At 41.4% G+C, this 288,358-nt stretch overlaps 3 protein-coding genes across 8 annotated transcripts; 1 reads left to right on the top strand and 2 right to left on the bottom strand.

Moving 5' to 3' along the window:
- Positions 1 to 85,477: 85,477 nt before the first annotated feature.
- On the bottom strand, positions 85,478 to 222,616 carry LOC117747507 (protein diaphanous homolog 3-like). 5 transcript variants are annotated; one of them, XM_034556803.1, is made up of 29 exons: positions 222,185 to 222,587; positions 221,939 to 222,090; positions 215,250 to 215,282; positions 214,679 to 214,861; positions 213,841 to 213,945; positions 209,835 to 209,965; positions 197,553 to 197,627; positions 197,294 to 197,363; positions 194,613 to 194,749; positions 193,841 to 193,946; positions 191,361 to 191,471; positions 190,728 to 190,846; positions 190,392 to 190,508; positions 186,569 to 186,687; positions 186,418 to 186,482; positions 185,412 to 185,516; positions 183,445 to 183,762; positions 181,133 to 181,247; positions 164,959 to 165,054; positions 163,300 to 163,394; positions 161,796 to 161,897; positions 159,508 to 159,747; positions 156,547 to 156,676; positions 149,432 to 149,556; positions 145,617 to 145,781; positions 139,230 to 139,365; positions 129,157 to 129,252; positions 128,480 to 128,542; positions 85,479 to 86,848 (listed from the first exon to the last, which is right to left on the bottom strand). In XM_034556803.1, the coding sequence occupies exons 2-29, from the start codon at positions 222,056 to 222,058 to the stop codon at positions 86,517 to 86,519; spliced, it is 3,609 nt and encodes a 1,202-aa protein (XP_034412694.1). In that variant the 5' UTR covers positions 222,059 to 222,090; positions 222,185 to 222,587; the 3' UTR covers positions 85,479 to 86,516. The 5 variants fall into 5 exon arrangements, with proteins under 5 accessions (XP_034412722.1, XP_034412712.1, XP_034412694.1 ...); XM_034556812.1 differs by having other exon boundaries at positions 221,939 to 222,123; positions 222,474 to 222,569; XM_034556831.1 differs by lacking the exon at positions 221,939 to 222,090 and having other exon boundaries at positions 85,478 to 86,848; positions 222,474 to 222,616.
- A 3,258-nt stretch (positions 222,617 to 225,874) lies between these two features.
- tdrd3 (tudor domain containing 3) lies at positions 225,875 to 238,753 on the top strand. 2 transcript variants are annotated; one of them, XM_034556782.1, is made up of 13 exons: positions 225,875 to 226,092; positions 226,839 to 226,923; positions 228,304 to 228,369; positions 229,039 to 229,199; positions 230,355 to 230,496; positions 230,634 to 230,705; positions 233,634 to 233,783; positions 234,251 to 234,403; positions 235,068 to 235,245; positions 235,840 to 235,965; positions 236,360 to 237,318; positions 237,710 to 237,835; positions 237,973 to 238,753. In XM_034556782.1, the coding sequence occupies exons 1-13, from the start codon at positions 226,055 to 226,057 to the stop codon at positions 237,973 to 237,975; spliced, it is 2,259 nt and encodes a 752-aa protein (XP_034412673.1). In that variant the 5' UTR covers positions 225,875 to 226,054; the 3' UTR covers positions 237,976 to 238,753. The 2 variants fall into 2 exon arrangements, with proteins under 2 accessions (XP_034412673.1, XP_034412664.1); XM_034556773.1 differs by having other exon boundaries at positions 225,884 to 226,092; positions 238,007 to 238,753.
- Positions 238,754 to 255,558: 16,805 nt separating this feature from the next.
- Positions 255,559 to 259,241, bottom strand: LOC117727024 (protocadherin-20). The gene is made up of 2 exons (XM_034526980.1): positions 259,126 to 259,241; positions 255,559 to 258,755 (listed from the first exon to the last, which is right to left on the bottom strand). The coding sequence occupies exons 1-2, from the start codon at positions 259,171 to 259,173 to the stop codon at positions 256,143 to 256,145; spliced, it is 2,661 nt and encodes an 886-aa protein (XP_034382871.1). The 5' UTR covers positions 259,174 to 259,241; the 3' UTR covers positions 255,559 to 256,142.
- Positions 259,242 to 288,358: the final 29,117 nt, after the last annotated feature.

Below are 288,358 nucleotides of genomic sequence, written 5' to 3'. Positions count from 1 at the left end.
CAATTTTATTTTTGGTCTTTCAAAATCAGGGCAGCATTGTCAGGGAGTTTTTCATTGTGTCTTCCCAGCTGAAGAGTCCTGTTGTACTGTTCTATATGTGTATCTGTAGCTAAATGTGTGACGTCACAGAAACTTGCACAGAAGATTTTGGAGGATCTCCTTATTTGATCAGACGAACAATACCGACTTGCTTGTGAATCACCTGGTAGTGAATCAGCAGTGCCAACCGGCAGCCTTCTTTGCCCTCACAGTGGGTCCAATCAACTTTGGCTTGAAAGCACCATCCTGCTGCCCTGACACCCCTGAGGTGTTCCCTCTGCCCACAGGCCCTCAGCAATGACTCAGCCACGATCTGCTGCACAACAACCCAAACCTTTTCCATTTAACTTTTTCTTGTGAACAAACACAATGCTGTTGTAGCTAAGATACAAGTCAGAGGATGAGGGTGTCCACAGAAATCATTAGAGGTCATGTTTTTCTTCTGTAGTAATAGCCTGCAAGAAGGCTATTACTACAGAAGTCATGTAGGCTGATATTACAGTATGTATTGTACAATTGAGATAAGAAATAGAGATTTACACAAGGGACCCACAAGGTAATACTGTATTAAATAATTGTGTAATAATCATAATTAGATCTATAATATGTGACAAATCTACATATTGTGTCCCACAAGTCGATGTTACATCATGCCAGGGAATGAACCGCACACACTCCTCTGAGACTAATTTACCTACTGTGGCCAATTACATGCTGAAAAAAACACAGCTGGTAGAAATGTGTAATGGTAGACTAATTCTCTACCGTATGAGCCACGCGACTCGATAAAAATGGCATATTGTCTAAATTAGACTACGCCTGTAAACTGTGATACAAGTGTGAAAGCTTGTTCCCTTCTTATGAGCAAAAGCATGTTTCATGGTATCATATCAACATAGCTTCTCTGATGTTTGCTCTTAATGTGAGAAACCACAAGTGCTAAGATACTCGGCGAAATCACACGTGAATATTTTAACACATTACGTATGCAGTTCTGTATGTATATGTCATTATGTATGAATTTTTTTTATGCCCCAGCATTATGTATAGATGAATGTGATTAGCATAAACCCTAATTACAACACTCACAGCAATGACTAATGGTAAAAAAGTTAAACTATTTCTGTATACATTTTTCAAAAAAACAAATACAGAAAAAGAGCACATCAATTGCGTGATTTCACTGTTCAACAGATCTGTTTACTGATCTTATGGCACTCATGGTATAAGATTGGAGCTCTTTATGTGGGCTGACACCCTTTGATGTCTCCTTGCTTGTTTTTTTATGTCTAAACACCTTGAACTCCTACAGGGATAAATAAGATCCTCAATCCTCTCCTCTTACTGCCACAGAGGATAAATTACATACAGATCTAGTTCTACTTCCTCTCCTCGTAATAATATGCTTTGCATGGCTTTTCCACTTCATCTAGAATCATGGTAATCCCTGTGCTTCTGTGTAATTATCTCCCCTCTCGGCTGATCTCAGTGCTCCTCACCTGCTCAGCCTAGTCACATTACCCCCTCACTTTTATCTACAGTATGACTCTTGAAGCTGCTGCCAAGGGTCCTCTTACCTCACCCCACAACTTATCCCTTTGCCCCCCCCCCCCCCCCCCCCCTGTTTCTCACTCTTCTTCAAGAGGATTGTGATTAGCACAAGGGAAAAAATGCAGTGCTTCACGGTGTTTTGGGTATATCCCTCATTCATTTCCCAACCATTCTAATAAGTAAAAAAAAAAAAAAATTATGGAAATATAATTTGCTAAATTGACAAGGAGGCATCGGGTACCTGAGGGAACTGATGCTGTTCTTTTCTGTCATGCATACTTCAAGCTTCAAAGATTCAAGAATACAAATGATTGTCTAAAGTTAAGGGCTCACAAAGAAAAGAAAAGAAAATGCCATTAAAACCCAAACAATTCCATAAATGACTAAAGAGGAAGTGTGCATTAAATATAGTGACAGTTATTTTTGGCTTTGTTTGAAATGGATATTCAAACAGGGGTTCTCTGAAGTGGCTGTCTGATGGGACGAGCTGAAAGCGGTGGTGAAGGATCCTCAGTGATTAAGTCTGCCGTTATTTTCACTGCGTGATTGTAAAGGTCTGAGAGTATGAGTTATCATACCATTCTGGCCTATTCTTGTGGCTGACACTAACTATTACTCAGAGAATTTTCCTCTATTCAAAAGCTCAAATTCATCTTTCATCAAATCCCCCTCACCCCACCTCCCAAATGTGCTACAGAAATTAAATGATATAAATATTCATAATTGTGACTAACTTGGTATTGGAATGAACATTTCCAACGGTAATTCTTGTTTACTACATAGTAGTAATTTGCCGACATGCATCATTCAAAAGCATAAGTGAGGGACGGCGAATTTTCTTCAAAAAGGGGAAATGTAATTTAAATTAAAATTTCTACCATTTTTTCCATTTGTAAGAACAAAACATGCAGTCAATCCCATAAGTGGTAGTGTATAGAAATAGAATGAATATGCAGTAGGCATTTATTTCGAAGCATTTTACGGGGTTCCAGTTGCGAACATAACTTTAACTTTGCTAAAGGCTATTATGGCATATCAGGGCCATTGTAGATGAAACATAATAATAATTGTAGGGGGGTAATATCCCATTTTGACCAAATATAGGTGAGTGATGAGTAATTAAACATTGCTTGCTGTTATCGGCTGCTGTAGGAAGCTTAAAAAAAATGTTAAACTCATCACGAAACACTACAAGATGAGTTACACATGAATGAACCTCCGAACAAAGCAAACAACACGGGAAGCCAATCCCTCTAAAAGGGCTCCATTGCTCTTTTTAAAGGAATTCTCCAGAATCTACATGTGTTTTCCAATTGTCACTCTGCATGTTATTTAAAGGCAGCAAACGTCCAAGACTTGGGTTTCTTTACTGTAATGTGTCTGTTGTTGAACGTACACAACAATGTACGTTTGCCGTTGCGTGTGTTTATAACAGGGCTTTAACACTTTCCAACAGCCGCACACACCACTGTGGTAAAGAAGGTCTCTCCTCTGGGATAACACGAAGGGCAGAGGTGTTAATTATTCTCCAGATCAGCGATGTCAGCACAACGCTCTCATTGCTCCTAATTGTCCCTTTGAGGGCGCTCAGGTCCTCATTATGGGAGCACTTTGTGATCCTGTGTTGATATTATTTTGTTGAAACGTTGTAGCCGCATTTAGACATTTTCAAATGTTTGTTTCATTTAATGGGGAAATTTAATTTGACTCATTCTGAATGACGATGCTGAGGTTGTGCATAACAATGGAATTAAATTACAATATAAACATTTAACAGAGACGTCGGGGGATGCAAAGTTTGCTCACTGTAACTGAAGAAATTGAAGAAATTGCAAAAGAGAAAACAAACTCCGGTGGAGACTTATTCTCAACAGATCTTTTAACTAAAGAAAGATAGAGTGAAGCAAATTTAAATATCTACCATGGCTTACAAGCGAAGAGAGGGCAGCTCAACACTGTGCCCTGAGACTGACTGGGACTCAAATCTCACTCGCACAAACAGGAAGCTCCACCTCCCCGAGGCACACAACATGAACTTTCCTCTCCATTAACTTAGCAACTTCTGGAACAAGTTCTCAAACTCAGACTCAGATTCAACATATGTTCACAGCATTATTCGTCAACACATTCTCACTCTCATCTCCTCAAATACCGCCGGTGGGTCAGTCAGTGGCCCTATGCTTCAAACTATGACGCTCTAGGTAACCCTCTAGTGGCAGTTTGGGACGTGTGGTCGACGAGGAGTCCATTTCAGTTCATTGCACACATACATTTCTGTGTTCACGGGAAACGCACAGTGTTCACTCATTACATGGTTTACTTAAGCCACATAGGGTTAGGCTTGGGAAAAGATTGTGGTTTGGGCTAATTATAAGATGTGTGTTACGTAATATAACCATGTTTGTTAGGTAACTAGTCTAGGTAAAGTATGGGTAAAATAACTCAACGCTGACTTGTAATTTACGATGTCAGTTGCTTTGACCAGCAAATAATGACTTGGATGGGTTTACATTGGAGTTAGATGGAAGCCTGGTACATGTCAAATTAACTAAAGGGTGCCTTGGTGGGTCGCTATCAGACGCAGAGGGACACTGACCAAGCAGTCAGTTTTGATGAGTTGTGAGTGAGAACAGGTTGTTTTAGAAAACACTTTGATACTTGGAAAGAAACACCCCCTGGTAATTGAGGCTAATCATCAATAGGATGGGATGGACCACAAATAGAAATAGTCTTGTTCTGTTGAATTGCTGAAATAGTGATAGCATTGTTTTATATAGTACACTTCAGTACGTGCTTGGTGTGTGGTCCATTAGTTCCACAGAAAATCCATTGCACTTGCTTAAAGCCATGACGGTAACATTCATATTATCAACCATTCCAATATAAGATAGGGACCTCTGTTTTTTAATTAAAATGCCATTTGTGCAGATCTCTAAATATGAAATATATTGTAAATGACAGATTGTATCAAATCAGATGCCAATTTTGATGTTAAAAATGTCCTATTCAGAAGGGAAGTTGTAATACACAAAAGTGGCTGACAGAAACAGGATTTTGTTATTGCAATTTGTCAACAGCCCAACAATCTATCAATCGACTTGTCAAAAATAATTATTCTGCTGCCATCGTTTTCAGATCTTAACAAACTGTTCGCATTCTAAATTACTGACAGGGTATTTTTCCTGCTTCAGCAACATTGCTGGCTCATATTTTCCCTTAATGCATATCTGCAGTTTCAAAGGCATTCTTCTCAAAACATGCATTTGACAGAATCGTTTATTAAAATATAGGATCGCTCGGTTTGTCCTGCATTGAAATTACTCTCAATGCTCATCCAGATCCCATCAAGATAATATAAAAAGTAAACGTCACTAGCCTCTTGTCTATTAAAGCAAAACACTATCTTACGTTGTTTCACATGAAGCCAGTTCCATCTCATAGGTTACTTTTCCCTCCCGTAAGGTCAATAGGCAGACAGCAATCTTTGAGACAGTCAAAATGTGAAGGCGATTGAAGACACAAAGCTTTTTTTTCAATATGCAGCTTTGTCTGGTATAAACTAAGGAATATATATGCAGATATCTCTCCTGCGAAGGTTGACCAGCCGTAACTCTTAAAATACCAAGAAAGTTAATAAATCCATTGATGGCTACAGGCCTCCTCCACATCCAGACGACTAGGTAACATCAACATTATATTAAGTGTCCATGTAAATTACAGTTAGTTTAGTTCTCATTCTGTTAGAGCACTAAACACTTAATATGTTTTTTTAAGAATACAAAGTACTGAGAAATATACAAGAATTTGAACATTTTCCGTTTAACTCTCTTTTTACTGTATATAGCTGAGCCCATTCATCTTCTGTTTCTTTAAATTCTCCTAAAATGGTGTTATTAAACATATCCTGAGGTAATAAATGGCTGAGAAGACAAGTATTAAGTATTTATAGCAATAATCTGCCAGTGGGTTATTTTTACCCCTATAGACAGTGAGCCAGAGTATGGCTACAGACCGTACAGGACCCACTTGTTAAACATACATTCTTTACAATGTATTATTATATTATGTAACCAATCAGATGATCCGCATAGGCTACAACCAACCAAGCTCTTCATAGGGAGCTTTGTGATGAGTTGAGGGCAGACTACAAAATACAATACAAATCTACAAACAATTGATTGAATGATGGATCAATACAAATGTGGAATCTGACAGTCAAAACTGGTTGTACTTATTCTAACCCAAAGCACAATCTATTCTAAGTCTGTGCCTAAACCCAACCAAACCTTAACTATGATGATCTCAGATTAGGAAAACACATTTTCAAGGCTCTGACAAATGTTGTCGTCGTGCCAACAGACCCCTTTCACAGCAGACTTATTGACTTGTCATAAAAGAAAAAGCACAGGTGTTACTTAAAACCCGAACAATGGCTCGGTTCCATTTAGAGTTGAGCCAGCATGCATAATAATAGCAGAAATGTTCACACCTAAATGGTATGCAGTCCAGATTAATTAATGTTATTGATTACACTTCTACTTTTCCTGCTATCACAACTTTAAATGTTTGCTATGAAAACGGTCTACAGGGACGGCAATGCAGCCCCCCCCCTCTACATTACCATTTATTTAAAATGAAACAACATTAACTTGGTTTCACATGGGACAGGAACAGCAGTCCCCTGGGTGAAAATCTCAGACTTCATACTCCTTCACTGCACCGACTGCCTGATAATGACTTGGATGGGTTTACATCTGAGTTAGTTGAAAGACTGCTGCACCACAGAGAGAGTAAGTGAGCGCGATTAGGATCCAAGCAAGCATGCGGGAAGTAGAGGGGTAAAAAGAAGGGAGGGGGCCCCACACGCTTTACTGTTACTGTGAGTGTTCCCATCGAGAGATGGCATCTAGTGTGTCATTGTTATTCATTTGACATGGTTGAGGATGAACGATGACCTGCGACCCACTCACTTTCACTTTTTGTACGCACGTATCCTGGCTGCAACTCTGGATTGACTTCAAAATCCTTGCGCTCACCTTTAAAGCTCTGCAACTGCATTCAGCAGCACTGCACTCGAACACTGAAACCTCCTAATTTCAAACGCCATAACATTAAAATCCAAGTAGACAAGGTTAAGCTGGTGTGACTACTCTGATGGAACTTTTCTCAGTCTTTCTCTTCCGTGATCTTTCTGTGAGGTTTCTTGTCCTTTACTTTGGCAGACAAAATAATATGTATTGTGCTGTTAGTCAAATGGCTTGATGCTTTCATTTCCTACTGTGGTGACCTTGCGTGTTTTGAAAGATAGCCAACAAATAAACTAGTGGATCATCTGCGAGGGTGAGACAAGCTATGAAGATTTTTGGATAATGTTAGAAATGAACCGTGCAAAGTCTGAAATAAAAAACAAACGTGTTTTCTTGCATGTACTTTGACACAAAGAAAACAGCATTCATATTTTCAATGCAGAGTGTTATTTTTTTTATTGCTGGATATGTGCTGATGGGGGAAGGGAAATTAGTCGTCAACTTTCAGCTCAATACGGAACACGCCTAAAAGAAAACTGAGTAATATTATTGTGGCTTTCTGCCAACCTGTTCATAGCTCCATTTCAACTTTTGCTCAACCTATTTCCAAAATACTTTTGTTTCTAAAAATGTATTTAAAATCCATCTTAGTCCTCTGGAGATAGGTTTCTCTCCTCATAACATCGAGGGAAAAAAACCCAAGAAATCACTGTCATCCACTTTCCACCTGTCACGCCCATTGAAACATCGCTCATCTGTCTGCCCAGAAAATAAGCTGTCAGGATGGAGAAAGCCACTTTTCTAAGAATCACATTTATGTAAGAGTTGGGTCTGCTTCCAATTTCACATAGGCGCAACATCTTTCACCTTCACACTCTGCTCCAGGAAATTCATGTATTTTCTCCATGTGATTACAAATTGCTCCTTCACTCCACGTCCCACATTCGTATTGTTGCTGCCGCTGATGGATCAGGTCTGTGTTACTGGCAGCTGCATTTTCCATATGGATCAATGGTGGTGTATGCATTGCTGATCGCAGATGACTATGAATATTTGATGCTGCAGTATTGTTTTTGTATGGAACAAATACATCTTCAGTCAACACTCACACCTCAGTCATTGTGTTTACAAAGATTGCCTTGGGTTCAAAAGAGGGCTGTAGGAAGAGGCTTAGATGACAGGTTCCTGCAAGTTATATTACCTGACTGCTTGTTTGATTAAATAACCTTTATTTTGACTCTCACAGTCTATTGAAGAAATTCTTCAGCTGAGTGTGTTTGGCACTGAGAGAGGTCAGGCAGTGTCGGACTTCATGGGCTCATAATAAAAGTAATTATTCGCAACGCCTCTGGTGCCACTCTATATTGCTGTTATTGGGTAAAAAAAAAGAATTCAACAGGAATTACCATGCTCGATTTGAAATGTTAAAACAGTCTGAGGTTTTTATTGGGTAGAAACACACATCCACATCGGCTTGATGAGGGTCGCTTATTATCACATTTATTAGTTTGATCACATTGACAGTTCTTATACACACAGCCATGGGTACTTAACCAGCCATATTCTTGAGTTTAGCTCCGTTATGACAGGTGTGTGTTGCAGAGGGCTTGTACAGGATGCTTCTTGGTGTGTTACCTTCATGCCCAATTAGTTTCTGTATCATGGTGGAACATCTGACAAGTGGAGACTGTTGGGTAACGCAAGACATGTGGTGCATCCCTGGAGGGAAGCATTTGCATTGGGCAAATAAAAATATGAGCTGTTTTTGCTGGGCTTTAAATTAAACATAATTAGTTCTTATGTTGTGTTAATGTTTTCTTTTACCTTTCTCCGTACTCCAACTTCTCAAGCATCTTAAAATGATTGGTTTTCTTCGGAATTCAAATGATGAAAGAAATGACAAAACAGCCTACACATCTTTTTTTATCAATATAAAAATCATTATTATGCCTCCTATCGGGCAACTTAGTGCTTAGTAGAGACACATTGCTCAGGAAAAAAATGAATTCACACATTGATGTAAAAACAGTGTATTTGTTAAAATGATGAGGATGTGAAGAAACTTCTTTTTAACATATGTATTAGAACCCCACTATTATAAATGGCATTGAGCAGAGAGAGACAAAGGAGAAACAGTAACCCCAGAAGTGAGGAGGTCTTAATGCTGCATATGTAGGTTACCAAATTTATATCTGTGGATCTCGTTCACTGGTCAGTAACAACAACAAAGGAGCATGAAAAGCAACGCACAATTTATTCTGCATGATACTGTCATGTAGTGTTTGTCAGGTATTTTTTTCACCCCCACTCCGCAATCCATTTTGCCTGTGATATAATTGAAGCTGTCTCCATCAAAGCAGCTCAACATGACACTGTTCTGTGTGTCTGCTCCGAACCTAAAAGCCATAACAGGGTTGTCAGTGCTGGTGTGTTATGGTGCTGGTTGAAATGCATGTCAGTGTGATGGTGTGAACCTCACACCACAGGAAGTTAAACTACCGTGGCAATGAACTGAACAAGCTTTGAAGTTAGCGATGCATATTGCATTGGAACCATTTTAAAGATTATCTGTGTGTCAATGCATTTAAATAGCCAATGAATTCATAATTTATTTTTATTTATTTATTTATTTTTCAACCTCACGTTAGATTTTCTAATCAGGCCAATTATTTAAATATCCAGCACAGTTTTCATGAACCAAATTAACTAAATGTTATTTATTTTTAAAGCAGTCACCATTTTGCATGTGATGGGATTGATAGCAATACATCATCCTATTCTAATGTGGGTCTCCTTTGATACAAAATAAAACTGCCCTCATCGTCTTAAAGTTCTGCCTTTTTGATTTCTTTTTTGGGACACCGAGGCACTGTAGCAAAGAAATCATTGGAGATCAAAAGAGCCAACATGTATCTAAAAGCTGATTAGAAGAAATTCAAAAGAAAAGTTTTTTACAATAATATTTAAGTCAAATTAAAGAGCTTTCATATGCTGTGCATTTCCATTTTATGGTGAGTGGGGAAATATCACAATTATCAGCAGTGTGATCCACAAGCATAAAATAAGACATTCAAATTAAGTGCATTTTCAGTAACGCACAGATAACACATCATGCTGGAAAAGCATAAAATAGTCCTCTGTATTTCTGACAAAACCAGCCCAGACACTTTGATCATGCAGTATATTTTAAAGTGATGAATAAAAAGGGCTTTTTTTCAGAGAACATTGACAGAATGTGCAGTATAAGGATTGTTTGAGCTTGTTCTAAATAATTATCTTGCTCTCTATCTCCATCTCGTCATACCATCTGATGCAAAGTTGAATTTTTTTACCCCGACACCTAGAAGTCTCAGATCGTGTTTTTTGTTTCCACTTTTACAACACAGCACTGCATGTTACTGACAAAATCCCTCAATACTGTGAACGCTGCTCAGTAAATAGTGGTCTCAAGAACATTGGGTTTCTGCCTGCTTTGTCTACACTTAACACCACTGTGACATGGACATGAGCACTGTGGGATAGAGGCAGTCTGAGGCGGGAAGGCAGACAGAGGCTCGGAGACATAGATTAGAAACAGGACAGCAAAGACAGATGCAGTTGGGGGGGGGTTAATCCTGTCTGTGAGTGAGTGATCATGTCCATCCACCCAGCTGTGGCGCCATCAGGGGCCACAGGGCTTGCTGAAAGTCTGATGAGGCGTCACCGCCGTCTGCTGCAGGAGAGATCTCTCACTCGACAGTCCCTGTCAGCATGTGGGCCTGCCAACCAGGTAAAAGGGGAGAGATAAAAAACATAGAGACAGGCAGCGCAATGGACCTAGAAAGAACACATTTCATTTTCACAATGTTTCTTTTTTTTAATTTTTATTTAGCTCCTTCTCTATGGAGAGTGTTTAGTTTAATTTATTATGATCCCCGTTAGCTATAGCATTGCAGCAGCTATTCTTCCTGGGTACCAAAAGAAAGACCTTGCATAGTGACGATGGAACCATTAGAATTTACATCATGACAACACAGATACAAACAGGACGATAAAGAGCCAAGACAACTCCTGACAATTCCAGGACCAGAAAAGTATAAATAATCTGACACACGCCAATATCCCCAACTCATTGCAAATCAGATTGAGGTCTGTTCCATTATCATACAATAGGATAATATATGAATATAGTCAGTTTAATCCAGTAATCCATACAATAATCAAAATACATGAAAATAGCCTGTTTCACTCCAATATGACCTATCAACATGATCAAACATCTCCCATTTGGTATTAATTCAACACTTCTGGCATCTTTTTAACGCATGAGAGATTAATTGCCTTTCATATTGAGATAATTAAGGTTGGTGATTAATTGCAGTGTGAGGTTATCTGCAAGGTCCCTACATAGGCAAAAATTGGGAGACTGTGATAGCAGGATATCACACACATGTCACCTTTCACCTAACCCACCTACAATTTTGCAACTGAAATTGCTGGTTGGATGTTTAGTCATCATTCAATCATTTATGTTTTAATTTCCACTATAAAGGGTTTTAAAAAATATGTTTCTCCGCACCTCTGCTTATCACCTTTGACATAATCAAGTTATTATACACATGCTGTCAAAGGTATGCTGTATAGGTTGGATGTCATGCCACACCAGTGTAACAAATTGCTTTTGCATGAGTAAGCAAGAGCAGTTTATGAAAGAACAACCAGAGGGTCATCGCTATCAATTGGTCATGAATTGTAAATGGCAACTATGTTAGGAGAAAATAAGACCATGAACAAATAGAGTATACATATTACAATACAAGTTGAAGAATCCATAATTCAAGTCTTGTGTTCTCAGAGGAAAAACGTGCAGCTCGCAATTGGCTTTTCCCCTGAGAAAATGATAAATTGTCTCATTTTGAACTGAATTCAGAGTTGTTTGTCCGAAACTCATTCCTCACCCCTAAAGCCCCTCATGAGATATGAGGAGCACAAGCACGGATCAATCAACAACTAATGATCCAGACTTAAACAGAAGAGAAGGAAAAGTGGAAGATAAAAATATATGATAAGATGAGATGAGTTAGAAACTTCATTGATCAAATGAGTAAAACAAATAAAAAATAAGGAAAAAGTGATGAGTAGTGAATAAAGATAATAACCAAAAATAGCTTTTTACACTCTAAAAGTGCACCTTTCACTGATACAGATATATTTATGATGGGCATTTGTATAGGATATTTACATCCATTATTGAAATGCACACATGGTGTGTAGCACGGTACAAGAAAAAAAGAGATTCAGAAGTTTTAAAACTATAAAAATGTAATCTGGTCTCTAAGGTGGTGATGATGTATTCATATATCTTTTGTCCATATATATATTTTCTATCATTACAATCTGTCCGTTGGACCATCAGTCAGTTAGTATGTTAAAGGTTTATGTTTTTTAACATGCATTGCCAACATTGTAATTTCTATAGTACATAAGTGCAACTACATATCAACAAAAAAAACATTTGGTTAGGCTTATGGTTGTCATGGTTACATATTGATATGCTATAGCAACATTAATAGTTGATGTGAGACAGAACATGAACCCTGGTGTCAGGCATCAAGGTCAGAGGCATTACACACTTAGATCTTCACACTACTTAGAAGGAGAACACAGATCCGGAACATCCACTGAAGTGTTCATCCACTCTGAATAGAATTCATCTGAAGACTAGGCTAAGAAAAACTATGCATGTACAACAGGATTTACAGCAGGCCAAAGTTGAACCACAACGTAGCCCTGCAAATAATAATCGATATTGACAACTGACAGATTGAGTGCTAATTTTAACATTTGTGTGTGTATATGTTGTATCATCGTCTGAGCACTAATGTGTATCCTGTTGATCTCGATATTAGCTAATAACTGTTTGATTGTGGCTTTTATTCTTTATTTTGTAATGTTTATCAGTAAGAAACTAAGAAAGAGTAGACTCTCTCTCCTGTCCAATCATTTATCCATCTCTTCTGGAGCCTTGAGAAAGCTCCATTTCTGTCTGTACCAGAACATCTTTCTGCTAGGTTTCCCTAACACATCTTGAAAATGTACACATAAATGCCATCAGTGCCCACACGCAGCCAGATTGCCCCTGTCAAGCAAACACACTCAGCCCAGACCAGATGCGAAAGCCGACTTGAAAAGTGAAACAATTCAGAGATATTGCAACCCAGAAGAGACATCGCTTCATGAAATCTTAAAAGTAGATAGTCTTGCTGTAGACAGCGTTTCAGTGAACTTAGCAGCTCACTGAAAAACTGTTTTATGTTTCAGTATAAACACAAAGGGGTGTATCAGGATTAAGGCTTTTCTTCCTATATGATTCAGACTACAGTGAGCAATGGACGTGACTGTCACAAGATCAAGTGATATTTGACATATAGAGTATACTTAATTTATTGTTGTTCAATGTCATAAAGAGCTTATGTTGCTTAATAAGCTCATAATAGGACATCTCTGTCATGAGTCTCTTTCTTTAAATGGGTCACATTTATATTAAACTATGGTATAGTTATATGTATTTATAGCTCATTGTACACTTCCTCAAAAGGCTATAGTCTCATCATCATACTTACATACTGACACATTAAGTAGCTATAATATAATGATATGCTTATTCAACATACTATATAAATGCACAAACAGATCATTAGTTTCCCTCTCTCTCACACCCAGCCGCAGTGTTCTCCCCTCATGTCTTCCTTTTCAGGTCAGTGAAAGAGAGCCACCCCACAAACTGTCCCTCTCGCTCATTAATTAAATACGATAATACTTTTCTCCACAGGATCAATCAGTGTATCTAATACAGTCATTGACCTAAGACCTTCTCCAACCGGTTTTTCGTGTGCTGAATGTGACAATCCATCCAAAATAGAAAAAAAGTTGTATACATCAAACAATGGCAAAAGTCTACAGATGCTTTTAACAGACTACAAATGTATAAAGAAATATGCAATATGACATAAGCTTTGTATAAAGCATAATCTTTTTTTGTACTTCCATCTAATCTCTTTGGATCTCTCAGATTCTCTCTTCATGCAGAGCTGACATAGCCAAGTGGACATGTTGAGTTATTGTGCTGGAGGCGATGGTACTCTGCTGTGCTTCACAGATGATCATTTCCCAATTCCACAGCCGAGGAGCGCAGGCCTGCAGTAATTGCTACAATGCATCCAGCAGCCGGTCCTTATCTGATGCTGTGACAAGAATAGGCCCCATTTTATTGGTCTCACACCCTATGTAATTCAAGAGAGCTTGCATCATTTCCTGCAGAAGAGATGACTATGATGGTGTCACCCTAGGGTGCTTGATGCTGATTGGACACACAGCATGGCCATGAGCAAATAAATCACTTCTCCTGTGTTCAGAGTAGAAACATAAGCCCTATGGGTGACCAACCGTTCTCATCAGTGAGACACACACACACACACACACACACACACACACACACACACACAAACACACACACATATGCACTGTTCGCTTAGCACAAACAATTACAGCCTTGATTCCCTAGGCCCTAATCAGAGCCAACACAAGGCACATGCAGCATACTGGTGAGATCATAATTAAAACCTGTCTCTTGGCATATTATGTGGCATATCCCAGAAGGAAGATTCTGTAACTGTAAATATATATCACACCATATCACCACCACCCCAAGGAATTGTTATGCTAATTTATACCAGCATGCAGTGTATTTGATTGCCACAATCTATACAGGTTTTTCCTAATTTCAGCATTACAAAGTAAAAATATAAAATGTATTTATTCAAAACAAATTGACTTTTGACTGTATTTATAGCAGTTAGAGCATTTTGCGGTGTATTCTAATCAAACTGTCCCTGATCTACATATGCTGACTTTTCCTTTGAAGAATCTATATGCGAATTCAGAAAGAATGATTTCAGAACCAACCATTAACTGCCATTGTTTCACATACTGTCTCCAGACGCTCTACCTTTAAATGTCCCTATACAGTAGCCTGTATTGTGCCACCTACAATAATCCACATCTGTTTAACATGGTCAATGTATTTTTTATTGACTTTGCATCGCATTGTATTTGAACATTTTATTTCAATCTTTTACAAAGTATGCATGGATGTACTTGAGTTTTCGTAAGTACAATGTTTGAGGCCCAAATTGGCATTTTGTCAGTTAGAAAAAAAAACCTATAACCTATAGTTATAGCTACAGCCAACTGGAAGTGCACAACAAGCCCGATTTAAGATATAATTATTTAAATGAGGATTAAAAGTCAGCAGTTTTGGGGACAACACATTTGTTTACACTTTATACTTAACACTGACATATTGTGTCCACAATCTTTACATATTCTGAGCCACACTTTGGTTGCAATGTGCAACACTATAAATTATACATCTACATTATAAATCCCATCAGGCCACAAAGCTGAAAACACAGACTAAACACAGTATAAAAAAGCTTTAACTACTTTGGAAGTAAAGCTCTCGCTGTATTTTAGAGCTTAAGAAGCAAAGTATTCAACCTCCCAATTATAATATGGATTAAAGTTTTTGAAAGTGTTACAGAACCAGTACTCTTAGTTGGCAGCAAAATCTGGAGCACATTAATTAAAGTGGAAAAATAGGACTCTGAGTAAAAAAGAAATGCATTTAGGCTTCAGTAAAAACATATTAAAAGTTCACAGGAACTGTTGAAATTGTGGATGCAGAGCTGAGTTCTGACAATATCCCATTATAATAAAAATGAAAAAGAACTACATTTGGGAAAAATCAAATCAGTACTATTTCGAAGAGGCTTCATCCTCTAGAGGCTGTCTCTGTTAGATTCATTCCTGTGCGCATGCGCAGTCATGAAGATTTTGCAACCTTGTACCCTGCACAGCCTCCCTTATCTACACACTTCCAACATATAACAGCCATGCGACCATAGCTCACTCTCGTTTTTTCTTCCGCATCAAGCAGTCACCCAGTAAAGAAGTAAAGAAGATGAAGGGGTCTCGCTGTGTTAGACTGTGTACTGTGTACTGGCTGCCGAATAAGCTACATCCTTCCTGCGACTTTTTGATGATCCCACATGTGGACCACTGTGATGGGGCACGAGTCTGCTCGCTCAGCTACCTCAATTGTGGGTTCTCTTCCTGGCTCTTCCTCTTTCTTGTTGCGAGCAGTGGAGGATACTGATGTGAGCGATAAAGAGCACTGCACTTGCAGCTTTCTCCATCCCCAACATGGCCTGAAGCCTCGCAGCAGTGGCTTTCTCCTTTAATGGACTTATAGGCACTTTTTCAGGATCTGGAAGCATCATATACATGGTGGCAGATTTGAGAGGCATTGCAAAACCAGCTGAACAACCTGCACCTTCTCACATCCTCTTAGGTGGAGGTGTCTTCCAGCAGGAGCCGCAAGCTAGACGACCTCTGCTATGAACTTGTTTCCCAGAGCTCCTGCCCTTCATGGAGTAGGACCAGTTGTATGTTAGCGTCAATTACCGCTCGCACAAATGTGCCGCTCAGGTGGCTGCATCGCAAAATATCATTTTGCTCTCTCCCCGGAACTATCCACAGACATCGGGAAGACTATGATAACTGTCCTGACCCTGACCACGACTTCTACGCCGAAGGTGTCAAGAATTATAAAATGGCAATCAATGATGCAGTGTAACTGACTCCACATGTCGCAGCTTTCCCCCCAGATCAGACAGGAGTTGCTGTTTGGTCTCATATCCCCGAATGGGCTATTGGGACAACTCTTCCAGAGTGCCACGGCTCATCTGCATGAAGCAGCCAAGGAAGTAGAGAGGGTGAGCAAACTCATCTTCTGGAGCAAAATGTGCTGCCCCCTTTCTTGCGAAACAGTTGGGTTCAAAGTCTCAGCCTGTAGAATTGTCACAGAGACCATCAGAGGCTGCTGCCACCATGGCCGTCGCAGTAGAAGATGCAGACTGCCAGGAGCAGTTGGTGCTTTGGGCAGCATGCCAGCAGGAGGATTCCATATTAAATCTGGTAAACACTGATACTGGATGGGAAACGGATTTCAAAAAACACTCAGGGACACAGAGTGAAGTTGTTGTGGCCCTATGGGCTTTTTGGGCCTAGTTGAGCATCCAGGGGAGTGTTCCATTAAAAGACCATAAAAGACAAGGACACTGAACTACTTGAACAAATTGTAGTGCCCCCAGTGTGGAGAAAATTGGTTTGGAAACAGTACTATGAAGCTGTTGGCCATTTGGCTGGAACAAAGACTTTATCTGTGTTGCAGCGCAGGTTTTACTGGCCAGGTCAGGGGGATGATGTCCGTCAATGGTCAACCAACTGTGACTACTCCCTGCACCATACCCTCTTGTATTGGTAGCTGTGGATTATCTGTCATTTCGGTGGCCTGGAGATGTGTACCCCTATATCTTGGTTGCAGTGGATGTGTTTTCCAGGTTTGCGTGGGCCATACCATGAAGGGACCAGACAGCTGGTAAAACAGCCAAAGTATTGTGGACACATCATCCACCCTTAAATAATACATTCTGACCAGGGAGCAGCGTTTGAATCAGCTGTCCTCTCAGAGCTATGCCAGATGTACAGAGCCTGGAAAATTGTACAACCCCAAACTCAGTGAAAAGGTTCAATCATACCCTGCTGTCCTTGTTGAGTTCCTTAAAAGAAGAGCAAAGGTCAACCAAAAAAGGGGTCCAAGAGCACATTGACATTGTTGCAAGCATATGAAGATATGTCAAAGTGCTCCACGCTCAGACAGGTCCAAGACAAGCAGAGGTATACAACAATTAAATAAATAGATGCCGCTACCACTGCTGACTGGATAGAGACTGTTGGTGAGGAACTTTTGCTCGCAGGCTCAGTGAAAATTGACCCCTAGATTGTGACAAGAGCCATTTTTTGTTATATCTAGTCTCTCTGCAGACAATCCGGTATATAAGATGTGACCTGAAGGTCGCAACGGCCTAATAAGGACCATCCCCTGCCCAGACCCACTTCTGCTCCAAACTAGGCATGTTACCTCACAGGACAGAGGCAGGGAAATTGTGGGAGTTCCCGTTGCGCAGAAATACATCACGTCTGCAAACAATAGCTTTGGGCTTCGACACCGAACAGGTGTGGAGACTCTCCCCGCTGATTGATTCAGGTGCTCCTCCAACCAGGAACCTGATTGATGTGCCACCCAGTCGGATGTGCCAATCACAAGAAGGAAGGCTTCACTTAATTAAGTCTCTGTTGTTATTCGAGAACGTTGACCTTGTGACTGACTCAATTATATTTCTTGTCAATTTGTATGATGTTTAGTCAAATCCTGGGGACTGGACCAGGTTGGTGTTAAATTGTATAAAACTTATCTCAGACAAACAACTGATTTTTAGAAAGAAATACATCAGGTGGTTCCTTTTGTTCCGTATTTTTGGTCAAAGAATTAGACTAGACAGGTTTTATGTTACTTCCTTTTTCTTCAACAAGCTGGGTTGTAACAGGGCGCTAACGATTGTTTTTTAAACAATAGTTTATTACAATTGCATATATTTGAATAGTGCAAAGTCTTTGGCGATTGGACTCCATCCTGAATTAGGAGAAGCAAGGGTAGTGATGCTGATATCTGCTAAGACAGGATCCCCCCTGGAGTCCAGACACTGGTGGTGGTGGTGGTAGTAGGAAGTTGCTGTAACCCGATGATGAATAATGAGGATCATGACTGAATGCTGACTGAAGGTGTCTTGGGTCGAGGAGGGTCGCATCTGATTGAGCTGAAATGACAACTGACACCAGCAGAAAGAAGAACATATTTAAAAGTTTGACAACACCGACGTGATTGGCTTACAGAACTGCGCAGAATCCCACTTGAGCTTAATTTAAAGGTGTAAGCTGCAGCCATTTTATCTCGCCATGCTGGCTATAGCGAGATATTGTTTTTTGCTCATCCTCTGATGAAGCAATGTCTTCAAGGTCCGTCTAGTAGCAGGAGTTACAACTTGGAAAATGTACTTTCACATCACATCAAGCAATACAGCCATCAAGGCTTGAAGTCTAGGCTTGACCAGGGGTAGACATGAAAAAGCATGAAACAAAAGATATGTAATGAATGCAGGACAGAGCTTTGGCTGATAAGTTAATAAATTGGGACATGAATAGTAAATGCTGGAGGAATCCACTGCTTTTATATTATTATCTGTCTACAGTCCTTAATGAAAAGTGCCCCTGTATCTCTCTACCATGTCAACATGATTAGACAGGACATTTCTGTATACTATCAAGTAAAACAAAATGTTTTTACACATATACACACCCACAGCGTATGTGTGTGGCAGAAAAAAAGAGAGAGAGAGAAGCAATAGAAAGAGAACATAGTTGAACAGCTGCCCAAAACGCCTAAAGGATTAGATTGCTCTCTTTTGATCCCTCTCTCACAACATGTACCAATGTTAAAATATCAGTCTGTTGGATTGGTTTAGGGTTTATCTATGAGTTCTTCTTGTAAGCGCTTGTTATTTCTTCTGATCAAAAAAGATTATCCCTGTATCTGAGAGGCTTATTGTGGCTTGAAAATGGCTAAAAACAAAAAAGGCCAATTCAAAATAAATCATATAACAAGATATGAACATGCAATTACCATTTGTATTTATAATAACTGAAATAGATAGTGAGATTAAATAGGCGATTTGATTTAATCTCAGAGGTATGTTGCTTTCAAAACTAAAACATATTTTGAGGTCACATTACAGTGTAGGAGAAAATAATGTACAGGCCTAGATGAAAAAAAATTATTATTACAAAGAGAACACTGGCATTTGCATGTTTTAGTTTCAAGGACTAACTCACAAACCCTACAGAATACATACAGTACATGGCCCTTGTAGCCTACTACCTTCTTTCCATCCATCCATCCAGCCAGCCAGCCATCCGTCGACGTTTATCCAGGTCACAGTAGCAGCAGGTTAAGAAAGGAAGCCCTTCTCCGAACAAGTCCTCCAACTCTTCCTGGGAGATCCTAAGAGACTCAGGCTAGATAGGATGTATAAATTCCTCCAGTGTATTCAAGGCGCCTTGGAGGCATCTCAATCAACTGGCTCCATTCAACGTGAAAGAGCATCGGTTTTACTCTGAATTTCTTAAAGATGTCTGAGCTCCTTACTCTACAAGGTGAGTGAGCTTAGTCGTTTAGACCGTGATCTCATTCTTTCAGTCACTACCCAAAGCTCTTGGGCATAGGCAAGGGTTGGAACATAGATCGACCTTCCCCACAACAGTCTGGCAAAAGCTCTAATTCCAATTTCTGTAACCCACATAGACTGCATGGGCTATTCTGCTCTAGTCCTCATCCTTGCCATGGGTATTGATGATGCTCATTGTGTTCTTGTTGGCCCTCAAAACATTGGGCCTTATCAGACTGATGGATTATTCACGTTGATTACCATCCCCACAACCCGTAGGATGTCTTGGTCAATGATCCTTTTTGCCAGTGGGTTTATTATATTAGCCAATGTATGTATTTGGGGTCAGCTGTAGCTCATAGGGATGAGTGGTCGTCCCGCAACCACAAGGTACCCGGATCGATCTCCGCTCTCCCCATTAGTTCCATGTCGTACTGTCCTTGAGCAAGACACTGAACCCCCAGTTGCTCCCCATGCACTTCAATGCAGCCCACTGCTCCTTATTAACCACGGATGGGTCAAATGCAGAGAAGAATTTCCCCACAGGAATAAATTTCTTTCTATTGTTTCAAGCTTCAATCCTCTCTTGCTGGTGAATACATTAAGGCCTACTATTCTGTCTTTCCTACAACCCTCTAGGCTTCCCCTTCGGTTAGCTAGAATATTACGACCCCTCCCTTTCTGCCTGGAGTGACTAACCTTTGCTCTTTTACAGGAGCCTGCATTCAGAGAGGGTTGTTAACCTAATTCAGTGGAAACTGTTTAGGCCTCGACAAACGCGAGTCCTCTCATTGGACCTCATTCACTTAGGTGTATAAATGTTATTTTAATCTAGAACAACGTATTCCTGTAAACACAATAGCACTTATAACATAACAGGTTAACATTACATGTCACTCAGTCCGTTACAATATTTTGCAAATATTCATGTTTGTTTATGTTTCATAAGAATACATGATTGGCACTTTATTGGCTTGTCTCCGCTTCCCTGCAAAAAGGAATAGCCAAAGTTGCAGTATGCTGCTTTGTATAATTTGACAAAATAAATACTACATTGCAAAACAGCCTTCTTCTTCCTTTTCTTTCTCTTCTTTCATCTACTTCTTCTGAGGTGATAGTTTTCAAAATTCAAATAGAAATAGACTGTCAATACATGAATTCCCCCCACATTTATATTCTTAGTTTTGCTTCTGGGTACTTGGAAGGATATATCAAGTCTTCTCCTAATTTGCACCCGCTCTAAGGTGGTTGCTGGACACGGGAGATTTCAGACTCATTTCAACTATTGACTTCATGCGTCACCTCTGTGGTGGTGAAGCCCCTTAAAATATATTCCATAGAGTCATTTGGCCACTAAGGAATGGTAGCCAAAACATGAACCAAGTAGTTCAAAAGAGTTAATTTAATGCAGAACCGTTGAAAGCGGGAATGACCACTTTGAGGATGTCTCAAGAGGAGTTAAAAAGTTCCTGAGAACTAGAGTACTGGCTGTCCTGAAATGCCTCAGGCTGTGGACACGGTTGGACCATTGTTGAATGTTTTCAATGTCACACATTTTTTGGATTGGTGTTTGAATTGCAGCTTGGTCCCCATTTTTGTCTTCTAACCTTCAAGGACTTACACTTAAAATAAAAGGATACTAAGAAACAAGTTGTGTTAGTGTAAATGACCCTGAACAGATTCTGTTAATAGGGCGACTATTACCTGCAAGCCTTTATTTTGTAAGTGCCTTTGTATGTTTTGGGTCCTTTATTTTTAAGCTCTTCCAGTGAGACTGGAAGTAGATGTACATCTTGTAACATGACATCGCTAAAAAGTACGTTAGTTGACAGTGTACTGAAGGATAAGATGTTTATAAGTATTTCTCTACAAGTACATAAGTCACTTAATGAACGGCTAAGCACCTAGCTGGAACGGGAACAAAGTTCTTTGTGTTTTATTTGGGCTTTGACTATATGTTTAGTGACTTTATTTTTAATTAACTTGTAAAATGTATTGTAATAAGATGCTAATGCTTGATTTGAGCTATGTGTGCCCTTTAAGAAAGAGAAAATGTTGTGATTAAAATTATTATTAATGTCCACATGTATATATGAAAGACATCTAGTTATGGGTATATGCAAATCCTGTCCTTGTGTATATAGTTTTAAAGTAAAGCTTGTGACCATGCTTTCCAGGATATTCTATTAGTTACATAAAGATGAAAGAATATAGTGGAGGGATATTTCTATGTGTAGCTTTAAGTCAAGAGTACAAAGGTTTTGTTTAGAAAAGAGATCAGTCCCCAAAAAGAATGACCATTTTCCATGTCCCTGTTTGGGTTATTAATGAGCAGGATATGAGGATGCTGCTGAGTTTTGGAGAATTACTGGTCATGTTATGGTGGCATATCTGCTTATAATGTTGGCAGTCTGGTTTCATCAGACCGTAATCTCTGGTGTAATAAGGAATCGTAGCTCCTTTTGTGAGACCTCCGTAGTAATTATTTCCCGTTTTCCTCAGAGATCCAACAACACAGTGCTATGATAAAGGCAGAGTAAAGAAATCTTGAACTATTATTGAGTAAACAGGTGTTGTTACTTACTTATCTCGTAGAATGAATGCCAACTGAAAGTCAGTTTGAAAAATGTAAAGTCGCAGAGTTCTCTCCATTGAGTGAATGAGGTTTACTCTAGTTTTTTAATCATTCTCCCTCTTTTCCTTCTCTGCCTCTTCCGTTAACTGAGCTCTTGCTCTGCCCAGTAGAGTTTCCACAGTTTTTATTGCAATGCCATTAACAACGCAGTCATTTTACACTACTAATTACTCCAGTTTTTCCAATGACTCCCAAATTCAGCTACCTGAGGGTATCTACCAATAGCTATAAGGGAAAGCACTACCCTCATTGGTTGCACAATGGTTGATGCATTTCCTTTTTACTGTAAATCTAGCCTTCATTTTCCACTGAGATCGTACCCGGTGGAGACAGACTCATTCTATGGTGTAACCAAAGCTTATATGAAACCAATCTGATTGCAGATGGTGTTATTATTCTATGGTCATTACATTGTGCAACTGAAATGGAAAAACTAATGATACATTTAAGCAAAAATCATGCTATTGCCACAAAATAAAACAAGAAAAGAGGAAAGAGTGTGAAATGCAGTCAAAGAAAGATAGGAGACTGGGAGGGAAAAGGCATACAAGCATGTATGAAAAAAAAAGAGAAAGGATCATACATCAGATCTAACACTGTTCTCAGTCATCAGTGGGGAGAGAAAAAATCACTCTGACATCACTGAGCTAATGTCCTGCAGTCTCTTCCATCAGTAGCACCCGAAATGTGCCTCTCCTGTCTGCTCTATAAACCTTTCATGAAGAGGGAGAGAATGTGCTGAAGAGAAAATGGAGAGAGGAACTGCCAAAAAGACAGATAAATCAAATGTGGAGCAGAACTGAGGGAGAGACAAAAGAGAATTTGAAAATAAAGATAAAGGAGGGGTGAAATAAAGGAAGATCCAAAAGGGACTGAGGCATACAAAAATGTGGATAAAACATGGAAGGGATGCATTCAAAGGAAGTAAAGGAAATGAAAAGAGAAAAGGAAGTAATTGAATAAAAAAAAGAAGAGAGACTAAAGACATGTAGCAGGCAGGTCACTGTGTTGCATCTGTGTTTGGAGCTCTGCATCCTTCCAATCATGGAGCTCGCTACATTCATCATATCATCTCTGAACCTCAACCAACGTCTCACAATGGAAGCTGCCTTGGTATTATGTATTTTGAATTACCGGTAGCAGGGCAACTCGACCGCTGTGGCTCCCGACATCCTCCGATCCTGTCAGCCCCAAATGCAGCTGCTATCCACCAACTACAATCTCATTATGCAGCTAAGAAAGCAGATTGTAGTTTAAAATAGATGAAATGAATAGCATATAATAAAAACCAGCCAGGCCAGCTAATCGGACTGAAGCTGATGCTATTTCAATACCGTTTTTCTTCATGGTCTGTTCTCTGTATGCCTGATATCAGACAGAGTTGACCACTCATTTCACTCTGTTTCCATCTTCAGTCTGACATTGCCTCCACTATAAACCATTTCCATGGGGGGGTGGGAGTTTTGCTCCCCATTTACTAGAGACCAGCGCATCGGCAGGAATCTAATGTGATTTTAAGTCGACAGGTGATGTGTTGCCATAACAACTGTGCTAGTGTTTAATAGTGGAGCAGAGTCAGTATCCCTACGCTATTGGGGGATATTGAGAAGACATGCAGTTTATGCAAAATATATTTATTAATCAAGGGAGTCTTATCAAATTCAAAACTATTATTCAGCAGCCAAGACGAAAAAAAAGAAGTGAATGATTAAAATATGTTCTGATATTTATCCCATATAGCCCCCAGGGTCTATTCTGGAAGTATTTGTGTAGATTATTATTGTGTAAGGGATGAAGTGATACATTTAGATACTCTTGGTGTGAAATTGCATTGCATTGCATGGTAACCATGTCATTTTGCTCCCCACCCCAAAACATCTTGTCAAACAGCAGAATTCGACAGTACTTATTGCAGTGCTGTTGTGATGGATTAAAGTTTGATAAAGCTGTTCATGTTACTCTTTATGCAGTGCTATGTAAAACAGAACAGATGAGTAAAAGGGCTGGCGAGGACTGCGCCGTCCACTTATAAATATGCAGACTAGTTTACTTTGTTCCCAGCATGAAAATCATCAGCTTACTCACAGTTGTATCCACTTCAAATAAAGTGTGATCTCACTAGGTGGCCCATGCAGTCACCTTGTTACAAAGAGATCAGTATGGCCTATTTCTGCTGAGCTTGGCCACTCTACAGTCTTTCCCCATCATCAGCAACTTTTCCTAGGTGATTGAAGAGAGATCACAGTTTTGCTATCGTTCATTATGTTTACCTGAGTTGGCTTGGTTTTGCAGAGGCGACATTATTGGCCGTACTGATAATAACTTTGATTGAGGTTATGTAAAATTATTCATTTGAATGAGGATGATTTTGTTTTCCTCTGAGAGCTGAGGGACCTTTTACTTTGAGGAAAAAAAAGGTTACAGTTGGGCCCTTAAAGGGATTCATATAGAAATGTTATGAAGGCAGTTGGTCTGATAAATAGTATGCTCTGTGGAAACACAGTAAAAAAAATAGGACTCAAATGAATGACCCTGATAGCAAGATAGGTGTAGAGAAAACACTTTACTTATTGGAACATGTTCGGTACATAAGTAGGCAGTCAGTACAGGCAAGCACATCCAGCATGGATAAGGAAAAAATGAGGTAGGGCAAAATCAGGCAGAGATCACAAGCACCAGGAACATGAAACACAGAGGTGCTAAGACGAACAGAGACATGGGAACACAGGGTTTAAATACTCTGGTGGATTCAATCAGGGCCGAGACAGACAGTTATTTGCTTCACAGTGGCAGGAAAACAAACAAAGACAGGAAGTGAAGTGATCTGAAACAAGAGGAGAAGTAAGCCACACAAAATAAAACAGGAAACACTGAAATGACAAAAAGCATAAAACTTAACTAGGGAACATGATGAGATATGACGAACGCTAATGATCCACACTAAAAAACGAGGGTAGACCACAGAGCCAGGAAGTGAAACAAACACGGGACACAAGAGGCCAGGCACTTCAAAATAAAACCAGAAACAAACTTAATCAAAACGGGGATCATGACAATAAACAGGACTAACGTATACTCATATTGTCATGCTCTGCTTCTGAAACGGCTGTCTCCTGTATTCATACTAAAGTCCATTATCAAATAGTATCTTGTTGATTTTTTGACGTGGAGGACATTTAAATCAGATAGAAGCAGCAACACAAAAATACACTCTTGCAATGTTTTATTTTTATTTATCAATTTTATAATCTATCTATATTTTATAATTTATATGTATAAAGTGTAAGAGTATGATGGTTTAGGATATAAACATTCTGATCATTTAATTAAAAAAGTATTTTGTGGAGATATAAATATACAGTTTAAAACCCAAACAATACAAATATTGCCCATAACCCTGTTGCCTGGGAGATCTGTTCAAAGTAGGTTTTATTTGGGAAGGCCAAATAAAAGTATACAAATTCTACCCTTGAGCAATATTATTTTTAAAACCTCCAAACGTTTTATTCAGATATTTTATTATTGCTTTTGATCAATTGATTAGATTAGAAACAAGATATTTGGATAAATGAGACCACTGCTTTGGTAATAAAGTGAAACAATAGAAGTCCATGCCGCACAGATTATAAATAAGAAGCATATCTCATCTGTTTCAATATTGTACAAAGCTCCCAGGCTCATACCTCCCCAATACCTTCCAGTGAGGCAGCAAATAGATAAAAGTGACAATCCTTTTAAATCCCCTATGGATAAATGCTTGGTTAAGTGTTCTTTCAACCAGTATATTGTTGGCTGGTAAAGAAGATTTGTTTGATATAGAAAACAATTTATACTGTGAATTATCCTGTTATAAGTGAGAATGGGTAGCCTACTCAGTATCAATTTATTTTGATCAAGTTACAGCCCCTGCTTATTTTTAGGACATAGGATAAAAAAAAGGCCTTGACACAATTGCATTGCCCTCTATTGAGCACTGCACGCCTGCAGCATTTCTGTCACATCTGATAACGTGATTTAGGCAATGCAGTTGCAAAGAAACAGGAATTTGTTCCCTTTCTTGGCATTTCTGGCCACATACCTATTTGTTTTATTCATGGGCTATTTCTTAGTCCACTGACTAGATGTTTTATGTTAGGTGGCATCGCAATGACAGCTCCTGATGTTGATAAATCAGTCAGTATGTAAACAATAAACCGGAAATTAAATTAAATTAAAAATATTTTTTAAATGAGACCAATCCAAAGAAGGCCAACACCTTGTAATAAAGGTGATAAGATGTGGTGCCTGAAACTTTATTAAAGAACTATAAAAGTAAGACAGAAATGTTCTCTGCTTTTGGCAATGTACACGTTGGTGCTATGAGTAGGTAGCTCTCGACTTCCTGTATTTTATCAAATTAGCTCTCTAAAAAAGCTTAAACTCTTGATCAATAGAATGTACTGATGATTTTGCTCTCAAACTATATGACTGTATATATATATACTGTATATAGATATGACTGTTCATGAAATGCTACAAGATTACTTCTTAAAACGTTGGCATTTCTGGACAGTTTTGCCTTCTGAAACCAAGAGAAGGAACATTCTTTAACATCTGGCCACACAGGCACACAAACACTTAACCGTGATGAAATATTGATCATTACTAATTGTTCAATCTTACCTTTTCTAGTATGCCTGAGAGGTGTAGCAATGTGGATGACACACACCAGACCGTATATGTGGTAAAACATTAATATTCACAATGAATACTGGATGGATTCTTCATAAAACTTTTAGTGCTTTGATAGAGGATGTCTTTCTATCCTCAAATGTTGTAAAACCACACAGATATGCTGCAACATATTACCACAGCAAAATATTTCAATAATATATTAGTGCCCTTCAATTCTGCAGTGGGGTCTCAGCTCTGATCCTCATGTTAGTAAAAACATTTGTTTTGTCATAGAGAAGAATCTTTGTTGTTTTTATATCACACATGTTTGCATTCCGAAGGGAGATTATGTTCTTTGACAAGCTTCCCTCAATCTCTTTCAGCATTTACTCCTTGGTGAGGTCTATCATTGCTATTCCGTTCATAACCCCTCCTTAGTCCCCATATCTTGGATTAACACCCATGTGTTAACACAAATGAATCAGCGCAATCCTGAGGAATGCTGAAGGAGTGGGATCTGTTGTCTATCGACGAGGCCTTCGCTGTACAGTTGGCTGGAGAAGAAAAGTACCATGGCAGCACACTGGAGAACGGCCTTACGGAGCAGATGGCTACACCTTTACTCTCTTCACTGGTGCTTGCCAGACAGACCATGCTACAGGTGTGACAAGATGTCCAAGTTGGATTGAGGCCCAGTCCCAGGTGTTCCCCCTCTCACTTGCTCCTCAGTCTCTCTCTGGTGTTCTCTCCCAATACAACCTTTCTCCTTCCCGTCCTACCTAATTTGGCCTTCACTTCCTTGCCTTCAATTCAGTCTCCCCTTGCTTACTTACCTCAAGCCAAAGATCAGTTGGCTACAATCACAAGCCAGGTGAGGGGAAAGTAAACTGCAGCCAAAGAGAAAGCTAACATATCTGTTAGCTTCAGGGGCCTGTCCAGGTGGCTGCTCCAGTGGGCAACAGCCAGGTGCTGAAAGGAAGCTTGGCAAATAACAAGGATATGATGTGTCTGTGATGCTTTTCCAAGCCAACACGAAAAGCTGCTCAGAAGCAAGGGTGTTGTCACAGTAAAACACTTCAGTGGATAAATGTTCCTGTCAAAACTACACCTACAAATCGATGTGGCAAAGGAACTTTGTCTCAGTTATAAGTGTATTGATATACCACTTTGACCTCTAAACAACCCAACATTGTTAGATTTTGTATATTTTACACCGGAGCATATACATACTCAAGAATAAAGGAAATGTAATTCAATTGCAGTGACATCTTGAAGGCTTTCTCGCTATATTGTGTTCAGAGCACTGTCCCATAAAATATTCTGGGGCCCATTTTCAATCTGGTACAAATCAACCGCAGTGACCTTGCACTGGGCAGTATCAATTTCATTGGCTGAAAGCAAATTTTTCTGGAGTACCCACTTAGGGATTTTACGATACTCTTCACAGCAACACAAGCAAAGATTAGTTGAACATTGCTTTTTAGGGGAGTTAATGCAGCTGATTTGATGTCCATGATTGATGCCAGCTAGGTCATCTATACCATTCTCCCCAAACATGTGGTGCTTACAATTGAATCAGCCGCCACTATGAGCCTTTTGCATTGCCTGCGTGTGTGATTTCACTGGCGAAAATAGGCCCCTTAGGTGAAGAGGTTTTACAGTCCTAATAGATAAAATGTTGGAGTCACATTTACACAAGGAATGCTGTGCACTCATTCCGTACACATTGTGATCAAGCAAGGGACTACATACTACACATTATTCTAAATTGATCTGTGTGTGAGAGAGAGAGACAGAGAGAGACACACAGAGAAGTGACTGAGCTGAATAGAAAAAAAGAGTTCTCTTAACAGTGTAATATTAGACTTAATACCATGAATAAATACCAGAGAATGTATACAGAAGATACAACAGTCTGTCCTGCCCCCTCTCAGAGTAGTACAAAACTCAAATGATTTTAAATATTAGACTACAATGGCCACAAATGACCTTTGGTCTCCAGCCAGCTAAGACTGAAATATCTGAAATAACACCATGGCCACTCTTAACACACAGCAGGTGTTGACACCCTGCTAGCCCTTTTAAGGTACTGACTAGTATAGCTGCAGATAACCCCAGGGCACTGAGTGGCACTTCAAATGGCAACTACAGCTAATAAGGCTCGACAACATAACAGTAGTTGGTCCTTAATGAAGCCCAGAGTCTCAGCAGAGAATTATGTGGAAAAATAAGCAGCTATGGTTGTGCACTAAAAAGGGGTTTCTGGTCTCTGTCAATACTTTTGCTTTTAGCATCAGTGAATGAACACATTTAAAGAACTGGCAGTATTTATTTATTTTAAATGTATCTGTTACACTCACGTAAGAGTATAGATTTGACAGTGGTTTTAAAACTGCAGTCAAGTACTTGCTGAATATGCATTTGCCACATTTACACAGGGGAAAATAATGATAGATTTTTGATTTTGAAAATGTTGTTATCTTCTTTGAGGTTTTTTTCAGTTTTTATAATTTCCTTCATGAATTCTGTCTGCAAAGCACTACTGTCTCTGTCACTGCTAATTCCACTGTTGATTTAGGAAAGTACCGAGTAGAGAGATATGATCCACCCTCATGCCACTTCTTTTCACCTGCCCACTAACCAACATGGTAAATAAACACATAAATAGGCAGTGACATGTCATTGTAGTGGCTCTACCCCTGAAACAATGCCAATGGAAAGTCAATTAGGATCCTTTGTCCTGTTGGACTTACAAATAAAACACATCCTTGTGAATATGCAAATATAAAAAGTAGCGAGTATATGAGTTGTATAAATAGTGAGAAAGATAACACATGGTGGACGTGAAGGGAAACACGGTATCAACCAGGAGACTGGTGTTCGACTGGTGTTTGTGTTTTAAAGTGGTGGGGCATCTACAGCCATCTATTAGTACCTGAGAAAGTACAGTATCATTAATACCAAATAATGATCTTGCTTCAACCACTGAGAGAATAACTTTGAGTTAGCAATAACCTTTGGGCTTGGAGTGCCTTGATTGTTCCTTTGACTGCAAAGTCACACCCAGAATTGATACACTGATTAACTTGAATTTAAGAATGTGTACTTGACTGACTAACTACTTTTCATCTGACTAGAAAAAAATGTGACAACATTTCACATTTTCCTTTTTTTTTGCATTGAACACAAACTTCAAAGTCCTGTGTGTGTTTGACCCACACCAGCCCTCCCATCATCATAAGCAGCACTTCTCCCCCTGGTACGACGCTGCCTGCTTGGACTTGTCCACCTGGCTTCTGCCCTGGTAACCACCCTCGTTTTCTTTCCGTGACCCCGAGATTCCTGCCTTCTTCCATGTCTGTTTCCCTTGTGCGTTCTGCCAGAATAAATCTCTGCTCTCCACTTGTTGTCTTGCGTTTGGGTCCTTCATCACCCGTTACAGTTTGACTAAATCATTAGGGAACTTCTTCAATATGGTATATTACATTATGACGTTAATGGGAAGTTGTATTATGCTATTGAGTCTCTTTATAAAGTACTTATGTCAATGGTCATGTTAATGTTTCTCGGTCGGGCTTCGTGCCACTATATTGCATTATAGGTTTTAAGTGGCCGACATCTATTAACCCCAACCCTATCTGGATTTGGGGTTTTCTGTTATGATCCTTTTTTTCCTCATTCATTTAGTTTTCCTGTTTGTGATTTTCTGCCCCACCATGTGTCTAATCATCCCTCTGTGGTCGCTGGGTTTTTCCTGTTTTGTTGTCAGTTTAGTTTCACCAGTTTTTTGTCCTTGGGAACGTTTTTTGTAGCCGATTTTATTTGCAAGCTTAGTAAAGAAAGCAGAATTAGTTGGTTTTTTTTAGGACCAATTAGTGAAATTACCTGTACTTATGTAATTGAAGGAAATGGTTGACCACTGTAGCATGTCTTGTAAACCCATGAGGGTTGGGCATTTTCTGTACATGACACAAACATATGGAAAATAATAATCATCAAATGAATAAAACATTACTGTCCAATAGTATTTGTTTTTATAAGGTTTAGGTGCTTATATTTCCAAGAACATTGTTTACTAAAATGTGTTTTGGAAACCTATCAACCCACCATGTCAGATCCTTCAGCATTAAGAGTGGGCAAAGTAAACATTGATGTCTAGGCATGATTGGCTTACATTTCTTACATAATCTACCATCTCCTGTCTTCATACCGATTAGGACCATATAGACACACTATCCTTACCTGCATGGGGAAGAAGCATTGCATATATTACCGTGTTCTCACCTGTTTAACTTAAATGAAATGAAGCAATGAATTCTCCTCAGCTTGGCTCAGTTGCTACACGCATACAGATACATGCTGTATTTATATACATTAATACTTTGGACTTACAACTGAAGAGCATTTAGAAAGGTGTGTGTGTGTCTGATTTTTGTGTGTGTGTCTCCCTCTGATTTTAGTTTGTGTGAAAAAGTTTTTGTTTTTTTAATAATACAAAATAAATCATGTTTGCTACAATAAATTGTTATGAACTAACCCCATGTTGCTGTGTGCACAAGGCACGATCAAAAGCTCTTCATCTTTTATCATAACAAATGAGAATTGAGCTTAGCTATGACACAGGACGGGGGTGACTGCTAGCAGATAGCTGCAATAATGTACAGATCTGAGGGCCCTAACTTTAAATGAAAGGTTACACAATTTAATGAGGAGCAACAGACTATGGTAGAAAGAACTGGAACAACTTGGATCCAGTATATGCTGTTGCACAGTATGTTAAAGGTTGAGGCAAGCGTGAGGGGAGCAAAGTGCTGCAAAACTGTAACTACATCTGAGACCTTTATCACATCTCCATTTATAGCTCACCCGTTGAGTATCAAATGCACTACTCCATGTATGTGTGTATATATATGTGTAGTCCCTAATGAATACCTATGTGAAGTCAGCACTACCTTTTCATTCAATACTAGAATTGAGGGTGATTGGTTGCATGATGAGTGGACTACAACAAATGCATGCTCAAACAAGAGGGAGCTTTTTAGTATTTGTAAGTCCTGCAAATAATGGATGATGCTACATTAAAGCGTGCTCACAAATGTGTTTAAGATAAAGATTATATTTCTCAAAACCGTTTTATGGATTTAATTTAACTACACAGTGCATATTTGTAATGTTTTAAACTATTGCATCTTAGTATTGCGAGGTAAAAACACAGGTCCTTAATGTTTTGGCCATTTTATGTTTGACATTAGTGAATAAATGCCCGAATTTTGAAAAGTACAGTACACAAAACAGTCACAACTATGAGTAAGCTTCATATTCATACTTGAGTAATCATTTGTAAAGGCTTAGATACAAAATAAATGCTCATGGTCCTTTGCTAGTATTTTGTGAATGGTATAAACTCATCAGCAATTCTCAATGTAAAATGGCTGCTTCAATGAAAACAGTATAGTAAGCCCACTACCCAAAGAGCAGGCCTTCATGGTTTGATTGCCTGCGTACGATGCCTCAACACTACATAAAAATAACTATTGCAGCTTGTCCTTGTGTAATATATCAATAGAGCTGACATCAGTGTGTGTGTGTGTGTGTGTGTGTGTGTGTGTGTGTGTGTGTGTGTGTGTGTGTGTGTGTGTGTGTGTGTGTGTGTGCGTGCGTGCGTGCGTGCGTGCGTGAGTGCGTGCGTGCGTGAGTGCGTGCGTGCGTGCGTGCGTGCGTGCGTGCGTGCGTGAGTGCGTGCGTGTGTGTGTGTGTATTCTTGGGCAAGCTATCCTGTGCTGGCCATATGAACATATGTGTAATTACACAGCTCTCATTTATCTTTCTTCTACACAGACGCATAGATGGAAAACATGGACAGAAAACTGTACATATGTATATGTTTGTTTTAAAATGGACAAATTAACTTCAATTATGTGACCTGGTAAAAATAAAGAAATCTACCAATGATTTGTCTCGTCTTCAGAGACTTCACATAGCGTGATTTCAAGATTTATTTCTCACAGCTCTTCACTTCAATTTGGGCAGATTGGATGCAATGGTTCCACTGAGCAAACATCAGATAGTATCTGACATTTATTCAGGGGCATTGCAGTGTGAAGGTTATCTGTGGAATTTTTTAGGCTTGTGCCATATCTGATGTCTTTCTCTCTAGTAAGCCTTGCATTTGAGTTGAAAGGCATGTTTCTTCTTTTACTTAGATATCAGCTTCTTTCTCTTTCACTGGACTGACAAATGTCTGTAAGGCAGATAATATGTCACTCAAAGTCCATTACAGTCATGTGATTATTTACATTCACAAGCTTCTGCTTGGTTAGGTATTACCTTCATTTCTGTAGATGAATATAGCCATCACAGCTCATGCATAATGCATTTATTTTGTAACATTGTCAGTATTTGGATTGAACTGATTATTCATACCAGATTTTAATTTTTTTGCCATCAGATCTCAAAGTGCATCACTACTAGTGACCCTTTTTTATATTGTCACAGTTTTCACATTGTCATTTGATGAATTGTTAAAGCTTTAAGTAAGTGAGGAAAAATATTATCGTGTGACATTTTTAGGCTTTGTCCAAACATTGTAGTTTGGTCAGTACACCAGGAATATAATTTGCAGAAACGGATATCTTCATAATGAACATCTGTCACCGGTGGCTTGGGTTATTTTGGGAGAGGCTATGATGAATACATGTGCAGTAGTAATAATAGGAGCTTAATTTAGGGCCATGGGACATTTGGATGGTTGAGGTGTGTCTTTTTAAAATAATATCTAGGAGTATTCTCCAGACCTTATGCTTAGCATAACTGTTGTGAGGGGCGCAAAGGCTCACAAAATATCAAGACAGTGAATAACAATTCAAGATAACATGATATAGAGAGTATATTAATTCGATTGTATTGGAGAAGTGTCACAGGAAAAACATTTTTTTGCAGTTTGGATTCATCAACATGAACTAAACCTTAAATGGCAAATTATGTGTTAAATCATTTAAATATATGGAAATAGGGATGCTGCACACATAATAATATCTCAATTATCATAGAGGGGCATGGAGCTGTGGTGAAAACAAAAGCCAGAAAGTCAAGTCAGCGTGCAGTTATCTGCATCGCTGTTTGTGAACCTCTCCTTTCTATGTTACTCTTTGTGCGGTCTTGACCCTGAAATATAAACCCCATATTTATATGCACATGAAGTCACATAAACACAAGCATTATAGAGAAAGACCACGTCAAGTTTTTTTGAAAGTGTTTGATCAGCACAGCTGCATATTAGCCGTGCACAAAGGCTTTCATCAGTAATGAATGCAACACAGCAGCAGGTCCAGGTCTCCTGCCACCATCTCACATCTTTTACGTTGTATTTCGTCCATCCTCTCCCCACCACCGACTACCACGTCCTAACCTCCTACTGAACTGGAAAATTCTGAGGATTATTTGAATGAATTAGAGTTTTTTCGCTCAGTCCTCTTTGTGTTCATGCTTGGTGACCTCCACCCATAATCAGGAGCTGACTTCATTCCGATCAATTGACAAGCTTTTGTGAAAGTCTGCTGATAATTCTTTCTCTATCTTAAGTCTGTGAAGATCACACAGAATATCACAATGACTTGTACATAAATGCAGTGAACGTGAATATTATTAAAGGTAAAGAGAGAAATGCGGCTCAGAGTCTGACTACGCATGTGAGCCCTCTAAAAGGAGTCTAAGCTTTATGGTCAGTTAGAATCAGAGTGGACATTATAGTTAAAACAACGTTATTGGAACTCTGAGCATTCGTGGATAAAATCTGTACCAAAAACATCTAAATATTGGAGGGGTGGGGCTATTGCATGAATGAAGCTTATAGAGCAATTACTACTGTCAGTCTGACGAGCAGTTACACTTTTTAAAATTTAAGGTTAAACTCTAATTGACACCCCAGGGTAATGCTACATTGTTGATGCTACACTATTAGCAAGTGAGCCAAAATCCACCCAGTGTGATCCCATGCTCATTAACCCATGCTAATACTGTAAAACCACCACTCCCAACAAAGGCATGGAAACTCACTTACTCATTAGATCTAACTCATTAGGAGAGGTACATAAAGTAGAAATGTAGCTCATAAAGAAATGTTTTAGTAAAATTCAAAACAAATTCTGCAAAGTGTGGTTCATCACCTGTCTGCCTTTTGTAAAACAAGAGACATATTTCATTCCTCAAGTTTTTCTATAGCTTACTGTGCTTCAGAAGAATATTCTGGTGTGGACGAGTGAGAAAGAAAAAGACTTATCACAGTGTGGACGTAACTTAATCTCTAATAAAGATGTGCTTTATGTCATTGCTACAGTTTTCTAGCATCGCTGGCACTGAATCTGGTGCTCCTATGTTTGTAAAGATAAAAATATGTTTAGCTGATATGGTATTTACAAAAACAATATAATAGCATTGTAAGAGAAAAAACAAACATTTAAATGAATGGAAATGTAAGCTTCAAAGCTGATACTGACGTTTGACCGTTTGTTTAGCCACACTACAAGATAGTTGCCTCAAGACGGAGGTCAATTTTCAATTCTCAGAGCAACGTTTTGATTTTACCATGGAACCATATTTCTCCAAGGGTTAAGTCAAAGTAAACGTAAAACTGACTGACATAAAATATATTTTTTTTTACAAGCACAATCCTACAATGTATCTTTAGTAAATCATTTGTGTCTCGTATACCAGTGAGTCAGTCTGATGAAACTGATGAAATATAACCGTTTCCTTTTTCTTTGTTTTGACAATGTCAAGGCTATTGCTTTACCCTTACATTGCTCGGTACTTCAATTGCAAATTATACAATGAGAACTGGGAGGGGGTTTCAAAATGTTGCAGTTTGATGCAATCGGGCCATGAATCTTTCAGTGGATTATTTTATACCTGGCAAAGGCACCCTTTTATGAAAAGTATAAAATAAAATCACCTTCAAATGGTATTCTACAAGGATGAAGGAGTCTGATTTCCCTCCTAACTGATCAAAAACAATATTTTAACTATCAAACTAATAGTTATAAAATAAAATAATAATTTGCTTCTGAAGGATATCTGTGTAGATGGAGCTTGTGTACCCATGAGGCCTCAGTGATCTTAATTCTTAAAATATTGCATGTTTAACTGTGACAAAGTGGGTGAGAACTTTCACTTTCCCATTACACATTACATTATTTTAAATGTGTGTTTATGTTGCAATAATTAACTTGTTATAACATTGCATCGTTTCCCCTCCCGGGTGTGTTGGAGTAAGCATTCATTTTTAATTCACATCCATATTTTTTGGGGGGAGGTGTGTTCTGATTGGCTGCCTATACTTGTGCTAATTTTCATTGGGAGAGCACATGCCCGTGGTTGGAGAACAGTATCACCCAGAGTCCATTAGAGGGCTTCATCTGTGCTTATGGAAATAGGGTTACAATATTGTAACATTTGTTCTTCCTTTTGAAATATTAACATGGACTTTGTTACATTTAGCATAATACCGTTACAAGCATGTTACTCCTTGATATTTCAACTCTATTAAAACTTTTGAGCAGAGTGATAATGAAATAAATGCTCATTTTTACAGCAGAAAAGGGAAAGTGGTAAATGGGGACATTGAGATGAGGCAAACCTCCCTGTCATCAGTTACCATGGTGAGCTGAGAGACCAGCTTTTTGTGCCTCAAAGCAACCCATTAGTATGGCAGAACAGAGAGCGCCACTGCTTTTATTCACACCATTTTCAACCTGTTACACTGCCAGGACATTTCAAAGAGTCATACTGGTCTGTTTTCTTGTAGGTCAGATTAATGTACATACTTAGATTCTGAACAAAGCAAATGTGTACAGGATTGAACTAAAAGTATATATATCATGTTCCAGTTCGACCATTATAAAAGCAGACTTTTAAACTTCAGACCATCTTGCAATGGGATCTCACCAGCTGTGTGTGTAAAGTGTGCGTTTGTCGGGGGGTTTCTTAAATGCGCTGACAAAATCTGTCCGCAGTCGGATGGACAAACAGACACGGAAACACCTGGCTGAAGACACAAAACCGTTTCTTTGGTAGTTCCACTACAGAAGGTGTCTCCAGGACCACAGTCTTGCCATATATAAACACAGACTTGCAAGGTGCAAACAAAGTGTCGCCATCTTGGATGGTAATAAAAAAAATCTCTATACCATCTAAATTCCAATGTAGTGGCATTCCAATCAGCAGCAGCTGAACTAACACTCTTGATCATATGGACCATGCTGCCTATTCTGCTGTAATATTATTTATTATGATGTGCATGCTCTTAAGCTTTTCCTGTGCATGTCCAATGGAGTGTAATGTACTGCATGCATCAACCAGAACAAATTGACCATGTTCAGTATGAAGGTGCATGTTTGGAGGGGGGCACTTGTATTAACTCCAAGAGACCCACATAGACCAGTTTGCAGTGAATATTTAGATGGAGATAACAGGTCAACTGTATATGCCACATAGTGTGAAGTGGTATACACCATCTGAAAGCTTGGAACCTGAAGATTAATTTGAGCTCAGCAATGTGTCACGTTTTTGTAGTCGTGAATCATAAATAAATATGAATTCATTATATTAATTTAAATCATTTTAAAAAGTGTAAAAGGGCTGAGAACATTATGTTGGCCATTCCCAAATAAGAGCAACTCTATATCCTATCAGGGTACCTTTCACCCATGACAGGGTAAAATTAGTAGTTGTATTTAATTTAAAACAAAGCATTTCAAAAAGCTCCCTGGTAATAGAGTTATTCTCTTTTTTACCCAGACAGTCAAGGGCCGCTTAGTTTTTATCCAACTTCTCTTAATCCTCTTGTCTGCATTTTTGTCTTTTGCTCCACTGTTTGTGTAAAGTACCAATCTGGTTTTTTCTTGTGCATAACACCATCATGATGGTGCACTTATAGATTCTCATCTCCAACCGGCAAAACTTGCATGAGCTGTCTCTCAGAATTGATTCAATCCTCTTCCTTACAATTTTTCTAATGCTCCCAGTTCTTACAATATTTTCTCATACGTCTACCTTATTTTTGACTTATTTTGCATTACGGTATTTAGGAAGCTATTCTCTGTAAACTCATCTTTCAAACCTGGGTACCTATTATAGTGATTCCCTGATCTTTTGACTACATTTCTGCTTCACTGACACTTTATGTCAGGATCTGTAGTTGTGTCTTGTTTCCTGTTTTATTTTGAAGTCCCTGTCTCTCGTGTCCTCTGTTTCCCTGCACTTCCTGTCCCTGTGATTGTCTGCCATTTCCCTGATTGTTTCCTCCTGTGTCTAACCACCTGCACCAGCCCTGTGTGTTTAAACCCTGTTCGTGTCATCCCCCTTTGTCCTGTTATGATCACTATAGATCACATGTGTGAGTCAGTCGTTTGTGATGCTCCTGCTTGGAATAGAGTTGCTTTTTGATGTTGTTGGCGTTTGGGGTCCTGTTCCTGTGGCTACACCCGTGACACTTTATAAATTTAAAAAAAAAAAAAATTTTTTCATGCCTCCTATTAATACAAGTTGATCCTGCTTTTCTCTCGTGTTTAATGACCTCTGAATATTCGTGCTCACTCACACACAATGTCCTGTATGTGTTTTCCCCGGCTTTGCCCCAATGCTGTCCCTGTGTGTATGACTTACTCCACCAACCGCTGCCAATCTCTCTTAAAGAGACTTTAAAAACACACTACTCCCTAGTCAATGCTTTCAACAGCAACAAGTTGTTCTGAAAGTGGCCATTAAATTAAAACCTGCATTATAAGTTGTACCTACAATCCAATGTCACTGTTTTCTGCATTAAAATATGTTGATTTATTGCTCCAGGGCAACAGAACTTCAAAACAAACTTACTAGCTCTAAAGCTCTAACTGATTTTAAATTTAAGGGTACAAAAAAATACATCTTAACTGTTCTCTGTTACCTCGATACAAAACAGTCTGTCCTAATTGGATACCATATAAATATATACGGTGTGCAACATTTTGCTCCAGGTTTGCGGGTTGGACCACATGGTTCCTGTGTGCAACGTGCTGCTGTTTGTTTTCTCACATTTGGTGAGTGTCAGAGGTTATTACCAAACCAGCAGCGACGTGTATGAAATCTGCTGAATTGAAAAGGTATTGCATACGATGAATTCAACTAAATTGCTATAGAGATGTGTCCTCCGCAGCTTTTTTTTAATGTAACTATTGAAGATATTAACAGTCATGTTTGTCATCAAGCTCCGAAAGCTCTTGGAAAAGAACGCAAAAAATGTCCCTTTTAGTTGCATTAGTGTAAACGCTTGCATATCACAACCGGGTGTTATTTCACATTGTTTATTTTACCTTTAATATTGATTTGTAGTATTTTTGTATGGATACAGATTTGTATTGGGGAATATTTTTGTTATACAAATGTACAATGTTTTCTTTTTCTAACTCTTGTTGTGTTTCTGGGTTGTACTGGTTCATTTCTTGATTAAGTGGATGTGCTTGTCTCAGACCTCCTCAGAACTGATTTGTGTCACCTGTCCCAGTCTGTGCAAATGCCACTGGCAGATGACTAGTGCTGTACTTTTTTCCTTTTTGTCATGCCTGGTATCTTTGGAAACTTTGGGATTCAATTCAGTTTATTTTGTATAGCCCAATATCACAAATTACAAATTTGCCTCAGAGGGCTTTACAATCTGTACACATACGACATCCCTGTCCCAGGACCTCACATCGGATCAGGAAAAACTCCCCAAAAATAACCTTTGACAGGGAAAAAAGGGAAGAAACCTTCAGGAGAGCAACAGAGGAGGATCCCTCTCCCCGGATGGACAGATGCAATAGATGTCATGTGTACAGAATGAACAGCATTTACAAAGTTACATAAACACATTACATGAATATGACAGAATGTATGAATGGACCTCTAATCCATGAAACAGAAGGAGGTAGAGAGGAGGCGCATCAGCAGGGCCAACGCGGGAGGCCGGCTCACCAGGCAGGAGGCATCAGACACCGCCAGAGAAGTGAAGTCACAACGACTCCGGGGAGGAAGCAGAGTTAGTAAGGTCCAATGGAGAGATGTAAATTCATCCATAAATAAAGAGAGAAGAGGAGATAGGTGCTCAGTGTATCCTACAGGGATCTTCACTAGAATGTAAATGTTCAGTGAGTTTGAACAATATCTGGTTGCACGTCATGAATTTGTGATGACTAGCCCACCGGCTGGTCAATGAGATTCAAGTGGTTACAGAAGAATTACGAAGGACTAAGTTAGGGTTGTGGTGAATGTGAACCTTGTAAACAAGAGATAAGCAGGCTAACATGACAACTTGTAAAATCAGTGGACAATATTTTCAGACACCACCCTTCATTGGCTCAGCTGTAACATGTGGGTTTGGTTAAGATAATGTAATAGCCCTAGGCAGTATGTTCTTGTTTTGAATGCATGCCTGTGAAAAGCATAATATAATGCTTTATTAGTTTTTCCGTATTGTTTCTCCTGCAATGACATTCCAAACTATCCATCCATCCATTCATTCATTTGCTAAACCGCTTATTCTGTTCAGGGTCATGGGGGTTTAAGCCTTTCCCAGATTGCTGTAAGTGAAATGTGTGTTACACCTCGGACAGCTCAATAGTCTATCACAAGGCTCATACAGAGACAAATGCACTCACACCAATAGACAATTTAAAGTAACCTGCATGTCTTTAGACTGGAGGGGGAAACCCATGCAAGACACTAAGAGAACATGCAAACCAAAAAAAGGAGTATAAAGTTGAACACAGGTCACCATGCCACCCATAACTGTATTGCATGACGAGCAATGATATTTGTTAGTTTTATTCCAAACAATAATATAACATTGTCTGTTAGGATTGTTCAGGGTTTCTGTAATGTGTTACGTGCAGTTTCTTTCCAATGAAGTCCATGTGCAGTGGAATAACAAAAATGCATAGGCTTCAGGTGAAAACATTAAGACATATACAGAAAATGTGTGTGTGCTCAATTTAGATTATAAAAAAAAATATTTGTCAGCAGTGTTGCTGGCTTCATTTAAACAGCCTTTATCACATGAACCCTCACACATGGGTCCATCAGGTTGGCTGCAGGTCCTGAACACTGAAGCTAGTTAACGGGGCTAATAGGTTCAACTTGATGCAGCTGCGTTAACCTTGGTGAGGCTCTTTTGCTGACTTTTTTTTTTGAAAAGCTTCAAAAAGCCAGACAGAGTAGTCCTTGGGAAGAGACGTAGCCTTAAAATATGCTTTAAAAAATGGTCTGTATAAAATAAAGCTTAAAACAAACGTGACAACGTGGCTGTGAAGTATGGCATTTAACCACAGGAAATAATGCCTTTTTGTAAGCTTATTTAATTTTCTTGGCCAAACACTTGTGCGAGTTTCACGTGTACTAAATGGCAAGCCTTAAGATGAGACGAGCAAATTAAAATGAAGACACTTCAGTTATTTCTGCACTTCAAGTCACACTTATACATGTTCCCTCCACAGTAACTACAATACAGCTTCAGAGCTTAAATTATAGCAGCACTGTGAAAAATATTGTCCTTTCAAAAAAGTGTTTGGAATAAAACTAACAAATCATTGCTCGTCATGCAATACAGCTATTGTTGAATTGACTGCAAATTCAATTTAGCACAGATAGTTGATGTCCCCAGAGAACGAATCTTAAAAATGTTGATGATCACCTGAGCCACGATCAGTTACATTTTTCAATTATGATTGTAAAATATCTCAAGATGTGTCACATTTGTTTTGCTTTTGTTTTGAGCACCTTATTTTTGTTTGTTTTAGAGCATTTAGCATTATTATTTAAAGAACAGATGACAGCAAGAACAAGAAGTGTACCGGGTGCAGTGTTTCGTCAAGGCTGTATCAAATCCTACCAAGATGAATAGTCTGGATGGATACAACCATGTATTAGTATCAGAGCGAAGTGTATACACACACAACCTCCATGGTGTCTGGTCTCACCCTTTGTGTGCTCTTTTATAGGCCTACAGCATAATTCTCTGATGGACAATACAAAATAAAAATGTATCCATTCACGTTCTGCTTATTCATGACATCATAACCATATGGCAGGGATGCAGAGATACACAAGAAGCATTAACTGTGATGAGGAAGTAAATAAATAAATATGGAGAACAGGGAGTTGTGACACTCTGGCTCTTTGCCCTCTGACTTTTTGTGAAGACTGGACTGTGTTGCGTCTTCAGAAGATGATCAGTTATCAAGGGGATTGTTTTGTGTTTTGGGTATTCTGCGATATTTTTCCTTGTTTCGTGTTATTCATGTTTTATTTTGATACTCACTCCCTCTTTCGTTGCAGACGACTACACTTCCTGCCCGTTTGGGATTCGCCCTAATTGTTTTTCACCTGTCCCTCATTAGCCCTGCTGCCACCTATCCCTTGTTAGCACCCTCCTTTTCATCACTTCCCTCTCTTTGTCACAGCTTAGAGTAACTAAGGAGGGATCCTTCTCCCATGATTGGCAGAAGTGCAATGGCATGAGTACGGAATGAACACAATAATACAATTACAATGTAGTCAATCCATATAACAGAAAATATACATATAATGAGTAATAGCAGCAGTAGTAGGTGTTACTAATAAAAAACATTCATATAATTAAAAATGATAATAAAAGCAGCAATAGTGGCAGAAATGGTAATATAAATGTGACTAATTATATTGGTAAAGGCCAAGGAGGGCCATAGCAAAGTTGCACAACCACCAGACTCCAGGGGGGGAGCCAAGTTAACATGATGTAATGAGACATGAATCTATATTTTTTATTAACTTATTTGGATTTTAAGTTAATTTCTAAAATAAATCATTGAACTCGTCCTGCTGCCAAATGAGTTAATCTGCATTTTGGTCCAATCCTGAAACTAGATGCAGGAAATCGACTGAGACAATGAATAACACTTTCTTACTCTTAATACAGTAAATGGTAATTTGTTAAACGTTTTGGAAAGGTTTGTATGGGACGCATAATAGGAAAATTAGCTCTAAGTTCATCACCAAGGAAATGCTTGGTCATTATTACATATGACTGCATTCACTGAGTGGAAGTGCAATTGTAAAAATAAAAGGCATATTATAAATCATACTCAGAACTCAATACAGCTCAAGCAATACATAATCATTCCCATTCATACAGCCCTTAGGAAACAATTTATCCAGAAAAGCTAATTAGACTCTACCAGCACATTGGGGGGGTGAGTATAAATACACTAATCTGGAATAAATAGAAAAAGATCTGCACACTCATATGAATTGCTGTTCTTTTATTCATATTTTAATTGGTCCAAGAAATAATGCCAATTGAATGAGACATGTGTGGAAGGTAGGCAGAAGAAGATTGAAAGACATAGCTAGTTTGACTTCATACATACTGCACACGTATCTAAAAGTTTCACCCTTTTTAATATTCAATCATACTTTCTAGATGCAAATGCTAATTCAGTGTGCATGTGCACACGATTGTGAGCTTCCTAATTGGCAGTACTCCTAGTTTTGGGATTCAGGGGCAGTACTCATAAACATTCTGAAAATACCCTGCGATCATAACTCAGCCTAGAAAAATAAAGCTTGGAGTTTTTTTAGATTTAGACTTGCGCAAACCAACTCAAGGAAGAGACATAAACCCTTACCTTAGTGAGGAGCTTGGTATGATACGTTCTTTTAAAGAGGTGCGATTGCTGGCCAGTCTATATAAGTAATGTTGATGATCGTCACGTAAACCTGTTAACCAGCGAACACTGTTGCCAAATATCTTTTCAGAAGCACTGTTTTTGGAAGTTGAATTCTTCTCCAAATTTCCTAATTGTTTGCTACAAAGAGATCAAAGTTGTTATCTATGAAAATAATGTATGTGACTTTGGGAACAGTTGCCAATAGTGAATATCGTAAATAGTTCAGAAACCTAATAAGTACCTCTGGAAAACATTTAGCACTGTGATCTCTTCTCACAGCCTACGCAACGGCTGAGTTTTAGAACCGTTTCTATTGAGGCCCTGTTTGCATATTCACAGCCTTCATCCTGATTCGGACAGACACTTTTCCCTGTGACGGTTTCATTGCTTTAACGACTATGGCCAGTAATTTAATCGGTTCTGTGCATTTTTCAAACAATTGGGCATTTGTGAAGACAGGGTATGAATAAGGACATAAAGATAAATGGGATTGATTGTGGGCAAGAAAATGGACAGCGAGATTGAAGAAAATGTCATTTATCATGAAAAGTCAACAAAAACACTATTTGCTGCCTCAAAACAGTGAAGCACCAGAGTAATCAACCCAGTCTGCTGTCATTTTCATCCCATGCTGGATGACCTAAAACTTTTAGAGATGTGTAGTGAAATAATGAGACATGCAGTTGAGTGCATCAGACAAGTCAGTGAAGCAGTTACAAGTAGTAAGAAGGAGAGCACTGAATTAGGTCAAAAAAGACTAAATGACCACTGGCACATGACTGAGCACGATCAAACAACAAAGTATAGTGTATTGAAGCTGGGATTTGTTTATGGTACGTCAAGATAAATGGGATTGATGGTAGACAATCAAATGGATTGATATAATTTATCAAAAATGCAACGAATCCACAATTTGTAGCTTGGAAGCAGTGAATCACCAGAGTAATCAACCCATTCTGCCATTATTATTTTTCATGTCATGCTGGATGATTTTAAAACTACCATTTTTAGAGATGTGAAATGAGACTTGCACTTGATTGCAAAGGTGAAGGAAGGCGCAACAGACAAGTCAGTGCAGCAGTTTCAAATGGTAAGAAGAAGAGCACTGAATGGAGGAAAAACAAGTTCTAAATCTAAATGACCACTGGCACATGACTGGCACAACCAAACAACAAAGTACAGTATGTATTAAAGCTAGACTAAACAATAGTCAGCCATGGATAACTAAGGTATACAGAGAGGGAAGCTTTCACAAAATATTAATACATACACCATTTCCATTTGAGTATTGTGAAGTGACCCAACCAACATCAGTTATTCTTCATCATCATGTTGTATCTCTCTATTTACTCCAAAGTGAGCAAGAGGAGAGAATACAAATGAGTAACAAGAGAGGGATGACAGCATACCTCCAGTAAATGCTTTTCATAATTTCTAACAAAGGTTAATTTATTGTAACCCTAGTTCTAAAAGTATAGGAGGAACACTCCACTCTGACTCAGGGTCAGGTGTGTCAGGTGCAGCACAGACGACATACAAGCTCCCCTTTTTACCAGTCCTGTGGCTTTTCAGAGAGCACAGACCCTGAAAATGTCAAAGAAATAGAGCAATATAAACAGACAACACTGACGCCAATATGTCCTCTACACTCAGCCTGCCGAACAAGGCTAGGGCTCGCAGTGGGAGGGTCTTTCTTGCCTTCCCCAGAAGATGCATTGTAATTTTTTTATAATTTAGAATTATGATGTTTTTGAATAATGGAGGAATTTTGTCTGAGGGTAGCCCCGCTGTGTTCACCACGAAGCATCAAGCAACCAGGGTGTACTAACAGGTGCACCCTGGTTGCTTGATGCTTCGTGCTCCAGAGGTTCAAAGGGACCCTTCACCAAAATCTTGAGCACCAATGGTAGTTCCCATTGCAGGGACCAACGACTGGTCTGTTGCTAAGAACCTAACACCAGGAATAATTGGCTGCTTCAGACCCGTTTATTTCCTAGTACATTGATGCATGAAAAATAAACACAGCAATAGTATAAAACCAAAGAAAATGTTACAATAAAGTATTATAAACAAACAAATTGGAGTAAGTTAAAACAAGTCTGTTATTAAAGTGTAAAGTGTACATCTAAGTGAAGCGTTGATCAGGTGTAAATGTATGTAATTGTCCTGGGGATGTAAAAGTGTTGGGACGGAGTCTCAGGCTTTATTAATGCGCCCAATTTCAAATGGGGAAAAAAGTTCTTGTGGAGTCAGCATCCTGGAGGCGTACAAGTCATGGAGGGATGGCAGATTGCAGTCAATCACTTTTTCAGCAGAGAAAATTATTCACTGCAGCCTGCCTTTGTCCTTGGCAGTGGCTGTACCGTACCAGATGGTGGTGGTGGTGAGGATGGAATCAATGATACCAGTGTAGAAGTGCACCACCATTGTCATTGAAAGGTTGAATTTCTTCAGCCGCCTCAGGAAGTAAATCCTCTGCTGAGCTGTCTTGGTGATGGAGCTGTGTTCAGCACCCACTTGAGGTCCTGGCACATGATGTAGCCCAGGGAAAGCCAGCCTTCGGGACAACCAGGCTTGTGGTCTGAGAGTCCAAGACGCATTCCCCAGCTTCACATGCTGCTTCCTATCAGACAGGAAATCTGTGATCCACTTGCAGGTGGAGTCGAGCATGTGCAGCTGGGAGGGCTTGTCCTGCAGGAGAGACAGGATCATTGTGAAAAGGTGTACAGTCCTCAACAATGTTGTATTTTTCCTCAGTATCCTTTTGAGCTCTTGGAATGGAATGGCGCTTTTCTAATCTTCCAAAGCGCTTTAACACTACATGCATCGTGTATTCATAGACTCATGGCAGGCTACCATGCAAGGTGTCAACTGACCATCAAGACAAACTAACATTCATACAACCTTCAAACACTGTAGGCACAGCTATGGTAGCAACTTGGGGTCTACACAATGACATGGACTAGCCGGAGAGCCAAGGATCAAACCGTTGATCCTCTGACTGAAGGACGACCCAGCTCTTTCACTGAGCCACAGTCGCCTCACTCTTAGCAGGCTCTTCTTCTCACCAATATCACTGATGTTCGGTAGATGGGTACCAATGATGATCTGGACAGTTTGAATCATCTGCTGTTGAGCCCTCCTGTTCGGGGCTGTGCACATATCATGCCAGTAGTGTTTCCAGTCAGGAGGCTTGCTAATGGCTCTTTGGTAAAATGTAACAACTTGTCAGCTGTGTTTTTCATCAAGATGGAGATGTTAGATGTCTGTTTGTCACGAAGATTCCCAGAAACTTGGTGATGAGGGTACAAGCTGGCTGGGAGGTTTTTTTTGGATAAACTGTTGAACCAGTTTCTCAAAACACTACATAAGAATGGGGCCATAGGGGGTAGTCATTTAAATTGGACATTGTAGAATTTTTAGGTACAGCGACAGCGGCTGTTTTAAAGCCGGAGGGTGCACTTTCTGTGATATGTTGAAAATGTCAGTGATAATATCAGTTCACTGGTTGGAACTTGTTCTACATACATGACCACTGATGTTATTACGTCTAGCAGCTTTATTCATATTCAGTCTCAGAGGGAGTCTTGTCACATCTGCTGTCGATACTGACAGTGGTCTTCTGGAGGTGGGGCTGACTTGACAGCTGACTCTTTGTTGAGCCTATCAAAGCACGTATAAAAGGTCTGTCTTCACACATGGTGGCGGGCACTCCTGCTTGTTGGTCTCTCTCTCCAGTCTTTCTTGATGCCGCTTTGCCTCCTTGATGCCAACTGGGGCGGCAGTGAAAAAGCTGTGAAGGTTGGCCCATGGGAGACAGCTATGGAAAAGTCTGAGCCCGCATGGAAATCTTTGAGTGAGAACGTCTTCATCGTCATGAAGCTAGAGTATCAGCAGGGAAAATCTGCAGCAGCGGACCATTGCTGGCTGAAGTGGGGACTTTAAAAAGGGTTGATCTGTCTCATTCTCATCATAGCAAAGCATCACATTGAAACAGCAGAAGTGGTCCCTTACCTTGCCCGTCATCAACCTAACTTACAATTTTAGAGATGAATTTATGGGAGTATCATTTACCACAGATTGTGGAAACATATTTACCATATACGACTGCAAACCCCTAGAGATCAAACAAAAGCAATGTGCATTGTGTCACCTGGATATACAGAGTTAGTTAAAGATATCCCAGCACAATCCAACTATCTATACTCTTATTTATAGATATTTTGAATAATGATAGATCAATTCAAACCAAATTAATAGAAAAGTGGAAATGCATGCTGTCTTTCACAATATGAAGCAGCATTATACAGTGATAAACCAACTGGTTATCTCTTCTATTTTTATCTCCATCCATCCATGTAGCCAGCGCAGCAGGCATGATTATTATTCTTACAAATTATTGTTATAATAATAATTATTATACACACAAGACAGAACGGTAGCAAAAATAGCACACAAGAATGGATCATTGTGGAAGACATTCTACAGGATTGTAGAATTACCTAAGACCTTGTAAGTGTTGATGCCTGAAGCTTTACAACCCCAGCTCCTCCAACTCTTCCATAGACTCATTGACTGTGACCTTCGGAAAGGCAGTTTCAGACCTACAAAGAGAGGCAAAGCCTTATTTAGTGGCCCAATCTAGCTGGGATGCAAAGGAGAATGTCAAGAATTGTGAGTCAACCCAATAACCATAAGCTTACAGCAAAGATACAGCCAGCTATTATTGCACCACCAGTTTAAGATAATGTACGTTGTACTTTGACGATTGCCTTTGTATTGTTTCAATGTAGCTCACCCACCAGCAAATGAGCGCCAAATGAGCACAAAATGAGCAGGGTACCTCCAAGTGCCAATTACACAAAGGGAATCCGGACATTGCTCATTTGCATATACCATTCACATTGAAACAATACAAAGCTGGTTGAAAGACATACAAGTTTCAGTGTGTACATTACTTCTCACAATGGGCAATTGTGCCATAATTAGAGGATCGCCGGTTCGGTCCCCGGCTTCGTTGCCGGTCTCTAGTCTATTTCGATGTGTCCTTGGTCAAGACACTTAACTCCAAGTTGCCTCCGTAGCTGTGCCTATGGTGTGTGAATGTTAGTTAGTCCAGATAAACAGGTGGCACCTTGCCTGGTAGCCACTGCCATTAGTGTGTGAATGATGACATGTAGTGTTAAAGCGCTTTGAATGGTTTGAAGACTAGGAAAGCACTGTACAAGTACAGATAATTTACCATGACAGAGTGTACCAGAGTTCTTTCTCTTATACTACATTTTCCATTTTGTTTAAAAGCAACCTGTGAAAAGTGACAGTTCAGTCCACTGGACGAACTAGCTAGGATTAAGAGTGGGAATTCCCATGTAGAGCTGATTGGTCAATGTGTTTGTTTAGAAATGATTATGTTTTGCTTTAGATAGTTCTAGAGACACATACTTGTTTTTGTATCTCAAATGGATATTATCTATAAGCCTACTATCTTGTAATGCAAGTTGTCTTGCTCTCTAGGCCAGGTTTTGCTTGGTAAAGAGAGTTTAGTATCAACAGGGCTCTTACTGGTTATATAAAGTAAACATTCAGACATGCTCAGACAGATACAATTTGATGTACTTCTTGTAGCTGTTATGTCTCCGAAGTATCTCCTCTTCAGCATGCCCGACTACCTACATTCCTTACTTGATTATATTAGCTTATTACTGTACATGTGTTGTGTGAGAGAGGTGTGAATCAGGTTTTTAGGGAAATGGTGTATTGGATTTATGATTGTAATCAGTTAAATGACTCATTGACACTGTCCATGCTCTTGGGGGGGTACGAAGATGTAGAACATGACTAAAAGAGAGGGGAATTCAATTTAGAGATGCAGGTTAAGGATTTGGTACTACTGAAATTAAAAAACTTAAAAAACTTAAAAAATATTAATATAAAAAAAATAGACTTTCTCTACTGAGAATGCTGTGACTTAAAGTATTCCAGGTGTGAAGTCATAAGGAATATCGAAATGCCAAGCCCATGTAGTGACAATTATTATGAAGGTTGAGGATAGAATTAAAAGGTATTTTTTTTTATTTAAACGTTATTTGGGCATAGACTAGAGAACTGTCAATAATTATATCAATATTACCTTTAAATAGTATATATTCTAGATAAACTGTTATAAATAGATGGTCAGGTTACCATGCCTGCTTGTGTGGTATACACACTGCAATTCCTTTTTATTGTGTTAGTTTCAGCCATTTCTTCAACATCGCTGCGCATCTGCTTAATTTAATCAAAATGTTGAGGTTGGGGGAGGGTGGAGGTTGGAGGGTAAATACGTGAATCACCATCCATATTGTGGCATATAGTGTTGCCAGATTGAGAGCAGTGTTAAACTGGTATCTCAGAATGACCTCTCCCATCTGTATTTGCATGAGTGCTTGTGGGATGGGGGCGCTGGAGCCGTGGTAAAGATTGTTCCGGTCAGTTAATTGATGCCGTCACAAGGAACATGTCAGAATAGTGTCATCTGTCGGAGACAGCTAATTAGATCACACTGAAGGTCTCTCTCTCTCTCTCTGTCTCTGTCTCTGTCTCTGTCTCTGTCTCTGTCTCTGTGGGTAATTTATTTTTCTCTTGCCTGCTTTAAAGCAACACCAGCCATGAAATAGATAAGACAGCAAAACAATTATGAATATATTTGCATTCTGCTTTTAATTAGAACTTTTATAATTGCGGGAGCTAACCTATTTTGTAGTGACAATTTCCAAAGTTAAATCAATTTGAACAAGCATGAAAGTGGAAGGGAAGAAACAGCCGTGCCTGAATAAATAAATGAAATACAGCCACTTGAGTTTTAATTATAAAAAGGCATCACCACGTGTCGTTGCATGAAATGAAAGTTGTTGAGAGATTGTTGCGATAACATGCCAGTGCCACATTCATGCAGTTTTGCTCTCCCTTGATAGTTCTTGGCCGTCTTGAAGGACCACTGTGTAATATATGCATGCGTTTCTGTTTGGATGGTTGCCGGCTGGTCTGTGTTTCAATACCTTCTTAGGAACATGTCACATGTTGTGAGTTGTGCAGGAACACTTAAAGTTCAACAGTCTCACTGCAGTTCATGAAATAGTAAAAACAAAAATGAAAAGCTGTGACTGTCGGAGGAGCGGCAGGAAAGTCCAAGATGTCTCCACAAATGGAGTTAAAACGTTGTAATCAGTTGGTCTTGTATTCAGCTGAAAAAGTTGGGTCTCCGATCTGCAGGGGATCCCACAACACCTGTATTTACCAAGCCCAAAGATATCTGTACAACCACTGCACTCATTAATTAACTGTTTAACTGTTATTGAATAATTTCCGCAAACCATTCCTTGCAAAAAAGTAAACAGCAGCTTTGCATATCTTTTAATTACAAAACCAATGGAAGCAGATAACCTCCTATAAGTTAACTGGTGGAAAAAAATGACTAATTAAAGAAAAATATGGAATTCTGAAAAATACTCACTATAAAACTGTACAAATCATCAAAAACACCTAGAAAACGTAGGAGCCTGCTACCGTTAAAAAACTGCTCACTTATACAATGTTATTGAAGTTGCAGAATAGGACCCAGTCAATTATTCAAATGACTGATCATTGTAATGAGACCTCTTCTTTTCTAAACAATGCCACCAAAAGAGGCAAATTACATTACAATTAAGAGTTAATTACTAATAATTAACAGTCTGGAAGCAAATCAAATTACACATAAAAGCACCAAATACCTTGTGTCGATCGGACGAAATATTTAGTTATTAGTATTATAATATGTTCTTTTGTGTGTTCTCACCTCCACAAACCCACCAGTTGTGTCAGACTGTGATGTGGCTCTGCTTTCACAAAGTCTTTTTTGGGATAAGACAAAAAAGATCATAATGATTTGATAATCCAACATGTGAAAATAATGCATTCGTCCTGGTCTTAAATGACTCTTAGGGGTATCAGAAACATAAGGGCTTTATACTGTATATTGATGGCCACTTAATGTCATTTGAGCAACTACAGAAAGCATATAATATCCCTTCCTTTACTTTCCTCGGGAATTTGCTAATCCGAGACTATTTAAGAAAAAGTAATTTTATCAATGATTTAACATGTAATCTGTGTCGTAAGAGGGCAATCTTTTACTTCTATAAAAAAATGTGAAAATAATCGTGGCTCAGGTGCGTATTTTGAGTGTAGGTATTAAAATTAAAATAAAGGTTTAAAAATGCAGTTTGCACCTGGATGATGCATCTCCTCAACACCCAAGTAAACAACCCTTGGTCCAGACCTTGGTGTGGATGTTCAGGTGGGAAAATGCCTTACGTAAAGTCACGGGGAGACATCTGCATTGCATGATTGCTAGCACTAGTTTGTTTGGGGAAGCTTCTACAAGCGCCTATTTGACACTGACAAATCGAGCAGTGTATCTACAGTGAAGGAATTACAGTGTTGAGAATCCTTTTATCTTTGTTTTGACTTTGTTTAGTTTGGTCAGATGGGCTTACTGCTAAATTAGTGCAACTTTATCGTCATTGTCATCGCAGCACCCTCAGACACCTTGAATAAAAAGGTGAAAGTGGCACGGCTGGCATTTTCCACGAGTTGTAAGATGCAACACGGCCCCTGACTGTGTGGGACCTGAGATAAAAACAGAATTTCCACAATTGGAAAGAGAGTTCAAATCTGATTTGGTCAACTAGGTCTGTAAAAGAACTCTGGAGGACGGGAGTGATGTCAGTCAACCATGGAGCTTTTTTGGAATGACAGGGGCTGTGACACTGAGGAAACGGTGTGTAACTGCCTCAAAGAAACTCATATTCCTAGTTATGGAATCGCAGCCAATCAGAGTTGAGGGGAAGAAAAAAAGGCCAAGGGAAATTATGGGCTGGGTTCTGGTCAGGACAAAACGGAGCATGCTCAGTATCCACAGCCACCGGCCAAGGGTACTTGATGTTTTCTATTGATTTTCAGTTACAGTTAATGTTGTTCTGTGGTATTACAAATATAAATACAGTTGAATGAACATAAATAGCACCTGGTTGTTCTTGGTTTGTTATTGTATAGGCATGTTCCCCTCAAACCGCACACTGTATATTCCTGTCATTAAACTGATAACGGAAAGTTCTTTTTTATTTTGTATAATGTTGCACCCTTAAAATGAACTGTCTGTCTCCGTTTTGCAACTTGTATTAAACTAATCCCACGGTTTAAAACAAGCACATGTCTTTCTAACTCTTCTCTTAAAGCCACAGCGCTCTCTTCCAAAGGGTCAATACAATCACTTTCTTCCCTTCACAGTTAGTACGTGTACAGGTAGGTAATGTTTTCAAACATTGGAATAATAAAATATGAATTAACTTAAACTCATGGTTAAAGTAAATTATTAGAAATGGACACACTGGTATTAAATCAGCAAGGCATATGAAATAACATGTTTCAGGGCGCTACAACAACCACACCTACGGTTAATCTCAACTACAAAGGCGATGTGCTAAACCATCTGAATTGAAATCATTCAACATTCAGCCTCTCCATCGATCCCTTTTAAACTGTGTCAAATGTGACTTTCCACACAATTTGTGATCCTATTTAATCTCTTATGGATTGCTTCAGCAATCCTTGCTTTAGTGTGAGCCCACTGAGGAGGGAATCGGCCTGGGCGATGGGAGGAGTTGCTTAAGTTACCCCTGAGAGTGACACCGGGGGGTGGGGGAGGCACTTGTAGACATCAATGTGTGGGGGAAGGGGAATGAAAGTAAGTGATTATGTTTAGTGTCTAATGGATTTTGAATGGATTGTAATCAAAGGCTGAACCCTTTTCATCAAACTACCTCCACTCTCTCAGGGGCAATTTGAAAAAGGGATGTTCTTCACACTTTCATGCAAATGAAAGATGGAATTGCTGTGAATTCCTTCTTTGGGTTTGTTCATCTCGGGTTCATGTTACCCGATACATGTAAAGAAGTGGCTGGACGTGCTCAAGTAATTAAAATCAAAAAAGAACATTGTGAGAACCATATGACGCAGGTGCTTAGAGGCAACGTTGTTTTTTTTTTTTTATAAATGAAGGGCCACACTTATATACCGCACTAAAGTCTTAGTTACATTTTTGCAATTTACCAGATACTTGAATTAACAACATTTCCTCATGTTAAAAGAAAAAGTATTCCAGCCTGCATTACATGTAACACCTATTTAAGGTTGCAAAGTAATTGTATATGAACATAACCTTATGAAAAACAGGGATTGTAAAGTACCTTGATCTGACAGATGTATATTAGCAAAGAAAACTATGATTTTCTGTTTTTGGTAAGTATATGGTTATCACCATATAACATTACATACTGTGTAGAAAGATGTTATCTTGTATGCCTACTTCTGGCATCAGCATCGTCTTAAACAATGTCACTTACTGATGACGGTTTTAACTGCTCTGAAGAATCTTCTGTTGTCCTTGGAGTTTGCACATACAAGTTTGTCCAAACAGTTTGGATGCACACTTTCCACTGTCTCCGCTTCCTCCAGGAATGTAGTGGGATTCATGAAAGTAGGGACGTATACAGGAGACCCACATTGAAACCTTTGAACTTTTGCAATTTTTTTTTTTTTTTTTTTTGCATCACAAACTACAAATGTACTGTTGGAAAACAAATACAACTTGTCACGTTTTTTTTTTTTTGTCTCTTATCTTCTTATGTCCTCTGTTTCCCTGCACTTCCTGTGATTCTCTATGCCCTGTCCCTGATTGTTTCCTCCTGTGTCTAACCACCTGCACCTTCTCTGTGTGCTTCCTGTGTATGTGCCTTCCCTGTGTCCCCTGATCATCCCTCATTCCCTTCCCCTGGTCCTCACGCCTGTTTTACCTGTTGCCCATTGGCTCATTAGTCCCTCACTACTTGGGTCCCCTCACTTGCCCTCTGCCAGATTGTCTTGTGTTAGTGTCAAACTCTCCAGCATACCCTTGTCCCACGCCTGATCTACCTGTTCTGACCTGGATTTTGCCAGAAACACCAGAAGATTACGTAGGTTGATTTCATGATTATATAATGGCTACTAAATGTAACTGATATTTAAACTAGAAAGAACTACATACACTACTAAGACATTACACTAAGGTGCACATAACAGCAAAGTTGTGGCGATGCAGTGCAGTCTGCTATATTAGATCATTTACTCTATGCGATCATGACTACATTTCCAATATGTCCATCTGATAAAGGTAGCCACTAATGATGATCCCTCTTCTCTAATCAAGCCTCTGCTCTCCTTGCTACTCCGAGCAGAATTAAGGGAATTAAGTTGTCATTCATGATGGCGGAGCCAATCAATTTCCAAGGGTCATTGGAGGACGGGAGAAGAGGACATGAAATGAGATGCCCTTTCAATAAGTAGTAACAGGGTTTGATGTCTTCCAAAGTCACAGGAGCATGCACACACAGGGGAACGGTTCACTTACACCAGTGATTTTATTAAAAATAAACAAAACAACTGAGGCTTTTGCCACTTTGTCAACAGCTCAGGACTTGAGGTTCAGAGCGCATGCTGCTGGCGTGTGTGTTTTTATATATATATATATATATAATGTGTGTGTATATGTATTTATTTATTGTCACTGTATAGTGACAAACCATCTATTCTGTGTCTGTTTTTTGGGGAGGAAGGCAGAGACAAAGGTGTCCATTACGTCACTATGCTTATGGAGTCGAGTGAGGCTCAAAATATAATCTTTTGGATTTCCACAACAAATAAGATTAGACGTCATCATAATAATAATAATAATAATAATAATAAATTCTCAGAGTAACCTCTTTCACGGTTTTTAACAAACTTTGTTTACCATGAAACAGCACCACAGATATAACTCTGAAAGCAGATGCTGAACCCGATAGGATAACATCTTCAAGGCAATCAAGGATCACTTCAGTAGCACAGTATGCCATGTGGGAAGAGATGGGATATTATATTACCCTCAAACTGTATCCTCAAAGTGCATCTTAAGTTGCCTTCCAATATTGTATCATTAGATCAAAGTATCAAACTTCACAACTTTCTTTTTAGAGCCATTGAAAATAAAATATAGTGTACATATTTTCCCACGTGGCCGGGCAGCAGGTGGTGGAGTGAGGAGGGACATCTTCTTTCAACCCTAGGGCCCGGGTTGAAACCTAAGCGATGACATGTGTTCATGCGGCCGAAGTGCCCTTGAACCAAAACACTGAATCTCTACCAACCTTCAGAGTATACACCTCTAGCTGACCAAGCAGTCTGACTTTCCTGTAGACAAGGGCAAGCGAAAAGAGAATTTCCATAAGGGGATCAATAGAGTATTGTGTAATTATTACACAGACCTTTGCCCTGCTTCTTGTTACCATGGGGAAAAGGAAAAGATCTAATCGGACAGAATCTTCTGTTTTAACCACGGTTGTGCAGCAAAGGAAATGCCTCAGGGCACTTGACAACACTCAAACTAATGTACTGTTTTTGGCAGGAAAAATAGCTACACAGACATATCAAAACAAGAAAAAACTCCAAGAGACCTACCTAGACCAATTGTTGTCTTTTTCAAGGGAGGATGGGGGATCTTGAGGGGGAGAGCCAAAAAAGTTCTCATCCCAACTCGTCACATACTCGCGCTCTGTCAGGAGCTCTTGGCGTTATTGTCTCTGCATTGGGTAACTATGACTCAACTTTTTAAACTTTAGGGTGTAATGGATCAGAACATGTACCCTTGTATATGATGTAATTCCCATTTCCAGTGATGTCTCAAGTTGTTGCAGACATTTTTGGGATTGTACCATTTGGACCACTTGAGAATTAACAAATCTTTTAAAAATACCACATAAGAACACAAAGCAATATAGAAAAATTGATTTTGTATCAAAACTTTAAACGTTTGGAGATTTCTGAAATAACTCTTTTTGGGCGTTTGAGTGTCCGTGAGTGGGACACTTCTTTTTTTTTTTTACAGCAGCTCCTCTCTGAAAGGCTTTAACCTAAATTAAATAGTTTTCATGTTTCTAAGCCTCATCTTATGCTACACTTTTATATCCTGATTATTTATGTCTAGATGTCTTAACAGAACCAAAGATCTTAGTCATCACACGCTTAGATATTAAGTTTTTACACCTACATGTTCAGTCAACCTGCCGAGGCAAGTGGACTTAAGGTGCTCCCTCTCCTCTGCTGTCCACCATCATCCTGCGTGATCTCGGGGTCATTTTTTACCAATGCTTGTCGTTTGACCCCCCCCCCATGTTAAGTAGCTGTCTAGATCTTGTTTTTTCCACTTAAGAAATTATGACAACTGAGATATATGTATTATCAACGGCTGAATTAGAGATTATCTTACATGCTTTTATCTCTTCTCGTATTGATTATTTCTTCTCAGTATGTCTGCGATTAACCGCTTGCAGGTAATCCAGATTACTGACACGGACACATAGATGGTCTCACCACATCACCCCCTTTCTCAGGTCCCTTCACTGGCTCCCTGTAGAGTGTAGAATTCACTTTAAAATCCTCACTGATTTACAGAGCACTGCACGGTCAGACTCCTGCACATGTGGCTGAACTACTTATTTACGAGCTCGTAGTCTCAGGTCAAACCTGTTACATCTTCTGTCCATCCCACAAACTCTCCTTAAGACTCGTGGTGACTGAGCATTTGGGGCAGTAGCACCAAACTTATGGAATGCTCTGCTTGCACCCGTATGCTTTGCTGATTCTCTGACGTCGTTTAAAAATCAACTAAAGACATACCTATTTACACTGGCGTTTGGGTAAAATTCATGCTCTATGGCTTGCTTTTTAATCTGTTTTTATTGTGTATTTTACTGTGCCTTCTTAAATACATGTCTTCTGTTAGAAACACATTGTAATCTATTGGTCACATTGTATTAATTCATTAAGTGCTCTATGAATACATTTGACTTACATCCTCTTTTAAAGTTTTAAAAATTGGTATAATTATGTGACGTCGCTACTATGGGGACTAAGATCATCACACATGAACCCAATTGGGCTCACTGGATGCACACGAGTTTCCACTAATACCCAATTTATGCACTTCCATGATTTTGGCAGAAATATTAAAATACACCATTTTTAGAATAGGCCTTAATAACTGCATTTTTTCCAAAAGGGTAGACTCGTGGTACCCATCAAACTGATTTTCATTCAGATATCTTGAGGTGAGAGGTAAAGGAAAAATGTAAATGCACATGTCAGTTGTTTTTTTTGTCTATTAATTAGCCTCCTTCCGTCAAACTAGCATGACATGGTTGGTACCAATGAATGCCTTACGTCTAGTTTCATATGATAAAAAGATGTTTGTGCTAGCATGCTTTAAAGCCTCTTTAAGACAGCAGCAATCCTGCAGGGTTCAGAGGGTGAAATCATTTTCAATACATGTGGTAAACACATTTATGCTCTATGATCTGAAACCTTTAAAAAACCATCTCTAAACACAATGAACATATGACATAATCACCTTTTTTAAAAAGCGTATGAGGCCAATTCCAACAACCTGCAGTTATGAAGCAACATTTTCTTTTCATATTTGGTTTCCACCAACGTCTGAGAATGTTCAAGAGCTCGTCGCTAACCTTGTCTGTCTGACATTTGATACAGGGCAGATCTTTTAGTTGTCTGCTGTTGCCTTCAAATGATGCTCATGTTACGGTTGAGAAAGCAGTAAAGTTGCGGTCAGTAAAAAAATAATAAATGTTAACAGTTCTGTAAAGCTTTTTAACGCCTGAGGGAAACAGAGAGTGATAACCCTTCCTCTGTGGGTTGTCATGACGAGCAACACCTTTCACATTACACAACATGAATTCAATTCACTGTTATAAGACTGTTGTATTGGAGCAGCTTTAAATTGTATGCTAACCAAATCCGTAATAACTAAAAACTAGTCAGTGTTTTTTAAACTGTGCTTTTTTCTCGCTATTTTGCTTTTCTTTTTTTATTCCCAAAGACATGTCAAAGCATTCTTGACAGGAACATGGAGTGGAGTACAATTATAATTGTTATAACTGACGAATAATACACTGACCCATCAAAATTCCCTGCAGTATGTGTATCTGGCTCTTGAGGAGGCAGACCAGTGGCAAACGCCTCTGGCGATGAGAGTTACTGAACCAAGATAAAAACTGTAGTTTGGGTGAGTAAAATTAGGTTCTAATGGGTCACTCTGCAGCATCACCTGAGGCCGCGTTGAAAATATCAAGGGAATGTCAGGATGTGAAGATGAGAGTGAGAGAGTGACACTTATTGTTATATCCAAAATGAAATGTCCTCGTTCCCTACAGCTCAGTTTCTCATGAGGACAATGGAGCAAAACTGTTGAGGGCGCTGCATGCATGCCTGTTCATTTGTATAATTGTCTTCCTACAGTAAATGCATCCCTGAAGGGTTGTTGTGAATTTGAAACCTCTGGGGTTGTCTCAGTCAGCGATAGTCTGACTGACAATCATACAACTCTTGGTGGTAGCGATTTAAAAAAGGGGAAACAAATGTAGTACTTTAGGAAATGGTCCACATGTGGAGATTTGTTTCATATTTACAAGTCCCTCAAACTGACTCCTTAGTTGTTGTTGTTTTTCTCCTCACCATTTAGCTCTCTGCCACCACTTTTTCTTGCTTAACGTCTTTTTCTTTCCTTCCTTCCTTCTTTCCTTCATTCCTTCCAAATGCAGGCTCAAGATGAACCAAAACGCTTCTAATTATTATCTTTTCCCACAGGAATAACTGGCTGCCAGGGGCTGGTAGAGTTCACTGAACCTACAAAGTGTACAGCTGTTATTTTTGACTGGTGTCCAAAAACAAAATTGGAGCTTCGGTAGAATGGGTGGAAATTCTCCCAGCTTAAAATGCTTGAAATGCAGAGGCTACATTACAAGTCGTTTCTTCAGGTGACAGACGGAAGCAGTAATCAACAACATATTATTAATTAGGTTTTAAGTGAGAACTATTCATGTTAATGCACAGAAACAGGAGGAGAGCTTAAATACACTAATATCAACACACACACTCCAGAAACAAAAGGACATTTTAGAAGCAGTTCCTGTTGTGATAAGTCCAGGTACACAGGAAAAAAGAGAGCTTTGACGCAATATCACACTCGCATTTAACAACCCATTTTCAGTTTTAGAAGCAGAAGTTGTTCGTCATATAAAGACAGGGAATTATCCAGCATTATTCCAATCCAGCAGAATTATTTTGAAGATTAATTTTTTTTCTTCTTTCTTCTGTTTGAAAATCACAGAAAATGGAGACAGTTATTTGCCATATCACTAACAACAAGCTGCTGCATCATTTCCACAGCTGGCCTTTGTTTGTAACAAAACACTGTTATGGGGAGCATACATGTAAAACATCCTAACTTGTATATCTGGCCTGATTCTGACATCTGTACACCTGGACAAAACAATCAAGTTCAGAAACTGTCCGACTACAGGCACAATGTTAGACTTCGGTGGGATGCAATAGCATGGCTGAGGTCTATTTCTTACCGTACCAAAACTTTAACGGGAACCGAGACAATTGCTACTGCAATCTGGGTGCCATATCAATTTTATAGCCAAACATGTGACGTTTTTTCCACACGGTAAGTGACAGTTGCAGCTCTGCGGTAGTCTTGTCACATCAGGTGGTGGATCACCATCTAGGGCTTTAGGCATGTAACAGAGCAGCAGCAATCACACAGAGTCTTAATGTTATTCATGTGTTCATTTACCTGAATTTGTTTTTTTTAAGAATGATAAGTAGTCTCTCCTATTCAATTTTTCATTTCAGTTAGTGACTTCAATCAAGGAAACTGACCTCCTGACACACTAAAATGGTACCTTCATGCATTATTGTATATGCACAGAGCATAGAAGCCAGATAATCTAATCTGATGTGCAACCTAAGCCAGAGGACATAAAATGCATGTCAAAAAGAGCCAGATATTAATTATTTCTGATTGAACAAAATAGTTCTCAAAACAGTATATTTTCAAATATCCATGTTGCAGGTGGGTTTTAAAAAAAGAATCGGGATGAGAAAACTATGAAAGATGAAGGTACGTGTCTCATGTCCAGTTACCATACCGGTCTACTCCGGGGCATATGCTTCAAAACCAGACCTGAAAGTTGTCTTGTGGATATTTGCCTCAAGGCAAATCTTACTTCCATACTGATGGCTATGGTATTGTATGTCCAAGTATATCAATACCTTAGACATCAATATTTAAGAGGTGTTTCAGTCTTCTCTCGGCTTCAACTACAGCAGAAGCAACAATGACAGTTGAGTCGACAAACCCAACATTGTCCTATAGAAACCACTATTCTTGACCGGCTAAAACTGACAATATATCAAAATGTAAAAAGAAAACATACTACGGCAACATTATTCCAGCAGGGGGATGAAATGTTCATAATTTAATAAATGCCCTCTATTGCTGAGACACTTATCTTCAATTCATTTGAGGAGAGAATTGGTATGAAAACCCTATTTCATCTGCACACCTGACAGCTATGACCTCTTCAGAAAGCTCACATTGCTCATGCTGCAATCTAACCTTTATGAGATGCCACTTTTCTTCTTCTGCTTATCACTATGACTGATGTGGACTGCTCACACCCATTTGCTGTCATTCATTTCATGCAACACTCAGTGTAAGAGCCACATGTGGTAATTAAATGTATTTACTCTATATGTACACTGAGTGGCGCTGTTATGGGGTCTTGTCCTCACCAATATAATCAATTAGATCATTATTGACATCAAGTGTTGGACCCCGGATAGGAAAAGGGTTTTGACCGCTTTCGGTGTAAAAGTCAGCTGCTTCCTTCGCAATGTTGACCAATATTATGTATACCACGGCGCAAAGGAATAAACCCATATTCATACAACATTGAACGTGTCGGTGGATCGAGTCTGCGATCGAGATGAACGCGGAGGTAATTGAGGTTGAAAGAACAGCGCGTCAGCCAGATCAATCTGGAGAAAACAACACCTCAGTAGCCTACGTAGTAAACTGGGCTCCTTTAACACTCAGTTTAAAACATATCCTTGCCAGTGAAAACACTTGTTCCATGTGTTTGTGCAAACTTGGTAGTGGCCTGAGACACTTTTTTTTGAAGTGTTCTAGGCATGCCTCAATGGGAGGAGACCTCGGGGTAGAGCAAGGGCACACTAAAGGGATTACATCTCCCATCTGGCGTGAAAGCACCTGGGCATCCCTGAAGTGTAGTTGCTTGGGAAAGGACAAATTGGCAGCAAAGGTTACCTGGCCACCACCAAGAAGCTGACCTGATGTGACTGCTACATGGATGATAGATGGACCAATGTGACCACCCCGCTCGTATAACTATGAAGGTGTTCTCGCTTACAGTAAGTTCAGTGTCTTATTACACTACCGGTTGTATTGTTGTGCAATATCTAACAACAAATGGAAGCAACCATCTCCCAAACGTTAAATAAACATCTTTGTTTAGTCACAATACAGTCAAATGGAGGAGTGTGGGAAACCAGATAATTAGAAACTCAATGTTACATTGAATTAGATTTTTTTTTCTCTGCTGGTTTCAGACACCAAATTGTTTTTGTTATTCTAACATGAATGCAGGATGAGCTCCACCCACATGTTACAAACAGGCTATTAAGGGTATTGGACAAAGGTGATTCTGTGTTGAATGATTTTAGTTTTAGTCATTACAGACTTTTCGCCTGATGCAACTAAACCAGTCTTAGGCAAATCACATAATTGCTGCACCACACATTGGAAATATCTTTCTCTGTTGTTTGCTGTAGGCAATGACACAGTCATGTCAGTGAAATTGCCACACTTTTCTCTAATGCTCCTGGGATTGTGCTGAAATATGCATCCCACTGAAAAATCATCTTAAAAATAGATGCATTATACGGCAGATGACACTTTGGATGAACTTTGAAAGATCAGTAACGGGGGAATTGGAATCTTCAAAGTTTACAGTGATTGATCATTTGACGGTTCACGTGACATTCAGTATATAATAAGAAGCATATCTAAGTGGCTATTACTTAATGCTAGTACATATATTAAGGTTAGAAACACTAGACTGTTTGTTGCTTTAAGGAGGAGTCACAGATTACGTATTGTCGCTCGAAGAATTAATCTTAAAATAATTATTCTGTCAATGACTAATGCTGAAATCCAATTTATGGGTGACAAAACGTGCCCTGTGTTTGCACTCATCCAAAGAATGTAAAGGGTTGGTAGACCAACAGGGGGAGAGAGAGAGGAGTGGGGAAGATGTTTATACCTTCACATGTGCACTCTACATAGAAGAGACACCACAGAAGGGTCTTTAAAGGACCATTTCTCTGAATTCCTGTGGTTAGCAAAAGTTCAAAAGAACCTCTTTTCCATATTGAGACCAGCAGTTGTACCAGCAGTAAAATCATAGTCAAGTATCTTTATGATGTGGATTTGTAATTTCTTTTATACAAACCCTGAAGTGCTGGTTCATATGATGACCCAGTTGCATTGAGGTAAACACCAGTTTATTCCAGGTATTCTTTTTTGGTGTTGTCTGAAATGGGTATTTAACTCCTTATGATTACCTAAATTCATAAAACTGTTGACAGCCTCCAGCCTTTTAAAAAGGTGAAAACCGACATTGTTTCACCTTATTCAAGGGGTGCAACATATTTCACAAGGTCCCATTGAAAAAATGTGTTGGATACTGAGCACACACAGCCTGAGGTTTTTTTTTCTTCTTTTTTTCCTGCATCCTACATTTTTTTCAGGTCGGGGGGGGTAGAGGGGAGGTATGGATATGAGAGGGTCTGTGCTGACCCTGACAGCAAAAGAACAGCCTTTAATAAGAGACATCTAACTCAGCGGGGAGTTTCTGTTTGATTTCATTGCTTGAGGCAAAGCTGTCTGAATATTACCCAAACTCCCCCTGTGCCTCGGCGGGAAGCTCCATCACACTGTCTTCATTCTTCATATTTTTATTGGTAGCAGGAGAACTGGGCTTGTGACGAAGCGTGGGTGTGTGCGCCTGTGTGCTCAAGTTGCGTGACTTGAAAGAGGTTGGGCTGAGAAGGTGTGTGTGTGTGTGTGTGTGTGTGTGTGTGTGTGTGTGTGTGTGTGTGTGTGATGAGCCCCTATATATATATATATATATATATATATATATATATATATATATATATATATATAGAAAGTGTAGTCCTGGCAACGGGGACGCTGGCGAAACTTAACGCCGCTCCGTCTAGGACTTAAAGGATTTTAAATTGTATTTAACAGTGTAGCCATTCTTCTGACTTAATTATTCTGCAAATAATTATTGGATTATTTTTTATTTTGTGATTGCCGTTGGCTCCTGCTCTCCACCACTGCGATCTGGTCAACTGGCGTTGGCTGGCTAGCCGGCAGTCTCTTGCTGGCCGGCGGCTGCCAACGAGCCAGCCGACTCCCTGCTGGATGCTCTCCACCGCTGCCGCCTGGACAATCCTGGACAACTGGCGTTGGCTGGCTAGCCGACAGTCTCTTGCTGGCTGGCCGACGGTCTCTTGCTGGCTGGCCGACGGTCTCTTGCTGGCCGGCGGCTGCCGCCGAGCCGGCCGACTCCATGCTGTTGCACTGAGGCTGGTCGCCTCTCAGCGGTCCTGGTGCTCCGGTAGTCCGGTCCGTGGTTGGCGATTGCATCCTCCCCGGCTGGCATGGTTCTGCAGTGTTCCACCTCGCAGCTCCTCGGGCTCAATGGCTTCTCTGCTCCTCCGTTCGTCTCGGCCATCGGGGTGCTCGGACTCCTTCGTCGGCCCCGTTGCATCCACAGAGCCTCCCGCGGAGGGTTTGTTTGCTCCTGGCCTGATCGCTCCATGCTTCTGGTCGGCCGAGCGCATCGCTGCAGCTCGTCATCACAACAACAGTCTCCAAGAGCGAGATGGTGGCAACGAAATTAGGAACTGTTACAGCTCCCCCACCACCCTCTACTCTTCCTGCTGACTCCACTCCCCAAAACCGGACTGGTACACTTCAAGATGTCGTCCTTTTATGCAGTTCTTTGGTTCCCCTATTTCAGTTTGTCTGTTCTGCTTTATTTTGTATTTGTCATTTTCTATTCCTCTATTGTGTTCATTGCCTATATGGCATGGTCTCCTTTGCCTCATGTATTTTCTGAAATGTTTACTTGTATTGATGTTATGTTTTTAACTTGCTTCTATGTAGAGCACTTTGTAAACCCTGTTTTTAAAGGTGCTCTATAAATAAATGTATTAAATTATTAAATTAAATATGTGTGCAAGTGGTAGGATGTCTTTCTCACGACGAAGCTGACTGAGTGGTCAAAATACAAACATCTTTTCAGCTGTCCTTTGACCACAGAGGTCAGAGATCTGAGCATAGCAGGATGGCCAGCCAACACCTTGGAAACAACACTGCTCATTTGTATCAAACTCACCAGCCTCAATCGCCTCATCAATCGAGGCTGCAGCCCTGCAGATGCAAACACAAGCACTCAGAGATCCTATGCCCTTTCATGCAATACACATGACATTATTTCACTGGTATTTTAATTACATCCACAAACAGCTTTATGTCCATGTAGATATAATTCTAACATGACTTTGAAAGAGTTTCAAACAAGGTGTTTTGCCAGCGAAACTATTCAGAAACTCGTGAAAAATTGCATGCGTGCGTGCGCACACTCATTTTCTTTTCACACAGTGAGTGTTGAAGTCAATGCTCAGCCACTGCTCTTGCTGGCTGGAGCAGTGCTTTTATCTACAATGTGTATTGTCCAGAGGATTTATATTACACACAATTTAGACTTTACTAGAAGGTCCCTTCTTTTTCCGAAGCAACATTACCATGAAATTATGAATGAATATGGAACAAATTAGCAAAGCTTTTATCTGACCTCGCTTCATTCATAAATGAGTTTAAATGAATGCCCTGAAGATGCCATCATAGACATAGTGGATGCATGATCACAAACCTGCCTAAGATTGGGAATGTTTTTTTTTACTCAAATAAAGTAATTGAAAGCAAATACAAAATGTGATATAAACCACAGGATGAAGGGAGCCAACATTAAAATGCATACTTCACAATTCCACACAGGGCATAAAAATTACCGCAGGATATGGAAGGCCTGCTTGGCAATTTATTTGAAAACAATTAATAATTTGCAAATTTGCAGTACTATTCAGAGTGAAAAGGCCATAATAGTAACATTTAGTAACGTTTTTTTAAAACAACCAGAAACAGAAGTCCACACTTGGTTGGAGTAGCATGATAGTCAACTGTTAGGAATGTTATGTGTGTGAATTGTTGGATTGGGTGAAGTTTAAGTGTTTCCCTCTCTACTAGTGATTGATGAACTGGTATTTTTCAATAATTACCAGTAAATACTTATCACATACTGTCGCAGTTACTCAGCATATTGCAACATTAGGTCCTAGCAAGATTTTTTCAACAGAGCACATTAATTATTTGTGTAAAACAACTGGAAGGTGTAATCCTCTTCATGTCTCTGTCACGACTTGATGCTAGTCTGATACGAGAAGATGAACATGATGCTGCAGGATGTAGTTTAGAGGCTGCTTTCCAGTCCCTTTCCTATGAATACCAACCACTGGGTGTAGAGATTCCCTGAAGACCTTTGCATGTGTCTGATGTAGTTGTTTAATAATCTACGAGCATTATACAACAGAAGAACGTTAAGGAGATAAAGCACTTGCGTTTGTTATCGCTACAAGACAGAACATCACTTAGCCAGGGGACTGCCAATGAAGCGGAGGCACTGAAAGCAAAATTCATCTTTGCCTTGTGGTGATACCCAGACCGTATACTTAATGAGACTATGAAAAGGCTGCTCCCTTCTTTTTTTCATAAGCTTCTGTTCCCCCAACATTAACAGTTTTTTGATAACTGATAAATGATAACTGTGGTAAATTGTCTATATGATTGTTTTGCAGTAATATTGTGTGGTGTTGATGCAGATTGTAACCCTAGTTTTCTAAGCACAGGTGGAGCCTTCTACTGGACTCCATGGGTAATACTCTTCTCCAATTACGAGTGTGCTTAAAACATAGCTGGCCAATCAGGAGTAAAGTGCGAGCTGATGCACTTCCCAATAATGACATATTGTAGTGTTCTCGTGCAGTGTGTCGAAACTAGCTTCACTGTTTTTTTGTAATCACTATCTGGTAGCTTAGCTCACCACACTTTCCAAGTAGCTTGCTTAAAACTGCAAAAGGAACATGCGAGCATATAGCAGAAATTCAGCTACATTAGCAACCCAGCGCAGTTGTGTTTCTGGCCATTGATAAATGTGTGTCAAATATTCTGTCACCTTCACTATAACTGGTTTGGTCCACTAAGTCCTGAGAAGAAAAACATTGGATCTTTAAACTAGTTGCTTGAACGTTTTAAAGTATGTATTTCATCTCTCTGCTATGCTGTATGCAGTTAGAAGACACTTAATGTAATTTGAATCCTAAAAAAGGTTGTGTTTGGCTTGAGTGGTCGGTGTGACTCAAACAGTCTAATTCTAATGAGAGTTAAGGCAATACATGAAAACAAGCTAAGAGCTACATGCGAATGATAGTGCAGTTCTTGACTTTCCTCATCAGCAATTATGTTACACAGACATATTATATGCAATGTAGAAAAAAAACACTAATTGTAGCTTTACAAACAGCTACAGAAATGTCATTTGATACATGAATTAAAAAAGCAATGCAATACTCCATATTGTACTTGTTCCCCCAGTCTACAATGAAATATTTCTTTTGTTATCTACTATCAGCTACTATAAATTGAGTTAATACTAGGGGCTGCTCAAGGATCCTTCTTGACCATTTTACAATAAAAGTTTGAACCACAAGGCCACAGACTGCTTCTCGACCCAACTTACTTAACTACTAGTGCAATTTAAAGTTGAAACACCTTCTCTCTGTCTTGGTTTGCTCTTGTTAGAATGTGTCTGACCTTAGTTTAAGTATGTGGGTCTCAACAGCAAATAGTGCCTTTATTTGTTTTCTTTGCCTCTTTTGCTGAACTGCTTTTGAGGAGACCGACTGTTGTCTGTTTTGAGCTGGTCTGCTCTAATGAGAGCCTAGAATCAAGCTACACAAAGACAGGGTATCACAAGCCATTTGGTGCTGCAAGGTGGTTAACCCGAAGCCGGCAATCAATTTGCAACCAGCAAAGCAAGGATGGTTTCAGTTAGCTGCGTGATGGTGATGTCAAATGCCAGTACAAAAGAGTCTCGCACTGAAATATTAACGCACCTGTGTCAAAGTGTATGAGTGTAAAAAAAAAGGGTACTAAGCCGTATGGGTAATACATACATGCAACATATTATTAAAGATGAATACCTTTGTCCTCTTTGACTTGATCTATTAGGAAACACTGAATTAAATGGGACATCTTTTGTACTTTTATGCAGCATATTTTTTGGACTTTTCTATTACAATCTTACATGAATTATAGTTGAGCATAATTCTCACATAAGTTGATTCTGCCAGGAGTAAAAGGTCTCTCCCCTGTCTCTGTCTGACAAACACCTCTGTGTCAAAGCAGTCAATTTCACTTGAAGTAGAAATATTTAAAATTATAAATAGCCTCTTTTAACAAAGGTGGACTACAAAAAAAACACAAAAGCAGGAGCCATTTCAACTTGGTAATGCATCTTCAAAAAGCTGAACAAAATAATTGTTTCGGTCCTCATTAAAGAGACTAAGCTTTCTTGTCTCTCTTTTAAACTGTGACCGTGTTTAGCGGTTCTAATAAGACAAGTCTATTATAAGAAATAAAATAACAGAATAAATGTGGTTTTGTTGGTAACGTCACTGAAGAAGTTGTGTCAACAACACAATGATGAAACCGCTGCACAAACACGCTGAATGATTTAATCCGTACAATATAGACCTAGGTCTGGAAACAGAAACAGAAATATCCATCTTCTTCCAGATTTATTCTCCCTCTCACGCATCATTCGACACATGCATTCCTCATGTTTAAGCACTGGGTCTACCTTTTTAATTGAAAATGAAATGAGTGAATGCGGCATTGAAATGAGAATAATTGATATACTTGAAGAGCAGGCATACGCCTTAAATTAAATAAGATGGCAGATTATTGAGAGCTTAAATTCCACCTTGGCTTGGAGGTCTCCCAGTGGGGAATGGATCCACTTGACCTGGAAACATGTTGATGGGAGAAAAGAGCAGTGGCTAATAATGCCACAATAACCCCCATGATGATTTAAAAAGACATGCCAAGTCATAAGTATCAGACTGTATTAACACACAATTTCTCGTGCGAGAATAAAACTCTCCACGGACCATTTTCATATCTCACAGGAAGTTTCCTGTGATTGATATCAAATCCAAACCAAGTAAAACAAGTATGCAAGAGGCATTAGTATTGTGACATGCATGAGTATGTATGAAACAACATGAAATCAGAGTTTAATAGATGTAAAGGAAATATGTGTATGTTTTTATCTTTGCATGAAGACATTTTTAGTCTTAGTTTTATGTTTCTGAGATCTATGTCTAGTGTCTCTTGCTGTAACTGACACGCTCACTAGGCATCACCATTAAAAGGGCCACAGAACCAGCAGCAACATCACTCTTTACTATGAAATGGAGTCATCTGAGGAGTTTCCTGATAAGGATTTGATGAATGTTTTCAGTGCATAAAAGCTCACGTCCAAGGAAGTTATTTTTCCTATATGTGAATCATCTTCAATGCTCTGTCCTTTTTATTACTATTCAACCTGAATTATTTTTCTATCCAAAATGACTGATTGAAATTACTGATGTACATTGCCAGAATCCAATAAATGACCTTTTACAAGTAACACTAATCACATCTGGAGAGCGCTTCACACAAAACCTTTCACATAGCAATCATCTGCTCGACCCTCCAACACCATTCCTTTGTCACACACTGTAGATGTGGGAACAGGGTGCAGATGACATCTGTGTTTTTTGTGTGTAATGACTGAATGCTGAAGTCAATTTTCTCTAGGTCCCTGAGCTATTGTCCAACTTTACTTTTTTTAACTTTTTTTCACAAACACACAGGAAGAATAAGAATAACATTATTTTACTGTACGTCACTGACGTGACAAAGTTTAACAGCTGCCACCGTTTTAAAGCCATAACATGGCAAAATCCCTTCTTCCCGCTTCTTATTTCTTGTCTGCCACACTGACAGTTTTCATATACCATTTCAGAAAGTCACACAAAGACTCCACTGGCGCAATAAGATAAGTGTGTGTGTCTGTGTGTGTTTGTGTGCATGTGACAGCGAGAGAGGGATTTGTCCTCACGTCGGTCGTCTGTAGGGCCTGAGCAAACACAGATAAAGTCACATGTGAAGGATTCTCAAAAGCACATATTACCTCCCTACCACACTGCAACATGGCACAATGATCGGACAGAAAAGAAGTGGACAGGTGTAAATGTTACCCAGCAATGTGCCACGTTCAGGCCTAAAGTCGTTGACTTTCACTCCTATAAAATGCTTCTTATTGTACTAAATGATTCATACCACTTTTTCGGGGCGATCTGTAATGTAATCTGTACTCTAGAAAGGCTTGACTTGACACTGATGAAAGTAATACTTACATTTCAGCAGGAAAAGTTCCATTATACTTAGTAACCACTGATGGGATATAAGGGGGTTGTAAGATATCCACTGATAGATCACTCTATCACTAAATAAAAGAACATCAAGTAATTAATTCTAAATTATGGACTTTAAGATTCAGTGCAGAACGTAATCCAAGAATGCGTGACAGAAGTATAAGATCCAGATCAGTCACAAACATTTCAGACATTTCCTTTTCTGTTTTTAGTCAAGGGTCAATCAAATAAAGAATACATCATACATGTGTGTAATGGTCTGAGTTTTTGAAGCACTTTCTTTTGTATTAATAATGGTAAAGTGTCTTTTGGGGTAGACTGTCATGGATCTTGGCTAGAGCCCAGTGCAGACTGTCATGCAACACAATGCAGGTAGTGTTAGTAGAGTAAAGGCCGCAGGGCAGCCATGTTTTAATGTTTTTCCCAGGATGGTGAGGGCAATGAAGTGCGACTCAGCAGTGTGTGAGGGGAAAGATGTGGAGAATCAGCACAGTGAAAAATAAGTGCAGATTGGGAAATATGATACAAACTGGTACATACCAGCTAAATATCTATCATAAAGGATATTATATAGGGTTTCAATAATAATAATTGTCATTATCAATTGCGCCTTTGATCATTTATTATCACGTTAGACAAAGAAAAGCAACACATACTTACACAACTGAGCAGCCGAAACCTCTCAGCGTTTGGTATTTTTGTTTGAAAAATGGATCTAAAGGTCTAGTTAGTGGGATTTGACGGCATCTAGCGGGGAGGTTGCAGATCACAACCAACTGAAACTTCTCCCGTGGGCCAAACATGTAGGAGAACCACGGCGGTCGACAGGAAAAACAGGAAAATGCAAATGAACCAATGTAGAGCCCTTGACCCTGAATTGCTCCCTGTAGCTGCGTCTACGGTGTATGATTTAAGCTCTTTATTAATGTAATTTAATTAAAATAGATACATGGCTCATTCTAAGGAAACGCAACAATTGTTATTTTCAGGTGAATATACACTAAAGAAAACATACCTAAAGATATAATATTTATATATATAAATAGATCCCCCTAAATGCTACACACTGTTCCTTAAAACGCAGACTCAATAGTTGAAATTTCTGCAGATTATTGTTTGATAAATCTACTTACCAAATAAAAAACACCCAAACAGTGAATCGAAACTCAGAAATTGTGGGAGAGGACAGCTCCCCCTTAAAGGAAAGCCCGGGGGATTCCCTAACCAGGCCCCTGTGGGAAAGATGCCGAGCCCCTCGAAACAATGTCCAGTACTTCTCTGGCCTTCCCTTTAACCCTGTAAGACCCCTGGTTGTAATATTACAATGTCACTTTTATCTCTCCAAAAAACACATTTGCAAAAACGTTTTTTGGGGAAAGACCATATTTACATAGTCAATGGGTCCTATTGTCTTGCCTTGCAATGCTATTGGATCGTAAATGTGTATATAGGTCTGGCCATAAGGCCATGAACTCACTCTACCTGCAAACTTTCCTGGAAGCACATCTCCTTGTTTCATTCAACTGGATATATCAACATTGAAGTAAGTAAATTCCATGAAATATTTTTTTGGGTGATTGTTAGAATATGTAGTTCATGTAAATACTAAGTTATTGTGGAATTAATGCATCACATTAGATTTTCAGCTTGTTATGTCATTGTTGTAATTTTACAACGTTGGGTGAAAATGGTAGCTAAAATAGCATGTGCACCTTGCACACTACATGGAGACATTCCACTTCTTGGATGTTCAGATACAGGATAAATACTTACAGAAATATAATGTATTTGATGATTCACACTTTACAAATGGGTTATTTGTTATAATTTTAAGTTTAGACCAGATTTGACTAATTCTAAATGGGTTAGGGTAACCCTAACCCTATGTTATTTCTATGTTCGCAGTGAGATATAGTCAACTGTTTTTTTTATCTGGACTTTGTTGGTTTGCCCAAATATCTCCTTGTTACACAAGCCAGATAATGTTTGTAGAATGCTTTGGAGGATGGTTGTTCAGGGACAAGTGTAAATGTTTTTGAATGTGGGGTTGCATGTATGGTGCATTGTTCAGGGAGAGGTGTAAATGTTCTGGAATATGAGGATGTAAGAGTTCTGGGGGGGTTGTATTTTCCTTTTGTAAATGTAAGTAGAGAGCACATTAGGCTACCCAGACAGTATTGTGTGCCATCAGTGCAATGTATTGCCTGAATAGGATTCATTTGCATTGTAATTAGTTATACTTTCTCTAACTATTGTTTCCATTTCAGAATGCCACCAGCAAGGAGAGCTTTCTTCAGTGTCCAGGATGTCATTGAGTTTTCATTCTGTTTTGTATAACATTTTATCCAGTTTTTATCTTTTTTTACCATTTTCTTTTTATTCCAGTTTTTATCTTTTTTAAATAAATTATGATTCATAAAAATATGACTGTTGGGTGATTATTATTAATTAAATGTACTGTAGTGCTATGTAAGCAATACACACTCCAAATTAACCATTAGTTGTTTCGTGTATTTGTTCTGACAGTTTGAGAGCAAATGCTGAAATTCTGCTACCAACTAGGCCCAACATTGCAATATTACAACGTTTCCCTAAAAACTTACAAAAACATTTTTTTTAAATGAATCCTTCATTATCTGCATCAGAAGACTCTTACAACATCATCTGACTTTAAAAAAAAAAAGATTTAGATATTATTTCTATGCTTGGGTCTTACAGGGTTAAACTACTCTTGGGAGGCTCTGAACAAAGCCTGGCCACTCACAGACTGGATGCAGCCACCAGTGGGAGAGGTTGATTCTCTGGGGAAGGAGACAGATGTTCGTGCTATTAAAGATTCAAAAGGTATTCGTGTATGAGTGGATGGCTCAGGGAAATGTAAAAAATATGTGGAACTTACCGGTAGCTCTATGTGTCTATATATGCATCTATGATTAGTGTCTTTGGGGTGACGGCGGCTTTTGTTATCTTGCACAGAAAGATACAAAGGGAGAAGGAGAAAAAGTGTAATTGTGAGTTGTTATACCCTTTCTGCTGGAGAAGCTGCTCTCTAGTGAGAGGAAGAAGTTGATGATGATTCAAACACTGCGGAAGGACACAGAAAGCTTTCATAGGCGGACTGTACAGAAAGATAAAAGATCCTAAAGATCCTTCTTGTCGTGGGCGATTTAAACAAGCTATGTGGTTGCAGCGTTAAAAACAAACTTATTTGGGTACTTAGTGCCTCCTTACAGAAGCCCTGCAAAATTCTCTCTGCTGTCACAACATGTGTGTCTCTATCAGCGATGTGGTGAGGGATGCTTGGTTCAGCATAGATTCCAGGTAGGATATGGCTCCCTGTTGATATCTGAAGCCCCTCTTGTCATTTCCTCTCGACACTTGTTATCTGACACCACCTTTGCAGTCCGACAACTCTCAACTCCCAGCGCGCGCCCTCGTCGCAGGTTTGACGCAAAAACATTTTACACATTTGAACAAAACTGTGAAATACCTCCTGATGTTGCTCCTCTCAAATTGAATAGCTTAAATATTACGTATATTTGATTCCAAGGCACAGAAAGAGCCTCTGGAGGTTCGTCAGTGTGACAGACATAAATGGGACATCATTTGACTCCAGAAGAGACTTCATTTACGCATAAATGGTGTGTACAGGCTAATGCAAAGCAGAATTTAATTAAAAGTCTAATATCTCTATGTGCATAGCTACATTCAGGGACACCATTGCCACCTATGTTTTGTTTGATTTGTGATGTGTTTAAGATTTCTATTTTCATCTTTTGTTGCTGATTTGATAATACACTAAACGTGTCGGTAAAATGTAACAACAAGATTATAAAGGTGCATGAGTGGTGTGTTAGGAAAGGACGGCTGTTTGTTTGGCGACAGCCTGGGAGATTACAAAGTTATTTGTTTGCATTACTATGTTATATGTGATTATTGTGCTTTTCAACAAACCACCAATGCAAACCGTATGTCTGGTGTTTTAAAAGCTTGTGTGGGCTGGGCACAGTGAATAACATATCTAATTGTTGACATGCATACTTAAATTAATCAAGTTTTCACTACCCTGTATCTCAGCACTGTGATCAAATTTACATAATGACCACATTTCATTGGAACTGCAAAGGCCGATGTGGCGTACGTGTATATATTTTATAAACTTACCAAGTAGTAAATGGGCCCTCACACTAAATGACACCAGAAATGTTACGCAAACAGACAGTTCTGAAGGGGATCGAAGCCTTCAAGAAGACATGTGACCTACTTGGTGTAACCTGCCTTTGTTCAAGTTTGGCCTCAGAGCCAGCTGTGACACGTCTGCTGCTGTCAAGTGGAATCATGGAAAGTAGGGCAGACGGGCGAAGAGGAGCCGGTCTGCATATACGCGTGTGCTTTAAGTGCTGCGTGCTTGTGATCGCGGCCCGGGCCGCCACGGGAACACACCGACCATATGCCCGGTAATGTCGGCAGGCAGGCAGTGTTACCGGCAGGAGAAAGGCCATTCAACTGTGCTCCCTTGGTCTGGAGAGGCTCCTCTGGTCTGACAGCACCTGGAGACGCTAAGTACCCTACACACTTCAGACATCACGCGGGCCATAATGAGAATACATGGTGTTACACAAACTCTGGTTTCCTCCACTGGAATGTGTTCCCTTCACATGGGATTTGATTAAAGTTGAACTCCTGTACATTTTCTCGTTCACTTGTAGTGTCAATTAAAACCACACGGAGACAGATCCGTCTCGAGTGATCTTAATACCCGACATACAGTAGTAGTCTTTGCTCATATGCAAGGTTGATGGTTGAACAAAATAAATCCAGTCCACTAAAGCATCCAAAACCCACAAATGATTTCCTTCATCAATGTGAACACAGTACATTTAAATCCCCATATGACTAAGAAAATAGAGCCTTTAGAGAATTAGCACAGCAATGCTCTTGTGAGCTAAGAGCATTATGTTATTTCAGTCCTCTGTAAATTGCTTTTGTGCATTGAAAATATGTCAGGAATTGTTTTTTGCCCGCCCACCTCGAGTCTCTCTCCAATCACTGGAGAAGTGTCCTACAGTAATACAGTCACACTATGTTCCTTATCTGTCATGACTTTTTCGAGATACTAGAAGTGGAACTGTAAATGAGCCTGGTTTCTTTTCTCTAGCAAGACAAAGCTTTCTGCTTTAATTGGAGTTCCATTTATGAGGAATAAAGCAACTGGCAGTTACTATGCCTTTATTCCTGTCAGCCAATGTATGTGGATTTTATTTCACAATGAGCTTAATTTTCCCTGCTCCGGCCGTCAGCTCTAAATAATATTTAAATGGGGCGATGAGAAGACTGCAGTCAAGCTAGATGACAGAATGGCTGGCTTAAAAAGTAATCTGAAATAATAACACTGGGAGTAAGCAAAACCAGAAAGCTGAAAAAGAATGAAATCAATGTGCACTTCACCTCTGATGAAGTTTCAACCCGACCACAATTTCCCTCAGTGGGGAGCTGTCCACATCCTTGTTTTCAGCCAAGAGGTCCTTCGAATTAAATGACACAATATGTTGATGTTTGTGTCAGAACCGAACACAGAAAGGTGTTCTCGTCTGTTGCCCTATCGGCAGGACAACAAGTTGTCTGTACCTCTGTTGTAAATAATTCAGTTTTATGATGCGGCAACACCATGTTGGGCTTCGGTTAGGTTCGGGCACCAAAACATCTTGGTTTAGGTTAAAATGACTATTCTGTTAAGGTTAGGGAACCTGCTGTTTATGCCCACCACTGTTATTGAGGACAGTGTGTCATCAGCAGCTGTTTCCAGTGAAAGACCTCTGATAAGCCAACTGGTGCCCAGTGGCAGACAGAGCCGGCTCCATGCCGGACATCGTGGCTTGGTGGCAACCAAAGATAAGAGGTAAAAGGAGAGTGAATATTAGACCTGATCTTGACTTCATCTGACTCTCTGTTGTCGGCTGGATGTGCAAACAGGCACACGTGTGCTACATCAGCCTCGACACAGTGAGTGATAGTATGCCAATGAAGGGTTAACAAACAACAAGTCCAGTTAAACAGATCCACCACTGTTTTAAGTTTGTTTTTGGAAAAAGAAAAAGGGAACATTGTCCATAAAGAGCTTCCAACTGGCCAGCATGGTGTTAGTTCAACCAGTCTAGCGCCTCTGTGAATAAAATAACAAAGCATTGAGAAGCAAAACAAGGAGACCCGGGGGAAGAATAATCAGATGCTATTCAGTAAGAAGAAACAAGTTCTTGCTCACTAAATTGCATGTTATTTACTGCAGAGGTAAACCCTCCAGCAACACTTGTCGTAGACAAAACAACACTTGTGCTATAAAGAATAATAAACTATTGTAAGAGCAACGCAGGTTGTCTTGTGGCCTGAAGCTGTTTTGACCTTTTCAGACTTTTCCCCCTCAATGCACCTCAAAAGTAGGTGAAGTTGTGCCAGAAACCCCAATTTGCCTCCCGTGTTATTTACAACAGTCAGTTGGCTGCAAGTCCTCAGCCATCAGTAGCAGTGGCATCTATTTACTGAACCCCCTCATTTGACCTTATAGTGGGAGTCATACAATCTAGTCTGTGTTCATGTTATTTGTATACTCAGTGTCATAATGCTGGGACATAAACATCATCTGTCATTGTCTTCCATTAGAATCTATACATGTTGCAATATGTGCAATAGAATATATATATATATATATATATATATATATATATATACTGTGGTAAATGCATCACATCAAAACACTGAGGCATCCTTAATGACATAATACTCCATGAGAAACCAATGCAAAACTAAGATAACTTCTTTTAGAATTTATTTTTGACAGCTTTTAAGATTTTAAATGTCATTTTGGACTCTTCAAAAATGGCTGCAAAGTGAAAATTGATCACATCGATAGGGTCTCGATTGAAGCGCACCAGCCAGTCTCGGCATCTCGGTGCTGCAGACGAGGTCTCAGCCGCCACTGGGCTCGGAGACGCCGTTTGATTCTTGAGATGAACAGCACGTTGCTGCGCTTTCAAACGAGAGGGGGGGGGGGGACTCGCTGTTCCCAGAGCAAAACCAGAGCTGACTCAGGCACTCTAACCCCCGTGCCCCAAATCACACAGCGGTGTTATCTGCCAGAGGATACAATCACGGAAACCCATCAAAGAGTGATGTGAGCCGGTCTGCTCACATGCATGCCTACCATGTGGGCCTTTGTGCGCACACAAACGCATCCAACGAATCACTCCCTAATTGCACATGAATACTCTGCAGGATGACTCATAATGAAAGAGTAATTAGGCCTCTCCATCACTGGCTTTGAACCAGACGCAGCTCTGACTTTAACGCAGCAGCTGCTTTCAGGCTTCTGCAGGCTCACCACGTGTTGGTTTGTTTGACCCGACCGTCGGACCTCAGGGAGGATCAGTGGGCTTCCTGCCCACCTGATGTCAGGACCTCCCCTCCCGCCTTTCAGTCATGTATTTCAACTCCCCATTTACATCACAACCTTCCTGCTCCTATTAGTGGTGTAGCCATGTGTAACGTCGGTTGGGATGTATTCCCATGCCTGGGCCCGAGTCCAGAACCGACCTGCATTTCACTCCTGAATGGGGCTTTGTGTGTGTGTGTGTGTGTGTGTGTGTGTGTGTGTGTGTGTGTGTTACTTGCTCAGCTTGATGACATTCTCGCGTTGAGCGTAATCCCTGGTAATAATGTTGTTGTGGGAATATAAACACGTGTTGCAACAACGCCCTCTTCTCAGTCACTCGAGCCAAATGGGGAGTCCAGTTTGTTCCAAATCTTGTTGACATCAAACTGCAGGCAAGCTTGACATGCACATACATATTAATGCAGTCATGAAGTCACTTATTCACTTGCTGATTTACATTGCAGAGCAGAGAGGTCCTAAATCAAAGGGATTTGAAAAAACACTTTACCAGATTTGCAATTTTGACGAGACAAGCTGTTTATTTCTCACGCGTGTTGTAGCTTTTGGCCCTAAACTTAATTTTATTCTTAATTTCTTCATTAGGCAAATACGACAGCGGCTCCTTCTACACTAATGCAATTTGCTAAACATGACTATAAGAAATGAATCACCGGGTGTCTGCATGTGAGCGCATGTCTTAAGTATAGCCTCAATACACACCAACACATTCATAAGCATGTCAACACGCAGACACAAAAGCGATATCTAGCTCTCCGTATTAATCTTGGCCGCGACTCTGAACTGAAACGTTATCTACTTGTCTGCTTGTTTCTGGTCTCGAGGGAGGAATGCGCATGTGGCAGAGCCGATGGGACAGATTCAGGATTTGTATGCGACGGGAGGACCTGTAGGAGCAGTGTGTCTGGTCTGGGTGACGCTCAGTGATTCTCCACGGGGTTTGGAGCAGAAGCTTGGAGGAAAAGACGTATGAGCTTTATTGATCACAGGCTGGTATGGAGAGAAGGAGGGAGGGGGGTCTCCTTCTGCATAAAACAGAGCTTTTATTGACATTGAGGATGCAACACGTGAGGTCACTGAAGAATTCATTCAGACTGTAAAACTGTAATGTGTTCTGTTGTTAAAAGTCTGGATTTGGGAGACACATCTTTGGCTCCTCCAAATCCTCCAAAGGCAGATTAAGGGCATCAATACCGGCGGTTGTCAGGGCGATCAGGTGATCATTTCACTTGCACATCATTAGAAAAGATGCATACTCTGCTGCACACGACACGTAAAGGTCATATGGTCTACCTCTGTTATTATCAGAACTAGGAAAGTAAAAGTAGGCGTCTTTTATAAAAATAATATCTAAAAAAAGAAGAAGTATTTTCTTAAATGTTCTGAAATTGTGTACAATATTTGTGGGTTATATCTGATCGTTGTGTGTGTTTAGTGGATTGTGTGGAACGTGAACAGAACATCGCCTTGTGTTGAACTGAACTGGAAGGTTTCAGAAGCTGCACTGTGAATTCGGAGGCTGACAAACACCTTTGGGGAATAGACTCCAGGGACCAGTAGGGGAGGATTGCCATTTGAATTCTTTGTGTTTGTTTCCTTTTTATTTATTTAAAAAAAAAAAATAGATGTCTGCAAATGCTGCGACCTGTAAAACTGATGTAGGCGATTGGGCGGACGTGATTTGAAGTCATGGAGGTGGCCGTTTAGCCGGAGAGGCTGCTCCAGAGGAGCGCTGTGTTCCCGTTTCTTTGCCAGCTTCCTGTGCGAGTGTGCTCCAGGTGATTTGTACAGCCTGTGGCTCGCCGAGCTGCACGCTCATCAACCCTGTGACAAAGTTCAACAAGCCAAACTCCCCGCACCATTTACTTGTCTACTGGAGCTTCACCACACAGCAGTCCCTGCCCCGGCTGTCAGAGACTAATCTCGCCATTCCCGTTTAAAAAAAAAAAAGACACTCGACACACAGCGAGTGCGTGAGCACAGACGTTAATGCCAGAGCTCTATTATGAAGGTACTCAGTTGTCTTCTCTTGTTTGGGAGCTTTGGGAAGTAAACTGGAGTCGAATGGATGTTGGCAGTTCACCACAGCACTCGGCCTGGCAGCAGTCAGCACATGGCGCCTGACCCCCCCACCCCCCCGGCCCTGATGTATCGAGCTGCTTGTCTTGTTAAGCTGTGGACTGGAGTTATGTAAACACGAATGGGTGTGGGGAAGGAATTAATCCTCGGCAACAGGTACATTTTTCTCACAAAATGTCTCAGATGACGCAGGTCGGAGGGAAAGTAAATATTTTCGCATGAGGTTCAGGACTTTGTACAAGTTAGACGTGGATGTCAAGTAACAAGGACTTCATTCACGACACAAAGATTCTATAGTATATACAAAAGAAAACACAGCAGCATAAGTAGTAGTAAGTGAGGATGGGCTATGGGGGGGTTTAACAGGAGCATGTTTCCAAGGTGTTGACATCATTACACTCTTTAAATACTGATGCTGATTATTTTTACTAGTAAAGACTCAAAAAAGACTCATCTGGTTTATAAGTGGCCAGCAATTAATTGTGTCTGTGGAGCCAAGAAGTGTTCGTTTAGATCACATAATGCCTTTATTTAAAAGCTATTTTTTAAATTATTTTTCTATCCTTTAGTTTAATTCACATTGTACTTATTCTGAAAAAGTTGTATGGCTCCCAGTTTCAAGAGAGCATAAAACACTGATGGGGAAAAAAAGGACTTCCAGCCACATGGTGATGAATGATAATGAGAGATTAGATGTATATGTGATGTTCAGGTGGCGCTGACGTTGCCAGATACCTGTGCAATCCTGATGAATGTGCTCGTGACAGCAGAGTTGACTTCCCTCCCTGAAGCCATCACTGTTCTTTGGCACACCAGTCGCAGACTGTGCTGTCTGAGGCTGAATCTTCGGCGTTGCCGCGCGCCAGCACCGTTGCCAAGCTGGCACGGGGACGACCGGAGAGGAAAGCAACAACGTGGGAGTCATCTCCTCTTTCCAAATGATGCGTGGGGGGGGGGGGGGGGGGGGCACTGGAAGCTTTGATTGTCAATCCAGATGAATGTTATGCCTCACATCACATTTGTCTGCATATAACTACTTTTGTGCTACTAGGTCGACTATCGTTCTGCTACATGTCTTTTCAATTAGTTTAAAAATCTATTGATTGGATATTACATTTTCGAGCCGTCAAGTGGACAGAAATGTTCTCGAGGGTGCTTCTCTGTGCTGGTAATTGGGACCAACGAATATGAACAGGTGGTTGGCAACTTGTCCTTTTTAAAAAAAAATGTCTTGTGTTTTTGGTGAATGAGTCACACAATTGTAGTTTCACCCATTTTACTCAAGGGGCCCAGTGTTTGACTCAGGCGGATTGGATGGCTTCTAATCAAACACGCCTATTCTCCGACTTCAAAAACAAAAGGGGAAATTGTTCTGAAAATCAGAGCTATGCCTCACTCTGCAAAGACCGTGAAGGACCGGGCCATTAAAATGGCAATAAATATCACCAGTCAGCACATTGAGGACATCCCTTCTCAATCGCCTGTGATGAGTGACACAAGATTGATATTATTATAACAGGTCAAATAGCAATACAATTGTCTTTATTCTTGTTCAGAAATGTATGTATAATGATATAAATAATAAACAGCTATAACTATATAAACAACTTTACAAGCTGTGATATCAAATAGCTTTTAAGAGCACATGTTGACATGTACATAAGTGTTAACAGTGTATTAATTACTGTGGAAGCCCTCAATAAATGATGTCTGTGTTAAAGCATGGAGGTATTTGCATCTCTGGAACACAGTGTGCCTCTTTTTCCTTCCAGCTTGCATACGCTTGCTCCTGTTTCAAACCAGGACAGCAGTTCGCGGATACGCAACGCCTTTCCTCTCATTAGACTTACTAAACAGGATAATGATTCCCTTGAGAATCTGTCTCCATCGCTCTGCTTGCCCTGCCACTCTCTGCACTGCCATCACCATAGTGATCAAAGCCAGATGTGCTCACTTCTGTAGCCGCCAAACAAAATACAACTGTACCGCTTTTACAGTTGTCACTCTGCTCAGTGCCACAGCCCTCAGGGGGTTTATCATGCACTGCAACAGCCCTACAAAGACACCGCACTCTTGGACTGTCACGCACACTCTTCAATTGAAATAAGCTTCACTTGGCCATTGAAAGTCTGCTATAATTGTTTATATATATATATATATATATATATATATATATATATATATATAAACAATTATAGCTATATGGCTATAATCACCCAACACGAACAGCGTTCTATTTTTATTTTATAGCATTTGACAAGTAAAGTACCAGCCTCAGAATAGTTTTTCTCCCCCTTCGCTCTGTCATAGTTCCCCCACTGGTGTTATTTCAACATGTAGCCCGCCTAATTGGACTGACATGATGTTTTTTGTGTTTTTGACTTTTTCAGAAACCTGTACAAATTTAAAAGCAATGTTTATCCTGTTTCCTCCCTCCAACCGGCTGATGCTTTTAATCTCATCTATATTATTAGTGACTAGTTGGTTCAAACAATGAAGATCAGTTGCCGCTGACAAACACAACAGCCAACCAATTCTTAATAATGTGCTAAAGTGAATGAACATGCAGAAAGACTGCAGGACACCATTCAGTTGTCTGAAGAGAGAATAAATCTGTGCACTGGGACTGATAGCGAGATATTCAATATCTGCTGTGATATTTTGCATGATTGCCAAATATGTGCAATTTGTTTGAAAAGCGGCGAGGGATGAGTTCTCCGTCTTCAATGCTTTTAGCAACAAAAACATCAACAAAACATCTCTGCGAGACAACAAAGACAACGAACTGAAAGAGGGCCAAAATGTACACCGGTGTACTGCAAGAGTGATCAAAGAAACAGACAATACACACACAAACACAGATGGAGGTAACCCCGGTGAAGAAGAGAGAGGGCTGCAAGATAAACCTGTCGAATAATAAAGGAGGTGGGAAAAATCCATCGTTGATTTAAGTGTTGGATCACAAACGCTGCATAAGCACTTTGCACACATGTGACCATTTGGTCAGCTGGGAAAAGAACAACGAGAGCCCCATTTGTACCTGGGTGACCCTATTAGGGTGTCGGCTTGCCACCATAACGGTGTCATCCTGGATCTGAGCCCAGCAACAAGGTGACTCCGCTTGGGTTGCGCAATGTTTGGTCAGGTTCTGCCTCAGAGGCCTGCTCTGTGACGCACCTCCACAGTTAAGGAGAGAGAGAGAAAAGAGGGAGAAAAGAGGTAAAGACACACACTCCGTTTCTGAGCACGTTTTGGGAACAGCTCAGAGATGTAACAGAGCAATGACAACAATGTTTTCACTCGGAACCTAAATGTACATGAGAGTGGGGTCAGAAATATGGAAACATAAGGCTTGCTATTTCTTTACAGGGAGCGGGTTGCCGGGCAAGGAACAGATAGTCCAAGAAGTAACAGCACGGTTGTTTTTAACAAACAGACGGCTGGCGTTCCACTTGCCTAACCGCGAGGGTCATTTGAGGTCTCAAGCAGTGTGTTAATTAGTTAGCTTTTAAAAGATATTTTAGTGACTATTGCGAGTGACTAATAATAGCAAAATGTCGGAGGGGATCTCTAAAAATCATAAGACAATTGACTCTTTCAGAGGGTCTGCAGTGTCGATCAAAGGGGTCTTGAACCACTGTGTGCTTCAGTCTTCCGTCCCTTACTCCAGAGCTGCTGCGCAGCCTTTATCAACAATGAAAGAACATCAGACTTTCCGGATTGCAAAAAACCTTCAACATCTCCAGAAGGAAACGTGGATGGACGGCCACATTGCCGCGAACCACCCGCTATAGCTGTGACCGACACCATCAGCAGTACATTACAAAATGATTGCGCCAGACAGCCTGACAACGGAGGCACCATCAAACTCAGCAGCAGTTATAAATACAGCAGAAAGCTCACTCTTTGCCGAAATAGCGACAAATCTGTTGATCTGCTTTGTACTCCCCCCACCCCCGACAAATCCTCGACACACATTTTAACTTCTTCTCCAATCAAAGAAGCCCAGATTGCAATCTGCGTCACAATATGTTTTGCTCCTCTTTATTAGGCCCATAGATAAACTTCATGGCTGGAGACACAGGCCTGTGAGTAATGAAGGCTCCCTCACCATAACAAGATCCTACCCTCCTTATGCTCTCCTCCTCTCAATTTGTGGCGCCTATGAGTTTAGCTGGTCATTTTCCTGCTCTGCCAGGCCTGCACAGATGCTGTGACAACAAGTAATAATTGTTTAGATCTTGAAAGCATAGAGGCAATTAAGGAGAATGTTTTGCCAGTATGCCGCTCCAGGCTGCGATTCCTGATATGGACATGTACGTCTGTCTGAATAGCATTAGTTTTCTTAAATGACAGACACACGTCTCAGCGACACAGAAACGGAGGTAATCCTCCGTGGCATTGGAAAAAAAAAAACAAAACAACAACAACAACCCAAATGAACTCTCTTCTGAGCCAGCGGCTTTACAAAAGAGCTGACGTATCGAAGTCGGCGACTGTCCTCGCGGAGAACCGTGAAAAAACCCTTAAAAGAAAAGCGATTTGATTGTAATACTGTTCAAGAAGCACACTGCGGCCAGCTGCAGCTGAAGCAAGGCCACTGGAGGAGCAACAACAACTGCACCGCTGAGTGCACCGCCGGGCAGGTGTTTGTCTCTGGCGCCGCTCCAGGTGTGTGTGTGTGTGGTGTGGGGGGGGGGGGGGGGGGGGGGGGTGTCTCTCCCACTGGTGAAGAGATTCACCATCTCGTCAGGTAGTGGGTTAACTGGTGGGAGGATGTCTCTCTCTCCAGTATAACCACATTACATGGGGTCTTTTGGACTCCAGTATATCCACTGTATATTAATATACACCGATGGATGGCTTTTCTGTTTCTTTACAGTTGCAGCATGCAGACGTTCTACCTGGTCACGACACGCCACCTTGCGCTCTGTGCGAGGATCACGGGGCAGAGACGACAGAAAAAGCGTGCTGGCTTGCAAAATGCAAATCGGATGCAGTGGAACATTCTCGGACCTTAGTCACTGCATTTGGCATACTGTGTTTGGACATACTACATATGTATCTGGCATATTACACAGTATGGAGCTATTGGTTTTGGAACGCACAGAACACAACAAGTTCAAAACTTGGAGAGATAAAAAAAAGAAAAAAGTGAATCCTCCTTTGGGAGAATTTGGGCACAGATGATCTGAGCCCCTTTGGGCCTCCATCATCCATGTGTCGCTCTTTAACCCTTTTCATCTACAGTAAGTGCTGCCAACTATTTCCCAAAGTATTTACAAGCATATACAACTGAAGGCTGAATATTGAAGTCCTATTTTTCGTTTACTAATCAAGCCGCATATTTGATCAATATTTCAGGATAGCTGTTTGGATGTGACGTGTTTTTCTGCTCACTTGGTGAATGTTAAAGCAGAATGCCAGAAGCACTGAGAACACAATAAACACAGACATGGGTATGTATAATATCCCTCATACATTTAAACATTTGTTAATAAAGACAAAACCTTTTTTTAATTTTATTTTATTGTAAATGTTTCTATAAAAGTGAGCAAATACAACAAATATGCTTAATATATGAGTAATCTTGGGGAGATAGAAGACAGAAGGCAGTATAAATTCTGGTTAACTCGAAGCTGGATGAACTTTTGTGCCACATTTTGAACAATAATACTCAGTGTTCCCATTCTGCAAAATAAACTTGTCAATGACATCCAATTGCTGTTATACATGTACAAGTACAATTTTATGTTTTATCTTGTATACAATAGAGATAACTATTTATTTTCTTCTTGAAACAATCAGATTAATACTTTGAATATAAAAGACCACAGATCACAGGAATGGAAAAAGACTCAAAGAATTAATAATTAAATACAGAGAGTAATAAATGGAGATTTAATTGTCACGTGCAAATGAAAATAACTGGAGTGTAATTGAAAACTAAAATGCAGGTAGGACAAGATAATATGATAAAGCTGTAAAATAAATGACACAGTAGAGGGAATGATAGGAAATTCCAATGTAAAAAGATAAGCGATATACTTTCTATATAAAATGTCATACTTCTGGATTACAAAGAACGTGCTTAACTACATTGCATATTGTACTTAAAGAGAAAACCTGACATATTCCAACTCTTCGGAATATATAAAGGATTTGAATGTTTTTTGGCAGTGCACGTTGCAGGATCAGGTAGAGACTGCTGCGTTTTCTCCTTTAAACTGGAATGTTTCACACTAACATGCTTAAGTGCAACAGTTAAATCACAACTTTTGTCAATATATATTATCTATTTGATGAAGGAACCTGAGGACATTACGTGGGCCCGCTGTCCTCTACTGGATCCTTCTTTTGCAATTCATATAAAAGGATTTTCTATTAAGCCAATTTAAAGATCGTGGAACTCGTTTGGTTATTTAGCGCTAAGAGCTTCATTCGCGAGTCTTTTCAAAACGGCGTCTTACTAACTACATTTCCTGCGTGTGTACAAAACCTTTGGTCACGTTCAGAGTGCGTTAACGTGTGTCGTTTCAGAGCGAACGTGCAGACGGAACCTCACAAGGCCCTGAGTTTGGCCAGCAGAGCCTCCAGATCGGACCCTCCGCTGACGGCAGCACCGGCGGGGGCTTCCACCTCCGCTTCCACCTCCTTCTCCTTCTCTTTCTCAGGCGTCTTCCTCGCCGTCTCCCTGTCCAGCCAGTGGCTGAGAGCCGGGGTGTTCTTGTACCTGCGGCCCGACTCCGAACACGCAGCAGCCTTGGCTCGGGATGGATGGCCCTGAGACTCGTTATGGGCCTCCTTGGCAGGGGGAGCTTTCGCCACCGCTGAACCGCCTGAATTTATATTCTGCCGAGAGCGAGACCTTTGCAAAGGTGCCCTGTTGTTTTCTGTGAGGGGGAAAAAAAAAACACAAAACACAGAGACACAAACATAGTGAGCGCGACTGTGAGCACGAGGGAGCAGAGCGAGAAGAAGGGACTCCTTTAAGTGAATGAAACAAGGGTTTAATGAGCACACAGACGGAATTAGAAAAAAGGTCAAACAAGCAACAGGATGTAAAATGAAATGGCAAGTGTCGTTTACGTACAGGTGCATACGCTAAGATCACACCGTCGAGCATGAGGGAATAATGGCGACGCACTCAAATACATGCACAACAAAGCCAAGGTGCACACATCCCCATTAGTCAGAATACACACATACAGACACGGCGTGGAAGTGAACGCTGTGCTTACAAACACAAGGACGAGGACGCGTCTCCTGACTGTTGGCAAGCTCAATATGATGGAATGGATATGGCTGATCGGCCGTAACAGAAACTCAATAACTTTGCGCGTCGCCCTTTTCAAATCTCCCAGTCTTTCCCTTTCCTTTTACATGACACCCTCCCACCTGCACTGATTCCCCCATTAACATCCATTCTCCTGCCTCTGTTCTTCATCTCAGCTCCTCATCTTTCTTATCCCCCCCCCCTCTTCTGGTTGCTGACTCTCTCTCTGGTTCACACACCCAGACAGTCAGTGGGGTAAAGTGACGGCCAGATCACACCTACGTTATGAATTATAATCCCTCCGAGTAGATCTTAGACTTCATCATCAGTATGTGTGCTGGAAGGAGAGGGCAAATCCATATTCATGTGACCTTGAGCGTGAGGCTGAGAGGAGTGACGCGGGGAAAGACACCACCGCATTTAAAATGTCCTGCGCCTGAAATGTCTGGCAAACAGGAGTCAAACACAGCGGAGCAGAACAGAGCGACCCGCTCTGTCAGCCAATCGGTAATGAGTTTGGAGCGTGGCCAGTCAGTCATGACAGTGTGTTTTATGGGCCGCGCTGACAAATGACAAGGAATGTCCCTGAACACAACCTCTGACAAATAAATAAGGATAAAGGGAGGAAAGAGAGCAGACGAGAAGGAACTGACTGCAAAATGAAGCACAGAAATCCAACGCGCACACGTGCACACACACACTTGTTAGGCAAACAAGACAAGAGGCAGTGGCGGATTTTAAAAGAATGAGTAGAGTGTGTTGCCTTTTTTTTGCTGTGACTGAGCCGCTAGCACAGCTGAAGATGCAGGTCTCCTCTCATTATCTCGCCCTTTTTGCTCTCTCTCCCTGTTGTTGCAGTCTCAATCTTTAAAAGATGACAATTATTCCCCACTGTGAATCCTGTGCTCACACTCTCCGATCCCATCCGGTTCCTCCCTCTTAAAACCTGTTATCTACCAGCCCCCCCGCCTGCGTGTGCGTCTTTGTGTTCCACCAGTCCAATATCTCACAAGCACATATTTCCTTTTCAAATCAAACACTCAGAAAAATGTTGATAAAATTATCAAATGTGGTATCCGCAATTTACATGTTAATATTTTGTTTACACTTCTGTCGATATTTCTGTATGCCAGCGGGTATTAATCAGACATCAGTTTCAAAATTCAAACATCAGCATCTTGTTTACTTTCGCATTTATTACCGTGAATTATAATTGAACATTTAAATTCACACTTCAAAAAAGAGATTAACCTCCCCCCCCCCCCCCCCCCCCCCCCCCCCCCCACACACACACACACACCTGAAAATAAGCTTCTGCTCAAAAGTGCAACTCTTTTCCTGACAGAGCGCCGGGCCTTTAGCGGGGAACATGATCAAAGAGCCGGGGGGCTCCGTTTCTTCTCCCTCTGCCCGCCTGTGACGCTCAGCTGCCCCTTCCTTTGAAGCCTGGCTAGCTTCCCAAAGTACGCCTTAATCTGAGCTCTAAGACATGTCTGAGATGTAAAGCGTGCGTCTTCTCACAGGTTCGTTAACCAACAACGGACACCGGTTCTTCAGGAGAACGAGTCAAGTGGAATTCAAAGACAGTGGGGTTGTGCATTTATCCCTCTGAGTCAGTTAGACACAGACTGAGACACTCGATCAGCAGTCCGATACAACAACCCTCACACTAAGAGTCAGGGCATTTCAACTTGGCTTTCAATTGTACATAAATGAAAGAGTTTTACTTTAGCGCAGGCTGTGTGGTCGGAGAATAGGGTGTGTTCTGCTGCTGGTGGCTAATGTCGCCTCCATATCAAGCAGAAGTGAAGAGCTTCTTTCTAACGCCACTCCCCGCTCCCACAGACTCAGGTGACATCACTTGAGGCAATTTATCGGATTCCGCACAGCCACTAAAGTCTTTGGGACAAACTTTTTCAGAAAGCAGTAGCACTCCCCAAGACCTGTAAACAAACCTTGATGTCCGACATTGGTTCTCCGTTCACATTAAGCAGTGACAAAAAGGCCACCATTTTGGACAGTCCCCCCCCCCACCCCCCCTAAGGGATGCATTTTTCACTTAAATGTTGACATCTGGATATTGTGTACGTCCCTTTCAGGGTCATATCCATCCTCTAAAATCGAGCACTTGAACAACACCAAATGTGTGCATGTCCTTGTACACAAAACAGCTCGATGCGTCTGTTATTGCCTTTGACCAGGAGGAGTGAGGGTTAGTTGGCGTTGCAACCTTTGTTGCGAGCTTGCCTTGGGTCGACTGCTCCTGTGGGCGTCGTTTCCAACAGCACTTTATTGTTCTTGCAGCATGCCGTTCTCTTCAAAGAGGAAGTTGGTGAAGGCACTGTAGGCACAAATGCTGCGTTTCTTTTGCCAACATGTTGGTAGTACGCGGTGGATTATTTTTTTTTTTTACCACCCTCCCCAACCCGATAGAACGTGATCAATTTCTACATTTTTGGTCTGTGCATTGATGTAGTAACATCCTGCACTCTTGTATTGATTTTCCAAAACGTAGCAGTTGATCTTCACACCTCGCCGCGATAGTCTATTGGAAAACCGTCCCCGTCCAATATTAGAAAAGGCTTTTATTCCATCTGCAAATAGCAGCAAAAAGGAGTTCACATTTCCTCATGTAAAACCATTCGCTCCATTTATATTTGCTGCTTCAAATGAAGCAGATGAGCTTTTACTCATTTTTTCCCCTCCTCCTCCTCCTCCTCAGCTCTCTTGAAGTTGGGAGAAGTTGGGAGGCAGACAGGCTTAAGCAGGGAGCCTCGGGAAGCGAAGACTAGACTGCAGCAGTGCTCGCCTGTCTTTCTCTCTCCTTACTGTTGAAGCTAAACCACCTGCCACCATTTAAGTGACAATGAACTCATCTACATGAAGAGCTGGTAAGCGATTGGAAAAAGAAAAAAAACACAGTCAACACAAACAAGAAAAAAGAAAAGAAGAAAGCCTGGAGATTGGTATTCTCTAGATGTCTGTAAAACATGAACGCGTTGCTACACTGCAGTCTATCACACTCCTCTCAGTCCGCCGCCATCCTTAACTTTGGCTGGAAGGCAGAATGGAAAAGACAAACACTTGACATGATAAGAGAGCTGGCATGTTGAGTTTGTTGCGTCTGTGCTTGCTCTTGCTGATTTGCTGTAAACTGTACGTCTCACAGCCCTCAGTCTTTCTTAACCAGCTACTGACACGGGTTGTGTTGCAGCATGAGACGAGTCACATGACAAACTTAAATGTCTGATAGGGTGGCATTTTGCAGCAATGTAAAAGGCCCTGTCCAATACTGAGTGTTTTTTTTTCCTTTTTTTTATATCTGCAAATAGCTGCAGAGAGGAATTCACACTTTCTTCTCGTCAGATCATTTGGTCCACTTGCATTTGCCACCGCTAATACAGATGCAGATGAGCCTTTCCTCTCATCTCACACTCCCTCCCCGTCTCTCCGTTCTTATGAAGTTTGCAGTATTTGATCACTTTAAGAAGAGAGTAGTCATGCAGACTCGGAAAAATACAGAGAGCAATATTCCTTATTTTCACCCTCCCTCTGCGGAGTGATTGACACAACAAGTTAAAGTTAGCAAGATCAAACACGCACACTTCCACAGCCGCCATGAAATCACAACACAGTGGCAGTTTCCTGCATGTTCTGTCTAATGATGACTATTTTCCCTGTTTGTTTGTTGTTGTTTTTGCATCCGGGAGACAATTTACTGTATAAGGGTCCTGTCAAAATGTATGGAACAAAAAACATGTAATACAAATAATAACATGAATGATTACTTGCACAAGTGTCCAAGGCTATACTTGGCATCTTCAAGTTGCGATTGTTTTTGTTCAATTTAAAAATTAAAAATAAAACAGGAGTGAGCAAATCCATAAAGTTCTGCCATTGGTGCCTCATCAAGTGCATCATTGTTTTAAGAGTCTGGCCTGCAGTCTCTTTCCCCATTCAGGGCTGGAACTCACAACTTCCTCTCCTCTAATAGAGGGCTGTGCATCCCCTGCCAGGTGAAACTGTGTGTATACTGTGCAGCAGAGAACTACTATTACTGGATGTGTTTGTACGGACAGAGAAAAGACGTGCAGAGGACAGCAACATTTAGGAGTTGAACAAGTATGGTGTCAGTAATGTGTTGATGCTCCGATGTCCCCAAGCGAGCCTTTTAAAAAGGTGAAAGCTAGCAGACAGCTTGTTAGCTTGCCTGTGTGCATCAGGCTGGCCGTAATTAAAGATCATTACCTGGCACACACGCCAGTCAGTGGCGGCTCGTTCCTCCCTTGTTCGACAGTTAACTTTAACTGTGTGTGTGTGTGTGTGTGCAGAGCGGTCTGCCTAGGGTCTCTGTCGTGTGGAAAAACAGCATGCGATTAACAAAAAGGATGAGAGGCAACTAGCAATAGAAGGAGAGTGGAAGGAGGGCAAGAGTGGGAGTAATGGGGGGGATGATGATGATGATGATGACGAGGAGGAGGAGGAGGGAGAATGATGACAAGATGGGCAGAATAAAAAGCCTCAGGACAATGATTTGGAGGCAATGATTGTGATTTGGACTAGACAGAAATAGAGTATAAAAAAAGAGATGGAGCAATAAGGAGACAGAGGAAGAGAAAATAAAGGAGGTGTGGGAATGGATTGTTGAAAGAGCCCCGACAACAATCCCTGTGGGTAATGTGGAAACTAGCACTGTTATAGGTAAGTGAAGCCTGTGCTGCTCTAATGCATATCAAAGTGTTTTTGCTTTGTTGAGCTGTGATTTGACCCCCCCCCCTCTGTCTGTTCTCCCATATTTAACAACCCCAAATATCTTTGTAAATACAGAAGAATGGATCATGGTGTTAGTGGAAAAGCCACATCGTTTGGAAGCCTTTTAGGTGCCTGTGTGACAGTGTGTATTCAGGAGTGGGCTTGGATTGTTTTTTTGTCCTCTATTGTTTGAATTTATTCTACCGCAATATCAACAATATCTGGCTCCACATGGCTTTTACTTAAAAAAAAAAAAAAAAGTAAGATCAGTGCATAAACAACAAATTAAGCAACGTCTGTTTTCATAATCCATAAAGTCATCAATTATAAAAGCCAAACACATTGTTTTCTTCTTCTGTTTTTGTTATTGTTCTGAATTGAATAAATTATAATTTTGGACTGTTGGAAATAAATAAAACAATTTGATGTTAACACAATTGGCTCTTGGAATGATTATTAAATTAATAATAATCAACAGATTATGAAATTCGACAGATTATGAAAATATTAATCAGCCGCAGCCTGGAGGGCATGCACTAGATCCAATGAAGGCTGAAAGAAGTGCATATTTTGATTTAGTGACAGTGATGATCAGTCCAATAAGAGAACATTGTTGGCCCGTTTATAATCACCACTTTTGTAAAAAGGATGGATAAAAGTCGGTTATCTCAAGTGTAAAAATGACAACCAATACAAAGGTGACACACATCCTTGGAGCTATGATCACAGTGCTGGGGAGCCTGGAAAGGAAACGGACTGGTTCAGAAGAGTGGCGGCAGTTCCTTGACATTTATAGGTCAACCTCCATGACTCACCTACAAACAAATCCATGGCGATCATAAACATTATTTGACTGGACATGGCAACGGTGTGTGCACCAGGGACACACTCATAAAGACATGTCAACACACATCCGCCGCCGCCATGCTTAAACAGACATGATTGAGTCACATTAACATCAAGTGGACATGACAAAATGAGCAGGGGTGTTTGCTTAAAACACCAAAAAAAGGGCAACGTGGAGGACATGAAAGGTCTGAGCTGGATGTCCCTCAAGTCTTCTGCCCCTCAGTGTGAACCCCCGCCACTGTGGGAGCAGCCAAGCATGACATCGCGTTAACACGCCTTGGTGCTTCCAACAATGCCTCAAAAGTGAGCCTGGTTCAACTGCCACTAGGACGGCTACCCACCCACCCACCCACCCACACACACACACACACACATGCACGCACGCACACGCACACAGTACTGGCTCAAACTGCAGAGGATGCTCTATTGAGAAGATAATTGAAATAAACAAAGCCACGCTTCCGTTTTTATGAACATACTTCAACCTCTCCACTGTCAAATGCTTGCAAATGCGATGTTTTTCCGAGACATCACACGTCAAAAAACACAGTTGTCAAATTAATTCTCGGGGCCATTTAGGAGGCGACTTGTTTGACGGACAGCCATCCACAATGAACTTTATATAGTGACACAAATAGTGCATAGCTGAAGGTTCCGTGACCATGAAATAAACACACATATCCAATGTCACAGCAAACTAGCATTATCATTATAGTGCAACGGCTACTACATGTTTAACGCATAAAGCAGAGATAATGATGCGACTGCTCTGTGCTTTTGGAGGAAAACACATACCAGTCAAAATAATAGTTTTTACCAGCTTAGAAATAGCATTTTTCAGAAATAAACACTTTCCCCGCTTTCAACTGCACGTGTGCGGCAGTGCAGTTGAAAGGGTAAAAAAAGAATAAGCAACACCATGTTTAGTGTTGTAAATTACCCATCTCAAGCAAGTAGTACATCTCTGCAAGTTGTTAAAATGCACTCATGTATTAATGAACCTGCTGTACCAGGCCATGGTCAGCGATTACACAAATAAGCAATCTGTAATAAATGGGGCAAAAAATGCACCAAAAAAAAAAAAAGAAGATGCAGGATCTTTTACAGCATAAACAAATCTGTCCACTTGTATTACAAAGAGAAAATACACCTGGCAGATGGTTGGAGCAGCCCGGGCTCTTAGTCCTGCTTTACTCTAATTATACCTACATGCAGGGTAATGGACTGAGAATGTTTCCTCGTACAGGGACAGCCTCACTTCCTGGGGTCTCTGTCTCTTTGCCTGTCACACACACACACACACACACACACACACACACACACACACACACACACACACACACACACACACACACACACACACACACACACACACACACACACACACACACACACACACACACACACACACACACACACACACACACACACACACACACACACACACACACACACACACACACACACACACACACACACACACACACACACCTTTTCTAATAAGCATTGGCTATTTCACTGATACAGGTGTATAGCCAGTGTACTCTTCTACCTGCGGCATGAATTAAACATGTCTTGGTTTCAGGCTCTGCTACCTGTTGTTGTTTGTGTGGTTACTGCTGGTAAATAAGCCCAGCAGCCATCGCCTAATGCATATGTATTTCCCCTCGGTGGCTTCACACTAACTAAGGGTTTCTATCAGCCGCTCTCTCCAGCAGTGTACACCTGTCACACTGGGAGAGTAAAATATTGATCCTTCACACGCCTCCAGACACGAGGCTGCTACGCACTCGCAAATGCGTCCGCAGACAGACAAACACAGAGAAGCACACATTTCTCGGTTAGCTTCCAATCAGCCTGTAACGTGGATTAATGAACTGGGGGACTGAAGAGAAGTTTATATGATGGATGAGGAGTACAGCCGATATACTCCTGAGAGCGGTACACACGGACTGCTGTGGATTGTGGAGAGGCTGCATACAGTAAGTCATCTGTATCCATAACACATGTTCAGCCCCCCCAGGAGTTTTCTGATAAGTTCCTTTGAGATCAAGAAGAGATATGCATAATTTTGGAACAAAACATGGTTAAAATTTCACATGAAAACTTCATGGTTGTTACGTTGCTGCTTTTTGTCCTTCTCTGGTTTTCACTTGCCAACGTCCAGGTAGGAGGTACAACCAGTACATTAAATGTGATTTATTGTCATATATTCAAAATAAAAGTAGGTATTGGTATTAAACATCAATACTAATCTGGTAAAGACTTTATTGTGTCAAAGTATAGAAAAATTCAAGTGTGGATAGCGGGCATTGAACGTCTGGGTGGATTCTTAATCTTGTTTCTTTGACTGGATGCTCATTGAAATATAAAATAGTATCTATTTTTTTAAGGGAAAGTTCTTCTACTGCTTGTGTTCAGACAACATTAAAAGATTTGGCTTCTTTTGTTAAATAAATGTCTATGAAATGTTTAGATTTCTCAACGTGAAATATGATTAAAAGAAAAGCTTCACTTTGGTATCATTCAAACTTGGAAATTCATGCATGATCTTTATACGAGTGATTGTTTAGCAACACCTGTGTATTGAGGCAACGTTCAACACTTATAATGCAACACAAGATTGAATCACGCACCACTGTCCTGACATCAAAAGGTGATTAAATATTTCAAACTCCAATGGAAGACTTCCGTTCTTTGTCTCTTGTCGTCTCTTGGAGGTGTTTATTTTTTGCCATTGTTTTTGCTGCCAGCTGAGGGCTTGTGTTTAACACTCAGGCCGACTCTGACAGCTCTCAATATGCAGGGCCAGCACTGCCAAACAGACTTATGAATTCCAAACAGCCCGGAGTCATGCTCCATATTTTATTGAAGTTGAATATTTAAAAAGATCAACCCACTCAAAACCCTATAAAACCTATCGTTCTGGGGCCTTGTGTCCTAAAAATAAAATCGCATCTGCCATATCGCATTACAGACAGCCACATCAGCCTCCATCTCTTAACCATTTCCTTTTCTCTGTTTCCTTCTCTCTCTGACAAAACCCATCTGGTAAGCAGCCTGTCTCCATCAACACAGGTTTTTGCTTTCTCTTTCAAACAACTGCAAACTTCTTGCTGCCTCCTTTATCTCATTCGCCTCCATTTCCTCCCTCACTGTCTGGAACTCACAATTTCTTCCCTTTTATTGGTAAAGTAACTCTCACCCCTGAGCTGTCCATCAAACTCATTTCTTCTCAGGGAATCACACAGACCACCAGGAAGAAAAGATAGTTCTCCATTTCCTTCCTACAGCACAAATAACCTGGTTTTCTTATTTCAAAAAGTGAGAAAAAAAAAATAGATATTGACCAGATATGGCAGAATTAGTGGAGACAGACTGTAATGCAGCCGGCTTCTGACAATCAGATCAAAGCAGTCTGCACCAAATAAAGGGAAAAACGGACAAAATGTGAGGAACGGACGAGACATGAGAGTTCTACCTGTGTGGCGCTTTTCCACTTTCAGCTGTCACACTACGTGCCATCATTCAGCCTTTCTGATGGCAGGACCCACGCAAGGTGCCACCTGCCCATCTACTCATGCAAACACCGCCAGCACAGCCTGCAGGAGCAATTTGAGGTTACGGGTCTTGTCCAAGGACACATCAATCCTGCCCTCACTCGGCTCATTGCATAATTAAGCATGAAGCAATAACTTATCCAGATAATTATTATTTCAGGCAGCTCTTAGGTCACCTCTCAGATAGTTGAATCGAACAAACAAACAATACATTTGACAAAGCATATCTGAGACCTTTAAAATATATTGGTGGAATTTTTAGATCTTCATGATCTTTTTAAGCAATTCACAAAAACACTTATTTTGTCTAGATACAGACTTTGAAAGAGATAGTTGTTAAACTTGAGGAAATAACCTCTGGAATGTGCCATAACAGGGAAAAGATTTTGTGGTCGGCATCCTTCTGGTTTTCGTGTAGTCTGAGTAGTATTGACCAATCACGGTTGAGCAGGCTTTGGTCAAACGCAGGTAAACGTTTGAGTGGGGAGCAAAAAGGTTGGAATATATTGGCCGAAAAATGCAATATCGGAACCTACCGGTTAGAATTTGACCAATATTGAGCTTTTCATTGGTTTAAAATTAGCTTGTGAACTGGCTGCCTCTCTACACTCCCAAATCCAGTCTCGCATTTGAAGTTGCTAATCCGACTGTGGACAACGAGCAGCGATGGAAAAAGGCCCGGATATATCCGCTGGCTATGGAACCCCAGAAATGTAGCCGCTTGCCTCACGTGGCTTATGTCATCAGACCGATAGCTGATGGGTTCAGAGAATACTCAATTACGTAGAAGAGTAGTGTTCTTTAGGTAATATTACCCATGCTAAAGAAATATTAAGAAATAGTACTGTTTTTATAATGAAATAATAATGATGACTTTGATAGACAAAGAAAGGTAAGTACAAACAAACAAGGCCCCATTCACGAGGACTCCAGCCTGACAACACAACAAGGACCGTTACATTTCATCTACCGACTGAAATTTACAATATGCTAATTGGTATGCATCCACTTGATTTCACATATCTTTCACATAATCTTTGATGAATAAACATGACACACACACACACACACACACACACGCCTGTGGGTGGGAACGTGTGCACACCACCCACCAGTTGGCAGGAAAATAAATCAGATCAAATCAACCCATACCAGAATTAAATTTGAGAGACAAGCAACACATCGGGCCAAGATTGTGTAATACGGGACGACGGTGTCATTACATACATTACTAAATACCATAAACATAAAGCTTGTACGCTTTTACATTGGGTGCTGCTTATGCTGACGAGGGTGAGAAGCGGTCTACAGCGTGGCGAGAAAACTATAAACTCAGGCGGGCTGTCGAGAAGTCTGTTTGTCCAACAGTCTGATTTCTGAGGACAAATAATCAAACACATATCCACGCTGCAGGCATGACACATCAAGGGAGGGAAGACAGCGAGTGGACAGTGTGATGGCAGGTTCCCACTGAGCTTGTACAAAAAGCAGCAGAGAGGTAGAGATTAGCAGGCTTTCCCGTGTTGTGAATGCAGCCGCTTCAAAGCGAACGCGTGGCGGCGTTTGCCTTGAAACTCAAGTGAACGACTTCAAATGGGACACACATTTGGATTTTCTGGCTTCCCAGACTGGACAAGACAGCAGCAAGCGGAAGACATCCAGGCTTCAGCGCCACCCATCAGAAGGTTCTCGGTCACGGGACGGGGGCTGCATGTTTTTCCACAACCTACTGTATGGCCGACGGGCTTCAAGTGCACACACAGCAACAAAGTAAGGGACTGCCGGCATCACCTTCTCCTCCTTTTCAGCCGCTCTACTCTGTGAGGCATCAGTGAAAAGAAAGCAAACTTCACATAGCACCACCACAGTGCTTTGGGGGTAGTATTGCCATCAATACAATTAGAATCATCGCTTTGTCTCCCAGTGAAGGTCAGCTAGCAACACAAAAACACAGACAGAGAGACAGAGAGAGAGAGAGACAGAGAGACAGAGATAAAGAGAGAGACAGAGAGAAAGAGAGAGACAGAGAGGCAGAGAGAGACAGAGAGAGAGAGAGAGAGAAAGAGAGAGAGAGAGAAAGAGAGAGAGAGAGAGAGAGAGGCATTTGGAGAAGAAACTAATTAAGTGACAGGGCAGGCCGAGTTCAGCTCAGACTCTGTCCAGGGGCCTCTTCCTCTTACTCTCATACATGCCTGGCAATTAAAAATACATGCATCAATGGGCTATGCAACTCTCATGATACAATTACACCTCCCGAATACATGTAAATGGGCATAGCCATTCAGCACAGCGTGTGTGCCCAAATGAAAGCCTTTTTTATATTCCTGTGCACTTAGAACCGGTGGCTGGCCAGCCTTGTTCAATTCAATGAAGCTCTCATCAATGCAGCAGACAAATCACGCGGTTGAAGAGGAGGTTGTACACTTCACGGCTCAGCAGAAAGCTGTAGTTCTTCACACAACACGAGTCTTCTTCAGGGACAGTCATCAGTAGGCCAGGACTGTGGTGTTGATGAGATTGGACCACATTGATGTTTAATTAACGCAGAGAGGAACAGAGATGTGTGCCCTCTCCAGATGAGGAGACACATCGAGATAGCTGTTAGCAAACACCCAGGGGAGGACTTTCAAGCCGAGTGGGACCTGTAGCAGTGACCTCAGTGTGTCAGTGTGTGAGGGTGCAAAGTAGCAGTGTAATTTTAGTCAATAAATATTTTTTTTTATTGAACTTCCAAGCGTGTACAAAAGAGCCCATCCCTGGCACAGTACATGTGTGTAATATCTGTTTATGTATTGATGGTTTAGCACTTACGCATCCTAAACAGATCGGCCCTGAGGGAGAGCGCAGTGCTTTGCTGTAAGTGTGTCATCCATCTCATTCCTCCTGAGAGCTCCCATGGGGCCCATATTAATCCATGCTCCCCTCAGATGTTCTACGTCCCCGCCCAGTGAGCCAATGGCCGCGTGGACAATGGAATGGGTTAATATTGTAAATGGCCGGCGGAGGATCACTGCCAACAGGGCCGCAGCACATTGAAAGCTTTGACTAAGAGAAAGAGAGACTTGGGAGTAAAATGTGCACCCATCCAGCCACGGCTGCACCAACAATCAGAGAACCAAAGAAAGTCCCGCTGACAAAGCGCTTTCCTTACACAGAAGTAAATTGTTTTGCTAGTTCAGTGCTTGTGTTAGCCTTGACCTACAGAAACACACACAGCATTTGTGGAGAAGAAGGTGTGGGGGTAATTTACTTCTTAAAGTAACGCGCACACACACACACACACACACACACACACACACGAATCAGAGCAAAGCTGGGGGTAATCAATGAGCATTTCTGTATCAGAAAAGCCTGACATGACAGGCATTTCTTTCATTAAAACAAATTAAAAAGCAGCCTTTCTTGTATCTGCCAGTCTTGTCTGCTCAGTGAAAGTTCAGATCAGGTGTTAACCACCGCTTGAAGCATGAACTCAGTAGGAGACAGAATTCCTTCACCTGCAAAATATATCAAAATGTGGGTCTGTGCTATAATATAGAAACAGCTTTCTATTGTAGGAATTCCTGTATGAAATATTTCACTCTTTGTCTCGATGTTGCGAGAACAAGAGACACCCCTGTATTTTAAACTTGCAGTTGTGCTGTGCTCTCAGCACAATCAGATGTACAAAATGGTGTTTGTTTTCTTTAATCAGCCAATGAAAAGAACAATGGCTCAGTGGGAGACATCAGAGCATACGGGAGCGCCTGCGGCACAATCCTACTTGTAATTATCACTACACCAATCAGCAAACAGGCGCAACACAAACGCGGGATCGAGGGAGGAAACAAACAAGTAAATAACTTCAGAGGACAAGACAATGCACCATGACAGCATGTAACACCGTCTGTCTGCGGCTTTGGTGCTGTGGCTGCTGCTATCATTGATCAGACAGGAGATACAAAAACAAAAAGGGAGAGAGAACGCACGACTGTGTGTGTGTGTGTGTGTGTGTGTGTGTGTGTGTGTGTGTGTGTGTGTGTGTGTGTGCTCAAGGTTCTGTATCTGTGAAAAGCTTAAATTATAATGAGGCAACTATAGCTAAAAGTAAAAGTGTCATTTAACTAACTTTCCAAAGCAGTCAGATGAGACACACACACACACACACACACACACGTGTGTGTGTGTCTTCTGACTGCTTTAGCTATAGTTGCCTCATTTTGATTTAAGTAGTCTAGACCGAAAGTACACTTAAATGTTCACCAAAAAAAAATGTATGAATACATGTCATATCCTAACACCACCACGAAACCCTTTAAAAAGACATTTTTATTTTAATGCCGAGGAATGTGTTTTGCATAAGTAAAAGGCACAAGCAAATAATGACTAGTGCAGCATCTGTATGACGGGACAGGAAGGGGGCGTGAAGCAAGGTATGTATGACAAACACGAGCACGGCCGTGGCTCGTTACAAATAACATGTCACATTGTCAAATGGAACAACAGACGTCTGCCGAAGCAATTATGCAAAAAACGCAGAGGGATTCAACTGGTTGCACTTCTGCTTTTTAGACGGGGAGAGCAACTATTCCGAGAGTTCTTACAAGCAAAACAGTTGCTTGTTAGAAAGAAGAAGAAAAAAAAAAAAATCAACCCAGTGCAAATGTGATTGATCTGAAAATGTTTTTCAAAATAAACAAAAACTGCTTTTGTTTGTAAGATCCAGGATATCAAAAGGCAAGTCGGGTTCAACTATATCACAGAGTCCTTCACCTCGCTGTGACAGAAATGGCCCTGCCGTGCTAATCAACTCCGTTAATTGTCGGGTAGATAACGCGTTCACTCAGTTGAGACAATTCCTTCATCAAGACGTTGCCATTCCCGACCATGCAAACGAGATGAGCCGGCAGCCACACGCTTCCGTTCAATTGAATTTGTGAAGTTTAAACAGGGATGCGAGTTAGACACATCTCCACCAACTCGTCTGCAGCGAGCGTGGTTTTCGTGAGGAGTTTCCGGAACGGGCTAAGCTTCATGCATGGCTGTTATCTGCCAGATGGAATAGTGGAGGTAGGGGGCTGTGAACTGGAGACGAGACAAGTGGCATTGGCTATGTAACCCGCGGTGACAGAGGAATGGAGAGAGGTGGTTCAATTGTTAAACTTTTTAAGTAATTGTTCTTTCTTGTCAGCTGGTATTTGGCCATGTTTCATGACGGCCGGAGACAAAGAGGAATTAATTATTCGGCAAAGGCCTTTCCATATCCCATTCAGCACATCAACTCTTTTGTTTGAAAAAGGCACAAAAAAACCTGCCTTAAGTAAAAAAAAAAAATTACAATTATTGCTCAATTGAGTAAGTTTAATCGGATCTTGCTGTATTTCTTGCCTGCTTTTACACAATCAATATAAATACACAGGCGTTCTTCTGAAGAGTCTGTTCTGCAGGTTCATTTAAACCAATCCATTGTCTGACACAGCACAAACCACTAATCATAATGTGTCCCAGAAAACTCATCTGCTGACAGCAAGATCTTTGCAAACTATCCCACCCACAAATAAGGTAAACATAATACGTGGAATAGAGCAGGAGTTAAAGTAATGTAGAGAAAGCATGGAGGGAGAGAGAGAGAGGGAGAACAGAGAGAGGGGGAGATAGAGAGAGAGAGCAGATGGAGAGAGAGCAGAGGGAGAGAGAGCAGAGGGAGAGAGAGCAAAGGGAGAGAGAGAGCAGATGGAGAGGGATGGAGCAGAGAGAGAGAGAGTAGAGGGAGAGAGCAGAGGGAGAGAGAGCAGAGGGAGAGGGAGAGAGCAGAGAGAGAGAGAGCAGAGGGAGAGAGCAGAGAGAGAGCGAGCAGAGGGAGAGAGGGAGAGCAGAGGGAGAGAGAGCAGAGGGATAGGGAGAGAGCAGAGTGAGAGGGAGAGAGCAGAGAGAAAGAGAGAGAGCAGAGGGAGAGAGCAGAGGGAGAGAGAGCAGAGAGAGAGAGAGCAGAGGGAGAGGGAGAGAGTAGAGGGAGAGAGAGCAGAGGGAGAGAGAGAGAGCAGAGGGAGAGAGCAGAGGGAGAGGGAGAGAGCAGAGAGAAAGAGAGAGAGCAGAGGGAGAGAGCAGAGGGAGAGAGAGCAGAGAGAGAGAGAGAGAGCAGAGGGAGAGAGCAGAGGGAGAGAGAGCAGAGAGAGAGAGCAGAGGGAGAGGGAGAGAGTAGAGGGAGAGAGAGCAGAGGGAGAGAGAGAGAGCAGAGGGAGAGAGCAGAGGGAGAGAGCAGAGGGAGAGAGAGCAGAGGGAGAGGGAGAGAGAGCAGAGGGAGAGAGAGCAGAGGGAGAGAGAGCAGAGTGAGAGAGAGCAGAGGGAGAGGGAGAGAGCAGAGGGAGAGGGAGAGAGCAGAGGGAGAGAGAGCAGAGGGAGAGAGAGCAGAGGGAGAGAGAGCAGAGAGAGAGAGAGAGCAGAGGGAGAGAGAGAGAGCAGAGGGAGAGAGAGAGAGCAGAGGGAGAGAGCAGAGGGAGAGGGAGAGAGCAGAGGGAGAGAGAGCAGAGGGAGAGAGAGCAGAGGGAGAGAGAGCAGAGAGAGAGAGAGCAGAGAGAGAGAGAGCAGAGGGAGAGAGCAGAGGGAGAGAGAGAGAGGGAGCAGAGGGAGAGAGAGCAGAGAGAGAGAGAGAGAGAGAGAGAGAGAGAGAGAGAGAGAGAGAGAGGGAGAGAGGGAGAGAGGGAGAGGTACTGCGATGGCAAGAGTCAGAGCACAATAGAGGAAAACAACTTGGCCGGAAACGTGGCTCGTAATACGTCCATGACTGCAATTACAGTCGTCACTCCAGTGTTGCTATAGGCCTTGGCTCTGGCCATGCACAAATCCGATTTTGTTTGTACTGATTTCATATCTGCCAAACCACTTGGCGAGGAGGGCGAGCTTACATTGTTATTGGAATTGCTCGAGTCTGGACATAATCAGACATCTCTAAACCCAGAAGGCCGATAACAGGAGAAGAACCAGCTTACACATCCGGAAAGAACCTATGGTGTTATCCTGGTGTACCACACCCACACACACACACACACACACACACACACACACACACACACACACACACACACACACACACACACACACACACACACACACACACACACACACACACACACACACACACACACACACACACACACACACACACACACACACACACACACACACACACACACACACACACACACACACACACACACACACACACACACACACACACACACACACACATTTAGCACTGGTCTGGAACAATAATCTTGTTCCGCTGCGGCAGATGGATGATGATTAAAAAACATTAGCGACTGTTTTAGTTTGGCTAGTACAGGGTCTCACACTAATGATAATAATGCCAGATTCTCCAGAGTGGCAAAGTGTTTGATAAGAAAGCGTTCACTTTCTGAGGCACGCTTATAAACGCTTATAAAGACACAATCGCAAGAGAGGCTGGGACTGGAGAGATGTGCATAGTTGAAAGTGCAGTTACTTATTAACACTGTTAATTGCATTTAATTTTGTGGTAAACCGTAGTTCAGAATGTTCTAATTAGGGGAACAAATTAAGGGGAACTCGTACAACAATAATCCCCAAATGAATTACATACAAATCAAATTGCAATACCAATATTCAAACAAACAAGACAGATACATTGTAAAATGTGCAATCTCTGTCCAGAGGAGCAACCGTTAGCAGGTTAGCTCGTATGCATGCGACCCAGCAGCACAGTGCATCTTTTCCTGTGAGGAACACAGAGACACGCATTCAAACACCACAAACAATGTACATTGAATGGCTCGTGCTCTACAGATTCCACTGTGGAAAACGTGTTGTTGAATAAAGCTAATTAATGGATCATATTTGGTGTAGTGAGTGGGACACTGCCAATGCGGATGCAGGCGTGCCGCATATTTCCAAACTTCATCGTGCATCAATGACTTGAATCACAAAAGAAATGACAGGAGAAGATTATGAAAATGATTCAAGCCCTGATCCTGTTTTCGAATACAGACCATGTCTTGAATGAATGTGATGTTGGATGCTTTACAAATGACATCTCTCTCTTTCTCCCGCTGTCTCTAATTAAAGGATTAGCCACAAATGTTTATTTCTGAAGGGAACCGGGAAGAAATCTCCACACAGACGCTGCCTGACAAACCGGTGTAGGAACGCAACCAGTGTAATCAACGCAGACACCCACTGGAACCAGCTGCTGTGTGGCGGCGGCTGGTGACTACTAATGGTTCAACAGCCATAGGTTGGTGGAGGAGAGAGATGATCTTTGTGGAGCTCGTGTTTTCCACTCTGCATGTACACTGCCACCGCCGTGTGTGACACACCGAGGATACAGAGAAAGATGAGCACAAAGCCAAAAGGAAAAAAAGAGAGGGAGCTTCGGAAGCCTCATTTCTCTTCCATCAGACGGGCATGCACTCACACACGATACGTGCTAATGTCTCCTCCTCTGTGGCTCCCCGATTCAAAATACCGGTGGCATTTCAAACAGGAGGACTGTGACACATCCTGACAACCTCTCCCTTGTTACGACTCCTCCTTTCTCCTCACCCACTTTCTGTCAGGCAGAAGGTGTTTCAGTGGCAAACGGACAAAGCACCTTTGTGGCGGGGGCTTTGACATCGTCTGTTTGGCCTTTGGATCTGCCGAACAGGGAGCAGAAGGTCTTTGTCGTCTGTCTGCTTGACTGTGGATGTCAGTCAGGAACCGGTTGTACAATTTATTATTCTAGATCAAAATGGATGAATCCCAAAGTCCCGACAGTTGTGATTTTGATTGCGGTTCAAGACAGGGACTGCTTATTGCTCTCGCTTAAGTGACAACTGTAACTGGCTAATTTAATTGGATTCATTGTCATCCTACCGGCGGTAGTGGCGAGGGTGTGAAAGAGGAACGAGAGGAAACCATGACATTGTGGTGCGTATAAGGAGAGAGCAGGAAGACATGATGAGGATAAAATGAACAAGCAGAAAAGGAAAGCAGGGTTGTATGAATGATGGAAACTGATGACTGGAGGAGGAAAGGGGAAGGAGAGGGTGCACAGACGAAAAAAGGCGCATGGAAGGTGAAAAAGCAGAGTGGGATTTATTTTCACCTGTCAACAGCACTTAAGGCCATAAACACATACAAAGCCCGAGCCTCCGGGGCATTAGGACAATATTAGTCTGCGAGTGTGTGTTTGCGTGTGATGGATGATTCCTCACATTGATGTAGTTTGTCATCAGAGTGTTGACCATGTCAGCACCCAAGCTGAATGTAATCCTCCTTGAGAAATCACAAACGCGTGGCGACCAGTGCACCGCTGCCGTCACTGCACCCGTTTGTGGTGGCGGCGTGGGCACCCTTCCACAGGATCCACTCACAAACGCACTTTATTTTAAAAATACAGTATCGTAGCCCTGATTCCCAACTGATCTTTAAACAACCTCTCCACATCTGTAATATCTGGCTCTTGATATCCTCGCGAAGAGGACATTTCAGAAAAGATAAACAGTTCTTATCACACTGTTGCAACGCCGTGAAGCGGAGTGAAATGTAGAAGATGATGCAAACCTAGTAGAGAACTAATGACGGAGCGTGAAAGGTAAAAGGGATCCTTTCTTCATCCCTGGATGAAAGAATAGAGAGGCCAATGGCGAAATGACTTAATTCATCACCTTTTGAGAAAGCCTTTCCATTAAGGCTTTGTGTCCGCACTGGGCCTCGGCTTATTAAATACCAACAGGCAAATGTACTCTGAATGGTGTCTGTGTGGATAGGGCTCAGACAGAAAGGAGCGGTGATGACTTTACGTGGTGTCTGAGCCTCCTGGGTCTCTTATTATTCTCTTGTACTCTCGACTGAACTCTACACAGAAATGGCCACGAACATTTGAAAACTGCAACGTCGTCTTCCCTTCACAATGCTGCCAATTAAGAGTAGCGGGGAAACATGACGCTTTCTGCCAAGAGAGCTGTTACTGTGTGAGCGTGTGTGTGTGTGTGTGTGTGTGTGTGTGTGTGTTTGTGTGTGTGTGAGTGTGTGAGTGAGAGTGTGAGTAAGTGAGAGACAGAGAGAGGAAATTTGACGATTGCAAACAAGCTTGAGAAAATGAAACTGAAACCGCAGGTGTTTTCTGTCATTTGTCATCTGCTGTTGCAAGTAAAACATGCATTTGTGCTGTGCGTAATGAACAATATGCAAATCCAGTTTGGAGTTACTCTCTCTGATTGGAATGAAAGATGCTGTTAAGCCATAATAAATGGAGACACACAATCTACCTCAGGAAATAATCATTTTTGCCAACATGACTACTTTACTAGTAATAAAGAAAGATCTAAAGATATGAAGGGTAAACACAAGAGGTGTTCATGGAAGTTGTATAACAAGGCTGTGTTTACTTAATTAATTTGCCAATTTGTCTTTTGATTGATTTGCCTGTAAAAAGTCCGGTAACAGTGAAATGTGTCGAAGATGATATATATTTATCTCTCGTCAGATTGTCTGACCCACAGTCTAAAAATCTAAAGATTAGGTTTATACTGAATTTAAAATTTAAAAAAGGAATAAAAGCAGCAAATACTGTTCTTAGCGAAGGATTTATAGATAAAGTAACTTACTGTATATGCATTGCTAATTATTGTATTCTAGTGAGCCTGTGTGTGGGCAACTGGCTGTATGTCAGAGTGATCAAATGAGTGACCAAAACAGAAGGAGAAAAATACTGCAAAAGGGAGAGAGAGAGAGAGAGAGAGAGAGAGAGAGAGAGAGAAATGCCTCAGATGCATGTGCGTATACAGCCTGCCAGTTTGGCTCTGGCGGACAGTGACCTTGTTTGCATGATTAGTAGAGCCACTGGGGCGTGATTGGCCCTGTTACAGTATTCTCTCCTCTTCCTTCCTGTCATCTCTTATTTATCAATCTAACTTTCTTTCACTACCCTTTTCCCTCCTTTTGCCTTTTTTGTTTCAAAGCAGTTTGACCAATTGTTCAATCTATTTAGCGTCATATGAAAACACGTTGCACTTTCTTTTTTCTTTTTTTTCTCCAAATGTTTCCATTCCTCCGTAATCCAATGCAGCAAGAAGGTCTTGATAGTATTATAGACGTTCAGGGCCATACTGATAGAGAAAATTAAATAGTGTTCAGAAAGGAAAACCTCCTGATTATATAACGTGTCTTTTCTTCAAGTGGTAAAATAAATACTTCCTATGGAAAGCATGGAAATGAAAAAAAGGTGATAGGAAGGTGGGAAATTTTTTTTTATAATAGACAGAACAACACAAAATTGTACTTAAAACAGGACACATTTTGAAAATGGATAGAAGCAATATAGGAGATGCTGAATGTGTTGACTTGGTTTCTGAAAACGTTCAGATTTCTCTGTTTCTTTATGATGACAAGTCTGTTGAATTGTACCTTTTGAGGGACCCTTGTGTTGGCTATTTGGTTTGTTTACCGTGTTATTTATGTCTTGCTGCAAACGCTAATTGCCTTTCGGGGACAAATAAGAGTTGAAGTTAAATAGATAAAAGCAACGAGCAGATGCCTATCTGTGTTTTAGAGCTGCGTGTGGGGGCAGGCAGCGTAAAACTGTGCCAACAAGCACGTAGCCAACAAAACGCAAGAAAATGGTGTAAGAAAGGGGTCAAAGACCCGCTGCTCCTTGGCACAGCAACGAGGGCGGAAGACAGCTGGGAACGGACTCCGCTGTTGACTCATAATGCAGATGATTATTGCTTTCCTTGTGAAATGACACTCATATTGTAGCTAATTACATTACGTTATGAAAACATAACTTTCCCTCCTTTAGTATTCTACTTTTGTCTCAACATATTTGGACTGTATTGTAAAGGTTTCTTTTGTTTTTTCCAACAGTGGCCCCTAATATTCAATAATATCTTTCACTATGCGAGGGCCAATGACTTGATTGAATCAAGTTTTTATCAGTTCGAAAGAAAACCTATTTGTTTCAATAGAACATCTCCTTTTCCTTTATTCTCAGTCGTTATCAGACGTATATTGAGTGTTTTATAAAGTTAAATAAAGCGCACAGGCATCCTGGAATTGAAATGGAACAGCTGTGACCCTGAGGTAATGATTTGAGATGGGTCGACATAGACAGAGTCAGGTGAAGACATTTGAATGACAGGGGGAAAATGGTGCTTGACGGCCAACCAGTTATGGAGTGGTTTCAACTGTCATCTGTCAACGTGGGAATAGCAGCAGGTTGGAGGGAAAACTGTGTGTGGTTTGTGTGTGTGCGTGCACAAGAGAGAGACGGTGAGTGATAGAGAGAGGGTGAGTGATAGAGAGAGAGAGATAGATTGCTGATGCATTCATCAAAAAAATGGTGAAACGCATCAGTGCTGCTGTGAACCAGAACAATGCGGAGGCTCGTGTTGCTGAGCCCACACGGTACATCATTAGAATTTTGCGGATGCAGAGAAAGCTGTGAAATGTATCGTGAGATAACAAGAGGAGATGGACAATGGTGTTCTGTGGAAGCGTCACAAGGAAGAAACAATTGGTTGTTTTACGTGCTGGTTGATGTGGCGTGAGGGGGCCAGTGTGTCTGGTTTGGGACACACTTGCATGTATATATTATATATATATATATATGTGTGTGCATATATCAGTTTTATTATTAATAAAATAAAAAAAAATAGGTGTTATTTTGTTTTCTTCTGCAACACAGAATCACAAAAAGCGGTCTCATTTAATAACGCAGGAAGAGATGTGAGTCACGAAGCAGGCTAAGTGGAGTAGGGTGAAAAATACACAATAAGGTGTCAGACTTTGAAGGGAAAAGTGGACAGGACTAATAAACATAGCTGATGCGGCTCTTATTCATTTGATGATACTGGTGGTGGGACTGAGTGCCCAGTATGAGCCATTAACATTCAAATAGAGAGCCATCCTGAAGCTTCAGGATCACAAATTAACTGTCAGGGAAAACTCACCAGCGAGAAGATGGTACTCCTATACAGTTGTTCCTACTGCTCGTCATCGGTACCATGCACATATGAAGCCAAATTAAATGAATTTAAAGCAGCTATAATCAATATTTTGAAATGATGGTGTATCGAATGACGATGTCAAAACATTGTGTCCATGTGAAAGGAACCACTCTGACGAGAATGACCTACAGATTATTATCACCCGAATCTGTGGCTCCCCTTGGCTTTAAAGAGCTCATTGTTCAGCTGTCCAGCTCGCAAGTGGTTGTTTTCACTGAAAAAGAAAAGCTCTAAAAACTCACCGTAGACGTCCTGAGGGGCACCAAGCAGCAGACCGACACAGTTAGCAACTAGCTGGTGAGCATAGCGGAGCATGTAGCAGCTAAAGAGACAGATAATTCCCATCTCAGGAGTTGGCGGGGACCACGCACACAAGTTCAGTTCTTAAAAGGAGACGATATGTCAACGTTGTGTGAACAACTTGTTTCTGCTGCCCCCAAAAGCTCAAAACTATCACCATCTTAACCGGGACTCACTGGAAGAAGAGACGTTGTATCTCAATGGGATTGTGCTGGTTATATAAAGCATTGCTACTTTTCTTCTCTTTTTTTTTTTACAGTAAAAAGGGTTTGACAATTCTATCATGATGCAATATGATCAGATTGAATGATCACCAGCGTTTGGTAATCCACTGGATGCCATCTAAATGACATTCATGCTTGTCGCCACCATTTGATAGATGGACTGCTTAGAGAGGATGAATTATCATTCGACTTTGATGTCTGGCTATTCTCTGGAATACACACACACACACACACACACACACACACACACACACACACACACACACACCTTATAATCACTAACGAAGCTTTGGACGCTTTCCATATGGGAGGAGCGTTCTGCATAGACGGATGATTTCACGACTTGAAATGGAGGTGTGCTCTATTGTCTCTCTCTCTCTCTCTCTCTCTCTGTCTCTCTGTCTGTCTGTCTGTGCCACCGCCCGACCAGTCTCCATCTCATTGAGCTTAACGGGTGGAGGGCTTCTTCTTTGGTGTCCAATGACTGTATCTATGGAGTCTACTACCAGCCCAGCACTAGTCAACCACTGTTTGAAGCATTGTGTGACACGTATGTGTTCTCCCATGCACACACAATTGTAGATAGGCAGTTCAAACGAGAGCAAGAAAGAGAGAGACACACACACACACACACACACACACACACACACACACACAGACACAGACACACTGGCATGGGTAGCCTTGTGTCCAGACAGCCCGTCCTGTGCCAAATGTTTAATGAACATCAGCTGGCAGACTATCATGAGCAAACTCTGGCCCACACCACTGTTTGATGATTAGCTACAACCCACGGGAATACACACTCACAAACACGCACTTTGAATCAATGGCTGTATAGAAACTAGACAGCCGTTCAGTATATGCAGAGCTAATAATGGCTGTATTCCCAAAACACATGGGTGAATAAAAGACATTTGTCCATTTTCCTGTCGCTCTGATTTCCTCTGTAGAAGTAACCTTGTTCCACGTCTTTTCTTTACTTCTTAACATCTGCTTATTTCTGCTTTCTCGTAATTGTTGTCTCTCGTTTTTTTTCATTCTCCTGACCCTCACATTTTGACATTTCTTCTCATGATGTTTTTCTTTCTTCCTAAGACAATGTCTGCAGTCTCCCTCCGTTGTCATAATTTTTCTTGAGACAGGCAGCTACTAGTCAACTGTGACAGCCAAACAAAGATACTTTGTTTTTCAGCAAAGAGACATATTCTATTCACAGGAAAAGAGGGATCTCAGATACTAATAGGGCTGAGTTGCACAATCATCTGTTTCAGTCCTTTAAATACTTTGATTTGTAATTCATATAAGGTCGATACCAACTTCATTGGACATGCACAATAATGTGCTAATATTAATTCAGGTTAACTGTTGTTCAAACAAGACAGAGTCCACAGCCATGCTAGGAGATATGTGACGCCGTACTAATTATGTCAGCATCCTAACACTAATGACATCACATGCTGATGTTAAGCGTATAATGAACCATGTTCATCATCCTAGTTGAGCATGTCAGGATATTTGTGTATTAGCACTAGTCACAAACTGTAGCTAATAATGATGGGAATGTCATCAGTTCTGGTCATAAACCAAAGTATTGGACAGTGTTTTACAATTCATGCTGAGGGAGTCATGAACATAAACCTGAAATGGCATCCATCAAGACATTCCACTCAAAACCACAAATGACCATCAAAGTCATTGGGATTCATACTCTGGTCATCATGGATATGTGCGTCACATTTAAAGAGACAGACCGGCCTGCATGTGTCGCAATCTCTGGAGCGATACTGCATGCATCTCCCACATTAATCTCAATATAACCCTCCAAATGTGTGCGACAAAGCATCTAAGATGAACACAAAAAAAAAGCATGTGCATTTTAGGAAAAAGAAGTCAAAAGCAGCATATATATATATATATATATATATATATATATATATATATATATATATATATATATATATATATATATATATATATATATATATATATATATATATATATATATATATATATATATATATATATATATATATATATATATATAAAATGCAATTGTTATTTGTGAAAATGGCACGCCTCGGCCTAATGGCTCACCAAATGATTCTGCCTGCAAGTTCAAAGCCTGAATCCAGTTACAACAGTTCAGCTCTCGAGCCAACAACTACCCATGAACACAAACGTGGATGAATCATATTTATGAGCGAGACAAAAATGTGCTTCACAGGCCCTCAATCACAAGGCTCCCTCACCAAGCAGATCAATGCTGTCTCACCCACATTGATCATTCAGTGATTGTGCCATAACAGAGGCTATATGCTATACTGTAACTCTTACAACACTTTATTTTTTTAACACACACTGATGAAGCTCAAAAGACCTGAAAAGACTTACATAAATAAACATAGCAGGGAACTCCCTGGTGGAAGCAGGTGGGCATGCAGTAGGACAGATGATGTGCTCGATGCATCAGTTTGCGAAGGAGAAAAATTAAAGCAAGACACGTGTGAAATATTCAGATGAGATGATAACCTGTGCCATGTGGAAGTAGTTCCTATAGCTACTGCAACGTTCTAATTCATACATTTTTCATCATCCATTTGAGTTGTTTATTGGAGACACTTTTATATGACAATGAGAATTTTTAACAGTGTGAATTATTTCTGCATGGTTTCAAAATCAAATAAAAGGTGCCAAACAGCACTACGAACCCCATTATTCTCATGTGTTACATACAGATAAGTAAATGATGAAACACACTGCAAAATATATTGAATCCAGGCTTGCTGGGTTTTTATTCTTGATTCATACTTGGGCTTGACTGCGACATGTATTCTCAACTATGTAAAGCCTCCCTGGTATTATAGCACAAGAGTCTTAGGAGGAAACGTGGTTAACAAATGGTGATAAGAAGGACTTGAACAGGTTGCCAGCTGGGAAGAACAGATATTGCATCAGATAGAATGACGAGGAATTAGGCGTTTGGAGACGCTGCCTGTGTTAGGTAAGTAAACCGCAGCAGCAGGATGCCCTGAGTTATTCAGCTTAGACGCCGCGGAGCTACTTGTGTTTCTAAATTAGCTTTGTAATAGATTTATATTAACTAGTGTTTTCATTAGCAACACAAAAAACCAGGACAGCAGTAAAGCCGTAACTTAATTTGGGCGTTCTAATGCCTCCATTATTGACTATCATTTTCATCTTCTCGCTTTACATCTTCAACACCCCCCCCCCCAGTAAAGATTCAGTACACACACACACACACTTAGTCAGTAAGCTATTCATCTGCTGGTTGTGTGTTGGCTTCTATTGTTTTGAGGTGTAACCCCTCCAGTAGAATGTAAATGTGAGAGAACAATAACGACTCAATCAATTGTCGCACACTGTCGTGTTTTTTAATCAATCGTGAATGTGAATAAAGACGCAACGATGACTAGTTTAGATGAGATCATGTAAACGAACAATTGAATGTAAGACGCATGGATTGAAATCATATTCTTAAAGCCACGCAGATGCACATTTCAAGAGAAAGAGTTGAGTTTAAATCTTCCCGAGTTACAGCACAAGTTTGTGTTTCTATAAAAGTAAACCCGTCTTACAGTCGAGATGCCAGGCACAATGTTTTGAATCATTTCATTCTCAACAACGTTGCAGTAGTCAGACACCTTGCAGTCTTTTCAGGGACACAGATTATATGGAACGGGGACTCTCAGATACCTGCCATACTAATCACTTTGCTCTCGAGAGCTCAGCATTCCAGGCGGACTGAACTAATCAGTGGTGTGATCAAGCAATTACGTACGCCGGTTTCTAACTTAAAGTCTTAAAAGCGCATGTTTACCTCGCAAGAATTCCCTGCTCAATAAACAAGATTAAACTAAACAACTTGTCTTGTGCACTTTTCTGGAACTGAAGCTGAGACCTGACCAGCATGCAAGTCATTTTTTCTTCGTGGCATATAAAAGAGATGTTCCTCTTTCATGTGTGATACGCTATAGTATGCCAGATATTTTCTCTCCGACTTTCTCACTCTCTTTCTATTTAACGAGCCCTCGTGAGAGGCACCAGGCTCATACATTGTTACTCTGACCATGTATACGGATGTGCGCACACAGACTATTGAAATATAGCACGTTCTAGTAAACAGATAGAAATTAGAAATTAACAAAAAATAGCCTACGGTGCATGTAATAATGTATGCAATATATGTACATATACGGTTATGCTAAGCATAAATGATCTGTCAGAGGTCTTTGCTGTACACTGGAGACGAAAACGCATTAGGAGTCATGTGATGGGTTTTCTTGACTACCAAATTAAAATCAATAATAAAGTTAATAATAAAAAGGATTGTTTACATATCAAATGTGTTCATCTAAATATCAAATGAGCAGAGACATTGCAGGAGAGAGTACAGCACAATTAGAGGTGTTGCTTCAAGTAGAGTTAAAACACGTTAAATTGAGGCTTCTACGGCACAGTGTTCTCCTAACGAAGTACGGCAGCATGGACAATCAACCTCGACAGAACCAGTAATTGTTGACGGCAAGCAAGAGGAGAAACTGGAAGGAAAAAAAGGAGGAAGCCATTAACCAATTAATCTGCCCTCAGAGGACATTTTCTATTGCTGGCTGGGAAGGGGCTGAGCACATCTGCATCGTAGTAACACACTGTCAAAAGGTATTTTCTGCGTCAATAGTCCTGCGCATAGTAAGTGCCTTTTATGTCTTTGCTCTTGGAATTAAGAATATGTAAGAACAGGAAAACAGCACTTACACACAAGACATTCACTCGAAGAATACGGAGGAGTTAACGGCACTCTGTCCACAACGCAGTTCTCAAATCAAAGAGCGCTTCACATACGTGTTAAAGCCAGGGCGCATTCGGCATGCCACACAAACGCAACAATGGCAGCACATACATACAGCATTTTATTTCACCAATTAAGACATCAGAATACATTTTAAAAAATCAAAGAAGCGCTGACCTTTTGAAATCCTGGATCTGTGCTGGTCGGATGCATCATCGAGCAAATGTGGTCTGTTTTTGATCCTATTTGGTGTGTTAGGTATTGACCAGATTAATGCCTTTAGAAACAGTAAGACATGCTCATTTAAAAAGGCTTAAAGTATGTTTTGGAAACATCCAATGGAAATTTGTATTGAATCTAATACTAACAAAAGACTGTTCTCGCCATCGATGCCGCACAATCAGCACATTTAAGACTGCTGTCAGTCGCTGTTGGATAATTACTTTAAAGACTCTGTAACTGCAAGTAGCTCACCACCATTCTTGAAATAAAGGAACAGAGAGACATCTGTACGATGTAGAATCAAAGGTTTCCATTTCTTCCTTAGAACCCAGTTGACGGCCTTCCGCCGTAATCGAGCAGCGAGACCTTATCATAAACTAACAGTGGGGTGTGAATTAGAAAAAAAAGAAAAGTAAATCGTCGTCTCCGAATGCCCAGAGGTCTGTAAATGACAGATTATTGATGGCGGCGCTTCCCAGATAATCAACAGTTCAGTTGCATGACTACGAGTGGAACTGTGAATTCTACCCATTCGAGAGTAACGAGAGCAGCCAGACGGGCGGCAACGCGGCCCTGTTCATGAGGGCTTCCGTCAACAGGTTGATACCTTGAAGGTTTTGTGTCACTTCCCGTCTGCCGGGAAGTGACACAAAACCTTACACTACTATCTCCATGACAACCCTGATGGCCCTGGGTTTGGGGAGCCGGCGATCCAGTAAGCTTTGCACTGACAGTGGCGGTGGAAGAGAGGCTTTGATTGATAAGCAAAGCTGCCTACCTCAGGCTCTACTTGGCTCTGACAGGGACAAAACAGCAGTCTGCTGCGCCTGCCACTGACATTTGTTATAAATCATCGGCAATTTCATCAGTCGAGAGTGAGAGACAGAGAAAGCCACAGAGAGAGAGAGAGAGACAGGGGGAAGACAGTGACTAAAAAAAAAGATGAAATGGACACCTGTCTCCTAGCATTGTTTATTCCATTAGTTTTTACTTTGAGCCCGTCCCTGTCCCTTCCCTTCTCCTTTTCAATTTCCGTTTTGGCCTTCCTTCATGCCATCCCAGAAACACCTTGCAGCTATGCAGTATGGAACCATATCACAACGTATAAGGTTAGGACAGCTTTACTCAAAAATAATTGTGCTGTAACTCGCCTTGAAGGGTCAGTTCACACAAATTACAAAAAGCCATATTTCTCCATTTATGCCTTGTGATATCTAGCCATGCAGATATATATATATGGGATCTGAGATATGTCTCTGACATTCCACACCAATAAAATGAGCGAAAAGTGAATTTCATGGGGCTAAACGAACTGACCCTGTGAGGTAAGATTACGTGGGGATTACGTGTTAAATTAGTTGAGGCTCTAAAACAACCTTTCACTCAAGCGTTCCTGGCCAGCCACGGTTTATCAGACTATGACAAATCGGTGGGATCATTTTCCCATCCCACACATTCTGGCAATTTACAGTAAAATGTGTGCAGGTCAGGTACAAGTGATCGAGTCCTTGATCCTGCCATTTTCAAATACGTTTTTGCGTCACAGAAATTGAACGGACACCTTTTTGTCGTGGCACGTAAAAATGTCTGCCACCCCGACCATCCTGCACGCTGATTTGAATGGGGATGTTTGTTCCACTCCTATTCTACTTCTATGGTTCGCGTTTAGAGGCACACAACCTGTCTTGTAGTGTTAAATACATGAAACCAAATCTGGGAGTGGGGGCCAATGAGAGATCCCAAAGGACACAGGTGGAAAAGCGGATCTAGAAACTGCTATAGTAAACTATAAACTAAAAGACAAAGCAAGACAGTAAGAAAACAATGCAGAGGCTTCCTGGACCTCACAATTCCATCATATACCTACTTCCAAACAAACTATCCATAATGCTCCCGAGACCTTTTTTTCCCCTTCAAATCCTCTTATCTTTTAATCTCTGAACAAATGAGTCCAGAGGTTTTAAAAAAAGAAGAAATAAAAGGCTGCTTCATGTCAGACTTGGGTCACCTAAAAATATGCCCCCGAACTTTTGATTTAGCAGAACCTCGCTTTCTTGCAACCAACAAGTGAGATCCCCATCTGTTCGGCACTGTACAGTGTGATCACTCCATGTTGGTGGGAGCAATGCAGCGGTTTGAGGAATAGACAATAGAATAGCAGGCTAGGCTGAAAGCTTAGCCTGGAGCTGGAGGGTAAGAGCTGAAATCTATAACAACGTTCCCCTCTCCATTTGACGAACTAGACAAAACAGCTCAGGCGTTGTTGAAAGGGTCCCATCAAGAAATACACTACATACACAAACAGTCTCCAGGCAGATACACCTCAACTATTTTTTTCCGCCTCGACACCCGTCTCTCGCGCGTCCCGTCTCCGTATCTTAGGCGTCTATCAACTCACCTCTGAAGCTGCATCAGAGGTGAGTTGCTCTGCACTCATCGTTTGCTGATATTTATTTATCTCCGTTTGGATCTTCAAAGTGGATCATTTAAGCCTACTAAAGTGGATGTCAACTCCTTTACCCCCCTTTCATCAAAGAACGAATGCTTCAAAATCTCAGGAGCTGGAAAAAAAACAAAAAGATAATGACTTGCATCTGATGAAAAAAAAAAAGAAGAAATAAGACATAAGATCCAAACCAGTCATCGGAAGAGCCGGTGAGAACTGTCAATGTGCGAGGTTGAATTTGCACATGAAAAACTCAGTGGTTTAGCATTAAGTGTTTCATTATTTGAATCCACCACACTTCCAGGAGGAGATCAGAGACTTTTCTTCTCTTTTACTGATCTATTTTGGTGCCCATCATTTCCCCCTCTAACGCCTGAGACAGATAATTATCCAAGGCTCCCTTTAGTCATTTCTCTCCGAGCAAGATGTTTTTATATGTGACACAACAGAGTGACAAGCTGGAGGGACGATAGCAATTAGCTAGAAAAATCAAGAACAGTTTCAGGTCCCACACACGATGTGGCAGTTAGAAGAGACGGACCCCTTTTCAGGAGTGGAAACTTTCCCAATGTTCTCCATTCGAACTTAAACACACCCGCGGTTCATTTATCCAGCGTGTCTCCGCGTGGCTATTTTTCACAGACACCCAGTGCCTATTCTTTGCATGTTTCATGACACGATACAGGATCATCTTTTAGCTCTGGCCGTCTCTCTCACGTACAGAGGCACCGCGTAATCACTCACCTCCTTGATAAATCATGTCCCCTCTGCTGTAGCCCAAACACCTTACATTGTCAGAGCTGAGGCTCGGCTCGCTGCAGAGCCTGATGGATGATTTACAGGCAGCCAGCCTCCTCCCTCTAAAACCTCCCTTGGTGGATAAGCCGTGTTCATTAACCCTCTCACATGTCTGAGCCCATGCAGGCTGGACAGTCTTACACTTTGTCTATGTAGTAAGAGGAGGACAATACGGAGAGACGTTATCCAAGGGGCCACTTCTATCTTCTTAAAGCTTTCAACTGTAGTCTAGTCTAAGTCGGCGAGCATGAAAGCCAAGGCTTACTCCGGTGGGCCTCATCTAAGAGCCTCCTGCTCCGTCCTTCTCCACTTTAAAAATAAATCAATAAATAAAACACAGAGAGGGGCTCCTCTTGAATTAAAGTGCAACTGCAATCCTGATATTAATTATTCTAAAAACGGTTTAAGGATGGTGTAAAGCAGCAAAGCAACATCTCTACACAATAATTATGTCACAGCAATGGAGCCTATTTTTGGTATCCGGCATTGCTTTGCTATAGAGTCGATAAATGATGTCCACTTCAGGGCTACACTGTCGATAGAGATGCCACGTGGATTACCGTTATTCTCTTCTGTGTGAGATTGTTGATGGTAAAAACCCAAAGGCTCAGTTATCTTCTATTCAGTCGCACTAGATTATATTTGCGTTAAAAAAAAAACAGCTTGTCCTTGTTCTAAAAATGTAGTGGACATAATAACTTGCTATTATGAATTGCAAGGCAGTATAACATCAATGAAGGTCACGCACACGCACGCGTGCACACACTAAGAAGTGCTGCAAAGTGTGAAAGTGAAAAATTACCATGTACATATAAATTCTGTAGCATGTAAAAATGTTTTGGGACTTTTAAAGGACACAATTTGACAATTGTTACAGGTGAGATTTAAATAGTATGCACGTATTGGAAGTTTTTACTGATTGATTCTCCCTTCAATTTGGATCCTCGAACACGTATCGTGCATTCACTTACCATCCAAACCAAAAGATATATTAAAAATGACCAAATGACATGAGGCAATATTTAAGTGGGAAACCGGCCAGGTATCCATGAGGTCTTTATTTGTGCTTTTGAAGAAAATTAAATGGCTTAGCTTTGGCTCCGTCTTTGTGTGCAACAACGGCAGAAATGGCATTATGTGTGGAACGTAAAGTGAGAGTAATGAGGTACAGAAAACAATAAAGCCAATTCAGCCAGCTACATCCCAACATCCCCGCTCGGCTCACTCGGTTTTCTGCCAGTATCAGACCATTTTATACTGGAGAAGCAAATGAGCAATTTTCTATTATTTCAGCTTGCAAATGTGAGATACGTTGTATCAAAACAAATGTTGTTTATAAATGTTTGGCTGGAGATGTTACTGCATGTGCGTGTGTACGTACGCGAGTGTACGTGTGTGTGTGTGTGTGTGTGTGTGTGTGGACAAACACAGAACTATCTGTGAAATACATTTAGACGTCCTCTTTCCTCTTTGTCTGACATTGTAATTACCATTCAAACCAGCAAGGCTAATTACCTCCCTGTTTAGAAAAATAATCAGGTCTGTACACAAATCAAGACTAGCCATAGAAGCCTCGGCCCAGCAACCAAAAAGGATAATCAGGTCTACTGGGCATGGTTATTATATTTTTTCATTTAATCAAAACTTGCATTAGAATTTAATGTCATCCATTATTCTATCATTTAGTTTTACAAAGATTATTGTTTAAATTATTCATTATATTCTGTCAATCAATTGTACTATCAATTTGTTACAAATTCTAACTCCTACCCCAACTGGGCTCTAATGCGATTAATTAATTAAGCAGAATTAATATGGCTTGTTTACTAAATGTGTTTTTAGTGTCCCAAACAAATTTTACTTCATTAGCAACAGCGGATGGAAAGTCCTGTGAAGCTTGGAGCCAGACATTATTGACACAGACGCTTTGGAATCAAAAATAATGATGTAAAGAGGATCATGTGGGTCTTGCCTCCAACAACAGGCACAACAACGCTACGATCAAACCAAATTTTAAAAAAACACGTGAGCTGTAATTTGCTTACATGTTGAAAGCTACTGTAAAATTTCAACGATGAAGTCCACCTATGCTACTCCACTTTGAGCCAAAGGTTCTTCTAGAGCTGAAATTCTGCATCCTTTGTCAAAAACAAAACGCTAAACGGCCCGGTGATATGGATCTCTTTCTATTGCAACAGACATCATACCTTATTGTAACAATGATACAACTGTTAAAACAAGAATACGCAATGCCGAATTTACAGAAAGACAACTTTACAACCTCAGAGTCAGCCATTCAACATGGAAATCGACAGTGTGGCATCAAATTTGAATAAAACTCCAAGAAAAGAAAAAAAACAGCAGATCTACAACAGTAAAAGTAAAAATCAGATGCGTGCGTGTATAAAAGGAAAGTCAACACACTGACCAGTGATGCAGATTTACAGAGCAGTAAAACCAGAAACGCAGAGGATGACAAACGTAAAATAGCCTTGTTATACAGCACCGCATGAGCAACGACAAGCATTTTAAATAATCTTTTTGTCCGTGCCCTTTGACAGCCAGCAGCCATTTCCATGCCTTTACTGCGCTACCCAGTATCTGCTTTATTGTGATGCTAAACAGTGAGTTTTGACATTCAGGAGGGCCCTGCCAAAGGACAGGCGAGTGGACGCAGTAGAGAAGAGAAGGCTTTAATGGGTTCAACTGGAATGGAAAGCATCTGCTAGTCTCCACAGGCTGGAGGAGAGGGAAATGTCAAGTATGGTTATTACAGAGCAGGCAGCAGCTCGACTTTCACCTGAATGAAAAACAGACTCGGACAATGCGCATGCACAAGCTACATCTCCACGCATTAACGCCCCGAAGGAACCCATTCACACACATGCTCACACGTGTTCACGAGCACTAACAAGGCAAATACACACGTGCAGTCAATGCCACGGTTTTCTCCTGCCCGCTTGGAAAAAATATCCTCCATTAAAAAAAAAAGACCTGATTTAAGATAACACTACCCTCTCCTGAATGGCACAGCTAATCAAAGCTTGTGAAGTGTTCATACATCTGCAGAAAGTCCCTGAGTGAGTTCCCCCCCCCCCCCCACAGATCACTTGAGTTTGTTTGCTAATTTGTACCCCTGAGGATGCTAATCAAAGCTAGTGCCAGGCTAATGAAGCTCTTGAGCCCAGAGGCCAGAGACACAAACATGGCCCTGTGACTCAAGGCTGAGCAAGTGTCTGCAAAGGGGGACGCACGCCTGTTTTTGTGTGTGTGTGTGTGTGTGTGTGTGCGTGTGTGTGTTTGTGTGTGTACAGTCAAACATGCGAATGAGTGAGTGCATGGGCATAAAAGTGCAGTAGGTACTGTATAATAGCAGATCAGCAAACCTGAGTCTCCCTCTCTAAGGGGAATCCGGCATCAAACAGATCCTGATGGCCTTCCCGCTCCGTCAGCGTGCAAACGTCTCTCGCTGCACTCAGAGCTTCTGGATCAGCGGGGAGACACCGAGCAGGTGGATTGGCAGCAGACACGACAGCCAGGGAGAGAGACGGAGAGATGAGGCACTTTGGTAGAATGCGCTAATTTTACCACCGCAGACCAAAGTGGCCGTGGGAATAATCAACGACAGGAGCCTTGGCGTTTGCTCCTCTTTCTGTGCGAGTACGGTGCACTGGAGAACGATAGCTGGATATGGGGCTGTTTACAGATGGGTTACCCCAGGAAGGTGAGAGGAATTTTAAAGCACAAATCATCCCCTTTTATCACTCCTACATAAAGTCCCCGTTTCCCCTTCGGAGTCAAGGCGGCTTAGTGGGCAACCATAGCAACACATGCTATCGGAGAGGGGTCTCTTTCTGCCAAGGCCCACAGTGTGACCAGTTGCTAATGTTCGCCTGAAGCATAAAACCAGACAGACAGCCCACTGAAAAAGACAAACCAACAGAGGAACACAACCGTTTTTAGGAGATGGAAGCACCACTGTGAGATGAGTGGGGGAGAAATGCTGCTATAGCACTTGTAACACTCTTTCACCAAAGGTATTAACACTAAGACAGAACTCAAGCGCCTCCCTTTGCAGAGGGCAGACATATAAAAAGGGGAGATAGTTCTCATTTCCCTCACGCGACAACAGAAGTTCATATAATCGTCTCCCTCGCTCTTTCACTCCCTGACGGCTGCTTGATATGGCTGCTGGCATTGGCAAATGTGGGAGGACCAGGAATGTGTGTGGCTGGGTGATAAGGCTGCTGTAAAATGTAATTAGCACAAAGCCGTGTTGAGAATGACTTCATTTCTCACTGCATTATTAACTAGAGTACTGTGTAAGAGCCTAGTCTCAATCAATGTACATAACCGGTTCATGAGAAAAGGGAGCTGGAAGGAGACAGACAGAAAAAAAAGAGAGCTGGCGAGACACATTTGGCATATAAAACCTGAGGTCTGTATCCAAACTAAACCCCTGATGCATCTCCAACCTTTCAACCCGCAGGCTTTTCTGCCTCCGTTCCCTACACACAAGGTGTATTTTGAGGCAGACAGAAGGCGAGACAGTATGCACGTGGAAAGAAAGGATGAGGAGGATCTAAGACGCCGGCTGAATAGCAATCCCACATTAGCGGCTTCACTTACTGTTTGGGGCCTGAGCTGGTGTGAATGGGCTGATTAGGGTCCTTGGCTCAACATGCTGAACACCAGTTTCCATTTCACGATCCACAGCCTTTATTACAGCCCGGCTTCCTCATAATCCAGCTAAAAGTGGATATCGGAGGAGCCTGATCGGCTTAGGACTTGGCTAAAAAACGTGGGATGTACGGCGGAGCAGAGTGCAGAGGTGTTCGTTATCATATGTTTTCTATTAGGACTGAGTGGGCACAGCCGAGCTCGGGTGGCTGTGTGTGTGCGTTTGTGCATGCTGCTCTCATCCATCACGCTGACCTCCGCGACCAGTCAAGTGAATATATATACGGCGCACCATTTCACTTTCTCATCCTCTTACGTTTTGGACTGGGCACAGATACCGGAGATTAGTACAATTTTACGAAATAGGCAACATTTTCTTGAGGTGTGTTAAGCTTGCCCTCTTCACATTCGCTACAGCAGTGATTATTAGTTTCAGCACAACTTGATATGGATGTGCATCACAATTCAACACGTTTCAGTGGGAAAAGGCCTCGGAATCAGGGCGGCAGGACACCCGTAACAGCACAAGTGGGAGCCATTAAAAGCTATTTTTCATTATCTATACCCGCGCCTCCAAGGCAACAGAACAAGTAAACAGCATCACAATCACGTTGAATGATATAGCGCATGGAAAACCGCAATCTATAACCAAAGGCTTTTAGTGAGAAACATATTTCATGCTATTTACTATACATAGTTATCCTTTAAAGAAGGCACTAGGCGCTGCTTCCTGGCTGAAGGTTAGAGAAGCCGCTGGCCAACAAATCTGGGACAGTTACTCTCCAACTACTTGAGAAAAGCTGCTAAGTGGACAACAGATCGGACTGTTTTGTACTGGGCAGTTTCCACGCGTGACTGAGTGTAACTGTGAAAGAGTGCAGCATGGCATTCAATAAAATGAAAGCATTGTTCTCAGCGAATTTTGAATAATAGGTAAAAAGGAAACTTTCCTTCACTGTTCTCCATCTCCCTCAATCACTGCACATGTTGGACCTAATTACACGAGCCACTCGGTTAAGGTGACCTTCTGTTCCATCTGTTAAATGCATGTGTGCACAGGCTCAAACATGCACACACACACACCCACACCACAAGTGCAGCACTTCAGACAGACAGACAAAGGCAGGTCAAGGTACACTTCTCCATCTGGATATGCCTTTGTCTACAAGAGCCGTTAAACATCTCGACCACCAATCGCCAAGTGTGGCGATAAGGGACACGCTGTGATTCTAAGTGGCCAAAGGATTGTGGACATGAATACCGAGAGCAGCACACCTGGCCACGTCTTCCACACAAGCTAAATGCCCCAGGAGGGGCCTTTGACCTTCAACCTGCGCATCATTAAAACGCGGGGGTTTAAGATGGCAATTCTGATGCATATATGCATTAGCAATTATGTGCAAAAGTGGGAGAGTGAGCACTTGGTGTTCAGGAACAGAAGCTCTTTGGCAATAATCTGTCACTTTAATGAAAAACGCACCCAACGTATGTGATGTGTGGATGATGTATTGCGACCAAATGCAGATAAATCAGAGACTCCTACTGTTAGGTTTTTGAAACAAAGACATGTGGCATCAATTCAAATAGATCTCGGGAGGAGAGCGTCCGTGCTCTCCTTTCCGTCTTGGGTTCACTGAAATGATTTAATAAGCCCTTCTTACTTTCATTTTTTTGCTTCCGTCATGTCTGGGGGAACGCAGCAAGGCTAGGAGGGAGAGATAAAGCGGAGGCAAAACAAAGTCAAAAAGTAGAGAGTCGGCTGAGCGAACTTTGAAAGGATGGGAGGCTTTCTCCCATAATTGACATTGATACGAACGGACTGAAATGTGAAAGAGGAACGGGAAGGCACACACGCAATCTTGCAGGATGCAGTTGCCTGCAGTGGAATCCACATATCACAGTCTATAAGAGGCCCAATCAAAAAAGGCAAGCATCTAACAGCAGATTCCACTAGAGTATCCCAGCCCCAGGAAGGAAGAGGGACTGACTCTCAGAGCTAGTTTTTCACAAACGTCTCACATGTGAGCACACAGACATAGGAGGCGACGAGCTTCCTTTCTCAACCACTTGATTTTGACTTTCATTTCATCTTCACTCTCCCCAGTTTTGTCTGAAGGATTTCGTACAGCACAACTTCTTGAAAGAGATCGTGGGTTGCGTCGCAAATTAAGCCTATTAGTCATCTCCTACACCCATTCACATGTGTATATAACCAAGCCATTTAAAGTCTGCACTGAAAAGCTGCCCACATAAACCAAAGATCCAACATTATACGGGAATATATATCCAGGAAAAAGTGGTCATCAAGTTGACTTGGCAACTACATCAGCACAAAACATCTCCAATAACTGGTCAAAATAATGCTTTGTAGTACAAGTAAGGAGACATAACTCCTGTTTCCATTTGGTAAACAGGTTCACAAACTTTGTGAAGTGACCTTTGTATCAATTTCTTTATCACACATGATAATTGTTAGGTCGGATTTCACTGAAGACTGAAGTAATTGCTCTTAAAGACAGAGACATTCACTCCCTCATAGATCTCGTTCCTTCCCACACATAATGGATCATCACTCCACAGGCAGGCAGCAGGCCGGCAGGTATGCACACACACACACACACACACACACACACACACACACACACACACACACACACACACACACACACACACACACACACACACACACACACACACACACACACACACACACACACACACACACACACACACACACACACACACACACACACACACACACACACACACACACACACACACACACACACACACACACACACACACACACACACACACACACACACACACACACACACACACACACACACACACACACACACACACACACACCTAATCTGGCGTGAGCTGTGTTCCACACTTTGAGTTCTGCGATTCCACTCAACATGTGATGAGGACCTGCTTGGAAGACTGAAATGACCAGACAGAGCCCGGAGAGATGTTTTCAGAAGGACACAGTTAAAAAGCTGCGGCTGCCTTATAGATTCAATTTGCAGATTCAAGTCTCTTACACCTGTGCGGCTAACCACCATCGATCCATCATTCTGTGCAGCGCAATCCAATTTAGAGTGTCGAGGAGCCCGGAGCCCTGCAGCCTTATCCTAACCCAGGCCACAGCCACCACAAAGCCTGCTTACCTCGATCCCCTGAAGTCTGCGGGTGTGTCTGCGTATTTCTATGTGGACGTGTGCGGAGGCAGACTGCAGACCGGGCTAAACACCGTAGCTGCTGGCTCATGTTAAAAGTGCGCTGAGCCAATTTTGAGGGAGGAGAGGAGATGAGAGACGGAGGAAGTGGGCACAAATGCTGGGAACCCAGGCCAGGACCCTTACTTTTTTTCTTTTTTTCATCATGTATTACTTACAGTAAACCGAAGAGTACAAGAGGAAGAGAACAGGAAGGAAGAAGAGGGAAAGAAAAATAAGTTTGCTGTTCTGCAGCAACCAGTGGGGGTTCTACTTTTAATGCGATTTTCTATTCAATCACACTCATCATAACTATGAAGCACGGCAGACACTCAAAACGCCTCCTTGTGCTGGGGCGCACAAGCTATCGGCCATCAGATTTGTTTCTGCGGACAACAAAAAGGAACCATAGGAGCTATAACCCTAACCACTGCTGGAAAAAGGCCCCAGGGGCACTTGAGCCTCCTTCGGTGGGAGAGCTTGATGGCAGCATGCATGTTTTGGATTGACCAGTTCAACCTCTCCCCATCGCCACAAATTACAGTATCTTCTGGCACAGATGTTTCCGTTTTAATTCTCTTTGCTGCTCCACTGGAGTGCAGCAACACTCCTGAGATCAATTATTAAAGGGTATTTAAAACTGTGGGAAAGGGAGGTGGTTGGGAAAGCAGCTGTTTAAGTGCTCCGACTAAACTTCATCACCTCCCAACTAAACAGGGAGCATCCTGAGGGTTTCACTCACTCCAGCAACAAAACCCAGGGCAATTAAGACCCGGATCTCCCAAGGAGAGAAGGAGATGGTGGAGAAGGGGTGCGGCAGGGGAAGCTGAGAGACTCCATACCAATAACAGGCAATTATGTTTGGGGAGGGCCATTGTCAGCCATGAGAGTATAGAGGAAGACAGCGGGGATATGGGATGGTAGGGAAATGAGGAGGAGTGTTATTTAGGAGGCAGATGGCAGAGAGGGGGAAATTAAGATGAATGGGCACTGAGAGGGCCGAGCTGGTGCTGGGGCTGGGCAGACTAAAAGTAATTAGCTGTGTTTGCTCTGGGAGGCTGGCAGTGAGTATGATGATGCCTGCAGTGGCAGGCTCGAGCCTTGAGCTTTATTAGTCAACAAGGCTATGCCTGAAGCTGCCAGCAGGGGGCAGCTGGTCCAGCAACCATCCACAACCCGAGTACCTGTACAGCACACCATGGGGTCTTTGTCCACAACATGGACACCGAGCAGCCCGTCCTTCGTGAACTCAAATGGCTTTTGACAAAAACATCCCTCACATTTCTTAAACACACAGCCAAACAGCCTCCGAGTCCAATTCCCACCCCCCCACATTATTTCACCCAAACCCACTGGCTCGTTCTTACCCCCTCACACCATTTCTCTCCATTTCTTATGTTACAGCCACCTCTATCTGTCTCTTTCCTCCCACCCTGTATATCTCCCTCCCCCTCGTCCCTTTCCAATCTAATTTCAGATAAGTTGTAGCAGAACAACAGAGCAGGGCCCTTTATCATTGCCATCAATGTTGTGGGTGGACTGAGCGTGAATAATTGTATTCATGCGTGCCTGTACCCAGCCCACTGGGATTCCAATTACAAGTAATAAGTGGTAATAGGGTTACGTAATTTTTGTAAGTGCCTCAGTGATTATTGTAAAAAACCTTTGACAAGAGAAGAAAGTTGTTGTTTGTAATTCTGTTCACAGCTGAACGTTATGGGAAAATTTGATTTGCTATAATTAGTATCCCATCCAGTCTTCAATCCCAGGAAGTTTCTAAACGATGACGCTGAACGCTCAATGTTACAAGTGACTTGCATCCAATTTGTAGTCTGTATGAATGTGTGATCTGGAATAATCTGCAGTACATCGGTCAGAGGTGAGAAACTCAAGATGAACATTTTGTTATGCGAGGACACTTGACATATCCGGTTGTGAATAGACATCTGTAGCTTCCTTTATATTACGTTTTATAAATTAGAAATATTTGCCTTCAAAAGCATAGAGTTGAACTTAAAGTGCTGCAGTTACTGAACAATTTAGGGACCTTATCAAACTGAGCGCAGCCCACACACTGCTTTCAACGCATTTCATCCGTGCTTCTCTCACAGTCTGCACAACACGCAGCCTCCAACTGTATCAGAAAAGGTCTTGCACACTTTCAGAAGGCACACAAGGTCACACAAATGAAGAAAAGAGAAAAAGAAAAAAAAACTGAAATGTCATTGGACACACACAAAAGCAGGACACATGCACTGTAGAGGCGAAGTTGTAAGACATGCAAGAGTTGTTTAAGGCGGCCTTTACGAGATCAGATAAAAGACAGAGCTGCGCATGCTCGAGGCTTTAGCTTCGCGGGCTTTTAATTATTTGCTTTACCATGATTAACAGGCCTGAGAACCTGGCGGAAGGAGCTGGGGCTGATGGTCGTCTGCTGGTTATCTGTGGAGGGCAGGGGACATTTAATGTCAACACATCTTACTGCACTAAGAGGGATCAAAAAAGATCATGAGGAGGTATTCGCGAGCTGAAGAATGGATGTGAAGAGAAGGCCATTAACAGAAACTACTGTTCTGTTAAAGGCAACGGTGTCAATGGCCCCCTGAAGTCTACTAGACTGTCTGCTCAAAACACGTCCAGATGCCGACTTGGATTCAAGAGCATTTTGGATTTAAGACTGCCAGAAAATAAATAACTGGGTGTTGATTTACTGAGGTCCAAACATCAGACAGTCGTAGTAACGTTGTAAGGCTGGAGATTCTCTGGCATTGTGCTGCTAGCAAGCATGTGTACAAACAACAAACTAGTGAATTGTGCAAGGGACTGAGAATGTGTGCAGCCAAGGCTGGATAACACCATGATGCATTCAATTCACTCAGCTTGTCAAAACATGACAAGAAACATATGCATCCAGTTGGCAGGTTGGGACTTAAGCTCACTGTGATTTTTAAACGTCTGACTGGAATCAGAACATTGCCCAAGTACAATATGGACAGCAGGTTTTATGTGAGAATCTTTGTTTGTGTGTCGGTGGAGGGAAAGGATAAGAGACTCACCTCTGGGTCTTGGCGCTCTCTTCCTGCGGTCTCTGAATGCAGCTCCTGACTGTAGGGCTTCCAGCAAACTATCCATCACACCTGTCTCGTCATTCTCTGGAAAAACAGAGAAGAAAAAGAATGAAAGGGTGTTGGAAGACAGAGGAGAGATACAAACAAACAACAACATAGAAACGCTGCCTCTGTGTCTTCAGAATCAGTTCACATCAAGGTCCGTCCGAAATGTCATCATTTTATCCAGTGACCTTGACCTTTGAGCTCCAAAATCAGTGTATTTTATTTATTAATATTCAGTGTATTCTTGAGTTCAGGTGGCCTAAAACAAATTACCTGGCTGTGTATCAATCTCTTATGCTGCGTTTCAGCACACACACACACACACACACACACACACACACACACACACACACACACACACACACACACACACACACACACACACACACACACACACACACACACACACACACACACACACACACACACACACACACACACACACACACACACACACACACACACGATCATTAATGTTGATGCATAATGGAAGATTTGGAATTACTATTACTTATGTTGTGTGCTATTTGGGGTAAGTGCATATACGTAAAAATTTGAATATCGATTTTGACGTGAATTAACATGGCATAGGTTGAAATTAGGAAGCGCTCAGAGTTAACTACTGAAGCAAAAGGAGGCACATATACAGGGACGAACGGTGCCCAATCAAGCTGGAATGAAACACTCAAACCTGTCAACATATTATATTTATGTACAATACTCTCGCAACACAACATATCAAGCCCTTGCTTTGTTGGAACTACTAGGCTGCAGATATATTGTAGAAAGGGAAAAGCTTTGAAGATGACATTTAAATCATGCCTTGTGTTGGTGCGGCTGAAAACCTGGGCCCCAACACCTGAGGCATAATGATGGACGTGGCTAGTATTTTGCAGTAAAAACAGCCTCCAGTGGAAGGGAAGGAAAAAGGATAGCAGGTATATGGAAATGCTGAGGGAGAACACACCCTGTCAATACAAAGTGATGCTGCAATTGTCATGCAAATGTAAGTGTGTGTGTGTGTGTGTGTGTGTGTGTGTGTGTGTGTGTGTGTGTGTGTTGCCAATAACATTTGAAGTCTTTGTCAACCTCCATGTACATGTGAAAGGCTGTTTCCCACTAAACTTCACATTTCCACTACTGACACCCTGGTAAAAAAGATATCCGCACACTTAAATCTATGCAGAGAACGCTGTCTTTTTAGCTTTAAATCAGAGCATACAGGCCTCAGCTGGAATGGCAGGTGTAGAAACAAAACAGATCATATCCCAATCACTGTATGCAGTGCACCTGTGCACACCCTGGTGGTCGAGGCTCTGCCTCCTGTCAAACACAGCTGGAACGTGCTGAATGTAGAACTGAGAGGTTTACCACAAAAAAAAAAAAAGAGAATGTTTTTTTCATGACAAACAGTGAAGAGAAGTTTATATTAGCTTTTATTATTGTAGATTATTGTAACTGTTTGCACTGAGAAAAAATAGGAAATGGAACTGAAATGAGCCAAAATCTGCAAAAGAGAAAGCAGATGAAACTTGAACTATACACCGTCAGCAATATTCCGACACCTGCAGACACGATGTGCACCCTTGTTAATATCTGGTACCTTTCATCAGCACCCTGCCACGACATTCCTTTTGCCAACGGAATCAAGAGCTCTGCTCTGCATTTCTAGTTTGCTGTCACCAACTGAGCTTCATGCCGAGTGCTGCTCTACAGAACAAAGGCTCCTGCCATCTTCACGCAGCCCTTTCACTGTGACATGCACTCTGAGGCCAGTATTCATAATCACAATTTTACCTCCACATTTAGTAAAACTGCAATATCAATTAAGATATGTTTTATGCTCACATGTAATTGAGCACTGTGCACCGTATTAAGCATGCATACGACTGATTGATTAGTATGAAGTTCCAGAGAAATTGCAACAACTTCATTAGCTTCACAGAGGCCAGGCTGTGACTGCTGACTCACTGAGTGAAGAGGAGGACATTGCTCTGATTAAGCTTGGGTGTGTTTTTGTCACTCTTTCCATTTCATGAACAATCGGGGGTGAGGGGTTAAACAGTGGGAAAGCTAAACAAAGAAACATTGAAAAACGTTCAAGAATGCTTAATGAATCATTCTAACTGAATGTTAGATTGTATTTAGATTCATGGTTATAAATACAATGACATTTTAAACATGCCAAAAAAGAAGTGCATGAAAGGGAATATTTGAAATGTAAGTTGGGGGAAAAAATGTTTTTGATGGAGGGCAAAAGCTGGTCCAATAGCCCCCCCCCCCCCTTATGCCAACCCATAATGAGGACATTTCATGAAGGTGTAAAAATAAATAATTGCTTTGGAGAAGAAAAAAGTACAAATTGAATGAAATCAAAAGCCCCACATTTGAGAAGATGTTTTAGTGGTAATCAGTTTTAAATATTAACAGACGCAGATAGCGTTGGTCTATTTCAAAAGGTATTAATGAGGACTGGGACTGCAGGCAGCGATCAACCTCTGAAGCTCGTCACCTCGTCAGAAGCCTACAAGCTCTTCTCCTCATCTCTTTCAAACGGAGACTCTTTTCACGAGCCGTTAACTACAAACACTAGTCACACTGTACCATGGGGCCTGCAAACTGAAATTGTCATCTCCTTTCATGCGCACAGTACCATGCGGCACCATGGTGGGATTTCTGCAGACCTACAAATACTGTCAATCAGCTCCACAGTACATGGTCCCCTTTGCAGCAAACCCACTGAAGCTCCCGTATTGAGGGCAGACGGTCCCTGGGGCGGTGGGCTGTGGTTGTGCCCAAACCCCACACCGAGCTGGGAACACACACACACACACACGCACACGCACAGTGGATGTATCATGGCCCACTTCCTCGCCTGCCTGTACGTGTGCATCTGTTGTGCTTTTCATCCGCAACAGTTGCGTTCCTCCGGCTGATGTGTGCCCAGTTCTTCCATCATTACAGAGCAGAGAGGCAACACCAATCTCTGCGCGACACTGACGCTCCTCGACGCCCAAATTTGTCTCCACTGCTGTGGCAATTCATCACAGGTAGCTTCACGCTTCCGACAACACACAAACACACACGCGCGCGCGCACACAATGACATACGCAAAAATGCGGATGGAATACAAAAAGCACGCAAAAAAGGGAGCACAACAATCTACTGAAACCGGCAGTGTGCGCCTTCACGTGTATAGTACTCCGTTTGACTCCAACCCACAAGTACATGAGACACTTGTGAGCCTCGGGAGGCGAGGAAAAAGAAACCCACTCAGATCTCTCGCCTCAGGAATATACAAAAACAGTCCAATTTTACACATCAGGCGCAACTCCGACATGCCGAGACAGAAAACCGCTTTATGGTACGAGACACGAGGTGCTTTCAGACAGCCAAAGTCGGAGAAATCGCAAACATATTTATACACTCACGCCCACATGCTCACAAACTTAGAGCGAGCTCACAGACATGTCACATGGGTACTAATGGAGGAGGAACACATGGCAGAGGAATATTAGTCAGGCTTGTAGCTGTGAAATTTGAAACAGTCATTCAGCTGGTGAAAGGTGGTGCTGAGGAGGACGTGGCACGAGAACAAAGACTAGTGAGAGGAGCGGGACAGTGAAGAGTGGTATCCCAACCTCTGATTGGTGCTTTGATGTGCACAATTCGCCTGCCGTACTCTATTCCGCTGCATCTGGGTTCAGAGCTCTCATGACATGTGCACACAGAGGCAAAGAAAACACCAACAACATGAAGACTCTCTCACAAACCAGTCCAGGCCTTACTGATGTCTATTTAAAGAACATAACTGTGTGGAAATATGTGGTTAGGTGTACAAATGTGGGTGTACTTGTGAGGTCAACAAAAAGAAGAAAGCAGAACGGTTTACAAAACAAAAGAGTTAACTCTTTGAGAGGAATCAAGACAAAGCTTAACCTCCACCTCTGGGAGAAGGCTGTAGTTATCCTCCTGTCTGTAGTGAAACTTCAGCCATCTATTTAATCAGAGCTTGCTCAGACTGGGTTTTTTTTTCCTCCATTGTCTGGACATGCAGCCTGCGAGTGAGTGTCAAAGTCTCGGCTCTATTCAAGCCCGGACTGATGCTTCCCCGCCACTTTACTCAACAGCGCTCCGCACTTATCATCAGGACAATGGCCGGTTGCAGCAGTGTGGAGCAGAGGTGGGCCGGAGCAAGGCAAGAAATAGGGTCAATTGGGCTTGGATGGGAACGCTTACAAGAGAAAAATGACATGCCCGAGTACAACGAATGCAGGCCGAGCACCTCGCTGGCGTGGACACTTAGAAGACAAATGGCGCAATAAGGCCAGTCAGCCCCCTCTCTCTCTCTCTCTCTCTCTCTCTCTCTCTATTGAATACCCTGTGTTGCACTTTACTGACACTTTGAGCAGCAAGTAGTCAAACCATTCACTGCATGATGAATAGAGATGCATACATGACAACCACACATCATAACCAGCTAACACCTAATGTAGGGATGTGGTCTTCTTTGCCACTGTATGGATAGAAACATTAATACTTTTGCTGCAAGTAGAAGTCTCCATGTGTCCGTAGTAGCACACAATAACCTAATCACCTGTGATAAATCCATACCCCATAGAATAGAAAAAAAAGAGTTTCTTTCTATTTTATTTCGATTGTTTTACAGCTTCAGGCCTCTAACAATGAGGCTGTCTCTAAAAATCACACCGGGGGGGGGGAGACTTCAAGATATGGAGATATGGCTTCGTATTAAGATGTCACTGGCGGGAAATGTTTGAACCAGAGCCTTCCAGCAACCTGTTGAAGGCAGTCATATTGAAATGTTTTAGCATTTGTAGTTTCTATGCTCTGTTGCTGGATGTTATGTTTAGACAAAGTCTGGATAAAATTGATTTTAAATAGGAATGTAGAATATTGTTGGGCAAATGACACAGAAAAAAAAGAAGAGGAGAAAAGATCTGTCATCTGAGTCGGTCCATGAGAAATCAGTTCACCAGGACCTTTGTACATCTCCGCCCCCCGAAAAAAGCGTTCTATTGAATATATAAGGTATGCCATTTGGATTCAGTTTCATTTAACTGACGTAAATCTTTGTTTGAACTCTTGAATAATGGTGATAAAAAAAAAAGTGATTCATTTAAGATGACACAGGCAGGTCTGGCTCCAGACACAAAGAAATACAGCAGAGCAAATGACATCAAACCCTCACAAGCAGGCAACAGCTTGAAGAGTAACTGCACCCGCCCTGCAACAACAATCTGGCTTGCACCACCAACTAGATGCTCAGCATGCTCCCCCCCATCCCTTTGGCACTGTAGTAGGCATGCTACAACACAGTTGGGTTCAACATACTTATTTATACCCTTCACACCATATAGACCAGAGCAGACATGTTTCTGATTCCTCCAAGTTCACACATTCACACCTCATGGAACTCAGCGGTCCGACATCTCGGCGAACATTAGGACATCTTGAGCCTGGTTGCCCACAGCAACACAGGGGAACCGCCCACTGCCCAGCAGTACAAGCCCAACCAAACTGAGTCGACTAGAACAGTAAAGGTACGAGGAATAGAACCGCATCGAAAGTGTAACCACTATAATACAAAGTCATGGGTACAAGAACCAACTGATGAGAACATACAGCCTCTCGAGCGTCGACCAAAACATGCCATCTTTCTTCATCTCCCTCTCTTTCTTTCTTTACTATGCTCGTAGCATCTTTGCATGCAGGGTTGCATCTCTAGCTGTTCTTCTATTTGACGTCTTAATAGTTCATCGCTTGTAGCCATGTAGGGAATGTTAAATAAAGCTCTGATGTGTAATTTGTCGCTCCACAAACATTCCCGCTCCCGGCCTACCCTGGGAGTTAATGCAACAGATTTGTCATACAAGCCAGGCACAGCTAGAGGAAGGGAAAAAAGAAGAAAACACCTATTCAATCTGAATTTCAATCTCCGTAGGGCCATATGCAAATGTATGCAAGCTGATGCTCTCGCTCTCTTAGACTGCCAGAACACACAGTGCAGGCGACGAAGCCAGGCTGCATATGATTGTCTGTAGGTGCCCAGTGTGTGTGGCAGGTAAGTGAGGCCGAAGCTAAGGAGAAGCAAACTGGGAGTAGCTCACGTTTCGGGAATACATAAGTGGGCAAAGCTGAAACCAAACTAAATGCAGATACCTGTCGCAAGTAAAAGGAGCAAAAATCCATTTTGATCATTTCCTCCAGGAAAGCCTCCCCCTTCCTTCCCCTGTCTCTCATTGTGCTGCCCTTCAGCATAATGTGGATGCGTAGCCTCTCTGGGGCTTTTTAGGGAATTGATGGATAATCAGATGATTACACATAGAATCTCCATTGAGGACAATCCTCCCTGACAAACAAAGAGAAAGCTCTTTAGTTAATAAATAGGCTGAGAGACAGAGAGTGAGAGAGTGTGAGAGAGTGTGAGTAAATCCTGTCCTGGGTTGGCAGCACAATACCAAATCTCTATCACATATTAATTTCATCCCAACAATCTGTGTGTGTGTGTGTGTGTGCATGTGTCGTACATTGCCAGAAACATCACTTCTTGAGGATGTCACTGAGTTTGCCTTTAGCGTCATCAAAATGTGAGCGTATCTAAACACATTTCAAGCTCCAGGCATATCTGTATAAGCCTTTCTGACTAAATTGGGCTGAAGTTTATTCTCGTGATTTTCTCATTCCTGAACTTCTTCTCTGATTTAGAAAAGTTTGCAGTGAAACAGAGGGGGGGGGAGTCCAAGCTGTCAATCAAGCTAGTAAGAAATCGAACACGCGAGACTGAAACAAACAAACAAACATGTACCGTAATGTTTTTTATTCTCCGACTATGATAAACTGAAAAAAAGGTTGAAAACAAACTGATATAAATTAAGTCCAAAGATGAAACCCAAAGTTTTTATATTCATCCGCTTTAATCCAATATTTTAAGAGGCAGCAATTACTGCTTAGTGCATATGTGGTTAGGTTATTGTTATCTGGACACTGCACGTATACCCCATCCTTCCTTATAAAACTGCTAAGGCTCTGTTTAGTTTCATGGCATCTAAATTCTTCATTTAATTGCTGTCTGGATTCTGATTCGGACACTCCCGGGCTTTAACATTGTTGTTTTTAAGCCAGTCTTGCTGGAAATTAAATTCCTTCCCAAGTCCCAGTTCTCCGAAAGATTCCGGCAAGGTTTTGTTTTGTGGATTTCTCCGGATTCTGCTCATTTTAACCCTCTACCTTCACGAGCTTTCCAGGGGGCCTTCTGCAGAGAATCATCCCCACAGCATGACGCTGCCACCAACATGCTTCACACTGGGGAAAGGGGTCTGCTGATGTTACACACGCCCACACGCACATGCACGCCCACACACACGCACACGCAGTATTGTATTCTATTACAGAAAAATATTAAAATGCAAAAAAGCGGCTTGAAAGTGAGCAAAGCAAACTGACAATATTTTGTCATATAATTTCAAATGTGACATTTCAACAGGAATTAATGATACAGGTAGAAGGAGCTTCTGCAGCTCTGCTGTCTGCCAATAAGTGGAGAGGCAGAGCCAAGCGTCAAGCCTACATCTGCAGACCATTCATATTGATGCATGCATATTACCATGCCTTCCGAATATAAACACAGCCCATACAACACTGGCCTACCGGGAGAAGTTTTTTTTGGGAATTCAACCCTGTTGCTGGTGTTTTCAGATAACCACAGTCTGACGGGAGGTTGAGATACAACACAAGCTACTGGACTAACAAACAGTACATAACCCATCAACTAGAATCAAGTTTATAAAATTTCAACCGGACATGACCCTTCATTTGGAGGAGACCAGCACTGTAAAACTTCATGCGCTCTCTGGCAAATGGTGACAATTGAGGAATGTCCAGACGACAGTGAATGGAAAATGGGGGTTTTGTATTCTGTTTTAGCCAAGAGAGGGATTGGTTTTGGCTTGGTAGGAAGCCCACAGCAGCACTTTGGCCTGGATAGAGCACGGTGGTTCTCTGCTTGCACTCTAACGTCTCCAGGAGTTCTATGGTGGCTGGCATAGTTATGCTAGCTGTAGATGGTGGTGCAGGGCTGAGACTGCCAAGCTCAACTGCTCTGCCAGCCTTGGCTTTGGGTCTGGAGTCTGCACTGTTGAACAAGTTTATGGCATCAGCGGCGCTCCGAAGGGGAAGGGAAACAAACTAAAAAAAACAACCTTGCAGTTGGAACCAAATGCTCTGGCATAAGGTAAACATTGCCTTCTTCATAGCTATGTGTGAACCTGCTTGGTAAATAAAGTGATCACTCTAGCTACATTATCCCAGAGGGCCACAGCAATGGGAAGTGTTTGAAAAAAACTTTTTACTTATCCTCCCATAAACATCTACTGATAGTATGCAAGCATGCGTAACGGACACAAAGTGCAAAAGCACAAACCACCAAGCTGAAATATAGGCAACGTTGATATCAATACAGGATGTAATATTCATCCAGCGCAGGCGAACATCAAAGCAGACTTACAGTAACAACATATCTTTGATAACAAAAAAACAAACATTTTCATAGAAGAACCATATGTGTGCCAGTCCAACCCTGAAACTGTTCAAAACCCAACATACTCTTATCAGCAATGAACATATTGATCATAAAGCCAGAAAGTGAGCTGTGTTAGATTGAAAGTGTTAAAAAAAAAACCCGCATGGGGTTTCTTTTTCTTTGCATTGCTACCAGTGAGACATTAAATGTTATCCAGAAAGTCACGTTGGAGTAACAGACAGTTACTCCAGTTTGTTTACCAGACGGGACTTTACAACTGTGTCATCACAGTGGCATTATTTTATCATAATCATTTCATCATCATAAAGTAAAATACTAGGAATTGGACACCGCAGCATCTTGTTGGGTGACTTCCCATTGCGGCCCACAAAAAATCTCTGAATGAAGAGGCTTTTACCCAAACACGGCTAATTTTGCTCAGAACTTGGCTTGACCTATCATTTCTTGGTACCTTCTTAAAATGTCCTCACTTTGTATATTATTGGACTTTTCTTTATGATAACCTAGCAGCTGAACACCAAACCTGTTGCTTGTGGTTTAGTTTAACATGTTGTCAACATGCAATATGAAACCTCAATGTGAGGGTATGAATTGTGATGATCGTGGACTTATTGGACGATATTCAACCCTCTCCCTTATTGGACTGTGGTATGAAGCTCTGCTCTCTCAAGAAGAGTTACTCACGGGGTGAATTGTGGTTACGGAGGCTGTCCTTCAACCAACTGACCTCGGGTCAAAGCTCATTTAAACAATCATCTATCCAAGTCAAGTTTCTTGTAATAACACTTTGCAACCCTGTCCTTGGCCAGCCCTGTTCTGTGACCTCACAGGACAGGGCTGGCCAAGGATCTCACAGGACAGGGTCGAGCAAGAGGCGAACATCTATAGTTGGATCAATGACCAGTCAATCATTATAATATCGCCTTTTATATTCCGAGGTTGAAAGCGCTGCACGTCGAGAACCATGCGTGTCCACAAATCAAAGGGAAAGCAACACGAGGTGAATGTTGCCTTAATAGGACACAATAACACGACGCAGAGTGAGTTACAATGTCTTGCATGTCTGGTTTAACAACCTATGCTTTTCACGACTGTAAAACTACATTTGAAAGATTAATCGGTCGGAACTAATAAAAAATGAATAACAAAAAGGAACGCTTTTTTGATGTTCTTTCAATATCACGCAACCGTGTATGTATTTACAGCATCACTTAAATACTTGTCCATCAATCAAAATAAGACAAAATGCCTTCTGTTTGATTGAGGGATCCAATCTCTCTAAAGTACTAAATACTGAAATGTGAGAAAACAAGGGCTCTCCTCTAAATCCATTAAAGCGAGGCCTTGTGGTTCCTTGATAGATGAAAGTAATTGTTTTGGAATGATTTCTTCCATCATTTCACCAGATTGAGCTCCCTGTAAAAGGCGACAATGCAGACTGAACGGTCTCTACCTGCATTGACTTCCAGCAACCTCCTCTTCTTCTGCTGTCTCTCCTGCTTTTCACGCTCAGCCTTCTCCTTTGCCGCCCGCGCTCTTCTCTGTTTCTCCTCCGTCTCCCTCCGCCTCAGGTTTTCCTTCAGTGCTTGCTGTTGGAGGGAGGGGGAGGGGGGGGGGGGGAAAGAATACCAGAGAGATCATTAATTGGGGTTAATTACAGGAGTGTAAAGCCTGTCAAAGGCAGATACATCTTTATCATACAACATTAATGTCAGATGAGACTTCTAAGGTTCATTTTCAGCCTGGTCTTGCCAACTAGACACAAAAAAAACAAAAAAACACTTGAAACCAGAGATCCGTAAAGATTGAGTGATGGAACAATGACGTGAATAGAGGCTGCTGCAGGTGCATTCATTTCTGTTCTAATTTTGACTCTTTCCTAACATGACCCGCCAGATGGTGTGTTACGCAGAACCCTCTGAGAAGCCGTCATTGGGAACAGTTTGGAAAAGGGCAGGCACTTTCAAAAATGCTTGGCAGTTGCTTGGATGAGCCATCTGTCAATCAAGCCGTAGCCAGTTGGGAGAAGAGCGAAAACATTGTTTCCATCAAGAAAAGCCTTCAGCGCCGTTCTTCGTCTCCACTTCGGATATAACTGATGCTATGGCAGCATCGAAGCTAACCACTTCAGGAGCCGCCATTGTAGTTTTTACCAGGCGCCTCTCCGTTGCACACAGGACTGGCGTGCCGGTCAAAAGGGCTTAAAGCTCGGTAAGATGGATAGTCGTGTGATGTGCTCCTGCGATTCTCGCATGGATTTTCGAAGATCCTGCTACCAGCGAGGTAAACTCCATCCTGGAAAAAATACATATATGTATTCATATTTCTAGAGAGTATGAAAGCTCTGTTTGGATGTTTTGCTTGTTCTTTTGTTTGTCGCTCTACACTCTTTATCCCTCGTAGCATCACCTTTGAAGCTCGTGGGGTGGGAAAAAAACATTCCCTTGTGTTTAAAAGAATATATACCAACAATATCAAATGTACAAAGTATAAAAAGGCACACCAATGCAACAATGGGTGTATTAGTGTGTCTATGCGTGGCTGTGTTAGGGTCAGTAAGACAGCATCAGCATCCCCTGGTGGATACCGAGTGAGAGTCAGTTAACAGCTGGTGAGCTCAGTAGCAATGCAACGGCAGAGGAGCTGCACGTGGGTCACAGGTGCTCCTGTGTAGGCGGATGCTGACGTCGACAACACTGACTGCAGGTCAACTCGAAACTTAAAACCCCCTGATTTTACACAATGTGACAGATTGTGAGTATATTTAAAACATAATTAGGGAAACTTTCCTATACTAGTATACGTAGTTACAACCCTGGAATGTAATAAGGAAAACTGAATGTGTTTAGAGTTAAAGTATTGCACAGTACTAATTATAAATCATATTCCACAATGCTTATGTTAGGATTCCTCTTTAGCAGTAAATTCTTCTGATTTGAATGTTAAAATTCTAGTATTGCAATATCGTTATATCCTATATATAAATATATATCTACAGTACATCAACCACTGTGGGTACAGGCTCTATAATCCCTTTGCCAAAGGCTTGTTAAACTCAAGATAGTGTCGATAGCTTAATAATGCCACAGGCAAGAGACAGACTGCATATGATTTAATAGAGTGCTAGCACGATTGCCATCCTGATCAATAACCAGTCACTTAAAGAAAGAGAGTCTGGGCTTTCATCAAACACCCAACTCCTCCTCCTCGACGTCTCCCCTCCTCTTGCGTTATTCACACAGCCCGACTTGACAGGCAGGTCAGTGGAAGAATAGCAATGCCGGACCAACATTAATAGATGGACACAAACAAAGAACAAACGCACACGCTACAACAAAAAAGTGTAGTCCATCGAAATCGACACAATAAAGAGGGGAAGTCACTTATTGAGGCTCACTGACAACCTCTTATTAAGTCTGTCAGCCAGTGACCATTTCTGGAAATTATCGTCCACTTGAATTCAAAATAAATCTGTGTAGTTGATTCAGCATCAACAAGCCACTTGAAATATAGAGGAACGACAACTTCAGTAACCTCTAATGCTAAAATGACTAATAGTAGGTGTGTTCCAGTAACGGTGTACAATACTGGTGAGTAAAGCTGCATATGTGGTCTCCAATAGATGCTCTACGACCGCATGCCAGGACCTTGAACTTTCGCTCAAGGACTTATTTTCTATTTTGAATTAATACAACGACCACATCTTGTCGGAGGTAAGATAATTCAAACAACAATTATTTGAACTCACTCGCATGAAGAGACAATAGACGGTAACGACACTGATGAGGACCACTCGGCAGGTTTATAGAAATTCAGGAGGAGAGAGAGAGTGTGCTGAAGAGGAGAGGAAGAAGGGGAAGCTGAATACCAAATGACTGACACGCAGAAGCTCTATTTCTAAATGAAACCAACTCCTCCACAAAATTAACTTTGATTTAATGTAATGAAACTGTCAGTTGCCTGTGGCAACCACTGATTCACAAATTACTATATTCTTAATGGGCATGCAATCTGGTAAATTACGGGTGGAGAGAATGAGGGGAAAAGAAAAGGAAACGACAAGAGCACCGACACATAATACATTTCCAATCAGGAACAATTTAGGGATCCCAGGTTAGTATTCAGCTGTGATGGATGCCTCATGTGAACTTAGTCAAAACTCTGAAACTCCTTTTCCTCTTCACGCTCTCATTGAAATGTCAAAATACATTTACTGAAAGAGAATGAAAACAACAAAAAGACGTCACTACCCTCAAACAAAACCATTTTCCTACAGACAGCGAAGCGAGCGAGTCGGTGGTGAAATCAGTGTTGTTTACAACAGCCTCACAGATTGGACTGCTGATTACTAAAATGTAACAAGATGCCCAACAAACATATGATGCAATTGATAAGGTTGCGATGAAATGAACAATTGTGAGCCAATAACAATACGGTTAAGTTCCAGGTAATTTCATTAAAACGGGACTCCAACAACGGTTAGGAATTAAAACGTATTACAATTCATCCCGAGAGGGACGTGAACGCCTGTCCCAAAATTGCATAACAATCCATGCTAGAGTTGCTGAGGTATTTCAATGGAAACCTACTGCTGGCACTGGATGCACCGCCTGGGAATCATATTGTACCAAGTTGAGATATTTCTCCAAAGAAGTCAAAACTTTGAACTGAGGAAGGTCGAGGGTCACCATAGTCATCAGGGTGTTAACCAATAAATAGTTGGAACAAGTTTCATGACAATCCACCCGGTAGCTGTGAGGTTCTTTCAATCCGAACTCAGTGGGATTCGTCCTCTTGGGACCACGAATGCCTGTACAGAAGGCCATGACAGTCCGTGACAAAGCGTAGGACCAAATAACCGATGGAGCCCTTTCTGATGTCGTGGCTGCAAGGTGACGGCAGGTGATTTCAGTAATACGGCGATGCAGAGGTCTGTAGAGGCGACCGCTTATTTAAACCTGGACACGTTGCTGCTGCCAGCTGCAGGGAAAACAATGATTAGTCAAAAAACGGTGTGGGCCTGCTCAAGAGGATCACTTTCAAAACTGAGGATCACGCTTAAACTGCACAAAGATAATAGGCAGGGAAAAAAACCTGCTCAAGAACATAAAAAAAAAACATCCTTGTTAAAACAAAACAAAAATTGATATGATCACAGCTGGCACAAAAGGGCCTGCTGTCCTCTTAAATCACAGAACCAATTAGCAATCCGAGAACAACAGAAGTAACAAAGAGCCTGTGTGGACATTAACGGACTACAGTGACATAAAACATTAATTGTGAGCATATTCAAGGCAGTTTTCATTTGTTTGTAAAAAAATAAATAAATAATGTAAATTCAATATTAAAGGCAAGAATAATCCAACTAGTGAAAAATAATAAGAACTGAAGAAACTTTGATTTTGAGAGATAGTGAAGACCCTGAAACTACAAACTACAACTATAAAGAGTCATGATAGCTGTGCCTTCTGACAAAGCATTCTTGTTACTGTAATGTAGAGCTAGCTGAAATGGAAAGGGGGAGGGGAGAGAGAGAGAGAGAGAGAGAGAGAGAGAGAGAGAGAGAGAGAGAGAGCTCTCTGAGGAAATTGCCCTCCACTCTCCTTCATCACTGCAGGTCTGCTTCCCCCTCCTCCTCTCCTGGATGTCCGCCATTAGACACGCTCAATTGGATTCCTGTCAGATGTGCGGCCTCGCCCTGGGTCTCCTTCCTACGGGTGACTGAGCATGTTGTACGTGCGTGCGTGTGTGTGTAGGTGTGTGTGTGTGTGTGTGTGTGTGTGTGTGAGAAAAAATCTAAGCAGCTTTTCCTACAAAAAAAGAAAGAAATCGCAGACAGAAAATGACAAACGCGCACAAACAAACATACGCAGACACACACACACATTTTGTGCAGGCAACGTGCCCACAGTTCAAGGCTCAGTCCGCTTCAGGCACTGGTCTGGAGACGCCATGCACCTATTAGCACCGGCCTTGGCACAGCAGGGTAAAGGCGGACGCAGATTTGACCGAGAGGTCCCGGCGCTGAGATTTACTGGATGCCTGCGTTCATTGACCTCAGCTTCTCACAAGTTATGTGTGATGTTCCCATCAGAACAAATTGTTGACCTAATGCATAAATAGCTACCTTGGGAGTCTTGACCATATAATTCAAGTCTTTAACACAATGGTACGTTTGGTCAGAACACAAAGGCTGAAGCATGGAGCTGAAAGGAAAAAGGATCACAGTGCCAGCAGCGCATGTTATGTAAGTGGCATTAGACCAATACATGGAACATATTGAGGTCTGTATTATTTGCTCTGGGTCTGATTCGTATCGGGACACGGCCCTGTGATGAACCGTGTGGCGGTTAATGGAGTGAAGAAAAGAATCACATCAAAAGGTATCTATAGCAAACATACACATACAAAGGAAAAGTAAGGCTCAAAGCAAAGGGAAGTCTTTTTTTTTTTTTAATGATTGTCCGAGTTTCTTCGAGCATGTGAAGCCTGTGTAGATATTAAGGTTACTTCAGTCTCAGGTTAGATGCCACGTACAGTGGCCAGAATATCCGGATAGGTGGCAACTGTGGGCAAAGATGTGAATTTGATCATAAAAGAAGGGAAGAGGGCCTCGACGTAAACAAATAAAATACAAATAAAAGTAAAGTAAAAGGTGCTCATGTGAAAGCTGGACACTTTTAACGTGGCGCGACCTTGTTGGCAGTTGGCTTGAACAGATCCCAGTTTAGACAGGGATATTCTTCAAGCTATTAACAAACTGTCGTTGTAATGCTGTAACTCGTTGATATCAAGTTTCTAACAGATATTCGGAAAGCCATCACAATACACACTGCCCTTCTCAGGAGTGAAGGTCGTTAGTTTAGCGGTTGGGCATCTAAACGGTTTACAAAGACTGAATAACGATGTAGACTGCAGACCTATTTAACACCAGTCGGACCTGTACCTTGTATACAGTACACATGAAATGTCTCCATCAGATGCCCAAACACAAACATATAGACGAAGCGTTGGAGTACAAGAGAATCTGGAGGTATAACTAATGACTGTGTTGGAAAGAGGCATGAAAGCCATCTGTGTGTGTCTGTGTGTGTGTGTGTGTGTCTGTGTGTGTGTGTGTGTGTGTGTGTGTGTGAGGTAGATGTTAAGTTGGGGGTAGGGCAGGAACTTTAGTAGGCTAATTAGCTGCTATTATCTGTCGCCTGCTGATTAAACACAGTGGGTCTCCACAGCGCCACAGCTCACAGTAGCGCCGGACTGATAAGGCCACGGAGCTCAGTGATGACATAAATGTCGGGGCGAGACTGGACTACACAGGACTGGCACTGTTCTGCTTAATACCACAGGTGTGATAATCGCACAAAAGAGAAGTCGAGGTCCTGTCTAGTAAAACTTTAAAATACGACTTGATAATGACGTTTAAGTTTTTTTCCTTGCGCCAGTGCTGCTCATAAATACGGATGAAGAAAAAAGCAGGCCTATATTTTTTTAGTTAGTTGTTAGTTGATAAAAGACACAAGATTAAATCAACAATAATTGTTAAATGGCATTATAGTCCACATGAGTTGGCACTCCAGGATCTTTTAGTTCAGCAGGTGCAGTTGCTTAATGCATCTACAGCATGTGCCACAATTTCAGTACATTCTCTCAAGAGCCAACACATTAACACATCACTGGTAAACATCTGCAACATGCGATTAACGGTGAATTAATTATCCTTATTTCTATCTCAACATGTAATCAAATACCTCCTGTAACGCAAAACACATCGAGGCACCCCCAATTCCACTGAAGATCAACTCAAACAACCCAGAGGTCAAGAGGTGCGCGGTGTACTCACAGCGAACATGGCACGGAAGTTGCTGAGATCAGTGAACAGCTCGTCCACGGAGGTCTTCTTGGGATCAACGGCGAAGTACTCGAGCATGTTCTGATACAGCGTCTCCATGTTGCTGTGCATTACCACCAGCTTGCCATACTGCTCCCTGGCAACCTTGCTGAAGCTGTGAGGGTCACGGTCAAGGTCTCTATCGTGTGTTAATTACATGCTGGAGCAGCTATGCTACTCCCTTATTTGACAGCAACACAGGAAGTGTGGGGGAAAATAAACAAATAAATCAATGCATTTACATGTGCCGCTGTAAGGATTGGAGGCCGTAAAACAGATTGCGAGTGGTAAACTGGGCTGTCGGCCTCGGGAGCGCTGAGACCGGCAGTCAGGTCGCTACCACAGTGAGCCGCTGTGACCCCTGTGCAGCCTACGGCATCTGTGACTCATGTCTGGCTGCCGGCAATGTGGTGCTGGTTTATTTGACACGCATAATATTCAAACGCAAATCTATAAACAGGAATAAAAAAAAAAGAAACAAAATCATTCTGCTTTTTTTTTTTTTTTTTAAAAAGGGAGACTTTACTGCACTCAAGGTGCAAACTGTTCCAACATCAACCCTCTCTGCCACTGCCATTTCAAAGCCCATCCAATCAGATCACACATTTGCTGAAAAGCTTTCAGCATTTCTTTTTGCACTTCTTTTTCAAATCCATGTAAACACGGCAGAAAACTAGGTATTTGCGGTCTTGGCACTGGTTCTCTGCCAAATGTGGCAACGAGCAGTGTCTAATAATGCTTTTTTTTTTTTTTTTGTCAGACTAACCCCAAAAATGAGCCTCCCTCCCTCCCCCACTGTGTGGAGCAAATACATGTCCTTGCATCTCAAAATGTCCCAAGAATAGTGTCGAGACCTGGTCCTCACAGACATGGATTTATATCCCACAACACACAGAGATCTACGGTCGCCAAAAAAACAACTCATTTTCAGATCGCCTGCACAGTAGACTGATGAGCATGGAAGAGCATCTCAAGGTCCTCCTGGTTAAACCTCGGAGAGCGAAGGACAGCTCTGCTCTACTGGTACGTTTGTGGACGAGGACAGACAGGTGATGGTCATTAGAAACCAACAACCACCAACTCACCAAGAGTCTTACCAATGACCCCAACAACCTTGTCTCGTGGCAGATAAGAAGCAAACATGTCTGTCTGTCTGTCTGTGTGTGGCATCACGATTACGTGGGCAGCCTCTCTGGCTCCTATTGTGCCCCTTCATTACAGCTCAATTGATGGACCTATTTGATGTCTGGCCTCAGTTGAATCTGGCTGTGGATGGGACGACCTATTCACAGCGGGATAAATGCTGTTCAATAGGCACTGCTCCCAGATTGACTTCAGTAATATCCTTCCAAGCCAGGAGCTTCTGGAAAGAGGCACGAGGAAAGCCTGAGCAGGTGATGGAAAGGCGGAGAGGGAGAAAAGAATAAATTGCAGAGTCGTGGTTGATAAGTATCACGGGGTGCTAAATATTTCTCCTCCTCCCGTTCCCACTCTCGTAAAGTCGTCCCCTATTCCAGAGAAATCAGTGGCCCACTGCAGCTCGCTCTCGAGAATTTCTGTTCAATCTTGCTTTCTTACTGATCCTTCACTCTTTTCCCTCCATCTATTCCATCATACTGTCTTTGCCCATTCTTTCATTTTCTCACTCTCCTTTTGTCTTCTTCTTCTCTCCAGTTCTCAGAGGCCACTTTTCCCAGCGTAGCTCAGAAGTGTAACACTTGACCACCAATACCACTAACTGCGTATTCAAGTAGCGCAGTAGGTGTCATGAAACTTTCAAGGTCACCGATGTGACGCGCCGAACGTCTCACGTTTAGCTGGCGACTGTCGATTTTGTTCGTGGGAATAATGACGCACTTCAGCTGCAGGTGAAGCTGTATCATCTTTAAAAGATGCGTCTTCAGGATGAGCGCTGGAAGAAAAGAGCTAATCTCTTTGCCTTTGATCTAGTACTTTTAGAAATCTTATGACCTGCACGACTGGAAATCTTCAAAGATTTGACTGAGTAATGTTCAGCAATGGTCGGTATTCTCCAATGTGGGATAATAAGGAAAATGAGCTTGATTATGCAAACACGGCTTGCCAAAATCGATTAGCAGGCACATCTATAGTACAGGTTAATAAAGTAATCGTGTTCATAATGAGAGTTGCCGGGGATTTTTTTATTTACATTCTGTGCAACTAATTATTTTCAAATTAAACTTAAAAATGATATGAAAAAAAAATGACAAATTAATTCAAGGGTGCACCAAAGTCAGTTGCTTTCAGGAGTTTCCAGGTTGTAGATACAGGAAGTGACTAATAACAAGGCTATCAATAAAACTGTATTGGTTCTCTTGATTACAGGTTTCTGTTAAATGTGCAGGGGGGGGGGAGAATTAAAGTTCCAAAAATATGAGCACAGCATGGAGTGTGAGGTTCTCATCGGCCTCGAGGTAAATATGACATTGAGCAGCATAAGCGGCTCCATTTAGATCAAATATAAGATCTGATGAGACTTTTGGTCTCTATGGCTTAAAATTAGAGCCTCGACGCTCAGTGTTTGTATTTCCATGAGCGGCTTTTACAGTAAGATTCCAGATTTTATTTTCACTTTTGAAGGAGTTGCTAAAAATGAGACTTTTCTTTTTTTTCATGGCACCTGGAGTTGCAAAGCAAGATTGTGAAAGACAGAGCTGTCAAACCCATTTTCAGTGAACTTTTCCGTATTGCACTCAAGTTCTCTCCGAACTACTGCAGCACAAGCCATCAGTGGCTCAGCCCCAAGGCTATCGATCAAAACTACATGAAGGGGGAAGGTACAGGGTGTATTATTGAACACACACTTACACACCTGGTCTGAGACACGCCTGTCAACCTGATCCACTGGAACTACCTCAACGTACGGTGAATAATTAACACTTCTGCCAGACAGATATGGACAGCTGTCAACAAGGGGAGCTGAGGAGGGCGCAGAGACAATAAAAGTGAAATTGCAGATTTATGCGTTTCTGAAATAGCGCTTTTGTTTAATTATCATGAACTGACAATTGAATCAAACTAATTCAACTCATTCCGTCTGCAGCAGCAAACAACACTGACGTTGTGAAAAGGAAAGAGAGCGACAGAAAGACGTCCTGATTCTCCCTCTCTCCATCTCTTCCTTTCATTTTGAAGTTGCCCTCAGTGCGAAGTACCCTTCAAAAAGAGAGCTGAGAGGGGGCACTGGTACTAAAGCCTGATTATGGATGGGACGCCACTCATTACTTGCACACATCATCCACAGTATATATATAAAAATATCTATATAGGACTGAGCGTTGTCTCCCATTTCTTTTGCGTTTTAACAGCTTATTATACCTCTACCGTACATTGTGGATCGCGATGACTTGTAGATAGTCTGTATATAAACAAAGTGATGGACATTTTCATTTAGGGTGACGAGAGGAGTAGAGTCACTTTAAAAAAGTTTTCATTACAAAATGTCTTGGAGGCAGTCCAGTTTGAAAGTGACGGGAACTAAAAGACCGCAGCCTGAGAATCTCATTATGTAAAAGATAAAGCTAATGAGTTCAACCGGGCCTTTAATCGACCAAAGACTTCAGAGTTATTACCTTCATACTAGTTTATTTTTTAACTGTGGATGTTTTTTATTCATATATTTATTATCATTAAGACCTTTAACATATGAAAACTTGCCCTTCTGACAGCCGATGCAGCATCACAGTGTTGAATGCAAATATTTTTTTTAAACTGGTGAGGGGAATGCATGCGTGTGCAAAGGATATTGCCATTTTCGTGAAGAACATGTCGTTTGGGTCATCGGGGGAGGAGAAAGTCTCCAGGTCTTTCTCCAGCTGCAACAGCTGCCTCTCCATCTGCCTGAGGCTCTTTTCCAGATTCTCTGCAGACACTGATGCACGCCCACATAAATCAACACACACACACACACACACACACACACACACACACACACACACACACACACACACACACACACACACACACACACACACACACACACACACACACACACACACACACACACACACACACACACACACACACACACACACACACACACACACACACACACACACACACACACACACACACACACACACACACACACACACACACACACACACACACACACACACACACACAGGAATATGTGAAGAAATAAGCAGAAAGAGGACGACTCAATTACAGGTACAATCATATGCATTATTTTTTTGAGGCTCTGAAAGGAAACAGAGAAAAAACAACACAAAAACAAAGAAAATAACAAGGAAAAAAAAGAAAGAGAGGCGCCGGCTCAGTAGCAAAGCACGTTATTGTGAGTTCACACTGTGCCGGGAACACCATGGGAATAAACAATGACTGAGGAAAAAATAAACATCAAGTGACGGCACGTTCAATGCACTGCTTTTTATTATTCCATTTGCCTCTTATACGCTCATGTGTGTGTCGCAAACAATTACATTCATACCAGAATACAATGCCCTTACTGACATTGGAATTGGAGTGAATGTAAATGCCAGTTATTGATCAGTAACACAAACAGAGCAGCGGATGGAGCGCCCGCCATCCTTTGTCTTTTGTCTCGTCAACAGGTGCGTGGATCATGCAGGTGGGAGAGCAGGGGAACACTGAGCCCAACTTTCTGTTAAGTTGGTCATGGCTGACACTTTAAGCTAGTCACTGAATATAGCATATGGCTTAAATTACCCTGATTAGACCCTGCTTGACAAAAAGGCATAAGCTGCTTATTTTTAAGTAGTTTCAAATGTCCCTTGATCCTAATACATGCTTTACGAAAAGAAGAAGAAGAAGAAAAAGAGCGAAAGAGAACTTCAATGTGGCTAAGCTTCTCACTGAACTCATAGCATGAAACCCATTTACTGATGGGAACAAACTGTCTTGGACTCACAAACACACAGATATTTTAATAAATGAGTCTGCGGTCTTTTGAAAAAGAAGGAGCGGCGTCTGAGTGCTGTCTTGCAACAGCAAGTGAGGGTGAGCACTTGAATGTACGTACAGAGCCGCACTGCCATTCAGCTGGATGAGAGGAGAAGGCAGGTGGCACTGTTCTCTCGCCCGTCACTCACGATCGGGCGAGAGAGAGAGAAGACCAAATGCACTGCATTAACAAAGACTTGCCTGTATGACAATGGCGACAGTACATCTACTCTTTCTACTCATTGCACGCTTTATTTTGTCCTCAAAGTCCTGCCTTTAAATTGTATGTGTTCCTGCTTCCATTTCTCGGTCCCTCAGCCACGGCAGTAAGAGTGGAAAGTCAGTTGAAGGCACTGGAAATGTCACAGCCCACCAGTCCTCTAAAAGCTCTCCTCACAAAGTACAGTGTGAGTGACCAATGGTGTCTCAATCAGGGCTGTATTCACAGACTGGTTACATGTATTTTCTAAGAAATCACCCTGCCAATCTGGATGGGGAACAGAAACCTGTTTAAGTAGGCGTTAAAGTTTCAGCAGACAAATTCTTCTTCATTCTTATTCCATTTTTTTGTATTTTCGGAACAATGAAAGCAATTGGGAAGTCAGGAGCGTACAGTTAAAAAAGATGCAATGTGTAATGTCTAGCCCCCTACTCCAAGGGACTTGAAGGTCGCATTTCACCTCTACTTGGTCCATGAAATCTTATTTACACTCATATGTAGAAATATAAAATTTAAAAAAGCAGACTACGAACTAACAGCAGGGCAAGAAAAGTCACAATTCCCAAAACATTCACATAAACATTCTAATTACCTTTGTGTGTAGCGTCGGCCTACAGTTTAGGTTAGCCATCTGTGTTTGTGTCATTGACCGGAAGCTATACGGTCCGTGAGCGTTTTTTTTCATAGTTAATAGTTTAAGAAAACAACCCGCGCTACACTTGTAAAAAATAAATAAATATTAACCTTTGAATACATGATCATGACCATTGCCCAATGATTATGACGGATACAATTGTCCAACAGAGACATTTTAAACAAATCAAACAGACAATTTTGATTCCATTTCGATTATTGTCTCTCTTTATTGCGAAAGCCTTTCTGCATAACAAACCAAAAGTGTGCAGAACGAGGTGCAGACGTGGAAGGAGGCCAGACGGGCAGTCTGCTAATAGAAATTATTAAAGCCCGGTGCTGCGCTGACTGAGAAAAGAGCAAGGGAAGGCGAGACGGAAAGCAAAACGGAGAGGGATCTCCGCTTGTTGGCGTCCTCATCCAAGTCCCAAGCTTTCTGTTAATGAGGCCAAGAAAAGACACCCAAAAAAAAGGCAATGGCGAACGTTAAAAAGACATTTTGATACCGGTGCATCATGCATGCTTTAAGCCCACAGCCAATCAGCTGCTGGGAAAGAAAGCTCCCGTTCAAAGAGGAGCGAGGGGGGATGGGATTGTGTAGCAAAACGTCTTCAAGCTGTTTTAGGAGTGAACAGTCAGGTTTGTTACAATCATTTGGTGCCGATTGGTGTGTTCTCTGTATTGAGGTCTTTTTTTTCTTTTATTTATTTTATTTTTACTTGGGGTTTGCAGTGTCCAAGTGCGAGGCACGTATTCAGTTCTGTTACGTTATATTGCAAAAGGGGTAATATATTATTTGTATCTCACCTGTGAGAGTTAGTCTGAGGGGGGCAAGACTCATTTTATTTCATTTTTATTATCCTTTTGTTTTGCATGTGGTTCACTGAGAAAAGCTCCAATGATAATGCTAATCACAGTAATATATTTAAAATGGTATTCATATTGTTTCATTAGGCTAATAGAATATATCTTTTACTGGCTTTGTTTCCCTTTAGAGACGTTTTTATGAATTGATAGAGTTGATTCTCCAGAGTGGGGACGATATATTCCTATAATTGTTGGGCTAGGGATTAAGGGAAGTGGTTAGGTATTATTGCAAATTAATTATGGAGTCGTGCTGGGGGAGCCGGGACCAAATCCATGGTCCTCCTGCTGCCTGGAGACAGTAGCAGCGGTCCCCTACGACACCGGTACAGCGCTACCTGTTACACGGGCAACAACATGCTTCAGGTGAGAATCTGCCTGGGACTGATCAGGAGTGTGTGTGTGTGAGTGTAACAGCTGGAATGTTTTGTTTAACACACAGAAACGTCTTTGAAAACAGATGATGCTGTGTGAACGCACATCTGTCACAGACGACTTAGGAATTGCAAAAATAATTGCTCTGTTGTACGGTGAAGAGCAGCGCTGGAGACAGAAAACATAAAAGGGTGATTGCGAGTCTTCTTTGTTCCATCTGGCCACCCTGCTCTGGCCTTCTCTGTCTGTGTGTTAAGGCATGAGCGATTTTATTAGCAGTGGGGCCTGAATGGCTGTGGGGTCCAGAGGTGCTACAGACAGATATAGGATGTTTTCGAGGAATAATAATTGGAATATTTGCAGAGGTCAAATCCCCCCCCCCCCCCCCCCCCATTGACATCCTTTTATTACCCTGCCAACCTCCTGTGCTATAAAGGAGACTGAGTGGAGCACACAACGGTGCATACTCGCTCACAAACAGCCCCGCTCCGCACGGAGCACCACTATGCATCATCCTTTGATGTATGGAAATTAAGAGACTGGAAAGAAATGCAGATCTGCCTCCTGAGGCCAAAGCCTGACAAGTGTGACTAGACTGATGGTGCCTGTGGCTGGGAAGCGGGGGATCGGAAATGAAAGAAATCCCGGTGCACACTCTCAACACCGACTGCTGTACATATAGAAAGAGCGTGAAGGTCACCGAGTTGCAGTGGGCTTTCAACCCGAGGCTCATCACTCAGGCCACATGTGGCGAAACAAAGCGTGAACCGCGTATTAAAGCAACACCTCGCGATCGTTGAATCCTCCTTGATGACTCCTCGGGGGCCACCAGCCTCGAACAGAAGCCGGAACCGAAATAGCTTTCCCGTCTTTGTGACACAAAATGTATGCAAAAGGGTCCATTTAGCGTTTGCGCGTAGCTTTCCAAGTAAGTAGCAATTTGGCTGTCAAGGGGTGATATTTGAAGATCTACGAGCTGAAGTAGCCTGATTGAGCACATTAATATGTCTCCGTGTTTGGCGGATTTCGACATCAAGCTCGACACCGAGCGCCGCACAAACAAACCGCCCTAATTGCCCAAACCTGACTGCTGTGTGTCGCGCTCCGCGTCTCAGAAAAGGAAACGGGAACGGGAGAGAAACGGGACAGCGAACAAGATTGATAGACCCCCGGAAAAAAAAAAGACAGACACATAGACAAGAAATAAAGAGAGATCGACACAGGGAGATATTGACAGTCATAAACAGATGCATAGAACATGAGAGAGGGAGAAGCAGCACGCAAAAGGCGGCTTCTCTATGTCGGGGGAAATAATGACTGTAGTGCTGAAAAGAAGAGAGAGGGGCAGAAAGCAGGCAGACACAAAGGAACTCTGAACTAAGCTGCAGTGTTGCTTCCATGGGAGACGTGACTGGCAACGGGGGGAAACGGAGGCTGCGTTACGCATACAGTCAAAAGACGGCGGCTTTTGCAAACTAAAAGCGAAAAAATCATTACTGCTTCCTCTATCCAGCCTTGTTTCATGCTCAAGTAAGTTATTTGGTTAGTGTCTATGAATATAACAGCCTTTTAGTACATCTTGAGGCCTCCCGAACGGCTGCCAGGCCGTGACGAAAAAGAAGCCACTCAAAAGGCATGGCTTGCAAAGACGAAATGCAATTTGTGTGCCTGAATACGAGATACGGAGGAGAAGAGACACTTAGTTCACGCATCTCATCTTGGTGCCGACGCGCAGCGGGGAAGACAGTGGCGGGGAAAGAGCACCACATCTTTACGGATGCATATATACTTGGCTTGAGGCCCACGAGGTGGACAAAGCTTGAAGAGAGATCCAAGGATTGTGCTGTCCATTGATCTCGCTCTTGTACTTATGAATCCCGGCCAAGGGCTCGTGGCCACGTGGCACAAGAAAATGTGAACACTCCACAGGAGCATCGTTATCCACAGATTACGAAAGCCCCGACAAAACATGGAGGGGTCCTTACGAGGAAGCGTCCAAACACTAAAGGCACACATTTTATCCGTACTCTGTTTTTCTCCTCTTCACCCTTTCCATCATTCCCTCCTGCTGGGAGTGGAGCAGCGGGTACAATCGCCTTTTGAGCAACAAGACGCATGCTGTGGCCGCGTGTATAGTCACACACACACACTCTAGTTACACCTACAGTACGGCCGCTTGTATGGGTGGGTACACACACATACGCATACTCACTACTCCCCCTGAGAGCTGCCTGTGGCAATATGAACAAAGAGCATGGCCGAGTGTCCCTCAGACCGCCCAGTCTGTCCCTGCTTGCTTGTGACCTTTACCATACTCTGGACACAACAGCCAAAACTCTAAGCTGCGTGTATGTTAGTGTGTGTGTGTGTGTGTGTGTGTGTGTGTGTGTGTGTGTGTGTGTTAGTGCGTGTGTGTGTGCGTGCGTGTGTGTCTGCGCGAGCGCGTTTTGAGTGCGTGCCTGCGTGTCAAATCAGAAAGATGAATTTGTGTCAAAGCAACACAGGATCGTAACCAACATTCAAACAGGCTATTGCTCTTCATCGGAGCAGTCGACGGGGCCTGAAGTATTCTCTTGAAAAATTGAGCCATAACTCTTGTAAAACGTGCTCCAGCGAAAGATTAATGTGAGTATCAAACAGCGGTGCAGATGAACAGAGTGCAGCATAGATCAAACACTAAACTGGTAGAGTACAATGCATGTTTACAGAATCAACAAGCGCCTAATCCCAGAATAATCCCCAGGGAGTGACGCAAATAGAAAAGGTGAGAGTTAAGAGTAAATAAAACAAGGGAATAGAGAAGAAGAACGCTCTAGTTCCGTCTCGGCGACAACGTTGACTGTAGGCCATTCTGTTTATGCTTTCAGCAAACCACAGCTCTGATAACCGCTCAAATACAGTCAAAACTGACAAATGTGAAAAAACTAAATGTAATACAAGTCATTTTAAAATGTGTGTTACTAGAATCTTTTCTCTGACTGCATGTCATTGCCAGTCTTTCTTCTCAGATCGCACCGCAGGAGCTCAGGTAAACTTACTTTGCCTTGCTGGACGTCTCTCGAGGGTTACAGTTCACGGATTTGATGTGACGCAATGTTAACATGCGATACGGTTAATCCATCACTAGTTGATGCAACTGGACAGCCCACACAGCTCATTATTGTTTTCATTAGACTCGCCTTTCCCATCCTTGGGAAACACTGCAATTATCCATACCATCACTCGTGTTTATATCAGGTGATACGGCTTAATGGAGAAGCCAAAGAAGGCCTTTCTAAATATCTAAAACATTATTTAGTTTTAGCAGCATGCTCTCAGAACACAACTTAACAGACAGGTTTTATTTTTTTTCCTCATTTAACTCTAAAGATAAAAACGCAGACTTTTTTTTTTGGGAGTTCCAGAGGGAAAAAAAGTGTCTTGTTTGTTTATATGTCTTTTTTTTTTTGCTCAAAGAATTTGAACGGCTTTATTACTAATTTAGCCTTTGCACAGCCAGTTGGCAGAGCTCTGCGGGTAAACACCGGCAGGGATGCTGATTTGACAGGGAGTGGATGAAACTGCAGTGCACCGGGGGAACTTGAGTTGAAGCCCGCATTAACCGAAATAACAGCAATAATCACACCGAGATTTCACCCCAGAAGAAGCTGGAGCTCGTTAAAGTGTTAGAATTAACAAGAAGCAACGTGGTTGTTGCTTGGTAATTAGAGCAGTGATCCTTACATGCTTAAAGAGAGACAATAAAAGATGTGCAGTACCTTGGTGTAAACCTAGTTGTTTTTGTCAAATATGGAAATATACCCAAAAGCGCTTGTGCGCTCGTACGTAGGTAATAATCAACATTACCTCTGCTAGATCGGTCCACATGCTCCAGGTCTCCAACAAACTTGATCACGTCTGGAAATTCCTCCTCACATACTTCCGCCAGGAAATGGAGCAACGTGGTCTTCTGGTCCGCCGACTTGGTGTCCTTGAGCTGGAGTAAAACATACACAAGGTTACACTCAAAGCCCTTCGATAGTAAAAAGATGCATTTAATTTCAGTTCCTTTAGTCTTACATCATTTGCCAATAGATTCTAAAGGTCGGACAATAAAGAAAGCTCTGATTGGGGACAGGCTGATTGCATATTTGGCACTACATAGTGCCTTGGACTTCCCTTGTCACTTAAAATGTCCCAGGCTCACCCAAACCATATAAGTAGGAGGAGGGCTGTGTCGTGTCTGTGTTTGATTGACGGCAGCTGGCGGGCTGCCAGAGCCCCGGTGGGAAGACAAAGTCAACAAACTGCCGCTGTAGCCTGCAGACAGCACGTTGATGTTGGTATTGAAGGGTGAGGAACCGCAGCAGCCTCTACCTGCACCGAAGTGACATGTGCGGCTACGCTTTAAACACAGTTTATTGTGCGGCAGCCGAGCAGTCAAACACATACAGATTGGGAGACTTTAAAAAGGAGCGCTAATGTGGATTACTGTTCAAAGTAGCAGGCTACTGTCAAGCTCAGCGCACCCCTCTGCTCTGCTCACGATGGAACGCTGGCCGCTTTACGCAGAGATCTGACTGCCTGCGTCGAAGTTAGGTCTCCACCTTAACCAAACGGTGTTCAGTCAAATGAATGCAAAGCTGGGGGGGGGGCAACCTGGAAACCAAAACATTTATTGGATTTTGGATTTTTCACTAAAAGAGAGAATGTGGGACAAGACTGGGTATAATATATATCCATCCATCCATCCATCCATTTTCAATACCGCTTATCCTCAGTAGGGTCGCGGGGGCGCTGGAGCCTATCCCAGCTGACATAGGGCGAAGGCAGGGGACACCCTGGACAGGCCGCCAGTCCATCGAAGGCACATGTAGGGACATACAACCATTCACTCTCACATCCACACCTATGGGCAATTTAGAGATCAATTAACCTGCAGCATGTCTTTGGACTGTGGGAGGAAGCCGGAGAGCCCGGAGAGAACCCACGCTGCCACGGGGAGAACATGCAAACTCCACACGGAAGGACCGCTCCGACCGGGAATTGAACCCGCGGCCCTCTTGCTGTGAGGCGACAGTGCTAGCCACTACACCACCGTGCAGCCCGTATAATATAATATATATATTATAGAATAATCATACTTGGTGCAACAGTAGAGAAGTAACAAGATATTTTGTGTTCTATAACCGCATCGACAGGCTGTTACGTGTGCTTCCTTCCTTCCTTTCCTTTTTAGCTCTTTGCATGTTGACAATGCTACAGATGATTTCATGTCTTGTGCTCATGCAGCAGACTCATATTCACAACTTGATGACCTCCTGCACTTTGTGCCTCTCTCTCTCTAGCACACAACACTGTTTCACTCCCTGATAAATTTCCATCATCACTCTTTTACAGTCTAATTCCGAGATGTCTCTCAGTATCCCCGGCAAACATCCCTCCTGTGGAGTGCGTTGCTGTGTATCTCTCTAGGTGATCTATTGGTAGACAGCAGCGTACTCAGCCCAGCTGGGTTTAATCATGTTTGTATTATCTCGTCTAATCAAACGTTCTCATCTCTTTTCATTTCTGTTTTGCCAATGTTTTTTTTTCTTCTTTTTCCCAAAAGCTTCAAGTGCTCGCTCACAAAAGGTCCCTCTCTGAATTTAGATGGATGGTAATCATTGTTGACAATGTAAACATTTAGCTTTTTTTTTCGGTTGGGCTGGATGCAATTTCCCTTTTGCCGTGGAGTGTGCCGTGGAATTAAGTTGTCAAAACACGGGGGCAGGGCACAAAGGTGATGTCTTCCTCTGTATCTGCCGCCTCCGACATCGACGCACACCTCGGTCGCGCAACATGCCAGCATGAAAATAAGCAAATAGACGCGCCGGAACCGCATCGTTACAAAGGCGATGAACACAAAACATATTCCTTCACAGACCCATATTAATTGACAAACAATCACACTAATGGAAACCAATCCATCATGAATGTATGACGTATGAAATCCACAAATGTGGACGCACATGCACTGGTGTTTGTATGAGCATAAGCCCCCCAAGTCTAACAGAGCAGAGAAGTAGGTGGCAGTGATGAATGGCTGCGGTGGTTGTTACTGTGGAAACTGCAGAGAGTGTGCCAGCAGCTGTAATGTAACCACTGGATGAGCCTCTATACTTCAGGATTACACTCTGGTCACACCACCATAGGAGGTAAGCTCACTGTTCTTCTGTCCTCATGCCATTTCAAATCCAAAAGGTGGCGCCTATTTGCGATGTCGCTGACCCACTAAGCACAGGTAGGCCTGCCCGGTGCAAAAGACTTTCAAAGGGATGCTGGCCGTTGCCTCGGTTATCTATTCAGAGCAGGTGAATGAGAATGAAGTACCCCCTGGGTTTCGACTGCTTTGATAGATGCCAGCAGATAGAGAGAAGAAAATATCTTGTTGGGCTGATGGTGTTCATTTGAATGAGTTTCAAACATGATGTCTAATAGAAGCCATGGGACATGAAAGAAAGAGAGAGAGAGAGGGGAAAAAAAAAAAAAAACACTAACACGTATATACACAGAGGCTGAGAAGAATACAAGAATAGATATGAAGAGGAATGTCACAGCAAAATACAATGAAATAATGAGAAGAATCTTATATGCTTCCTTCACAATTTCATGTTAACTTTATAGTGCTGCTACTATAGTGCAACAACAAACACAGCTGTGTAAAAAACGTAGGCTTATTTCTTTAACATGCATCTCTCCTGTTGAACCCATACCACTGGGGTGATTAAGGTCTCCATCCTGTAAAGCGGACAGTTGGCGGTCTGGTCAGCGTTTCAAACCCCTCACCTTGCAGAGGGAACTGAGGTCGAAGCCGTATGACTGGGCATTTCGAGAGCCTGCGTTCATGTAATTCCCCAGCAGCAGCACCAGCTCCAGCAAGCGACCGAAGGAACGGCTCTTCCGGACCTCATCGCAAGCGGCGTCTACAGCCAGGATATCTGGACGCAGGTTGTTGACCTGCTCCTCAAACTGCAGCCGGAAGAGGATGTGGCTGAGGCGAGGACGCAGACGCTTCACACTGCTCATCTGGAAGAGGGGGAAACAGAGATGGGGGGTTGGGAGAAAAGAGTGATGTGAAAAGGAGAGTTGTAGGAAAGGGCAATATAGCACGAGAGGACCAAAGCGAGGGTAAAGGGGAAATGATGTCAAAAAGGGAGAACAAAGTCACAGAACATAGTCAAACTTAAAATAACTACAATCACACTTTTAGCACAGTCTCACGTACAGCCGATCTAATTTAAAAGACAGTTATGCAACCGGCATGCTGGAAAGTGTTGCTAGGCAGTGGTAATAGAAGCTGGCACTGATTTGATTTGGGACCCAGGTCCGGTAAGTTAATTGTGGAGTTAGTGTCCATATAGGGCAGGCAGCGGAGGGGGTGGAATATACAATAGGCTGCCTTGGATTACCACTCTCACACAATTAGAGAAAATTGGAAAATATTGCATTGGGCCCAGGGCCTGGCCACAACAGTGATTGTGTGTGTGTGTGTGTGGGGGGGGGGGCGTGGGGAGGGGCGCAGGTTCCAATTGTCTGTTTCACACAACAGCTGGCTATGCGGTTTGATGTCCTCCATCAAGGGTTTAATTATAGCTACTGTAATGTTATCAAATGACTATTTCAGTCGGTGAGCGAGAGCGCGCGCGTGTGCGTGTGTGCACGCAAGCACGCACGTGCGTGCGTGTGTGTGGATAATACTGCCTTCAGCAGTCCAATGGAAACAGGGGGACGAATTTGACTACAAAGAACACGTTACAGAATATATAGAATGTCGGGTGTATTGCAGAGTCAAAATACAATGAGGTGGGAGTGAAATTATGCGCCAAAAAAACTAATTAATATGCCATGTTATTTTGGGCAACTTAAAAAACATGTCTCTGTGGCATGTCAAAACAATTTAAATCCTCGATGAAAGACTTTAATTCAAAGTCGTGCCACTCATAAGGTTTGTGAGTACAGCTGAGCCAGCAGCATGCGCATGCTGCGTTTCCTCAGATTGTAGGGATGGAAATGAAGTTCATAAGTCATCAACCATAACACGCTGCAATAACAGCTACTGTAAAGCAGAAGGTTGAGTTTTTTTTTTGCTTTCTGACTTCACACAGAAATGTTGACAAAGAAAACGTTTAACCTGGTCGTGTGCAAAAGCAGCTGCACAAAACAATACACATTCTCACAGTGTCCAGTGCAAGATTTGTCCGAATGTCAACAACGCAATCATATCTATTGCACCCACGGTAAAGCTCAAATCAAGCACTAGAGTGGCAGACATGGACACAAATAAATAAATAAGACAGACAAAATGCACGTGTTTGCACAATGGTAAATTAAAAATTCCCTTTGAACCTGAGCTTTTCTGAGAGGTGAAAGCACACAGGCCTCCTTGGGCCCACGCAGGCACAGAAGCGAAACACTATTATATAAACAGGCTCTTCTTTGTTCTATGTCTCCCTGATGAACCATACACTCCAGCTGAGCATGCTCTTTCACCCCCCACCCCCCCTCCTTCCCAATCACCAGCTCAGTCACTGCATTTTCATTCAGTGATAGGATCCCCTTTTCATGCGTGTTTACAAGTTGCAAGTTTTTCCTATGTTTTGTCAGTAACTTGGTCGCAGAAACACAAGATTCACGAGGAGCTCGACACTCCTCATGCATAATTCTGCATAAACCTCCTTTGAAAAGTCTTTAAGAAAACGATGCAGACATGATTAGACAGCAGTGCCGCTCTTTAATGTGCATAATTTAGTGCTGAAGTCTACAGGTGTCCTGCCTTTCCTCTGGAGGCTTAAAAAGATAGCATTTTAAAAAAAGCCCAGGATATGAGGATATTCATATGAAAGTGCTCCGTTTGTGTGTTTGAGAGAAAGAAAGGGAGGGATATGATGCAAACACAACATTTCTCTGATATTGATACCGTAATAAAACAGTGTACGCATAACACAACTTCATAGTTCTATACTATATAGAAGATATAATATCACAGGTCCCCGAACATGAAGATACTTCTTTCTATTTTTGTGACATACATTTACACATCGGTGCGCTATGAACCAGCTGATGTGTGTACTTACCACAATTCCAAACTGCTCCGGCTCTGACAAATTTGCATACTCGTTTTTATACTTGGCCAAGGCGTTCAGCTGCTCCTGCTCCGGGAGGTGCTTCACAAGGTTCTACAGACAAGAGAGAGGAAGGAAACGGAGTGAGAAGCAAAAAGGAGGAACGCAGAGCACACAAAGAAAAAGCATGCATTCCTTTAGATATCCAGCCTAGCGATGGTTGTGTTCATGATGTGTCCAACACACTTCATTGTATTGATCGCAGCTGGTACGGCATTATATCCTCCCTCATTTTCATGTTTCAATTTCTATACCATGTACCGAAATGTAATGATTTAAAGTGACCGAGAATGAAGCCGGTCGCCTGCATCGGCGAAATCTGTTCCCCACAGTCTGTGTGTTCAGAAAGGAACCTCAGGACTGCCACTCTTTGTTCGAGGCTTGTTTAGAAATCTAACCTACTGCTGTTCTATTGGCTGTGTGTTTTGGGGACCGTCAGCCCTGTTGATGAGTTTCAGTAAAAACAAAGTTTTGCAGCGGCAATAAAATGTATTTTATTATCCAACAGAAGACTCCGGGCGATGTATAGGTATAGAGACAATTGAAAGGGATTGCTTTTATAGACAGCCAAAGGGAATAAATGTTAAATTATTTGAGCCATGTTGATTGCTTCGCCTTTTCCTCTGAATCTAACAGCCATCCCAACAAATACTGCCACCATGAGAGAAATATGTTGCTCTGATGCATTCAAATTGGGTTGAAAATCTGTTCCCGAAGCCTGCAGTCAAAACAAATATTGCCACTTTTATTACTCACATTTAATGGAATTTGCCTTAATGACTTAATTATTCACGTGTTGTAATGAACAATGATCATGTAATGAATTGATCAAATTAATTCTTTAAAGTCTACATCAGGAGGTTTTACCTTGGCGTATTTGTTTCAACTCCGCTTACCCCCACTTGCCCTGACCGATCACATCTAAAACCTCGGAATACATTTATCAATCTCGTCAACATCTGGTGCGAAAATTACATTTTTGATGACATCTATATGCTGATCTAAATTTAGCATGATGTATGCAGACCATATGCTTATAGTATACTTATTCCAGCCCTGTAGACTACTTTAATTCCCTATTTGCTGGACTTCCCAGTAGGTCAATGAAAAACGCGTTCTCCTTTCTAGCCTCCTTGCACCGGCTACCTGTATCCCTCGGAAATTATTCTAAATTGTCATCGCTTGCTAGCCCCGTCCTACACTGTTGACCTTCTGTCCTTACACTCCTCTTAGGCGCCGACGACCCGCTGACCAGTTGGGTCAAAGCTGTAGACAGTGGGTTGTGAGGGCTTCCAGGGTTCAAAATCAGGCAAGCAATGTCAAGTCCTTTTTTATTCTTCTTCTTTTTTTTATTACATATTTTCTCAGGTGGGCAGTCCCAGAAGTGTGTCTGCTAATGTCAGAAAAAGTCAATAAAGCTCTACATTTTACAACTTAAATGCAAAACTTGCCCGACCTGGATCATAGGTTCAGTGAGTTGCTCCTCATCCACCTCCACTATCATCCGACGGATTTCCTGATAAGGCATACGGAAGGAACCCAGGAAGATGGCTGAAGAGAAACAAACAGAAAATGCAGCAAATGCTGTGGTAAATAAAAATAAATATTCAGCAGCAATTACAGGTATCATTGCAATGTCATCCTCACTAACAATAGTGAACAAAAAGAACAATATAATTCAACAAAAATAAGTAACAAAACAAAAGATGGTGTGGAATAACAGCTCAAGGACACATGAAGGCCATAAAGTAGGAACCAAAAGAGAATGACATTACATATGCATCAGTACATAAGTCAGCCAGACATAAAACTGTGTTATAAAAAGCGTGAGATCATCAAGCACATGGTTCCACAGGGGACTGTTGTCAGGATAAGTCATTAGTCTAGGCAGTGGTCCCATCTGATGCAGAACTTTGAAGGTTAATGGGATATGTAAAAAGGTAAATACTGTGTTGATAAGAGTATCATATATCCAAGCTTGCAGCTTAAGAGTTCTGTATTGGAGTTAGTCTGGTGTAAAGACAGTTGCAGACATCACGGAGCAGAACTAGGAATAACTCTCCAAAAATAATATTACGAAAACAGGCCAGTTTCCCCCCAAAACAGAAAGGATCATTTGAAAAGAGTAATATACATTTTCTAAGTTAATTAGACTTAACAGACCATTAAAGTGCACTGGTACAAACAATTAATGGTGTGTCTTCGGGCAAAGTTTGGGTAGCAAGATAAACACAACTGACTGCCTTCATTCACTGGAGGTCTGACTGACTAACTAGTCCTCTACACATATGTCTAAATGTGAAATTAATGAGCCGTGTACCTTCAGTGCTAAAATTTTATTCCAACTCGTTCTATTGAATACATTTGCACTGCACCAGCATTAAAACCCCACATACAGTACTCGCTCTCAGCCTCCAATACTTTACTTCCTATGCTCCAATGCATAAAGCGCCTACTCTCCCTTTTTTCCCCCCTCTCCTCATTCCTGCTCTAGGATTTCCTCAGCGTGATTTATCACTGTTACTTGGCTGATTAGTCTCATTTTCTTTTAATACATGAAACAAAGGTCACAGCTCCCCTTGATATAAGCCAATGAGGTGCTACAATCTGGGAGTGCTTAAGAGATCAGTTGGATCCCCATTAATGCCGGGTGCTTTTAAAATTGTCATTTTAAGAGTGTGTGTGTGTGTGTGTGTGAGAGCGAGGGCAATACGTTCCTCAATGGGTGCTTAACATTGATAATTAGCTCTGTTTTAGAAGCCATTAGTCACAGGTAGCAATGGCCAGGTGTTGTCTTGTTTTAATTGCTATGGCAACAAGCAACGGTGAAACTCATTCCTTGCCAAAATCCTCCACTGGGGGTCACTTTATAACATGAAATAAACCTATATTAAAATATACAGGAGGTGACTAAGGTGGATAAAAAAAGGGTGTACAGGGAGAATGAAAGCCATGCCCAGTGCACAGTAAAATCAGGTTTCATGGATGTGTGTGTGTGTGTGTGTGTGTGTGTGTGTGTGTGTGTGTGTGTGTGTGTGTGTGTGTGTGTGTGGGGGGGGGGGGGGGGGGGGGGGGGGGGGGGGGGGGGGGGGCAAAAAAGGAAACAGATACTTACAAAGATTCTGTGCTATCTTGGGATCGAGCACCTTGAGCTCTTTAATTCTCTTCTTTATGGATTTCTTATCCTCCAGATCCTCCTCTTCTTTTTTGGCTGATGAAGACAGAAACACTGAATTATTACCAACACATGAAGGTAATGTTTACACAAATGCATGCACTTACTGTAGTGCTGACGTATATGGATGGATACACACAGATTTGGATACAGCGAGATTATGAGATTTATCTTGTTCCAGAGTCCAGGCGCAACTTAAGGAAGAGGGCGACAGTGACTGGAATGTACTCATTTTAAAAAGATGATCAAATGTTTAAATTCAACCCTAAATTCTTTCTCTTTGTTTGTGTGTTTCCATACTTCTCCAAATGATTAATGACACGGTCTGCCATGACAGAACGCCTTTCCACGAGAGAAGCATGGAGAAAGGGATTATGGGAAAGTGCTGTGATCACACCACTGACAGAGCACGGTATGGGTGAGCCATGGCTCTTCCGTAAACACAAGGCTGCACATAAAGTAATCAGGTTATAGGTGAAGGTAAATCTGTTCTGGTTCACATGGAGCCAGGCGGGTGGGTCTGTGTGCTACTGGTAGATAGAAGAGGTCTGGATTACCAACTACAAACAAACAAAAAACAATAAGACACACAGATATGCACATCTCTCTTGCGCCACGGAGTTCATGGTTTTAATTATTTAAGACACCAGATTAAGAGAACAAAATGTGCATCCCAGGAGTATGCTGGGTAATTGTCTGGTGCTGTAATTATGGTGTGTATGGCGAGGAGAGGAGAGCGGTGAATCCACAGGAAAGGTATTTCTACCATTCCACATGGGCTTGGTCTTCTTTCAGGGATCTTGTATCTAATTAAAAAGTGAAGAGGTATGCTGGGAGCTCCCGCGGAAAAGAATGTTAGCATGCACACCCACAGCACAGACCAGCACACGGCCACACACCGAGCTATCCTTCGAACTTACGTGGCTCCTCTGTTGGTACGCTCTCCTCACAGTCTTTCAGTGCAATGCGTGAGAGAAGAGGGGGGGGGGGGGGCAAAAGAACAGCCGAGGAGGACAACGGGAAATGTGTACCAATGAAAAAAGAGAAGAGAAGAGAGAACGAAGAGATGAGAATACATTTTCACAAGACTGCATCATGCCCACTGCAGCGTGAAACACGCAGAGACTCGAGTGGAGAAAGAGCAAAGGCGCAACAAAAAACTTTAAATGAAGAATGGCTGATGATACAAATGAGTGGAGTCCAGATGATTAATGGTGTCTGAAAGTAGGAAACAACTAGATATAATAGAAACTGAAGAAAAAATACCCATTACATGAACATGTAATAACAATTTGACCTCTCTTGATGAATAGTCTCAAACACATAGCACACAGACATGCGTGGCATATTTTTAACATAGATAGACATGCAGAGATAGTTGTTAATACAATAAAATATCTTGGATACAATTAATTTGGTCTGTGAAAGCATTATACTCCAAAATTTAGTCTCAACAGTCTGGCAGTCGCTTCGCATCTTGTGCCAATACAACACCCTTCAGTTTTCTACGGCCCTACTTGAGTAAATATGTTCAACAAGTGATGATGGAATACACTTTACTTTAGTCTCTAAAGTATATTGAGTGCATATCATATATATATATATATATATATATATATATATATATATATATATATATATATATATATATATATATATATACATATACATATACATATACATATACACATACACATACACACACAGGAAACCATGTTTTAAAAAAAAAAAGAAGGTTGTCACTATTTATTTGCATAAATAACTCAAGTATTTATTCATATGGGAATGCAATCCTGCATTTGATGTTATTATGTATTAGGATGCAATATAAGAAGCCGGCCCCTCAAAACCCTCCTGCTTACTGCATTAAGACATCATATTGATCTCCTCATCATAACTTATAGCTTCACAGAATCTCATTTATTCTACCAACACACACACACACACACACACACACACACGAGAAAAACACACTGCAGCCGAGCCTTAACCACCTTGTTGCAGTGCATATAAACCTACTTGGCTGGGTCGTATAATCCATGAATCATTCTCACATAATATTGCGAGGGCTGCATCCATCTATGTCGTATAGGAGACAGTGATAAGATATATGCAGGGACGGACGGACGCACACACACACACACACATACACTCTCTCTCTCTCTCTCTCACACACAGAGCTGCCTCAGGTGTTATCAGTTAAATCAGCTAATTAGATCGCCACCTTCCAGCGTCAGCCCCCAATCTCCCTGGCCTTAAAACAGCGCTTCTTCAGGGAAGTCTGCTCATTATACATCAGCCAATTAAAATGTCCCGCATGGGGGTCAGAGGTCACCGGTTAATCAATCAGACGGAGCGGCGACTGTTGTAGTTATCAGATCACGCCATCGCCCAGGAAGTGGGGAAGATAAGGCTACACTTGTGAGAGCGGCGCAGTGGGGAGTCCGCATCGCACAGGCCGAGCAGACGGCGGGAAGGAGCCAGGGACACGGCGCAGGTGTGCGGTCCTCGGGACTTCAACATGCATTTGTGTGACGAGATTGTTGGACAGTTTCGACGATTTAGAGAGTCAAAAGCAGTGGCATGTAATCAGAGAGCGGGCACGGAAGAAAATAAAAAAAGATGTTACATACAAGGCCATCGACTAAAATCAGAGGTAACGTCAGACGTTGAGATCAGATACCGCAGGAAGGGAAAAGGCAGGACTCCATCACGAGACAGGAGAGAGCAGTCTCAGTTGAAAGGTATTCTGCATCATGCAACAAAAAAAAAAGTGTCGATTTGTGATCGTGTCTTTTGTTGGACGAACGAAAACAAAAAAAAACGAGTAGTCCTGGGGCGTGAAAAAGAAAGAAAAACGCCTTGTTCTTTTTCTCAAGAAAACAAACAGGATGTTTAGTTGCGGAGTGAGACGAGGACGCAAAGCTGGGCATTTTAAAGAGTTATCCTCTCACGCGGAATAATACCGACTGCTTTTGATCCCATCTCTGCCGCAAAATTATGGCAATACGTAACAGCAGACATGCCCCCACCCTCCCACCCCCCAAACCACAGCACTTCCCACAAGGCAGTATCAGTGAATTGGTTCTTCAAAGCACTAAAGGGAATGGTGGATGAAATAAAACTGCTGTGAAAGAGCATGACTGATGATGTACATGACAGGCAGGCCTCAGAGACGAGCAAGTAACACCTCAAACCCCCCCCTCCTCAGCCCTCTACACTCACACATCATCTCATCAGGATGGATTCCTAATCAGTAAAAACGCCTTACTGGAACTGCCTTCCTTCTTATGCACACGCACGCACACACAAAATCTTAACACCGATATCAAATATACTCAATAAGTTATTAGGCGAATAAGGACTTGACAGACAGTGTTTGTGTGTTTATTTTGCCCGTCACTTTATCCCTTAGTTGTCCAACAACCTGACTTCCTGAGGAGATATCACACTGTAAGCTGACTTTTCTCTGATGAGACTATTATTTATGGCATGTTGTAGTGATCTGAGTATCCCCCCCCTTGAGAAAGCAGATACACAAGCGCATGGTGAGGGGGAAAGCTGAGAGGGCAGCAGTCTTCAAAGGGTAATTAAATCACTGTGGTGTTTACAATAGCCACAATAATCAAGGCAGTCATGCAGGTAAAGTTTAAATAACTGCTATTAGGGGAGTTTCTGTAGCACGGATAATATGGGGGGCTCGCAACACACACACACACACACTTGCCTCAAGCTAAATCCGCTATGAGACAGCTGATGCACAGGAGGGGGGCTGTCTGCAGCAAGTGAACAAATCCACCGTTCCGACACATCTGTCAACTCTACAGTCAACAGAGGGGAGACGAACCGTCAAAGCGGCCGCGCCGCTCGCCTGTTGACTCGCCGCTCGGAACCAGCTGCGGCCTGAGCAGCGCTAGAGACTTCCACAACCTCCGGCCTGTCTCGCCGAGGCACAAACTCAGACTAACGGCGACATGGCGGCTCGACTGGCCCTGCTCGCACACGGGGTTGCGGGTGTGTGGGTGCCAGTGACAGAGAGGGGAGATCAGAGTCATGAAGTGAGGGGCTGTGTTATGAGTGAGCTAATCAAAGTGAACCATGCAGGACCACCTCTCTCTGTGATCCAGACTAGATGACCCAGGGCCATAATTAGTCGGAGACTTTCATTACGATAGCAGCAAATTAACAGACTTCATTAGGCTTTTTCTCTGCTCCACCACGATCCTTTTCTTAATCTAACCCGCTGGACAAATTATTGACGCCAAATCAAAAGATTCAGTCGAAAATCAGTATGTCCTGGCCCGTGGGGATGCTTTTTGCCAGTGCTCTATTCTCAGTGGAATAGTGCCCCCTAAAGGCCTCGTGAAGAGCTACCATGGGCCTCGAAGCATGTGTGCTAAAATTAGTATTTCTTTGTCATATCAGGTATGAGGCATTATTATCTCCATTTCATTTTCACTGTGTGACAGCATCAGTCCGATCAGTTGTTAAGCCCACCCTAACATTTCCCAAGTCATTCAGTGGATTGATGGCAGCCTAAATCATCCATGTCTGAAGTCATTTGGCATTTCCCTGTTTTTTCTCCCGTTGCTGTTGAAAACATATCGGTGCCTGTCCGTCTCCAACACTCCCCCCAACCCCCACATACACAAACCTACACGTGTGGATGAAAAATCACCACAGAAGAATAAAGTCTCGAAAGCAAATACGTTTTTAACGAGCCAGCCCATTACGTTGTTGATATGAGAACATAAAAACATAAATTGGGAATAAAGTGAGGTGCTGATGCTTGAGAAACTGTGGCAGAAGATAGAAAGAAAAAAACAATGGGGGAGTTAAAAGGAAAGCTGAAAAACTGAAGAAGGTTAAGCACACAAAAAAAACGAGATGGGAGACAATGACTGTGTGCGTGTGCATTTCGTAATATGTGTCAGTGATTGCTCCAAAAAAAAAAAAAAAAAAGTACAGTACGCAGGAGCGAGTGTTACCAACACATAAAAGCCATTTCTAACCAGAATCGCTTGGACATTTTATGCTCACACATATACATATATATATATACATATATATATACATATATATATACATATATACATATACATATACATATATATACATATATATATATATACATATACATATATATATATATATATATACATATACATATATATATATACACATATATATATATCCATATATACATATACATATATATATATATATATACACATATATATATATCCATATATACATATATATATATATATATATATATATATATATATATATATATATACATATATATATATATATATATATATATATATGAAAATAGAAATAAATAAAATAAAAAAGCCATGTGACCACAGCTTCCCTTTCAACAACAACGAAAATAGCCTTTAATGATTATGCATTTGATGAGATCTCCCATAATGGTACACATTTTCTGCAGCCCGATAAAAAGTCATTACAGAACTAATGATGTTCTTCAAAATGTCACAGCAAAAGCCTAAAAGAGACAGCGAATGGGAGAAGACTGAGAGAAAGTGCATTTGATGTGAGCGGATATGTAGCGGGGGAAAGCAATGCTAATGAGACAACAGCGTGAGGATGGACACCCTGCTGTCACCCTCAGATACAGAGTGGTTGGTTCTACCGCATAAGGGAGTCATTTTAGCAGCTAATTACAGCGGCTAACTTTTACAAACAGCCAACTGGACAAGTCTAACCTATACATCACGTTACAGTTTCACCCGAGTGCTGCTGAGACGTTTCTTTTTAGCTCAAGAAAACTCAAAGTATGGATGTCAATATCAAACACTTTTGACACTCTTTTCGAGCCTCCTTCAGGCATTTGATTTCTTGTTCCTTCTAAAAATAAAAAAAAGGCCACCTACTACCCTGTCTTGTTTTATCCTTTGAGCCGCACCTCTTCTAGTCCTCGATCTCTTCATAATTCCCCTTTGGTGTCCACAAGCCTCCTCAGCTGCTTTTTCTTTGTGTCTCATTGCGATTCAAAAGCCCACCACATTCTACGCACAGCAGACCACAAAAGCTTCTGCAGTTCCAAGAAACTCAGCCACCTTGAATTCAAGAGACCTATTAACCATCATCGCCACATGGTAATGTTAAGTGGCTCCACTTTTGGAGGCAAGTCTGGGGGTTATTGTAGCAGAGACGAATCAGAGAAGAAGCATGGGTTTGAATGATCATGACTCTATTATGGGTTTGACAAGTCACGGCAAAGCTGTCCGCTCTGACCGCGGTCTTTACCTTCACATGGGAGCCGTCCCTTGATCATGTGCGCTCCTGAACCACTCCAAACACCCACGTGAGCTTGACCTCCCCCGCACGCGACCGCCACCTCCGTCAAGTAATCGCCCCCAAATACACTTGTGCAGGCAGACAAAACCCCCACAAACATGCTTCCAGCCCGGGCTATTATAATCATATGGAAATGGGCTGTCTAATTATCTTTTACAGCATGCGAGCAGTGGGAAGAGAGCTCGCCTTTCCTCAACTTTCTCTTTGACAGGCTACATTGATCTGGAGAGCCACTGAGAACACAGGCCTCACTGCCACGGCAGGGGACATAAAAAGGGGGACACTTGTGAAGCATCCTGTTCCAAGTGTTTAATACCCATGCCCTCACTTCTAACAATTTATTCATTAAGAACCGACTTATGTTGAGGCTTTCATGCTGAACTACACTTTTACAAGCGCTATCGTGGACATCTGTGATACATAACACTTTGAAACAATACGCAATGATTAATTTGTCATCAAAGTTAAAATCCATTAATAAAAAAAAAAAATGTTAACAAAAGGTTTTTAACCTAATATGTATTAAACAAATAGCAAAATTAGGATAACAATCTGACAACACAACAAAATAATGCAATTATATTAAGTACCCTGTACATAGAATACATTTCTTAACTGGTCTTGAGATTTAAAGCAAGCAATGTAGGAACCACTTTTCCCAGTAATGTGCCATTACTGCTTTTTACCGTCGCCCCAGCACTATATTTTCAGCCAGGAAGTGGACAGCTGTAACAGGGAGATCCCATTAGCAACCGCTGGGCTGCTATGAAAATAATTTTAAAAATGTTTTATATATATATATATATATATATATATATATATATATATATATATATATACGCAGTAGTACCCAGCAAAATAAACTGCAGTACTACCAATAGTATTATAATGTTGGCCACCAGCACAGTGTCAGCCTTTAACACACAATGTGAATTAGCAGAGGTTATTTTAGGCCCATCCTACTTGTTTGTATTTACATGTACGCACACACTAGATGACATTGCGTCTAATGTCAGCCGCTGATAAATGCTCTTGTAATCCCATCAGAGATCTTTTAATGTTTGCATTAACACATTGAAGCCTCTTTCAATCACAAAAATCGCAGGCTATAAAAAGGAGTAGAAAATAAAGCTCTGAACGGAATTATTTCTAAATTTGCATTCGCCAACATCCATTGAGTCTCTACGCCTTGCTGCCTCTGATCGTGCAGTGCTGTGACTTTTGGAAAAGAGGGAGGTTATTAGCAGATGCCTGTGTCCTGGAGAGAAATGGCAAACTGATTTTGTGATCTTTGAGAGTTGGATAATTGGATGTTATTTATTAGCCGAAAAGAAGCCCCGGTAAAGGGCAGCTCTCTTCATGCTCATTTTCCCAGCACGGTGGCAATGAATCCATCTCGCTGCCCTCTCAGAGATGGAAAGAAAAGGCTGCTTTATTCCAGATGTAAATTAAGGTACCTCTGCTGAGACCATGAATGCTAGCATGCAAAAATATATCGATTTAGTAAAATGTAAGTTTGACAAATGCATTTATCTCCACATAATACAAAATATATTTCAGAGGTAAGAAATAAATTGGATCCTTACACCAGCAAAGGGCCTGAAAAATCAAATTTCAAACCCTGTATCAAGCTCATAGTGGGAGCAAATTAGCCATATGAGTTACTACATATACCTTGCAAAATACCTGGTGGCCAGCGGGGGGTCCCTTCTACTTGATATGTTTAATAATTCTCCTCACAGAGACTCAATAAGACAGGTTAGGAAGAGAGTATCTCTCTCTCTCTCTCTCTCTGATTTCTCTCTCTATATTTGCCATTTAATAAAGTATAAAAATGAGAAGTGTTAAAAAAGAAAAATAGACATATTAGCTAGATCAATAAAAAGCCAAGAAGGAAACTCTTCATTTCAGGGACAAGGTTGTTACCTTTTCACTGATTTCACTATGAACAAGTCACATGAATTGAACAACATTTCTGATAAATGTGTCAGAACATGAACTGTGTGTGTGTAGCCAAAGCCAGATATAGCTTATAGTGGAAGTGGCACCATGCCATGTTTGTTTCCACTGGTGCAACTTCATGTAAGACTTAAAGAAAATTCACTGGTGGTAGAAATGCAAAAAGACATAAAGTAGCCTCCGATAACAATGATTTCACATATCGCTCAATTCCGACCCGCCAGTGTCTCCAAAACATGCTGTGATGTTCCTCCTCTTTAGCAAACACCGGGAGGAAAGCCGTGCTATACATGTTTTATCTCCATCTATTGACACAAAGAGCTTCTCCGGAGGCTATCGGGAAAATCACAGTAAGTGCTGAAAAATCTGAGAGCTGACAGCATTCTCTCCAGGCGTCCACTCACTAGATTTGTTTCTCCCTTTTTTCTTAAAAGTAGAGAGCAAAACAAGTAAAAGTGGTGTTTCTTTCTCGCCCTTGCATCTTCAAATGTTAGGGATTCAATTTGTATGGATTTCAGAGAAGTAATCAGTCCTATCGATAATGCAAACTACTAATTACTGAGACACTGCAGCCCTTCCAGAAACACTTCATCACATCGCAATACAAATGCTCAATATTCCTAGTTTTTGGGATTTTTTTTTTCCCCTATTACAAGTCCACTCAGCAGAATGGTAAGAGCTTTTCAAAGCAAAATAGGTTTGACCCAACATGTTACCAATTGTAAAGTTTTGTCTGAGTATCAACACGCCATAGAAATGAGGACTAATCTAGTTTACACTAACCAATAAATAAATAAATAGTTGCGCAGACCGCACACTCATCGTTAAAGGAAGTGAAGGAAATGGAGCTTTGAACTACTGTGAGAAACGCAGTCCGTCCACGTGCAACACAATACTCGCTAATAGAGCGAACAGGACGAATCGGCCTCGCTGGATTGAAACAGTGCAAGCAGTAGAAGCCATCACATTTGTTCAACAAAAAATGAGTGTAAGGTGAATTAAACCAATGCGGGGTTTTCACGCTGCACTTAGCCCCCAGGATAAGAATGCTTCCACACTGCCACTCCAAAGTGGGCGAACCCTGACAAGCCGAGGGCTCGTCGGTCATCCTTCTGGAGCGTAAACATCAGTCACGTGTCAGTCAACGGACATTTAACCCGCGGCTAGTTGAAGAGCCGCGTGAACCCTGGGTTAACGATGTGTGTGAAAGGGGGCTTCGTTATCCCAAGGTCAACTCTACGCCCAGGGCGAGGGATCGTTCTGGGAAGGCAGTGTGCAGCGTGAAACGCGTGAGTGCTTGTTCTCCATTTTGACAGATCAGTAAAATCAGGCTGAGGTCTCGTTTGTTTCCCCTGCATAGCCAGAGTAGTTTAAAACACTAAGAATGTAACTGCAATCTGGATTATAAAGGAAAATGTGCCCACTGTTTTGTCTATGTCCAATCAGTGTTGACGGTAAATGTAGTCAATTGAAGAATTTCATTCCTCAGTACATGCTTCATTGAGCAGGATTATTATCTGGACCTTTTATGTTACCGTTTTATAGTTAACTTATATCTTGTCTTTTACTGTATTAAAGCACTTTCTTTAATAAAACAAAATAGTGCAATTTTGTCTTGGGCATTTGATTCATTATATTTTTGGGAATACATTGTTGAAATCATATTCATCTCCCACTCTATATGGTGATGAAATGTGCAGAGATTGTAAAACACAGAATCAGTTGGAAAAAATCCAACCGATTCTGGCAAAAAAAGTTTCATAAGGTCCTACTTTAAGTATGGGAACTACCCAAACACGTACTTTAAATTGGGGAGAAAGGCAACTAACGGGTGAAAGTAAATAATACTAACCTTTGGTTTCTGTTCCAGAGCAAACATGACGGAAGATCATGCAGCCAAACAGAAGATGCAAGCATAGAAATAAGAAAAAAGCAAGAGGAGAAAGGGAGAGAAACAGACAGAGCAAACAAGAGGAAGAAGAAGAGCTGGTTAGTGATCTTTGAGGTAAGCATTATTTCAGACATGTTATTGTCCGCAGAGACAACAGAAAGCATTACAGCAAATATAAAAGCATTATTACAATCCAAAGAGAGCTATTGTATGCATTTACAGAAAAAAACACACAGTCCCATTGTTATGAAACTCTTCATAATAACGGACTCATCAAAAGCAGAAACCGAGTAGTCAGAAAGAATCACAGCATCTCGAGACGTGTTCGTTCATGGAAACCGTGTCATAATGTTCTGGCAGTGGTTTGAGTCACCAATGACATTAATAGTCAATGTCTCATATTCACATCAGGCACCACAGGTCGGAGCCTTAGTTTGCTCACCTAAATGGAATAGAATATGACCGATCCATTGCCTTCATTGCATGTATTACCATCCTGATTTCGCCCACGTACAGATCCGGTCTGATCCGGTTCTCCACATTCACGGCCGTAGCATAAGCGTCTGTGAATTGCACTTGTGATGTGTACAAAATGATTTGAACGGTTGGAGAAAGAAGCCTTAATAGTCACGAGTTCAAGCTCGAAACATATAAATCCATTTTCTCAGAGACTTTAAATTTGTCGATGCGTGTGGATATTTTCTATTAAAATAAAATTCTACTTTTTCTGCCTTTTTTTTCCAAAAGAAAGAAAATACAGATTCTTCAGTTTTTTCACAACATGGGTCAAAAGACAATTTGTCACAATGAAGTGCAATCGTGCTGCAGCGCGTGGCACGTTCTGGTCTCTCTCTTGAAGTCCCTTGATGAAGCCGTAAGAGGACGGATTCCTCTTCCTTACAGGCTCCACCCGCAATATACGAGACAGTTAGCGCAAAGGCTGCAATTAAAGCCTACGGATGTCAAGAGAACATATTAAAGCTTAGAATTCAAAGGCAGACATTGAAGCATCATTAGTATGCTTCATTTATAATCTGTGATTATTCATCACAATGAAACAACCCTCACTCATGGATCTAATGCTTAACTTGAGTTAACTCCCAACTATGTGTGTGTGTGTGTGTGTGTGTGTGTATGTACAGTGCATCCGGAAAGTATTCACAGCGCTTCACTTTTTCCACATTTTGTTATGTTACAGCCTTATTCCAAAATGGATTAAATCCATTATTTTCTTCAACATTCTACACACAACAACCCATAATGACAAAGTGAAAACTGTTTTTTGCAAATTTTTGCAAATCTATTAAAAATAAAGAACGAAAACACAACATGTACATAAGTATTCACAGCCTTTGCTCAATACTTTGTTGAAGCACCTTTGGCAGCAATTACAGCCTCCCAGTTTCTCCCATTCTTCTTTGCAGAACCTCTCAAGTTCCATCAGGTTGGATGGGGAGCGTCGGTGCACAGCCATTTTCAGATCTCTCCACAGATGTTCAATCGGGTTCAAGTCAGGGCTCTGGCTGGGCCACTCAAGGACATTCACAGAGTTGTCCCGAAGCCACTCCTTTGTTATCTTGGCTGTGTGCTTCAGGTCGTTGTTGGAAGATGAACCGTCGCCCCAGTCTGAGGTCCAGAGCGCTCTGGAGCATATTTTCATCCAGGATGTCTCTGTACATTGCTGCATTCATCTTTCCCTCAATCCTGACTAGTCTCCCAGTTCCTCCTGCTGAAAAACATCCCCACAGCATGATGCTGCCACCACCATGATTCACTGTAGGGATGGTATTGGCCAGGTGATGAGCACTGACTGGTTTCCTCCAGACATGACGCTTGGCATTCAGGCCAAAGAGTTCAATCTTTGTTTCATCAGACCAGAGAATTTTGTTTCTCATGGTCTGAGAGTCCTTCAGGTGCCTTTTTGCAAACTCCAGGCGAGCTGTCATGTGCTTTTTACAATCCAATCAACTGAATTTAGCACAAGTGGAGTCCAATCAAGTTGTAGAAACATCTCAAGGATGATCAGTGGAAACAGGATGCACCTGAGCTAAATTTTGAGTGTCATGGCAAAGGCTGTGAATACTTATGTACATGTTGTGTTTTCGTTCTTTTTTTTAATAGATTTGCAAAAAACTGTTTTCACTTTGTCATTATGGGTTGTTGTGTGTAGAATGTTGAGGGAAATAATTAATTTAATCCATTTTGGAATAAGGCTGTAACATAACAAAATGTGGAAAAAGTGAATCGCTGTGAATACTTTCCGGATGCACTGTGTGTGTGTGTGTGTGTGTATATATATATATATATATATATATATATATATATATATATATATATATATATATATATATATACATACATAGCACCATGCAATTCTTATGAAGCCATACCTTGTTCCTGTTTTGTGAGTAAACAAGGTCTTTTTTTTTTTTTTTGCGTCTTGTCACAATTCACCCATGTGTCTGTTATCTGAAAAGTGAGACATGGATATTGGCTGATACACACATTCATTGGAGGCATCAGGCTTTCAGCGTAGGTGACATTCACCCCTCGACTCATAGAGCTGTTGCCTTTGAATGGATGTGGAGGTCTTTGATGCTGAAGGCTGAGATTAATACAGCCCTGAGAGAAGGTGGTGGTGCACTTGAGCCTCCTGTGGCCAAAATGAGTATTACAAAAACAAACATTTGTTGGCACATGGCACAAAAATAATTCTTCACTATAAAATGTTTTCAATTCTTTCACCTGTTCTTCTGTCAAAAACACAAGAGAAAAAAATATGTATTATACTTAGAAAATGGTTTACCAGATACATTTTTCAGGGCTTCTACAAATGACTGATATCATTCCCTGCCTAAATATCTCAATACTGCTACTAAAACGATACTACAGCAATAATCAAAAATGTCAGGGAAAGTAATGGAATAATACATAAGAGAACATGGATTATTATTATTTTTTCATCTATTGATTTAAAAATGTAAAAATGTATCAATTACACAATATACATGGTATGCACTAACCTGATGAGCCGTTATGTGATCTCTTTGATATCACCTTTTAGACGGGCTTTAATTTGGCTTTTTTTGTGGGGGAAAGAGTGCCCCACCGGCACATCAGTAACAATTCAAGAAGAGAGTGCTAATTGTGAAATGCCTGGCAGTAGTAAGGTTGAATATTTAGTCTGTTAGATATATAATAGGACAAAAACTACCTCAATTTCAGTAGGACTATTTTTATATCCGACTGTTTCCGATGGACTTGAATTGCAACTTGCAGACTAAATCGATTGATCTGTCTCTGATTGATTCTGTCGGCAGGCCCAGTAATTAAAGGTTATTTTGGCCAAGTCAAGTCAATAATTTGCCCAAAATTCTGAGGAGACAAGACAAAATATAACCTTGCAAAGGAGTTTGACAGAGAAAAGATTACCTGAATAAATGTGTGATACTGTGAATTTTAAAAAAGAGGAAACGTCCACCTCGGCTAAAAACCCAATGGAATGCAATCTTAACACACATGCAAATACACACACACACACACACACACACACACACACACACACACACACAATGGATAAAGTCCATACTAGCGTGCTTCTTATTTTTTTAGCCTTTTTCAAATACAAAATTGGCTGTTGCTTTTCCTGTGCTTAAAGCCACTCTGGGTTCGCTCCATTAGCCTGAAGACATATCCTGAGAAACATTGCAGAGGAACGTCTTCTCACTGCGTCGGGCCTAATTGAAAGGTTCCACTGGTCTTTAGTGATTAGGAGAGGCCATTTGTATCAAAGGTTAGCAGCAAATGAGCAGAGACGTGAGAGACGAGCACAAAAAATCAACTCATATTATTCAGTATGGTCTTACTTAATTTTGTTCGCTCTGACCTGCTTGCTCAAAATTAAAAACACTCACTTACCGCAATTTACTCAGAGAGGAAATGTGTTGAAGTGGCTCTGACCCTTTGCCAAAAAACTAACTACGTACTCTGAATAGATGAGCAGAGGAGCCATAAAGGAAATTGCCGCTGTAACTATGTCTACTTAGTCAAAGAATAATGCGTTTCACGCCTCGAAATGCATTAATATAAATTCTGGTTGAATGTGTTGGTCTAGCCTTCTTTCAACACTTTTGAGTAAGAATAATGTTTGTTTTTTTTTCCTTTTTAAAATCACTGTATTTTTATTTAAATTCGATTAAGTCGAGGTCTGCCAGAGACACAAGGGTTGGTTCAAAGTCCCCATTCAAACTCAGCAGTTTGTGAACAGGATGGCGGGGATTCTCTCAGAGAACAACAGCAAGAGGCGCAAACAGAAATGAATATTTAATAAGAAAAACTGAGCGAATGCCATTTCATGCTGTGTACTTTTTTAAATGTTTAATGCTGATCCAGATGCCGCTGCTCTTAAGTGAGATGAAACATGATACTACATGGCTGAGTTAATAAGACGACAAGTGCACGCCACACGGCAACGGAAGCAGCTGGGTTCAGGAGTTAGGCCTCCACTGGGACGGGAGGACCCAAGGAGGACCACGACGTAGAGAACGGACTCAAACACTGAGAAACGTTTGATTTAGTCGAGTGTTTCATGCCGTTCCTGGCAAATCCCAAATGCATTACTCATGAGCAGCAACGAGCCTGGCAGCCGACATACCGCGGAGCGGCAGTTCTTTTCTGTGCCTCTCCATATGATGAAAAGTGTTTCATGATAACTGTAAAATAAAATGCAGTGTGAGAGAACCTGTGCTGGCTCTGGGACATTACCCTAACCGAGAAGTACTGTCTGCAGGAGGACATCCTTCCTTTGTACTCTCCAGAGAACACCTGCTTGACTGTTTGTCTACCTGCTTGCCATTTAGATTGCCTCCATTATTCAACACCTCAACGGTAGGGAACAAGGGGGTGTACTGGTTTGCAGTGCGAGGGGGGGGGGCATAGAGTTGTGACAGGTAGATAACACCTGGATGAATAATTCAAATTGGCATAAGCTAGCCGAGTCAGTGACAAGACAAGAAAGAAAACACAAGGCATGTGAATAAATCATCAGGGAAGGGACTAATAGACCACGCACAGGAGAGGACAAGACTGATAACATCTCATGCTACCTCCTGCTCCAGCTTTAATCAGCCCAACAACCTGGTACATGAATATTACACATCTTGCCAGCCATACTAATGCGTGAGGATGTAACTGTATGGTGTCTTATCATGCAGCATTACCACCAGGAATAGTCAAAATGGCCGCCAAAATCCAACACAGCATAGTAACCTCAGGGACTTTACCGAGGAGTGCTGACTGCTGGCAGATATGTCCCGTACGGAAGCTGCTAATAAAGGGGGGTGAGATAGGATGTGAGACCATCCACATGTAGTCAGTTCAGATAAAGTTAGACATTATTTTTCTATTTTAACGTATAATGGCCTGAATATCACTCGACGGAGTTAACCTAGCGCATAGGTTGAGATAACGTTGTGATAATCATAATATTAGTTTTGCTCCATATCCTGCACCAGTGACAGTATATAAAGTAAACTTTAAATGAAATAAGGAAACTGTAGCTAAATCAACATTCCAGTTCATTTAGCTCTATAAGACCTCCACGTACGCTTTAAACAGAAGAGGAAATTGCACCAAATCAAACTCACAAATAATAGTGCGGACTTCCGTCATGCATAGCTATCCCCCCTATCCATTCACTGAGCGTGATAAAAAGCAGTTTGTTTGCCAACAGTAGCCTTGAGGGTCGAAGCGAGCACTCTAGCACTTGTCTCTCGCATCCATTCCTTGTTTTACGGCTCCGGCTCAACCATGTTATTCCCGAGCAACACATTGAAAGTTGAAGCCAAAGTCGGGACAGGAAGACAAGATGTCAGAATATCAGAAAAAAAGTGTAATTGGGAACTAAATTAAATATAAAACATAAAGTGAGAGTCTGACCTGTTCTTTGTGAACTAAAAGTGAGAGCGACTCTGCCGAGTAATCCTGGTTTCGCGTATTGGTTCTCATCTGCCCGCACCCAGAAACAGCCCTCTGACATTTCCTGGGGACGAATCTGAAAACAAACACAGTTCAGCACATTTAGTCAATATAAATAATCACATAATTTGAAGCAGATATTAGTCACACATCAACGCCAATAAAAGACCAATCCATATATTGGCGAGCCAGTTCCCAAAGTAGGTGTATGTCCTGGTAATCTGCCAGTTAATAACTGGAATAGGAATGCCCCGATTGATCGAGAAGCTTAAATAAATACTGTTATTTGAAGATGTTTGCACAGCAATATTAGAGGGGGAATTATGACCTGTTTAACTTGTGTTAGAAACCTTTGACTTATAAAGCGGTTTGTGTGTATGTAACATCACAGTCACTGTGTGCGAGTCAGGAGCTCAGTAGCAACCTCCAGAAAGGAAACTTTAAAGAAAATAATAATAATTTCCTTTTCGAAAAGGGTGTTGCCCCGAGGGGAATTTAATGATTTTTTAAATATTTAATATAGGCTTTATACTGATTATTTCTGGGTGCAATCACTCAACTTCACATCATCAACCAATGCATGTAGTCCATCCATCCATCCATCCATCCATTATCACCCGCTTATCCATTATCAGGTCGCGGTGGCAGCAGGTTCAGCAGGCCGACCCAGGCCTCCCTCTCACCCGCAACACTTTCCAGCTCATTCTGGGGGATCCCGAGGCGTTCCAAGGCCAGCCGGGAGATATAATCCCTCCAGCGTGTCCTCGGTCTTCCCCGGGGCCTCCTACCAGTTGGACGTGCCCGGAAAACCTCTAATGGGAGGCGTCCAGGAGGCATCCTGACTAGATGCCCGAACCACCTCAGCTGACTCCTTTCGACACGAAGGAGCAGCGACTCGACTCCAAGCTCCCCCCTGATGTCCGAGCTCCTTACCCTATCTCTAAGGCTGAGCCCGGCCACCCTACGGAGGAAGCTCATTTCGGCCGCATGTAGTCTACAATGCAAATGTTTTGAACCTTTCGAGGCTCATCAATAATCATTCAATGTGTTGGTATTATTTAATGCATTCGTGCTACAACCTGGTGGACCAAAGTCGGGCTGAAATGCTTGTGAATATTGAACTTAAGGTTGTATCTGTTTGCACAGTGCTCATAAGAAAAGTGAAAAGCCAACAGTTTGCCACGGCTTCCTGTCTGTCAGAAACAGTGTCGTCACAGAACTCTAATCGCTAGTTTGTAGTCCCTACTCTGTAAAACCACTCAGCAAGAGTTGGAAGTTTGAAGTCTTATTACTGAAGAAGTTTCCGAACAGCTTGGTCCCAAACATAACCACATGTGGGGGCCTCATACAGCTGTGCCATAAGACAGGTCCTTCTCATGCCACTTTCAAATTGCAAGCATATGGTTTGGTTTGCCGAACACCTGTACCCCACATGTACATGCACATCTGAGATTAAATTATTAATCAAACCACAAACTAATATCACATGTGGTGAGAACCAATATTGCTCTGCAGAGAACAACATCTGCGGAGGTACCACTAAGGCTGCTCTGACAACAGCATCTGATCATCTGTTATTTTCAATTATTATTACTTGCTTGGCACAGAGTTAGGAAGTTGTTGTTTAATTCTTAGAGAAACATCTGTACTGTTCAGGTTCTGCCAACGAACATCAAGAACAAAAGGAAGACGGCGCGAAGGAAAGGGCCACTATAAATATCTGGCCTCAATTTTTAAGTTTCTTGTCCCAAACCTTATGTTCACCATGATCCAGCACAACGGGAAAACATCTCTAATCTCTCTTTATATTGTAGACCGCAGGTCCTTTCTCCCCGCTGCTGTCAGGCTACACAACAAGCTGAGCTCTCAGTAGGCCACAAACACTTCGAACACTTTGGACTTCGCACTGAACAGCACTTTAGCCCACCCACTGGTGCAATACTAATACGTTTAAGTACTTTTTAATTTTTTTATTTATTTTATACACTTTATTCTATTTCTACTCCGTCTGTATATATAATATTCTTCTTGTTTTTACTCTTTTATCTTATTTCTGTTATTATACTACCTGTTTTTTACTTATTACTGTGAGCAATGCTGCTGTAATCCTGTAATTTCCCCACTGAGAGACTAATAAAGGATTATTTTATCTCTTATCTTATCTTATTGTGTTGAGTTTGAGTTGTTGATTGTTTTTTAGTTATTGGTACATTAGACTGCATTGCATAAAAATGGCCTCGGTAAAAGATGAGAAAGTGCTTGCAGTGTTTCACCTTGGACCAGTTGAGGCGCTTCATGGCGGTCTCAGGCTTGAAGTCCTTCTTCGGCCTGAGGCCATAAGGCAGCACATGGTGAGTGGGGGAGCCCAGACCACCACCAAACCCTAGAGGGGGTGGAGGGGGGGCACCAAAGGGAGGAGGAGGCCCTCCGGGTGGCGGAGGTGGCGCAAGACAACCAGGTAAAGGTGGTGGGGGAGGGGGAGCGGGCATGCCAGGTGGGGGAGAAGGAGGTGGAGGCCCAGACAGGAGCGCTGAGGAAGATGATGCTTGTACGACATGGGCGGAGGACAGAACCACAGGTACAGCTCCAAACTGGAAAGGTAGGGAGAGAACATGATGTCTACTTAGAGACTCCTCTTCAAACTGGAAAGAGAAACACAAAATAACACAGACGCACTCTCCCACATTACATGAATGTAACAAGGACGTAATGCAATTGTTTCAAGTCTAATGGTGTAATTATTTTTATAGAATCAACATTCTATTTACCTTGATTACTTTCATTTCCTGATTGAATTACAACTTTCTTTTAATTAATAAAACCCAAATGAAGAAGCACTATTGAGTTATCCTGGAGCTAGGCACTTGAATACTTTTTTTTTTAACCATGATCACCAAATCTCAATTACCAAATCCAAGATTATTATAAAATACTGACTGTGTAGCTGAAGCATAATATGCTGTAGCTCCAGAGAACTCCACTGACATTTCCAAAAACTATTAAAAACACATTATGGCGTCATACTGTGGCAATGGTGATGAGACTTGTTGCTGAAATTAAGTCATTCTTGATTTTGGTCTCTTAAGGGGGTTCATTCAGAATATAAAGACAGCACAACGTCAGCTGGTTAGCTGGTTGCTGGTGTTCAGCAGCAAGAAATAACACGTGTTATTTCTCTTGTCTTATTTCTCTTGATGATGGGAATTCACATTTCAAACAAGAAAAAAAAGGTAAGCAGACTAAATACAGCATCTGCCAAGTGTGACTACACAATAGGCTTTCCGCTTTAATACCACTGTGCTCCGGATAGCGGAGGCGTGGTCTCTCAACCGTCGTGCAGAGGCTGAATGCTCCAAAACGATCAGGATTCTTGTCCAGAACCTTCCCACAATGATTAGTTTTTCTTGTTTTAGATTTTTCTTTTTGTCAAGCTAAAAATCAAATGTTATAACTGCGGCTACAAAGTTCCGTAAATTGTATCATACAGAGCAAATGGCTTATTGATCCATGTGGCGGTTTCAGATTAAAGACGCACACTAAAAGGTCAGCCCCGGGCCTTTACTCCGCCACGAGCCTCGAGAGGGAAGAACTCCTTCGCTGATTTAACAAGCGTGCGAGTATATGTGTGACGGTGAGAGTTAGACTGACACAGATGGACAAAGGCAGCGAGACAGAGTGTGTGTTTGTGTGTGTGTGTCTGTGTGCGTGTGCGTGTGCGTGTGTGTGTGTGTGTGCGTGTGCCAGTATTTGCTAAATGTACCACCACAATTCGAACCAAGGTACGATTGAGTATTCATTCTGTTTGCTCACTCAAATTGAAAGATTATCGGGGGAAAATAAAAAAGGAGGTTCTCCTCTGCTCTCAGAGCGTGTAGTTATCTTGCAGCGCCAGAACATGGGAGCAACTCTGCGAGCCAGGGGGCTTTGAAGAGGGATGTCAGAATAAATAAATTTTAGAACAATTTCCTCTCGTGAGATGAAGATCATAGATTCAGAAATGGCCAACACAGGGACTGGTCAATGTTCTTATTAGACTTAGTGTCAGCTAGTCAGTAGAACCTCCACCTCAACCCAAACTGCAGGCTCCAGCGGAAAAAAAAGAAGAAAGTCTCACAAAAAAGTTGAATTGCAACATGCCCCATTTAAATGGGGTTGGTTGAGTAATCCAATCCAATCTCACATCTCACAGAATGAACACAATGCACGAAAGAGGACACTGAACACAACACAGGTCATTTACCTGGGATCTGAAGGCCTGCAGCTCTGCTTGGAGTTCAGATATTTTTTCATCACACTTAACCAGCTGAGCTTGCGCCTGCTGTCTACTTAGAAACTCCTCTTCAAACTGGAAAGAGAAACACACATCCAAATGACACAGACCAGTGCATGAATGTAACAATGATGTAATATAAGCGCTATTCGTTGTAAGCGTTTCAAGTCTAATGGTGTAATTAATTTATAGAATCAACATTCGTTATATTGGGCTATATAAAATAAGGATCTACGACCTGCTGCTTCAATTAATCCCAGCAGCCAATCCATTTGACCTCACACATTTCACAAGCATGTGTGTGTGTGTTCGAAATACTCGTTGTAGTAAGATACATTTACAAACATAAAAAGATAAACCTTAATATAATAGCTCGGAGTGTAGGACACATTAAAACATACACAAGAAGAAAACGTGTGTGTGTGTGTGTATATATATATATATATATATATATATATATATATATATATATATATATATATATATATATATATATATATATATATATATATATATATATATATATATATATATATCACTGTTCTCAAACTGATACATCTAGAGCATATGTGCAATTGTTATCGACAAGAAATAACCTTTTTATTTAGCTTTTAACTCTCCTTGGTTGTACAATTTTAAAGTAAGCAGTCTGATTATTATTTTATAACCAGTAATACTCACTTTCAAAAGACCTATTTTTTTTCTCTGGTTTTTTGGGAAAGAATCAAAGAGCATTTGAAGCGTGTTGAAAAGTGTTGACTGCTAATGCTACTGCTATGATCTCATTATTGTTTACCAACACAAGCCCCCAGGAATCACCCGTGCCATGTTTACCCCAAAGTGTTAATGTTTTGTTATCTAAAAAGATATTATTTTATGGAACAAATTAGAATAAATGCCTTAGCGGGCTCTGTTTTGGCCGGATGAAGTGGATTTGTTGGGGATTAAAATCAAAGTTGTTTTTGTCAATACTTGCCTTCTGCTCCAGTTCTGAAGCTCTTTGTTCGTACTCATCAGTTCGAGCTTTATCTATGCACACCTCTGAAAACAAAAAGCAGAGTGAAAATCATTTACGTTTCATTAAAATACCTGTAATGTACATAAACTGCCAGAAGTGTGGGACTTGCCTAAGAGGTGGCCGAAGTCCACATCTAGGCGCTTGCGGTAACTGAAGTCTGGGTCAGTGCCGCTACGGTGCAGCACGATTTGAGACACACACTCCTCGATGATCTTAAAGTACTGGGGCCTGAGAGTCCGGACAAGTGAGACAAGAGAGTCAACAGGAGACCAGAAGAAAAAGACACGGGGGGGGGGATACATTGTATTTGATTTGATTCAATTGTTTTAATCAGTCATGTGTATGCATTTGAGCAAGAGCTGTTATCTAGACAGAGTGAAGCGTGAGAGAAAATGAAATATCTGAAGGAGAAGCAGGGTTAGTGAGAAAATGTGGCGCATACCATCAACTTCTCCACAAATACATATGAGATATCAGAGATTCTTCGCATAACAGGGGGCTGCAAGCAGGGGCGACCCACCATCATGGTGCCTTAGCGAGTCAAATAAAAAGCCCCATGTTTGCACAACAGATGCGATTCGAAACCAGTTGACAATACAGCATCACAATACATGTAACCTGCTCCAACAACACAATTAACGATGTCGACATGAGAATCGGGTCTATAGAGAATTATTACACATCTCTCTCTCTGACACCAAAGGCCACCACACAACGATGGCAGGTTAAAAGATAGCAAAAGAAAGGAAAACATAATAATGATGAGGGATGAACAGTGACAGAAGAACAGAGACCGCGTTCCCTGTAAACACATATACAGCATGTATTCTATAAATAAATATGGAGAATGAAACATTTTCAGTTGATGTTTCTTTGCCTTTGTTTTCCCTGAATGTAAGGCTGCATTGATGATGAATGAGAAGGCTAACGGTCTTGATTCTTGGCCCTATAATATGGTAAACGCGATGCTACATAAGTTAAGGGTCTTTTGGTTTCTTTAAAACGACTTAAAACTTTCATTTATAACTCTCACCTCAATATAAGAACCGTGAACAATGGCATTGAACAATAGGGAATGCACACCGACCGATTACCAGGTGCTGAGTAATTGCGGTTAAATTGTTTCAAATGACTCTGTCGAAGGCGATGATCACAGAATAACCGCGGGCAGGCCACAATCGGAGAGAGGAGATAGTAAAATGCAACAGCTGACATGCAAGGCTGGGTTACACGGCGCTGTAAAGGGGGAAATGTCCGTTTGATCTGCTCATTATCTCACTACAATGTCGCCGAGAGTCCAAATCCCTTCCACACATCATTAACACATCGTACTTTGAGACTGAGAAACATCGATAATCAGGGACAATGCTTTCCACCCCCTCCGAACAAAAATGAGACTGGATCTGATATATGTACGTATGTATATAGTATGAATACCATGTCTATGATTTAGAAGGTGAACTGATGGAATTATGTTCTGAATGAAGATGGAAACACTGCCAATCAAATGACATGAGGCATGTTGTCAGTCAAACTGCTGCTGTTCCTTTCATCACTGTGAATTTGAGAGCCCTGTGTGAAAAGGGACTTTCTTTTTGCTTGAAATCAGAGATCACTCCACCAGGAGAGATGCCGTGCATGAAAAAGGATCACATGAGATTTGACAACTTATGTGCCAATGCTGAAAATCAATGATATCAAGGGAACGGAACTGCCGGAGGAAAACTTGAAAATGTATTCTAAAAATAAATACTTGAAGCCAACCAAAGGAGAGTCTGACGAGAATGGAGGTGAAAATATGCAATCATCCATGGCATTAACCGACGCATTGGACAAGCAACACATTCTTAATAATATCTAGCACATACAGTGAACAATAATGGGTTTGCCTTTAGGATAACCACGTCCTTATAAAGAAAAAACAACTTTTGTTGCCAACATTAGTCCCGATACTTCCAATAATCAAATAGAAATGCTGTTGTGTGTTGTCTCAATGTAAATGGTCTGTACTTGTGCTTTTCTAATCTTCTGACCACTCAAAGTGCTTTAACACTTCATGACATCATTCACCCATTCGCACACTGATGGGAGGAGCTAATAAGCCACCTGCTCATCACGACTAACTAACATTCACACAACGTAGGCACAGCTATGGGAGCAATTCTGGGGTTAAGTGTCTTGCCCAAGGACACATTGAAATGGGCTAGCGGAGCCGGAGATCAAACCGCCGATCCTCTGATTGAAGGACAACCCTGCTCACCACTGAGCCACAGTCACCCTAGCAAGTGTATCTGCAGAACCATCTCTGCACTATAAAAAGGCACTGAATGCCACTGGCCACCTCATCATGAAGACCAAAAGAAAGCTTGCTTTCATGACAACTGTAGCAATTATTTTTAATGATATGATCTTTTTATCTTAATAGTCACTGAGGCCGTAAAAGAGTTGCCGTCACAATTACCAAAGCCCAAAGAGTTCCATTTCATTGTGGTATAACCCTGTGAAGTTAAGTCACATACTTGAATAAGCACAAAAGAGTTAGGACTCGTGCTTTCAAGAGAAAAGGCTTTTACCAGTTTAGAGCAAGAGAGAGAAGCGAATGGTACCCTCAACTCTGGTGGCATCCTGGACCGGCTTCCACACAGTGAGAAAACTCTAAGAAACGCTTACAGGGTGGATGTGCTATCATAAACAGGAAACGTAACCTATAATCCCACAAACTATGAAATGCTTCCCGACCCTGGAAGTGTCTCCGGGTTCGAGGGCTCTGTAAGGTAAGGGGTAAGCTTCCTGGGCATGCCAACGTTAGTAGCTTAGGTTAGAGCAGACAGACACACAGTTAAATTCATCCCTCAACCTTTTTGCTCATGGAAAAAAAAAGACACCACTCTCTGAAGTCTTCATTCAGTATACCGAGTGTTGCTTTCAATAGAGCAAATATTAAAACTGACAGAACTGCCATGCCTAGTTACAGTTGCTCGAATTTATTGGACATTATTATTTGATTTTCAGTAGAGGGGATTAGAGAATGGTCAATTGACTATTGTTTAAGCAGCAGATTCCGATGACAAATCATAATATTGAATTATCGGCAATAAAGCACGAATAATATAAAGTACAACTGTGACTGTAATCTATGTGGTCCAGCTGGTTATCTGCCGGAAGATTACGAAACAAAGGATGTGTAGTCTAGATATGCCATGGTTAATTAGAACTGGACTGACCTGGAGGGAAACGTGTTTGTGTGCGTGCGACAATGTTCTTATGCCGTTATTCATGCTTGCAAAATAGATAGTAGCAATGCTGGCAGCCATAACACCGATGTTAACATTTCCTAATAATTTCAGATGGAGAAAACAAAAATCAGCCCACAGCCAGAGCAGAGTGTCAGACAGCTCGCTCAGGTGTTGATTTTGGGTGGGAGAAGAAAAAAAAACTAGAGCTCCATCTTTTGATCAAGCCAAGGTTTAACACACACCCTGCTGCAAGAGAACTGGCAGGAATTAAGCCTTTGAAAAGTACCATTAATAGGAGATGAGAAATACTCAGGAGCCATGGCTGCTGTAGATTGACTAGAGATGAAAGAGACACCATTCTCTTTGTTAGCCAATGTCATTGAGTTGGGGTTTAAGGCGTGAGACCCCCACGAATCATAAGCTCTTCATCAGTGCACATCATTACCAGTGTTCAAAAGATGCTGAGACCTTTGCTCGCGTGTGTGCATTCGGCTAACATGAGAGATTAAAACTCGGTCATCCTTTTCCACACATGGACCATACGTTACATTACTGTACACTTCAGAGCAGAGCATAAAGAAAAATAATACAGAAAGGGGAGAAGACGATTGAGAAGTGAATAAAAGAGAACGCATGCTCCATTACACTTTAGATAATTCATGTTCTGTGAGTCTTGTGTGTGCTGCTGATTTTTACCTGACCAAGTAGTCGTTGCGTATGAGCATCAGGTGCTGCAGTATGGAGAGGAAATAGGGCTCCGCACTGCTGTCCTTCACCATACTCTGCACAATACTGAACACATCCCCCACATCGGTGCAGAGAGTCAAGGACTTTTGGGCAAACACTGCATTTCACATTTAAAAATGAAGAAGCTACTGAAATTAATATAAAAGTAACAACATTTTATCTTTTTTTGGGAACAACTGACCCCAGCTGGATGCCAGAAGGGTTTACATGTCAGCCACATTTACAAGAAACAGACACTGCATTAGAACTCCGTGGTGCACGTGTTGGTAATAATGACAAGGATATTCCAGCTCGCTCTTGATGTCCTCCAGCCTGTGAGAGAACTCCATCATGTCCTCTTCTCGGTGCTCCTCAAACACCTTTAGCTGAATGTCAAGGCCCTCATTCCTGATGGTGGTCAGTTTCTGCCGATAGATTAAGGCGGGAAAAAGATGAAAAAAAAGGTAAAACGCATAAAAAATTTAAAAAAAGAGATTGGAATAAAGCAAAAATAAATCAGAGATCCCCTCTGACGTTGGCACCAAAAGGGGAAGCATCAAGTACAAGTGACGACAAGGAGCTCATTCTAAACAGTATTACTAATCATGATAAACCGGTGTAAGGACCTGCTCCTCGCTTTAATTTATTTTGTTGTCTTGGCAGCTCCAGTAACAATGTTTACAGATAAATATGTTAGGTAGAAGGCATAAAAGCCAGTAAGAAGATTATTAGCCAAGGCACTAGAAACCTTATTGGATTGTGGGTGCTGGCACAGACAGAGGACGTGCAAACTCTCCTCTGTGTTTCATAAATTATTTGCTGGAGCAAATCTACAATATTCCACTGAAGTGGACAACTCATTTAAATATTAATACAAGGTGGGTGTGAGTTTATATTGGCAGTGTGTGTGTGTGTGTGTGTGTGTGCGCGTGCGCTTACCGGCAATATCTCTTTCAGGCCACAGCGCATGAATTCATTTCTGATGTGCAGCCTGAAGTCCAGCTCATCAGGGGATGTTACTAGTGCATTGATGAGCTGCATGCAGGCCACCTGCAACATGAAGGGTACACAGAACAGACAGAGAGAGATAATGAGAGAGAGCAGAGGGAGAACCAGAGAAAGAGATGACTGACTTCTTCTTCCAGAAGTTGATGAAAAGCATGCCGGCATGCATTCAAAATGAGTTATGTCCTTGGAAGCAGAGGACCATAACTAATGCATGTCTATTTTCTTCAGCCACCAACCAGGGGGTGCTGATTTTAATATTAATGCAGCAACTGCAGTCCCATACACACAAAACTAACTGTCAATTTAAGGGCAAACTCGCTCTTTTGGAAGCAGTTTTTCACTCCTCTATGAGCTTGGTTTACTGCTCAGGGACCGGCGCATCCTGTGACTCTTCAACTAGCCGGGCAAAAATCAATTATTGATCAGTAACGCAATCCACTCATGTGTGAAAACAGGGTGTGGCTATGCTAAAGCCAAGGAAGGGTATTCAGATGTTTTCAGCTTCATTGTAAATTTGATTATGCACGTTATTCTTTTGTCATGGCACTCAAGTTCAGTTATTACCAGTCTTCAAAGTAGAATTTGAATATTATAATTGGTATGCATCGGTAGCATTACAAAGTGTCACAAAACCATCTTCTTGACATGTCCCTGGGGTGCAATGGCCGTCGAGAAAACAATCCCACTGTTATATTTAAAGATGGTAACAAATATTTGAATGATTGCCTAAAGTCCAAATACCCTTTGGTTCCAGTGTACACACGTGCATTCAATATTAAATCAATACGCAGAGAGTTGACCCTTACTGGAAACACTTAATCAATAACAAGAGACAAAGGGGGGGGCAAGAAAGATCCCAGCAATACTTTCCATCATTTTCCATGAATAGAACAATATAGAGGCAACAGTATGAGAGTATTCCAAGTCTGTAATTCGCTTCCAGCCCATCATACATTTCAGTCATTCATATCCGCATATTCAGTCATCACAGATATGTAAAGACACTCGGACTTTAAGAAAGAATTCTGGCATCTTTCACTGAAAGGGTCCGTTTACACTTTCTGTATAATATGTGTTTTCCCGGAGCCAGAGGCTGCCAGTCAGAGGAGGCTGTGTATAAATGTAGTCCAGTAGGACAGCGAGCCTTTGGCCACACAGTATCATGGTCAGGATAACAGTAGCTGGGCTTTAATAATGCACAAGGCTAAAATGAAACTGTGCTGTGTATTAGGAAGTGGAAAGTAATAACAAAGCATCAAATCCTTCCCTCACTATTTTCCTCCTCCGTTGCTTCCACCCTCTTAGCGCGTCCCTACGGCTTTGCACCTGTCAAAGGTAGTTACAGCAAACTGAAAGAAAATGCTACGGATATTTGCTTCAGGTTGGCAAAAACAAGGTACCATCATTCATTCCAGTTTAACATTGGCCATTGCACGAGTATAGAAAACAACCAAAGGAGCAAATGGTCACGTATTTTAGACTTTTTTGCTCATCTGCTGAATATGTGTGTGTGTTATTGGATGAATGAGCACTCTCTTCCCATCCCTCAGCTACCAATTAAAAATGCAGACAACATACTTTAATCATGAATTACATTATTGTGACATAAACCGATGCCGTCCCGGTTTAAAGCAGCCCAAGTGCAACATCTCAAGAGTACGTATCAGCAGAGAGATGATACGTGTGGACAATTATGTCCACAGAGAGAGAGGGATTACATGTGAAGGGAGTGCGTCCGATGAATAAATGGAAAATGGAAAATGGACATGGACGGGGAAAAGATTTGTCAAACCATAAGGTGGATTAAGAGGGGGACTCGGAGTTTACAATATATTAATTTATCGGCACGAGAAAGGAAAAGCTTCTTTGTCCATAGATTAGAGAAATCTGTGTTTGTTTCATTGTTAACTCTTGTTATTGTTGCGTCATTGTGTTTTTCCTTAGCTGTTGTTTTAGTGTTGATTTGACTGCACAATGATATGATTCCTCGTTCTCCAGTACGTACTGTAGTTTGTAATGCAACTGGAAAATCTTCATCTCAATTGAGCAACTAATACCACAAGTATTGTGTTCATTACTGCAAATAGAAAAAATCAGATGAAACGGTTCGAACCTCAAGTTGGACACTTGAGGTTCGATACATAAACCAATCCCTCCGAAAACAATGAACAAACACAAGCCACTCAACATACAGGAAGTTTGATAACAATAATAATAGGTACAATGATAGTCTCTATACAGGTGCTTCAATGATTATAACAAAGACTATCAAGATTAAAGATTGTGTGACTAGACCGTTGAGCACGGAGCGGTTGTGATATGTTGAGATAGTCATCACATATTTCATCCCAGAGATATGAGGGAAACGACCAGGTGTCAAAAGCTGTACAGTTCATGTACTTTGCACTTACTTGTAATTGAACCGAACGATCTCGTAGTCCCTGGACAATGGGACTGAACCGCTCCATCGCTCGCCACTCGCCTGCTGTGGTGATTGCTTCAAGGACCTTTTCCAAACTAAAATGAAAACATGAAATGCATGAGAACACCTTTGTAAAAAAAAAAAAAAGCCATACATTAAAGGGATTTAGACCGTGAGCTCTGTCCTTTTCCACTGCGCTCAAGGTTCCTTTATTGGCAATTTGATGCAAATGTTTGGGCTTTTTCTCGGGGATTTCACCACCTTCACGGTGAAACGGAACTTATGACTGGAGTAGGATCGTGATGAAAATCAAAACGGATCAAAGTTATATTGATCAATAATTAACTCAACTTTTGTACAACTGGACATACTAGTCTAACTTAAAAATGCATACTGTACTATATATATATTGTTTTTATTTTTTTGTTCCTATCCAACATGACACTGCAGCCACGTTTAATCTCTCAACCTATTTTCAGCATTTTTTTTTCCAGGCACTCACAAGCTATAGGCCTTCTTGCCACTTATTCCAAATATTTAACTCATACATTGTGTCAGTTCAGCCTTTCGCTGAGTGTTGGTTGTTTTGTGCTTCACCTCCTCTATTAGAGGCCCTGCAAAACCCTTTGATTTTAATTGATAATGACTAATAAATGGCAGTTATCAACCCAGTCTCACGATTGCTAAAGAATAAAATGTCGTCTTTCAAAAATGACAAAAGACATGGATATGTTGACAGAATGAATGAAGGCAGAGCATACGTGTTCTCTTCGCCCACAATGCAGATGGCTGACAGCAGCTTCATCACGTCAGTCATCATGGCAGACTGGGAGGGATCAATGGCTCTTGCCAGTAACGAGAGACTCTTCTCCTCCCCCAGGATTCGATCCAAGCCATACTGCAGTAAACACAAATACAAAACATGATTACCCAGATATGCTGTGATTCTCCCCCATTTGCAACAACAAGAGGACAATGTGCTGTGAAACAGTGACACCCAAATTGTATTACCTTAGGAACACAACATGTATTCAAAAATCTAAATATATTAACCTTCAGTCCGAATTAAGTTTGAATGATCAAATGTTTGGCCAAAGTTAGACTGAAGGTTAACTTTTGTTTCTTTTTTTTCTTATTCAGAGGTTGACAGATGATTGACCACCCTTATTAGTAATTACTGCTGAACAATGAGAACACACGTCCATTCATTGCTTGTGGTTAAATTCATTTTTTGGGGGGGGAAATTAAAATGTCCGGGACAAATAATGAGTTACACTTAATTCACCCTTTGTATTGGAATTAATTTGGCCTTTCTTTTACCAAGGAAAGCATCAAAAAGTGATGTGTTTCCTCTCTTTTGAAAAACGATTGCAAAGTGCTTCTGTTGACCCGACACCAAACATTACTGGGCACTCAAATCTAATTTCCGGTCTGCCTGTTTGATGTGGGCTTTATACATTTGAAAAGGCAGTCAGCGACGCAAGTTGTGTACTATTCAAATGTGTCCTAGTATCTGAGCAGTTATGTTAGTTTGCTTACTTTTTTAGAAATATTATTACTTTTCTGTCACATTTCTGTTATGTCCGTCATGGTACATCCCCCTATATTTAGCTTTGCTTCATGCATTAAACTGTTCAAATAATTGATGGCTTCACAAAACATACTTCATGACCAGAGCACAGTAATTAAACGGTGTACTTTTTGCGCTGAAGAAGCCAGTTGTTGCTAAATCTCCAGAAATAAAAGAAAGATTAACTGTGACAGCCATCTGTCAGTGCTAAGCGTATATAGAAGATAAAGAGTGTAAACAACGAGCAACATTGTAGTCTGTGGGTCGCAATAAAATTCAAATTCAGAGTTGTATACTGTGTACTAATCTATATTAGATAATTGGTTTCCTTGATACTGTGAAGTTGTTCAAAGGGCACTTTCACAGGGTGGTAACTTTTAACATTGGTGACAGACAATAGGAAATATGCAACTGTGTGACTTCACGCGGAAGAAGAAGAAGAAGAAGGAGAAGAAGAAGGAGAAGGAGGAGAAGAAGGAGAAGGAGAGAAAAAAAGGTTGCACTGACAGCTGGCAGAGAACACCTGTCTTCTTGGCATTGTGGGTACTTCCCATCCCAAGATTCCTCTCTAGCCAGGGAAAGGTCTGGGCTGACAGAGAGGCCTCCGGGTAAATGCTGGCGTCTGGCGCCTGTTGAGACGCAGGATTACACGAGACCTTACAGCACACTTTGTGCCAAAGCGCCTGTATTTCTGTCTCCGTTGGGTTTTAGCGCCATGTGGCAAGATCTTAATTTTTTTCAATTTCCAGAGCAACTGTGGACTATCAGCAAACAAGGAGGAAAAAGCGGAAGCTTTGTGAAATAAAGACACTTCAATGGAACATATTTTCAAGCACATGTCCTTTAAAACCTGGGCGGTAGTTTCTTAATGTAGTTCTCTATTGTCCACGGCTCCTATAAAAAGGAGTCGCAGGAACTAAACTCACACACTAAATCCATAACCAAAAGTCTATTTTGCCTTTCCAAGGAAACTGAAGATCTGTTAAGGCAAATAGACTGCTCTGTTTGAGATGCAATATTCACACACACACACACAACACAGAAACAGAGACACACTGTTGTGTGATGTATGGTTACTGATGTGTTGTCTAGTACATTACCACATAGAATCTGCAAATAAAGTTGTTTTCTCACTTCTCTTTCTTTTCACCAACACTCTCTTAGTCACACACTCTCTCTGTTAAGTGAGGACTTTTTGGAAAGTTCACTTCAAGGAAACTTGGATCTGTGCAAATATGTCACACAGCATCATCCAGATTGCATCAGGACATTAGTAGAACTCCCCCCAATTGGCTCCATAGTGTTGTGCAGCTACTCTTCTTCTCCACTGGTCATAAACCCGTTGTAATTGAAATCCCAGGTGCCTAATTTGGTAATTGCATGAAAACACCAGATGTTGACGTGGATGGGATTAAAATTCTCAACTCAAAATACAAAAAGTTATTTCAGATAGATTTTTTTCCCCGAAGGGTAAAAGGACAAAACTGAATAACAATGAATGTAGGAATAGTACACATTTGGTGGGCGAACACCCGCCACCACAGCTGCCCCTTTAATGAGCCTATGAGAATTCATCAAACTGCAAGCACTCCCAGATAAACTTAATGTGGGCTATGATGTCCACAGACACAAATAACCATTGAAAAACAATACAAACTAAATCTTTAAATTAACAGAAAATAATATTCCTCCATACCCGTTTTCTTTCAACAAAACAAAATGCTAGTAAAGAATGACACCCCTAGTGTTTGGAGAATAAAAGCATTCATCTAAGGTTTAACAAACTACGCAACTTACCATTCTACCAAAATGAAGAAACAGTATCACATGGGTCTGCTGACAATAAACAAAAAATAAATCTATTGTCATTACCTTATTGTTCATGATGGCTTTGAGACACTGGACAACTTTGTGTTGATTCTTTTTGTCAAGCTTCTCTTGCCTGGGGACAAAAGAGAGTAATGAGGAGCAGTCGGCCTCTAAAGTAAAGCATGAAGACTCCAAACTCTATGCAGGGGTGTTGGAAATGAGTGAACATTGTCAGAAACAGATACAGGACTCTGAAACAAGAATTGAGAGTGAGATAGGTGAGTCTGCACACGAATACACGTGAGTGAGGGTGCAAACGTACGGTTTCTTGAACAGCAACCTCTCCAAAACGTCCAGCAGCAGTCCGAGACCCTCGTGCCCAAAGCTCTGCACCCAACTGAAATAACAAACATCAAATCGATATCATAACACGGTAAAACTGACAACTGATAGCAACACTTCCATACTCATCAGCCACTGTGGAAAGTTTTAAGGGAGAAAAATACGAGTAGAAATCTGTACTTTGTGCTGAGGAGAAAGCAGCAGAAGCAAACTTCTGCACTGATATATATTAGACATCGGGAAACGGCAAATGGAAAGCACATTCAGACACAGTTCGATCTAGAATTATCTATACAAGTCGTGTAGTCTGACCCAATACTGCAATTTTGAGGATGATATGCATATCAATATTTGAGGATTTACTTGATTAAAAACAAACATCTTTGGAGAGGATTCCATAGCTTTGACCGAGATACATACTGAGCAGGACATTTTACAGTTGAAAAACATTTGTCCAGTGTCGTTTGTACGAGGATAGAAAAACACTTATATCAACACAATGCTGTTAAAGGCCTTGATACAGTGGCATTCATCAAAATATTAATTCATCAAAAAATGAAACATGGCCAAAACAAAAAATCACAATGCAGTGTAAGGAGTTTGGGGGCCGGAGGGAGATGGAGGTTGCACTAATATGACGCAAGTGACATTTGTGAGACGTATCATTCTCAAGGAGGTTAAGCAAGTTCACACCGCTCCATAAAATATGCTATCGGAGGATTGCATTTTCCCGACTGCGCCGTCTGTGTGAAAGTTGATTTAAGACACATTTTATGGAGAAGGTGCCTTTGATGGATCCCAGGGACTGCTGCCTGTAAATAAAGAAGTGCTAGCTAAAGCTTGGGACAAACACAATATACAGGTGTATTTTCCTCGTAGAAAGGCACATTTCTTTCCAGTGAAGGAGACATAGTTTGAAGAAGGCAATGCCGTCTACAAAGACAACTCAACTAATTCCTATTTGACATTAGTGCTGGTGAAAATATTACACAATAGTCAGTGTATTAACGACAGGAAAAAGTCAGCATGACCCAATTTTGGCGAAGAATACACGGAAGCGAGGTAAAATACAGCTGTGGACGTGGGCAGCAGCTAAATGTATGCTAGCTACTCTAAGAGGAAAAAAAGTGTGATTTTCATTTTGGAGTTAACTTACCCTTTAAGCTTCTTCTTTAACAATTTAGTCTGGTTAGGCTAATTGTCCAACTCTGGTCTTGGCTACTAAGATCTCTCTGGAGCCACGTGTTGTGAGAGAGCCGTTAGAAGTTAACTCAGAAAATAGGGCATTCATTACATAAACCAAACAGTTCCTTTACTCTTCCCGGTTCTGATTTACAATTATTTCTAAATCTGTACTGTAGATGAAGGAACGAGGGTGCGTGCGTGTGTGTTTTTGCCTTATGAAAACTATTCACATTTTGAGATTTGATGGATACAATCAAAACAGAATGGCAATCAAGATAAAAAAGAAAACAGTGTTACTATTTCTCATCACTGAGAAATCAAAATGCTGGAGATCCAAAGTTTTCACCCAAAAGTGACAACTGCAACTTCAAAAGACGTTTTAACTTCGATTCAAATAAGAAGCACAAACGGGGACAAATAAATTGTTTAGACAAAACCCTTCAGGGTATGCAAAATATAGAAACAAAGACAGCATGAGTGAGACTGGGAGCGACTGCACCTCCCTCCTGATTGAAACCGAATAACCTCTCTGAACATTAGCATGCAGTGTTTGTACAGTCCTAATCAACAAGCTGCATGCCTCCCAGCATCAAATCTACAGGACTTCTCAAGGTGACAAAATGGGAAGCAGTTATCTGAATCGCATGTCTTTAAAAAGGAGTGCAAGGTTGTATGTAGATGTTGCGTCGATGCTTATTTTTGCTTCACATCACATGTTGTTCACACCTTGAATGAACACAGGTGCTGGCTCAATTCCATTCATCTTCCGTCAAAAAACAAGGAAACGCTGCACTAGCGATGATTGAAGTTTGTTTTTCTTTTTGTGATGCAGTGACTCAGTACATGAGGAGGGTATCTGATTCAAAGAGGTGCCACAGCAAATTGGACTGCAAATGTGTGTTAGGGAAAGTTGATTCATTTCGACTGAATAAAAGAGCACGGGACCGCTGCAGACCGGCGACAGCCTGACTGGCACTGCAGCAGGTAATTCAAGCTGGTGTAATCCAATTTAGCTTGCCAACTTTGCTGCTTTAAATTAAGTAACTTCATAAGGACAGCGACAGTAACTGGTGAGGTGGTTTCTACAGATCCTGGGTACCGTTAGAAAACAATTACAGACTGCTGAAGTCCCAAGTGTACCGTGTACAGACATGACACCGTCTCGGGGACATTAGAGTTGAGAAATCCGCTGTATGTTCTGATCCCAAAATGCTCATCTCTCGAGACATCACCGCTCCGTATGTACAGTGCTTACCATTTCAGTTTGCTTAATCTTTGCAGAGAAGAACAGCAAAAGTCGGGACCATCTTGAGCAAACATTTTCACACAAACAGCCTCATACTGGGAGTCAGATTTAGGCGTTGTGTCCAAACTGTTCCCTGTGAGTTGGATGTGGGAGTGTGCAAGCCATTAAGGGGGAAACATGTCCTGCTCTTGATGTATTCGAGCCTCCATGTGTAGCTCACCAGGATGTATTGGGTCCAGGGCAATCATTGCACAAACGAATAGCAACAATTCGTTTGATTTTGACATATATTATAATTTTAGTGAATGGTTCGGCCTATTTGAAAAGATCACCACAGCTTCAAATCTCCCCGACCTCAGCCACTATGACAACCTTATGCTAAACTGCCTTCTACAGCGTGGAAGCAGAGCAGGCCACTGCATCATCGAGGTGTCTGACTATGCATGTGGCAGGGTCAAGAAAATACGGGAGGCTGGCAAAAACTGTCACTGCCATTCTGATGAAGATGGGGACGGCTGCCGCCAAGGTGGGTGTGAATTGAGGCTCTAGTGATTGAGAAAGAAAATATATAAATATAAATCACTTCTCACTGGGCCGTGGCCCTGGCCATGCTGGTTATAGAGTAGGCCAGGCGAGGGGCTTGACACGAGCTTCATTGAAATGCATAACTCAGTGGCCACTGCACGCTAGCTTTTCATCATCAGTGCGGAGGCAAAGAGCTAAGGAAAATAACCAGCTGATCTATGGCAGGAATTATTGCACAGGAACCCAACAAGCCTGTACTGTCAGGGTCTGCTGCAACAAATATGGAAGACATCTGCCTTGAAACACATGAGTGTTTTCAAACGGCTTCTAGTAAGAGGCCTGGGAAATGTACTATATCTCAGAGCCCAGAAAGGGGCAATTTAATAGCTGTCCACAGCACCTGGAGAAAAGTCTCATCTTCGAGAGCGAGAACAATCAGGCTGAGGCAATAATGTATCCAAGGAATGTGCCTTTGTGTCAAAGCTGAAGGTCAGGAAGTCGAGTGGGCATGAGACGGATAAGGCTGTGCAGACACACCCTGGGCCAGTCTATTGATCTTGTACTTTGTGTTAACTCACACAACCTGCTACTTTTATGCTGACAATGAACAGCTCAATTAAATGGCTCAACGCAAGCACAGAGCGGTTTTGTCTGGTGACGACACCAATAAAGTTCATTCTAACAAGAGGGCGACTACAAAGACAGAGGCCATTAAGAGAGAGAGCGAGAGAGAAACTGGATCGCTTTGTGCGATTTGAATTTGAACAGAAAGTAAGACGACAAAAAAGAAAAATATGAAGTGGCAGATGTCTGGAATGTCGTTCGTCTGTACTGGAGTTATATCCGTTTTTATGTCACAGCCGTCTCAAGACTACAGTTTTTTCGCCACAACATTTAAAATACGTTAGCGGTAATGCGAATATAATTCATTTCTAGGGGACCAATAGAGGCACTCATGGCCGGTGTGTTTATTAATGTCACCGGTCATCTCTCTGTTAACTGTGTATTCCTCGTGGTTACTAGGTTTATTATTATTATACTGCAAGCAACATTTGTCCATATACTAATCTAAAGCTAAAAATTAAAGACTTGTATGAATACGGCTGCAATTTCCATAATGCGGAAGCTAACGACAATTGTAAAATGGTAGAATCCAAGTTCATAATAACTTTCTAAGACAGTAGTAATATTAATTTAGTCACACATGCTTTGTAGTTGACATGCTGTCTGTCTAGACTCTAAAGTAATTAGTATTTAAAATTCTGTCTGCTAATTTAGCATGCTTTGGCAGCCCTTGGGTTTCATTAGTTCCCAACATCTGGCACGCCTCCCACATCCCAAATGACAAACTTTAATCACATTCTCCGGCTGAATGTCCTCAGTGTTCAGAGCCGGGTTGTGTAAAAATCATCTGAAAACACTTTGCTGGGGAAACTGCGGCACCGATTCTATGTCCGACTGCTACCTGGTAACATCGTCATTGTCTTTGGTCATTGAGAATCGTACAGACGACACACACACACACACACAGACGACACACAGACGACACACAGACACACACACACACACACAGACGACACACAGACGACACACAGACACACACACACACAGCTTTCAGAGTCGCAGCTCTATTCCTGTATTCCTCTATTACCAGCCGTGTGGACATTTCATAAATATACGAGTCCATTGCTGAACATTAGCTACAAAGCTAGCCATGGTGATTTTGTATGACGTTATGAATATCAATGTGGGTTGAGGTGCACTGCTCCCAGTAAACATTGTCTATTTAACAAATCAGAAGTGATTGAGGTCCGTGTCCTGTCAATGTTGTTTGTGATCGGTCATCATGCCAGAGGGAGCAAATCACCATCTCACGGGATCTTTCTCACGTGATCTCATGGGGAAGCGGATGTACACAAAGCGGAGGCTGCCGTGGCGCTACAACTTGCCATAGTAATACTTGCAGTAATAGTGGGGAAAATCAACAGCAGAAGTCTGCATTACAAATATGAATGGGGAGACGCGGTCAATACAGGGAGTCTATTTCTTAGCAAGAGGTGAGATTGTAACAGCAGTTGTGAGATCTGTGAACAGTAGCATGCGCAAGGCTCTACATCAACCTGGACTAGGGTTGCAAAAGGGCGGAAAGTTTCCACGGGAATTTGGGGAATTTAAAAAAAAAAAAAAATTGAAAAGTTTTTTTGCAAAAGCATATAACAGGAAACTTAAATGTAGTTGAGAACAAGACTATGCACGCCTAGCTCAGCTGGACCCTGAATGCAGCTGGTTGTGAACATTGTCTGCCAGAAACATAAACGTTTTTGAACGTCTTTGTCATCAGTGTTGTCTGAACGTTTCAGCCCATATATGCCTGGCAAGTGTGAGAGCACCGAGTTGCGTAGAGGCCAAGAGCGGTATTGCAGACAGATGGAGATTTCAATTATAGCTCCCAACATATTGAAAAAAATAACTGAACTAGTTCATTTTTTGGAGCTGTGAACTATGAACTGAACTAGTGTTGTCGAAAGTGAACTTTCCCAACACTGTTTGTCATTACCTAGCATATTGATTACTTGGTAAACTGAAGCCATGTTCATTTTAATACCAAGATTATTTGTATACAGTAGACTAACTTTTTACAGCAGTAAGGAGGACGTTGATGAGGTCCAGGAAGAAAGCATTTAGACCTGAAAGGATTCAGGGAAAAACACAACAACAAAAAAAATGGGTTGGGGGGTGGTGATCATAGGGAATACACCTTTTTTATTCAACGTTCATGTTTTTGTTGTTTGATGAAAGAATAAAGTTCTACTCACAAAATGTCAAAAAAGTCAAAAATGTCAGTTCTATTATAAATGTTTGCATGCATGTCTGCTTATGACAAGGTAAATACAGTTAAATTACCCCAAAATGTCCAGTTTATTCCTGTTTATTCCCGTTAATTCCCGTGGAAAGTTTCCAACTTTGAATATTCCCGGAATTTTGCAACCCTGACATGGACATTTGTGTTGATCTCATCCACACTTGAAAATTCATTCACCATTTTTAATACAATACAACGCTTTGATCTGCAGGTTCTGAAACCAGGATCACTATCACTATCCTCCTGACTATTAAGTAGCTGATGGCCAGTATACACAAACAAGATTTTGCAACTGAATTGTGCTACTTAAAATATTCCATATCTTTTGTGAACACTGCTTCAAACTTTAACATGACTTCTTGGAAAATAACCCCATGTTATTGGTCCATCTGCCAACATGCGAATGAGATACTGTAAACTACTTGGATTTGTTAATTATACAATGCAATAAACAGTAATTAACACTCACTCTGGGATCGGAGGAAAACTGTAATCACGCGACACCATCAACGGATTCATGAGAAGCAAAGCGGTATTCGACCGAGTGCTATCATCTTAGAAAGACACCGAGAAACAGACCATAAAAAAAGAAATGTAAGGAAAGGATATTCATCATCCTATTCCCTGGGAAACAAAAACAGTCATAAATCAAAGAGAAAAATGAGGCGCCTTATCTGGCTAACTTCACAGCTAAGGTAGCTTGACTTCGAACAGAATCTCAGGAGAACGCCTCCAAGGTTCCCACGCAGTGAAGCGCGGCATTGCACTAAAGCGATTACGAGCCACAAATATTTTTAAAAATGAACTTTAAAATGTTGTCCCAAGTATAGCAAGTTAACTGACTCCAAGAGCGTTCTCCAGGGACAGAGGGAGGGAGAAGACAGAAGTAACAGCAATGCAGAACATCTGAAATATAAATAGAGGTCACGTGAGGACAGATTGAAGCCGCTCTAGCAGATTGCTACTAACAATAACAATGCTTGTAACTAAATAAGTTTCTAAAATGGTATTAAAACATTTTTCTAATTCTTTGAAATGTGCATTGGTTTAAAAAAAAAAAAATGTAAGAGATAAAATTGTAATATAGATATAAATCTTCATCAAAGAAATATTCATCTAATTCAGATATTAGGCATTTTAAATGATCACTTTTCACAATTTTTGATCAAAATTAAACGTGCAAATATAATATATTACATCATAAAAACATTCACCAGACAATCCAACAATACCTTTGAGAAAAGAACCTGTAACGTCCGACAACCTTGTCGAAAATTGCTTACACTGAGGTCATTGAAAAATATGTAAAATTAAAATTTCAGTTGCACAACCTACCAGGAAATAAAGCATGTGGTTTGTTCTTTCTAGTTCTTTCTGAGTGAACTACATGGGTGGCGGGTGTATGAGAGAAAAGCATCCAAGGTTTATTAAAAACGTTGGTGTAAGGATACGGGATGCTAAACTGAAAATAAAAAAAAAAATCTGGAACCTGAAGGTCAGCTTTAATATAAAATCAAAAACCAATTTCCACTTGTTTGTCAGATGCATTTATCAAATCCATTTAATACAATTACATCCTGTAGCCTTGCTGGTCCTGTGGGCTAGCACTGTGGCCTCGCTTCACAAAAAGGGAGAAAGAGAGCTAGAATAGCGGAGGTGGGTAAGGCAAACAGGAGTCAGAGGCAAGCGTCACAGGACACTCTGGAGCTGCAGGAAATACCAAATGACCTCCAAGTCTGCCCTGTCTTCACCAGAAGGTCGCTGATGAAGGAGCACATAAGTCTGCCAGCCTATATCTGACAACACCCGATATTGGACTGAGGCAGTGAGTAAGAGATGTTTGCTGCCACGGTTCCAAGAAAGTGACGGTGACCAGCATCCAAAAACAGTGGCAGACAAAATACCTTCATCGGCAAATCAATCCCACAACTCAGGACCGTCATGGTGCCATTAGATAGCGAGGGGTTACCGCTGTCGGCCCACCGTTTGTAGCCGAAGCAGATTTATGATCAAGCCAGACTGTCATTACCCATAAGCCTGACGGTCCATTTTATTAGTGGTGACTTAATCAAACGTGGGGGCCTGCAAGCCACGTTTTCATCGAGCATCACACAGGTGAGGGTTCCATAAACAGCAGTGGGTACGCATAGACTGTGGCTTTGTATACCACGGTTTCATGGGAGCTCTAGGAACAAGCGATCACTTTATTCATACATTAGTCACACACGATTGAGGTGTGCATGATTTAATTACACGATTCCTAGACGTTTATAACAGCCTTCATAAAGCATTTATCACAAATGCACACAATCAACAAACTAAAGCACTGAAAAACCAGGCAGCAACCTGCCAATGTGGATGCATCTTAAAACTTGCATTCTCTCTCCTGACTAGCAAAAAGAAGTCAGATTGTATGGAAGTCTACGAGAAAATGACCCTCCTTGTCACTTGATTTAACTCAGTAAACATTGTAAGTTAAATGAATTTATGGTCTCAATTGTTAGTTTAAAGTCTTCTTCAATACAGCATGATTTTCATTTCGTAAATTATGGTCCAGTTTAGAGTATAATAGACCAAAAAGTGGAGTATGCTTTAGGGCGTGATGACTGTGATTGACAGGTCACTGCAGCTACCAAAGCCGTATACAGCATGTTTCCAAGTCACTCCTGTCATAGTTCATCACTGAAATGAATTCAGTCACTGATTTTACATGAGTTATTATGGTCACTTATATAATTTTAATCAGACCAATGTTTCATTAAAAAAGGCAACTGACAAGCATATATTAACTCCCATTTACTGTTAACACAAGTAACACTTGAGTATGTTTGCCTAATTAAAGTTTTGAAGTATATCTGTCGTTGAAAGTGTAATGTCATCGATTCAAATAAAAAAATAAAATAATTGAGGCTTACCAAAAAAAAGTGGATTCATCATCATCAAAAGGTCTTGACACTAATCTCCTATTGGACGTCTTGATAGAGCTGCTCAGCCGGTTCTAGAAAACATAATGAAGTATCTGTAGATTCCATGTGCCGCCATTCATACACGGCTGTGTAGAGAGCAGCAGTGCTTGGGTGGGAGTGCTTTTGACGTGTGCGCTCAAGAATATGATCCTGGCTCCTGACCCCTTGCCCCTGCTTCCTGCATCCAGCCCCTAGACTGGACTGGACCTGGCCTCCTTCCCAATGGCCCTGCCTCCTTCTTGGTGCCTCATGCCTCAAGGGCCTGGCCTCATTGGTCCGGCCTCTTGCCTAGTGGGCCGGCCTCCCGCCATGGCCCTGCTGATGCTCCTGATCCGATGTGAGGTCCTGGGACAGGGATGTTGTATGTGTACAGATTGTAAAGCCCTCAGGCAAATTTGTAATTTGTGATTTTGGGCTATACAAAATAAACTGAATTGAATAGAGAATATATATATATTAAAAAAATTGGTGCGACGGTGCGTAGCGAAAGCTTATCAGTGTTGAGATTCTCCTCCTGTTGGCACAGACTTCCTGTGGTTGTTGAATCAGAAATGGATGACAACATATTGGGCACCCAGAGTTATGGGATAGCACCTCATATTTATACAAAGACCAGACAAACCTCTATGAGTGTAAATGTATGTGTATAAACCAGAGACTTATTTTATGTGGTGATGGAGCAGCTGTAAACCGATCGATCCAAACTCCATCCAGAAAACTTGCATTTTAAAAGTTTTTGATTGTTGTCTAGTGGAAAGCCCTAGAAAAGCCTTAATTCAGACAATTTACAAATCTGCTTATTTCTGCATCTTTTCTCATTCGTTTATTGCAATTAAACCCCAGCTTAATCTGTTATTTTGGGGTTCATACTGCGGAGGTAAACCAGCTCAGTGAAACTCGCTGAGCACCTCAGGATGATGTTATGAAACCAGACACAACGACGTTTGGTTTTCCGACGTAACAGGAACGTCCTCGTATGCAAGACTTCCACAACATGTGCAAAGCAGCAACAGTGGTTATTTTTGCCAATGGATAAAACACAAGGCGAGAGTCCTGAAAGATGAGGCAAGACCACAGTCATCCTTAATCAGCCGTTAACAGCAGAGAGAAAGGCATTGTGTGGAGTGTATTAGGGTTCTTACACATTTTACCAAAACATTTGTATGACTTTGATGCAAAATACAAAATGTGTTAAACCCTGAGAACTCCATTGCCTCCAAAAAGTTTGGAGGCAGTAATGATTGGAAAATAACTAAATAAACTTTTGATCCACACATATTCGCAGAACTTTAGACGCGGTGTCAGTTAATACTCAGAACTAACTATCTTTTGCAATACAAACTTTGGAAATTCTAAACCAATTCCCCCTCCAATTTACAAATAACCTAATGGAATATTAAAAGACGAGCGATTTCCATGTTTTAACCACCCAAATAAATTTGCAGTTTATTTTTTTTCATGTCTGCAAGCTTCTCATCAATCTGCTCTTCAATCTCCAGCAGAGAGGCTTTCTTTTCTTTGGCAGTTTAGCAGAAAGCATTGGATCTGGTGATCAAGGTCAGTTTGCTTTCTCAGCGTATTCATCCACTGATTTCTCAAGGGTGCAAATGTATGTCTTCGTTTTCAAATCCTCCAGCTCATCTGTGAGGGCCTTTCTTTGCTGCTCTCACTCTTTCTCATCATTTCACCAAGGTAGCCAGAGTACTTCTGCCTGGCTCCTACAGCAATTAGCAGCTTATTGGTGATCTGTACTTTGGTTATGCCCCCCCCCCCCCCCCCCCCCTCAACAGATCTGACATGGTCAGACAGTGACTTCTGAGCCACCGGAAACTTATCCTTCCGTCAATTCAGAGTTGTCAAATCTTGATCTTGATCCCTGCCTCTCTGAAACAAACACATTTACATGTATGTGGCATACAAGCTGCCACTCAAGTCGGGGAAAGGGCTTTGCCTCACAAAGAGGTTTTATTTGTAATTATACGCTATGGTAAATTGGTCAACTTAAACAACTCTCTACCAATCTTAAGCCACATACACTGTATATATTTGTGTAACAAATTTATTGTATTTCTTCATTTTTAACAAAGCTTTTCAAAGCCTGGAAAAAGCCATTTTCAAACTCCATACAAACCTTGAGCATTGAACAGAAGTACAAGTATCTGTGTGAAGATGTTAGTTGTGAAGATGGCTACTGGGATCAAATAAATCACACATCGGTGTGTATGGTGATAGGTGGTGGTAAAGTGTTAAGAAGTCTGTGAAGCTTAGATCAACCGCCTTTAAAGTGTCTCTGGTAGAGTAAATGATAATGTGAAACAAAACCCCAACCTCCGACCCAAAAAGCCCTAAGCAACAATCTAAATCTAAGAGAAGGAGACAACCAAGACAAGGCTGCCAGGGATCTGCTCGTCAATGTAGCTTAGATGGAACCAAAAGGGAACGCCCCCCCCCCCCTCCCTCCCTAGTCACCGTCAGATTTAGTTCGTACTGGCAACAAATGTACCTTTGCAAAACTAGCCATCCTACCACAAACAATATTATAGTCAAGATTTGCACTAGTGCATAACTTCTTAACCCAGCCTAAAAATAAATGTACAACTACAATATTGTCATATCTGGAATTTTGGAGAAAATAATTATTGATGAAATGTTGTCAAACAAAAGCTTAAATTGAAGGAATCTAAATGTTCTAGAAACACTATGCTGCAAAACAGCTTTAAAAATGTGTGACACACTAATGTAAGTAATTGAAATGGAAAGTAACCAAAAGGCCGAGGTCAAACGAGTTAACTCCATGCATCTTCTAATTTTCATGTGATCCTTTACAAATACAAATGTGAAAGGATCCATTCCAATGAATTATTTTAATTATTTTGTTAAACGACGATGTAGCCATGGTAATTAATGAGAATAAATTAATACATTGGATTAAATGTGAACATTACTTCTTTTTTTTGCATTTCTTCTTCAAATAAAATATATATACATAAAAATCTAAATTTTATTTGACTATATATTGACTGCAATAAATAGTGCATAGAAGTTGATCATAATGCTGCCACCCTCACTTTGCATGATTTTTGAAGAGACTATTTTTTCTTGCCGAAAGGTATCTGGTAGGTGGAGCACTTCTAAGGCTTGAATGTACACTACAATCTCTTTGTTAAATGATTACAAAAAAAGATGTTTCATGACAATATAAATAAGTCCCAGCTGGTCGACTATGTCAGCATGGGCCTTGCACACTCAAATGTCAATACCATTTAGTCATATCATTTAGTTTCCAGCTCAAAACATATGTTTAGGCGTGCAGTACCTCTATAATAAAACAAGGGATATAGTGGTGATCCATCAAAGTGCATTTAGACTCTGTTCATTATTAACAAAACTAATTACAAAAGAGACAATAGTGAGGCCACCAATCAATGCTAATAATCAGTTAAAAGAAGAGAGCATTGTCATAATATTGCACTGTACCTGACAGGGTTGCTGGTAAGCGACACTCGCAGCGAGTCTAGACAGGCAAACAGACGTTCATCGATCACACCCGACTTCAGCTCTCCCAGGAATTCCTGGGGAGATATCTGATGGCTGCTTCTCAAGCTGCCCTGGAAAAGTTATAGGGAGAAAGAATCTCTTTAGTGCAGCCGGAGAAAAAGTGATCGAAACAACATGAGGCCAAAAAGACGGAATAGTCAGTACACCGACAGAAAGACTCCATGACAGCTTTCAACAAGTACAAATGTGCAAAAATTGATTTATTTCCAGTACCATATACCCGTCCCTTTATAAACCTGAACATTTAAGTCGTGCCTACTTGGATGAACTTCATTCTCATAAGCCCTGTTAGACAAGTGTGTATACACGCCATTTCTCACCATATTGCTTTCTCTTCTTCACGATTTCACAAAATGGCACTCTAAAGTACAGACACCTTAGCCAGCATGATGCAATGGTTACAAAAGACCAGAATAACTCCATGAATGTTTTCCCTTACCGGCCTGAAAGTGGCACAAGTTTGAATCTTTAATTCTATAAAATACAAACCATTTTGACTGAAGTAAGACTGAATGCCGTTTTCAAAGCTTTTGGATCAAAGACTAAAGCCTGGGTTATACTTTCCTGTGTTTTCTTTAATTTGATGGTCTCTTAATTAGTTTCCAAAGTTCCAAATATCTAACATCAAAATAACACATGACCCAAATAGCACAAGTACAAAGTGGAACAGAATCAAAAATCTTTTCATATTGGTTCAAAATGTTGTCATCAACAGCAAATCACAGTAATGTTATATAATCTTTGATCACATGCAAAAGGAAACCACTATTTATTTGTAATGCATGACTAAAAGGTCACCAAAATCCCAATGGACCCATAAGACATGTCCTTAATGAAAGTAAAACATTCCAATCTAATGTATCTGACTATAGAAACAAAACATGATAATCTACATGCATCTCACCAAACTAGTTATCACACCTGCACATTGTATAGTCGAGGAAGACGGGTGCAAGACCATTAAAGCTGAAGCTTTTCTTTGCGTTTTATTTGCGATGGTGGTGTGGAGAGAAAGCTACATTTATTTGGTTTATCTAGACAGCTGCACTAATGCCAAAACATCCCATATCGTTGGGTACATTTTTTTATTCATCAAAGGCCTCAGAAATCAGCTTGTATCCCTACCAGCAGGAATAAATAATCCCTGGTGTGCCAAAGCAACACAAACAATGGAACTATGCCCAGTCAGGCTCTCCCCTAACACCTAAAGCCCAAATCTATGATATCCTGCTTAATACATGATTAATATAAAAGTAGATGTTACGGTCTTGCTAAAAAAATAATAAAAAACACTTTTATTCAATCGTCAAATAACGTGAGATATAATTATCATAAGCACCTCTATAGCCTTAGAAAGGGAAATGGATCATGTGCATGTTGAGTGAAAATATTTCTTTGATATTTCTTTTAACTGATTAACGGCATTAAAATCGGTCAAAATGATTCGTCGGTACACGGTTGATTATCAACATTTAGTACTCAGTATACTCCGTTTACATTTAAAAATGTACATTTACCTACAATGCTACCACTATGTTTTTGTTTCAATGATCAGCTCCTTTAACAATCAATCACTGTAATTGAGGTCTTAGCCACGATTGGAATTTCGGAGCCAGTAGACCACAATTTATGTTTGATCAATGTTGAGCCAGTAAGCTCCTGCCTCATGTTTTCAAATGAGAGCTTATTAAAAGTCTCTGAGGCTTGCGAGCAGTTCATCCCAAGGAAGTCAGAGGTGAATTGAGCTCCACTCTTTGGCCGGTTCACAGAAAGTTGTGTGTAAAGCATGACAAATTGGACGACATCCACTTGATTGACCAAAGTTAGACTGGTTCATATCAGCATTAGCATTGGCTTGAAATGCATTTGTACACAGACAGAGGACTGTGTTTTGATCCATATCTATGCCATTGAAACTGCATGCAGAGAGAATCTCTTCACAGGTGTAAAGGAGGACAATTATAGCAACCAAAAAGTAGAGCTGAGGCTTTTCTGGAAAGTCTCCAGGTGTTTCAAAAAGGCAACACTAAGTAAAACACAATCTCCTACACAGCAGGGGAACTGCAGACAAGTGAACACAGTGGGGTCTCCAGTAGGTAGAATCATGGTGGTTATTTCAGGACAACAACTGCGACACACCAAACTTGACTGCATCAATTTGGATGCCGTATTAAAGGGTTGATTGGCGAAGCCGTCTTTTAGTTGAGAAGGTCGTATCAGGAATTATTATATATATATATTTTTTTTTTTTTAAAGTAAGAGAAATGTAACAGTCAACTGAGCCGAAGTTGACTCCTCGCTCAGCCTAAGCATCAAGGAAAGTTCTTTAAAGATTTTCTTTTACATTTTAAAAAGGTGTTATGAAAAGGAGCAACCTCTGGAATAACTCACTGTGCAGGATTTGTGCGCAACTTTAGCAGTTGAGAAAGAGGGTTTGACGGCGACAATGAAGATATGAGTAACGTTATAGCTGTGAACGTAGCCGTTTGTTGTGTGTACAGTTTAGGCAATTCGGCACTGAATTAATGTTACAACTCCTCCACAATGTGCGCAGTGTGCCTGTACCTTAATCCCACCTCTTCTAAAATGTTTTCTCCATGTTTCCAGCCTCAGTTTAGCAATAAATTGTGCATGGCCTGTCAGACACTATTGGCTCGATTAGTATGTCTATAAACAAAAATAAAAATAATTATTAATATTGCTCATTACTAATGCAATACAAGCGGTTTAGCACTATGCCTCCAGTGGCACCGGTTGCTGATGTAGGCTACTTTTTCATTTGCCAGAACATATGAAAATGAAAAAAAAATGCTTGTTGTGCAGCCGTAAATCTACCTGAGTATCTTAAATTTACTTTGACAATAAATTAACTCAGTAATTACTGATATGAGAGAGATACTGTACGTCTTCATGATCATTTCAAAACGTCCCTCTCTAAACATATAATTTACCACAACTTGTGTAAATGTAGCATTTCATAAAAACTGGTGTTTTGAAGGACATTAATTTATGCCGTTTTTGCCAGAGCAGGTAAACAAATGCAGGCTATACAAACAGGCTGGTCCCCATGGTAACTAAAGATGGACAGCCTCAGGCGAATTTCGAGGGATGTCTGGTAACAGCTAATATAATAAATGCTACCCTTCTTTGCGAGACACTATGCCAACTTGTTAACCAGAAAACATTAATAAAAAATTAAAATAAAACATGTAAAAGGATAATCTCAGCTGTCAGCAAAGAGCATGTGTTAAGATATGGGGCATTCATTAACAATTGATTTAAGTTAGTATGTGCCATCAGAAAGAGGTTAATCTAAAGCCTCTGTTATATAAAATCAATTTTTAAAAAGCCATGGAGGCTGTTTTCATTTTTATTCAAACTAAGCATCACAGACTGAACTCATATCAGCTATAAACACACTTGTGGGTAGATATTTAATGGAGTGTCACTTGCAAATTGTAGTCTTTCAATAGGATTCTAGTCTTAAGGGGAATTGATGTAAAGCATGGCCTTTTGTTGGTGTGGAAAAGAAAGAATGGTCAATAGTTCCGACTTCTTTGGAGACAAAATCGTTATTCTCTAAACACTAACAGTTTTATCACCCTTCATCAAGATCCGTCTGTCTTCTTTGAGGGTGAGTAAAAGAATAGCTTCGAGCTAAATGCTGGAACTTTGAAGGAGGACCAATCAGCCATGAAAGCAAACTCATAAAACTGAAGCAATTACCTTCCAGTATTCAACATTGTTATTAAGAATTAATATCACACCTCATCCATTTTTAGTATTACTCAAAAGCATCAACTACTTATGTTATAATGCCCAATCAGCCAAAAATCATCAAAGATCAAAATCTCTCACACATTAAATCATGTAACTATATAAAATTAAGAATATAAAGTTCAAAAATACGCATTCAAAAACTTACAGTTTTAGAGGCAGTAAAAATATACTGGATGACCATTTCTCTCTTGGTGTTGAGGTCCTTCTCTCTCAAAGGAGACTTTTTTTCTTCACTCAAGTTCATGTCCTCCTGAAATAAAAAGAAAATAAATATATATTTAATCTAATAACAAATAGTATTAGGGTGTTTACATTTTACCTCTGGCAGCAAGATTTGCTTTTTCTCACAACGTATTAATCATACAATAATTTTGGAAATATTAGATTGTATCCGACATGAGGTTTAGTGTAGACAATTATTTTTCTATCAAATTTATTTTGTTTAGATTTTGGTTATATTTGTCCATATTGGCAAAAACATGAAGATACATCAGAAGCCTTTTTAAAAGTAGTGACAACAATTTCTTGTTTTCCAAAGTTACCATAACCTTAAACCATAACAGTGTTGCATTCATGGTTGTAGCCCCACTGCTTTTACTTGCGTCTACCTGTTGTACTTTCCTCAGACATATTGTTGTAAAGTATGTCTGGACATTGTCAGCCCCAAAAGTCTCAAGTAATTTGAGTTCCACATGGCTCATGTGGGATGTTTACCTTCCATAAAAGTCTATTCCTAATTAGTGAAAACGAGTTGCAGTCATCTCCCAACATCCTTACAGCAGCGATATGCTGTTATCGAATGCCCTTTTAGAAAATAGAAAGCCCAAAATATCGTGGGCTTTTTTTAACATATTCAGTGTTTCCTTTAAAAATCTTTCTCTCCCATCGTTAGTCACTTTGCATCACATGTAGGTTTTACATGTCACACTACTATTTCTCTACGAAACCTTTGATGATGTTGTATATAGTTAAAAGCAACATACCATCATCTTTTCAAACAGGGCCAAGATCTCTTTCTCTGAGGTGATCTTTGATGAAAGCTCCTCAAACTGATGTGAGGTGGATGATGAAGAAGTGGACCCGTCATTAGTGTTGTGTTTGGAGTGCGATAAGGGCGGCCGCTCCTTTTTACTGCCGGGGATCCGAATGCTGGCGAATCTGTCCAGCTGTAAAGACAACAGAGAACAACAGTTAAAACAGGGAAACGTACACGAGGATTTTCAGTGCCAAGTTGAGGCACAGTTAATATGTTTAGCATATTTAATGTAGACAAAACATGTATTAATGAGTTAGAAAAGCAATGCCATTAGTGGGAACAAAGCACACAGGTACACAGAACATCCGTTTAACACATGTTGAGGAAAGGCATGGAGAGTTAACGGAGACATTAGTAAGTGAGAAAAGCAGCCGGTGTTCTGTGATGTGAAAGAATCCAATGAAGATCCAGTTTCATTGCCACTCAAAATAAGCAGATTAGATGCCTTTTTGTAGAGGGACGCAAGTAGAGACTGACAACCAAGGGAAGAGAAAGCATACCAGCTTCTCGAATCTTACCACATCATCTGTGATATTCCTAAATGGTAAGTGCTACAGGGGGGAACAGAAAAAAAAAAAAAATCAGGACACACGTAGTAAAATATTGTTTCAACCCATCATTTCCAATATCATTTATAAACAGATACAGAAAAGTGTTGGTTCTTTATACACTGCATTGCAAATGTGTGGCGTTTGTTTTCTTGTAGCATTTAGGTGCATTCTGAAAAGGAAGTGTTGCCGTTGTTTAGCCTCTCCTTTGTTATGCTTATCTTGAAATTCCAAAAAGGGAGAGATGCTTCTGCTCATTTTTCTAAATAAGGACTTCAATAGGACTGATATCTGAGAATCTCTCATTAACATACCTTCACCAGTGATCCTTTAGATTGCAATGTAAAAGGTGAACCTGCTGTGATGTTAAGATAGTGGGCAGCGGCTATCAAGGCTGTGATTCACAGGTTTTTAAAAAAAAGGGACCCAATGTGTGCCAGCTGAATAAAGCCCAAACTGCCGCACACTCCCCAGGAGCCTGTACAACCATCACCAAGCACAATGGGTGGGTGCCAAGGTTCCCCTAAAAAAAGAAAATCCATTTGCGGCACCCAGCAGTGCAATGTTAGCAGATTATTAAACATATGTGCACATGTCTAAAACCAAATGGCGTGTTTATCAACGTTTATAAGTGTGAATTGCTTCAAGTGCTCCAACAAGCCCCGTCTGAAAATTATAACGGATGGATTTATGACATAGGAGATTGGCAGTTGGCCTGTTGTTGCCTGTGCGCACCAGCTACCTCAGTGCCTGCCGATCAACTTTTGTCTGCTGCCGTTTCTGCTCTAGCGGATTGTTTTGTTTGTTTGTTTGCTCGTCTTCCTTTTTTTCCCCCCCGGTAGACTTCTTGGGAAAGTTGCCATCTGTATTTCGAACATGTGTAACGGAGTCAAAAAAGGCCAACGGAATAATCCTAATAAGGAAAATATGAAAACTGTCATATTGAAATGCTGAATGTAAAACTGACATGGTAAGGTTAGGATTTCTTCAAGCACAACAGCAGACCGCACAGAACCTCGGAGAAATAAATCAATACACACCTGTGTTTAATTAAATAAAATCGCCCGGAATAAAATGCGTCAACCTGTCAGTGAGCAATCTTCCTAATGAGTGCTACGAGATTAACATCATACATTTGTGTCCAAACTGTGCTCGAAAAGAAAACAGGCTGAAAGATGACACGAGAATGTTAATAATATGTTAGAGGATGATGTTTCTGAAATAAAGTCCAATTGAATTGATAAAATCACCCACAATATGCAGAATACAGGAATTATTTTGTCTCCACTGATGAGCTTGGCAATTGGTCAAACTAATTGGACACAGCTGTCAAACTTCTACCTCATATGCCCACAACGTGACAGACTATGCAGGAGTAGGCGTCTAATTGGAATAGCACTAACTACAGTAAGACGAACCCCAACTGACTATTGTCACTGATTTCATTTCATGGATGAGATGTTAAAAAGGGGTCAAATGTACCTAGAAAATTGTAAATATTAAATAGTTTGGATACTTTGAGGTCAATTACAAGCGCATGAAAAAAAAAACCAAGGGAAGCAATAACTCAACTAACAAATAAAAAATCAGCATTCCCACCACAGCCTCTATTCTCAAATATTTCCCTACACCCAAACTGTTGCACACTTTAACATAATTTGAATATTACTGTATATTACACAGAAATGATAGGCTGACTTTAAGAAACTTCATTATTATTCAGCCCTTCAACAATGAGGAAAAGGTGGAACTAAATTGATTTGAATGCATATCTTTCAAGAGTAAACTGACTCTGAACACAATAAGAACAAAACAGCACAAGAAAACTCCCAACAGCGTCCCTCAACAATTTAACTTCTAATTGTTATTCAAGTACTTGTTATTTAGCTCTGCTAAGGCAAATTATGGGGGAGGGATGTCCTGAATAGTAACTTAGTCCACCTGTTCTGTTGTTACAGGATTAATGGTATGAAACATAAAAATGACAAATATAAAATGAATAGATAGACATTATGCAATTCATCAAAATGTTATTATTTCTTTTCCACAGACCAACAATGCCTGAGCAGCCGTTTGTGCCAGCTGTCGCACTCTAGTGCAGGCTGTACAAGTCTCTGCAATGAAGTATGAAGTCATTGCAGCTCGTGGACCCAGCATGTGCCTTTAATATGGACACATCAGGATGTTCAGTGGTACTTATTGAGTCGTGTTGCATCTAAACAGCAGCACCAACAATCAGCATTGGACAAAGGAATCCACAGGTGGCCTTCCCAGGGTGCTTGCAGTGCAATAGCAAGACATTGTCAAACAGAAGGAAAAACAAAACTCCTCAACAGGAAGCTGTAAACATGACATGAGTGCAGAGTAGATGGCACTCGGCACAACAACAACAAGACCTAGCAGCTGGATAGGAATTATTATCATTTCTTTTTTCAAATTGCAATTTTTAAAGTAGTAAGATTCTTTGGTTTTTCCTTATAAAACTTGAGGAGTTGCAGATTTTTTCTAAATAAAATTATTATTCTTTAAAAAAAGATTTGAGTTTGGGAATGTTGATTAAACAAAACAAGTCGTCTGAAGACATCATCTTGGACTTTGGGAAACTGTGATGGGCCTTGTTATTCGTTGTTTCCTGGCATTATTTTTTTCATGAAACAATATGCATTGGCTGCAGCCCCACCCAGGTGCTCATTGGTATTTGGGTCCTGAAAATGAGGAAGCAGGAACATTTAAAGGCCGTCTCTTAGCACCCATCCACAGTCACGATTAAAAACTTCAGGCAAGGGCGAAGCCCCAATGGCACGCCAAGTGTACATTTCCAAGGCTTCCAGAAAAATAAAAAGGAGTTGACCGAGTGCTTCAGGTAAGAAACACGACTGGTAACTAAAAAACTAGGAAAACAACAAAAGAAGTTGTGACTATAAAGCTAGTTATAGTGCAAGTTGGTTAAGCAGCAATGTTTTTCAAGTTCTCACGATTGCAAATCTTCACAACAGTTATTTGTAAATATATCAGCAGATTCACTTTACTTTCCGCTATCACCTTGTTAATTTAATCAACCTCTGATAACATCTTTTTAAATAAAGAGTGAAAACCCCTTGTTGAAAAATAACCCACTGATGTAGAAAACACTGCACATGCAGTCCACAACAGAAAAGAGATTGCTTCATGGAGCAACAATTAAAGAACCCAACCCAAAACTGTATTGATAAACAGCAGATTTTGAAAACTTAATCTCTAATAGCCTTCATTAACAGCACCGCTGTGTTTATTGTTGTTATTCTATCAGATTTTTTGGTTTCAGCAATTGCATAAGCCGGAGGAAAGCAAATTCTCATGACAAGGCAGCGAAAGAAACAATAGTGCACTCAATTAGCAGTAATAAAAAAATACTGTGGTCTTTCAAGTTAAGATTCTAATGAAATTTCCTTCTATATGAATGTTTCACAAGTAAGCAGGTCACATGTGTTTAGGTTTAAGTCTGTTGTAGCCTATATCACTCAGAGCTCAGTGTCACAAAGTGTGTTCTTTACACATGATCTAGTGAGGACTTTTTTTGTATTATACATATACTGTATATGTATATTTTCTGTCAATTGACTAATTCATTAATATCCTACCAGTACCTCTACAATTTCAGCCCCATCTCAATGGTACTGAATACAAAGTTACTAAGCAAAGTAGCTTATAACAAAATAAAAGTCAAAGAAGAAATTTGCATTGGTGGAAAAGAAAATGTCGACCACAATAAATACTGATGCTCCCTGGTTATTGTGCATCACATCGGTCTCCATTTCAACTTTCAGCTCTAACACGATAGACATATTTCGGTGCTAGTGTTTATTACCCATCTCTTTTCCATTTGTCAAGCTTTTATGAAGATGAAAAGTCTTTCTTGTTTTTTTTTTAAGTTTTACGATAATTGAATATGTAAATGAAGTGTCTCAATTATGCTAAATCTATTCCCAGAGACTTATTTGAGCACCAACATTCAGTAATATTGCCCATTAACACTAGAAATATTCACAATAAATGAGTGATCCAGTAAAATAGATATTAAACACACATTAGATTAAAAAAGGACCATAAAATCTGCTCAGAGATTAAACTGAAAACCAACAGATTTGTTGGCAATGAAAAAGGTCCTTCTCATCCTTTATACCCTGTACTTAAGGCCAAAAACAGCATCTCAAAAGAACATTTATCCATTTGCATTAACATCCTGCACCATTTCTTCACTTTTATAATGCGCTGCTTGAAAATAGCCTTAAAGTGGCCTTCAATGGAAAATCCACTTTCCCCTGATTCCAGTCAATATTGTGGTACTGCAGTGCCACCTATTGAGATGACTGAATACATGAATGCTCTTCTTAACTGTGAAAACTATTGACATTGTCTTTCAGTTTAAAAAAAAAATATTGTTATGAATTATAAATGTTGCAAGACAGTCCAAATCAGAGAGGTGTCAAGACTATGCTGTACCATCACAAACACATGGATGTATCTTTTAGTGAGAATAAGAAACAAGATGTTATCTGGTTACGCTTTTCTGAAAGAACAGAACCGTAAAGGAGAGCATTTCAAAAATTCAAGGCTCTCTGGGAAGCAACATGGTCTCAGTGTGTTGATTTTTGTTTTGTACATTAAAAAGAGAACCAGAACAATAATTAATACCTTTGTCAGGCTGAGTGAGAATGTGTATTTCAGCTCACGTGAGGATGCTTTGCTTTTCACTCTTGCTGACAACAGTACGGTAAAAAAGCACGAAAAGTAATCTTGGTGCTTGTACTGCTTTTATTTCGAAGAAGCCACACAAAGTATCGAGTGCACTGCTTGCTGCTGTTCAACTGCTGTTGAACGCTCCAGAAAAAAGAAAGTAAGTGGTCCTTAATATAAAATGTTTTTGGAAAATAATATTGCCAAAAGGTTAAGAATGAACTTCCATGTTCAGTGACTGGTAACAAGGGGCCTGCTTAGGTGAAACGCTGCTTGTGCTTAATGACATTTTCACAACATGACCTCAAGGACTCAATGTGTGATCAGCCCCAAAGTATAATTGGCTAAAACCTAAAACATCAACAGAAGACGGCCGATGTCATCACAAGTTACCGCAGAGCCCCAAGTGATCCATTCATGTTGCTTAATTTGTTCGACTAACAGTTAAAAACCCAAAGTCCCTCCCTATATGTCGGTGGCCAGTGCAATCAGGTTAGATTCACATTGGCAGTCAGTCTGAATAGTTACACACACACACACACACACACACACACACCTCTCCCTACCTACCTACCTACCTACCTACCTATGCAACCCTACTTTCAACCAGCACTGAACACTCATCTCATTCGGCGAACAGGCGTTTTTATAAAGGAATAGTAAGTGTCGGACATTTAGTTAACCAGTGGGAGTGGATAATGACAGGTTTGAAAACCCATTCCTGCACACACCTTTCCTACGATTCAGGACTAGAATCTCTGAAGGGCAGCGAAAAAGAATTAACTTGTGTTTGTACTCTCATAAGAGCGAGGTCAAATTCGGGTTGAGCGTGCATTAATTAGACCTGTGTCCGACAAGTCTCCCTTATAAAAAAGGGGGGGGGGGGGGGGGGGGGGGGGGGGCGTGTTGTTGTGGAAGTTGGCTGCTTTGAAAATGAGACTTCAAATCGAGAACCCTAACAATGGTAATGCTTTGTCCAAACAGCAACACCTCCTATACCACCCAGAAGAACACAGCAGACATTCACCAGGCAGACGAAATGTTGGTTGGTTTGTGTGCAATAGTAGGAAGGACGTGGATTAGTGTAAATCCTAAACCCTGTGCTAATTTTAACCTTTTGATTTCCTACATGCAAAGCAAAGTCACGGTCACCGTTTCACAAAGACGTTCAGCGATTGCACTATTCATGGACGGGTTAGGGGTTAGGGAAGTGAGAGAAAGATTCTGTGGAGGCAATTCTCTCCACAAGGTTGATAATATAATGTGTCAAGTAAGAACATTGCACAGGCATCTCCACTTCTATTCTGTTTCACCTACTTTTCCTTAGGCACAGCTGGTAGCTGAATAGACAGTTGTGAATGATTTTAGGTTCCTGGAAATATAATACGATAATAAAAGGTCATTGCCACATATATTTCTAAAGAGTCTTTCATCTTTATCTATTCTCACTACCATAGGAAAAATAAATGTGAGGATGAATTATATGAAAAGAAAGTCATTGCAGACACTTTTTCCTTAGTTGATTTTTGCAGTGTGTGTGTGGTAAGGAGTCCACAGGTGGTATCTCATTCACACACACACACACACACACACACACACACACACACACACACACACACACACACACACACACACACACACACACACACACACACACACACACACACACACACACACACACACACACACACACACACACACACACACACACACACACACACACACACACACACACACACACACACACACACACACACACACACACACACACACACACACACACACACACACACACACACACACACACACACACACACACACACACACACACACACACACACACACACACACACACACACACACACACACACACACACACACACACACACACACACACACACACACACACACACACACACGCCAATGCAGCCTGCCATACTTACAAACTTCGGTTTGCGGTCTCCCTCGTCGCAACATGTGGTGTGGTTGGAAGCGCCCTTCTTCTTCTGAGGTTTGCAGTCCCGTCCGGCAGTGGCTTGAAACCGCTGACTGTACCCATCCATGTTGTTGATGCTAAAGCGAACGACCTCAACACCTTGTGATGTAACGTCGCGTTAGCGCACACGCCCTAAAAAATGTAATTTTTTTTAAATGGTGAAGACGACACACGCGGGAGTTGTCAACTATACCTTTCGTGTTACATTTGTCGGACGGCTAAAGTTATCGCCGGTTAACGGAGAGCAGACGTCCCTTGTGTCGGTATCAGAGACGCCCAGGCGTAACGTTACAGCTCCCAGTCCGCTCTCCCAGCGGCCTTCAGCGAGCTCACGTTCACGTCACCCAGCTAACCCTAGCAAAGTTCGCTAAACTATCGTTCACTGGAGGCTTTACTGAACGCTAATCCAATTGACGGACTCGTCACGTTAGCTAGTTTAACGCTTCCGCTCGCAGAAGGACTGAATGCTGCTCGCGACGTACCGGGTTCCTCGACTGACACCACACGTATCCGTCCATCAATCGTGAGCTATATAATCATTACGAGCGGTCGCTGAGTCGTTGGCCGTGTAAAGTTACATGTGTGGGGCAGATATTATTTTTTGACAGACCCGCGCAAAGGGGACGTCAGCTGCGCCGGTTCAATCCGACCAATAGCATCACTGCACCCCTCTGTGTACGGTTGAAGAGGCTTTTGATTGGCCGCAGTGAGCTGTCAAACAGCTCGACCTCGTATTGGTTCGTTTTAGGTACCTGGGTCTCCCGTGGGTGCGATGGTTTGTGTAACCCGACTCTGCCAACCAGGCAAGCTGCTGAAAAACAAACGCAACATGCACTTCAAAGTACAGTACTGATAGCCTCCAGTTATTGAGGAGTGTCCTGTAGATAGTTTACAAAAAACAAAAAGGGCATATAGGCTAACCCAAACCTAAAAATATTTTTTTATTGTGGTAACTTCATGTAACCGTTACACGGTTACCAAGACGACGCATACACTTCCCTGAAGGCTTTAGTCAGTTTGAATGTGAGTCATAGCAGGCCTCATATTATGCACGGTTGATAAGTTTGAAGTGGGATGACCGCTGTCTTTTTAAACTGCACAACAGATCTTGGATGAGAAAAAAACATCTGTGTTAGTGTCTCTGTGCCACATTAGTATTACTCACTAGATAGGTGGAGACAGACACGTTTATGTGTTTTAGAACATGTGCTTCCCTTCTCCTCATCCTACCCTGTCATGTTTCCAGGAGTCAACAAACCCTTAACTTCACATGCGAAGTTCACAATTGATGCTTTCTTTTCTCTCTCTTTTTTTTCAATCAGGTTGTTCTACTGAAAATACTTTACGCTGTTGGTTTTCATCTTTGTTTGGCCATTTTAAAATCAGCCTCAAGCTACAGTAAAATCCCAAATAGCCTATTGTCTGATGCAAACAGCAATGAGGTGAAGTGATGCAACAAACAGAAACTTCTGTGAGATCCTTCTCCCGTGCTTTACTCAAACAATGATCTGCTCCGGTATCAACAGCTCTTCTAAAGCCAACAGGGAACATGCATGCCCCTGTTAGTGAGACGCATGAATCATATCAGAGAATATGAACGGTGTGCCATGATGAGCCACACCATGACGGGGAACAACGTGTCTCTTCCACGGTCAATGTGGTCATTCAGCAGTTCATGTGTAACATACATGGGATTTGACTCCGGTTACACGTTGCTCCATACGGGTGGAACTTTATTCTCGGGGACAAACGTAATCCTCATGTTTGTAATGGGATGAAAAGCCACAAGTAGAATGAACCTTTCACCTGCCTTTGTGCTTCCAGACAGCTGTGGCTAATCCGTCTTAAGACCTCAGACTGGGGTCAAATTATAATGAGACATGTGTAGCCTACTGACCAGAACACATTTAGCAACAGTTGCTTGTAGGTTTGATTGGCAGTTTAAAAGGAAAGAAGAAGAAGAAAACACATCTTTGTCACCATCAAGAACAAGAAATATAGTTAACAAACAGGTCACAGATTTCAGCTGTCTCTGAGATCATGTAATTTGCAGCTGTTATATTACCAGCATCAATCTTTTACAAGTGGAGCAGTGATTCAGTATAATTATGCTTCCCTTATTAGCATGTCAATCTGCAAAAATGCAATGGACTGGGACAAATTCCCACCGATACGTAAACTGTCATACGAATGGAGATTTATACAAGCATGGTTTTCTATGTGAAAGACTGGAAACAGATTTACCATGCCCAATTGGAGTTAAAAAAAAAAGTTAAATGTCATTATTGAATGAAACATTTCGCTATGAAATAGAAATTAAATTTTTATTTGACATCCTGAAATCTTGTTATCTTTAAGGACCCTTCTTCTTTGAGTCGCTGAAAGGCTGTCGGCGTGGCTGCCAGCCGTGTGTTAACGCACTGCCATTATTCTAGCCGAACACAAGAACCGTGGCATTGTGCCTCGCTAATCCTCTCAGAAAATGAAAGGTCAACCCTTCCAAATCGGTCAAAGAAATCCACAGGAATAATAGAAATTCAAAAATCTCTGTATTGATAATGACATTGATCTCTGCCATTTAAACAAAAACGCCTATTCAGAAAATATCAGTGTGAATGTTGTATTTCTTCTTATTGAATTATGTGTGCTTTACTGGCATTGTCACATTGTCATATCATGAACAAATACAACAAATATTAAATTCATAAGGATAGATTCTATTGTTAAAATTAGCCTCAAGGATAGTTTTCCTTTCTACCGTATTGGGTCTCAAGGTTGCTCAATTCATGAACAACAACAGAGTTTGTTTTCTAAAGAATTGACTAGGCCAGAGATGTTTTATGTATTGTTCTAATCTTTTGTGTACCAACAAAAAAAGAAGTTTTATGTCAGTGGTTGTGCCACAATCCAACCGTGTATCAAAGTCTTCAGTCGTATGCGATGAATACAATGAAACAATGTTGAATGCTGTCTTCATTGTATAGAACAAATATTAATCGTTAGTCGGGGATATCAGAGGCTCAGACTCAATAAGGGAAATGTTATCCTCACAATGAAGCTCGGTGGACTGGTTCATTCTATTGCTGAACTTCTTTAAATCTTGTGAAACACTTTAGTGTGTATATACTGCCATCTTGTGGTTACGATTAAAAGTTATCCCTATATTAGAATCCAGGGTTTTATTTGACTTTTTCTTGTAAAGTACAAAGTGGCATCTGTCCTTCACAAATCTCAGGAGTGATTTAAAAACGAGAGTTCTAAAATGAATGCATGATTATGCTTTTTCAATAATCCAAATAATGCAAATGTGTGCTGTACAGATTGTAAAGCCCCAAATCTGTGATATGTGATATTGGGCTTTAGAAATAAAATGGACTTGACTTTCATAAGACACATTCATTAAAACATAAATCACCTTGGTTCAGTGTATTTTCATGATATGCCAAATCAGACAAATTGTGCTACAGCGTCTTCTCACATGACTAAAGAAGTAAATAATAATGTCAAAATGGGCCTGATGTGAGCTCCATAAAATACATCTGTGCAACAATCGGTACATTCACATGATTGTTTATTCTGTACAACAGTGTTACCAACAAAATAGTTGACCACAAACAAAACAGAGGTAACAGTCGTCAGTGACATGTCAGTGACATGCACATATTGTCAACTTCAAACCATATTTGTGTTAACAGCTTTGTGGACACACACATATGCCTTTATATATTGCATTTTTCAGGCACAGTAAAACTCTATGCATACACAATGGAAGGTATAAACATTTAAGACAATGACTTTTTACAGATTCTATAGAACTGTAATTGGGCGTTCACACTAAAAACTTTGAATGGAAGAAAGATGCGTTTGACCCTCCTGGCACGCCGTCGCGTCTGGGCCGGTGACGCACGTTACGTAGAGCGAGTGGTTCAATACTCACGTTAGCAAAGCGTTATCGTTGTCGGAAGGAGAACATGCATTACCGAAACAGATAGTCGTCGTTAGAGCGTGCTCAATCCAAAACGCGCTGGTGTCGTTATTTACACATCTACGGTGTGGATGAAAAATGACCGATTTGACAGCTTGTTTGACCAAAGAGGGCTGGTAGGTACCCTGGGAGCTAATGTCAGCGAGCTAGCCAACGTCAAACTCACCGAGGTGCCAGATTGGTGTGGGCTCAATGCACTAATCATTAGCCCGAGCGGACTGTTACAGTAGAGGGGGACGCGGAGGCTTCCGCGGTGCACGCGACCCTCTATGAGGCCGTTATTCGTTTTTCCTGATGCGAAAATCAGTATTTTAACCCACTGGGAGCTAGCAGAATGAACAGCGTTAGCCTAGCTACTGCGGCTACGGCTAATACACAGTTAGCATGGCTCTCTCCTAACGCGAGCTGTTGACGTTACAGTTCGCGTTAGCTGGTGAGCAGTTGTCACGTTAAACCCGTTTTTAGTCTTGTATTTCGTATTGATGGAGCGGTCTCACTCTCCCCTAGATGAACAGTATTTATCTTATCGAATTAAGCCAAGTGTTGTCTGTTCGATACAGATGTGTAGCTTCCAAATGTATTTATTTTTTGCAGATTATGCAATCTTACCGAGGATGCTGAGCCCTTAAAACGACCAAATAAATAAATAACTTGTTAGTTGAGTCTTACCGCGTGGGGAAACACACCTATATCACATTCTTGATATTGTTAAAACGTTTGAACAGAATTCAGTTTCTCTCATAAGAATTGTACATAACTTGTTCACATATGACCCTACATATTTATTGTGATTTATAAGTCGAGGGTAAACGATCTCTATAATCTTTTGAATGATGAAACATGTCGTCCTCTCCACCTCCAGGTACCTCAGCGACGAAGGCATTGCAGAGCTGAAAGGGTCTGCTGAGAAAATAACACACAATGACATTATTCGTATTGCACTCAACGTAAGTTTTCATTCTGCAAGTTTTGCATCTACACATTTACTATACGCCGTATTAATGCTGCAGTGTGTAGACACTGTTCAATGGTGGGGTTAGCACTGGCTGCAGTTTTGTGAAATGGTTATTAAATGTTGTGGTACTTCATCATTTGATCATTGCTTTTCAGGGGTACATTGACATACACAGCTATGGACACACCGTATTAATCTGGGTGTTGCATTCTTTTCTCTGTTAACGTTCAGTGTGATCTAATAAGTGGTGTAAATAGACTTATGTTAAAAGCATATTGAGCCTATTGTTAATAATGTACGTCCCACTATTGGCAGACTCTGCATCTGCTCTTTCCACCTTCAGTCGCTCCCCAGCTCTTCACATCCAACTGTCCTTTTCTCTCTTTGATCAGACAGTTAAATTCAGTCCTTTGCTTACATCCTAACATGATAGAAGAAATTAACATGAGGCCAAAAATCTATTTGATTTACATGGCATGGAGAGACAACATAATAATAATAATAATATCAATAATAACTATGATGATGATAATGATAATATAAATAGTTGTAAGATAAAAAAAAGCCAATATAGAAAACACACTAGACAATACATAAACACAAAAGTGGTAATTAGTGAATAGGAACCGCAGCAGTTGTAGAACTGAAAATGCTTTTGCGTCAGACAGGCAGTGACACTCCTTCCCTGATCCGTAGTAGCACTCCAGAACACGCAGGAGTAGAATTTACTGCAAAAGCCTTGACCTTTAAGTTTTGGCCAGGAGGACTGCCACAAGATCTCAGACTGCACTTTGACGTATTACTGCATACCTGGGTTAACATTTAGCAACTTTGAATCAACTAGATAGCAACTAGATTCTAAGAATAATTGGGAAACAGTTGTTGTTGTAGTTTTTACTTCCTTTTAAAAATAATTGTATTGTAATTGTGTTATGAGGAATTTATTGAGAAATCGATATAAAGAAGCAAGTTACCTGGGGAAATACAAGACCTGCATTTCGAGACAGTCAGCTGCACTAAAACAGGATTGTATTAAAGGACGGGTGACAGACAAACTCGGAATATGTACCATGGTGCAGACAATAGATACCTGACAGATGTTTGCGCTGTTGAGACAATTCGTAAAGAGTTGATCATAGTGTTGGTTACAAAGTGTCACCATGTCAACTACTTGTGTGCTTTGAATTGGCTCCATGATGTCCACATGTAGGACTGAGGGTACAATAACAAGCCGAATAATATACTTGGGGAGATTATTTAAATTTTGAGGCACAAAACACTGCAGGTAAACACATTTCTGGAATTCTATTGCATTATTTATTTTCAATATTTGTTATATATATATTTTTTAAAAAGTGTTCTTTTTTTGCAGAGCGACCTCAGGCCTATTGGGAGAAAAATCCTACCGTCTGATATCAATAGTGGACGAACTGAGAAGGTGAGTTGAACCGAAATGATTATACGGCCATTTCAATGCTGTATTTGTGAAACTCTGTGGGAAATGATGCGCTACGATGTCAGTGAGTGCAGGCTCAAAATTTTCAGCTGAAATGCAGTTTTCATGAGTGCCACTAGATGGCCCCACCACACCGACAAACAGGGAGCGGAGAACCACCTCTTCACCTGTGAAACTAGAGTTGTGCAACTGTAAAGAAAAGATGTTCCAAATAGTGCCAGAGGATTAAAACATGAGCTTCTTTGTACAGTGTACATGATGTCGAACAGAATGAACGCCGTCTCAACATCTATACTTACATTAAACCACAGATTGTAGTATAACATTTAGAGTGCATTTACAGATGTTACAAGTTCTTTTTCGCAGAGCTAGAAATCCTTATTTGAGAAGATAGATTCAGTGGTTTTATAATAAAACGACCGCCTTGAATTTAAAGGTTTGTCATGTAGCAGCTTGGAGAAATGAGTAAACCTGTGCTGCCACTGGTGTACTAAATGGAAGGAGTATTTTTTCTTAATTTCCAGTAACCACGGATAAATACTCAAATAGTTTGAGTCTTTGCTCATATTTTGCTGTAGCAATCCTCCCCCACATGCTGCCGATTTCCCTTTCAACGCCGTGCGTCTGTTGTTGTCTCTTGCACTCGGCCAGTTGGAAGGTCCGTGTGTTCTTCAGGTGCAGAAGGTGAGGAACGTCTCGGCTCCCAAAGACCATGAGGAGTCCCAGGGCGCACCGCGGATGCTGCGCCTTCAAATGACAGATGGGCATACCACCTGTGTTGGATTGGAGTTTCAACACCTGTCTAAAATCAGGTACTCTTATAACAGTGTTCTCTTTAGGAATTTGGAAAATATGCAAATAATGACATGTAGTAGTTTGTAATTGCCTGGGAAGTTAGTGTTCTTGTTTAAAAACTAAATTACTATAAATAAATATTTTTAGTAGCAACTTAGATGCTAAACAGAGTGACACTAAGACATTAATCGTCTTTGAGTGTCTAGAAAAGTGCTATATAAATTCAAAGTATTATTATTATTATTATTATTAAGCCACTTCCTCGTATATTCAAAGCAAATGTAAAACATATTCTGCACATACTCACCACCCAACCCCACCACCCCACCACATGCCTCAATTTTCCCGTTATCTGCAATTTCCACGTGGTGGCAGCTATCTTAACAATTCCCGGCCTTAATTAAATCTCCATCCCAGCAACGGTGGCCTTGGTGACGGCTGCCATGGTGACTAGCCAGTCTGTCCAGGTGGAGTGGTCCGAATGTGGGCCTCGACCTCCTGATGGGAAGAGAGGAGAGTACAAAACAAATCTCCTCTTTATGAGCATCTGGCAACGGCAATGGCTGGTGTCGCTCATGAAAGTGTCCGCTTGGGTGTGCGTGAGGCCGTAAGCGAGTGACAAAGAAGGATGAGATTGATTACAGGGCCGTTCAGCGTGTTGGACGGTGATATAGAGCGATGGCAATTAACCACTGAGGAGCAACATTGATTAGAGGGTAAATACTGTGTGTGCTTGTGTTTGATTGAATCGAGGCCAGTCAGAGCCTCACTTCTGCACTGGCTGCTATCATGAGAACAGCATCCATCCCAGAGGTTCGAAGTGAAATCCCTAATTGTTGCTTTTGCATCCGGCATCAGTAGCTGGAAATCCCTCTAAGTCCTTGCGCTTTCTTAATGAGAGAGGCAGAGGCCTTATCAGGCCTGATGAGATAGAGGGGCTTTTAATTTACCATGAGGATGGGTGAGCAGCTGGGATTATTAATAGTCTTCTAGCCTCGCCACCCATCCCCTGACGGCGCTAGTTCATGTCATTTATAAAGTAGTATGGGTAAAGTCGATAGGGTGTGGGGCCTGGTATGTGACGTTCTTTTACGTTTTAACAGTCAAACTATTTATATTTGAAGCATCCTTTCACACGTACTGTTTAATAATTTTTTTGTTTTGTTTTTTAGTCTTAATACCCCCCCGGGAACAAAGGTAAAGCTCCTTGGTACAGTCCTGGTTAAAAATGGTCTTTTGCTGCTCGATGACTCAAAAATCTCCGTCCTTGGAGGAGAGGTTGATCACATGGTGGAGAAATGGGAACTACAAAGGGTGAGAGTCGATTTTTAGCGGCTTAGCTGCTTTTGCTCAAAGATATTAAATTCACCTGTTGATAATCGTTATAAACCTGCATTGAAGGCCACCTCCAGTCCATATTAAGAATTGTCCCTTTACCATCCACCCTGCAGAGTCTGGCCAAACACAGCAGGAGTAACATTGGAGCAGAAGGTGGACCTCCTCCCTTTGTGCCATTTGGTCAGGTAAGGGGTAATATTCATTACGACAGTTGGCTTTTCGAAATAAGGTTACAAAGGGCTTCTCTGACATAAACACCAGAGGAAAACAATAAACTAGACGCATGATTACAAAATGCCAAACTAACAAAAATAATGCAGTCGGGGAAAAATGCAAGTTTAGGGAAATGAGATTTCAGCAGTGACTTAATTGAAGTCTGAAGTACTGTTGAATAACAATAAGCTCACAATTGTTTTTGAGGGTCCAGGCAAAGGCCTGGCTCCAAGAGTGGGCTTTGATTTCCCTTTTCTTGTAAATGTTCTCTCTGATCTTAATCATTGTGAGTCTTCATGAATCTTTAAAATGCATCACTGAATTTTAATTCTGCTTTGTTGTCTTACACACACACACACACACACACACACACGTATACACACACACACACACATATTCAGACACAAACACACACACACACACACACACACGTTGCACACTGTGCACTGACAGTTTTCCTTCCTAAAAATATACGTGGCATTAAGTGTTGCCTTTGTACAGCCTTCAAATAATATTGGGAGAAAAAAAAGTGAGAGGAGATAAGCGGGTCTCTAAATTGCACCATTGGATATATACTTGCATCACATTGTCAAACATATTTACACACAGTTGTAGATTTGAAAAGAATAACCATGCTCAATTCCCAGTGCACACAAACTATTGAACTATTGAAACCTTGATTCCTCCACATTTTGTGGTTTTGCACCACACCGCATCATTTCTCATTTTTTAAAGTCAATGCTCCCTTGGCAAGAATCCCCGCTTCAGAGCGGGATACATCTGGATCAGCTTGACACTTGGATTTTAGGATTTTCACCCACTCTTCACTCCAGATTTGCTGAAGCTTTGTAAAGTTGGCTAAGGAGCATTTGGGAATGATCATTTCGCATTCTCTAGATTTTCAGTGTAAATCTATTTCTATTGCCGGGTCACTCCAGGGCTTAGTGTTTATTGGATGGAAACTTGGGGTTATAGATAATATCCTATTTCAAGGTAATTGTGAAGCAGTCTCTTCAAACACGTACTTGCATTTTATTTTTCTCTTTGTTTCACTGGACATTTTGTTTGATATGTTAAATTTTACTTTACATATAATCTGACATTGGAATGATTTAAAAAAAAAAAAAAGTGTTGGGTACACTTCAGAACATTGAAATAAAGTAGCCTGTGCGTTTTAGTCGTCATGACATCAATTACCACTGAGATATCTAGGCATGCGGTTGGGTTTTATCTGCCTTGCCCCTTCAGAATCCATTTGCCTTGTGCCAGTGCCTTAGTTAGCCTGGCTTATCTACAGAGCTCACAGACGTTTATCTTTGGGAACTGTTCTCTACTGAATATAAAGAACAAAGTAAACTGTCCACAGCGAGGTCTGTGAATTATCCAGAGTAAACCGGGGACATTGTCTTCTAAATCTAAACAGAAATATCTCTTTTCAAAGCGTTAAAGACCGCAAATACAATTCCAATCCTCCTCAACAAATTGAAATAGGGGCAGAAAGATCAGTGGTGGCGATCTCAAAACCTGGGCGAATACGTTCCATCTGCATAGCGAGGCACCGCCAGGAGTAATTAGGATAATGAGCCCTATATTAATTGCGCAAGTGCAACGGCATGTGCCAGGTGGTCGGACGGTGTGGACGTCTCCAAGCGCACCTGCTGTCTTGTAGGTGCAGCAGCGCAAGGTTGAACTTTTAACAGCTGCGCCGATCACAGTGATGCGTGACGACAACAGCTCAACAAACAAATAAAGAACGTGTCTGAGTGGTGCACAATGTGAGAACACAGCGCCATAAATCTGCCACCAGATCAGATGGGGTGTGTTTTTTATTTATTTATTTAATCATTAATTACATCAAGAAAGAAAGAAATGTAAATTTTTATTGATCCCCGTAGAGAAATTCTTCTCTGCATTTGACCCCTCCTTAGTTATTAAGGAGCAGTGGGCTGCAGTGAAGCACCCGGGGAGCAACTGGGGGTTCAGCGTCTTGCTCAAGGACACTTCGATGGAACCGGCTACCTTGTGGTTACGGGACGACCACGCTGCCTCATGAGCTACAGCCGACCGTTATCATCACCATCAGTCCAACAGCCTTTCAGTCACCGTTCTGTCATGTTGTAAATTGTCACATTATATCTTGGAATGTGATGCAGCACCGCATTGCATTTCAATGATGAAACACTGAATGATTTTAAAAGTTTGAGAGCAGGCTGTGACGCACGGGAGTAATGAGCTTCGGTAATCTGATGGCGCTCATGTAAATGGGCAGAATATGGAGTCATTACGCACCTGTCTGATGCGCGCATGTGTGTATGTGTGTGTTTTGTAACAGCCTGGTGTCATTTGCACATGATTTAATGAAGGTTAACGTTGTGGATGGTCATGGGTAATGGCACATCTCAAAGCAGAGGCTGCAGATTTATCAACATATCTGTCCTCTTGCCTTCAGACGGCTGCTGGGATTTACCGCCGCCGGTCAGTCAGTCTGCTTCATCCACATTAAATTCATCTACTGGCTGGGGAGTGATCAATTAAATGTGATTATTTACGTTTTTATGCATTATCACTTACCAATGCAGGCATTGCTAATGCAACAGTAAGATGGCGAACCTATGGTAAAAAAATAAAGGTCGCTCGCTTCTCTGACTTCACTTCCTACAGTTGTGAAAAACAGCTGCAGGAAGTGTTGTGTTTCCATCTCATTTCTTCCAAGTCACTTGGTAATATAATACAGTTTGAGTTTTGAAACATAAACCGTGAGCTGAGAGGCGGCGTTGGGATGTGGGTTGCTATTGGTTGGCACAACAACATCCTAAGAGTGTAGCTCCAACATTGCATGTGGACATTGTCACTATACATCATTAATAAACATGTCCTCGCTCTCTATTTGCTCCCTGTAGAAGTGTGCGAGGAAGGAGGAAGTCGACAGCAGGGATCTAGACCAGAGGAAGACCCTGAGGTCTCAGAATGTGGTCAAAAGTCCTGATGAGAATGATGAGTTTGAAAAGCAGCGGACAGCAGCTATTGCTGAGATAGCCAAGACCAAAGAGGTATGTAAACCCTTGTCATGAGTCTTGTAACTTCAAGGTACTTCATTATTTTACAGAGCTACTGCCATGTATAGCTTAGATTTGTTAGCGTTGTCTCTCAAAATCAGTCCATTATACTGACCAATAAGGGTCTGCGGCAACAAATTGTAATAATATCCTTTATAATATAGTTGATGTCCTTTAACCCTCCTGTATGTTGTGTTTCAGGACCACCCCTTGTTCCATAATTGCTGTTTCTCTTATTGATTGTAATTTTTGCACATGCCATTTCATTCGTTCTCCATTTAAAAATACATTCCCCTTTATCGGCATTCATCTTAACCTCGATTCCTTTTGAAAGGCGAGCAACTCTTCCAATTAAGAAGCCTAATTACATTGTCAGCTACAAAGTTCAGTTTCTTGCGTCGGCTTTATTGTTTCGCCCAGCCCTGCAGCCGCATCGATCGCCTTGTTCTTCTACTTGTTAGGCTCCGAGGACGTTTGGTGGTGGGGGAAATGCAGGCAGTAATTTATCCAGTGGCGCTTCCTCCTTTCGGAGCCGAGACTCGTACCAGCAGAGGAGACGGGAAGACTGGGTCGAAAGACCTGAAAGCAGAGAAGATGGGAACTACCGAGAGCTGGTGAGGAGACACACTTTTAAAACAAGTCTGTGTTGAGTTGGTAATGAAAGCCACTTCAATTGATTTGTCCATTCAACCAAAATCTCCATGTAACAAAGCAATTGAAAGGTTGGAACTCGTTCCTCTTTGGTTTTGTTCGTCTGGTTTGAAGTCTTTAGTTCATTGCTCGCAGACTAGGTGAGGCATTGATTCTGATTTTGTAGAAATCTAAATGAATTGGAGGCTTGGCCGTGTTGTTTTCCAATCAAGTGGCAGTCCATTTGTCTGGCTTTGTGTTGTGACTTGCCAGGTTCTAGGCAGAACCCAGCCAGCAATTGGGCTCAACACATAAATAGGATGGAAGAGGATATTATAGTGTTTGGCTTGGTAATGTGTTAATGATGGTTTGTAACTTGGGATGCGCTAATCCAACCTAAAACTATGTGATATCCATGACTCGCCCACTTCAAAAGGAGGTTCTTTGTAGATGGTGTTTTCTTTCTCCACATTCTTCCTACTCTAATTTTTCTCAGTTACATCTGAATCTATTATTGCTGAACTACCATCATCCATCCACGTGTCTTTTCCCCATACATTTTATACCCTCTCCATGGATCTCCATAGAAGCATTGTTTTTGTAATGCTTTTGTTCTATTTATTTTGATGTTCTCCACCTTTTGTTTAGGTGGATGAGCGTGCTCTGAGAGACATCATGGAGATGGGCTTTAACAGGGAGGCTGCTCGGCAGGCTCTGATGGATAATAACAACAACCTTGAAGTGGCACTAAACAGCCTACTGACTGGATCTTCTGCTAGCAGACCCGAGCCTGTGGAAGCTGAATCTATCAAGCCCCCAATCAGAGGTTCATACAAATACACACACGTGCACACAGAGCTGCCCGCAGTGGCTTGAGAAAATGTTCCATAGCCTGAAACCGTTTCGTTTTTAGAGTAAGAGTGAGATTGGAGGGAGTGATGTGAAGGTCCTTTTTTGTTATTTATTTAAATGCAGTAAAAGTCACCTACAGCCTAGTTAAAGGTCCAGATTGGCAGTTTTGCTTGTTTTAGTCCCTTTAACACAATTTGCATACACACTTTGCTGCAGACAATTTCTCCCCCAAGCACACCCTAAGGTTTTCTGATGGTTTCCTACTTTACCTGCGGTCATTTCTTTAAGAATTTGTTTCAGCATTGTAAATCAACTTAAAACTTCTTTTGCAGTAACACAACTGAGTGAGTCTGCTGCAGACCATTAAACTTTCCAAATTCATGTAATCTCTAAGGAATTTGAGTGATTTGGGTTTTGTTTCTTCAGTTAGGTTCAGGTTTGAAACACAGACACGCATGGATGCACACAATCAGACACATAAACGTGACACTCGGGGTAGAATATCCAGAATCATTGATGAGCTGTTCTTATATGGGTCTACATGATCTTGTTTTTGGTTTCTTCTCAGCCAGAGGAAGGGGAAGGGGCAGGTCCAGAAATGAAGATGAAGAGGAGGGAGCAGGTGGAAGGCCGTCCGGACCAAGCACTCTTTTTGACTTTCTTGAATCCAAAATGGGAGTTTTCTCCATTGATGGTGGGTGACGTGGTCTGGGTTTTCATTCTAAACTGCCTTCTCTTGGTCCATAAACAGACACACTTTAACCCTTTTACGTGACATATTAAAGGAAAGAACAATTAAGAATAATTAAATATTGGTGATGCTCTATGTTTCGTAATAATCTTCAAATAAATAACATTATGCCATCATAGACAGAGTCACTGGTGAGCTGAAGGGAATTAAGTTATATTCTCTTAATGTCTGAAATCAGTGCTTGTGTAGAAGAACAATGCTGCTTTAGCGACCGTTAATCTTCATTGAATACCACACTTTATTGGGGTCTCGTCAATGCTCCTTGTATTATTTATCCCCTATTGTTTTGCCATAGTTTTTTATTACACTGCTCTCTTTTATCGGTTTGTTTTCTCAGAGCAAAAGAGCCATGGACCTCAGAGACACCATGAAAGTAAAGGGAATTTCTCAAACTCTGACTATTACTCCAAAGACACATCACAGACCAAGTTCTCCTCGCATAATGACCACAGGCAACAAAGGAATGACAGACCACCCCGCTTCCACAGGGACTTTGATTTTCCCAAACCTGGCCAGGAGCCTCACTCTGACTGTACGACCCCCCAAACTTCAGCTCAAGCCCCGCAGTGGAAGGGCCAGGAGAGATGGTCACGAGGCACGTCGGACAGATCGCAAAATGACAGGAGAGAGACGAGAGATGAGCCCATTTTTACTTCAACCTTCTTGACTACTTTCGCACATTCCAAAGAACCTCCGGAGCAGATGGAGTTTAGCGCATCTCACCACCAGCGATCCAGAAATGGAGATGGAGGCGGTAGGAACACGGCTGGGCCGTCAAACAGGAGAGGAGTTAGAGACGGCGTACCCACATCTAAACCCACTGATTGTGCAGGCAGTGAGCCCGATGGCAGAGGGAATAGTAAGCGTACGGACAGAATGGAAGAACCCAACAACAACAGCAGGAGGAAGGGGAAGACTGACCGGCCAAACTCAGACCACCTTGACCGACAAAGGGATAGTGGGACGCCAAACTTTAACCCGAGGGGAGGAAGATCAGGGACACCCCAAGAAATGGGCTTATTGCGTGATTTTCGAATGGCGACGGGGGATCCCGCTCATTTCCAAAATGGAGATATAGAGCACAAAAGGACTGGGCCGATCAAGCCAACAAACTCAACGTGTGCCCCTTACAGGGAGCCGCCCCCCAAGAAAAACCCCTCCAATAACCCAGGACCCAAAAGGAGGTCGGGACAAGGCAAAGGTCAAGGGCCTCGAGGACCGGAGAAAAGTCATTTTGTGGAACAAGCTTGGAAACCAGGAGACCAGTGCCTGGCACTGTACTGGGAAGACGGCAAGGTATGTAATTCCTAGATTGGTAACCTCACAATAGCTGATAATTGTTGAAACACACATTCAATTTGCTGTATGTCAAGTTAGAGAATGTACACTGACATTAAAGCCAATTAAACGCATACACAAATGAGCTCATAGTGTGACGTGTTAACTGCCTACAGTAACTACGACAGATGTAATCTGTGACATCATAATTAACCACTAAATCTTTTAAAGTGGCTATTCACTGATGTGTTTCTTTCTGTTTTACAGTTAACAAGGGATGTAAAGAAAATAACAATTAGTGCAGTTGTGGCTCATTTTCTCTCATTCACTTGGTTGTCATGTATAACGGACGTTTGTATTAAAATAAGTCTGTGTGTGTGTGTGTGTGTGTGTGTGTGCACTTGCGAAGTTCTACAATGCCAGAATAGATGCTGTGCATCCATCCGGCTCCACGGCTGTGGTTGTATTCAGTGACTATGGAAACTGCGAAGAGGTCCTGCTGCATAACATCAAGCCCGTTTCTGCTAATGTTTTGGTGAGATATTAATAATAAAATGATCCATTCATCATTATTAAGATCACAATGTGTTACTAAGTTGTACGCAACTAATTCAACTGTCTTCAAGTGGGTTGAGAAAGGAGGAAATGACATTTTAATCTGATTACCCACAGTAACATCACAACCATATCAAATGTCCAATGGCAGGAGGAAGATGATGGTTACTACGACAGTTCATTAGAGTTTCGCGGTGGGGGAGATGGACAGCCTCGACGCGCCAGACCCACACAGCAGTATTACCAGCCTCCTAGGGCACGAGACGAGATTGATGTGTCTGCGTTTACAATGGCAGGTAAATAGATATGAAATTGTGTGTTTTTTTTGTTTTGTTCTCAATTAATAATTAGACGTCAAACATTGTGAAGACTCTTCCTATTTTTATATGGCAGCTTTTTATGCACAACATTACTTTTCATTGTAGTGGGAGTCTTGAATTGTATAATAAAAAAGGAAAGTTCATGCTCATTTTTATGTAAAAAATGATTCTATATAATTGTATAATTTCAATTTTGGCTGCTTCTGCTGGTACAACGCATTGTGTAAAAACTATGTCTCAAGTTCTGCAGCAGTTTTGATCTTAAAAGAGTCCGAAAGGCAAACTTTTTGTAATTGTATGTATTGATTCTTCATCCATCTGTGTGCTCGTCCCACATCCTTCCATGACAGAGATTTTGTCACTTTCTGCAACAATCCAGAATGCTTCCTGAATTTGTAATTGTCCACATAGCCAGGACATACACGACTTTTCAAAGGGCTTGGACATAATGCATATATGTAATGAAAAACTGACATGAGCACCTGTTGATTTTAGTTCAGGACATATCTACTGTACATGTTGTGAAGCTTTGTTAAATGAATGCATTAAAATAAAAAAGGTTTATGGTATGTAGTGGATATGTTGTTTAAATGTGTTTTTTTAATTTTCAATTTGAATACGCTGTGACTAATCCAGAGCAAAAATAGAAACATCTCAGAGGTCCTTGGTTTAGTTTTTTGGATCTCATTCCACTAGTTATGATTGCCAGTTAGTTTTCCTTCATCACAAAATTGATTTTAGAGCTCTTGTCCCATAGTTTAGCTCTTTCATTTCTCATCCTGTGGACGGGCATCGGCACTATGAGTCTATAGCAAGCAGCTCAAGCTCATTTGTTGTGTTCTGTGAAGCAAATTCAAAGGGTAAGACAATCTCTTCCCCCTGTAATAGAGACGACGACACTGCAGAGATATCATTTTGCACAATACAAAAGCTCTTCCAGCATTGCACACACACCACTGAGCTGGCTGCTTATGGACTTGTGCTTCGCGAGAGACAAGTTTTACACATCAAGGAGTGATCCCATTTCACTCACACCAGCAGTGGGGGAGACAAATGGACAATGCAGGCGGGTTCAGCAGAGAGGTCGCCACACTATTCTGTATCATTAGTCCAAAGGATTTGCTTTATTTTCCAACTGAAGTGCCAAACGAGCGTGGATGAATAATTAACGGGCGGTAATATGGAAACCTATCTGTTGGGGAGGAAGTGAAAGTGAAGCTCTTGAAAGGTTCTTGTGGACAGACCATGACACACTGGCCACATAATCGTTGAGGAATGATTTTTCAATCCAATAAACAGCAATATTTTTGGTAGAGGAGTTTAGCCCCTTTTTATATTGTATATTCTTCTCTTGGCCCAGTGAAATGTTTAGACAGACATATGGGGCTGAAGCTCTGTGGAGCCTGAAGTCATTAGACTCAATAACTGTTTGGTTATTGTGTGTGCACATCTTGATTCTGTGGATTGTAGGGTCAGTTTATTTTTCACAATTATTACTTGAATACAAACTGATTATTTTGGAGGCTGTTATATGGAGAGAAACATAAACTAAGGTTACGGAAAACTTAAACAGGACTTGTAATATATATTTTTGTTGTTGTATATTAATAAGTATGATTAGATATTAGCTTTGTTATAAAATGTAAGTGGGTTTCTGAGGAAAACCAATCAGTTTTCAAGATGTGAGCGGATACTCACTCTGGGTCATGATGACCGTGAAGCCACAAATAACGCTGATTAAGTGATCCAATCTCAGTGTTATGTCAGAGTAACCCTCTGTTTTGGTTCCCATAAAGAAAGTGAAAGCTGGCAGAACAGATCAGATTGCATCGTGTTTTTCATGTTTATGCAACTGCACAGTCGATGCAATCATGTTGGTGCTGTGATCAGAGTAAATCTAAAGCTTCCACCGCTGCATGTTTTTCTCTTACTGACCCTCTTTGGTTAGATGTGACCTCATTTATACATTTAAACAATCTTAGTTTGTGATTGGATTGCACACTGGGTGTCGAACGTATCGGGACAACAACTCACTTGTTGATGTTTAGGCTTGGCAGGCTTCGCCACTGTCAGTTTCAGGATTAATCATATTCCCATTTGCATCGGATTATGAGCGGGTGGCGGGATTGGTCAGTGGTTAGCGCTGTCGCCTCACAGCAAGAACGTCACGGATTCCAATCTGACCAGGATGGTCCGAAGGGAGCTGCTGACTGTCGAAGGGCCTGCTGGTGTGAATATGAGTGTGTGCCATTTTATACTCACTTACAAAGCTAGCTCATCTGCTAGCTACATCCATTTTCTTCATCCCGTGTTACTGGAATACCCCCACTGTCCAGTTGTGCTGTGTGCATGTAGCGTGAGCTAAAAGTCGGGGATCACAATTTCATTTGTGTGATGCTCATGAGGAATCGCCCTCTGGGGGTACACGGACGTCTGTACCAAATGTCACGGCAATCAAGCCGACAGTTGTTGAGGTTTTTGGACTCAGACGTGTGAACTTTCATCGTAGCGCTAAATGAAAAGTGAAGCGGTGGGCAAAGTCGTTAGGGTCCGTCCCCTGGGGAACATGAACGTCTGTGCAAAACGTCATGGTGATCCATCCGATGGTTGGACCAAAGGGGTGCACCGGCTGGCTGACGTCCCCAGAGTCCAACTGCGAGCGTGCTTGAAAACTATTGTTCTTGAAGCATTGCCTCTTTCAAGGCCTCTCTCTACTGCAATCTGATCACCTCCAGCAGCAGGAGGAATGCTTTTCTCTCCCCGAGAGGGAACAACCCTCTTTCCCACATTAACAACGCCTTTGCTCTGCCCCCTTCGTTTCCCACCTGCTTGCCTCTCCTCATATCCCCATTCACAGCTGTTGGCCATTATCTTTCTGCCTACCTGACCCCTCACCCTCCATCCCTACACCATGGTACCTTTTGTGGCAGGGACATCTGAACCCTGTGATCCTAATAAATGTGTCCTTTCTTACATCATTTAGACACCGGCCTCAACAACAAAATCCTTTCTCTCCTGCTCCTAGATGGGGAAAAATGAGACCTGAAAGCAGGTTACGAGAAACACGACTGGCCAAGAGAGCGAGTTTCATTGCTAGCGTACTTAGTGCCTGTTGAGAAAGAGAGACGGGGCGGCAGGAATTACATTTAGTGTGCTACATTTAGGAGAAAGGCCTTTTGTTTTGGATGGATCAACCCCACCCATCACACACTCATTTAAGAAGGTTAAATTAAGAGGTTAATTATGTATTCTGGCTTTATTCTGTAACACTGACATTACACATTACACCGCATACGGACTCACAAGGTGAAAACAACACCAGCGTCGCTGTCGCGGCTGCTAAACATGCATTGAGCAAAGAGAATGAAATGTGTGTCTGCAGATGTCAATTTTAGCATTATAGTCAAATCAAAACATTTCTTCCCAAAGTCAGATTTGAGAGCAACATTTTAATTTCCGGTGTGCTTAGTTGCCCCGTGCAAAGAAGACACAAAAGGAGGAAATGGCTGCTTGAATTGTGAACAGCTCATTGAAGGGGTTCAAGTCTCTCGAATGGTCTGCTTGCACGATGATGGGTTATTCTTTTTTTCTTCGTCACGGGAGGCTCTGGGTCTTGGTTTGCATGCGAGTCAAAGAACAGCCAAACGAGCAGACGACACCACTAACATGCAAAACAAGAGCCTTCATGTGTATGTTGGGATCTCGAGGCAAATTTAATTTGTATTGCAAAGCGTATAGCACTTACTCACATGGGTGAAATTATAACAGCCGTGGTGTTGGAGAAGACACTTCTAGCCTTTTGCATACAATAATGGATATGCATTCGGTTGAATTCTGTGTTTTATAAGCTACGGCTAGTTTCACTTTCCTATGACACTTGGTTGTTGTTCGCAGGTAACAGTTCCGGGGGAAAGAAACGCCATTTAGTCACGGTTGCAGGTGATGAATGATGAGTAACCATCTGGAATTAATTCTGCTTCTTTTTCTTAAACCGGTGGTGCCATCTCTGGAGGGTGATTTTGCAACAACACTTGCACAACAAAAGAAAAGATGTCCAACTATTTTTAAACTTCTGTGTTATTACTTGAACTGCAGTTGAGAGGCTCAACACTTAATGAGCAAGATAGGTCCTGCTTGTCAGGGATAATGGCTGTTTTCAGTGTGCAGCAGACCGTGGCCGACATGGGTCATTCCTCAAACATCCTGCCAACATTTGTTGCCAAGCACCCCTCGTGTTACTCATAACACATGACAATATAATGGTCAAATGGGGCCAGTTAGCTGGACCAGAGACAGTCTGGACTGAGGCTGAATGATGAATCACCAGCTCGGTATTGATCTTTACCATTACCGCATACAGGTCCACGCAACAGAGCAAACATGGAGTAAAGTACCTCTCAGTCACTTTTATGGACCCTGTCCAGTTGCACCTAATGGCCGCACGCCACATGAAGGAGAAGAACTATTGAGTCCAGCTAGTGTGACTGCCGTTGTTCTCCTTTTGCTTTTCAATTGCCTCGACCAAATAAGACCTGCAGTGTCATATTTTCTTTATGTCACCGAACATTTCCAGACCAAACTACTCATATCGGGGTCTTCCAGGTTCTGTATAGGGTCACACGTGGGCCAGGCTTCTGCTCACTTCATCTGTGAGCAATAGAGCTGGTGGTGTCCTTAGTGCTTTAGATGTGGTTGGTGCAGCGGAGTAAGTTGTTGGGAGCTAAGGATCTCAACGTGCTACCCGTCTGTTCTCAAAAGAGCATCAGAGTCCTTTGAGAATGTAGGTAATCAAGAACATTTTATAATTATACTTGTTGCATTATGACATTGCCAAGCCATAATGTAACAGATGTGGATTCAAATAGACTAGAAATCCAAGGAGCAATATGTTTAAGAAACTGGGGAAAATGAGGTCACTTTATTGCCTTATTATATATTTGGTATTTAAGTGAGAAAGATCCCTTAACAACACACAGTCATCACTGCAATGTTTGTAATTCTTTATCCAGGTGAACTGTTTACATTTTGTTTTCTTTCCACAAAAGCATGGCCACCAGCACAAAGATGTATGAGCCTAACTCCTTTCTGCAAATAATAAAGTGAGGTAGGTGTATTATTCCCTTACTCATCATTAGCAATGTGATCAATAAAAAGAAAGAACAAGAACAAACAGAAATCAGCCATAAAGTTGTATTCAGTAGCAATGCAGCTAAATAAGAAATAAAGGCAGTCCTTGCCGCACACCAAAAGAAAGCACTCAACCAACTCAAATCATCAGGGTAATAATGAGAAGAAATCTCCCATATTTATTGCATAACTGTAAAAGATATTTGAAAAACATGTCAACTATGTCAGGCTGGTCAGATGACATAACAGCCACTTGGCCCTGGGTTTTGTCTTCAGTCTCTGGTTCCATGACTTTACTAATTAGCTGCTCACTGTGGAGGAAGTGATCTGTGAAGCACAGATCTCCTTTTGACCCAGAGGACAAGGGGACTGTTTGGGTCGTTGGCTTTTCTTTCTTTTTTTTTTAAGAAAGGAGGTTTTACAGACTCGCACTAAGGAGTTTAAAAAACACCCCAATGAAACCTGAAATCTATGAGATATCTCCTAGTGTAGTGATTTCATGCCCTTTCCTATATCATTTACGGCGCGTCTCGGCCTCAGAATTCTTTGATGAATCCCAGGACGATAATCAATCAAGCTATATTTGTATTGTGGTAACTGTTATTTATGTGGTACGTTTATGGAGTGCTTCACAAGTCATAAATGACACAAGCACTCAGCTCAATCAATACCGAGACACAGAGTCGTCAATAAAAGGCCTGTCTTTACTAATAGGATTTGAGACAGTCCATATTGCAGACCAACCCACCCCAGCAAGGCTATTCCAGATCCTGGTGGCCGAACTGCAAGAGCTTTGCTCCTGTCGGTCAGATGACCCGGCCCTACTTGTACAGAATGGGGTTTGGGGATTGAGAAACTAAGCCAGGGCTTGATTATAAACAACTTCATAATTGGTCAACAGAATAATGAAATTGATCCTGTAAGCGGCGAGAACAGCGGTGACGTGATACCTGATGTGACAGGAAAGATACCGTCAGGCAATCTAGTCCTGTAATAAATATGAACTGTTGTTGACATTGTGTCACAAAGGTGTTGATTCAATGCTGTTGTACTTTTAGGTTCTATGTTATGCGGTGTATGTCTGTCACTGCGTAATGTTTGGAATATAGTTTCTAAAATGTTTGCTTCTAATTAGAAATATGCAGTTTATAGTGCATACAAAATATTTTTTTCTAACAATACTTGATATTATTGTGCAAAAAAACGAACAAAACAAAGTCTCAAAATTTAATCACGGTAGTACATATTGCATTTCCATTACATGTAATAGTAAACTGTAAAGTTTTCACGTTTTCTGATCGCCGTCAATATACAATTGACTTTTCTGCCCATTCTGTTATGAAGTCTATTTGTGGGAGACCTGACTCACGGCATGAAAATAGCACAAAAAAAGTACACGCTTTATTTAGTCTCAGCAGATGGTGCAGGCAATGTGGTCTTTGACATCTCAAAGGTTCATTCTTCTATTCACTCCTTCCTACGGTGGCGTAATTCAATGAGCGTCACCTTAAACGCAGAATGGTTGCAGGTATGAACAAATAAGCCTGTGCACCTCAAGAGAAATACAGTGCCACCTCAGCAGCAAACTGAGCTGCCGAGTGCAATCACCAAATTAGGGTCCAATTTGTCATCTGTGTTCAATGCATCTAAATTTGTCCAATGAAGTACCTCAAATCCCTCAAATCCCAAGATTAACCTGTGAACAATAGAGATTTCCATTGCCGCCACAAATCCATGATCAACAGAGATGATGAGTGCCATATGGCTTCTCTTCTCCTAAGAGGCTTATATACCATAGAACAGGGCTATTCAACTAAAATTCTGCGAGAATTACCTCATCCAAAGGCCCAGAACATCCCAATAGTAATAATGTCTTTACCAGATGTGTGAGCGAGCACATTTAAAAAAAATCAATTGATTACAACCACGATGCACAACACATTTTTGGGATTCAAACACTTGGAAAAAGTAGCTGCGAGAGGAAGTTGATGAGTTATTGTTATATGTGAGGTATTTTGCCACCTCGCCCTGGTGTTTTTTTAGTTTTTTTAACTGCTCTTAGTCCGGACACTCCCCCGAGACCTGTTGCCATGGGAGACCCTACCAGGGGCGGATGACCCGGACAACATAGCTCTCAGGATCGCTGAGGCCACTCAAACTCCTCCACCACGTTAAGGTGGCGGTTCGCGGAGGAGAACATTCAGTAATTGAGTCCACTAAGCTAACAACTTGAGTCAAAATGGCGCTCCTCCGATGGGAAGCACCCCCACTTCTGCCGAGCTCTAACCGCCGGGGCTGTGAAACCAGGACATACGGCACCCTCACTGCTGCACCGTGCCAGCTAGAACCCTTCACACGCACCCTAGCAGTGAAGAGGATGCCCAGTCCATGGGCAGCTGTGGAGCGCTGTACTAGCTACTTCACAGTAAAGAGGGTGCTTGGCTCCTCAAAATCATATATAGAAAAAATATATATAGAAAGATCGCAACGACCTGGATTCGGTCTCTATTGAGCAAAATGAAAATCTATTGAAAGACGTCCAGTCTTTGCGCGATGCCACCTGATGTTAGTTTCAACACAAGTAATTTAGATATTCACCCATTACGTCACATCTCTTCTGTGTCCAGGGAACAGTTTGGTCCAGGCATAGAAAGATATTTATTGTCTGGCTATATGGGTTTTATAGTACAATTGAGAAGCATGTGGCAAAAATCTTCTGGAGGGAAAAACAGTAGGAAAAACAAATATAGGAGAAATAAAGTAGATTATTAAGGCTAACAATCGCATACTGTAGATGAACATTGGATCCAATTGGAAATCTGTTTATCTGGCACTATCCTCCACACTATAAGTGAGAGGCATACACACATTTTGGAGTCTTCAAATATTAAAGAGACATTTCCTGTGTGACTAAAAACATACAGGTGAATGGAAGTAGCTGACAGATCTAACGTTTTCTTATCCAAAGCAATATCCATACATTTAAAATACATAATGGTAATTGCTTTAATCAAAATGGCTTGATGAGCTAGTGGTATCCATTTCTTGTCTTCCCCATGGAGTATCTCATCTTATCTGGCAGAGTATCAAATTGTGAAAACAAGATGACTGTTCGGTGTCTTCAGACCTCTTGCATGTGTTCATACCCATGTGTACTCAAGAGTAAATTGGCGCTCTTTGCTAATTAAAGATGTGTAAAATTGCCGAAATAGAGACCCGTGGTCAAAAAAACCATCAGTGCAATGTCACGCACATAATCAGTAAGAGCCCTTGGTTACCAGTAAAAAAACAACAACTGCAAAATTGTGATCCTTTGCACTAAAAGTTGATGGCATTTTATTTGTGAATGAACGAACAATCCAGTTGTATTGACATTTTAAATGAAATGCAATTTATAAGCTATGTTACGTAAACTCAATGAAAATTACGTTTTTATACAATTTGTATTCAATGTCAAGGCATTCGCAAGAGCAAGATGTATCCAACAATAATAATAATGCTGCTTTGTGTTATATTATGTTTTATATACAGTATATACATGTTGAGGTAAATATTCATTCAGTTTTCTGCCCCTAGTTGCCTGCTCTGGCAACAGTAAGTAATGGCCTCAGTGTTGTGCATGCGTGCCCACAAAGGAAAAACTAAAACAATTCTGTTTGATGTAAAACAGCAAATCGTGTTAGAAGGAGAAACAAAGATGAAGCGAGCCCTTATGTACAGCACTCTGGGTTCTGTTCAACCTCAGCAGGCAGTTGGTTGACATCAGAGGGTCATCAGCCTGAATAAGCTCACCTTGGCCTTCCAGGCTACAAAAGAGTGTGTTAACTCCGTCGCTCCCTTCCTCCAGCTGACATCCACCCTGCATCGTCTGCTTTTTGCTTATGCGCCTCCTCCACCTCCGCAGCACTACTTTCAGTTGCTGACATCGGCGTTCTCAGACTCCATTGTTCGTTTGAGTTTGTGACAGTTCCATGAGTGAACAAAGAGTTGGCTGAACCAATGCCATGTGGCAGATGAGCGCAGGAAAACCTGGGACCAAAACGAGTTACGTCATGAGCACTTATCTCTCTTCCCACCTGTTTATATACGTTACTCTATGTCCTTTAATCAATCTTCCTTTTATACGGCCATGCCACTCTTTCTGTCTCTATCTGTGTTTTTGTGTGTTTTTCCCCTCAGTTTCTTTGCCTACGGCTGTCAGGTTAGAGACCACAAGCAGAGTGCTCAGGGATTAATGTGTTCCCTTTTTTTTTTTTTTTTCATTTCCCTATTCTTTTCATTCAGTCTGTAACATCTTACCCGCAACTCGTATTGCCTTTGTACTGACTGAAATGGCAGAAAACTACCGTGAGATTTGAAATATGAGAAAGTGGCGTACAGAGAACGTGTGTCTGCGATGTCTGAATGCGTGCCGCTGCCTCTGCTCTATCCATTTCCAGACATTGTATGCCTTTTCAATTACGATGCAGCAGATCAGTGATCAGCATCCATCACAGGGGGCAAATGAGAGGAATGATGATGCCGTTTTCTTTTTTCTTTCTCCCCGAAAAAACGTTGCACATTTTCTTCACCAAATTAGGTTAGGAGACTTAGTTCCCCTTGACAGAAGAAACGGCTTCCTGAAATGCACGAGTGGCTGATATTAACAAGGAGCGCTCATCTGGCACTTCATTAACTCAGCCTGATGCTAGCTCGGTCAGACAGTCAGACCATATAGGGCACCTCCCTATTAAAGCCTGAATACTTCTTAGATGTGAAGGTACGAACGATTCCTACGACATACACATTCAACACTCATTCCCTCTTACTGTGAATAGAGAAGGACACCCTCGCCTTTATTACTCCTTCTCTCATATTTTGTGTGCATCCTGCTCACTTACTGCACGCCTTCCACAATATGAAGAACACTGTGAGTAATATATAGGATGAATGTTCAAATGGATGATATATGGGAATAGGAAGTACACTGACAGGTGTGTACGTACATTCACAGGCATTACGTGTTCGACAAAGAGACTTTTCATTATGTCGAGCATCTTAAAGCTGGTGACAGACGACCGATCTCTAAAGTCAGGCAGGAGTCGATAATGAATAACTGAGTAAATAGGAAAACAAACTGGGTGACAGGGAGGATTAGACTGCCGTTGATAGCGACACCCATAATCCCATGGGAGTTCCTGTACACAATGGAGCTGCCACTTGTTCTCTGTACACTGGGAATTCACAACAGCTGAGCACCAAATTACATTACTGTATGAGAATTGAAAAATGTAGCTAAGTTGTGCCTCCGCACCATTAGCTAAAAGAACATCTGAGGATCTCTGAATAGAGAAATAAAATAAGCAGATGCATGTACATGCGGTTAGTTAACTTTATGTTGCAGTTTGAAGTTCAAAACATGGCATGGAAACCTTTCTAGCAGTCTGAGACTGAAAATGATCATTAGGTTCCCCCTAACCAGTTTTGTTGATGTTCCTTTGAGGTTCTGTGTAGCTCTGTTTCTGTATCAGCCTGGAGGGAGCCAAGTTGGTTGAGTTAAGAAGAGCTATCGGGGGGGGGGGGGGGGGGGGGGGGGGGGGGGCAGATCCAGGCACTCTTTGAAAACACAAATACTACAAAATTCTCTACTTGTTAGCTTGTTCCCTTTCAAAAAACTGCTTCCCACTCCAATTAAACACAAGCATCAAATAAAGTACAAATCAACGGTTGGTGTGAGTGAACAGCATGGCTCCAAGGAATGGCTGGTTGACTCACATAAGACTAGAAATATGTTAACTTTCTAATTTAACTTAGAATCATGTGAAAATAAACTGACGGTTGCATTGGGAGTTGTTCCTTCTAACCAGAGGGTGATGTGTTGGTGTACACATGATAAAACCTCTGATAAGCTTGTGATTTGGGGCTGAGGGATATGTAAGGCAGGGAGTAAGGTTGTCTTCACAACATTGTTTGAAAAGGTTCTGACATTCATAACTGGCAAAGGCATTCCTGTATTTGTGTCTATTGTACATGTTGATGGTTTTATTTCTGATGAGGGTGTGGAAGGACATGCTCCAAAGGAAAGTGGCCTGACTTACTGCTGATCAAGGCACACTTCTTCGGTGTCATTTTCCAAGGACAATGTATCAACATAAAGTGTTTCCTTGACAACCTCTAAACTTAGAGGACATATTCAGAACTGTGAAGTAATCCCTTTGTAACACGACTCCACTGTATGAAAATCAATTTCTACGGAAAAATGCATGCTAAAATGTGATGAAGCTAATGTAAGCCTCCACTGGTGGAAACACCAATGAAGGTAACGGAGGAATCTCTAATAGACTGTGTTTTCATTTTACCAACAACAAGAACTACAGAGCAAATATGATTTATGCTGGATATTAACTCTTTCACGTGCAAAACTGATTCAACACAACAATCCCATGAATGACAGGTCAAGGTCTTTATTTGATTGTGTGAGTATTTGAGGCCTAAAGTGAGAGAAATGTGTTACTTCAAGTGATGCCAACAATCAGTTTAACGATGCCGATAAAATGTGTGTATGTAACCTTGTACGACTGATAATTACCTCCACTAAGGAGGTGAAAGGAAAAATGTGGGTAATTTCATGACAATATCATGAACTGACGTGAGACTGTGTTGGCTGACCTCTTGCTGAGTGCTGGCAAGTGCTGGGTTTTGTTCTTCTTCTACCTCACTTGTGAAAAGTTGCTTGGACGAAGGTCATCAACTTTCTTTTTTTCTTATCTTGGTCTAGCTAATTAGGTCAATCACCTGACAATTACACACCAAAAGTGAAGAGCAGTGCTTCATATTTACAGCATTCCATGTCTGTAAAAAACAAACATTTCTCTTCAACAAGGTTTAACATATAGGAACTGTGGAGCATTAAAGGTAGTTTAAATGCATTATAATGACTCAAATGTCCAAAGGCATTTTCTTTTGTATTGTTTTGATAGAGAATGTGGTGTGCAGTATAATGCAGGCATTAAATACTTAACACCTCTGAGTCTTTCTTTCTCACACGCACACACACATTGACACACTGGTCAATTGGAAGAGGATCCACTCACACACTTGCAACCTTTCCTCTTGAGGCTGGAGAGTGCCGAGTTGCACCTTTTCTTACTGGTTGACATAGTCCTGGTGAATTTCTCACAGAGCAGTACAGTTTCCTTGTTCTTTTGGTGAATAACTTAAAATGGTGCGAGTGGAATTTGAAATAAAGTCACGCTTGGGATGCGTGACGGTTATATTGCTTCATATAATACACAAAAGAATACAGAATGCACATTACCAACATTGAGCAATAGCGTGTCACTGGCTCCAATATATGTGGAAACAAGTCATTTGAGCAGTGCTGTATTGTAAATGAGGGGGTCATGCTCACTGTCATTGTCAGAAAGGACTTCCTGAAGGCGATAATGATGGCCTTTGAATGAATTGACTGTACCAGGAAGCTGCTGAATAGTGAGACTTGCTGCACGTCTCACTACATAATTTGCAGTTTGAAAACCTGTCCAACCTCCAAAAGTTTTTGCTTGTGCTATTATTGTAATGTCAAACTAAGTACTGTGCTGCATTCATATTATTAACACAATTGTATACCACGGGAACAGTTTTGCGACTTTGGAAGCCTGTTTGAAAAAATGTATTAAATGTCCACAGTTGGAATAGTGAATTGTAACGTAGGATGAGTATTACATTGTTGGCAGTTGTGGGAAGAAAATAAATACTTTGCTGCACCTAATTCCCTGGAATCCCCTCAATGTTTTCCTGAGATGAAATTGGATTGAGAGAAAAATAAGGATGGAAGAAAAAAAGAAAATTAGTAACGTAATCCACAGCGGGATCAAAAGAGTGCGATTGGATTATATTTTGTTGCATCACAGCAAAGGAAAGATGATTTAGATCAAAGGCAGAGATTTTCAGAGGGAGACTGTGGAGATGCATTATTGAAGATGGCGAACTAAGTGTGTGTGGTGGTGTGGGGGGTAGAAGTATTTGATGTCATAACTTGGGAAATGTAGCCTCTCTCATTCAGCAGACCAGTGTAACCCAACCTGGGCCTCTCATTGTGTCTTTATTTGTTTGATTTCAAGGCAGGGACATTACAATAAAGCCAATCTGGAAATGGGATCTGGCTGTGACTGATGGTAATTACTTGCTGTCTACAGCATTACGAATTTAATGTAATTTCAGATAGAGAGAGAGGGAGAGAGAGAGAGAGAGAGAGAGGAGAGAGAGAGACTTCAGGGGGAATGGTGGATTATGTAGGCTATTTGTATCAGTGTGGTAAAGAGAAGACATATTTGGAAGCCAGTTTGAGTCACCAAGACATTTGTGCAGCGCTCTATGTAAGATATATTATAGTCTTATCACCCCCACTTCCTGAGAATGATGTTTTTTAATAACCTGCATATTGTAAAAAGTACAGAACACTAATCCTTGGGGTCAGAAAGAGTTCAAGAACCTGATTTAAGCCAAGTCACCGCTCCACTGGCCATTCTGCCCCGGTCCAAAGAGGCAACAGGAGGTGATCAGCCATGTAGAGCCATGTGTAGGGTCTCGGTCTGGGTGACCCCCTAATCGAGCTGTTGTTAGCTATGTGAAACTGAGAGCAGGATCCATATAACGAGACCGATATCTAAATGACGCTCTGGAAGATAGAAAACAATTACCGCTGGGTTAAAGGTGGTTTGGAGGATCATGTTGGATTGAGGAACCTAAAGAGCAAATTGCTATTTGAAACGCGACAGTAGGATCTCGACTTACTGACTGCAGAACAAATTGCTCACACGAGCAGCAGATTTGTATTCCAGCAGTCAGTCGAATCTGTATTTCACAGCTTATACAGCGAGCATGTAGCACTCACCCAGTGTGTGAATATAGTTGAACTAACAAATATAACGAGGTGTGTTCATTTTCATGCTAAGTGTGCATAACTTGCAAAAGCCTGACTGAAATATCACAACTAAAATGGTGGACATGGTCAACATAACATAACTAACATGACTTCCAACCAGGAGGCCGGCGTTCAGGACCGGTGTTATTTGGAAGTTGCGTGTCAAAAAGAAGTCACTTATGTTACGTTGTAAACGTACTTTATTGAAGGCCAATTATCATGATGCTTTTCCAAAAAGTGATTTTGTTGCCTAAAAAGTGTTTTTGTTTAAATTGCAACGTTAACCGCATGTTTGCTGCCACTGTGGTAGGGCGCTACAATCCGCCAGGCTTGGCTACCGATTGCGTTAGCAAGTGGCGCCAGGGGGTCCGACCAAATGCTTATTTCTTCTTTTGGGGATTTCTATCGGAATGTAAAGACAATTTGAAAAAGAAAATAGCACAAAAAATGTTCTTGAAGAATATTACCAGTCCTCGCTTTAATGCCTAGTTAATGAAAAACTATGTGCACCCTGACCAGAAAAAAAATGTGATGTCACGATCAAGCCCGTACATTTATTAACCAGGGACGTTCTTTGTTATTGCAAACAGAAGCATACTCTATCATCGTAACAGCTGTGTTCAAGACACAATAGGCCTAAAGGGCTTGTGTGAGTGTTGTGTGTTTCCTGTCTCAACATGCTGGGGGGAAATGATTAATTCAAAGAGTCGGAACGGTGAAAGAGAAAAGTGATACAGTGAAATTAAAACTCCATTGTTATTACTGCAATTAATCATATGCTGTAATTGTTTGCTCAGTGTAAAAAACTAATGTAAAATTGTGCAGAAACCTAGTTAAACTTTGTGCCTCTTGACTGCATACAACCAGTGCCCGGACGGCTGACTTATTTATTATAGGCAGATATGAAATGCACCGCCCATGTGTGTGTTCAGTAGTGATAAATTGGGAGGTTGGATCATAACACAGCACGGGGCGGGCTCAGGTTGCAGCATTTCAACCTGTTCCCATGAGAAAAACATTTTCTGAATACTTGTTATTGCCCTATTTGAAGGCATAGGAAGAATATCCACAAATATGCCTCGGTCTTTTGGATAAAACGCCTTTTTTTTGTTAGTGACACCACAACTTCTTGATAAGAAATTAACTTATTACGGAAAACTTAAACTAAAAATATATTTTTTTGACAGATCAATTTTGTAACACAACTGCCCTTAGTAAAGATATCCCTATTATTCTCTCTCTCGCGCGTGCACACACACACGCGCACGCACACACACACACACACACACACACACACACACACACACACACACACACACACACACACACACACACACAAACACACACAACATGCCTACATGGTTTGTTCTATTGATCTTGAACAACTTGACAGAAATGTAAGCTTGAACTTGTTCCTCCAAGAAATGTGTTAGCCATCGTAAATCAACAACACAAGCCAGTTACCCGTGTCATTTTACATGAGGCAGATGAAGTGCATTTCCTGTCATGATATCTGCATTATTGTCATGGCATATATATATATATATATATATATATATATATATATATATATATATATATATATATATTATACACACACACACACTGTGTATATGATTATCATCTTTCAGCCTATTTGTGTAATGCACAGTTCAGCCAGAGGTTAGGGGTTACTGAGAATTACACTAATGTGTTCTCACTGCTTGCATGATGTGCTTCTCTCCTGAAACAAAGATTATAGCTTGAGAAGCTTGAGAATGTGTGAATACATTCCCAGCACTGGTTTGTTGGCATATTTCCACTTTTGAATGAGTCAAAGCTGAACAGGTTTTAAAGGACACATAATAGAATTGAGTTCCTCACTTGGGAGTGTGCGTGGTTAACAGTAATACTAACGCCTTTCTGACAACCCAACTTTCATAACAAAGAAATGGACAAAACAACATCAAGTAAAGCCGGAGGCCCCATTGATTCATCCGTGTTTCATTTTTACCACTTTCACAAGTTCATTGGTGCTGTGAGTACAGTGATGGCCCAATACCACACGGGAAAGGTGAGACATGTTGCGTGGACTAAATTGATTCGAGCCTCAAATGGTCCAGACAGAAGTCAGCACAGTGTTTTTCCCTCTGAGTGTGACTCTGGGTGTTACCTCTGACCTATGCCAACAAAGCACGCTGTCAGGCTTTTGATCTTTAAAGGCTTCATCTCGCTCTGAGATACAATGCAGTAGTTCATTTGTACACTGAATGTAATCTTGTCTGAAGAGGATGCAATCTAAACTTGACTCGATTGGACTAATGAAATACTTAATTATTCATACTCTACTGAAAGAGATTCCCATTGATTCTTTTTTTTAGTCACCTGATGTTTCACAGTGTGTATTGCTTAGACCATATACTGCACTGCACATTTGAGGTACATCCACATGCATGATTGTAAATTGTAGAACCACAGATGTATAATCTGCTGTTTTTGTTATTGTCCGTTCATCATAATCCAAAGTATAGATTTGCTTTCCTGGTTGTATTTCAATCGATACAAATTAAACTGAAACAGAAGATGTGTGAATTATATTCCACTGCTCTCCAGTGTTTGATTTTGCTTTACAAGGAATAGATTGTACTTTTAAACCTTACTAAATATAACAATTTGATATACACACACATTTGAACATATCTAGGTATATGTCAGTGATAATAATTCAATATCAAAATCCATTTCTTTAATAAAAAATAAATCATCTTTAATAATTACTTTGATTTTGTTTCACAAACACTGAGCATGTTTTCACATACACATTGAGAATTTCATGGTTGTATAACGGAGGGTGACCTATGCAAGTTGAAGCAGGTTTATGACAAAGAATTTTGGACACATTTCAAATTGTTGAGTGTGATGGGAGTCTTTGATGTACTGAGATGGCATTTAAAGGTTTCACAGGCACGATCAGTAACTACTGTAAGCCTTCACAGAAAGTAGGGCATCTTGTTACTAACCATGGCTCTCAGACAAAAAATAAATAAATCCCAACTCAAGGTCCACTTTAAAGCTTTTCCCAGCAGCTTTCAACATCATCTAACAGTATATCACTCATACATCATTTTACATATCATGAAATGCACATCATTCCTTTACAATTATGCTAAAGAGGACAAGATGTAATTGAAAGCTATGAAACTTGTGAGTGGGCATGGAGTAAAGATGTTCTCTTTACGTCAATCTGCTTTTTTCAAAAGCATTTGTGCATATTGTCTTTGCATTTCCTGTATACAACACAGCTATACTGTAGAGTTTGATGTATATTGACACGCTGAGCTCTCCGAATATAAGAGGATTACAATGCCCTGAATGACTTAAAGCATTTTGATCTACCTTTTCTATATCAATCAATTTTAAATTGTACCTTATGAATATAGATCAAATGTAATTTAAAACAGACATATTTAGATGCCAACTTCTAAGTGGAATCACTTTTAGTGACGCGATGTAGAGAAATGCAATTTGAAGAAAAGAATAATTTGTTGTGCCTTCCACTGTCTTTTGTCCTTTTCATGAAATGCAAAAGTTGTTTATAAAGTTGTAAAACATTTTGTACAGTATTTACATAGGACCTTAGATTGAGTAATCGTCACTGAGTTGCTCTCTGACTTTGTAATAAAGCCGTTATAACTTTGAAACCAATACAAATGTATTCCTTGCCTTGGTTAAGTGTCATGCTTTATAGATTTTATACAAAGTAAAATAGATACTGTGTGCCCTTTTTAATGGCAAAACCTCTTGGCATATTAGTCAAATCACACAATATTGCAGTAATAACAATCATATGACAAAAGCACAAAGAGCAATTTCATGTGAGAACTACACTTCTCACAGTGAGTTTTGTAAACATTCATGTAAACAGTGGTGGTTTGGAATGTGTGGACAACTGAATATCAGATGTTTGAGATCTGTCTGAGCTTCCTGTTCACAACCTCATTCTTCATTTTCAAAGGTATTTCAACCTCTGATCTTTTCTTTCGCTGTTTTTTAAAACTCCTACAGCATATGTAAGATATCAGTGTGACAACTGAGAAAAACAGCCCCAGACATGTCACTGAAAGAGCAATGAGGAGAGGCTGACAGGGGAACAACTCGTACCTCTCAGGCCCCTCTGTCATCTGACCTTTGTACCAGGGCCTCTCCTCTACCTCAATTCCAGCCTCTCTGGTCAGAAGGCTCTGGATGTAGCTCTCGTTGCTCACTGTTTCATTGACAAAGAAGTTAACCATCACCGTTGAGTAAAGCGGCTCAGGCTGACCATGGTCACTGACTTTCACCAGAAGGCTGTAGAGGCCTCGGATGCTGAGCTCCCTCTTTAATGTGATATTTCCTGTTTCTGGGTCAATAGCAAAGGAACCTTGATCGCCACCTTTCCTCTTAACAATACTGTAGGCGATCACAGCATTCATACCTGTATCCTTATCTACAGCGTAGACCTCTGTTATTGATGTTCCTGGTAGTGTATTGGGTAGAACCAGCATGTAAGACTGATTGGACTGGGGGAAGAGAACAATAGGCGGGTTGTCATTTACATCCATCAACAGCACGGTCACCATAGTGACACAGGAATTTGCAGGTTCCCCACCATCGACGGCCTCAACCCACAGCTGGTATGTCCCTTGCTGCTCACGATCAAGTGATGTCTTGGCCCTCAGTGCACCTCGGCCTGTGTCTATTATGAAGATGTCGCTGCCGTTGAGGATGGAAAGGGCCACCCATCCATTTTCCCCAGCATCGGCATCTGTCACAGAGAGGACCCCGATTTCACCGTACCCCGGGAAGTTCTCTGGCACAAAGAACGTGAAGTCCTTATTGATGAAGCGTGGACTGTTGTCATTGCGGTCTTGCACGCTCACCACCACTGTTGCAATCGACTCCCTCCTGGGCGTCCCCTGGTCCACCGCTCTCACTATGAACCGGTATGTCTCTTTCTCCTCACGGTCCAGCGATGTGATTACAGTCAGGACACCCGTCACACGATCCATGACAAAGATCCCTGGGGCGTCACCGCCAAGGAGGTAGATGACTTCCCCTCTGCTTTTGCTGTCCTGGTCTGTGGCTTGGAGCTGGGTCAGAAAGGTGTTTGGGGGATTGTTCTCCTCCACAGATATTTCCACCCAAGACTGATGAAACACTGGTGCATTGTCATTCTCATCCAATACCTGCACCTTGAGGAATGTCTTGATGACAAGTTCCCGAGAATTCTTGGCAACAACAATAAGCTCATACTCCTGTGTCTTCTCATAGTCCAAGGGCTCTGTAGTCTCCAGCAGGTATTCGTTCTTTAAACGCTGATAGGGGAGGAGCCTGAAGGGACCAGACCCTTCCAAATGACAATCCACTTTTTGGTTCATGTCAATGTTTTTGACAGTAAAAAAAGCAATTGGTGAAAACTCTGGTTCAGACTCTTTTATGGTCACAATCCCATCCTTTTCTGGTGCAATATATCGGGGTATGACAGCAGGGGGTCCTGTAACAACTTTGATGATATTGATGGAAACAGTAGCTACTGCAGGGATACAACCAGGTCCATTGGCCAAAATGGTGAGTTTGTAAAACGTGGCTGTGCCAGTGTCTATTTTCCCTGCTAGTTTGATCACCCCTGTGATTCTGTCCAAATGGAACAAGCTCCTGGTGTCCCTTGGCACGCGTTCACTGTAAGCATAGCTGATCTGAGCATTAGCACCAAGGTCAGGGTCAAAAGCATTCAGACGTGCCAAATGTGCCCCTTTGGTGGCATTCCCATGCAGAGTGACATTCATTTGTGACTCTGTGAATTGGGGGCAGTTATCGTTCACATCTGTGATGACAATTTTCAAAGTAGCCGCTCCGAGCAGAGGAGGGGTCCCTCCGTCCTCTGCAATGATATCCGTAATGTATTCAGCCTGGGTCTCTCTGTCCAAAGCCTCCATCACTATGAGGAAGGGTGTCAGCTCCCCTCCCTCATTTTCCTCAACATCCAGTGTGAACATGCCAAAGTCATTGACAAGCCAGTAGGTCTGCACTCCGTGAACACCGAGGTCTGGGTCCACTGCGGACTGCTCCACTGCATACCGAGCATTGATTGGTGTGTTTTCTGGGACAGATATACGGATCTCATCCACAGGGAACTTTGGCCTGTTGTCATTCACATCCTCAATAAATATTTTAACCTTGACCAGCTGAAAGTACTGCTGGGGCAACACAAATATATCCAGTGAGAGGACACATCCATGTCCCCCTGAGTTATAAGGGCAGAAGGTCTCCCTGTCAATCTTCGTAGCAGATGTGTAAAGCTCCCCGGTGGTATTATTTAGGTTCACATACTGCCCACTGACCTTCTTTTTCGGGAGACTGAATAAAAAGGGGGGCTCCACAGTGAAATCCAAATTTAAATCTATTCCAATGGCCCCGATGAAGGTCCCCCTGGGTAATCCCTCCTTTATCTTATAGATCAGCTCTTTTGCTTGGCTGAAATTTGCAAAACAGGAAAGAGGGCTGGTGTAAAGCAAGAGGATGCACAATCCCTGGAAGAAAAGATAATTAAAGATAGTTTAATAAAAGAGTTGCAGAATTGAATGATATTTGCAAAATGAGGTATTCCTGATGTATTATTCAGTGTGAACATTAGTATTTAGTTAAATCAACAGCTGCAGAGCTTTGTGGACATCTGCAACAATGATTTGAACATTAATCATTACACTTATCTTGCATTATAACTATCATTTAAGCCAATCAATCGATGAAATTTGATTTGAATATATTAATATAGTAGAGAGGAAGAGGGGCTAGTCATGGTCTGTCTTACTAATATAAAACAGTAGTCACAGTATCATAAATAGTACTGGTAGTTGTGTTAGTGAATTCTGTCTGTAAAGTAATCATCATAAAACTTACCCATATCCCTCCTCTTTTGCTAAGGCTGTGGTGTCTGCTGTTGAACATGTTTGTGTCCTAGTCCAGCACTTTATGGCAGGAAGAGCAACAGCTTAAGTGACCTCGGCATTTTGAGTGCTGAGCAACGCAGACCTCTGCTGAGTGCTATGCCTTATTGCTATCTGCCTGAACAAGTCATTCATCCCAGTGCTGGCTCAGGACACTCCCACCGCATGCAAATCAGCCCCTCAGGCTAACCAATGAGAGCCGATGGCCACGATGAAATCTCCTCGAGTTCATAGATTCCTTTTTTTTCATGCATGCTGTCAAAGCACATCGACACACACCTGCACTTTCTCTACACACCCATGTTGTCGGAAGCAGCTGCATACCTTGTATTCCTGTGGCAGAGTGAACGCCCCGACTGAGCTCATAATCACGCGGGAGATTGAACAAGATGTGAAATATCCACAGCCTGGAGATTACTTTAATCCAGCATTAGTTAAAATTCACCACAGATGAAAAAAAAAAAATCCTGTCTGAATTAAAGCAAGTGTGTAATGATATAATGATGATGCATAATGTTAGATAGATAGATAGATAGATAGACATATATCATATATCATATATATATATATATATATATATATATATATATATATAAATAGATACATAGATAGACAGATAGATATATAGATACATAGACATATAGGATAGATAGACGGCTAGATATAGATATATAGATATACAGATATATAGATAGATAGATAGATAGACATATATATATATATATATATATATATATATATATATATATAGATAGACAGATAGATAGACAGATATATATATATATATCTATATATATATAGATATATATATATATAGATAAATAGACATATATAGGATAGATACACAGCTATATATATATATAGATATATAGATAGATATATAGATAGATAGATAGATAAATAGACAGACAGATAGATAGATAGACAGATATATATATATAGATAGATAGATAGCTATAGTATTTTCCGTGTGCATTCAAAAAGGGGGCATTTCTTAGTTTGTGATAATTATAAACAAACTGTGTATTGTATTTCACATTTGACAGTATATATAGTACATGCTGTGTATATCAATGAAATCAATGCATAAAGCATGAAAATATCATAAACAAAGCCAGAAGGGGGCTGATGTTGGCATCATAAGTGGTGCTATGGTCTGATTCTGGATTGAGCCTTTAACTAAATCAACCCCCTAATCCTCATGTGTTCTAAATGCCGGGCCAGCTGTTTGCTGGGATTGGAAGCATACTGCTCAGAGAAATTGAGTGATTGAAGTTCTCTGGAAAAGGGCGGATTGAGACACACGATCATTTACTACGTAAGGACTTTGCGTTCATTGCTCATCGTAAGGGTCAATTGGATGGGAAAAGCTGGGGCCTTAGCTTAATGTATTTTGTTATTTAGTGAGATTGCAGAAATGGACCATATGCATACTACTATATGAGACACTTTGTATACAGTACAGTAAAGGAATATGGATCATCTACAAATCCATCTTCCATCCAAAGTGTTTTTTTCTGCTGAGCAGAAACATTTCTGTAAACACAGACTGTCGGCTCTGTGGAGGCTGTAGAGCGTGGCGAAGCAGCAGATCAGGGAAATGAGAGTCATTTGACAGCTGCTTTGAGGTGCAGAGAGTCTGAGGTGTTCAGCGCAGTTACCTTCGATGATGCAACCAAAATATTATCATAAATACTTTGCTTCCTAAGATCAGTTAATTTATTGGCTGTACTCACGTTCTGTTTAAGTACAGCATATTGACTAGAACATTTCGCAAGAAATTTAGATGGTCTTCTACTGAGAGGTGTTTAGATACATGTATATTATATACATATACATATATATCTAGTGAGGTGAGGTGAGGGGGGAAGGAGGGGGGAGGAGGGGGGAGGACAGGGGGGGTGGGGGGGAGGAGTGTATTTTCTGCACAGAAAATACACATTTTGAAATGGTGTTGGACAGCAATGCATCCCACACCATTTATTTTGTCTTTGTAGATTAAATCTATTATCTGCTTCATGGAAATTCCCCTTCCTCTTAATTAATCTAAGACCGTAACATTTGTTATCTTGAATTGTGATTGTGTAACCGTTTCTTTCCATTCGACTCAGGTGGCAACCTCGGGTGCTGAAAGGTAAAGCCAATGTGGAAGTGCCTTAAACTTGCATTCTCTCTCATGGCCAGCAGGGGATGACTCTTCTGATTGCAAAAAGAAGTCCTACTATATAGAAATTCATGAGAAAATGACCCTACTTCTCACTTGATTTTATTACCTCAGTAAACGTTGTAAACAGGAGTTCATGATATCAATCTCTAGTTCCAAGTCAATACAACATGATGTTCATTTCGCAAACTGAACTTGGTTTGATTTAGAGTAAAATAGACCATAAAGCAGTATATGCTTAAGGTTATGGCTACCTTGTGATGGCTACTACCACGGCGTTGTCTATTCTTGGAGTTTTCCTTGTAGTGTTCGGTTTTACTTAGCTCCTCCCTTTTGTGTCACATCTGGTTGCAAAAAAAACTAGATGGTGAAAGCCAAAAACCAGGATGGCAACAGCCAAAATGCCAAACTCAAGACTTTCAAAACAGCAGTCCACAAACCAATGGGTGACATTACGGTGACTACATCAACTTCTTATATACAGTCTATGATTCAACTCAATAATCCAATATTAACAATGCTCACGTCACTGGTGTTGGCAGTGACACATTTCACAACCGACTGTGACAATGAAATTGCATAAAATGTCTGAGTCCATCAGGGCTTTCAAGTTATTCCTGCACATTGAAAGCCCGTTGATTCATTAAATGTGTCAAATTTCACCTTTTGTGATAGTGAAATAGTCCTCTGGATCACAAAAGAGCAGGTCTGACTCAACATACCATTTCAAAGATGTCATATGTTACACCCGGGCTTTACATGTATTACCCTGTAATAACATCACAAATGTCATTCATCTTGTAGGTTCATGCAATACGGCTCCATTTCTATAAGGAAGTTTTATATTCTCTACCTTATTTGCTCTAACGCTCTCGTAATAAACAGCTTCGCAACTTGTGAAGTGTACATCAATTTCGACTTTGCACATTTTCCTTTTTAATTAAGTGCATTCTGAAATGTGACAGTGTGTGTAAATCGTGGTGGCCACACAAAATACAAAGGTTGAGTCAGGCCAAGAGGCAGTATTATTTACATCATTTGCTGCTCTGAGTCTGTGTGGGATGACGCTGGGTAATCTCTGCCCAGCTTTCCCGACAGATGTCCTGGTAACCTTGGTCTTCTCTTTTAATCAAAGTGCTGCAAAGCTATCTTGATAGCTCGGAGACAGCTCCATGGCTGTTAAGTAAGATGGATATGACTGCAAAAGCATTGTGTCAGGAGACATAGTAGCTTGAAAATTCTCATCTAAAACAATATACAATCCAACCATAACGTCTTCCACTGGGATGATTTGTAGTTTTTCCATTTTGGTTATTTAACTCTTTTTTTTAGCAATATATGTTTTACATTTCCAATCTGTGCCAGGAGTAGCTTCCCAGAAATAATATCCTGCGTGCTTCTAATTCTAAAAAAAAAATATTTAAGTAAAAAACAAATACTTTTTGATGTTTCCTATAACATGACATACTGTATGACATATTGGGTTCAGTCTCCGATCAGGCTGATGTCATTGTGTAAATGAAGATTGTAAAGCCCTCTGAGGCAAATGTGTAATTTGTGATATTGGGCTATATAAAATAAACTGAATTCAATTGAATTGGGGAGCTGCTGCACTATTCCCATCTAAAAAAGTCTGATGTGTGATATATTGTAAGTGACGCTCACACGGTACAAATAAACCAAATGGTCAAACTGTAAATTTGAAAATGCCAAAAGCCAAAACAGAAGCCAGTAAAATGAGTTACTTATTGAGCCAGCTGGAATCGCTGCTTGTACAGCATTGTACAGTTCCAGAAATCTGCATCACAGCTGTGTTGTTAGGGATAATGAAAAGTCTCTTGAGTTTCCTCTTGGCAAATCAATAAACACCTGTCAGATATACTTCCTTTATAACATCTAATTAATCAAACCTCCATTTTATCTGTTTATCACAAAACAATAATTGCTGCAATTTCAACACAGATGTCAGTTTAATGTAGTACCACACACACACACACACACACACACACACACACGCACACGCACACGCACACACACACTCAGAAATCTCATTCATTGATCATATATTATGTCAGTCAGAGCTGAGAGTGAGTCGGGGGAAGATAGTGTGCATATGTGTGGTTCTGCTTTGTATTTTGCAATATCTGGATGCGGGCAATATTAGCATATAGATATTCTCTCTTGACAAAGTTCTAGTAATTACTTTTAGCACCAAGACGAGAGGATGCAAGACAATAAATAACCTACCCTCTTTCTTTCTTTATTTCCGTCTTGGAACAACATTTTCCAGCCCGGTGCACTCCAGTGGGGATCAGCCACAGTGCAGCTGCATCCCGAGTCTCAAGGGAAAACATTTCAGCATTCACCAAGAATGGAGTAGATTTGAGATTTTTTTGCAACTGTAGTAACCAGAACAACACTTTTCTACATCTCCAGAGAAACACAATGAACTTTTCTTTGTGGAAAGCCTGTAGGCTACTGGTGTATTTTAATCAGTAAAGTCAGTCATGGGTGTTCTTGCTCTGTCACTGCCATCTACTGGTGAACAAGTAATGTTTCATTCTCACATATCAGCATCAGTATGTCATCAGTGTGACCCATACAGTTTTGGTTTTCATTGGCCTTTTGTTCTACAGCAGTGTTTTATTACATTATAGTTGAGTTCTGGGCTGAACACGTGTACATATTAGGTAGAAGATGTGTCATTTTTCCTGTGGAGAACCAATTTTCTCAAAGGAGGGAAAAGTACAAAGGAAAAATGCTTGTAGTTTGCCATCCTGGAAGCAATTTGGGTGTAAAATAGAGCTTATCCTAATGTAATATTATACTACACAATTTCTGAACCCCAAAGGTCTATTTCTGTTAACTGGAAAAATACTTCACGGCTCTCCCCTTTTTTTTCTCTCCTCCTAACACCTCCCCAGCTGCTCCGCTCCTCCACTGTTTTCTCCCATCAGTTTTCTGCTCTCGTCAGCTGCTGAAGATGCATCCTGGCACACATGTGAGAAAGTTAAAGAGAATAACACGGAAACCTGGTGAGCCTGAGCTTGCAGATGGACGCAGAACGAGATGGTCGGATACCAGGAGAGTGTTAAAAGTCGTTGTGGTGTGAGCGTGCCTTTGTGCCTCTCCAGGTGCAGGCTGGATATATCACTGAGAACAGGTGCTGTGGCAGAATGTATGCCCCTCACAGCTGCAGCCAAGGAGATTATAGGCTGGCTTCCCAGTAATGAAGTTTCTATCGATTGGCCCACCACAGGTTCTTGTTTCTTCCTGCTAACAGTGTGACTATTTCTGAACCCCCATTTGAGGTTTTTGAGTACATCAATTAAGGTATACAATGGAGTTTCCAGGAGGGTTCGACTTGCTGATTGAAAATAATGGCTTAGCAACTTCTCATACTTCCATAACTCAAAACTGAGTCTTCATCAAGGCGTTCAGAAAATTGATTTATTTTGTATTGCTAATAAACACTTTACGTTCGCTGTTCGTGAGAACACCTTGTGAAGACGCACACGTCGTTTGAGAGGCAAAACCCATTCGGCTAACGCACATAATTCTTTCAATTACTTGCAGTGATTTCAGCCATAGCAGAAAAGTGACATTTTAAACACACCTTGAACATTGCAATATTCATTTACATTTTCATAAAACCCCTGGATAGGAAAAGAATGGCTTCACAATGTCCCATTGGTTAAAAAAAAATAATACATTTGAGTGAATAAGCCTCAGTGAGTATTTTCATATTGAATATCAATTTGCAAGGCAGTAATTATATTAATTTCCCCTATGATCATGCAGCAGGATTACTGAGGAGGTCTATAGAAAATAAGAGGGGAATGGGGAACAGCAAAAGGAAATGGGAAGAAGGCTCAAGTCTGTTGTGTTAAAATGATAATTTAAATTGAATGCATTCTGCTCTAGTGGCTGGAGTCTCAATCTTTCATTATTTGTACGGGGGGGGGGGGGGGGGGGGGGGGGATCTAATGGACAAAAGGGACATTGCATGGACAGATTTGCATGTTACGTATATATTGTAAATCTAAGATGTATGTAAGAAGAAGGGTCAAGGAAGGACAACGCAGACCCATCCCATAATGATCTGAATATATGGAAAGCCTTCCAATCAAAAGAAGCAGAAGAAGGTATGAGGTCACAGTTGGCCATTTACTGTATGACAGAGTTACTATTTTGTAACATGTGGAATTTACTTTTCAACTTAACAGGGGACGTCTGCTGGGAACTGGTGAATTATGGTCTTTGCAACCATGAGCAGTGTAATCGTAATGGAATACTAATCACAGACGCTATATATATAACGCGTGGCCCTGAACACATGTTTTGAGAAAGGGCCGTAATAGCAGCAACGGCACATCTTGTCACTGATGACGGATTGAGTTCATAAATAAATGTGACAATAAATGTGGTGCTGATTGATCATTGTGTTGCGGTGAAAGACATCGAATTCAGATTCACACAAGTCATATAAAACATTCATGCTCCTTGGTGCACTTCAATGCAAAACATGCATTCAGAGGCCACTTTATTGGGTACCCGTGTACATCGCTACATCGTATGGGACATGATCGAGATGGTTTAGTCGTGGTCCAGAGCAAACATCAGAATTGGACTGTGGAGTGATTGTTGGGGCCAGATGGGACGGTTGGATTGTCTTAGAAACCGCTGAGCTCCAGGGCTTTTCATGGACAGCACACTCTGGAGTTTACAGAGAACGCTGTGGAAAAACAACATCCTGTGAGTGGCGGCTCCGTGGACAGAAACACCTTGTTAATAAGAGAGGTCAAAGGAGAATGGCCAGACTGATTCAAGCTGCAGCCGTAGCCGAAATAAGCATGCTTTAACAACGGTGCTAAGCAGAGGAGTGTCTCGTTGAATGTTGACGTCGACGGCCTTCGACAGCACAAGATCATCAATGTTAAAACCCCACATATTTGACACTCCTCAACCACGGCCGTTCATGTCGAGCAACCCCTTAAACAACATCTACGATGGTTGCAGACAAATGTATTTCAACCAGTCGGGCTAAAGTGGTGCTACAAGAGGCTTCGCGGGTTGTTCAAGGTCAAAAGGTGCTAAATGCAAAAAGGTCAGAACATATGAAGAGCCTCCGCACTACGGTGACCATCCCTCCCAGTTTGTCCAGGGCTGTCCCAGTTTCAAGCTGGGTGTTCTGAGTCTCGAGAGATATCTGCGAGGAGAAAGTCGTATCACAACACTTGTCGGGGGGACAGCGACTTCATCCTCTGCTCGGGGAGACATTACTCCACTATCTCTATCTCGACATACAGTAGATACTACTGTACATACTGCTGCTACATCTATGCTCTGAATCCTGCTTTTGTGATGAAGGAGGTGCCTCCTAGGAGAGATGTTGAGGCTTGCTGGACTCGCTCTTCTGGACCTCTTTTGGAATACGGAGAGCAGGATCTCAGGTGCGGCTGCAGCGGCAGAGTTTTTCAGTTGAAAAACTCCTGAGTTTGTCCGAATAAATCGTTTTCCAATTTAGTATTTTTATTGAGGTCGAAAACTAAGCTAAAAATGAGGTGAGTGGAAGGTTAACGCTGCTCGTATATTGTTAGGTTAGGTAGCTAATTTCTCTGAGTGTGCTCGAGGCGCCGTTGCGTGACCGAGGTTCTGGAGCTGAATATGAGAGCGGAACGGGAGGAGGCGTATTTATGGTTATGCAGGAAGTGGCACGTCGAGGTGTGGTCCTGCTCCTGAAATTATGCTAAGTAGCTTCAATGAACAGTTTGCTTTGTAAATATTGTGCCTCCTTCAACAGTTTCAGCATAACAGGAAGTGTAACTGTTTTGGTTAATTCTAATTTACATAATAGTTCATCATTAATGATTGCAGAATGATTTGAATGTCATTAACAGATCCCCTGGGTGTCAGTGATGCACTTCTAGAAAAAAAAAACATGATGAAGAAGAGGCACTGCTAGCAAAGGTTGGAGATCAGAGTAAATATTAAATAAATTAATCCAAAAAGATGTGTTTTTTTTTCTTGTTCTCAAAATAAACAGAAGCGCCTATGACCTTGTGAAAGATTTTTGATTTGAAAGGAAAAACGTTACTCATCTAAAAGCACTCGATTGTTCTGTTATACAGCAGCGGCACATGCTTAAGCAATCCCTATTTTCAGGTATCATAGACAATCAATGAAGACAACTACTATTATAGTTGCCGATATGTATTAAAGTTTCTTTGCCTGTAACTTGAAAAAATAAATAAAAAGTCTGACTCGTCTACCACCTAGTTAGGGGTTTATTCCTTTGCATGGTCACGAGTGGATTTAAAACGTGCACCCATTCACAGCGCAAGAAAGAATCAGAGTTTCTGTATTTGTAAATGAGGATCACGCACAGAACTTTATAAAATCATTTTTGCCAGTGTGAAATGTATGAAAAGTTCTGTCTCTCAGATTAAAGTGAACTCTCTGCAGCTTCAGTCTGATGTTATTTCCGTTCTGGTCTTTACAGTTCATCAGTGCTGAACATGGTCTCAGAACCCTGAATACACACACACACACACACACACACACACACACACACACACACGCGCTGAATAAATAATAAATGCAATTTAAAATGTTACGTAACATCATTTCTTTCTTAAATATGCACAATAACAAAAACATTTGCAGTAAAGAGTATTTAGATTAAGTTACCTTTTTATTATATGGTACATAAATGAAGGAACATAAACCTACTGTAAGTGTTCTTTCTTTCTGTTTGCTTTGCATCACTGTAGTGTGCAGATGCCCGTGTGCCACACAGAGCCTGCACCAGAGTACTTTTGCTGGCTTCGTTGCAACGATGAGTTTATTGCTTCTGATCTCCTCCTTGCATGAGAGCGCCGTGGGTTAATGGCTGTGCTCATGGGAAAATATCCAAGGGAGCACAAAACGTGAGATCCCAAGAGATAGACTGTGAAAGAGGGCACTAACCCATGTAAACTATATCCATAAACGCCCTGGGGGATCTGCATAAATGCAATTTCAGATTTTCAAAGGTGTGTAAACAGCATTTATGTGTATTCACCCTCCACCTCACCCCTGCATGGATTTCTGAACCAGCGTTTTAAAGCTTGGATCTGAGGTCACTGTTTGCCATCACTTGGTCCCTGGAACCACAATGGTCAAATTAAGGGCAGCATAAATGGGCCCAGGCATTTCTCCAACACAAAGGTCAGTCTCACTTGTGGGCACATCTGACAATGTAACAACTCACGCATGAGCGTCACGTGACCTCGTGGTCTCGTCTTGCAACTCTAACGGAACGAGCCAGGGATCCAGAACAGAATCCCAAACCGGTGCTGTGCTGTACGATGATTTGTAGGCCAAAGTAGGAACCGAAGCTCGTGTGGAGCCTAAATGAACATTTCTCCACAACCATCCATTACACAGCAAACAGCTGCGCCACTATGAATACGTTTTCCTCCGCACTACACACGAAAACATCTGGATTTATCACAACTTGAACAGTTTCACGCCCCGATTGAGTGGCTCACCACGAGTGAGTCACCAAAATACCGAAAGGGTAAAGAGGAGAACTAACGGCGTGTCACTTAGCTTGAGCACAGTCTCGACCCAACTATGTGCTGTGGACAAAAACACACTCAGGGAGGTGATGTAATTCCTAAAAGGCCCAGCACTAAATTTCACGGCTAAAAGCAAACGTACTGAACCCAACACATCCATCACTTCAATTCCTCACATATTACTAGATGTGCACCTACTGAAAATAGCATCAGAATACAGGCATGTCCTGCATTTTGTTAAACATCATTTTGTTCTGGCAAATCAGGACCCTTATAATATAATGGATACAAAAAGCCTGTAAACCACCATTCAATAATAAACGTAGGCATTGTTATCTGCCGAGCTTAGGATTGTCTCTGGGTTGGTTAAATGTATTAGTTGTTATATATTGCAAAGCCACACACAAGAACAATACAGGCTGAATTATAAAGATTTCACTGGGAAGACATTTGAAGCCACAATACTGTACAGCTCCAATAATTGGAAATGACAAACCTGCCCCAGCTGTTTGCTAATGCAGTTGATGTGCAGCGATACATCATTGGGATGCGGCGTTTGTGTTGTTTTTATTGAGAACGCTGAAGTGGTCTGATGTGACAGTGTGAGTGAAGATCCTGGGAGACAATGGACTCGCTCAAGGTCACGTCTGACGAGACATTATGTGCAGAGCCTATCTGACTGTCTGAGAAGGGGTGGGAGGAGGCACAGAGGGGAATAAATACCGTATGTGCTTCCCGTACTCTCATCCTGCGTCTTTTTCTTTCCTCTCCTCTGTGGTTAGCATGCTGAGTGGGGCCCTCAAAGTTACATTTCACTTTATATTTCAGATTACTTAATGGTCTGCACTTAGGAGCAAGCGTATGCACCGTGCTATGCGGACTGCTGTATTTGCACCACAGTGTGCTTCCTGTTCTTACTCTGCGCACATGGGTGTGTGGCATTTGGATCAGCATGGGAACAGCCTGCACTAAACAACATAATGCTATGCCAGCAGGCTCTGCAGGTGATGTATGTCCTTCTGCCCTCTGGAGAGTTATGAGCGGGATGGAACCAGAGCAGAATGCGGATCCTCTGGTGTCCTTTTGATGGCATCTTTATTACCTATTTGTGGCATTAGATCGAGAACTCAAGGAAACTGGCAAGGAAGAGTAGAGTGTGTGCGTCTGCTTTTGTATCTTTGTGTGTGTGTGTGTATGTGTGTGTGCGTGTGTGTGTCGGGCGGAAAGGGGGAGAGAGAACAAAGAGGGCAAAACAGTTGGTGGCACTGGAGACGGTATAGAGAAAAGCAAAGGTTAAGTAAAGACGAATTGGACATGACGAGTAGAAAGCAGCTAGAAGGAAAGTGGAAGAGAGTTTGAGAAGGAATGGGGCACTTGGGAGGAGGGGCATCTGATTAAAAGGGTATCTTCTCTCCCAGGGGTCAGGCTGTCAGAGCGACTCTGTGACATTTGTTGTCCCACCTTTCCACTGTGACCTTACATTAAGCCAAGGGGAAACAAGAGACAAGCACACTGGCTTGTCATCAATATCACATCTGACACCACCTCGCTCTCTCTCTCTCAAGCAGACGCATGCCAACCCATCAGTCCACGCTGTGCACTCGCAAAGCCAAATTGTTGCGAGTTGGGTGGAGGCAGTACGCTCTGAAATTTTGAATTCAGCACCTTTAAGAGAAAAATTTAAAAGGACAAGCTATTGACCTGTTTGCCAAATTATGAGCAAAAAATGTCATTTCATTTCATGTTTGTCTAAAAAAGAAATTAGCCTTTTAGCACCTAATTCTCCTCCTCGTAAAGAACTACATTTTCAACTGTTTCTCACATTGTCATATTTAGTCTAGTGACGCAGGAGTTTTCAACCCTCCCAGATTCCCAACTGTATACGATCTAGTATTTTAAAAGGAAACGGCTCGTGTGATAGGCCCACGTAAGTTTTAAAGCTGTCTTTCCCCGAGAAATGCATAGTGAGAGGACACTTCACCAAAAGAGACTTATGAGATATGCAAATCTGTTGCCATTTTTCTTTTAATTGTGTTGTTTTGATGGTCTGTATCAGCTGGGTGGGAATAACCGGCAGTTCCTGGCTTCTGTTTAATAAGAGAGGTCCCTCCCACAAATGTCTCAGAAACGCTGAGGAAAGCCTTGGGCTATAACACGTCTGTTTCTCTTTGCTGCTGCGCATCATTAATAGTGCAACACACTTATTTGTGAGTGCTGACTACGTCAGTTACCAACGATATGAAATGAACCATGAGTCAGCAACCGCATGGCCTATTTCACAAATTTGCTCTGAACACTGACCTAAACCGGAAACCTACTTTTCTAAGCTCATCTGTGACCAATTTGACATTTCAGAAATAGCTGCCGTATTATATAAAAAAAAGAAATCATCGGTGAGGGCCACTGACAGCCCAGTGAATAATTAATTTATTACTGCTGTCTGAATAAAGGGAACTGTTAATCATCTGTTGTACAGCCTACTTGAAATCATTTCCAAATGTCCATTAGGAAATGCATTCCTGTGTTTGAAAAGATCAATGTGTCTGACCTAAACATGTGTCACACCTGTAAAGCACCTGTGGTCATCATAGACTATGATGCAATACTGCAATTTCATTACAGTATTCATATTTATGAAGAAAATATTTTCTGCAGTGCAATGTCATTTGAGAACATTACAAAAAATAAAATGATTAGGTCAATGTAGGAAAATGTATCAATTCTTGCCAAAGAGTAATGAGAGGGTTACTACCTCCATCCCCTTTCCAACACATTTCCCTCACACTCACAACTCACACATTGTCCATCCTTTGTCACCCTTTGTCCATGTGAAACAAAAAGAAAAAAGACCTCCAAATGATGAATTCCCAAGTAACCGGCCTCAACTGTCCTCCCTCTGTGTGATTGTCACCATCGTTTACCCCTGCCATATTTTCTCACTTTGCTAATTTACCCGCAAGGTGAGAGGATGCTGGGAAGCTCCTAGTCCTCTGGCTCCAGATGTCTGGACCAGATGTCCCATTATTCCGGCAGTCCTGTAATTTTAATTTTGTATCTGTTTCCAGCTCTTTGCACCTTAACTAAGCCCTGCTTACACACACACACACACACACACACACACGGACACACGCATATGTAGCCCCATGTTTAAGATTTCTCAAAACATCTCCTAATTAAAAGTTAACAAATAAGAGCTCCGGTCAACAGTATTGACCAAATTAATTCCACAATGTGTTTTTTGTTTGTCTTGTTTGTCTTAGAGAATTTAAATGAGTTGACCACTTGTACCCTATTAGATTGATGACAACCTGACACAGTGTCCATGGCATGGCAAGCTTTGGTTGTTGCTATGCAACGATAAACCAACCTGGTTGACCACAAAGGCTGGAGCAGAGAGTAAAACTTGTGGTCCAGGTTAATCAATAGTTACGATTACAATTTATATTAGTGGGTATATATGATTTGCCAGTGCTTGAATGTCTTGTTCAATCTGTTTATATTTTTATGTGTAACTGTTTACAGTTTTTTGTCCATTGAATGAGTGCATGTTGGGTGGTAAGAGATTAATAATGTGAAAATTCAGCCTTATGCTTTCATCAAATATAAGAGCATGGCAGAAGCATCAACCAGCTTATACAGAATATAGGTCTATTTCCATCCTTTAAAATGTAATCATTTTAAAATAGTTTGAGAGGCTCTGGTACAATGTGTTATCATCTTCATCAAGCTGCTTCGGAAACCTTAATTTGCGTCTCTTGGCCGCCAGTTTGCCAGAATAGAGTGGTTTTGCACAATTTGTATGTAGGGTAAAAAACAACAACACATAGTCACACACACACCTACACACACACACACACACACACACACACACACACACACTGCAGCAACGTATTTCAACACCTTGAGTCTTTCAGTCTTTCATCACACTCATTTTTTTTGGATCACATTGGTGCAACACAACTGCCTGTAACTAATGATCAGCCTCCTCGGATGGAGCCCCTGCCGAGTTACCCGCCACAAGATGGCAGTGAAGCACTGTGCCAAGCGCGTGCCTGCCATTCTGTGTTTGCTGTTGTCACTGTTGGTCGGTCCTATCTTATCTGTTCTCAGATCCTTCTTTTCTATTGTAGCACAGGAAGATAAAGCCTGCCAGCGCACACCGGTATCGTTTAGGGATCTGTTGCTGCTGACGGCACATGGATAGTTAGAGCAGAGATAGAGAAAGTGAGAGAGGGGGAGAGAGGAGGAAAGTGAGAGGTGAGGGCAAAGAGAGAAGAAGAGCAGAGGAGAGCTAGAAGAGAGGGGGAGCAGCAGAGTAATTGGCCTGAGATGTGCAGCTAATGCAGCCTCATCTTCATTGTGTTCTTTCTCCAAGCACTACTTCTCCTCCCCCCTTCCCTCCTATCTGTTAACCCCATACACCTCGATTTCAGCCCCCCTCCCCCCCCGCCCCTCCCCTCCCCTCTCCTTGACTCTCTCCTTTACCACACTCATTCGAAGCACTTTCTGTCCTCTTTCACCTTCTCAAGTTCCTTGTCCCTTCCTTCCCACACTTTCCTTTCTCGCCTTTGCATATACAGCGCCACTTGCTTTGTCTTCATCCGACACCTCGAGGGAACGAGCATCAGGGATGAGCACCTAAAGGTTAAAGGGCAAGAGAGCTCCCACAGGGACTTCTGTTCAGCTTTGACCTCTCTGTGCTTTGTGGCCGTCTGGGGGCTGGAAGAGGGGGCTGTGAAAGTGCTCACAGCGAATGCTCTGCACCATTTAATGAAGATGTTCCATCACTATGAGTTATTTTGTTATTAGTTTAGTTTACAATCGTCTCTGCATTCTAAAGCACAACACTAAGCGTCTAAAAGACCCGCAATACTGATCTGATTCTGGGTCAAGCAGCAGACCTGGGAACTAACGCTGAAAAGGTTTACATCTAGCATCGAGCATGACGGCAGTTGTGTCTCCTGTGATGCAAGAGCGACACTAAAAGCTCTGCAAATAAAGCAGGTGACACGTTCAGTGATTACGCTTTATGGCATAAATCTCTTTTCTTCATCCACCTCGCTATAAAGCCTGCGTTTCCATGCAAGGGACCCCAAACATCAAACTGCAGGATGCATTTACAACATGTAATGACCCTTAATCTGGTATCGTCGAGTATACTGTACTTAGGTTATTTTATGGTAACAATAACCTCCAGCCTTAACCAACACTAACACGCTACACCCGCCTTGGCTGCGAACTGCCATGCAGCCCTGTGATGCCGTGTGACGCATTTGTGTAATAACATTTGGATGGTAGATCCCTGAGGTGCCGATGGGTAAAATTGACTTGGTTCATTTATTTATCATCGTATAACACAGGGTTCTATTACTACATTATATAGTTGTAGTCCATTTATGGTAGTAACATCGCTCAGTCCTTCAACCTCCCCCCTCTTCTTCATTCAATGCATTGAGCAAGTATAGTGCCGGATTTACATTCATAGAACTCTCTTTCTTGTCATTGGTGAAGGTCAAGGTGTGACCTACTCATTGCGTTTCGATGTAAAAACCTGTGGAGCTAACGTTAGCAGAGTGCGTTAGAACATGTTAGCAGGTGAATGTCTAAACGTGCTGCTTTTGCTTTCTAATGATTGTAAAAGTAAAGACCTATCCCGCTGCTTGCGCAATGGAATCAGTTGTAGACCCCTCTGTTTGCTTCTCTCTGAATTCACTTTTTTATCATCCCAAATTGAGATAATGTATATTGGAGGACGGCAGTTAGCCCGTGTGGGCTCCATGCTAGCTCTGACAGCTTGATGGAGTAGCAGCAGGGTCAAAGGGTCAAATTATGAAAATGACTGCATTTAATAAGGGGAACATTATACCTATAGCTTATATGTATAAATGTAATTTGTATTTTTTTTTATCTGGCTTTATCGTAACAATTTCTAAATAATGGGGATGCTACGTAAAACACTTTTGAAGATTATTTTGAAACAGACACAGTTACATTTCAGCCGTTGGTGGTACTTTGCAACTGACTTTTGCATTAGCTCTCTAAATTGACACTAAAAATTAGGCCAAAGCGATAAAAAAAAAAAACTGTAAAATGCAACACTCCTAATTGTTAAGATTCACATAGTTCTAACCCCAACCCACGCACACATGCACACACAAACACACACACCTACACACACACATAATTGGATCCTACACACTGCTCACAAGGGGGACCCATCTGGATGGGATGTTTATGTGTGTGTTTGTTATAAGGTACATTTCTCTTCCAGTCCACCCTTAGGCCCTGGGCAACATTTGCTTCCATCTATCAGCCAGATGAGCTGTGTCCTTTTAACATTGCTGACAGCATGGGGGAAAAAAACTAAAACCTCAGACTATATATTTATTTGTAGATTAAGACCCAAATCAATAACCCCTTTGGAGATGAAGGGTACCATTGCTGATGGAAACGGACGACTCTGAAATTAGAATTTAATAATGACAACTTTGGATTTCCTCAACCAGGAAAAACATCCCCTTCGCTCAAACCGCACAGTCATCACTTTTGTCATTATGTACCTGTAAATGTGAGTAACTCAGTGACAGACAGAGATATACACTGTGTTGCACATAACAATGTGAAAACAGAGGATGTATGTTTGTATTAATGTGTGTGTCACTTTGTCTGCAGTGTATGTATACACCTCTCTGCTGGATATCTGGCCGTGTGTGTATTTATTGTGCTTTTTCAAACGTCACCTTCCACACTCTATTATCTAGTCCAGCGGCTGTTGTTTGTGCTCAGCCGTCATTGTAAAGGATTATTTCGTATCCACATGATGTGTTTGTGCATGCAAATATGTCTGTAATGGTGTTTGTGTGGGGGCCAAATAGTGTTAATCAGATGTTTACAAGCACTGCATGGTAAATGTCTTTCCCAGTTATAAGGCATACCACTGCTGTACAAGCCTGAGAGCACACATTACCAAATCTTTGAATTAAATCACTTTAGATATGCAATATGTCAGTCAAATAAGTGATGCAGCGGTTTGAGAAAAAAACAGAATATTCAAAAGGAAAATAAGTTGCGTTGTTTACATGATCCTTCATTGTCGGCCCAATCGAGTCACACTTTAAATATAGCTGATGACTCTTTTTCAAAGGTAATTGCTGCATGTTATTTCATTTCCTGATCACTTCAGCTTCTAAATAAAAGGAGGAGATAGAGTTGTCTCAAGGAATAACAGGAAATCTCCATAGCCATAAAATGCCTCTCATTTTTTCCTTTAAAAAAGGCTATTGCCCACCCACCATGCCAGGCCATCCACACATTTCCACCTCAGTGGCGAACGCCAAACAACTTCTCTCCACCCTGCAGGCAACAGTTGCTGATGTGCCTCTATTTCCATCCCAATTCCCATTTGCTTTCAAGTGCCACTACTTCCCATATCTATGCGAGTCTGTCCATCTCCCTAGGGGGTACACACATCTCCTGAGCCATCCTCTTTTCCTCCCCCTCTTTCGTTACACCAGACACTTTCTTAAAGGTCAGGTACCTACAGGGCCGTAAAGATGGAGGGAGGTGAAACGGTGTGATGAAGTCGTGGCTCCATCTCATAAGCAGCCTAACCACAAGCTGAAGGACAAATGATGCAACGGTCAAGTCGATTGGTCAACTGGATTCAACCATCGCAAGCATTAACTAACATAGATGCATGGTTTGCCTGGCTGTCATGCTCATGTGAGACATGATTTGATTTCATAGTGAGGGATCTTCTGCTCATAGGCATTGCATGCGTGTACACACTCATGTGAGGGTGGGGGGCATTATTTTTGGTGAAGCCAATCAAGACAAAAGTACAATGAGTGGCCATAAAAATAGAAACACCAATAGAAGAGGTCAATTCCACCATATGTAACACTCTTTTGTTCAGACAACTCCTTTAGTTATTTGTGTAATGATAAAATTTGAGTTTTGATTGTGTTGGACTCGATTCATATCGTCCAATTTACTCACATATACATGGGTGTAAAAGTTAAATGTGATAAACAACTTTCAAATAAATGTAAACTGAGACAATCATACCAGAAACATCCAATCAAAACCTATTTGACACTGTGTCAACAATAGTAAAATGCTGTTAAGATTTCATCATACCTGGATTGCATTTTTCTTGTTTCTTGTCACTGAGACAAATTTAATAAATTTCAGCTACTAAAAGTGAACGAATGTCCTGTGGAGATTCCACGTCTACCATGTAGACCTGTGTTGTTTTCTTTGGTTCCCCTTGATAGCATGAGATCATTTCCCGGTATCTCTCTATTGGTATGTATTCCTTTGACAACCCCTACTTGACCTTGTATCTTTTGTTTTATCCTTTCAGCTCCCCCTCTTTACACAATAGTTATCCTCTTTATCATTCCGTTCACCCCCTTCCTCCCATTGCATTTCCACATATACAGCTCTGTTCTATTTACCATCGCTGCCTAGTTTCTATCTTCTCTCTCTCTCTCATCCCTTCACGCCCTCCAGCCAATTTCCCCGCAGCCCCCTTTCCACCATCTAGTTTTCTCTCTCTATCACCGCTGATCTACCTTTCATGCTGGGCTCCTATACACGGTCTGATGCCTTCCCTCTGTGTTTATGCTGTATGTGTGTTATTTGTATCCCCTACCTGCCAGAGTGAAACCCGTTGCTTTGTGTAAGGCCCCACCCAAATCACTCACTATGCCGCCTGTCATAGGGGACAGGCCACTGAAGTAGCCTCTCTGCAGGCCTATTCCCAGAAGGTGTGGCTAATGCAGACTATTATCACCCTGCCCCTGTGCTTTCTCTTCATGTTTTTTTATTTCAAAACACAATCTCGTAGGTGGAGAGGTCATCTCTATTAAATGCAAATTGCTTGATTTTTTTTGTCACCCTTTTGTATTGTGCGCTATTATTGCTTGCGGCCACATGCTGTGTGTTCGGTCCTCTATATCATTTCTCTTGGTTTGCAACATGTTATGTTATGGTGATGGTGTGCATTTTGGCGGCGACCTGGTTAAAAGTCACATGGAGAAGATCTGTGGCCTCAAGCTGTGTTGGCCAGTTGGGCAGGGCACCGAGGTTCTGCTCCCTGCGTCACCCTGTTACCCCCTCTCTTTGTCTTACAAACGAAGCCTGAAACACTTTAGAGGACAACGTGTTTCTCTACAACCTCACAGATGGCCAGTACTTACTTATCTTCATATATAACTTCATTAACACAAGAAGAATCTGATGAACTTGATGTTGCAGAAGTCATGCTTCATTAACAGTTGTTGAGCAATACAGCTGAATGTATGCTTTGTCTTTATGCTCAGCCAATAGGGTGAAGACCCACCGACACTTCCCTTCATCCAGCACTGGAAGTTCATTACTGCTATCATCGTCCAATTTCGTTTCCATCTCTCTCTTGCTTAAAACGATGATCCCAGATGACCAATCCACAAGAAAGCTGAGATGGACTCAAGCAGCCAGACCACATGTTGTTCATTATTTTGGTACTCCAAGTAGTACAGAAGCCAAAGACACTCTAACTTCCTTTTCACTGGAACCCTGATTGTTATTGCAGTAGTGACTGTAGACAGAGATGGGTTGAAAAGCAGGGATGACTGGAGACGTCAAAAGGGAAGCGGTGGAATGGAGATCTGTTGGGCAGCATGGCCGGCCGAGGAAGCAGGGCAGAGATTGTTGGCAGACAGGAATCCTGGAGCACAGGTAATATAAATACATTACCGGTAATATAAATATAGATATTTTACATGTGTAATAAACAAGCATGAACTTGGAAAACAAAACGAGAAATGCGTACCAGACAACTCAAAACAATACTTCTAGAAAAAGTACAATGGAATGGCGCTTATAGTCGGAGTTCCTACTTGTTATAGTAATCCATCTACTCCAACTTTATGAAAAAGCAGTTGTCTGATGTCACACAAAAATGGAAGTGAACATTTTTCTCCTGTTGATTGAAGTAATACTACCATCATATAATAAAGCCTGTCCCCCGATGTACCTGCATATAACATGTAGATGGTTGTGGCCAAGTGTGTGGTGAGCTGGGAGATGCGATGAGTTGATTGCTGGCAGGTGTGCTGATAGGCCGAGTCCAGGTGAGCAGCAGAAACACCTGGGGTCATGGAAGACACAAGAGGAGAGGGATACAGGGGGAAACACAGAGGAGAGACAGGGACACAGACATGGCTGTGACAAAACACGGACTGCCCCAAGCCATCCGCAGACCTTATGGTATCTTCATTTCTTCTGACATACTCTGCTGGATTACTCCTACTGATACTGATGATTCTACTTCTGTCCCTACAGGGACATGGCAGGGAACTCTTACTCCTCCAATGTTTCACTCAAGCATGGGCGTTAAGTAAAATACCCATCTGGACAAGTGATTCGCCACCATTGATTGGAAAGATGCTTACTTTGACATTACTGTGGATCCCTTGGACCTTTTATTTTAGTAACATACAAATACAATCTGGCCAGCTCCAATATGTTGATTTGGATATGGAACTGCACAGTAATGGCTTATGCCAACAGACAGGGGACTTGTGGAAGTGGGCATCAGTGGAATCGTGGCCCATTTGGGCCACACATGAGCCAATAGTCTACCTGCCAACAAAGGAGGCTTGAACCAAGATGATCTGGTTAACAGACCGTGTCTCTGTCCACATGGCTACTGGCCACTGCAATTAAAGTGCCTTCACTGCGAGTGAGATAAGTAGCAAGATACATAATACCATAAGCAACAGTACCCTGTTATTTACAAGGTTCACAAAAGGACCATAGGCCACCTGATGTTAATGTTCTGTTTAAATCTCTGTCTTATAAAGGTGTTTCCACATGGGGGGGTTATTAAAGGACTACTGTAGCAATTAATTTTAATTAGATTACTGCTCTCTCACAAAACATTTATGCTTTGCTAGTTTTAGAATGATGCAAATCTTTCCATTACGTCCTGCAGATTATTTTTTTTTTGTCAAGGCTTTTAACATCAGTAATGGACTCGCCATCTATTTGATGCAATTTGCATCGGTGCATACTGCAAAGTAAATAAAATTAATGCTTTTAAATTGTTATACTAATTTAGTGTGTGTGTGTGTGTGTGTGTGTGCTGGGTAATGTTTAAGCTGCCTGGTGAATGCTAACAGGTAACACTCCTCCGTAAGCCATCTATGGTACTGGTTGGCTGGTTAGAAATGACAAGCCGACAGACACCAGATGGGTTTAAAGTGTTCCCCCCATCTCCTCTTTTTTCAGTTTCCCTCCTCTCTCTTTTTGTATTTCTGTGTGTGTGTGTGTCTTTCCGTCTGTCTGCTGCCTTCATCAAGCCCTCTGTCACCACACCTTCAAGCTCAGTGTTCAAATCATTCCTCCAATACATGTCCTCTCTTTGGTTCCTCTCATTTTGTTGTCGCTCCTTCCAGCCACCCCACACATTCACTAGATACATAATTAATTCTTCACAGTGGCACAGTCAGCCATTTAGAATAACACATCTTTGTCATGACATAAATATCTCTAAAATGTAACTTTTGTATTTTCAGTTTGTCTGTTTAAATAGTGACAGGCCATGATTATGTTGAGCTCACATGATGAGGATAATAGGTATGCTATAAGTGTTTAATTTCAATGGGATCACTGGAACAGAGCAGGTGCATACTATAAAGAAGGCTGATTACTGATTTCTCAGCACACCTTAAAGGACCTTTGTTGCCTCCACATGTCAATATATAGCACAGCGATATAGCATGTTTTCTGGTAATTAATTAAATAAAGTCAAAATTAAATAAATATTAAGAAAAAAAATGAAATATATGAAATGTAACATGCATTACCTGCATTGGCAGCCAGTACACGGGCTATGTAAACAAAGCGAAGAGAGAAGCTTGGATAACAACACAGGGAGATTGACTTTGTTCTCTGCTCAGCTAGATATCATTTCACTATATCTTTACATATAACATCTTTGTTTGCTGCTGTAATAATGCTCTGAATCCCCCATATTACACCTTAAAGAAATAATTATTGTTGTCACTGCTCGCTTGTTATCGAGTTGCAGGTGTAACTATTGAGACCACTGACACAGATCACACCTCTGGCTCCATTTTGGCAAGGTTTGCCCTTAAGTAGCAGCAGTAACAATGCCGCATCATCAAGCATCTAGACATAACAAGTTTGACAGAGTCGTGACAATTCTTATCCACAATAATCTTCATTTATTTTATTATTTATGACATTTCTATGGCGTACTCCATGATGAAGCTGCATAATTCACAGTCTTGATTTATCATACCTTTTGGACCTTTGAAATGTGTGCACCAAAATGTGCACGTCAGCCAATTGATTATTAATTGGATTCAACAGAATATCAGACAAACCTGAGAGGCGAAGACCTGCCCAACCCATCCTTGGTGAAGCTCATCTGTGCATGATTGACAGCATGGCACCACACAGCGTTCTCTGCTCATCCACACACATCAGTCACATCATTATTTGCTGAAACAGTGCAGAGTGGGTGGTGAGTGTTGTCAGTCATCTCCAGCTGGAAAAAAAAAGAAAATAGAATAGACATGTTCAGACAGCCAACAATTGTTGCCACCCCGGCACCACTGCTTCCACAGTGTAGTCAAGTAGAGTTTTGAGATATCAGGTGCAGGGACATCTTTGTCCTGTCCTATGCGATTGGTTTTCTTACAACAAACATTGTCGCCGGGTGCGAAAGAATCCACAGGTTGTGCCAAATGCCGGCGATGTGCAGAGTTGCCATGGCGAGAAAAACCTTCTCGCCCCAAGAAAGTGCACTGAAAGCTTGTTGCCACAGTGCAAACCTCTTGCTCACATTATGGTGACATCTTTGCAAGTAATGATGCTCATGGTAACCGGCACCGCAGTGTGCAGAAAGATACTATTGCTTTGTGCGTGGGGGATGTGCTGTTCACTTGTGAACATTGACATATATTCTTGCGTGAGAGTTCACCAAGCAACATAACCAATTTCAGCAGTTTCCAATTTGTGCCATTAAATTTGCGCTCCTCTTGTATTTCCAGTATGTATTTTTCGTATTTGTCATTATGCTGTTGCGTGCTTTGACAATGTGTGTACACCCATGTGGATGTCAAGGTCAGTAAAGTCTACTGAATTAAGTCTAATTAATTTAACTGTAAGGGAGATGTGTGTTAATTAATCCTATCTTGGCATTGAAACATATGGCAGCAATCTTGACTGTATTCATATCTCAACATCTCGCAACACATAAAAGCTAAGATGTAGCATGTATCTGTATTGGATAAGACAATTAAACAGTGCTAGTGTGTTCTCAACTGACAAATAAGTATTGTACAGCCAAGTAACAGTCTCCCTTCTGCTCTAGGGAAGAAGTTATGGTCAGCTTCTGGTGACGCACTCTTTTTAGTGCAGGAATTAAATGCTGCGTGAAGAGATGGACCACAGTTGGTGTCCAAAGGTCACTGTTGTAATCACTGGCAAAGTATACTTGTAACATGATAAATGATGTTACTTTATGTGACCTCTGTTTTTTTGTGTCTGTGGCTGTTGGACAAAATCTCTGTTGTATACATGTGACAGAAATGCATTCCAAGCGGCACAGGAGCTGTAATGGTTGTAATGTTCACAACATAATTCCAATACTTTACTTTGTCGTTTTATTTTGGCAGGTACAATCTCTGATTCCTCACTGACAATAGGTCTATTTCAAAGCAAATTGTTGCAGAATCATAGGTGTAACTAATACGATGGCTCTGTTCAATGAAAGTGTCGCAGAAAGAAATGCCAGTGAGCTTGCAAGCCCAGGAGTAGGGCCCTGGGAAATGGAACATCTTGATAAAATGCAGCCCTTAAAGTCATTAATTACACCTGCGCTTTACAATCTGACTTCTATCTGCTTTAACAATTCTTACATTTTTAAGATTGAAATAGTATGTTGGCAAGCCATGACCAAACCCCTGAAGCCAATGCTTTTTTGGGGGTGACTCGGGGAGAAGTTTCTTTTCCTTTTTTAGCTCGAGGCTTCTTTAGATAAAAGATTTTGCGGTGTAACAGGACTATATTCATGACATGTTCACTACTCCCTCCCCCCCTCCAGACAGAAAAGCTTGGGGCAGATTTAGTAAAAGAATGATTCTCTCTTTTATATCCTTGATTTCAATCTTTAATACACGTATTGCTCTTGCCTGAATGAGACAGTATGTTCTCATAAGTCTAAATGTCATCCCAGTGAGATATTATTATTAATAGAAACATTAGTCAAAGCATTTTAAAATGGGAAAGGAGTCACTTCAAGAACATTTTGAAATGTCCTTCTCCAGCAGCCCTGTTGATGGATTTGTGCATTTCAGGATTGACACATGGGAGCCCCCTATCGCCTGGGACAGCATTTGGCAGACCAACTAGGTAGGAGCAAAGTTCTGTATGTAAATGAGTGAGTGAGCATTGATACCATTGGTTTATATTTCCAAAGCTATTTTCCAATTTACCCTTCAGTTCTTGGTGTTTATTTGGGCTTTGGCTACTTGATACTGTCCTTGGTGTCCAGAGTACTGCTGCTTACATTCTGCCTGGACCTTAACTGTATTCACTTGTCATCCCAAGACTGAAACTGTGTTTAAGTTCCCTACTGATACTATAAAGTAGAATAAAAGGCAGTTCACTGCCGTGGCAGTTAGTAGGCAACAGATAATGTACATTACCCTTTTATTCTAAAAGGGAAAGACCAACAAGAAAGGCTCAAAACATACTGTAGATTATATAAAATGGAATGAATAGAAGCATTTTCTCTCACTTGCCGAGAGTTATTTATACAACTTACAGAATTTCTTTTGTCATTGGACTGATCAATCCAGGTGTGCACAACAATACGCAGGCAACAAGATTTAGCAGATGTGAGAGGATGAAAGCAGCAGTGAAAACATAGGATGGCATTCTGCCAAAACTACATTGCCTGGTTGCAATCTGAGAAACCTTCGTGCACATCCTTTGTACCCGACAGACACACGTCAGCTGAAGGGGGTGTTTCATAACACGGCACTTGTAAAGGCCTATCCAGGGTTTCCACATGGGTCCACGTGATGTGCATTTTGTCATCTGCTCAAGTCAGAGAGAGTCCCACAAGAACTCTCCACGCTACGAACATGCGGCCGGCAGCATTTGAGATGGAGCAGTTCAAACGCTTTCTTGCTAACGATGCTCGATGTAACTGCAGTGAGAGAAGTCTAACTGTGAGGGAAACTGACCCTTGGTGTATGTGGAGATTAATTTATGGTAGCTCCTAGACATTTTACACTACTCAATGCTCTATGCATGTACAGGAACGCTGATGCAGACATAACTAGGTCTCATCTCCTGAGAGCTTTAATCATAACACTTCTGATCTGGTCAGAGCAGTGCTCACATACTCTACAACTGCACTGTATATATGCGATAAGCACATTTAGTTTAGCTACAGGTGTGTCTGGACTAGCTCGGTGAGTAGCTAGCGTGTTGGCAGTGTTCTAGTAAACAGGCTCATTTGATAACATCACAAACAATATAATTATATGTACAAAGAAACAATAGTACTCTATCCTTCTCTCGTGTCTTCCCTTTCTTATGTTGAATACATGATAGCATGTTGTGGCTGCAGGCAGGACCAGCCCTGTGCGGGATGTGCTGCCGTGCTCTGTCCTTGGGTTGCCGGATCTTCTTAAGATGTTTCGTGTGTATTTTCTCTTTCCAAGTAAGACCTTTTCTCCGTGACCATATCAACCGTCGGACTTTTATCTGTCACTGATTTTTTTTTACAAGAGCCCAATTTGGCAGTAGAGTTATGAACCAGGCACCACTAACTAGTGAGAGAGAGAAATAGAAAGAGAGAGAAGAAAAATGTATGTATGTGTGTGCATTTGTGTGGCTGGCTGGCTGGGGGGCATGAAGCTGAGAGTAGGGCATGATTAAAAACCATCTGCTTTCCTGCAGAGTCAGAAGGCCGTCTGGACACAGTCTCTTAACAGGCCTTGTTTTCCTAGATGGCCTGAGGCGATATGACAAATTTGAATGCCCAAACAAAAAAGTATGGAGTAACTGAAACAATCATTTTTGCTATTACAAATCTAGATTTGCATCTTCAAACAGAATACTCAACTCAAACTCTGTCTTGCGTACATCTTTACAGTTCCCAAAATGTACATCTAAATGTTGTCGGTTTATCATAAAACTCCATTTGCTCTAAAACATATCAATATATATATATATAGTTTTTTATGAATAATAGCTTGTCTGCCCTCTCTTCTCAGTAATATTCTTCCTCCATGTAACCATCCATCAATAATATCTATGCCAAAATATCTACAAGATAATCAGCAGAGTTTGACTATTGTGGTTTCAATAATAATAACTATTGCAATGTAATTCTCATTGATATACAGTGTTGACCACTTGCAACATATAAGGCCTTGATAAATGATGACATAAAGCCCCATGTGACAAGTAACTCTAATGCATGCCCCTGGTTGTGGGTGGTCCCCAGAGACATACTGTGACTGTCATGGTCCGGTTGTGCCTCTCCCTCATTTCTAGTGTTGTGTTCCTTATCGGTCCCCTGTTTGTCCTCTCTCTGTCTGTGTGTTTTGCTAGTGCGTGGCACTCCAACTATCACTCCACCTGCACACCTGTGACTCATCCACTCATCAAGCTCCAGCAGCATAACTACCCCGGCTCTACACTCCAGTCCTTTCCTGAGTGCGGCAAACTAATATGTCAGGAGAGGGAAAAAGGGTGACAGTATGTCACCCAATATTTTAAAAAGAAAGATGGCTGTTAGCTTAATCCATAGTGAAACAGGCTGCGTTTGCTCCCTTTACATTAGTTACCTGAAGATTCTGAGGGGTGAATTCCCAAAGAATGATTTGCGGCCACCGATAGCTCCATGAATTACACATCATTTGCGACCGCTATCTGCCCTGTTTTCAGATTCACAAAAGACAATGTGTCGATTGTGAGAGCTGAGAGTCAGAAGCCCCCATGGACCCGACACACTGAGTGGATTTGGGTTGGGCTCTGACCACATAGTGACCTTGTTTAACTTTGACTGCTGATCTTTTTCAATTGGACTGGTTTTTCAATGAGGCTCATTTGCGTAGACATTTTACCTAAATACATGCAAATAGCAGTTCATCCTTTTGCAGGTGCTTTGAGAACTACGCAGTTTCTTTTTGTCTTATTTGCAAAAGCAGCGCAATACTTTTCTAAACTTTCCTATCTGTGTTCCCATTTTTAGCCTACATTAAGTCAATACAGTCACACTTTTAGCAAGCAACTTACATCTTCTGTCCCCGTTTGGTGCAAGGCCCAAGTACAGATGCAGCCATGTCTCCCCAGAATGTTGCATGCTGTCTGCAGTGTTATATTCTCACAGGTCACCATTAGTAAATGTTGTACGAAAAGTATTGAACTCCACAAGAGATGAAAGCCTGCAAAAGTAGTTTCTTTTAATGGGTTGATGGGGTTCTGGAGGTGTGGTTACAGCAATTGCGCACAGTTGGCATGGCCTTTGGTGGCGGGGCTCAATATGATGTCTTTTCATGAGGCCCAAAATCCGTGGGCGTCGCCCCTGCTTACAGTACATTAAGCAGTGCATCTTTTATGGTTTTAGTGACAAGAGTGAAGATAAAGGACTGTAGGAGAACAGCCATTAGGTTTGATGTACTTACAGTCTGTGTTGAGTACTAACAGTTGGGTCTGGCAGGAATGGGATGGGATGATTTGTAGGGTGAGAGGGTCCTGGCTCTGCATGAGCAGAGGAAATGATGGGTGGAGAACTAATCCCACAGGTGCTAGGACCCTGGGGACGTCAATTGGAGTGGGACTGATCAGAACAAGTGGATGTCTAGGTTGGTATTAAAAAAGGTGTTCAGTAAACTACAAACGCTGAAATCTTACATATATTTTACCAGCACATTACATCTTTACACCATTTCTACCAAAGAGATCTCCAGAAAAATAATGATTAAACTATCCCCGTCATCAAGATGTCAGTGTTTGCCTTTTTTTAAATTATAAATCCCAAATAATGTTATCTTAGCCACATTGGTGGTTGTTAGAGTTATATTATACCAAACAAGAGGAGGTTTATTTCAGTCGTTTCTGTGCCGTAAAGTAGTAAACACTTCAAAAGCAACTAAGCAAGCTGCGTACAATACTGCTAGGCTGCAACTGCCATCACTTGCAATCAGTAACAGTCGCAAATCTAATACACTCAACGAAATGGTCATGATTTGGCCAGGGTTCTCTTGGTCCAGACAAGGGAGAAGAAATACGCCTTCTTGACACTCAAACAACAGAAGACGCGTCGTATCAAGGAATTGGGGAACATTCCTCTATACCTCAAATTGATGGCTAGTCTATGTCTATTGATGGCTAGCCATGTCTATGGCTATGTCTTGCAGACATGCACCTATGTAGGTCCTTAGAAATGGATGGGTCTCCAGTTCCAACCTTCAAATGACCAAGCCGATGCAGACTGAAATTACTGCACCTGATCAGGTTTAGATGATAGCCTTCCTTGCTCTGGCTTTCTTTGTTTACATCACAGCACAATTTCTTCTCTGTTCTGCCCAATGACCCTGTTTCTTCTACCCTCTTTCCTCTTCTGTTGGCATAAACAGACAGTAATGGCGTCTGCGTTTTCCTTCCCCCTCACTGGTCCTTCACATGGCTCAGCAGCTTAGCTTGACAGCTCCGCTGCCTGTGAGTTCAATTGGTGGAGTTGAAAGCCTTTTGTAGCGTTGGGGTTTGGACTGATAGAATCCTCCATTTACTTTTTGCCCTCAGGCAATGAGAGAAAAAGAATAAGGTTAAAGCCACGCTGGTAGCAAAGACTAAATGGAACATGATCCTTAAAAAAATGCAAGACGAAAGTAGGAGGTGTAAGAAGGGAACATACAGAAGATAAGCGTGGCACACTTGTTAAAAAAATAAGTTTTGGTTCCAGGGGTCATTTCTGTGTCCAGGTCTTTCATCAATCACCTTGGTTGTTTGAAAGACATCAGCTGACAGCATGCTTTAATGCACACGGTAAACTCTGTAAAGGTTCATCACCTATCTCAACTAATTCCAAAGCTTGCAGCACTGTATATCATTTCCTCCATAAAGAGCAGCTCACTTAGCTTCGGCAACGGTTTCTCAAAGGGGAGGCAATCATGCAATGAGATGTCTGCAATAAAGTAACCTCAGAGAAATAAGAGTTTAAACTTTTCATATATAGTGAATAAGAGGACATTTATTACATGTATTCATTTAATTAATTTCATTCATGAACTGCATCCACTGATATATTGGCCATGATATGAAACCCAGCCCAAAAGGGGTTCAGCTGTCATGGTCTATAGACAAAGAGCTGGCGTCGATGAATCCCTAGCGAGGCTCTAAATTGGCTGATGTGGAGTAAA

The sequence above is a fragment of the Cyclopterus lumpus genome, chromosome 3 (assembly GCF_009769545.1).
Source record: "Cyclopterus lumpus isolate fCycLum1 chromosome 3, fCycLum1.pri, whole genome shotgun sequence".
Lineage (NCBI taxonomy): Eukaryota > Metazoa > Chordata > Actinopteri > Perciformes > Cyclopteridae > Cyclopterus > Cyclopterus lumpus.
The sequence above is the reverse complement of the archived record's forward strand: the minus strand, read 5'-3'. Positions and strand labels throughout refer to the sequence as shown.

Coding starts and splice junctions, on each gene's coding strand:
- LOC117727024 (XM_034526980.1), bottom strand. CDS start 259,173: ATGTTCAACAGCAGACACCACAGCCTTAGCAAAAGAGGAGGGATATGG. Junction 258,756..259,125: donor GCAAAAGAGGAGGGATATGG/GTAAGTTTTATG, acceptor CTTTTCTTCCAG/GGATTGTGCATCCTCTTGCT.
- tdrd3 (XM_034556773.1), top strand. CDS start 226,055: ATGACCGATTTGACAGCTTGTTTGACCAAAGAGGGCTG. Junction 228,370..229,038: donor ATAGTGGACGAACTGAGAAG/GTGAGTTGAACC, acceptor GCACTCGGCCAG/TTGGAAGGTCCGTGTGTTCT. Junction 235,246..235,839: donor TATCAAGCCCCCAATCAGAG/GTTCATACAAAT, acceptor GTTTCTTCTCAG/CCAGAGGAAGGGGAAGGGGC.
- LOC117747507 (XM_034556794.1), bottom strand. CDS start 222,058: ATGGATGGGTACAGTCAGCGGTTTCAAGCCACTGCCGGACGGGACTGC. Junction 191,472..193,840: donor ATCGTTCGGTTCAATTACAA/GTAAGTGCAAAG, acceptor TTCATGTTGCAG/GTGGCCTGCATGCAGCTCAT. Junction 181,248..183,444: donor AGCGCCTCAACTGGTCCAAG/GTGAAACACTGC, acceptor GTTTGTTTTCAG/ATTCGTCCCCAGGAAATGTC.